Raw genomic sequence first — 286,048 nt, 5'->3', positions numbered from 1 at the left:
GTCCACGAGAAACATCCAAACCTGTAAGAATTTTTATTATAAGTCCATTTGAGCTAAACTGACAATTGTCTGGAAGCAATGGACTGAGAAAATGCTCCATAACAGGGCAGTTTTACCACTTATTTTATACATCGGAATCAAAGAGGAGGATGTAAGTAGGTTACACGGAGTCCACTGGGGATAGATTAGGGAGGCAGGAGAAAGGAGACGGGTGGGGAATCTCTGGGGTTGGATAAAAAGTAAAATAGACATACTTCCTTTTACAGGATGGGTATAAGACAGTTAACAATTAACACAGTGACAATAATAATGAGAGGCTCTGTGTTCTCCTGCTCCGCTGGGAAACTGCCCTGAGGGGCCTGGAGAAAGGAAATCACCCTGACGTTCCAACGGCCTGTTACCAGAGGCCAAGAGACACGAGGCCCTGGCCAGGTCGCTCAGTCGGTGGGAGCCTCTCCTCCAGGAGCCCTGGTCTGCACACACACAGGAAGCAATCGAGGTTTCTCTCTTACATCAGTGTTTCTCTCTCTCTCAAATCAGTAAATATACCTTCCAGTGAGGATTTAAAAAAAAAGGAAAATAGGTTCAGTTCAGGTAAAGATCCACCTTTGTCAAGAAAGATACCAGCCTACGCCAGGACTCACTCTTGGCTAGAAAGTTTCACTCCAGACCGCCCTGTGTGGTTCTTCGAGGTCTCTGAGTCTGTAAGGCTGCCACGCAGGCCTCCCCTGAGCTTGTCAGATTTAGTACGTGGCCCCTTTTTCATCCACGGAGTCCAGACCTTTTCCATTAACAGTGAAGGCAGGCCCGGTACAGTGAGGGAAACACCTTTACAGATTTCCCTTGCAAACATAAATGTCCTTTACAAAGGTTATCTTTTACTTTTTTTCCCCAGAGCTTCTCCCATGTCTGCTCTCTCTTACATGAATCAGACTAAAATAATCCTTATGTCAAAGAAATACATATTGGGGTGGCAAACTTGGCTCCCCTTCATCGTAGGTAGTTAACTAGTAGGTAGTTAACTAGTTATTAATATGGAAGGAAAAAAGGGAACTGGACATGGAGTTTAACAACCCAGGGAGCAGAGGCCTGTTTGCTTAGCCAGGAAACTATAGCCCCGCACACGCCAGGGATTACAGCATTGCTCCACCAAGGGGGTAACACTCCTCCCCTCTGATCCCCCATTATCTGCGGAGGGGGGTCGGGGGGAGGCGGGCACAGGGGTTGGTGCCTGACCACAGAGGCCTGTCCGTCTGAGCTGGGAAGGGGACCACTGGCTGGGGGGTGGACGCATCGAAAGCCCATGAAAACTTGGGAAGTTGGTTATTTTGAAAAAGCTCCTGGTTATAACCCCAGGGGAACAAAAAACCCAATCAATTTCTCTCTCTCTCTTCTCTCTCTCTCTCCTCCCTCCCTCTCTCCTCTCTCTCTCTCCTCTCTCTCTCTCTCTCTCCCCCCTCTCCCTCCCTCTCTCTCTCTCTCTCTCTCTCTCTCTCTCTCTCACCTGCACTCACCCGATTCATTTGGAGGGGGCGGGGGGAGGGACACAGGTGGCCGTCTGGGCCCAGCAGCCCTGTGGGCCCGCATGGGGCTCCAAAGGACTAAGCTTTAGTGTGAGAGAATCTCCGTTTGGCCTTGTTGAAAACGTGGTTGAACTCTTTCCGTGGCTGGACAGATGATGGCGGGACACTGGAAACCCAGGGGCAGTTCCACCGGAATAAACCTCGCCACACCACAATCTCCTGCACCTGGGTCCCTGAAATGCTTTTCTCACGATCCGCGGAAGAACCCGATTTCCCCTGGCAACAACTTTTTTCTCCCCACCCCCTTCAGTGTGGTCGATTTCCCTGTAATGATTCTGAGACTAACTCCAATGCCTGGGGTTTCCACCGCACCAACACGCAATTCTCTGACACCAGCTCAGTGTCCACTTCAACCCGACTCCCGCACTGTCTACCTGGAGGCAGTGTCAGATCCCACGGGTTAAAGGCTCAGTCCCAGAAGACTCCCCCCCTCCACCACCCCTTCAGACGCCAGTCACAAGTCAAGGTTCTCACCTGCACTTCTGAACCACCAGCTGTAATCAGAGGTTCTCACGACCCCTTCCTGGGTTCATTCGATAGTGCAGTTCTCAGAGCTCAGGGAAACACTGTACGAGCTGGGTCATGATGCACAGGGCCAGTACTGGGGGAAGGGCTCAGAGCACCCACGTCCTCTGAGTGCACCCCCCAACCCCCACGTCCGTGCCTGCCAGCCCTGAAGCTCTCCAAACCGTCCTTTTGGGTTTCTACGGAGATGTCGTTACGCCGATAATTGTACTATTAAGATGAAACTATGGGGTGATCTGCATGATAGATAGGGGGACCCCTCTAGTATTTATGCAGTTTCCTATGAGCCTAATTGCATATTTCAAATTAGAAAGTTTCTAAAAATTGTGGAAAATTATATAAATGGAGCCTCTTCAAAATGGAGTTGCAGCCGTATCTCTGGGGAACTGCTTTGCAGGTCTTACTGCTCCATTCTTTGTGTTTAAACGAGGCAAAATAATCTCCAGACTGGGCAAAAGCAGCACTGTGTCCCAAAACGACTGTTTGCAAAGCTAACAGGAAAGCAGCGTGCCCACCTGGCTGAAAATGAAATGCAGCCTTTATAATCAGCATCGTTAGCTTATTCGCACCCATAGAAATTCCTTCCTTAGCTTATTAACACCCATGGAAATGCCTCCCTCCCAGTCGTGGAATTGTTCCCCTTCCCTTCTGGTCTCTTCACCTCTTCACGGGACCTATTAGGGTTTCTGTCTGAATCAGTGCTTCTTGAAAAGCTATTCTTTTGGATTTCAAATGCTTGGTGCTTCTCACTTTGGCCTTTTATTGTTAGATTAACAAAGTGAAATAAAAACCACTTTGATGAATACCTTCTGACATACATTATTTCACACCTGTGCACTCTATCTGTAACACCATCTGGAACTAGGAATTCTGTGTCAAAGGGTGAAATGAATTCAGAATTCTGACAAAATTTCCAAAATTGTCTTTTGCAGCAGTTAAACCTTTTTTTTCTTTTTTTTTTAAATCCTCACCCGAGGACATTTTTTCATTGCTCATAGAGAGAGGGAGGGAGGAAGGGGCGGGCAGAGAGACTTCAATGAAAGTGAGAAACTCGGATTGGCTGCCCCTGCGCGTGCCCCACGGCGGGTGGGGGGGGGACCCACAGCCTTCCAGTCTGTGGACAACGCCCCAATCCGCTGAGCCACACTGGCCAGGGCATGCGGCGGGGAAACCATTCTAACCCCCCCTGGCAAATGTTTAAGGTGCCTGTTTCCTGACAAGGAGAAAATTCTGAAATGCTCTAAATTAAATTACAGTGAGAGAAAGAACTGGTAGTCTGCTCATGGCTTCGGGCCAGCTATCAAGAGGGTTCACATTCTCTCCACTTCCCGTTCGGACTCGGGTCAGCTTCCAGGCGGCGATCCCAGCGACCATTTCGGCCAGGCAACCCCTCCCTCCAGGAGCCCTCGCTGCGCTGGGACGGGCTTGCCGAACCACTGCTGCAGACGGTCCACAGGAGCCAACATTTCTCCCAGGCCCGTCCCATACCTGCCCGGCCTCCTGCCGCTTTGCCTAGAGCTCCTGTAAATCCTTTCAGACAACCTTTTCCTCCCCCGCTTCCCACTACCGGATGTATCAAAATGCTCGCAAACTTCAGGAGGATGGACTGCTGTCCCCGCTACCTGGCCCTGTTGCTGGTGGTATAGATTTCAAGCCCCAGGGCCAACCTTCTTTCTTCTTGGCTAGCATGCTGGCTCTATGAAACATTCCTTTCAAAACAGACCAGCCTGTAAGTTAGTTTTGTTTTGTTTAAAGTGCCCTAGACCCTTGTCAGACAAGCTTGGCAACAAACATTTGTATTTTAGCATCCATCCGATAGGTGAAAAGTTGCATCACAAGGTACCCATGTATGTATTTCTCTTAAGAGTTTGAGCACCTTTTCATACGTTTAAAAACCATCTAAATTTTTCTGTTTATTGTTAATTCATGTCCTTTGCCCATTTTCCTATTCAACTTCTTTCTTAGTGATTTCCAGGAGCTCTGTATAAATTAAGGAATGTAGCTCTTCGGTGCTAGGGGTTTGTCATTTGTCTCTGCTTACAGTTTTGTTTTATAATGCTTATGTTTTTTATTTTTATGTTGTCAAAAATCAATGCTCAGTGATGGCATCCAGCTTTTAATTAGAATGACCTTCCTTACTCTAAGACAACAAAGGGATTTGCCCAGGTGGCATTTGATGCATTCATGTTTTACATTGCATATGTGTGTGTGTTTTTTTTTAACACTGGCTAAAGGTAACAGTTGCGTGAAAAAATTTAACTTTTTTCTAAGTCCTTGTTGACTTATTAGTCCACAAAGATCATAAAATGATTCTAAACTATATTAGAGTGCTCACCCTTGGCACGCATTTTGATGGTATTTTTTAAATTTTATTTATTTTTTGAAAGGAGACAGAAGGGAGAGAAACATCAACATGTGGTTGCCTCTTGTGCGCCCCCAATGGGGGCCTGGTCTGCAACCCAGGCCTGTGCCCTGACTGGGAATGAAACCGGTGACCCTTTGGTTTGCAGGCCGGCACCCAGTCCACTGAGCCACACCAGCCAGGGCTTGATGGTATTTTTAATGTCCTCTTTCACTGACTCAACTTTATGGACCAAGGAAAGGTAAAATAATATTATTTAATGATATAATTAAATGTGTAGAACACTTCAAAGAGGGATCTTTTAACTCGAATAACCAGCATATCTTATTCTCCGATCTTGCTGGAAATTAAAGAATGTTTTAAAACTAAATTAACAGTGAGATATAATTACATACCTATTAGTTGAATTAGTTAAAAAAAACAAGACAATGCAAACTGCTGGCGCAGATGAGGAGAAATGGGACCACACACGCTGCTGGTGGGACTGTAAAACGATAGAGCCGCCCCAGGCAACAGTTCAGCAGCTTCAGTAATTTTACTCCTGAGTATTTATCCTAGGGCTATGAAAACTTAAGTTGAAACAAAACCAGTAACAGAAAGGTACAGAGTAGCTTTATTCATAATACTCAAAAACTAGAGGCTGGACATCTTCCAACACGGGAATGGTTAAGCGCCCGCGACATATCCCTAGCATGGTGTGCGGACCCACTAGGGACCTCAGAGTTGGCACAATGGTTACTTTAAGCTGAAGACATGAGATTCATCAGATGCAGAAAAATCTCCTTCGAGTTTCCCTTATCCAACTAAAAGCAGCAACTTCTGGGAAATGAGGTCACCGCAGACCCCCTCTCGGGGGAATTTCATGGAAAGGCCACTCACACCCGTACAGAAAAACAGGGCCAACGACATAGCCAACTGGAACTCTTGTCCTATGTTAATTCTCCTTCTGCTTGGCCTTTCTTCCACATTTGCTCAGAATGCTCTGCATGTACCCCAAAGGCTCGGACCTGTCCCCTCTTTTTTCATTCCCTTAGGTGTCCCATACCTACTTGTGATGGCTATCACCTACAGCATGTCTAATGCTTACACATAATATACAAATTAAAACATCCAGTTATAAGTTTTACTCACACTCTTTAAAGTCTAAAGCCTAAAATACAATTAATCACACTCTTCTGCTCCCCCAAACGATTTACGCTCCAGAGGCCCTGTAGGGGAACTCACTGAGATGCAGTATGGCCCCAGCGGCAAAGGCATCTGGGGCCATACTGCATCTTAGCTCTTAGCTCTCTGTAGCTTCAGGCTTGGCGGAGTGAGTACCCAGAAAACAGGAATGTCCCCCAGGAAGGATGTTAATGGATGTACAGAGCGGGACAGCTGCCTGATGGTATTTGTCCACTGAGGAATGCATTGCTCTTTCTGGGGATCTACGTGACTCCTCCCTTACTGAAAAAAAAGAGCTCTTGCCCTGGGAGGGGTGTGGACTCTTCCTCCAGCCCCGCCTGGGAGCAGCTGCCTTGCCTGTGTATCTAATTTTCTCCTATTAAAAGCTCTTACGAATCTGCATAAGATTAAGTGTCAGTTCCTCATAACTGGTCCTGAACAGATTTTTGGGGCTTCCCTCAACATGTCCCCATCTTTGCCCATCACTAAGCCATTCCATCAAGACTTCTCCATTTCAAGATAATTTCAAGTCTTCCCTTCTTCATGGGTGTTCCTTTCTAAGCACCAGTGGTATTACCCTAGTTGAACGCCTTGCTACGCTATGGGTGCACTTTGGAAATGGTCCCAGTGGTATCTGTGATATCGGTTCCTTCTGCAAGCCACTGCCCATTTTATCTTGTAAAAACCCTTTGGCAAACAGCATCTCAGTATCTCAGTGGCTCTCAGATTCTTGTAGATCAATGTAGAAACTGATCAATGTAGAAATACAGAGTTGACTATAGAAAGTCAACAAACTGGGTGTGGCAACTAGTGTGTCAAGACTGAGTTTTCTACAAGAGGATCAAGAAGGGCCACCTTCCCCCACCCTCATAAAGCACACCTGGGGCACAGGTCTGCACCCGGTTCCCAACTGGGGACAGGGTTCTGCCTCCAGGCACGCTCAGTGATCACTGCAGACATTTTTGGCTGTCAATTCACAAGTGCTGAATAAATATCCTACAACGCACAGGACAGGGGCTCACAGTAGACAATTATCTGGCCTCAAATGTCCATGCTAACACAATCAAGAAACCCTGGTGTGTTACTTAGGAAGCTAGGGATCAAGGTAATGTGAACCCAAGACAGGGCTACTGTGCTGACGAGGAAAATTCTTGAGTGTCCTAAAATTAAATCGCAACAGGTTGGAGAGAGGAAAAGAACAGTGACAGCCACGGGGCAGCTAACAAGGCCGTTCACATTCCCGAGCGTATGCTGGATCTTTGAATTAACTTCAGGTGACTATCTCTAGGATTAGTATCTAAAAGCGAGGAGCCAGGTGTCAGGGGGCCTCTGAGCTTCCAGACTGTTGCCCACCATTAGTTGGAAGGAGCAAGTAGCGCTCTGCTCCTATTTCTGAAGTAGCCCACTTCACCTTCACCCACCCCCCAACCCCCTCTGGAGCCAATGTAAATTCTTTCAAAACAACTTCCATGTTTCTCTGCAAAAACACCATGTATAGAAGTGCTCCTCAACTCCAGGAAGGGCGACACGTTACCTTTGCCACGTGGCCCTGCTTCTGGTGGTGTATGACTTCATGACCCAGGACCTGGTCCTTTCTCTTGCTAGCAATGGCCCGCAAACATTTTTTTTAAGGCCTTCAGCTGCGGAAGTTAAGTTTTGTTTTACAGTGCAAAGATCCTGAGAGAAAGGGGAAAGAACCTTCTGGCTGCCAGAGAAGATCGTGACGGTAACTTGGTCTCCTGGAAGCAGAGAGAAAGAAGGGCGGGGAACAAAGATATGTTTGCATTTGCAAAGAATCACTGACTTTTCAGTGCAGAGTAGTAACGTGAGGATGAATGTTTGTATCTTGGTAAACGAAAGGGCTGCAACCCAGGACCTTGGGCAATACTCACGGCTATAGGGACAAGTACAGACCGGCTATAGGGACAAGTACAGACCGGCTATAGGGACAAGTACAGACCCCGCTTAATCCGACAGGAACTGCATTTGAATCCATTCTGTTGCCCTGCAAACTTACCACACCCCCTATACTGGCACGGTGACTTCCTAGGGTGTACCCCTAGCTCTCCACTTTTGCTGGCACATGTCCTTGACCTGGAATCTCCACCCCTCTGTTCTTTAACTTAAATCTAAGCCACCTCTTCTCTTGCTGCTCAGTTCAAGCCTCACCTCCCCTAAGCACATGTGTCCACACTATCGATGTTTGTTTAGCATGGGTAAATCACTGTCTTCTACTGTTCTAATTAATATGCATTTCTTAACATATATACCCTGTCTCCCCAATTAAAAATGCAACTTCCTTGAGGTCAAGGACCCTGCTGTAAACTTAAGAGATCCCTAAGGCTGATCAGAATATAGCATACTTTGCGGCGAGCAAAGACACCCCCAATCCTGGAGTTATTGGTAGTGGGTTCTGCCTGTATTAATAGCTAATGTTTACTGAGTATTTACAATGTGCAAGATTCGTTCTAAGCACTTAACATCTAGTATCTCATTCAATACTGCTGCTCTCCCCACTTTGCAGAAAAAGAAATGGACGTACAGAGTGCAGGAGTAGCTTTGTCTAAACTCGTCCCCCCCAAGTGGTGGCTGAGAGGATTCAAACTTTGCAAGCAGCCTGACTCGAGTCTGTTTCATCGTACATGAACAGTTCCTATTTAACTCCCAGGCTCTCTCTGACCAGCTGTCAAATACAGGCCCGCACGGAATACTGCTGACTACCAGGAGCACACAGCCAAACAAGATCTCCCTCTAATCCAGCACTTCGAGGAACAGATGGTCCTGTGCAGCAGTAGTCCCCAGGCTTTCTGGCACCAAGGATTGTTTTCTGGAAGCCCAGAATGGGTAGGGGGTAGGGGTAGGACAGGAGGTGGAGCTCAGGTGAGCTTCGCTCCAGGAATCCCCACTGTACGGGATGAACTGAACACGGAATTGCCTAAGGGATGTTTTTCAAGAATGACCTTTTGAAAACTAGGAGGCTGCCTAAAATGCTTTGAAACCATTGGCTGACTAGGAGGGCAATTCCCCCACAAACTGGGGTGTTCAAACAAAATGTACAGGTGAGTTCTAATCTTCAAGAACAGGATGATCTGAGAAGGCAGCCTGGGGCAGGTGGCAGGGTTTCAACGTGATGGTGTGTCATGGGAGGACCTCGGACCCCGCCTCTCAGTTCCTCACCTGGGAAAAGAAGTCACTGACACCTGCTTCACAGCATTCACAGGAAAAGTAAATAGGGTAGTAGGTGTACAATGTTGTCCCTCATCCATAGTAAATGCTGACTCTCCATTTATCTTTGGTCAGGGACCAAAATTAGCCTTACCTCGCATTTCTCTGCCCGCCAGACCACTGCCTTTGATAGCAATGTAACTAAATCATAGCTATGCCCATGCATTTCCAACGCTCAAAACCTTCCATACCTTTCCACAACCCAAAGGATAAAGTCCAAAATCCCTTAAAATGACCACACCCGCTTTTGCGTCAGTATTCTCCCCACTCCTTTTCTCCTCCTAACATCCAAAACCAGCTTCCAAAGAGCCTGTCTCTCCCCTAACTGTCCTAGTCATCTTTCCCTCCCACGACCCCACAGGCAGATGCTGGACCCCTTAGAATGTGTACCGTATCTAAATGCTATGAGGTTTGTTGAATGCAGTTCTAATCTCTCCACTAAAAGATGAACTTCCTAAAGGTAAGTGTTTGGGTCTTTATCATATCTGCCATAGCACCCAATGCTTCATGCATGGCAATAAGAAGAGCTAATATTTAAGGATGCTGGCACTATTTTAAAGTGCCTCACGTGCACATATAAACTCATTTAATTGTCACAACAACCTTATGGGTGTAGGTACTATTATTTTCATCATTTAAAAATAATAGTACCTATACCTGTAAGATCAGGAAACTAAGATGCAAAGAGGTTAAGTAACGTGCCCAAGGTTATACTACCAGGGAGTGATAGAGCCTGCGTCCGGACCCAAGCAATCAGGCTGCAGAACCACATTCTTAACCACTACATGCTACTGTCACCGTCCCATCAGTCACATTACCCAACAGTCAACGCGCTCTGAAAACTATGAAGGACGATAAGCCACCACAAAACCAACACATGGAAACAAAGTAGGTCTCTGGTGTCTCTAAGGAAGGGGAGGAGGCATGAACGCATGAAGGTTAAGTTTAGAATCAGACCAGCTCTGTTATTTTCTAGCTGAGGGACTTTGAACAAGTCACTTAACCTTATTCAGCTTCAGGCTCTGCATCTGAAAAATTAAAACTAATTTTTAGGATGGTTGTGAGAATTAAATATATGATGCCAAAAGAGTCAAACCTGTGAAACCCAGGCAATTTTCTTTGCCAAACTATTAAACAATTATAAAATGTATTATGTGGTAATGGTAAAGATGCAGTTCTTCGTTTCTTTGCAACCATATGCTAACAGTACTGGAGTAATTTTTCTTCATACCCCAATGCTGTAAATATCAAGTAACTTTAATTATCGCTAATGAAACAGAGTCCTGCCTCCGGGCAGCAGTTGAAGAACTTTTAACTCCTTAAGCCAATATAAAGAAATATAAAAAGTAAAGAGTCAGCAGCGGGAATGGCTTCAGGGTCAAGTACTGACAAATGGGAGTGTGTCCCCTTGTCTGGGTGTTTGGAAAGCATGCCACAGAGCGCAGGGCTGAAGAAAGTACAGCTGTTTAATGTAAAAAGAACTCAGACACCAACAACTGTTGAAAATTCAACGTAGGTCCAGAGAGCTGAATTAGGTACAACAGGTGGATATTCCTGGGAGAGGAGTTTCAGCTCCAGTTCGAGGAAGCAGGACGAGAATAGGCTCCCCTGTGCCTTGGCGAGCCCATACATGAAGCTGCTCAGGCACCAGCCACGAGATAAGGACCAGAGGGAGTTCTCTTCCTGGCCGCTAAGTCCAACCGACCTACTCTTGTAACGGGGCACAGCCAGGGCCCGCAACCCCCCCCCCCGCCCCCCGCAAAGGGTATTTGTAACGGAGTCCAGAGATTGGGGCGTCCAAGGAAAATATATTCTCCCCACCCCAGGGCGGGCTGCCATGGGGGATGGGAGCCTTGAGAAGGGCCACTGAGAGTCATTTTGTACGTCAGTAACAGAATAGCTTCATTCCTCATATGCAAAGAGGGTTATTTTGCATATCACCAAAGCTAATCTGGAAGGTTTAAAAGACTTAATATAGAATGTAACTGGGAGAAAGAGGAGAGACAGGGGCCTGCAGGAGAAAGAGACAGACTCTGGGGAACAGTGTGAAGACCATGCGGGAAGAAAGAGGGGAGAAAGGACTCTTGCTAGTGGGCCATGAGAAGGTGCCACGCGGTTATGGACTAAGAGCTGGAGATGGCCGCGACGCAGCGCACGGTGCTGAGACCCGCGAGGCACCTGCCTAGTCGAGCCCCAGACTTCTGTTCTTTTTTTTTCTACCCCTGACTGGCCTAACTGGGCAAAGGGGGCGGAGGGGGGGGAGGCAGGACGATGTGTGTGATGGTGATTGTTTTAAAGGGATTTTGAGGTTCAAGGGTGACATTTAGCCATTAATCAAACCTGTGTAACTTTTGAATAAATAGTTCCTCTCCTTTTCACCAAAATCTGCCATTCAGAGCCATAATTCCAAGGGTGGTGGGCAAAGGACCTACAACCGAGGGACCCCAGGGAAGGGGGGTGTCACTGTTTCTGTAATAGCATCTGGGCATCTCCCCTCTTCGCCCGGCCATTTGTTCGGTAACACTCTGAGGTCCCTCCCTAATTATGCCGCACGACCGTGGAAGAGAGGGAGGACAGTGAAACACTCTGTTCGGAACTGAGCTCGGACTGTTAAAATATTTTTAGTCTTTTTTTTTTTAAGGGGAGGGGGCATGAAATATAACCTTTGGGTAAAGGTGGCATCGGAGAAGTGGCATCTCTGCAAAATATCTCCAAAGATCCGAGACTCGGTGGCTCCCCCGGCCCAATAATAGTCTGCAAAGGACACCTTGCAGGGGTGACTCTCCGACACCACGCAAGGTGCTTGCTCAGCAAAGAAGCTTCTAGGCCAGCCCGTAGCCCCCTTCTCACCAGCCGCCACTTCCAACCCGCCTTACATAAGCGGAGGTCGGGAGGGGTCGACGTGCGGTGATAGACCCCGCGAACGGATAGGCGCCTCTGTCCTTAGAAGACTGTCGCCGGGGCCAAGGTTGTCCCGGGCTCCCAGTACGCCCTCTGCCAGCGCACTCACCAGCGCTCTGCTGCGCAGCAGCTGAGCCATCGCTCTCTCCATCTGGGCCGCAGGCAGTATCGGGTTGCAGAGCGAAAGCTATTTCTCCTTTAAATCTCCAGACCGCTGGGTAGCGCCCGGTAGTAGTGGACCCAGGACCACGCCCACTTTGTGCCCACACCCGTACCCGCCTACTAGCACCCTCTGACCACACCCCCTCGTGCCTACGGAACCCCAAGGAAGACATAAGCCCCTTTCCGCTTCCGCGGTACTCCTTGCTCACGCGATACTTGGGGAAGGTAGTGGGGCGGGAAGGCTGCCGAAGACGTGCCAAACATGGCGGCGGCGGCGGCGGCGGCGCTGGTGACGGAGGCGGCGGCGGCGGCGGCGACGGCGACGGCGACGGCAGCGGCGTTGTATAAGGCCGTGGGCGTGACCCGCTGCGGTTGTCAGGTGAGTAGCATCTGCCGTCCGAGCCGGTAGCCACGCGGCTAAGCACGACGGTTAAGAAGGAGCTGCGGGATGCGAGAGCTGGAGTCGCGGCTGACCGGCTGACCCCGCCCGGGACTCTGCTCTGGCGGAGGGAAGGGCGTGGTCGATTGGTCCCTAGGGTCACGACCTGGGACCTTCCAGGCCCAAGTGCGGGCGATGCGGTGCCTGTGACCGCGGCAGTCCCGAGTCAGCGGCGCCGTCGGGCAGGGGCTCGCAGGATCCGGGGTCGGGAGCGGGAGCTGCCTCGGGCTCTGACAGGTGGTCGTGCCGGGGGCGCCCCGCACTTTGCCTCTTTGCGGGTTCCAGGGCCTGGGGGTCAGGCAAGGCGCCGGTCTCCCAGGTGTGCCGAATCCTGATGAGGATGCTGCCCCGACGCCAGTCCGGGGAGACTTGCTGGGAGGACTTTTCAAAGCGCCGTCTTTTGTTGCTGTTCCTGCTCGGGTCCGTTTTTACTGCTTGTGCCCTCTAATTCTGGGGAGGTGTGAGGGTTGGGGAGGACTTTGCAGCAAAGAACTCTTGAGGTTCATGCAGGGTTTAAGTCACTTAATAAACTGGAGTGCGAGTAGCCAAGTCATGCACCTTGTAAGTGCTCGGTAACAATATTCCGAATTGAAGTTAAATCAGTTCCAGCTGCCACCAAACACTGGCCCATTCACTGTCCCCTTAATGGGCTGTTCAGAATCCAAGAGTAGTGACAAGCGGGAGATGAAATAAATAAAGGCGCTTTAAATTATGAGATCTAAAGAAATTAGGAGAAACAAAACTTCAAGCCACCTTTAAAAACATCTAGACTGACAATTTTAAATTCCATTTAGGTTTATTTATATCGTGCTTTCACCGCAGCTACAGATTTATAGTCTTGGGAATTCATTACAGCGAATTAAGGCGTTAGGTGTTTTTTGACCCTGGGGGTCCAATGTTTCCCACAAAACCCTAAGTGTTTTGGTTGCCATAGAGGGGGGAAAACGGTGGGAATCCAGGTGTGCCCTTACCAGGTATGCCTGGTAGGGCTTTTTAAAAACCTTGTCCCACAAATTTCCCCCCTAACGCATTGTTTTTATGCAACCACAGGTGTTCAGCTACTAGTAAGGCTGACCTTTTTAGAAGTATACTATAGACAAATGAAATTAGCAACTTGAATTTAGAATGACATTAAATATTTTGCCAAAAAGGAAGTCTTATGAGAGCCGCCTGGTGGGGGAAAAAAAAAAAAAAAAGTTACACTAGTGCATGTTCTTTGGTGATTCTTTGAAGCTTTTGTTGAAGTGAATCTGTTTTGTTCTTTGATTATGTGTTAGCTTTATTTTCTGGTAATGGGAAAATTGGCACAAGGTATTTTATGAGCTTATTAAACTGGTAGGAGCTAAATTTTTATCATAAAAGTTTTGATCTGTGGTGTGTTTTTCTTTGCAGACCTTTGTGTGGCTTTTCAATTTTAGTTGAGATCCCCTCCATGGCCTTTTGGCGCCCCTTGGTGTGTCTCCAGAGTAAATTTGAATTACTCTACATTTCATCGATGTTGGAGTGGCAAGAAAAAGGAGGAACTGATTTGGGGTGAAAAGGTTAGATTGTGTGACTCTGCTTTTGGATTTCTTCTAACTTGTATTTATTTATGTTTTACTTTTATGTTTTCTGATTTCCCAGAGCCTGATAATGTCCCTTTCTGCCGTCAAGAATTTGTTTTCTGACAGTTCTGTAATCAGAGGAAATGTGTTTTAATTCTCTTTTGAAGGTCCTTTTATTCCCTGCAAACCAAACCTCATTTGTCAGACTTCTGCCGTGGATGTGTGCTCTGCGGCAGAATAACTCTTTCAGTGACCCTAATTACTTGTCTAAGCAAGGAAACACATCTATTGAGCTGCAATCACTTTATATGTGTGTGCCTACCTAACTCCCAAATTAAGTTATTGTATAAGTAAGTTAGCTGTTAAGTATTCTACTTCATGATCAGAAACCCTTCTCAAAAATGTTGGGTGAATAAAATAGATTCTACTCTTCCCTAATCATGTTTTCTCAGAATTCTCCCATAGCTTAGAAAAAAAGGTAGACTTTGGAAGGAATGTAGGGTAAAGAGCCTCTCCTGGTTCTTATATTACCTCTGTTTCGCTGTTGTGGTTGTCTCCTAATTTGCATCGTGATGCCTCTGTATTGTTAGCTACTGGTTGGGGAGGGCGGGGTGGTGGGGGTGTGTGTGTACAGGGTCCAGCAGCAGTCACACCTGCTTGAGTTGTGGTTGGTAGGGTAATAATATGGGTGTACTAATTTATAGTTGTAATTTGAACATTTCACCAAAAATGTTGTATGGTGTGCTGGAGTGTGATATTATGTTACAGAATTACATGCTAATGATTTTGTAGTAAAAAAGGGGCATTATTTGTGCCAGACCCTGTATTGATCAAAAACTTCCCATTTATATGAGACTGAAGAAGATTGGAGGACATCATACAAATAAATCCTTTATCATAATAAAAAAAGGTCAGAGAATCATTATGGTTGCCTGCTTAAAGCTAAAAAGGTCTTCATATTCTTTTGGGATAGCAAAGCTTATTTCTCAAATATGTCTGTCATTCACTAGGGTGAGTAGCCTCTGATTGTTTTGTTAAGAACCTTATTTTTGAATGGATAATTTGAGAGAAGCTATTGACATAAAAATTATTGAGGTATATTCTAGTCAGTTTCTATATAGACAGGTACCAATATGTCATGGCATAACCCAGTTTAACTTTAATCAGACTATTCACAGGGAGGACTTAAAAGTTTGCTGTATCATAGCTCACAAAGTATGGGAAAAATTCTTCTCTTTGGTTGATACAATTAGATGTCAGTTACGGAAAGAGTAGATCAGGCTGGAATATACCACCCAAATCTATAGTAAAAGCGGAGAATTCTTAAATACATTTCTTTTTCTGATGACATAATTTTACACATTGATACCCTGGGTACTTTTTTGGCTAATAAGCTCCAAGGTGTTGAATTCATGGTTAGCAGGAAAGATACTTTCAATAAGAACATTATAGTTTTCTGATTTCCAAAGTAGGTTTTTATGTTATTTTTGTAAATGTTTTAAAACTTATTAGTATATTAGAAGCACTTCCAGATAGCAGTTAACCTGTGGGGTTCTTAGATTAAATTTTTAGTCCTGAGGCTGTTGGTCATTTTATTAAAGACAGAAAGATAGTTTGGATATAAAACCTGTATTTTCTTTAAATATCAGAAAACTTCTGTTTTTTCCAAATTATTGTTTATTGTCTATTTATTGGACTTAGATACACTGACTTGAGCTGGAGAAACTTGGGTCTGGAATCAGGCACCACTCAGACTTGGCACCTTCCAATCGTAGCTGATTGTTGCAGGGACCGGAGCAGTGTGAGGGCCTGTCATGCTGCGTGCGTGCGTGCGTGCGTGCGTGCGTGTGTGTGTTGGAGGGAGAGGGGATGGGGGGACATGATGGAGGTCTAAGGTTATAGGCCATATCAATCCATTTAAAACTCTTAATTTAAAATTGTTTTCTTTCATGTTTACAATATTATTTTCCTTTTTTCCATTGGCATCCCTTGTTTTTCAATTTTTTTAAAGCCCATCATGCATCATGATTGAAAATCAGCACACAGTTTATGACAGGGAACACAGTGAAATTTATAATGTGACAGTGTGATAACAGCCAAGACTCAAAATTTGCCAACCGCCCTCTGTAATTAGGCATATTTGTGTTCTTCAGCCTTGAGATGCTTGTATAAAAGTCATTTTCTTTTGCTTTCGTCCTGGCAATCTTCCGCGTTTTTTCACATTGTTTCCTGTTGTACACCAGCAGTGTTGTGTTTTCTAATCAGGATTTGGTCAGATGTATCTTGCTTATTGAAGTCTGTCAAAGTACTTTCAGACATTTTCCAGTGGAAACATCAGTTTTCATATGAACTGATTGGCTAGAAATGATGCTAAGTTGCGAGGTAAATACCACAGACAAGCGATAGGGCCTTACAGCTTTTACAGTTTATAAAAGTTTTCCAGGTCGTTGTCGTCGTTATCGTCATCATCTTTTTTTAAATCTTTTATCTCCTAGTCATCTCATACCCTTTTTTTTCTTCTCCCTTCCCTTCCTTTTGCCTTTCCCTTTTCTTTTTTATTGTGGGGGCATCTACCTCCAGTACTAGGTTGCATAGCAGTAGCATAATACAATATACAGATGATGTATCATAAAATATTACCCATGAAACTTACATAATTAACCAGTGTGACCCCAATAATTTCAGTAAGAAAATAACAGTAGCAATAGCAAGCATTCTTGTATTGTTCTTAATTCTGAAGGCCATGCATCTAAATTTTCTCCATTAATTGTGATGTAGAGATTTGGAAGATATCCTTTATCAACTTGAAGGTAAAACATTCTAAATTTGAATAAACAATTCCACTGTTGATCTCTTGCACCTTGGGTTGCCATTGGTACCCCGTATCAATCTGATTGTTTTTCTTATGTGGGTGGGCTGCCTTTTCTTTCTAGACAGTGTTGTATAATTTTGTCTTGGAGGTTTTTAAGTTTCACAGTAATGTGTCTTGAGTGTTACCATCATATATTGTTTTACATTCTGTGATCCCATTTAATCTGAAAGAGATCTCTAGTTCTGGAAATTTCTTGATCATTTTTTTTAAAAAAACATTTCTCTTTCCCCCTTTCTGGAACTCATTCTACACCTCTGTCTGCTATATTTCTTACCTTTTTATGCATATGTTTTACAATATTCTCATCCCTCTGTGTTTTGAGTTCTTTTTTCCCTCCTTCAGTTTTACTGATAAATAACCTTATATATTGTTCTTGATCTTATTCTTAATAATCTTTCTCATTGGAGCTGACTATCTGTTTGTTTTTTTCCCTAATCAAAGGGCAAATTTTAAAGGACAAATAATCAGTAGACTCAACTGTAGTCACAAAACAAATAGTAATACAGTATTCTAATGATTAGGAAACAGAGAGCTAGTTCAAGAAGATACCAGGAAGGTGGGGAAAAGCAACTGCACAAACTTTGTGTTTTGTTTTTATATCACCTGAGGATATGTTTATTAATTTTAGAGAGGGGAAGAGAGGCTTGATTCGGCTTATAGGCCAGATGGGGCTCAATACTCGTTCATTTACATATTGTGTATGGCTGCTTTTAGAGGCAGTGACAGAGTTGAGTAGTTTTGACAGAGCCAGCATGACCTGCAAAGCCTAAGCAGTTTACTCTTAGGCCTTTTACAGAAAGGTTTGCCTCTCTCTTCTAAACCATGTTTCTAGAGCACTTGTTCATGTGAACCCTTCAGCTTACGAGCCTTTGCCTCTGTAGCAGCAGTCCCTAGCCATACCTAGCTGTTTCAGTTTAAACTAAGTAAAATTCAAAATCCAGGCCATTGTAGTAGCCACGTTTCAAGTGCCCAGTAGCTACATGCGGCTAGTAGCACCTACCCTGGATCAGGAGGCAGCATGTCCATAATGCAGAAGATCCCGACAGCTCTGTTGAGCTGTGTGGGTTTCTTTACTCTCTCCATTGATAACCCCTGCTGATGTGCCCGTTTCTTTCATCTGGGCTTATTTTCTCTTTTTCTGTCTTTGTAATTTCCTTCCATCCTCTAAGACTTAAGTATGAATCCTAGTTTAAACATTAAATATTTATTATTATATTGTGTATAATATATATTATATCATTATATTTAATATTTATATTATGTATTAATATTTATTACATAATTATTATTCAATACTATTATACTATATATTATAATTTTATACATTATATATATAACATATTATATAGTATTTAATATATTAATGTCTCACCATTCCATGTATATCTTCTCTAGTTCACTGGGAAGATTATACAATATTTAAAGACAGGAAATATGTTCTCTGTTGTTTTGTATAGTGCCTTGCACATAATAATCTTTGTCGCTATTGTTGTTTTAATGTGTACTGGATCTCTGACTAATGTAAAATTATTTCAGTTTTTTTCCCCTAGGTATTACAAACTGTAAACTTAAAATAAAAAGTCAAAGATGGGTGAAAAGAAACCAGAGCCTTTGGACTTCGTGAAAGACTTCCAGGAATACCTGACTCAGCAAACCCATCATGTGAACATGATTTCTGGATCAGTTAGTGGGGACAAAGAAGCAGAGGCTCTTCAGGGAGGTAGACTCATCTTAATACTATTAATAATTCACTTTTTCTAGATAGGTTAATGTTTGTGTGTGGTTCTCCATACTGTGAAGACCATTATTCACTAATGTGAATCATTCCATTTTTTCCTAAAAATATACAGGGCAATTTATTTTCTTTCTTTACACATGTCAGATTTTTGCTGAAATAGAGTGAAATTCCCCAAGGACTTAACATGGTCTAGAGATGCTTTGTGGTCTTGTTGGGAGATTAGGGGCTCTAAATACCATTCCTGTCCTCCACATTCTGTTAACTAACAGTAGACACAAGGAACCCAACAGGTCTAGCATCAGCTTCAACAGAGAAAGGATTCAGACATTAGGAAATGTGCACTAGACCTAAAACAAAATGGAGATTTCCATTTCTTTTTTAAAATGAAGAAAGGGCTGACCATGTCTGCCTGTCTAGGAGGAAACCTGGAAGAGAAGCAGTGACCCACTACAGGCGGGCTGTGTCTGCGTCTCTCTCGTTCACCACACACGCTGGGTTTTGAACCTGGCCCCTCGCTGGGCGGTTAGCGCATTGCAGCCAGTGAGCCCCTCTGGGCTGCCAGCTGTTTGTGCGTGACCTGCAAGCTCAGAGCGGTTTCTACATTGAAAGATGGTTGGAAAAACATCAAAAGAAGAAAAATGTCTCAACATGTGAAAATAACATAAAATTCAAACATCAGCACCCATAAGTAAAATTACATTGAAATATAACTACACTTGCTTGTTTACCTGTTTTCCGTAGCTGCTTTTGGGCCACAACTGCAGGGCTGAGTGGTTGTGATAGAGACCATATGGTCCCCAAAGCCCAAAGTATTTATTTTGTGACCCTTACAGGGAAAGTTGCCCGGCCCCCGAGTTAGGTGGCCAATGGCCTTGTCATCAAGGCACCAGCAGCAGACACCTGGGTGCTTGTTAGAAGTGCAGAGTGGCAGTCCCCACCTCAGAGCTGCTAAACCAGAATCTGTGATTAATACTCACGTCACATTTGGAGAGTCACTGCCTTGGGAATGCGGGGGTGGGGGCGGGGGCCCTGAGCCTTGTGCCTCTGCGTGGTGGTGGCATTATTGCACGTCTGCCCTGCACCACCCTGCAGGCTCACTTCTGGGGGGGCTGTCGCTTGAATTCTTTATGCCGCACGGCTGCCTCCTGGGGTGGACCAGAGGGGCTTGTCCCGTGAAGCCACAGGAATAAAAATTTCCCTCCAGACACTCGTGTACAGCGTGCTGCACTGGGACTCGAGACCAGGGGGTAGTGCCAGCCGGTGGCTGGTTTTCCTGATTATGAGCACTTGTTCTTTCATTTTCCTGATTCAAGGAAGTACTCTGGTTTGGTTAAGAGCAAAGAGCCAAACAAACATGTTTTAGCTCCAAGTCTTACAGTTCTAGCATTGAGAGGAATCAAACATAGTATCTTCCTTCAGGTGCTTTATTAGAATTTTAAGATTGAAAATGCAACCCAGAATCTAGGACAAACAGTAACTGGGTGGAACATCGCAAAACTCGGCATTAATTGGTTTAGGCTAAAGTAAATGGAGTTTGGATTTGGGGGGATATTCATGACTTCCAATTATATTTATAGAAGTGGCTAGACTCTTAAAAACGTGTGTAACTAAGCCATCACCATTTACCTCCCCTCTTCACCTGTCAAATAAGGATGATACGCTGTTCTCTTCTGCAAAACGATGTTGAGGGCTGATAAAATTTGCAAGGAAGCTAAGTAAACTATCATTTTATGAAAGATTTTCTACCACTCAGGACTAAGATGCTATATTGAGTTGATTCTGAGATGCATAATTTCTTTTGCTTTACTTTTTTTTTTTATAGCTGGAACAGATGGTGATCAAAATGGACTTGATCATCCATCTGTTGAAGTTTCCCTGGATGAAAACTCAGGAATGTTAGTAGATGGGTTCGAAAGGACCTTTGATGGGAAGCTCAAGTGTCGCTATTGCAACTATGCCAGCAAAGGAACAGCCCGACTTATTGAACACATCAGAATCCACACAGGTAACAGAGAAAGGGCTGGAGAAGGCCTTTGAGGGCAGGAGAGGGGCCAAGGAGGGCGGGCTAATCTGTCATGTAAGTAGTTCTGATAGGTTAAAAAGGACGGTTGATGTAAGGTCTGACTAAGGGGGGGGGGGGTAACTCCATTTTTACAAAGCAGTCGCATCACAATGTACAATCAGGGAGCAGGGCCCCCTTGGACAGCCCCCGCTTCCTTAACCATCTTTCTCCGGGATCCACATGGTCTCTCAGCATCTGTCTGCTTCTCCGGCTGGGCAGGTTAATGCTGAGGGCAGTGGGAAACGGTAAGATGTTTTTATTTTTATCCTTACTAAGTATGTTTCAGTTGCAGACGGGGAAAAGGTTTCTCTCCTGTTGCAGACTACACTGCCGTTCCTCACATCTCCCCTTGGGTATTCGGTCTGCTGTGAAACCCCCCCTAACTCCACCTCATCCTGGCTCGAGACCAGATCAGATGCCCCTGCTGTGCGCCCCACTCGCTTCCCAAGTGGTGTTGTGGTGGCCTGAAACCTGTTGAGAACCTGTTGAGATGTGTAGTGCCATCTCTGCCCCCAGAGCCCAGCAGAGCATCTGATAGGTAGTAGGTACGCCGTGCTTAATTGTTAAACGAGTGACTCTCCAAGTCTCGTATTGCATTGGTTTCTAAGCCGGCACTCAGTCCGCTGAGCCACGCCAGCCAGGGCTTCATACTCCAGATAATTATTTTATCTATTTGGCCATCTTCAACTAACAGCACTAACTGAAATTGTCCCTTCTGGCAACTGAAGAGGAGAAAGGTAGAGGTGAAGCTGGCAATTTCAAAGGGACACTTCATATAACTCACACTTGGACTAGCAAGCCCATTTCAGTTTTGAACTTTCTATTGGCTATAAGGACTTTTTTAAACAGGTTTTTTGTCTTTTTTCCCCTGAGGAATGGGTATTTGTATGCGTGTAAATATGTATGTGTAAGGGTCATGTATAGATACATACATGAACATGTAACTCTGGGACATACTTTTGGTAAAATTATTATGTAGGGAATATTATCAGTTGTGCTATTTCTGCTTTCCTCAAATGTCAGTTGAAGCCCTAACAATTTTTACACTGTATTGACTAACAGATTATATCTGTATATCTCAAATTGTTGCTGATGAGTCCTGAAGCTTTGTTTGCAGATTTCTTTACAAATTTTAATAATCTTTTGTGCAAATGTGAATTTCTGAAAAGCATTTTGTTTTTGATGAATTTCAAACCTAATGAATGGACAAAACATGGAACTTTACATAAATGAGTTCCTCATGCAATTTTCCCCTATTTTTTCTTTTTAAACAGGTGAAAAACCTCATAGATGTCACTTATGTCCATTTGCATCTGCTTACGAGCGTCACCTGGAAGCCCACATGCGCTCTCACACAGGAGAAAAACCATACAAATGTGAATTATGTTCCTTCCGCTGCAGTGATCGGAGTAACCTGTCCCATCATCGAAGGCGCAAACACAAAATGGTACCAATTAAAGGTACTAGGTCTTCCTTAAGCAGCAAGAAAATGTGGGGGGTTTTACAGAAGAAAACAAGCAATCTGGGCTATAGCAGAAGAGCACTAATCAACTTAAGTCCACCTTCAATGGTGGTTCAGAAGCCAGACTACCTTAATGATTTTACCCACGAAATCTCAAACATTCAGACTGATTCCTATGAAAATATGGCAAAAACCACTTCGACCGGTGGCCTCCCAAGGGACCCCCAAGAACTCCTAGTTGACAACCCTTTAAATCAGCTCTCCACTCTAGCAGGACAGTTGTCCAGTTTGCCACCTGAAAACCAAAACCCCGCATCCCCTGATGTAGTTCCCTGCCCAGACGAGAAGCCTTTCATGATGCAGCAGCCCTCTGCCCAAGCGGTGGTTTCTGCCGTGGCAGCGAGCATTCCTCAGAGCTCCTCTCCGACAAGCCCCGAGCCTCGGCCATCGCATAGTCAGAGGAACTATAGTCCGGTGGCAGGTCCAAGCAGCGAACCCAGCGCCCACACGAGCACACCTAGCATAGGAAATAGCCAGCCAAGTACCCCAGCCCCGACCCTGCCAGTCCAGGACCCGCAGCTCCTCCACCACTGCCAGCACTGCGACATGTACTTTGCTGACAACATTCTTTACACTATTCATATGGGGTGTCATGGGTATGAAAATCCCTTCCAATGTAACATATGTGGATGCAAATGTAAAAACAAATATGATTTTGCCTGTCATTTTGCAAGAGGGCAACATAACCAACACTGATTGGAAACAATCACAGTATGCTTCACTTGGTTTTGCCTTTTTGCATTGTGTAGTTTTGTTTATTGTTTTTGTGGGGGGAAGGAATCCCTAATAAGGTGTATGCTAATTTAAAAGGTTATACATTATATTTATAGAAAACAAATTTGACAATGGAAACAAAATGTTTGCCTTTTTTAAGTAAGTCTGGTCAGGGTCATTTATATATTAGAACAGTTAGACACACTGGTGTCTCTTTTTTGCTTTCATTTAGACATTTGAGAATTGAAGTGCAATCTTAATCTTTAAGTGTTTGTTTATATTTCCCACATTTACGGTCCGCATAAACTTCAAAGCTTATTGATACTCTTGATGTCTCAATATATATGTTGCAGCTAGATGTTATTTCTACCGTATTTCGAAAAAGTAAAATAAATTACTTTCTCACAAAATTTATAACAACTTATTTCAGTGTTTAGTAGAGGAATTGCCTTTAAAATTGCTCTTAGTTGAAATACTATTTAGTTCACATAGTTTAAGTTGAATTAGTAGTATCATTTCAACTGATTATAGTAAAGCTATTTCAGTGTATAGTAAACCTTTCCTTTTCCATAAGGGGAAATGTAAAACAGTTAATTCTTTTAAAATTAAAGTTATAAAAATGTGAGAGAAAAGTTCTGAAAAGAAATGAAACTTAAGGCTTTACATTGAAAATGGAGTTTAATATTTAGAAACCTGTTTATTCAATTTCTAGTTTAAAGACACACCAATTTTCCATTGGATTCTTTTTATTATACTTTTAGCTTATTTTAAAAACCACAGGTAAATACATGAGAATGCTAGAAATACCAGAAGATTATCTATGAAAATGCCTTTTTTGTTCTTTTAATCTGAACTTTCTATTTAAATCCTTCATTCTGATGTTATTACTGACGTCAGGTGAGGTTGATAACGATACTAAGAATCTGTTATTCCTCCTATTCCTTTAATGACCAAAGAGGCACAGTGCAAACCATCCATTTGACTCCTAGGAAACGCAGTCCTTAAGAAAAAAATCTCTGAAGTTCTTTTTCCTGCTTTGTATCCATTTGTTGTCCATTATTTCCTCCAAAAAGGTGAGTATAGAAACACATGGAGAAATGTGATGGTGAAGTAATATTTTAAAAAATGAGAACATATATCCACAAAATGAATACCGGTCTCCGCTTTGAAATTGGCCATTTAAAATATTTCATGTGAATTCAAGTTGTAATACTTATATTCAGTTTTACCAGTCTTTCCTGTACAGTGACAAAACTATAGGGAAACTGACTGGATCATCACCTTAGTAGGAAAAGATTTTAAAATGTGAAAATAGATACAAACTGCATTTAAACATGATATTTAATTTGTTTACAAAAGTAAGACTTGCTAAATAAAATAAATCTAGAGTAATTTTGAATAGGAGGCTATTGTTTATATATTGTGTAATAACTAGCTTACTCTGAGGAGAGCTTGGTCAAAAACAATAAAATACATTGTTACTAACTGTTGGTTTCTGTGTACTTTGCAAAAATTTTATTTTTAATTTGGTTCAAAGTTTGAAAGTGTTACTAATTGGCTTTGTAAAGAGAATGTCCTAACAATGAAGCATTTATTAACCATAAAGGACCACTACTCTAAATAAGAGTAAATAAAAGAGAAATATTGATGGTATATGTCTATAAAAACTCCTAAGTACCAAGTTAATGGATCTTCTGCCCTCCCAAATGCCATAAAGCCATAAAAATGAGTTCTTGTGGTTTAGTATCCAACCTGAACTAATCGCAATTGCATTGTTCAAAGAAGTGGGATTTTGGAGAGTGTGTCCCTCCAAGCGGTCTCTCTTTCCTGTCAAGGCCAAGGCTTTCACGTCTGAAATTCCACAGGCCTCCTTTGCACTGCTGCTTAAATTGCTCGCTGCTCAGATCAGTTTTAGGGCGGCCATCTTCAAATGTGTGACTTGATCCCAGTATTTATTTATTGCCAGAAAGAAAGAGGTTGCTGTCATTTGGAAGCTTTTATTTTTTTACCTCTCACTTTTATTCTTCAAATAACAGCAATACCCAAAATAGAAACTGAAAGTTTTCATTAAACAAAAGGAAGAGCTCATGTAAAACCAGTTCATTAATTATATTCTGGGCCAGATAGTGACCGATAATGTTTTTTTATTGACAACTAAATATAGATGTTTTGAAGATGCATTTTGAACATAGACTTTTTTTCATAATTACAAACTAGAATGTATAATTCTAATTTTCCTATGACTTACAAGAGCACAGTTGGTATTCCAAAGGTGATGCTCGAAAGCTACAATTACTTATAAATGCACTAAAGTTTTTGAAGCAAATCTACCTTAGAAATTTTTTTAGTATTGTATTTTTAAAAAGATTGAGGATTTTACTTAAATCTTCTGTGAGTTAAATGTATCTTCCATTAAGTATTGAATATATTTATCCCATTTTATTTTTAATCAACTATTTTATAGAAATGAGTTGGGAAAAGTTTAACATGCAATATTTTATGTATTTTGCTGTTAACAGGCAGTGTTCTGAAATTAAATTTATTTTTGTTCAGTGAACATAAGTTTAGAATTAAAATTGGTAAGATAATTTATCTCCACTAATATATTTTTAAGAAACTGTGACACATTAATAGGGAATAACTTTATTTCAGATTATACTAATGTAGTATGTAGCTCAACTTCTTGAAATTCAAGTAAAGGCTAGACTTTTACTTTGAAAAAGTTCCATTGGATATTTTCCAGTGCTATTTCATTTTAGAAATGTGTTTGCCATTCATCTGCGGAATCATTTGACAAAGGGAATATTACTTAAAAAATGTTGAGATAAACCTCATTTTAAGTTCTACAAAAATATTTATCAATGGACGTATTATTTTTAAAAAAATCCCCTGCTAAGGATTTTTTTTCATTAAATAGTCTTAGAGGGTATATGATTTCTAGAACTTGTTTTGTCAATATGTAATTTGATGTAAAGAACATATTTTGTATGCAAAACAAATCGAGTATGGCTGCAAAAACTATATTGTTTAGGGATTCCAGAGAGAGATTTAATGCTGAAATAACCATACCTAGTATGTAGTTCATATTGTGAAAGAAACTTTGCTTTTGTAATATATGAATAAAAAAATAACACTTTCTAATGATTTCGATTTTTTTCTTTTTTGAGAACAAGGATCCAATTAGTTCTTTTTGGTAACTTGCCAGTATGTAAAATGTTAATTAAGAGAAAAAGGTTTTATTGGCAACATTCATTTGAATTTGTAGAATGCCTTACCCCTGAGAAGATCTGTCACGGGAGTTAAAATCAGCTGCATACATCCCTGTTTTGTCTCCTTTCTAGTTTCTTCGCTTTGTTTAAGGTCTGTGTGCTGTGACTCCAGCCCCTCCCCTCCCCACGGCTCCGGCGCAGAGGGCCGCCTCTGTCGCTTGCCTCTCCACAGCGCATCTGACAAGTGACTGATGTAATTTCTGTTATGGCAAATGGATCTTTTAGAATGACTGATTTTTATAAAAAATAAGCCTTTGGCAATTCATTTCGTTAGCCTAGAAAACATTCAGTAACAAAATTTCTGTAATCAGTTTGTAAAATCTTAACCAAAATCAGACATTTGATTGGAAATTCAGAATTTTAAATGCTGTTTCGAAAAATACTTCTGCACAATGCGATCTTTCTCATAATGAAAAAAAGAAATAACATCTGATAATTCAGTAGTTTGTTTAAAGCACAGATATTTTTTGTTTCCTTGTCTTAGGTCTTCCAAAAACTCTGCTTTGAGCTTGTTAAGTTCTTCTGCTAGAAGCTTCAAGTTGTAAGGAGGCACTTGTTCATCTAAAATCAAGATATTCTCGAATTATTTGTAAATTAAATCAAGCTGGGCTGTCTGATGACATTGGGAAATTAATTTGATTACTTTGAACAAACCAGTCAGATTCTCATATAAATAAACAATCGAGTTGGTATAATATATGGACAAAAGGTCACGTTAATGTGATACAACAAATAATTGAAATAACGTGCTATGAAATTTCCTGAGCAAAAAAAATGAGTCTGAAAGGATTGTTTTTGTTGTTAGCAAGGGAGTTGACTCAACATTCTTGAACTAACAGGTAGCGAGGCCAAAAAACAGAGCTAGCAAATGACAGTTTGGAAACGGATATGACCTGCCACATTTGTCCGATACAACTTTCTGCAATGAAGAGCGTATCCTGTATCTACCCTGTTCAACCCAGCAGCCACCAGGCGGCCATGTGGGCACTGAGACCAGAACTGAATTGTCTTGTTAACCAGCTTTCTGGAGAGGTAATTCACATAGCATACAATTTATCCATTTAAACTACAACACATATTTATACCTGTCACCAAAATTTTACAGCATTTCATCATCTTTGGCTGCCCCTTCTACTCCATCCCTTCCACCCCTTCCCATCCCTAAGCAACCACTAATCTACCCTGTGGCTAGATTTCCCTGTTCTGACATTTCACCTGACTGGACTCATGTGGCCTGTTGATGGCTTCTTTCATTTTGCATAATTTTCAAGGTTCACCCACGTTGTACCCTATGGATGCTTCATTCCTTCCTACAGCCGTATAATCCATGTTACGTATACACCACATCAGCTGATGGGCATTTGGGTTGCTTGCACCTTCTGGCTATTATGGATAATGCTGCTATAAACATTTGTGCACCAAGTTTTGTATGAACATGTTTCATGTCTCTTGAGTACGTGCTTAGGAGTGGAAGTGCTGGGTCCCACGTAACCCTGCACTGCTGGGCTGTTTTCCAAAGCAGCTGCACCATTTTACATTCCCTCCAGCAAAGTGTAAGGGCTCTGGTTTCACCACATCCTCAGCAACACTTACACTTTTTGGTTCTAGGTGTCCCAGGGTGTGTGCAGTGGTATCTTTGTGGTTTGATTTGCATTTCCCTGATGACTAAGCTTGTTTTCACAAAATATAACCACCCAACCTACCTTTTGCTTCCTTCATCGTCTGAGAGACAATCCTTCGCAGTGTCTGATCAGCTTGATGAAGAATGTTAGTTGAACAAATAATTCTGTCTGTTTCCTGTGTAACATAAAGGTTGTTTTTAGAACAGTTACATAGTTTTACAAAAGACATGCCTAGTATGCAGGTGTTTTATTTGAAAAGACTAAGAGAAAAGCTGAAGTGGCTTCTCTGTTCGTTATTCGTCCCCAAGAGGAGGTTTAAATGAAATACATCCAGTTGTAAACTGGGTTCCATGTGGGCAGAGGGATGCTGGTAAATATCCAATAATGGGTTCTCCAGTAAAAAAAAAAAAAAGCCATCTAGACTGTTTGTCAATCTCTGTGGTGTAACTAGCCGCATCCTTGCCCCTCTTAAGCGATCAGCACCAAGGGCCAGCATTTCTGCACATGACAGCCAGCTGAGCAGCCGCAGAGCTCGGGGTCGGGCTGAGTGCCGGCGACACTGCCGGTGTGCGGAAGCGTCTCACGAGGTGCTCAAGCGTTAGACGCTCGGCTCAGAAAGATCCTCCTACAAAAATCTCCTCCTCATTTATACTAAACCTAAACTGGAAGACTTACCTTTTGTTCCACGTTGTCCTCAACACATTTCACTGGATTTTCCAGAGCAGTAAGCAATAAGTCAGTCACCTTGGGGCTGGAAGGGAAGGTGGAGTAAAACCAGTCATCCCAGCAAACATCTGCTTTTAAAGAACTTGTGTTTATGACACCAAATTGAATTCTAAAGGAGCGAAAGTGCTATAATCCAAGATCCTAAACAAAAGGGGGGAGAAACCAAAATGCTTTAAAAGCTGCCTTCCACTTGGCAAAATTCAAATGTAGAAACTTAAATCACAAGTCCCCAAAAATCCCTCATTTAAAAAAAAGTCTTAAGACATACCAGTCAATAAGCTTTGGAAAGATACTGTCTTTTCCCTCATTAAGTGTTGAACTTGAGGCTACCAGAACTCTCATTCCCTAAAGGAAGGTGCTCAGTCTTCACTTTCTAACTTCCGCTCATTTACTACACGTGGATTAGCCAAGGTCCTCACTTGTCCAGGGCCCATAGGGGATTGAGGTAGAATTCAATCATTCACTTAACAAATACCTACTGAGTATATTATATGAAAAATATTGTACAGCCATGTATGCGAAACTGCTAAGCTGGGGGTGAAGCACGATCCCCCCGGCTTCCAGGAGATTATGTAACGGAGAGAGACATCATAAATTAAGCAAAAAATAATTTCAGACAGTGACAAGTGGCGAGTTAAAAATACAGTGATAATAAGAGTGGGTCATCTAACTACATTCTTCAGGGCTAGTTAGGATGGTCAGGGAAGCCACTTAAGCATAAATATTGGGGAAGGGTAGAGGGAACAGCAAGTACAAAGTCTCCAAGGCAAGAGCAAGCTTGTGTTCGTGCAACAGAGGTGGCTGGTTTGGCTGAAAAGTAGCAAAGGGAGAGAGGCAAGCTGGGAGGTTGGGGAGTTAATCGGGGTTAGAACATGTAGGCTCTGATGGGGAGCTTGGATTTGACTCAGAATGCAAGGGGTAGCCCTGAAAAAAAAAACTAAGGCGGTGAACTCACCAAGTTAAATCTCAATTTCAAGAGGATCTCCCTTACTGAAAAGAACTGCCACTTGCTCTCTGGGCGGTGAGCGTGCTTGCTGGGCCTCAGCTCTGCCATCTGGGAAGGGGAGAGAGCTGTATGTACCCTCAGAGGGTGGCTGTGAGGATGAAACGAGGCTGTACATAGAGTGTGTTCAGAGCCTGTCCATCCACAGCACCTGCTCAGCCGCTGTTGCTGCCAGAGGGGTGGTAGGATTTCACAGAAGCCTAGGAAGGAGACACCTGTCAGGCCACCTTTCCAATAGAGGGCCACCAGGCTTCAGCCTGATCAGGCATGCCGTGCCTGTTCTGGACCGGCGAGAACAGGCGGCCAGGTTCTCAAGGCCCGAGACAAACTGCAGATGGCGCTAAGGATTGAACAGGCAACAGAGAAGCCCACACTCCTGCTTCCAGCAAGAACCGGTGCCGGTGCCGACTGAAAGCACTGACGATAACCTGTGCCGCTCTCGCGGGACACCTCGACGTGTCACGCAGCCGTGCGCTGCCGAAGGGAAAATTTTCAGTACTCCAAAATGAGCAGCAAGCAATCGGTTATGTGCTTGCTCAAGGTTTCAGGGTATTATGAGAAGTTAAAATCAGCAACCTCAGCAATGGCTTATTTTGCAAACCCTATAAACAACAGTCACTTAAATCCAACTTTTTAATTATGTTAAAATATATATTATAATATACATGGAAACTGTGTCCTGGGAACTAATCATTTTGAAGAATGAGTTGTAAAAAAATTAGCCTTTAAAAACTGCTGATCCCCTACGGACGACAGGCGGGAGCTAAGGAAATGTGGACAATAAACCTCTAGAACTGCACCATCTGATAGAAGAACCAGTAGCCACATGAGGCTACTTAAGTTTAAAGTAATTAAAATTTAAAATTCAGGTCATCAGTTGCACTGGCTATATTTCATCTGCTCAATGGTCACATGTGGCTGGCAGCTACCATACTGGACAGTGCAAATGTAGAGAATTTCATCAGTGAAACAGTGAAATTTCTATTAGAAATGCACTGTTCTAGAACTCTCAAGGCATGTATTATGAATGAAATGCATTAGACACCACAGCCACAAGCCTTACCTATACACAAGCAGTAAAATTAGAGCGAGGTCTAAGGCAAAATTAGGATTCGGTATCCGTTCCACTCTTTTTCTTTTTCTAAGAGAACTCCTGGGCAACGTATTTAGCTTAGTCTGCCATTTCAGCAAGAGTGTCAAAGATGTGTCCTACTCTGAATCCCTGCTCTGACTTCTGAGACACCAGGATCTTCACTAGGGCACACATTTGCAAACAAACTTAGGTTCAAATCTCAGCTGTCACAAGCTCGGTGACTCAGGGCAAACTAAACTTTCTCGCTTGGTTTCCTCTAACACAAAGGGGGAAATGACAATATCTCTCCAAGGCCTGTGTGAGGATCAGCCCAGTGGGTATACTGCAAGTAAAGCATTCAACACAGTGTCTGCCTCAGGGAGACACCAGGGGAGGATGGCTTTGAGTAGGATACCTGGCCTCGGAGGGGCATGCTGGACTCTGAACGGTGAGGCTGTTGTGTTCCCAAGCATTTTTCCCAGGGCTCGGCTCTTCTATCTTTCTCGCCATCAGTTGGATGGTTTCGGCAGGCAGCGCCCGAGGTCTCTGGCCATTCCTCTGCAAACAGGTCTCGAGAGAACAATCTATAAAGAGCTGGCAAAAGCCTAATGAATCTGAAAACAATTTGAAACCACAAAAATTACTGGTATATTACCTTCCAAAATGTGAAATAAACATATTAGACAAATTATCCCAGGTGCATCAGGGAAAACCATTTGCAATACTGAGCACCTAGCTTTGAAAATTAAGTAAATTCATATAAACCTCCTAATCCAATTAAATTCTCCCTGAAGACAGTAATGATTTTGATATGCAAATAAATGTGTGGGTGTGTATGAAAAAATGTTTTAATTACATTTCCGAGCCAGTTGGTAGACTTCATATCTCATACTTTGATAATAAAAGTTGTCATCTAAAATCAAAAACAAAGGTCCAGAAACAGCAGTCTTCGTCAAGAGGTAGCTAGCCTGGGCCTCAAGTGCTGCAGAAGATAGCAGATCTTGATCCTTTAAGCAGGTTATAAAATCTTCCCACATGGCTTCTGTCCTGTTGGCTGGGGCAGACATCTGACACCCATTAATGACAGCCAGCAAGAAGTATTCTATGTACTTCAACAGTTCCTGTCGAAGCAACTTCCACTGGGATGGCTGGAAAAGACCAAAGAATTGCAATTTATAGCAGACTAGGTGGGCTTGCCTCATTGCCACCTGGCCCCATACGAAAACTTCCGCCTGCCATACTGAACCATTTGGCGTTCCCCAAACATAACTTTCTCACGACTCCATGTCCTCCTATAAAATTCCTCATCAATATTAGTCCTCAGTGAATTCTTCTCAGGCTCCGCCTTGCAGAAGGCAGCTCAGGCCCTCCCTTGACTATCACAACACCCTGTTTTGTACCCGTTGGCTCTCCACTCTAGCAGGGTTTACACTGGTTAGATATGTATTTGCACAGCTGTGTGTCCCTGCTAGTCCACTGTACTCCTGGCCTCCAGCAGAGGGTCTGGCTCTAGGAATGCATATTAAATAACTAAATGACTGAATGAGTGAATAAATGAATGAAAAGATGTTACCATCCAGGAGAAAAGAGAAGCCAAAATCAATACCCTGCCAAAATAAGTTAGTCTGACTATGATATAGCAATGCTGGCTTGCCTTTGAAATGAGAAGAGTGGCGGACAGAAAGATCAGCTGAAGAGTCCCTGGATCAGTAGGGAAAGACCTCCGGCTAACACAGGGTGGAAATGAGATGGGGGAAATATAGAGGAAGCTGACTGAAGGGAAGAGAATAAACAGCTTGAAAATACATGTCATCTTACGCTGCTCAAGGGCTATGGAGAGCACTGCCATAGCTATGAGGCCAAACACAAGGACAGGAACTCAGTGCCCCTCTCCTGCCTGCCCCTGCCTTACCGCATCGCCGAGATCAACAGCACATACAACAAAGCCATCAGCAAAACTCTCTAAAAAGGAAACCCACTAAAAAAGGTGAGCTATCCTTCTCACGTGACCAGATGAGTTCCGTGGCCTTTGTCTGTAGGAGAGTGGCCCAGCAACTACAATGATCGATTTCAACTCTCACCTTTCTCCAGAGGGGTGAAAATATGATCATCTAAGTAAATCTGGTGCTGCCAGGGGACTGGCACTGTATTTACCTCATAATTAGCCAAGAATGGGGAAATATATAACTTTGCCGGAACGGTCCAAAATGTTTCCGTACACCAAATGTGCTGTACTTTTGCATACAAATTTGTTGAGTGGAATCACATCATATTTGTATTTTATTTATGGTGAATTCATCTGCACTCGGACACTAAACTACAGATATAGGTATTTAAATTCTTCAGAATATTTCAACCAAAGAGCGTTTGCTGTGGAGCGCGCATGAGATGGGAGGCATGAATCTCCCCGTTCCCTCACCGGTGTCGGTTTTCACGCCCGTCTCCAAGGGGCTGCATCTCACTGCGCTGACAGTGACTTCAGGACTTAAAGAGAAGTTTGTACTTGACAAGTTGGCCCCTAATTACAAGCCCATTCCTTCATGGGATGGTCCACTAAGGAACAGCGATCTTTTCCAATGCTGGCAGAGGCAGGATTACCCTGAGATGAATGAAGATTTGGGGTTCAGGTCCCGTATTTGCACAGCCTCTTTACTGTCGTGGGAGGGACCCTAGCAAATTTATTACTTACCATTTTGTGTTCTTTTTCTTAAATAGAATTTCCCAAATTGTATAAACTTTAAGCCCCACAGAACCTGTATTCGCCGCTGGCTGGATGTTAATGTTGGAACTTTTGAGAGAACAACTTTCCCAAAGGATTTTCAAGAGTATATTTGACTATGGGGATTTTCATCTTGCACGCTGACTTCAGAACCTAACCTATCTTGTAAGACTCCACTGTATAGAATATACAATACATGTATGCCCCAGGAGCCAACTCTTTCCTTGTTAAACGAGCTCCACTTTCCTCGAACGCCAGCATGCCCTCGGTGCCTGAGCTCCATGTCCTACACCAGGTGTCGCCCAGGACCTAGCTCCGTGGGTACATTTCCTTGTGCCGCCGCAGTCTAGGCCCCGCCCCCTCCGTACTGACCAATGGCCGTGCGCTTGCCTCCTCGAGGAACGCGTCCGGCATAACGTCATCATAGGCGACAACGCCGACGGTCCACCCCCGCTCCCGCCGTAGTCGGCGGCTGAGGGCCCGCGCGAAGGTCGACTTTCCAGCCGCGGGCAGGCCGCAGAGGACGCAGAGTCCTAGCCTTCGCGGCCCCTCGCCGCGCGCTCCTCGGGCCTCCCCGCCGGGCTTCATGTAGCGCGGGAGACCGAAGGCCGCTGCGAACGTGATCTCCGGAACCGTCCTCCAACCGCGCGCGCGCAGTCTCCCACCGTCCTACTGCGCCGCCTGGTGCCGCGTTGGAGGAATGGGCGAGTCTTCGGACCCAAAATGATAGCACGTGGTCACCTGAAGCGCTGGGGCTGACGCCTCTGTGAGGCGAATCCTTTAGGCTGGGGAGACCACAACGATGCGTTTCCCAACCCCAGGACTTTTTTTTTTTAAGGGCCAGAGAGTGGAAGTTCATCTTCAGTTAGAATCATCCTACCGAAACTTGCAAGACGTTAGGATCTGTGCCTTCCTCTACCCAGGGAAATCACAGACCGAACCTCTTCCCCCAGCGGGGTATGGAAAGTCAATTACTGGAAACCAAAGAATAGGACGGGAAACAAACAGTCCGAGGGCCGGGCTCTGCTGCCCCTCTTTGATGTGATTGAAAGGTGGAAGGTCAAACTATTAGTGGCGTCCTATCGCTACTAGTGGGCAGCAAGTGTCAGGAAACTAGGGCAGTAAAGGGACATCCCTAGACCTCAATTCCAATGCATTCATGCAGACGACAATAGTGTTAAATAGTAAGTTGTGGAGGGATATAAAACAAATTCCGTGTGGGGATATAGTGTAGAAGAATTGAAGTCAGATTCTAGCTTTCACCTTATTTTAAGGTATGTTTAAGAGGTGAGCAAATGAGGTTAAAACAATGTACACTGGGGAAAAAATGCAACCGATAACTCAATGCTAAATCATATAGCTGGAATCATACTGTATGGACGTACCGTATTTTATTCAATACTCATCTACGTATAAACATTTAGGTTTCCAATATTTTAAAGTTACAAACAATTCTGATGAATAACCTTGGGTGTGTGTCTGTGTGTATATTTCTGTATTTGACATTATCTTCAGTAAATTCATAAAAATACAATTTCCATTTGAATCGTCTGCAAGTTAGCAGACTTCCGAGTTTTCAAAAAATAAAGTTATCCTAAACTGTGAGGCAGAGACTCAGATGTTTCAGATCTTCAACTACTTTTATACTACCTAGTTTTGTGTGTTTGTTTGTTTTTAGTGTTCTTTTGCATTCCCAAAGACTGCTCTGCTCCTGGTATTGTGAGGCTGGAAGCATAAATTACATAAATGTGCTGAAAGCAGGTATTAAGACGTAGAATAATCATCAATCTCACTAATCTGAAGAATCTCTAAAGTGTCCGAGGAAAGAGCAAAGCAGTTCTACTAAGATAAAGGAGGATCCTAATGTCACCAAACTCTGGCTTACAGGAACAATGACAAGACAGATTTCAGTTCTTTGGTTTCTTCAGCTTCCAAAACAACTTTCTTTGAAGAAACTAATTCCTAGAGATTTCCAATGAGCTTTCTGTTTCCTTATTTCCTAACATTGTATTATATGTTTGAAATAATTATAAAGATGTTTAAACAATCACCCTCTTCAACAGTCTAATAAACAAGCCTTTTGTTTTCACACTGTGTAAGTTATTTATTCAACATTCACTTGATGTTTGTTTACCAGATACTGTAGTAAATGCTGGGGATTCACACATAAAAATATTTCCTGGTGTTAAAAAAAAAGCTCAATTTATTTGAGGAAAATGAGAAAAGCAAAACGGCCACAGCACATAAACATAATTAAAATTTTCTTAAAATTAAGAAAATTTACATTGGCTGTTCATATTATGGTCTATATAAAATAAGAGCTATCAAAAGTAAAATTGGTAGAAAGAGATTTTAAAGCTTTCCCTTAACCTGAAATCCAATACTACAACCTATCCCTGGAGGGACATTAACAAGAAAACCTCAAATTTCTATAATTTTGCATAAATACAGGTAATTTTTGTAGGAAATGTGCACTACTCAAAATGCACTAGGAGCATACTATGTTGAATTTGATGGGTTATTTCTCCAGAATGTGCAAGAGCCACAAAAATACAACAAAAAAAGAAACACATCCTATAGCCACGTGGCTTGAATGCTACTTGCCCTCATTATTAACCAAAATAAGAGTTGGTTCACTCAGACCTTAAACAATCTTAAGTCACTGCCAAGATCCCAAGAATGCAGAATAAAACAATTCCATGAAATGAGTCCATTAGGAAAGTTCATTTTAAGCCAAGTATTCTGAAGCTGGAGTGGATTTTTCCATAGATACTGAGTCATTCATGCTGGTTACCTTTTCAATCTATTCTTTTTACTGATTCAAATTAGTGTACATTACTGTAGATCCAAGCAGAACAAAGTTGTTAATCTTTTTTAATTAGGAAGATAAAACCAGTATGTGCCAAAGCTGTTTTCAAGTAGCTCAGCTGGTTAGACCCTTGTCCCAATATGCCTGAGTTGCAGGTTCAGTCCTGGGTCAGGGCACACACAAGAACCAACCAATGAAGGCATAAATAAGTGGGACAGCAAGCCAGTGTTTCTCTCCCTCTAAAGTTAATTTAAAAAATTCTGTGTGGAAAGAGGTTCTGAAACAAAAGTGTTTTAGAACCTATTATAGGACACACATTGTTAGCAGCAAGACATAGATATGGGATTCCTTCCTAATTCAAGACTTAGTGATTTATTGGCTGTAGGCAGAATAAAAGGATAACCTATAGGAGTCTTTAGATTTCTGACTCCTGGTTATTAAGCCTTATATTTAAAAAGTCAAAATCCAACTGATAGTGTTGATCTCACTCTGCAAATGGCAGATTGGTATTTCGGAAAAGCCTATTTTTCTTTGGACTGTCCTAGTATGTTAGTAAGAATAAAAGTTAATGTGTAACCACAGGAAGCAGGACATAGAGGACAGAATTACTGATGTAGACAACCTAGAATGAGTGGAGTATTTTTTAATAAAAACTTAGCAAAAAGGACCTTTACAATTAAGGACTTCGAACTCCAACATTCCACTTTTCTATAATCTTTCTTTTTTCTTTCAAAAGATGAAAAGCTAATGTGCACAAACCTCTTTAGAAAGATGACGGGTGGAGGTAGTGGGACGTCATCTACCTTCCTGTCCCGCAGGGCATCTGCAGAGCCCCACCTGCTCTCACTTTCCCACCCTTCCGGTCCCGGTGTCGAGGGGAGAGCACTGGTTCCTCTTACAGACCCATGTAAAGAAGTACAGGTCAGCGAATCTGGTAGCGTGCAATCAGTCTATTAGCGATCCATTCCCGTGCGAGAGAACGGGCCTCGCGAGGGCGGGGGGCGAAGGCCAGAAGTTCAGGGCAAAGCAGGGCGGCAAAAGCACGGGGGGCTGTAGACCAGGGTGGCCAGCCCCTGGGTGGCCTGCAGCCGGGCAGCCAGAGCGCCAAGAGCGCCCAGAGAACTAGCCCTTTGCTCCGAGGACTTACACAGTTGGTGGATTACAAAAAAGTTACATACTGATTGACAGGTAAATGTGGTGCCAGTTTACCCGGGGGGGACATGACTGCCCAAACTAGGTAGGTGTGGGCAGTACCTCCAGACCCCGTCTGTTCATCTTGTAAAACAGACACATGGGAGGAAGCAGTTAATAAAGTTGGGGCAGTTACCCAAAGTTATTTATGGCCTCTTCTTTGGGCACTATGGGCCCTCTCCTGCATTTCAGACCTTGGGATGAAAGCAGTTTCAAGACCTTCTTTCTCAGATAATGGAAACACTACTTCAAATTTCAAGGACATTCCTCCTTCCTTGCTAACAGAGAGTTTCTTGTGCTGTTGGATTACATGGCAATATTACCAGACCGGGCTCAGGACAGCCGAGTTAGTCGTGGAGACATGGCTCCCTCCTCCCTGCCTCGGTTTGCTATTCATTCTACCTAAGTGATAAAAGGCACGTCCTGGCAACCAGGACGCCAACCACTGGCCAGAAACTGCAGCGCGGTCTCAGAGCTCTTCCCGTGCTGTCTCCTGCCTCATTTCCCCCGAGACATGGTGCTCAGAAATTCCTTCTCAGGTTGCTGAGGGTTGAAGGTCTGTCTTCCATAGCTGCTTCAGGCTTGGATGGGACAGTTGACCCTGCCTGCTGAGAACCACAAAACTCTTGCCCTGTCCTATCTGGGAGCTGGAGAAGAATGTCTGAGACCGCCGGGGATGCTGCACGTTGGTCAGAGGAGGTGCAGGGAAGTGACCCTTGGAAACATACCTGAGGGAGCAGATTCCCCTCCACTGTGGAGGGAGGGTGTGGTATGGCCGGGGCCCCCAGATCCAATAGATTCCTGTCGAATTCAGTATTTCTGCCATCAGAGCGATCTCTGCCGGCTTGACCTGCTGGGTTTCTACAGAGACGCATCTGCCTTTGACTAGCGGTTTGGTCCGTGGGTATTTAGTCCTCCACCACTGCAATCCTTGTGCTGCCAGCGAGGCTGCAGCCAGGGCGTCTATTATGGGACTGTGGAAATCTGGTTTATGTACAAATTCAGTAAAGAGAGCACCCCTCGTCATTCCTAAATGCACGGCAGCCTGAGAGCCGCGGTGCAGAGTGATGCAGTCCTCCTCTTCCTGTGGGAGGAATTCATTAACTGGGTAGGACGGCCTGCCTTGGCAGTAAGCTGTTCTTGGTGAGTTTTTGTCCAAAGGCAGGCCAGGGACAGCTGGCTTTGGAACGCGGGTGTGTATGAAGTTCGTTTTGTCCCGCGGGTTAGGAACGCCCCCAGAGATGTAGGGTGCTGTGCTGAGGGGAATTCCACGAGTGGTGTTTGTGAGCGGGGGCTCCGAGATGAGAAACTTTTGTCGGCACTGGCTGTCAGCAAGCCCTCCCACAGGCGAGCCTCCTGGAGCGTTACTGACGATGCAGAAGGGGTGGCTGACCTGTGGGTGGTTAACGACACAACACAGGCCCGCTAGGGGAGCGCTGACTGCTCGGGAGCAAGTCCTGGGCAGTAGCTTAGCAACGTTCTGAGTAGCTGTAATGCCCCATGGGCTGGAATATACAGTCTTTTCGTCCAGAGTAATGGAGACGGTTCCCCACTGTTCTGGTGCCAACGGCTGAAGATAAGCGAAAGGGGTTAAGGGGTAAAATAGAAAGCTACTTATCAGATGCAAGAGTAGTCCTGTGGAAAAGTCCTCATGCTGACGAGGTCCTTGCTGGCCCACAGTGTGGGTGGAGCTTGGACTCCTCTGCTGGTCTGGGGAGAGGTCTGCGTCAACACAGCCGGCTTCTCCCTGGGAATAAGAACCCAGCTATTGACCCCTACTAGTTTCACAGCCATGGGGTACTCAGGACCACCTGATAGGGTCCCTTCCATTTAGAGGTAAGTTCATCTGCTGGGGATCCTTCTCTCCAAGTTTTGAGATGCACCCAGTCTCCTGGAGACACAGGGGCCTGGAGCTCTCCTTTGAGAGACGGCAAGACTTTAGTGCGATATTCCTGCAATGCTTTTTGTACCTGCCCCAAGTTTATTATATGCCTCACAGCTCGATGGGTCTTGGCATCAAATACTAAATTCAGAGTTAGGAACGGTCTGCCATATAGCATTTCAAAAGGGCGGAGCCGAGTGTTAGCCTTAGGGGAGCCCCTGACTCTCGGGTGGGCTATGCGCAATAACTGAACCCATTCTCACGAGTCTCCTGACAGAGCATCGCTGATGCTCTTTTGAAACTCTGACTCGCCGGCTCTACCTTCCCAGAGGACTGGGGTCTCCAAGCAGAGAGGAGGGGATGTTTTATGCCCTAGGCCGCAGAGGCTGATTGAGTGATCCTGGAGATGAGGAAGGTCCGTTATCACTTTGCAGGGAGCGTGGGAGACTGAACCAGGCTATTATTTCTTGTAGGAAAGTCTTCACAGCTCCTGTGGCCTCTTCATCCTGGTCGGAAAGGCTTCAGCCCACCCAGCAAAGGTGTCTGTTAAACCTAGTAGACACTTGCATCCTTTACGGGGAGGCATCTTGGTAAAAGCAATCTGCTGGCCTTCCCCTGGACAGGTTCCCCTCCGCGGATAGGCTCACGCAGTGCGGGGAGGGATGGCTTTCACCCAGGGTTCTTGTAGGTGCAGACAGTGCAGGCTTGGCAAATATTCTCTACAGTAGTTGCTAGTGCCTGTAAACAATTTATTAACTAACGCTGTAGTAGCATCTCTTCCTATACGGAAGGAGTTGTGCAAGGCCTTTGAAACCTCCCACTGAGAGGCCTGGGGAAGGAGCGGTTTCTGGCCAATGTAAACCCAGGGACCTTCCTGACCGGCCCCTTGCTCGGCAGCCCAGGACTTGCCCTCTGATGTGCGGCCAGGCTTTGCGTCGGCGTCGTCTATGGACAGGAATGATGCTGACTCCACGACGGGCCTCGGGGCTGTCTTCCCAGCCGCTTGGTCTGCCTCGCCATTCCCTTTGGTAATAGGGGACATATCCTTCTGGTGACCCCTACAATGCACACTGCTACGTGTTCAGGGAGTCCAACTTCTAGCAGAGTTAACATTTCTTGTTTCTGCTTAATAGGGGGACTCCTTGCATTAGGGAATCGCCTTTCTTTCCACATGGCAATGTGAGCATGTAAAACAAGGCAGATGTATTTCGAATCTCCATAAATATTCACCCTTTTTCCTTGTCCTAGAATGAGAGCTTGGGTAAGAGCGATAATCTCTGCCTTTTGGGCTAAGTTCGAGGGTGGGAGAGGTTGTGCCTCAGCAGTGTCACAGGAACTAGCCACTGCATATCCCGTCTTTGGCTGCCCACTCTGCACAGAGCTGCCCCCGCCCGTGAACCACTGCTCACTGGGGCCACCAAGGGCTGGGCCAACAGATCAGCCCGGCTGGAAGAGGTGCGATCAGTCACCTCTGAGCAAGGTGAGCCAAGTCTGGAGGTGATCCTAGAGGCATTAAGGAGACTGGATTTAAGGTATCGCAAGTTTGTATGGTTACTTCAGGATTGTCCAGAAGGGCCTGATATCTGGTTCATCTATTTCCAGTGAATCAGAGATGCCCTTTCATTTCTAATCCACCTCGGACTTGATGTGGAGTTAGGACCTGTAACTTCTGTCCAAGCATCAGCTTTGCAGCCTCCTCGGTTAATGTGGCTGAGGCTGCAACCGCTCCAATGTATGGAGGCCTCCCGGTTGCTAGTGTCCGGCTTTCTAGAGACATACGCAACAGGTCGGGGTTCATTTCCCAGTCGTTGGACTGACACTCCGAACACTATTCCCTGCTTCTCCGCTATGTATAAAGTGCAAGGCTTGTTTAATTAAGTCAGGGATGCCCAGGGCTGGGGCCTCAACCAGGGCCTGCTTGATTTTATCAAAAGCCTGATCATGTTCCTTTCCCCATACAATGGGTGTGATGCCTGGCCCCTTGGTAGCCTCATACAAAGGCTTTGCAATTAGCCCCAAGCTTGGGATCCAAATCCTGCAGAACCCAGCCATTCCCAGGAAAGGGCGAAGCTGCCGCATAGTAGCAGCTGGTGCTGGCTCGGCGGTTGCCTTTATTCGCCCAGTGACAGCTGCCTAGATCCTGGAGTTGGGACATACCCTAACTAGTTTACTCTCTGTTTGGAAATTTGGGCCTTTTTCCTGGACACTCGCTATCCCCAGCCCCCAGGGAAGTACAGAGCGAGGGCACTGTTGTGCTCTGAGGCTTCCTTCGAGAGGCTACAAAGATACTGTCTGCATATTGTGAGATGGCTCCTTCTCGTAGCTGTAAACCTCTTAGGCCCTTTTCTAGTGCCCTCGTGAACAGACGGGCTGTCTCTAAACCCCTGTGGCGGCGCCAGGCAGGTGGGCTGTTGATGAGCCATTGTTTTTGGGTCTGTCCACTCACATGCCAACAGGTATCGGGAATGTGGGTGGACAGGGATGCAAAAGAAGGCATCTTTTCAGTCTAAGACAGTGCACCACGACTACAGGGTGGTCCCTGGGCAAGGACTGTATCAGCCCTGGCCACAAGGGGATGTAAGGGGACAGCACCTCCTTAATTACTCTTAAGTTCTGAACCAACCAGGACTCCCCCGTGGGCGTAAGGACAGGGAGCCGTGGAGCAGCGCCGGAGACTGGCCAGGGGCCAGCTGCCCGCATGTAGTGAATTTCTCCCTGATGGGCCCCTAACTTGAGGGGATATTGTTTCCTGTGGGGATAAGCTGCCCCAGGCTTCAGACAGACTTGGGCTGGTTGGGCTGTGCTGGCCCTTCCAGGCAGGAACCCCTGAGTCCCAAACTAGGGATCCACTCCTTGCAAAATCTGCTCTGGGATGTTATTTTCCTGCTTGTCTTCACAGGCCAACATAATCGTAAGGACCTTACCTGGGACCCCCTGACACTTCAGCAGAGCTCATCATCTGGCCAGCAGGTCTCACCCTAGCAATGGCATGGGGCACGGTGGCACAGTTAGGGAAGGGTGCTTAAAAACTTGGCTTTCAAACCGGCAAGTGATAGGGGGTGTGTAAAAACACGTCCTAGATTTTCCTTCGACTCCTGTGAGACTCAGGTTAGAGGAGAGAGGACCAGCGTATGAATTGAGGACAGAGTAAGTGGCCCCAGCATCAACAAGAAAATTAATTTTCTAATGTGCTGCATCAAGAGTCACCCGGGGTCTGCAGCAGAGATGGAGATGCTGGTGTAGGCTGCAGCCAACCTGCTCCCCAGGCACCCTCAGTCCTCAGGTGCCGCCATGGCCATAGGAGACGCCCCCCTTCTGCTCTGGGGATGGGGGCGGCCTGCCTCCCGGTGCCGGGGAACAGGGGCTGTCCCTCTGCACCTGGGGCATGGCCCTGGGGGTGGCCTAGTGCATTCTTTGGCCTAGTGCTCAGGGGGTTTGCACCTAAAGCACGTCAGATCCTTGTGCCCTCCACACCTTTGTGACTCTCCCGGGTTACCTTGAGGTGGCTGGCCACAGCCAATGTTGCCACTAACAGCCAGTGCAAGTAGCGTGGCCTGTCTTTTCTCTAAGTCTTGACAGATAAAGACTGAGAAGGCAATATTCATCGGTTGTGCCAAAGGGGTTCGGGGCCCCATGTGTAATTTCTGAAGCTTCTTATGGATATTAGGGGCTGCCTGGGTGCTGAAGTGTTGCCCTATTAACACCTGGCCCCCCAGAGAAGGTGGGTCTGTATTAGTGTGTTTCTGAAAGTCCTCTACCAGTCTGTTGTGGAAGAGGGCAGGGCTCTCTTCCTTTCCTTGTGTTAATCTCCTTGAATCTCATCATAAGTCACTAGACTTTGATACGGGCCCTCATTCCAGCCAATAAGCACTGTATCATGATGGGTCTACTTCTGTCCCTCCTGGTGCATTATGGTCCCAGTTGGGCGCATGGTCTGGGACGGCCTCAGCTGCAGGCCTTGCACTACCGGGGTCTCCAGTGTAACTGACCTGCATGTTTGCAGCCCTTCCCAATGAGCTGCTTTTCTTCTGGGGAGCAACATGCAGTCAGAACTACATAAAGGTCCCTCCAGGCCATGTCAAAGGCAAGGGTTAAGATAGGGAAGTTATAATGAAGCGTGAGGGGTCCTTGGAGAAGTTTCCTAGCCTTTCCTGGCACCGCTGCAGGTGAGCTACTGAGAAAGGTGCATGTACCCGAGTAGGGCCTTCTGCACCCCCTCCTTCTCTCAGGGGCAGGGAGATAAGAGGACGCCCCGTTGACTGGGTTTCTCCTTCTTTGGTCACTCTGGGTACACGGGTGTGGAGGGTGGAGGAGAAGTCGTAGCTGTCGACGCAGGGGTTGAGGTCTCTGGGCCCTGAGGCCTGCTAGGTTCCCCCCGAGGGACAGATGGGGAACTTCAAGGGGGTCATCTAGAATGTCATCGTCAACCTGGAACAGAGATGGAGCACGAGCTAACACAAAAAACGTCTGTACGTAGGGAAGCTCTGACCGCTTGCTCAGCCTCCGACACGATAGATGTCACTGGGATACGGTGCTGCAGTTGCTCCTCCCATTTCCAGGCCACGTCTCCCTTTCTCCCGCCTTATACTGAGGCCATGCTGTACTGCACAAGAAAATCAGTCCCACTTTCTTGAGATACTCAGGGTCAAACTTATCCCAGTTTCTAAGGGTGCATCCCAACGGGGACCCTGCGGGGACAGAGGGTGTATTTCCGATGTAGTCCGAGGTTACCTAAGAAAGAAAACAAAGACGAGAACTCCTGGGCTTGGAGAGACGTCCCCCATCTTTGCTCTAGGAGCCAATTCGTGGGGTGTAGGGCATCCACTGTTTCCCACCACAAAGCTACCAGACGTCTCTGGCAAGAGAAGAGGGGAGACCAGAACTCCTGGGCTCTCAAAAGGCATCCCCCTTGATTACCCAAGGAGCCGACTAGTGGTTCACAGGGCGCCCCGTCTCCCCACCGCAAAGCTCCCTGAGGTCTCCGGCGACGTGAAGAACAATGCGCTGGCCAGCGGAAGTCCAAGGGCTAAGCATGTCACCCTTGTTTGTATCCCTTTGCTACTGGTGAAGTCGACAACTTTAATCGAATGGGGCCTTTTCTGCAGATCTCAAGGCTTTTATAAGTTTGGCCCCTCGCCACTGAGGAGTCGGAGAGAGGATGGCACTAGCCATTTGGTATATTTCCTGCAAACACTGGAGGCCCATACAATACTGTTCAGTCCAGTAAAAGAGGTCCCTACTGTGGCAAAATATTTGCCACCTATGTGGTACTGGGTCGCTTCGTTCTCGGGTGTCTATTGGATTAAAACACAGAAGGTGCCTAAGGAGGGAAGGCAAGTCCATCTCTGTAAAAATACCAGGGGGGTGGGGGTGAGTGTGCTGGTAAGTAGGCTGAGAACAAAGGCCCAGGCCTCAGGCAGCAGCTCGCCTGAAAAACAGCCCCACAGAAAAGGGGAAAACACCGTAAGCTGCGGTTTCTCAGCATCCCGAAAACCCTGGGTGCCAGGCGCTAGTGGCAGGACCGCCCTTAGAGTGCCCAACCCTCCCCTCTCCGCCCCCCGCCCCGCCAATGCAGACGCTGGAGGAAAAGCGGCAGAGATATTAGGCTCCGGGCTCGGGCTGCAGGCGCAGCCGAAAAACGCCTAAGTTTAAAAGTGTCACTTTTTTCCACAGTGACTGGAGGGGCAGGGGCCCTGCTGTTTTTCTGAGTACCCAGCTAATTACACTACTGTTCCCAGCACCTAGTAGCTCCTAGGTCTAGAAGTTACAGTGCTTCAAAGACTTATCTCTTTGTTTTTCTAGAGTTTTACAGTCTAGGAGGAGGTGAGATTTTCCCTCTTTGTATCCTTGTCCCCAGTTAATGTGGGCATAGCAGGAGCCACGCCTTTTTTTACGCTGAAGTTGTATGCAGGGCTTGGGTTAGGCAGTGAGAAACAGTGTCACCTCCTGCTGGACAATCACAATCAAGGGTATGGTCCCAGGGGATTAAATGGCTGCTCAGCTGGAAAACAAACACAGCCATTCTTTGTAAAGCAGATGGACGTGGCAGTGGTAGAGATGTACAGGAAGCAGTCAGAGAAAGGAGGGAAAGACTTAGGCGTGAGGCAAGTTTGATTGAAAACGCCTAGTTAGAGGACCAGGGCCTCAAAAAGCCAGGACTTTCTACTAGAGGCTGAAATCTTGCTTTCTCCTTCCGAGGACTAAACCTAAGCGGGGCCTGTGCCACAGGGATGGAACTTAGTGCTTTTACAATGTGCCTCTCGTGTGGACTTCTGGTGGGAAACCTAGCGTTCTGTCCTGGTCTGCATCCCAGCTTATCACCTCTGGGGTGTCTTTGTTGCAGCAAGTGCACTTGTGGCTTTTAAATGCTTGACCTGCAGGGTACCTGCGGGGTGTGGCAATTTCTTGAGGGGGAGAAAGCAAGACAGTTCCGCAACCTTGCCCCCTCTGTACAGCTCCGGCAGGGGGTATGTGGATGCAAACTGAGTTGCTAGAAGCCACCTGGGGTAGAGAGAGATGCTGCAAGCTTACAACAGGCCAATGATTGCAACTGACTATTCTCTGCCCGAGTTGGAGGCAGAAAAGACTAAGGAGTCCAAGTAGTGGGTCAAAGTGTGCTGTTCGTGAGTAGGGCTCCCAAAGGCCGTTACCCCTTCGGTCACCCCTAACTCCCTTACGTGTCTCGGTTTCTCCCCTGACTGTCTAAAACAGCCTGGGGGCTCGGAGGCCTGGGTGACCTGCCCTTATTTTGCACATCCCCAGACAAGCCAAAGTTACATTACAGTGACGGGAGTTCCCTTTGAGACCCCTGCACGTCTTAGGGACTGACCCCAGACACCACCACATGGCCCCCACTCACAGAGGGAAGCCTGAGAACTCGGACCACTCAGGCCAGAGGGAGGAAGTGCCTCTTTAGTCTTAGAAGCCCAGGCAGAACCCAAGCACTCATTTCAGATTTCATTGTTTCTACCTCCAAATGAAGGTTTAGCATGTTTGAATGCCCCACCCCGACAGTGCAGCATTTCCTTTATCCCAAACGTGAGAATGGCAGGACCACCGCGCTGGTGAGACCATACTCACTGCGTCCCAAACGTTCCCAACGGCTGGAGACAAAGGGCGGGACCCAAGTCTCGGTCCAGGGTTTCAGCACCAATTCTGTTGACAGGAGAGACCCGGTTCTTCTTAGTGATGCATGTAGAGAGAGAATTACAGGTCAGCAAATCTATTAGCGTGCAATCAGAGTTTATTAGTGACCCGATCCCATGGAAGAGAACAGGCCTAGCTAGGGTGGGGGGGGGCGGGGCCGTCAAAAGCACAGGTTCAGGGCCAAGCAGGGCAGCAAAAGTACGGGCAGGTGAAGGTCAGGTGGCCAGAGAGCGAGTCCTTTGTTCTGAGGACCTACAGAGCTGGCAGGATAGGAGTAAAAAAGTTTCGTACTGACTGAGGGGTCTATGTGGTGCCAGCTTTCTCCAGGAGCGGGTGAGTCACTAACTAAACTTAGGTATGTGTTGGGGCGGGGGTCTGTTAGCCTGAGTCCTTATCTTGCTCCAGACCCCATTTGTTCACCTTGTGGTAAAACAGACACGTGACAGGAGGCTATTAATTAAAGTTGGGGCAGTTACTCAAAGTTATTTTCGGGCTCTTCTTTGGGCACTGTGGACCCTATCCCGTATTTCAGATGGTGGGATGAAAACACAGTTTTAAGGCTATCTTTCCCAGATAGTGGGAACACTACCTAAAATTTCAAGGACTGCCCTCCTTCCTGCCAACACAGTGTCTTGTGATGTTGGAACACCTGGCAATATTATTGGACCAGGATTGAGCCTGGCTGAGTTAGAGATCTGACAGGATGTCTCTCCTACTCCCTGCCTTGGTTTACTATTCATTCTATGTAAGTGATAAAGCTTCCTCGGACACCACCGCCCCACCGCGCCCCTCCTCAGATCCCTCCCCCAACCCCGCTAGCCACCGCAGGGCTCCGCTCAAGCCCCGGCCTGGCAAAGCCACACCGCCAGCTTACCCCTCGTCACCATCTAGCGAGAGAACGTGTGTGGCACACAAGGAAGAGTGAAAAGAGAACGCCAGCTCCACGCCCGGCCCGGGCCGCCGCGCGCTCCACTGCTGTGGGCGAGAAAGCCGCGCCGTCCACTGCGCAGGGTCTGGAAAAAGTCCTTCAGGGCGCGTGGAGCGACCACACCACAACTGCCAGACGACCCACTCTCCGCCCTGGATCAACCCGCCCCGGCCGCCCGGCAACAGCCTCCCAGCGCCTGTCTTTTTTCCCGGGGCGAAGTCAAATTGCCCACCTCGTTCCCAGGCCCACCGCACCGCGCCTGCGCACAGCTCCCGGGGGCGGGGTAGGAGGAGGGGCTATCAGTGCGCAGGCTCCGCCCAAGGCTGGGGTCTCCCGGCACGTGCTGAACCCCGCGGCTGAAGCGGGCTGGCTCGCGCGCGCGTCTCTGCCGCACGGACTTCTGTCCCAGCGGGAGCGAAGACGCCGAGGCTCTGGGTCTGAAGCGCGACCAGCCGGAAGTTGCTCGGCTTGATCACGCCCCCTCCCCCCCTCCTCCGGCCTGGCGGAAGCTCAAGCCCGGGAGACAGGTTCCGGGGTTGTCCTGGACTGGCGGCGGCCGAATGGAGACCGAGACTGAGGACGGGCGATCGACCCGCCGCCCGACGCTCGCCTCCTCCTGGGATGCCACATGCGGGGCCCTGCACCGGAGCCTCCTTGTCACCGGAGCTGGTCTCGGCGCCCGGGACTTGGACTGGGATGAGCTGCTGGCGCCGGCTGCCCCAGGGTGCGCCTGGCCTGCGGGGACGGGGTTGCTGCTCCGTGACAGCCAGGCTCCTGGGGGAGTTGGGAGGGGAGGCGAGGGCCGTGAGGGCAGAGGGTCTGGGCCCGGGATCCGGGAGCAGAGCTGGTGAGCGGTCAGTGCTGGGAGCCAGGGCCGGCGTGGGCGAGAGGCAGGGCCCCGGGTGGCGGGCGGGCGGGGACGGCTGCGTGGCGCGCGTGCCGGGCGCAGGGCGTTGGGGGCGGGTGACCGGGAAAGTCTCACGCGTCTACGGTCCTTCAGGTCGGCCCTGGACGGCACCTGTCACAGCCGTAATCCGCCTTGATCCCCAAGTAAACAGAAAGCTCCTGCCCACCTCCTGTCAACCAAAAGAGGCGTAAAAAAGAATGCCAACAGTCGGGAATCTCCGTCCTGTTACTTTGGAAAAAATACACGCTGTCTTTTATCGTATTGTGCTTCCCACTGTTAAGCACAGAAGTGGTGGCCAGCGAGCTTTAAACTGAATGAGAAGCAATTGCAGGGGATTGAGTATGATGTCGATGATCAAGGGGAAAACGTAGGGGGAAGCCCGCGTGTCCCAAGTATCCGTTTCTTGATGAATTTGTATTGAGCGTTTGCGGGGGGCTTGGGGAGGTGCGTGAACCCCAGAGGCAAATGGAAGTGACTGCAAGAAGTACTGAGGGCTTAGCAAGTAGGTAAATAACAGTGCTCGGAGAACTAGGCTGCATAATAGTCTGAACGTTCTTTGCAGGCAGGATGTGGTGATTTTGCAGAGGAGCCTGAACAGCCAAGAGGAAAGCCCCTGCTTCCTTTACCTGCGAGGTGACCCTGAGGGAGGTGAAGAAATCGTGTGTGTTGGCATTTTAAGTTCGGCGAGAAATATGGAAGTGTACTTAGGGGAGGAGTACTGCGGCACCAGTCGGGGCAAGGCTGTTTGTAGTGTTCGGGAGAACAGGTGCGTGCCTCGTGCCTGTGCGAGTGTTCTTCCGAAGCAGTGTTTTTATTCTCCTCACCTTTTGCAGGACGTATTGATTCTCTCACATTGGTGCCAGACGTTAGTGGGGAGAAGATAAGGCATACCAGCAGGACTAGGAGTTTAGACCTTTGCGCATCTTAAAGATGGTCTAGATCAGCCTAGTTGTTTTTAGAAATGTGGATATTGAGAGCTAGTAAAATGGAAATAAATGGGTAGAAGGTCAGAGCTAGTCAGTGGAAGAGTTTTCTTCTGTTTCTTTGAACTCTCACGGATGTTTTCCAAGAGTTAATTTGTCAATTAGCTTGGAACTTTGAACATATTTTCTTATAGGATGCCCTCTAAAAGTAGTGCATGAGCCCTGGCTGGTGTCGCTCAGTAGACTGAGTATCGGGCTGTGAAGAGATTGGGTATCCGTGGGTTCCTTTCCCAGCCAGGGCCCGCGCCTGGGTAGCCGGCCAGGTCCCCAGTAGGGGGATGTGCAAGCGGCAATCACACATTGAATTCTCTCCCTCTCTTTCTCCTTCCCCTCCCCTCTCCCTAAAAATAAACAGGTAAAAAATAAAATAAAAGTACTGCATGAGCCCCACATTATGCCATACTAGCATATTTAACCCTTTATTATATGTTTTGATTTCTTTCTGACTTCTTATTAATGATTCTGTCTTAATCTTTCTTTTATATAACTCAAAATATGAACTGTTTTATATATCGTGTATGTTGGAAGTAGTAGATATGTTAATGGAGCTTTAAAATATTCTCTGTGCCACATGATCACATATTTGTTAATCAGATTTCATTCTTAAATATCACTCGTAAGTGGCAGATGTAGTCTGTATACTCTGTGCAATTTAGTAGGAAGCTATAGACCATTGTTTCTCACTGGGAAAATGGAATCTTAGGAAAAGTATTGTCTTGGAAACTTTTGTTTTTAAATGTGACAATAAAAAGTGATAATGTACGAAAGTAAAAAAAAGTCAATTTTTTTTATTTTTAGTGAACATGGAGAGATTACTTTGTACAAAAAATACCTAAAATTGGAGTCCTCCACACATGCTTGTAAAATAAAGGTAAGTCACTACTAAATTTTAACTAAGTCGAAAACTACAGTTGTTCTTGTGCTATGTATATTTATTTTATGTTGGGTTAGTAATGCAATTAGTCTGCCTCAGTTTAGAAGGACAAATTCTGCACTAAACAAGAAAAAGACAATTGTTTTCTAAAACATTTTTTTAAAGATTCTCCTTTTCAAATTTGACCATTTATTAGCTATGGTAATGTCATGCACTACTGTTAATACAGTACCATTGTACTCATAAGCCTTGGAAAACTAAGTTTAAAACTTTTTTTTAAAAAGATTTTATTTATTTATTTTTAGAGAGGTGAAAGGAGGGAGAAAGGGAAGCATCAATGTGCAGTTGCCTTTCACGCGCCCCCTGCTGCGGACCTGGCCATAACCTGGGCATGTAACCTGACTGGGAATCGAACTGACAGACCTTTGGTTCACAAGCTGGCACTCAGTCCACTGAGCCACACTGGCCAGGGCAAAACATTTTTTATATTTATATAAAACTTAGGCACCAGGAAAATCACAGCAGTTTCATTCCCAAAATATGGAGGAAAAAACACAATTAGAGAAGTTTCAGACAAGGGAAACTCAAAGAGATTTGTGCTGGTGTCTTCAACATTAAAAATATTGATAATGAACTTTAATAATGTCATCAGAGTCTCAGGAAAGGGTACTGAACTGGGAATCCTAAGCCCTGACTGTTAAATGAGCTGTGTTGCTGATTAACAGAATAGCCTACAGCAAGTTTTTCACTTATTTGGACCAACCTGACTGATAATATTAGGAAGCTGAAGAAAATAAATCCTTGGATTATTTTTATCTCTGTAGTTCGGTGCTTATTACTTAAAGAAGATCATAAAACAGATTATTCCAAGATGCTGTTTTAGAGGTATATATGTATTAACATCTTCTAAAGTCATTTAAATAAAGTGATTCATTCATGCAAAAAATATTTGAGTGCCTGTTGATGCCAGCTACCATATTAGGCACTTAGGAATTAGCGGTGATAAAATAAATTGGAATACAGCCCTCATGTTAATATTATAGCAGGCAAGACATAAGTAGATTAAATATACAAAATATGTATTTTATTTGATAGTGAGAAAGTTTTGGAGATTAAAAAAAGCAGAAAAGAGTCCTGGCTGGTGTGGCTCAGTGGGTTGGGTACTGGCCTGTGAACTGAAAGGTCACCAGTTCAGTTCCTAGTCAGGACACATGCCTGGGTTGTGGGCCAGGTCCCCAGTTGGGGGCATGCGAGAGGAGACTGACTGATTGATGTTTCTCTTGCCCATTGACATCCCTCTCCCTTTCTTTCTTTTTCCCTTCCTCTTTCTCTAAACATAAAAATACGTTGTTGTTTTTTTTTTCTTTTTTTAAAGAAAAGGGATACTGTCGAAGCTGGAATATGAGTGTGTAAGTTTAGAGAGGTGTCTCCTTAATTGATTATGGTCACATTTTTGGTACCACTGAGCTTTTAGATCATGGATCTGTATTCACCTGTGTCTTTGTGTGACATATGGGTTTGTGTGTCTCTAAAGGTGAGTGTTTTTGTAAGTATCCTGTGGAAGTACATGGGAGCGCAAACAGTTGTTTCACTTAGGGAGATCTTTGGTGTGTATGAAGGTTTCTTCTGCAGCGATAGTGCAGTAATGTTAAAAACGATAGTGATACATATTTTTGAGCACTTACTCTGTGGTAGATCCTACAAATTTTAACACTGATCATCATAACAACCACATGAAATTATTTTGCTCCTGATTCAAGTTTTGGCATTTGCCCTGAATATCACACACACGCACACACACACAGAGGCAGAGTAGCAGGGTCCTCACTGACCTCAGGTCTGTCTGATTCTAAATCCTGTGCCCTCTCCACTCAGCTACTTTGTTGCCCCACACCACACATGAACCGTTTTCTGGTTTAAAGCATGAGCAAAGTGAGGCAGCATAAAGTACTGTACAAACTACTGGGACAGAGACCAGAGAACTGGGGTCACGGTTCACCCTTCATTAATTGGGTGTCCTTTAATAACTTAGAAAAAAAAATCACCCTAAACTCATGACATTCCTTTATAGTTCTAAATTCTAAAATACTGACTTTTATAGTCAGTAATTCAGCCAACCCTGCATGAGCTCTGGACAGACTTGTTTAAATAGTATTGTGGGAAGTTGCAGTATATAAAGCTGTCAGATTGGTGTGGTTTATCTTTAATTCCTTATCTAAGTATTTAAAATGTTACTTTACATGTAATCTTTTTGTTTGAAAAGGACTTGAGTATTGAAATATTTCTTTTGGGTATTTTTTCAGACTATGGCTATTTTAGCAAAAACTAAGTAAACTTTTGGATCCTTGACTGCTTCACTGTTACTTAGGTAATGACAAGAAGTGACTTTAAATGATGATAGTTTTTAATATCATTGTTTATTTTCCTGGACCTTTTTGTTTTATAATAGTTGCTTTCCTTTGGTGAAAAGCAGTGTGTGTTCATCAGTAAAGTTGTGGTACATGTGAGACCAGCTTCAGCAAATTCTTCGACGCGCTCTCCGGCTGTAGGAGCAGCGATAGACCTCGAGAGGGTCCAAACCATCATGGAGTCCATGGGGTCCAAGCTGTCACCGGGTGCTCAGCAACTGATGAGTATGGTTAGATTTCAGCAGCAGGTAAGCAGAAGGGGATTGTTTTCTTTTAGATACCCCAAATTTTCAGAATAAATGGCTTTTTATAATATGTACTGACTTAAATTTTTCTTTGAACTTTTATTATTGATTGGCCTATTATTTATTTTTGTAAAAATTGCATTTTGTAGACCTAACCTCTTACAAAATATTTTTGTTATAGATCTTCGCAATTTTTCAGTTTAGTCACTCACTCATTCAGCAAGTATCTATTAAGTCCCTTCTCAGTGACTGAGGCACTTTTTGGGCACTTGAGAAGATTTAAAGATCAATTTTCTATATCACACCTTTAAGGGTCTTCATAGTCTTATTTTCCTAGGCCTTTAAAGAAGAAGGCTTGGATTAGGCAAGTAAATTTGGAGGGATGCAATCCCACAGACAGAAACTAGTACGGATTAAAGCTTCAATATTAAAAGCAACAGGATGTAGCCAGGAAATGAATAGAAGTTCATTTCTCTGGCGCAAAGAGGTGACGGGCAGTTTAAAGTGGATTGGAGCTGGGTCGTTGAGGGCTTGATGTGCCATTTTTAAAGCTTGTACGGGTTTTTGCATTGCATTTTAAAGACATGCTAGTCCACATCATGTGGGGGGTGAGCCAGAGGAAAATGCGCAGCGGTACAGGTGGGACAAGAAGAAGGAGAGCCGCTCCCCGCAGCTCCCGGTCCACAGAGGAGTTAGCGAGGGCCCGGGCGGGACACAGCAGCCCGGAGCTGGACTGAGGTGCTGACACGCTGGGCCAGGAGGACTGGCCAGCTGACCGAGCATGGTGCTGCGGGTGGGAAGGCTAGTGAGACGTGAAATCGACGTTTTGAAGGCAATGAGGCCAACAGTGCACATGGAACCCCAGAGAGGAGACTGCTTGAGAAAGAAAGTTTATTTTGGGACACTGACTATTAAATGTGAATAAAACGTGGCCTGGGAGGATGTTGTGAGCATCAGGAACACAGGGTGGGGGTGGTGGAGCGGAAGGAAGGGTTTGGGGGGTGTGCCCCGGGCAGAGGACAGGGGGAGTGGCGAGAGGAGAGACTAGAGCAAGGAAGGAGGAAGCTTGGCGAGTCGCTCCACTCTGTGAGGATACACGGAGAGGAGAAAGACCCGGAAGAGGGAAGAGAGCAGTGCAACAGAGCGACACCAGGAGAGGAGGTTGGGTGTTGGGGACCTGAGCTCAGGGTCTGGTGCTGACCCTGTAGGCTCTCTGTTATTTGGCATTGCTGCACCTTTTTAAGATAAATTTATGTTTGCAATCTAAATGATAGTACTGCTAGGAACATAGGATTGTTGTGAAGGTTTAAAAGAAACAGCGCTAACAGAAACTCATGTAACTTTTGTGAAATTTGCCAATACTACTTTGGTGCTGTACGGCTGTCCTCGGAGCAGCGGGCGAGGAGAGGAGAGCCGGAGGGGTGGCGATCCTGGCAACCAGTTTCAGAACAAGCCAGGTCCGCACTTTCCTTTCCTCGTACCGGCCTCTCACCGCAATCCCTCAGCAGGTCCCGAACGGGCCCTCCTGTTCCCCCACAATCCACTCTCCACTGGGCGGCCAGGGCCGTCTCCAAGGGTCAATCAGACGCCTCTTTCCCCTGGGGGAGCGCCCCTGCCTGCATCTCACCCCGCTCAGCCTGAGCCCAGCCCCTGGCCCCAGCATCCAAGGCCTGGGCCCACCCCCGCCCCCGCCCCGGCCCCACTTCCTTAGCCTCGTCTCCATCACGTGTCCTGGCGGCCTTTCTCCAGACACCCTGGTGTGCATATTTCTCAAACCTCCAAACGAGTTCCTGTCTCAGAACCTGTGCGCTTCACTGTCCTTCCTCTCCAGGGCCCGTTCCCCAGACCCTCACATGGCTGGCTTTTTCCTTTTACTCAGACTTCAACCTCAATGTTACATCCTTCCACACAGTTTAAGTTTGCCTTTCCCCCACATGTACATCATATTTTCATCAGCCTGACTTGAGTATTTCTCTTGCTGTTTGTGTATTAGTCTCTTTATCTCATTAGAATATAAGCCTCATGCAGACAGGGATGGCGTCAGTCCTGTATACGGCTCTAATAAGTATACACTGTATATCCCTTTGCATCACACTTTAAGTATATAGCTATTTGGTGTATCTTCCATGAAAAAAATAGTTGCTAAAGATGTGTTTAGTTGGCTTACCACGTGTAAAGTTGACAAATGCTATTTAATACTATGAAAATGACCAATTACTGTGACTGGATTGGAAGTATTACATTTTATTACCATCAACCAAGAAGGCCTTTGTAGCGGAAATATTAAAATATGCTAATGCGATTTTAGTAAGTATGCTCGTATTCACTTTAACATCTTCCTTAGGAAAAACTACAGTCAAATGGTCAAAGCCCTGACCCGCGTTAGGTGGCCTGGCTCTACCACTGGCCAGTTGTGTGACTTGGCCACGTCCCCTCCAACCTTGGGCTCCTCCACTTAGTATTGGAGAGTAAGGGGAGCTTCCTTCCTGTGGACGTTTTGAGGATCCCGTGAAAGAATGCACACGGCCTGATTCTAACTTACTCCGCAAGTGAGCTGTCGTTACGCTTACTATTGATGGTAACATTTACTTCTTTACCTGGCTTAGAACTGCCGTTCCATTGGAGAGCAGCTCCAGTCGGTCTTGGGCAAGACTGCGTGCAAATGGGTGATGGGCCTGCAGGCCCCGTCCGCGTCCGGAGCCCTGGACAGCCCGTCCCCCGCACCTTTCCCGCTCGGGGCTGGCTTGACCTCTGGAAACGCGGCTGAAGACCCAAAAGCTCACGCTGACAGAAGCGCCCAGCCCCCCGGTGGCGGAAACGTTTCAAACCCCCAAGCGGGTCACATTGTGCCACAGAACCGTTGCTTTCCTGAGACTGATCTTAAGAACGCGGTATGTTCTTTCTTGCCAAAGAAAGCGAGTGACCGCTCCGCTCTACCTCCCTCAGAGCTGCTGCCTTTTCTCCAGAACTTGTGCGGTCAGGTTAACGGTCTCCGTGTGGGCCATCCCGCCGAGGGGCCGGGCGGCGTCTCCAAGCCCAGTGACGGCGTCGCCGGGGCTGCGTAAGTATTTATTTTACAACTAACATAGTTTAGATCTGGTAGGTGGGAGAGGCACCTGGAGAGAAACACATTTGTTTCCATAACATACCAGCTGAAAACATTTCGAGAGATAATTTTGGAAACTTTTACATTTTACCACTAATACACTTAATGGGAAATAAATATTCTCCAGGGGGAATGGATTGCTTTGAAAGCAGCGCCGTGAGCGGGAGGAGTGAGTGCTCCTCAGGCATCGTATGGAAGGGGGGCTCGCGTCAGTTAAGGGCTGGAGTGGACAGTCGTCTGTGTGAGTGGGGCGCAGCCGGGGGAGCCATGATAAACACATTTGTTGCCTCCTTGTACCAAATGAACCGCCGTAACAGGTTATATTTTGTATGTCGTGTTTAGCCTAAGCTACATTTGGGGGTCATCAAGACATTTTTAACCTTACAGTCATTTATAATGTACAGGCTCTTATCTCCTGATCATACTTCCAGTTTTTTGGCAGTCCTGGTTTGATTGAGGGATGGCTAAGCATTTAGTATGTTCCCTATGCTTTATATAGATGTCATGTGTCAAAATACTGCACTGGACTGGAATTCAGCACCGCAGCCATAGTCTCAGCTTAGCTATTTTGCCTTACTGTTTAAATCTTTTGGCCTAGATTTTTTTCACATGTAAAATTAGGTAGTTGTATTGGTTAAAATTTTCTTAAGTTCTTCAATAGCATTGAAATTTGAGGAGCTATTGAAAAAAATATGGTTCCTATTCAGTAAAGCTATAGAAAGATAATGTTAGTCTTTCATTGTTGATCATCTACCTCAGTGTTAACGGGTCAGTATGTACAGGGCAAAGAAAAAAAACAACCCTAAAAAAACAAAAAAGAAAGAAACTAATCAGATTTAAAAAGTGCTTCTAAGTCCAGCAGTGATAGAATGCTGCCCTTGTTTAAAAATCCTCGCTTTTACAAATAAAATTCCCTGCAATCATTCAACAGATACTCAAAGGCCGGGAGAGGCAGGAAGGAGTGGCCCACTTAGAGGCCGGGAGGCGCGGCCACTTCGCTTTCATTTTTCTGAGTTTCTTGTGTCCCAGATGGTGTTGGCTTTTGGCAAAGATTTTTTTGTGTCAATTTATATAATCATATGAATTTTTTTCTATGGTTTGTCGGTACAGGGAATTACATGAATTTTCAACAGTTAACCAGCCTTGCATACCTAGGCTAAATCCCACTTGGTCTTGGGGTATAATTCTTTTTTATGCATTGCTGGGTTTGATTTGTTAATGTTTTGTCGCGTGTTCTTGCATCTGATTCAGGAGAGGTATTGGTCTGTATTTGTCTTTACACTGGCTTTGTCTGTCAAGAAACCAGTGGGCCTGGATCTTTTTTTTTCTTGGAAACTTTTTTATTACAAATTTAATTTCTAATAGAGTAAAATTGTCTGTTCTCCCCCTTAAAATAGAGGCTTAATTAACATAATGCATATTAAAACCCCACCACAATTTTTTGTAGACATAGACAAGATTATTTTAAAAATCGTAAGGAAAGGCAAAAGAGGTAGAATAGCTACAACAACTTTGGAAAGATGATAAAATGGGAGGAGTCACTCTTCCCAACGTCAAGTTAGAGGGATAGATGCACAGATCAGTGAAACACATGAGAGGGCCCAGAAATAGACCCACACCAATGTGCTCAACTGATTTTGACAAAGGGACAACAGCGGTTCCACGAGGCAAGCAGAGTCCTTTTAACACGTGGCGCCGGTCAGCTGGGTGTGCAGTGGGCGCAAATGAGCCCTGATCTACTAACCTTCGCGCCTTGTACAAAAATTAACTCACAGGGGACGATGGGCTTAGATGTAAACCATAAAGCAGTATATTGGCTGCTTGTTATATAGTTTGGTTGTTTTTGTTACAATATTAGAGGTAATTGTTATATCATTATTTATAAATTTATTTTTAGGATGGGTGAGCAACCTGTTTGCTCCTACTTGGAAAAGATTCTTTCTAAAAATATGGAACTGATGGAAAAGAAACTTACGGACTACATTGACCAGAGAATCTATAAACTCCAGGAGCACATAGACAGTAAGGTTGGTTTGTTGATGGACTTGCTGCAAAATCCCTGTTCTCCGCCTCCACAGATGCCTCTGAGACAGTGTGACTCTGCAGAAAGACTTTCAAACGGAGAAAGATAAGTGCTCACCATGCACTACAGATATTTATTACGTATTTATTACAGAGCCCAAACCCAAAAAGGTCAGAGCAGGCATTTAATGTCATTTGAGAATTGTCATCTTACTTATACAAGTGACCTCAATGTTCGTTTCAACTGTACTTGTTACTGTAAATCTAGTTCTGTGCACTACGAGTGGACATGATTGGTTCATAAGTTATTTTGTTTGCAATATTGTTTATTTTTTATAAGAAATTTACATATAGTTCTGCATTTAAATGTTTAAAATATTTAAGGATTTCTAGTACAGTCCACTAGTGTATATTGTATTTATATTTGAAGTACTGTTTTAATTTATACAAAGACCTTATGTTTTAGGGATATGGAAAAATTGCTTAGAGTATTTGATTTTTTTCTTTTTCTAATTGATTGTTCTTGGAAAACCAGGTGCTTAAGACTTGCAACCTTTAATTTCATATCACCAAATTACATTGTATTACTGTTTATTTCAATAAAAAAATAACTGTGTTGTTTAGCATTTTTAAAATTAGTTGTTTGGGTCATCAATTTTATGTTCTATGATTTTATCGCTATAGCTGGGATATTAAAAATCAAAACTGGCCTGTTCTTTTTTAGAAATATTACTTTAGTGATTGATGCAAAATGAAAGAAGTTACATTGTTTCACCTAACCCAGAAAGCGTAGGGCACTGCTTTTCTGCGCGGACACAGGCTCCCCTGTCCCGAGCCCTCTTCCGGGATGTCTGAGTGTGATGCGCTGAGGCCCCGCCTGGAAGGGGCGAGGCACGTGACCCAAGGAGGTGGCCGTCAGCGCTGGCGGGCTTAAGTTTCAGGAACTATAACTATTGCATATGTACTGAAGGACGATGTATTTGCACCTAAAAAATAAGTGCATCTATTCTGGAAACTATTTTGTCTGTAAAATGGGGAATATCACATTCTCTTCTCTGAATTTATAAAATTTTGAACATGGTGCTCTTAGCACAGGCCTGGTATGTAGATGTCCAGTAAATATTAAACTTTTCTCTCCCTCTTTCTTTTTTTAAAATTGAATTCCTGTTTTTTTTTATTGTTCAAATACATTTGTCTCCACCTTCTCTCACCCTCTTTCTACTCTTCTGTTCCCTATCTTCCTAAATAGTAAGAATGACACACGTGTACACATGTGTTTCCTAATATCATCACTATTTCAATACTTTTGAAAGCTCCTCTTCTCTGTCCTTAGGTGCTAAGGGAAGTCACATTCAAAGTCAGTTCGTCATGTGCTACTTAACGATGAGGATACATTTTGAGAAATGGTGTCCTTAGGTGATTCGATTGTGCAAACATCACAGTGCACTTACACAAACACTGATGAAATAGCTCGTTGCACACCTGGGCTACGTGGTCCAACCTGTTGCTCCTGGGCTACACGCCTGCACAGCACATTCCTGTAAAAACAACATGAGATTAAATCAAGACAAGAGGAAAGGATGCAATTAACAGATGTGTTAAACACGAGCTATAGGAAGCTGCTGCCAGCGTAGCCTGGCAGACTGTTTTACAGCAAGCTTTCCTTATAAGCAGAAAGACTACACGCTAAAAGAATGGTAAAGAGTATAGGATAGTAAATACATAAACCACTAACAGTCATTTATTATCATTATCAAGCATAGTACATAATTATATGTGCTATACTTTTATACAACTGGCAAAGCAGGTTCGTTTACACCAATAGCATCACAAACGGTTAAGTAAATAAAACATTATGACACGAAGTCACCAGGTGATAGGAATTTTTTGGCTCCATTACTGTCTTATAGACCACTGTCATATATGCAGTCCGCCACTGACAGAAAACATCATTGACCAAGAAATGTCATTATGTGGTGCATGACTCTACTGAGCTGTGGCTCTCGAGTCTGGTTCAGGAACCGGCGGCACCGGCAACACCAGGGAACTTACATGGAGTGCTGGTTCCTAGGCCCCACCGCAGATGCATGAAGAAACTCTGGGGGTGAGGCCAGGTGTGTAATTAGAAGTTGACGATTCTTTTCATTTGGCACTTGAAAAACGGCAGCGTTTGCTACTTCCTTGTCACCCCTGTGGTTAGAGATGAGAAATCCATTGTCATTTGAATTGGTTTTCCCTTATAAGGAATATGTTGTTTCTTTCTGGCTGTTTTCAAGTTTGTTTCTTTTCTTTTAATTTTCAGAAGTTTGGTTATTATAGTGTTTTGTCTTGGACTTTACTGGTTCTTATAGTAGTTGGGGTTTTCTGTTTTTTTATATCAATTTGTGTCTTTAGCAAGTTTGAGAAGTCTTAGGTATTTTGTTTTTAGTTGTTATTTCTTCAAAAACTCTTTCAGCTCCATTTTCTTCCTCCTTTCCTTCTAAGACTGATGTTTTATTATAGTTCCACAGCTCCCTAAAGCTTTAATTTTTGTTCAGATTTGGTAAATTCTTTTATTCCATCCTTAAGTTCATTGATCCAATCCTGTCATTTCCGTCTGCTCTTGAGCCCATCCAGTGAAGTTTTTTTGTTTTTGTTTAATTTCTGGTAATGTAGTTTTTACTTCTATTATTTCCATTTGATTCTTTTGTTATAACTTCCATTTTTGCTGGTATTTCTATATTTTTGTTTGAAAGAAAATTTGTTACTGATTGTTGAAGACATAGTACAATGGTTGCTTTAAATCCTTTTTTAAAATTTGGATTATTGTTTGGGTATTTCCAACATTTGATTTATCTTGCTGTTGGCATCTTTTCTCATTCAGCTCCTCTCTGGTTTTTGGCCTGACAGGTGACTTGCCATTGGCTCCTGGATATTTTGGCTATTCTACTAGGAGACTCTAGGGCCTATTTAAGTCCTTTATTTAATCATGAAGTCACCTGCTTAGGTTTAGCATGCGAATCTTGGCCTACTTGTGAAATGAGGTTCTAAGAACAACGTAATGCTCAGAGACTTCACAGTGTTAATTTAGATCTGCTTAGCTTCTCGGGTGCCGCGCGGGTCCCAGGTCCCTGACAGTGCTGCCTGACGGAGAGAGGGACATTCCCCTGTCTAGGGCCACCTGGCACCATCTGGGTGGGAGAAGGGGATGGCTGGCCTGTGGGGACAAAGATGCTCGTTAGAGTGGGATCCCCTTTGAGCTGCCAGCGGGCCAGCACACTGTCTCTCGGGAGAGGCATCCCGGAAGCAGAAAGCAAACACAGCCCCTCCCCCGGCCGCTGATTTTCAGCAGGGCTCCCACTGTCCACTCTGCTGCTGTGGCTGGCGCCAGCCTGGGCTTGTCAGCGGGACTCACATTAAATCTAAGGGGGGTAAACCCACCTGAGCCACCTTCTGTTGCTAGATGCAGAGTCAGGAGGCACCAAGCCTGGGCCACCTCCTTCCGTCCCGTGGCTGTGTAGCTCATCCGAGCCTAGGGGCCTAACCAGCTGGCTTCCCTCTCACCAGCTTTCAGAACTTCCCTTCGGTCGACCTTTGCTGTTTGTTCCAGGGACTAGATATTCTTCACTGGGAGGGGCAGAGAGAAACATCTAAGCCACCTTTTGTCCGCCCAGAGCGTCCTCATTTAATGTCACTAGATGGGCTAGGTATGAGTGCCTTCAATCAAACACACCTGGCTAGAACAAGTACCCTATACAACAGTGGTCCCCGACCTTTCTGGCGCCAGGGACTGGTTTTGTAGAAGATAATTTTCCCACGGACCTGGGGAGGGGCATGGTTTGGGGATGATTCAAGTGCATCACATTCAAGCTCACCGCCTGCTGTGCGGCCTGGTTCCTAACAGGCCCGGACCGGTGCTGGTCTGTGGCCTGCAGGCTGGGGGCCCCTGCAAATTACAACTTTCACATTTGTAACCCTTTCCTCTTCATTATTGTGAAAATTCATAAAGGAAACTTCAACAGAAACTGAAGTCAGGAAGGCCTGTAGAAGGAGCTCTCAGGCCCTACTGCTATTACAGGGAGACATCAATTACACACCCCAACAGGAAGAGACATACATCCCTTTAACTTCCAAACAGGAAGTACAGCTTCTTTACTGCTCCAGGAGGAAAAAGGAAGATTTTCCTCTTGCCCAGCAACAAGCCCCGCCAGTGGAAACCCTGCAGCTCAGCCAATGAGGAGGTGTGGTCGCCCGAACTGTTCCTTTCATCGAATGAACTTTCATTTTTTTTCCTTGCTGATGACTTCCTTGTCCCTAAAAAAGCCTCCTTTCTATAAAAGCCTTCCATCTTTTTATCTTCTAAATTTATTTTTCAGTTATAATCGACATACAATATTGTGTTAGTTTCAGGTGTACAATATAGTGATTAGACACTCGTACACTTACGAAGCGATCACCACGGTTAAGTGTAGTACCCATCTGCATTGCACATAGTTATGTATTGACCATATTCCCTGCGCTGTACTTTATATCTCTGTGTCTATCTTTATAACGGGCAATTTGTACTTCTTAATGCCTTTCATCTTTCTTATCCATCCCTGCCCCATCTGCCAACTACCAGTCTGTTTTCTGTATATATGAGTTTGTTTTGTTTTTTGGATTCCACATATAAGTGAAAGCATATAGTATTGGTTTTCCTCTTACTTCCCTTAGCACAATATCCCCTAGGTCCATCCATATTGTTGCAAATGGCAAGGTTTCATTCTTTTCTTTTTCAAAAACCATCTTGAGCCCTGCCTGGTGTGGCTCAGTGGATTGAATGCCAGCCTACAAACCAAGAGGTCACTCATTAGATTCCCAGTCAGGGCATGTGCCTGGGTTGCGGGCCAGGTCCCCGTTTGGGGGCACATAAGCGTTTTAAGTGTAAGACGCTTACCCTCCTCACATTTTAGCCTCCCCACATTTCTGTCCTTTTTTAATTTTAGAATTAGAATCTTAAAGTTGCTTTTGATTAGTAGTCCAGTTTTGAAAAGTAGAGGGAAATAAGACCCGAAAAGGTAAAGACTTAGAATGAAGGGATTCAAAATAGCACCGGTGGCATGGGGGCTAAGGGGTACGTGCGAACGGAACGGAACGCGGAACCCTGGGAGAGAGGGCCAGTGGCCAGGGAGTTGATGTCACACAGCCTGAGGCGCAGAGGGCGGAGCTGGACCAGGCTGTGCTTCGGAAGTCAGCCCTTGCACGTTGGACCTTGATTCCTCCTAACAGGGATGATGAGATCCCTCTTTCTCAAATGACAGGTTTGATCAAATACCCTGTCCTCTAAAGATTAAAAAAAAAATTAATAGTTGGCCTTCATCCAGATCTGGATGGTTGAGCTGTATCGTAAGTATGCGTGGCAGCCATAGTGTTTATTCTTTCCTGGCTCACGGTTCTCCAGCTTCAGAGTGGTAATTAAGCAAATGGCTTATTCCAAACAAATTGGATTTCCAGGGAAGATACAGGAGGGAAAATGGCAGAAAGGTCCATGGTCTCCCTGAGACCGAATGAGGGACAAGGGCTCTGAGGCTCTCCTTAAACCATGAGCTGGATGACAATTGTCATGGGGCAATTAAAAACCTTTTTCCCTTAAAACATAACACTTACAAAATGGGTTTGCTTGTTCTCAGTGTTGTATGGCATGACATTTTGGAAAAAAGTTTCCTTAGTGATGCTCTTAAAATATTTTTAAATTAGATGAACAGCAAGAGGTTGATCCTGACTCTGTCAGTGAATACATTTCATGAGACTCAGGCGTTGGGGACTAACACCATCTGCTCAAGAGCAGGCCTGTGTTTTACTTACAGGTGCACGTTACTGCTTGTGAAAGAGAAAAGATTCTTCCCAACTTCTTTGCTGAGTTACTTCTCTGTGACTTTACATTTCAGTCCCTTGTCATCCACAAATCAACCCTTGACCCACGCTGGGCCAGCTGAGCCTCTGAGGCCTCCCTGGGCGACCCCTTCGTGGGTCCCACGTGGGAGGCTCTGCGGTTCCGGTTCTGGGGCTCACGCTCTCCCCAGAGGCAGCTCGCTGACGTTGTCGCAGGGCGGTGGGGGGAGGGGAGCCATATTCACTGCTTGCCTGCACTTCCCTGCCCAGGTGCTATACCCATAAGATGTTTGACATCAAGATTATGACTGCGGCCGGTGTTGCCTTATTGATTGCCATACTTGTGCTGATGTCCTGTGTCACCGGTCTTCTATGCAAATTGATGGACATATTGAAGTGAGTGGCGTGGGTGAAAGTGAATGAGACCCCTCCCATGGGACACCTGGGGCCCTCTGCTTGAGCGGGGCCACCCTTGCTCTGGGGCCGCACCCCCGCAGAGGTCGGGGCAGCGGGCAGGTCTGAAAAGGCACAGGCAGGTGAGTACAGAATCTTCGCTTCTCCCCTCCTGGCGGGGGTGTGAGCTCACAGGGGAGAGCTCTCTGCAGACGGCTCTGCCTGCCAGCGCTCCCTGCCGTCCCCTGACCTCACAGAGCCCACCCTCAGCGGGCGATCTCCACCCAGGGGCCGGCCCTCCCTGTGCCCCGCCAGGCACCGCAGAGGGGAGACCGCGGGGCAGGCCTCGGCACCGAGCCTCTGCCTCCGGGTCCCTCAGAGGACGGGCGGAGGCGGTCTCCCCTTGCCTGCGCTGGGGGCTCTCAGGGCGCTCCCTCGCTCATTGCCCGTGGCCTCGGGGACAGTGCAACGGGCCTGGGAGGCTGGAGGAAGCTGAGCTGTGTGAAGGTCCTGGGGGACACCGGAAAGGAGTGCAGGTCAGACACGTCATTAAATCCAGGGGAGAGGACCCTTCAAAATGGGAGAGATTCGTTGTCAGAAGAAGTGATGTTCCCATCCAGGGAAGGCAAGCCCGTTACCTGTGAGCTAGAAGGTGCTTCCAGAACCTGGGGAACAGCTGGCCGTGGCACCTTCCCCATCCTGCTCCGCACGGAGCGCACGGAGCGGGCCTGCGGTTATCCGCAGGGTGATGCACGCTTGCGCTCCACTCTCCCTTCTTTGCTGTAATCCGATTTTGCATTTCTAGGAATCGGAGGGGAAGAAGAAATTAGATAGGAACTTGGGACAGGGGCAGAGAGCTCTCACCGCAGGCTGGTGCATGTTTGGTTGGCTCCAGCCCTAAACTTCCCAGATCCCCTTGACAATTGTAACAAATGGACTGAGAAGAAAAATCTAATCCCATGTGTGTGTCTGTCTTTTCCTAAGATCTCCAAAGTCACCTGTTTGTTCGGCCTTAAAAAGTAATGCACTCACGGTCACTCGGGACATCACCGCAGGCACGTCCATAGCCGCTGGGCCCTATCCAGACCTCCAGTGCTGTGACGAGTGTAAACTGACTCCTGGCTTTGATTCCCTGCCGCCATGCTTCTGTGATGTAAACGAGGGTCTCTGACTTGAGTGGGCACAAATATTCAAAGAGCAATATTTCTTTCCTAGTAGACTGTTTTATTATTCAAGTCAAGCTTTATACATTCTATAACGTACTATGTAACATTCATGTACTTGGGAATAAATGCAGTATTGAAGATAGTCCTCTCTGCCTCTGGTAATTTCTGCTGTTGTTAGTTATAAATGTACTTAACTTTGTGTATTACCCGCTTTGGGACTTGGAGCAACTAGCTTGTGATGTTCCATTACAATATAAGGAGAGTGGGAGTAGAACATAAAAGAAGGCATGTAGACAGTTGAACACAAAGAGCTATCATTGCTGCTGGATGCTTGGGAGGTAAAAAATAAAAGCATTTGAAAACTGTTTAGACTGAAGCTTCATAGCAGCCTCAGAAAAAAGGAAAACAACAATGTCTCCAAAGGAGACACATGTTTCCCTGGTGGTCAATTCCCTTTGGATCTGACCACAGGCACCCCCCTGAGAGACTGCGGATCGGGTGCCTCCCCTGGGGTGACCCTGGGCATGTGTGGGCATCTGAGGGCATGCTGTCCGGCCGACCTCTGTGTCCTCAGAGCCTTGGGCACTGAGTTGGCTCCGAGGGAGGAGGGCTTCCCCTGGGGGATCCTCCCCCACGGGCTCCCCTAGACTCTTGGGGGCAGGGCCAGGGCCACAGAGAGCGCCTGGGCCAGCAGGGGCCGAGGCAACAGTAAGAGTCCTCGGAGCAGGGCGGGCGGAGCTGTGGGAGAGGCTCCGAGGTGAGACCTGGGCCACGGAAGGGGGACCCGGCTCACTCCCAGCAGCCCGGGGTCTGGGCTGCTCTCTGCCACCAGAGGGGTGGTTTGCAGGTATCGCCATGGTGTCTGCAACCACCTGACCCAGGGGTTAGTCACAGGATGGGTACCTGGCCAGAAACACACACACATACACACAAACCAACCGAAAACCTGACCTGGGTGAGAGCCCTTGCGGGCGTGGATTTGCCAAGAACTTCCCGTGAAGAAAACGAGCCCCTGTAACCTAGGCGGAACCAGCTCCGTTCGCTGGTCCTCGGCGTGGCTGCTGTGCGGCCGTCCTCGGTGGACTGCAGACGCCGTCGCTCTCTGCGCCCACCTACCCCGCAGCAGGAGGGTGCGTGGGGGCCAGGGCAGTGCACATTAGGGTATCACATGAAAAACACAAACAGAAAGCCAACCTCGTCCCTAAATTACTTGGTATCCACTTTGGCCAAGCGGCCTGTGGGGGCCTTAACCTGACGCGAGACCCCTGCGGAAGCACATGGTAACAGCCCAGAGAGTTACAGGTAATGTCCCTGACAGGACCCCCACCCCCCCGGCAGCCCTTGTGATCAACATCTTCCCGTCTTCCCCTTGCGCCCCCTTAGATAAGACCCCACGGGGTGACCAGAAGTCCACCCTTGCTGGCATGAATTGACGGGCCCAGCCTCAGCCCCGGAACCCCGAAGCGCTCCACCCACGGGCCTAGTGGTCCTGACTCTCTCTCTGCCTGCACTGGGGCGTGACTTCCTGGCGTGTCCCCTCACGGCGTGCCCGGTACGTCCTCCAGGACCCACGGGAGAGAAGCTTCTATTTCAACTTCTCTTGTGGTCTTCTGTTAAACTGTGGCTCACAATCCGGCACCCTGTGCTCCACTTAACAAAGTCCTAACGTGCCTGAAGTTTATAGCATAGGCAGGGAAACCATTAAACGCGTATATTACATTTCGCATTGCTAAACATTTTTAAAATGATTGTGATCTTGCTCCCCGATTATGTTTCCTCATCGGATACTTGCTGAAAAATCTATCATTCACTCTTTAACCACCGAGGTTTATTTTCAGTCACGGTCCTTGCTCTGAAGGGTGGCTTGTGGCTACAGTCACAGGGAGGCATTTTGTAAATCAGTGAAGAGACCGCAGATACCAGAGGCTGGAGAACAGAACCGAAGGGCTCAGTCTGAAGGGACAGAGATGGCTCCCGAGTGACAAAGGAAACATCGCCCCATGGCTGTGAATGTTGTGAATGTCCCACAAATTAGAAAAGACTAGGAAAAACAATAAGCAAATCCTCACATGACTGTGGAGGCAATGTGTTCCATGTACAGTGTTACCTGTGTAGTATCATAAAATTGAATAAAGAATATATAAATAAGAAAGGGTCATTGAAAATAAAGCAATTCTATTAACTTAAGCTAAGTAGTTTCCAGAGCGGACTCATTTATTTTTTAGGTGCAAATACATCACCCGTCAGCACATACGCAATAGTTATAGTTCCTGAAAACTAAGCCCGCCAGCGCTGACGGCCACCTCCTTGGGTCACGTGCCTCGCCCCTTCCAGGCGGGGCCTCGGGCCATCACACTCTGAGGTCCCAGAAGGGGGCTCGGGACAGGGGAGCCTGTGTCCGCTCAGAAAAGCAGTGCGCTACGCTTTCGGGGTTGACACAAAACAAGGTAACTTCTCTTGCCTTACGGTCAACACTAAATCTAAAGTTATAATCCTAACAAGCAACAGGCTGGTTCTGACTTTTCGTTCCTATTTACCGCCACATTCTACTGAAACAAATGCCAGAGCAGTCCCAGAGTGTATGCAGAGGTGCCAAACATTGCTGCATCTTATTATGAGACAAACAATACAAAGTGTAAATTGTGACCTGAATTAAAGGTTCCAAGTCTTAAGTATCCAATTTTTCAAGAACATTTAGGAAAAAAAAATTATCAAATACTCTGAGCATTATTTTGTATACTTCCAGGACTATGAAATAAGATCTTTTATAAATAAAAATATACTTCTATCAGACATATTGCATTAGAAATCCTGAAAAATTTTAAACACTTCAACATCACAGAAGTACACATAAAGTTCTGTAAGAGTGAACAGTATTGCAAAAAAAAAAAATAACTTATGACCCAATCACGTCCACTCATAGTGCACAGAACTAGATTTACAGTAACAAGTACAGTTGAAATGAACATTGAGGTCACTTGTATAAGTAAGATGACAATTCTCAAATGACATTAAATGCTTGCTCTGACCTTTTTGGGTCTGGGCTCTGTAATAAATATGTAATAAATATCCGTAGTGTGCGGTGCCTGTGAGCACTTATCTTTCTCCGTTTGAAAGTCTTTCTGCAGAGTCACACTGTCTCAGAGGCATCCCCAGGGGCGGGGAGCTGGGGTTTTGCAGCAAGTCCACCAACAAAGCGATCTTATTGTCTATGTGCTCCTGGAGTTTATAGATTCTCTGGTCAATGTAGTCCATAAGTTTCTTTTCCATCAGTTCCATATTTTTAGAAAGAATCTTTTCTAAATAGGAGCAAACAGGTTGCTCACCCATCCTAAAAATAAATTTAAAAATAATATAATTATCCTTAATATTTTCACAAAAACAACCAAACTGTATGACCAGAGGCCAATATACATTGCTGAGATCTGTCTTCGCGACTGTGCTGTCTCCTTATATTTCTAGATTCTAAAATAGATGTGATAGGCAACCACAAACCTGAATGCCCTAAGTATTATTTCTCTAATTCTGCAAACATTTAAGCATACCATTAAAATGAGTATATAAAATGACAATAGGATTTTTACCCTCAAAGAACGAGTCTTTTCAAATGGTCTTTTTAATTTTGAACTCCAAATCAAAACTGATCTTGCTGAATTTTTTTAAATGTCTCTATGTGTGTCTTCCTAGCCCCTCCCCAAGCAATTTCAAGTTTTGTCTTTTTTCATCCACACCTTACTAAAGTACTAGAAGGCTCTTCTCTAATTTGAAAACATTTAAAAACAAATGTAACTGGACTGGGCAAATAAAACATACTAAAAAAAAAAATGCCAGTTTCTACAGTTCACAATGGATGAACACTAAGTCAGAATACACCACCACAAAATGCTGGCGTCTCCATGAGTTTTTCAGGGGTTCTATGATCAAGTTACTTTTATAATAATCCTAACATATTATTTGAACTTAACCTCCTCATATTCTCCTGAATGTACAGTGACATTTTCCAGAGGCTACCCAATGTATAATGTCATTGCCCTGGTGACTAACATAGAATGTATAGTTGTCTATTCTTCTGTTTCCTAGAATTTGCTAAGGTAGTAGGTTTTGGCTATAAATACTTTTCCAGACTACTCACTACTTCTACTGTGCTCCTACTAGCCATTGATTATACACGTTACAATGTGACAATTTGAGAATGCAACCAAAAGCTAACAGATTTGCATAAATTTATGTAAATTCTCACTAAACTTCTTAAAATATTTTTCCATATAAACTATGGTACTACATAATTGGTTTATTATTATCTTTAAACAAATATTTTATACAACCTACACGAACAAAGGTTCTTTAAAATCCTCAATTATTTTTAAGAGTGTGAAGACCAGAAAGTTTGAGGACCACTACTCTAGAGTATATGAAGATTTTCGACTGTACTTTCAAATAAGCATAGATCCATAGGAAATGGTAAAGGTACCAGAGTTCCCCAGTACCCTTCTCACCCAATGATTCCAATGGCTATGCCTTACCTACCTACTCACTCACCTTTCCTCTCACAGTGAGGAAACGGATGTTATATGTGTCATTTTCTCACAGGTACATTCATGTAAACATCACAATCAAGATGCCAAACTATTCCTGAACTACAAAGATCTCCCCCCTGCTACCCCTTTAATGTCACATCCACTTCCCAAATTCCCTCCATCTGTAATGCCTGGCAACCCCTAATACGTTCTCCATCACTACAATTTTACTTTGAGCAGGTTATGCAGGCCGACCTTGTTTTATTGTGCTTTGCTTTACTGTGCCTCACAGCGGGTGCATTTTTTTACAAATCAGAGGCAAGACCCTCCACCAGCAAAAAGATCGTGACTTGCTCTATTACCATACTCACTTGACTGCAGTGGTCTGGAACACACAATACTTCCAAGGTATGCCTGTACAAAGGGAATCATGGGAATCATACAGTATGTGACCTCTTGAGATTCTCTTGTCACTTGGCACACTACCCTTGAGAACCACCCAAGCATTTGTGTGTATCAGCGGTTCATTCCTTTAACTGCTGATTAGCATCCATGATATGGATATACCACTGTTTGTTTAACCATTCAGCCATTTTAAGACACTCTGGATGTTTCCCGTCTTGGGTTATTCTATACAAATAAAGCTTCTATGAACAATGGTATACAAGTTTTTGTGTGATCATAAGCTTTTCATTTCTTTGGGATAAATGCCCAGGAGTACAGGGTCTGTCCAGAAAAAGTCTAGCCATTGTTAATCAAATGAGAATGGTTTGCACAACAATTTAACCTGGCAGCCAAGGAGAGTGTTCCATGAACAATGACAACTTCACTGTACTAGTCAGTGTGGGTGGTAGACACTGTTGAGTAAGCATGGGTACTGTGTGGCTGTCACATTCAAAATGACTGAAGGAATAGAGCAAGGAATCTGCATCAGACTTTACTGTAAGCTTGAACATTCCTCTGCAGAAACTATCTGGATGACTCAGAAGGCCGCAGCTATGGGCAAGTGGTGATGGGCAGCTTCATCACGACAGTGCGCCCACTCATGCATCACATCTTATGCAGTTCTTTTGTGAAACATCAAATCACCCAGGTGACTCAGCCCCCCTACAGCCCAGATTTGGCGCCCTGTGACTTCTGGCTTTTTCCCAAACTAAAATCACTTTTGAAAGGGAAGAGATTGCAGACTGTCAATGAGATTGAGAAAAAATGCAATAGGGGGGCTGCTGGAGATTGGGAGAACTGTGTGTGGTCCCAGGGTGCCTACTTTGAAGGGGACTGAGGCGCCATTGTCCTAGGTATGTTTCTTGTATCTTCTTTAATAAATGTCTCTATTTTTCCTATTACATGGCTGGATACCTTCTGGACAGACCTCGTATGACTGCTGGGTCTCATGGTAACTGTATGTTTCATTTTCAAGACACTGCCAAAATATTCTTTAGGCTGGCCGTGCCATTTACACCCCCACCAGCAATGCAGGAGAGATTGGATTCTCCACACCCTCATCGGCATTTGTGTTGTTACCATTTTTTAGGTTTTCTATTGTAGTCATTCGAGTAACTTTGTAGTGTTAGCTTGCTGTGGTTTTTATTTTCATTTCTGTAAGAGCCAGGTGGTCAACTCTGATCATCTTTGCATGTGTTTATTTGCTATTTGTACACCCTCTCTGGTAAAATGTCTCTTTATGTCTTTTGCCCATGTTCTAATTGAATTTTTTTTTAAATTTTGAGTTTTGAGTTCTTTACATACAGGGTGGGGCAAAAAAAGGCTGAGTTGTGAGTATGTGAAACAGTTTGTTCTTTTTTTAATCCTCAGCTGAGGATAGGTTTTTTATTGATTTTAGAGAGAGGGAGAGAGAACCATTAATGTGAGAGAGAAACATCAATTGGTTGCCTCCCTTATGGGCCTCGACTGGGGACTGAACGCGTGACCATTTGGTGTGCGGGACGACACCCCAACTGAGCCACCCATCCAGGGCCACAGTTTATTCTTGCATTATTATTTATTAACTATTGTATTATTTTCCATACGAACAACTATAAGCCTACTTTTGCCCCACCCTGTATTTTAAATATTTTGTTGGACTTGTGATTTGCAAACATTTTTTTCCCATTTTGTAGTTTATATTTTAGTCCTCATAACAGGGTCTTTTACTGGGCTAAAGTTTTAAATTTTGATGGGTCCAATACTGCAAATTTTCAATTACTCTGCTTTTGGTGTCATATCTAAGGAGGTGTTTCCTAGTCTTAGGTTCCCAAGATTTTCTATGTATTACTAGAAAAGTTTTATAGCTTTATATTTTACATTTAGGTCCATGATCCATTTTGTTGAAATTTTTGCATATGGTATGAGGTTTACTTCATGGTTCATGTTTTGTCCTTGGGAAATCCAATTGCTCCTGCACTGTGTGTTATAAAGACTGCCCCACTGAATTGCTGTTGTGCCTTTATCACAAATCAGTGGGTCATAGTGGTATGAGGCTATTTCTGTGTATTCTATTGTATTGATCTGTATGTCTGTCCCTCTGCAAATATCATAGTCTTGAATATTGTAGCTATGTCTTAAAATCAAGTAGTGATTTTTCTCACCTTATTCTTTTTCAAAATTGTTTCAGCTATTCTATTTCCTTTATCGCTCCATTTCCAAATTTTAGAATAATCTTGTCTGTTTATAAAATCTTGCTGAACTTTTGGTAGAAATAGATCAATTTGGGGAATACTGACATTTTTACTATGTTGAGTCTTTAACTCCATGAATATGGTACATCTCTCCACTTATTTAAGTCTTCTCTGATTTGCTTCATCCGGATCTTATAATTTACAACCTATAGATCCTGCATATATTTTAAGTTTTTATATATTTTTATAATTATTTCTAGTTATATATTTTCTATGGATTTATATGTACTTTTATGAATCTCCTTTTCTTTAGAGCAATCTAATTTTGGTACCAGGGTATATTGGCTTTGTAAAATAAATTGAGAAGTCTTCCCTCCTCTTCTATTTTTTTTAAGTGTATAAATTTGGTGTTCTTTAGATGTTTGGTAGAATTCTTCACTGAAATTACCTGAATCTGGATGTTTCTTTACATGAGATTTCAAATTATGAATTCAGTACTTTTAGTGGTTATAGGACTACCTTGTATTGTTTGTATATTTCATCTTGGTTGAGTTTGAGAGTCTGTGGTTTTTAAAAGACTTAATCTATTTCTTCTAAGTTGTCATTTATGAGCATAATTCACAATATTCCCTTACGATTTTAATGGCCCAAGAACTTGTAGTGATAGCTCCTGTTTCATTTGTGATATTGGTGATATCTGTCTTTGGCAGATTTGTTAGCTAGCCCTACTAGAAGAATATCAATTTTACTGAAATTTTTAAAGAACCCGCATTTTGCTTGATTTTATTTATTGTTTTCCATTTTATATTTCATTGATTTCCACTTTTTCATTTGTTTGTTTGTTTGGGGTTTATTCTGCTGGGCTTTTAAATTAAAAACTCAATTTCTTTGATGATTATAGGGTTATTCCAATTGTCTATTTCATCTTGGCTGAGTTGTTATAGTTTTGTGTTATTGAGACCTCTCCCCTTAAGAATGCAAGCTTTTAGTGCTATAAATATTCTCAGCACTTTTAGCTGTACCCCATAGAGTTTGATCTGTTGTATTTTCATTAACTACCATGTACTTTTTAAAATTTCTGTTGAGATTTCCTTCTTGAACCATAGATTATTTACAAGTGTGTTATTTAATCTCCAAATGTTTGATACTTGTCTTTTCATTGATTTCTAGTTGGATTGGATTTATTTATGGTCAGAAAACATATTTTGTATGATTTTAATCCTTATAATTTTGGTTAGGTTTACTTTATGGTAAGATATAATCTATCTTTGTGAATCTTCCATGGACACTTGGGAAAAAATGTGTTTTCTGCTACTGTTAGTGGGGTTTTCTGTAGATGCCAATTAGATTCTGCTGGTTGGTGGTATTGTTTAGTTCCAAACTAATACTACCACCTCATTTTCAGATGAAAACTCTAAAATAGGGGAGATTAAAGAGTGGCAAAGTGGTTAAGCCAAAACTATGACCAGAGTCCTACTTCCTGTCTAGGACACTATTTTGACACACACTGTTATGTAAAGGATAGAGAACATACAAAATAACGGGAGTATAAAATCAGGGGATAAGAGACTGTTTACTATAAATAAAGGTCATCCTAATATAGTTTTGATTATTCCAAAATTAGCCTAAGTCATAGATGACCAAAAAGAAAAATCTGTTACAATGGTATGCCTAACATATCCAGCCAAAAAAAGTACAAATAAAAACATAAAGATGATGAGCCCATAGCTCTTCTCTCTTGATGCAAATAACTTTCAATTCCAACCTCTGTTGGATGGTTGTAACCCTTTCACAAAAATCCCTGAGACGTCCACACACCTCTACTTCAGGCACCTCTTTCAAAGCAACCAATTTCCCTTTGTGTAAACGTTATTCCTTGTAAGCCTGTTAATGGTAAAATGTAAAAGCTCCTGAAATTACTTCTGGGAACTGATTAAGCACTCAGGCAGTACTCCTTCAGACAATCATTTCTCTTCTGTTGATTCTCCCACCTACCAGATCTAAACTATGTTAGTTGTAAAATAAATACTTACGCAGCCCCGGCGACGCCGTCACTGGGCTTGGAGACGCCGCCCGGCCCCTCGGCGGGATGGCCCACACGGAGACCGTTAACCTGACCGCACAAGTTCTGGAGAAAAGGCAGCAGCTCTGAGGGAGGTAGAGCGGAGCGGTCACTTGCTTTCTTTGGCAAGAAAGAACATACCGCGTTCTTAAGATCAGTCTCAGGAAAGCAACGGTTCTGTGGCACAATGTGACCCGCCTGGGGGTTTGAAACGTTTCCGCCACCGGGGGGCTGGGCGCTTCTGTCAGCGTGCGCTTTTGGGTCTTCAGGCGCGTTTCCAGAGGTCAAGCCAGCCCCGAGCGGGAAAGGTGCGGGGGACGGGCTGTCCGGGGCGCCGGACGCGGACGGCGACTGCAGGCCCATCACCCATTTGCACGCAGTCTTGCCCAAGACCGACTGGAGCTGCTCTCCAATGGAACGGCAGTTCTAAGCCAGGTAAAGAAGTAAATGTTACCATCAATAGTAAGCGTAACGACAGCTCACTTGCGGAGTAAGTTAGAATCAGGCCGTGTGCATTCTTTCACGGGACCCTCAAAACGTCCACAGGAAGGAAGCTCCCCTTACTCTCCAATACTAAGTGGAGGAGCCCAAGGTTGGAGGGGACGTGGCCAAGTCACACAACTGGCCAGTGGTAGAGCCAGGCCACCTAACGCGGGTCAGGGCTTTGACCATTTGACTGTAGTTTTTCCTAAGGAAGATGTTAAAGTGAATACGAGCATACTTACTAAAATCGCATTAGCGTATTTTAATATTTCCGCTACAAAGGCCTTCTTGGTTGATGGTAATAAAATGTAATACTTCCAATCCAGTCACAGTAATTGGTCATTTTCATAGTATTAAATAGCATCTGTCAACTTTACACGCGGTAAGCCAACTAAACACATCTTTAGCAACTATTTTTTTCATGGAAGATACACCAAATAGCTATATACTTAAAGTGTGATGGCCCATGGGTAAATGTGTGACATTTTTCAATGACCAAAATGAGCTACCTTTGGGCTACGTCTGCATTAATGCTCTGTAGGACAACAGATTATGTTTTGTGGCCTCAACTCGCCTGAGTATCTTGTCTTTGAGAAAATGGAGCCCATGCGCTCATTCAGTACATTAGGTGACAACTGGATGCTAGGCACCCTGATACACATTCCCATTCAATTATTCTAAATGGCTACAGTAGAAAAAAGGCCTGCACATTTGAACTGCAAATACAAGAACGTTAATTAGCGAGACCTTCGAGAAAACAGGCAACCCCAGGGCCGGGTGAAGCAGGGAGAGGTCTGGGACGGCTGACCCAGCCCCCAGGTCCCCCCACTCCCCTGGGGACAGGCCCTGCCCACACTAACGGAGGAAGGTTCTAAGCAGGGTGTGTGGTCCTGCCACCTCCACCGAAGCAGTAGCTCTGGTCATGAAACAGCCCCTTGTATGCTCAGATAGTTAAGGGGTTTCCACGACGTTTTCCAGGGAGACGTTCTGTAGACTGCTGGTTTGTTCAACAAGAAGCACTCCTGCTTATTGCTGCACGAGGTATTGCCCTGGGAGAGTCACTCCCAGATACGGCTTGCTCACTAGGAGGGAGTCTTTCTCTAGCACGTTCAGAAGATTTCCCGGGATCACCTTCTTTCTCCCCCAGGGAGTTCCCCAAATGTCCCCATATATAATCATTGAGCATGTGTGTGGGGAAAGCAGGTTACAACCCACGAGTTGGCAGGGAGAGCTTGTATTTGTTCCTGTATGCCAAGGAAACTCGTGAGGCAGTCACGTTAAGGTGGGGAATAAGAGGACAAGGAAACACTTAGAAAATTTACTTAATGCCCTTCTGAATTGATTACAATTCCTGGCAAAGAAACCACATTATATTTGGAATTAAATTAAAAAAAAAAAAACCCGGACATTAAAAACATGGTAAAAATAATCTACTATCTATTTCATTCTTTTTCAAAAGTCAAGTTTTTCAAACATAAAAATTATATGCTTGTATCTAGTAAATCAGTCCATGAACTGATTTTTATGCATTAACCCCCTATAATGCTTCCAAAATCTTAACAAAAAAAAATTTCTTCTTGTTTTCATGTTTTCAATCTCTGTCTCCACTGGATCCTTCCCCTCACGGATTTGTTCTTAAAATATAAACCAAAAGGCTCACGTGGAACGTCTGTGTAAAATACTTATTCCTGGACGCCCCCTACCCTCCAGGCAGCTGGTCACCAGTTCAAAGAACAAAATTTAAGTCAGCACATATTATAAAAACCCATTTAATTAGAATATTTTTGGTATCCAAAAAACTAAGATGGCGGAGGAGTGAGTGGAAGTCACACTGACCTCCTCCCAGGACCAACCTGGAAATACAACTAAATTGTGGAGAAATCACCTCGAACAAATAACTGAACAATAGCAAGAGAGGAGTCTTATAACCTCGGACAGACAGAAGAATCAGCTTTAGCACAACCTAATTGTAAGGAGTGCAGTAGAGACTCGAGAAGGTGGGCAGGGCGCCCACTCGCAGCAGCACCAGAAGGATATTGAAACAGCCAGTTGGATCCCCCTGAGAAGAGCAGGGTCTGAACCATAAGCAGGGATCTCTAGCCTACAGCACCAGAGCCCAAAAAGTACACAGATAACAGCCACCTGCGAAAAGTGGCAGGGTTGCTCTCTGCCAGAGACAGGTGGCTAGAGAAGCAAAGAGCCATTTAAAGGGCCAACGCATAAATTTCTATTTGCAGCCACTTACCCTGGTCTCCAGCAAAAGCAGGGGAGAGTGGGGCTGGAGACGCCTAAGGAGAGACTGGAGGCGGAGGCTTTGGGGAGAGTACTGAGAGAGTAGCTGGTGGGATCCCAGTGCTGACTCATTTCCCATGCGGTGGCAGCCATCTTGCTCAGGCAGATCACACCCCTGAGCGGCAGCAGCGGGAGAGGACCCAATAGCCCCGCCCCCAGGAGGCCTGGCTTTGGCCTGGTTGTGCTAAAGCCTGACGGCTGAGTACACAGTGGCAGCCACAGATAGTAGATCCTTGGCTAAAGGGGGCACAAAGTGGTCTAGAGCCACTTGAGGAGAGACTGGAGATGGAGGCTTTGGGGAGAGAACTGAGAGAGTAGCCAGTGGGATCCTGGTGCTGACTCATCCCCCATACGGTAGCAGCCATCTGGCTCTGGCAGACTACTCCCCTGAGCAGCAGCGTCAGAGGACCCAATAACTCCACCCCCAGGAGGGACTCTGCCCTGCCCTGTAGTGTCTCTAAGCCTGACTGCTGAGGGCAGAGTGACTAGATTAACAACTGAAGGAGGGAGCCATAGACAGTAGATTCCTGGAATTCTTGAACAGACTGGCTAAGGTCAGACAGGGTCAACATCTGACATCATCAGAGGCAGATCCAGAAAGAAAAACAAACAGCAGTCTCCTACCATAGAAATTCATACCACAAAGTCAGGAAATCAAGAGAGATCAATTGAAGAAGCAGAAACAAAAAAGAAGAGTCTCACAAATAATGGGAAGTCAGAGAAACACCCCCCAGTCGGAGGGATAGGAGGAATCCCCAGAAAGAGAAATAAATGAAATAGAAGCAAGTAAACCAGCAGATATTGAGTTCCAAACAATGGTTCTAAAGAAGCTCAATGAGCTCGGTGAGCTCAGAGAGAATTACAAAAAACTACAGGGAAACTACGAGGAGCTTACTGCAAACCATATCAGCATGAAAAAAGACATAGAAACTATCAATAAGAGACAAGAGGAAATGAAGAATACTATGTCTGAATTGAAGGACACAGTAGAAGGAATCAAAAAAGCTCCCAGAAAGAGCAAGAAAATGAAAATTAAAATGAAAAAAGGCTCAAAAAGAATGAAGAGGCATTTAGGGAAATGCAAGACAACCTGAAACCTAACAATATCCATATAATAGGGATACCAGAAGGAGAAGAAGAGGAGCAAGGGATAGAGAACCTATTAGGGTCGCATTCAAGAGGAACCCAATGAGGCCCACTCCAAGACACATCATCATTAAAATGGCAAATATCAAAGACAAACAGAATCCTAAAGGAAGCAAGGGAGAAAGAGGTAGTAATATATAAGGGACCTCCGATATGGCTACCAGGTGACTTCTCAACAGTAACACTACAAGCCAGAAGGGACTGGCAAGAAATATTCCAAGTAATGAAAAGCAAAGGCCTGCAACCAAGATTGTTCTACACAGGAAGGCTCTCAATTAAAATGGAAGGCAAAATAAGGAGCTTCTCAGACAAAAGAAGGCTAAAAGAATACACCTCCACCAAACTAGCATTGTGAAATATGCTGAGGGGACTGCTTTAAGAAGATGAAGAAAAAGGGTCTATGAATACCCAGTTCCTTTCACAGTCACCAATACTTGATATTACCAATATTTTTAATCCTTATAAATCTGATTGTGACAATGACATACATGTTATTTTAATTGTTACTTTTTATTTTTTGAAACTAAACCTGTTTTTATGTACTTCTTGCCTATTTCTATTATTTTTTAAAAAAGCTTTAAATGACTTTTTGGTATTCTTCATCCATTTTTTGATTAAATGTTTGTAGAATTTTTTCACTGAAAAAAAAATCAAATGAAAACAAAACAACTATTAACCCTTTTATAGATGTGTTGCAAATACTTTCCTATTATATTACATGTCCTTTACCTTTTTTTACATGAATATTACTGCATGGCCTTAAATGTCATATTGTCAATATTTTACTTTATAGCTTCTGGGTTTGAATATGTTACTTCAGGGTAAGAAAAATATTATATTGTATTTTTGCCTAAAACTCCTTATATTTTACATATTTTTTAACTCACCTGAATATTTGTTGTATAATGTGTGAAATAGGACTCTATATTTGTTTTATTTCAAGTAATAGTGATCCATGAACCTTATATGTTGAATAAGTCTTATGTTCCCCATTGATTTGAAATATCAATTTAATCACATGTTACATTGTTAGAAAGATATATACTTTTGTTTCTAGAATGCTCATTTTATTTCATTGATCTACTTGATTATTTCTGTACCGGTGTCATGATTGCTGAAACTTTATAATAGATTTAAATTTTTTAATATTTTATAATGGATCTTGACATTAAAAAAATAAATAAATAAAATCAATCTGCATTAAAAAAGAAAAGAAAGAAGGAACTCGTACCTTTTGCGACAACATGGAGAATATTCTGCTAAGTGAAATAAGCCAGTCGGTAAAAGACAAATACCATATGATCTTACCTATATGTGAAATCTATTCAACAAAATAGACTAATGAACAAAATAAAGCACAGCCAAGGAAACATGGAGCAGACTGAAAGAGACCAGAGGGGATGGGGAAGGAGGACAATGGTGGAAAGAAGGGGAAGGGACTAGACAAAGAACATGTATGAATGACCCATGGACACGGACAGCAGAGTGGGAATTGACTGTGGGAGGTGGGGACGGGGTGGGATGGGCGAAGGAGGGCAAAGGGGGAAAAACTGAGACAACTGTAATAGAATAAACATGATTTAAAAATAAAATAATTAAAAATATTTTTCATATGTTAAAAAACAATCCCCTTCTGCTTACCTGCTGCTGAAATCTAACCATACTCATCAGTTGCTGAGCACCCGGTGACAGCTTGGACCCCATGGACTCCATGATGGTTTGGACCCTCTCGAGGTCTATCGCTGCTCCCACAGCTGGAGAGCGCGTCGAAGAATTTGCTGAAGCTGGTCTCACATGTACCACAACCTTACTGATGAACACACGCTGCTTTTCACCAAAGGAGAGCAACTGTTACAACACAAAAAGGTTCCAGGGAAAATAATATTAAACAATAATCACTACTTAAGGTCACTTTTTTTTTGGTACAAACTAGCACCAGTGAAATATTTGGAAAAGCAGATATAAACTTTAAATACATTTTCATTTTAAAGTTTTGCCTATAATTGTAAAGGTCGGCACTTCCAATTTATTATGAAGCTCAGAAGAAGTATTTATGAAAAAGAATGCCATTTTCAAACTGAAAAAATATAGATTATACAAAAAGGGCTAAAATAAAGTTTCATTTTCATAATTTAAGTAATAAAAATAAACTATGCCAAAATGATAACCTACTAGATAACCTTCTAGATAAAGCTAGGTAGAATACAAAATAAGGCTATTCAGAAGATCTTGCACAGTATGTATTAATATCCTAAATATAAGTCAGTCTTTTAGGATTCAGAATTTTAAGTGAAAGTCAGACAGTCTAACATTGCCTGCTGGTTCACACATAAAAAAGATGAGGTTAAGGGTGATTTTCTAATTTGTCAAAGGATCACCCAATTAGAAGTCAAACTTAGAACTTAGCTCCTCTGGCTTCTAAGCAGTGTTCAAACTGTGCATCAGTAACTATTATGTTCAACTTTTATTTAGTATTGTCCCAGAACAAGCTTTAATAGATTTATAATTTCCCTACATGAAATGATGCTTTGCGCTCCCGTGTACTTTCACAGAACAGTTACAAAAATAGTTACCTTCAGAGACACACACAGAACCAACCGTATGCAACATGAAGACATAGGTCAACCATATCCATGATCCAAAAACTGAGTATGGGGAGTATGGTACCAAACAGGTGACTGTCCTTAATATTAAGAAACCTCCCACTTAAGTTTATACTCTTCCCTCCCAACCTCCCTTTTATCCCCTTTTCACTTTTTAATCCTGTATCTTTCCTTACCACTGAATATTACACATATTTTACTCTTCGAGTTGGCCTATCGTCCGTCTTATCCACTAGGCAACATCAGGGCAGTCATTCCAGTTTGTTATATTACTGCTAACTATGATACCGTCATCGGTAGGCAGTCATATATTTGTTGAATGAATATTTCATGTTAAATGAATGAATCACCTTATTTGAATAAATGTGGAAGCTATTACTATATATTATCTAAAAGAACATTGTGAAATAATCAGTTCTGTGAATATACCACCTGCCTGCTTTTTACTGACACAGTTTACATGACAACAATCAACCCATTTAAAGTGCAAAATTCGGTACATTTTAACATACAAGGGTATTCGCAGGGTTGTATAACCATTACAATTTTAGATGCCCCAAAGCAATCCTCTACCATCGGCATTCCCTCCCCATTCCCCCGCGACCCCGACTCCTACCCTCCAGCCCTTGACAACAACTGACTGACTTTCTGTCTCTGTGGATTTGCCTATTCTGGCTGTTTCACATACATATGGAATCATACAACATGTGGTCCTTTGCGACCGACTTCTTTTATTTTCAAGGTGCAACCATGCTTGTAGTATGCATCGGTAATTCATTGCTTTTTATGACTGAATACTTTTCCATGTTACGGGTATACCGTATTTGTTTACCCATTCGTTAGGTGATGGGTATTCGGGCTGTTCCTACCTTATGGGTGTTAGAAATGGTGATGCTATGAACATCCATGTCCACAGGGAGGATTTACTAATTTTTTTAGCTCTCTGATTTATCCATGAGTTGGTTCCAGAGCGATAAAGAGATTTGCCCACTGTCACTGAGCTATAGTCTGCAACAAAGCAGAACTAATAATCTGGGCTTATGATGTCCAGCTCAGTATCCTTTCTCTAGATTTCAGACACATCCCAAAAGTTCACCTCTACGTACTTTTCATTCTCAAGACACCAGTTCAAATTCTTTTAACTTCTAGATACTGTTCTCTGTAACTTCTCTAACTCTTTCCAATTTTTTTTTTTAATGTAATGGAGCCAAAACTGCTGGTAGTTGTCTCGAGAGTATTGTTTTATATAAAGATAATCAGGAACAAATTTGGACTAACTGTATTACCAAACCAACAGAAAATAAGCACAAATTATACAAAAGCACCTGCATTTGTCAAATTAGTTAAAATTTAGTGATGACTTACCTTGATTTTACAAGCAAGAGTGGAAGACTCCAATTTTAAATACTTTTTGTAGAAAATAGGTTCACTAAAAATGAAATGGAATTTAAATTATTTTTACTTTTATCACCATTTTTAATAGTTACACTTAAAAATGAACCGTTTCTAGGCCAATACTTAACCCCTGAGGCTCAATTTGTCTGGCAAGGGACAGAGCTGGGAGGCCCTCCTCAGGTAAGGAGCACTGTGTCTGCTCTTTCTACCTTAGTGAGAGAATTAAATGAGATAATGTATATAAAACCATGTAGCACAGAGAATATAGTAAAGCTCAATAAATGTATCTTTTATTTCCAATATGCACAATATATAAAATAGTCCATATTTTGAGTTATGCTAAGCAGAGTTTAGGTAGGAACCTTTGTATAAGAGCCTAAAGGAAAAAAAATCATATTGTGACAGGATGAATTATGGATTAAAAGGGCTGATGTGGCACAGTCTTGGAATGTCTTTCTTCCAAAAAGAAAAAAAATGTTCAAAGTTGCAGGCTGACGGTCAATTAACTTCTGGAAAACAGACCATCGTGCGTTCATGGAGAAAGCCGAGCAGCAGCAACACGAGTCACACTCCCGTCCAGTCTATACAGTCTGACTGCCTGGTACAACCCTCTCGTCACTTGCCTTCTGTTGGCTCTAAATTTCCCTACTCAACAATGAGAAAGCTGGTCTACATGGTCTCAAAGATCCCTTTAAGGTCTAAAGTTCTATTCCTGCAAGTATGTTTTTATCTTCTCCCCCTTAATGGTCTGGCACCAATGTGAGAGAATCAATACGTCCTGCAAAAGGTGAGGAGAATAAAAACACTGCTTCGGAAGAACACTCGCACAGGCACGAGGCACGCACCTGTTCTCCCGAACACTACAAACAGCCTTGCCCCGACTGGTGCCGCAGTACTCCTCCCCTAAGTACACTTCCATATTTCTCGCCGAACTTAAAATGCCAACACACACGATTTCTTCACCTCCCTCAGGGTCACCTCGCAGGTAAAGGAAGCAGGGGCTTTCCTCTTGGCTGTTCAGGCTCCTCTGCAAAATCACCACATCCTGCCTGCAAAGAACGTTCAGACTATTATGCAGCCTAGTTCTCCGAACACTGTTATTTACCTACTTGCTAAGCCCTCAGTACTTCTTGCAGTCACTTCCATTTGCCTCTGGGGTTCACGCACCTCCCCAAGCCCCCCGCAAACGCTCAATACAAATTCATCAAGAAACGGATACTTGGGACACGCGGGCTTCCCCCTACGTTTTCCCCTTGATCATCGACATCATACTCAATCCCCTGCAATTGCTTCTCATTCAGTTTAAAGCTCGCTGGCCACCACTTCTGTGCTCAACAGTGGGAAGCACAATACGATAAAAGACAGTGTATTTTTTCCAGAGTAACAGGACGGAGATTCCCGACTGTTGGCATTCTTTTTTACGCCTCTTTTGGTTGACAGGAGGTGGGCAGGAGCTTTCTGTTTACTTGGGGATCAAGGCGGATTACGGCTGTGACAGGTGCCGTCCAGGGCCGACCTGAAGGACCGTAGACGCCTGAGACTTTCCCGGTCACCCGCCCCCAACGCCCTGCGCCCGGCACGCGCGCCACGCAGCCGTCCCCGCCCGCCCGCCACCCGGGCCCTGCCTCTCGCCCACGCCGGCCCTGGCTCCCAGCACTGACCGCTCACCAGCTCCGCTCCCGGATCCCCGGCCCAGACCCTCTGCCCTCACGGCCCTCGCCTCCCCTCCCAACTCCCCCAGGAGCCTGGCTGTCACGGAGCAGCAACCCCGTCCCCGCAGGCCAGGCGCACCCTGGGGCAGCCGGCGCCAGCAGCTCATCCCAGTCCAAGTCCCGGGCGCCGAGACCAGCTCCGGTGACAAGGAGGCTCCGGTGCAGGGCCCCGCATGTGGCATCCCAGGAGGAGGCGAGCGTCGGGCGGCGGGTCGATCGCCCGTCCTCAGTCTCGGTCTCCATTCGGCCGCCGCCAGTCCAGGACAACCCCGGAACCTGTCTCCCGGAGGAACCTCCGCCAGGCCGGAGGAGGGGGGAGGGGGCGTGATCAAGCCGAGCAACTTCCGGCTGGTCGCGCTTCAGACCCAGAGCCTCGGCGTCTTCGCTCCCGCTGGGACAGAAGTCCGTGCGGCAGAGACGCGCGCGCGAGCCAGCCCGCTTCAGCCGCGGGGTTCAGCACGTGCCGGGAGACCCCAGCCTTGGGCGGAGCCTGCGCACTGATAGCCCCTCCTCCTACCCCGCCCCCGGGAGCTGTGCGCAGGCGCGGTGCGGTGGGCCTGGGAACGAGGTGGGCAATTTGACTTCGCCCCGGGAAAAAAGACAGGCGCTGGGAGGCTGTTGCCGGGCGGCCGGGGCGGGTTGATCCAGGGCGGAGAGTGGGTCGTCTGGCAGTTGTGGTGTGGTCGCTCCACGCGCCCTGAAGGACTTTTTCCAGACCCTGCGCAGTGGACGGCGCGGCTTTCTCGACCACAGCAGTGGAGCGCGCGGCGGCCCGGGCCGGGCGTGGAGCTGGCGTTCTCTTTTCACTCTTCCTTGTGTGCCACACACGTTCTCTCGCTAGATGGTGACGAGGGGTAAGCTGGCGGTGTGGCTTTGCCAGGCGGGGCTTGAGCGGAGCTCCGCGGCGGCGGCGCCGGGGTAGTGGTGTCTGAGGAAGCTTTGGGGCGCGCCGGGCGGGGCGCCATCTCCCTCCTCGCTGACGCCGGCTGGGGGCAGTGGCGCCGGGAGATGGAGACCCCTGCGCTCAGGCCGCAGGACCGCGGTGGCTCGAGCCAGAGGGAGATCTGCACCGCGGGGTCTGCACCCCTGGCCTTGGCAAGAGCGAGCAGAACGGGCCCGGGGTCTCCGGTGAAGCCGAATCCGAGCTGGGAGCGGAAGGGTTGGAAAAGTAGAGCAGGCGGGACTTTGCAGATGCCCGGCGGGACATGAAGGTAAATGGTGATGCCACTTTGCCGCCTTCTCTCTCCGTCACCTCAGCCTGGCCAGAGCCGGCCACCCCGTCCCTGCATCTTATTCTGACGGCCGCGTACACCCCGCATGTTCACAGACGCCCCACGCAGCTCTTGATCTGTTCCCTCTGCCTCTGGCCATTCTGTGGGTAGATTTCATAAGGGCCGTCAACCCAAACTGGGAAAGGAATATTCCCATCTTTACCTCGCACCGAAAGTTTACATTTCAATGTTAGTAAAATAGCAAACCGCAGCAGGCTTACCAGCACCTGTCCACTTGTCACTAAGATAAATCCCCGGCATTTTCACATCACATTAGTGTTTTTACCGCTGCCTTAAAACTTGATCACAACTTCAACAGTGTAGCCATTGGACTACCTCTACAACTTTGTGTATACATCAGTTTTATTGCGGTGTAATTAACATACAATAAGAGTCATAGTTTTTAGTAAACAGTCCTTTGCCTTTGACAAATGCATGTAGTTAGAAAGTGAACTTGGCCGGTGCGCACATGCCGCAGCTCCTATGTGGTCGTTACTACACCTGCCAGTGCATTGGGCACTGCGTCTGTTTGTAAAGAAGCACATATAGTCCATGTCATACGTTTGGTTTTGAAAATATTTTGTGACTATTTTTCAGTTTACTCAGTTTCCTTTGTAACATTATATATTTTATGCTGTATATCTAAACGTGTTACTCAGAAAAGGGTCTGTAGGCTTCACCAGGCTGTCTTGTCCGTGACACAGAAAAGGGTAATCAAGCATCTGCTGTTGTCCCTTTCCCCACCGGCTCCCTCAGAGTTTGACACAACACAAGCACCTCTGGGCCTGCAGGGACTGGGTGGCTTAGTCATCGACAGGCCAGAAAGTGGCACAGTGGTGCCGAGTCCGCAGTTTGCTCCCCTTGATTTAGTTTAGCCTCATTGCATATTTCTAAAATAGTTGGCGGAGGAAGGGATTGGATAGGAATTGGGCTACAGCATACAAATTTGGGGGGTGACACACCATTCAGACCATAGTAAACCTTCTTATTGGCAATTGACCCCCATTGTCATTTGAAATACAAAGCAGTTGCCAGATAAAGTAACTTTTCTTCCATGGCGGCCCTGAGACTGACTTTCACAATTCCCTTGCCCAGGTGTTGGTCTTGCAGGGTAAGCAATTTAAATGGACCAGTTGCATGTAACTGTAGGTAAAGGAAACTTCAGCATCTCCCCAGTTCCTCCTCCCTTTCCCTCATTGCCATGTCCACGTTTTTAAAGTTGGCACCATCCTCTGCATTGGATGTGGCAGCCCAGAATTTTGGTTTTCTGCTCATTCTGAGAAGGTCTCTCCAAATGCTTTCAGAGGAGACGTTTCCAAAGGTTAGAGGAAAAAACCCACGACGGATGACAAACTTGAATTCGAGTCCACCTGTCACTTATACCTGTTCTATACCTTTGGCCTCCAGGGAAACATCAGTGCCGGCCATGTATAGATTTATGTGAGAATGTAGCAGCTGTACGACCAGCTGTTTATTAGCAACTTCAAAAGAGGAAGTATTCCCTTACCTCCTGCAGGGCGTCCTGCAGGCAAGACCATAACTAAAGGCCTTCACTGGATAATCTGAACACTTAGGACAGGGTAGGCACTAGTAATTACTTGTGGAATCAAATTGGCATTGCTTTTCTCGACTGTTTGTTAAGATTATAAATGAGTTGGCATTACTGAATTTTTTTTTTTAAATTTAATCCTCACCCAAGGACATTTTATCATTGCTTTTTGGAGAGAAAGGGAGGGAGAGACAAAAACATCCATGCAGGAGAGAAGCATCAACTCTTCCTAGTTTGCTTCCTGTAAGCACCAGGCCTGGAATCTTACGTGCTGGGATTCGGGATGGAACCTGCAACCTAGGTATGTGCCCTGAGTGGGAATCAAACCCACAACTTTCCGGTTATGCGACAATGCTCCAACCAGCTGAGCCACACCAGCCAGGGCGGCATCATTGAATCTTCCAACCTTCTCTGCTCTTCCCCAAGAATGCAAAATCTTAAAAGACTGACCTGGAGAGCATGGTGCTATCAAGAACACATAAGACAAGGTGAAATCTGACTGATTCTGCTGGTAAAAGTATAACAATCCATTTCTAGATTCCCATATACAGTGAAAGGGAAATTAGGCAAAGGTGCCAAAAACTGGTCCCACACCCCAAAATGGGTGATAAAGCAAAAGGGGCTGGATGACCTCAGTGCAAGTGGTGGGACATTTTGATGCTGAGGAACATCACCATACTAAAGAGGGGTCCCAGGGCTGTGTCAGGAAAGGCTGAGTCGAGAACTGAGACTTTGATCTCTGGGCTGTAACACCCCGGCCCCACCACTGTGGCTCCCGCGGAGACCTGCGGGAGTCCGGACGTCCATGCCGACCTGATGGAGTGAGGCACTGTTCCCCCTAACTCGGTGGTCTGGGGGGCCTCGCTGAGGGTCAGGGCTGCCACCGCCCTCCCAGGGGTAACGAGGCTGTTTCCTCTGTGGTGTCAGTGGAGAATAAAGCAGGAGGGATTTTTTACCTGCAGTCTTAACCACAGGAACCTAGTTGAGCTTCCAGAAGTCAAGCTCATGGAGGTGTGTCCTCCCCGCAAAAACAAACAAACAAACAGAAAACCCCAACAACCCTGGATCCCCAGGACTATTTTAAAGCTCTCAAGCTAATCCTCATTCAGCCTCTGGCAATGCATTAGTTACCATTTACATGTTCCTGCCAGTCGCTGGCTCTGGCCGTAGCTTCTGTTCCCCGGAAGCTGATTTCTCTGCATTCATTCTTCTCTTCACTTTTTGCTGTGGCTGTTTCGCCTGTGAAATCAATTGTTTGGTTGGCCTAAGAAGTTTGGTTGGCTGTTTGGGGATGACAATGCACAAGCTCTTTACATGTTGGAGTGAAAACTGGAAGTTGTGTTCATTTTTATTCACTTGATTATTTCTGCTCTCAGAATAGATAATCTCAACTGACCTATCTTCAAGTTCACTGGTTCTCCTGCCGACTAAAGTCTGATGTTAAGCCCTTCTGGTGAATTTTCTTCAGTTAATTTCCATGTGGCTCCTCCCCAACCCCGCAACTACTTTCTATCTCTTTATTGATAGTCTCTATTGGAGACATCATTCTCATACTTTACTTTTTTAGACATGGTTTCCTTTAGACATATTTAAAATAGCTGATTAAAAGTCTTTGTCTAGTAGGGCCAATGCTTGGGGTTCTTTGGGGAAAGTTTTCATTAATTGCTTCCCTTCCCCTATTTTGATGGGCCATTCTGTCTTGTTCTTTGCAAGTTCTATAGTCTGTTTTGAAAACTGGACATGGAAAATAATGTAACATGGCAACTCTGGAAATCAGTTTCTCCCCATTCTCTAAGGTTTGTTGTTGTTGCTGCTTGTTGTTATTATTTTCTTTTAGTGACTTTTCTGAACTAATTCTGTAAAATACGTATTCTTTGTTGTGTGTGGGCACTGAAGTGTCTATTGATTAGCTTGATGGTTGGGCAAAAATTATCTTAAATGCCTGGAACCAGTAGTTCTCCCAGTAGTCTTTCATGAGGGGCTGTGTGTGCATGTTGGATCATATCTTCAGCAGTCAGGCAAGAGTGTCGGGAAACGCCCTGCCTGGGTTCAGGAGCTGTAACCCTGCTGACAGGCTGGAGGGCCCCAAGGCTGGAAATAATCAGGAGGCCTTGGAAAAACAGGCTCCTGAGGAGACATAGCCTGTCCCCCTCCCTGGCAAGGGTGTAGCCCCTTCCTCTCTGCTTTGCCATGGAGGGACTGGTCATCAATAATGGGTAAGTTACTCGAGCTGAGGTATACAACCTAAGACAGATCCCTGTCAGTATTGGCAACAGACAAGAAATTGGGGGACACGGAGAAGGAGCAAAGAGGCCCCTGCACCTCTCAGCTTGGCTTGGACGTGGCCGGAGTCCTCATTGCAGCTGAGAAGCAGTCTCCTTATCTCTTGGTGGTTCCCTCCCCCTGCCGCTTGGCTCAGGCTTGAAACACTGCAGGAACCAGCCCTAAATCAGATCTGGCGGGTTCCGGGGAAATCAGGCCTAAAAGTAAATTCTTTAGAGTGTGGTCTGTTCCTCCCTCAAATCTCTGGTCAGCTCATGCTGCGAAGGACCTTTACTTTATTTACATCCCTTACCCTATAACATTAGGACATTGACATTATTTACACCCCTTACCCTGTATCTTTAAGGCGCCTTTAAGTCTACTCTTCCCTTATCTATAGCCTCTATTGACGACTCTGGTCTCCTCTCGGACCCATGTAAATCAGCGTACTCCTGTCACTTGTCTTGTTAAAAGCATCATGTATTCTCTGTGAAACTTACCATACTGAAGTAATGAGATAACCTATGCGTTCCTGTTGCCTAGCCCACTGATAAGATTTTCAATAAAAGCCTTGGAACAAAGGGCGACAGGGCCTTCCCCACTAGAGGGATGTGCCACGGGCTTCTCCAGTAGGAGGAAAGTGCCCCCGTCTGCTCTCCGGGCAAACAGAGAAGTGCTTGCGATGTTTTGTGTTTATCCCCTCCATCCGTGACAGCCCCAGGACGGGCTCTGCGGGAGGGATTCAGAGCCCTGCTCCCACCTCAGCCAGCCCCAGCTGGTTGCCCTCAGGTTCATGGAGCACTGCACTCTCTGTGGCGCTCCCCAGCGGCGGCGCGCCCCATTTAACCTCCGCACAGTGCAACACAAGAGGTTGAAAACCGTGCCTTTGCCTTTACTTCCTGCTTGGGAAAAGCCTCATGGTCAACCAGAGGCGAAAGGTTAGGGCCGTCTCATGCCTTCCTTGAGCATGCTCACAGCCCTACCCATGCGATGGCCTTCTGGACTTCCAGGCATATGTCAGGGCTTTTCAAAATCTCTAAGGACAGCTAACTTACCAGCTTTCCTTTTAAGCTTTTGGCTCATCTATCATTTGCCCCAAATGCGACCCACTGTTTCAAGCAGCCAGGAAGTTAAAGCAATAGGCTGTAAACTTTTTGTCAAAGTCCCCCGAGGAGACTTTTTGCACTGGGTGTACTCCAGATGAGGTCAAAACAGAGAGCTGTGCAAGTGAGGTCTCCCAGGGAACCCACAGACAGGTCCAATAATGAAAATTCTTTGGAAATGAAGCTTTGAAAGAGCTCTACCTTTATGCTCTCCCCCTGGTGGCTGTATTGGAGCCTGGGCTGGTATTTTCAAGCCCACCATGGAGCTGGGGAGTGAATGATGGAATAGTGTTGCAGAACTTACTGTTCATACTGAGATTCAGTTACTCTTTTTCAATAAATGTTTCCTGAGGTGCTAAGAGCTTTTAGTGAATTTCCAGAGTCTAAAAAAAGTGATTCTGGCAATTTTACCAATTTTTTCATTGCTTTTACAGAGGAGAGAATTGTCAGAGTTCTCACTTTTGTTGGTATCTCCTCTGCTTTTCATGGTCTCGCCCAGGGTTTGGCCAGAGCAGCAAGGAATAACCGCTGTGGTTAAGATACTTCCCTTATTTAATTGGACCAGCTTTACTGGGTGTGAGCACCTCGAAATTATAGAAATCCGATTTAGAACAGATATCTTATTCAAATTACTTTTTGAAATATTTTTGTCCTAACCTTAAAGCGTTATAATATCCTGAAGAGCCAATGTACCTGTATTGAACCCTGTTAAATGGCTATAACTGTATATTATTTCATTGTATGGCTAAAATATAAAGTCTAATCAGTGGCTTATGATTGTACTTTTAGATAAATGAATATTTTTAGGTATTAGTCTCTCCATATTACTGTCCTTTTATTTTATTATGGACCCAAATTTCCTTTTGATTAATAGTTAAACCTTAAAAGGCTCTCTGAGGAACAGGAACCTGGAAAAGATGAGACTGAAGTGAAATGATTTAAAATAGCACTTGGGCAATTCTATTTCCACGGGAACTAGAATCTATCTGAATGGAATGGAATCCAGAACTCCACAGAAAAGAGCTGGTGTCCAAAGTGTTGATGTCACACAGCCTGTGGCCTGATTAGCATACCAGCTGAAGCTGGGCGGTGGCTGTCCTTGTTGCCGGCTCTGGTGGAGACTGCGCTCCTAACGTGAGCTCTTCAAACTCCCATCCTAATTACTCCTGACGAGGACAAGTCGAATCTCCTTTCTCAAGTTAAAGGTTTGAGAACTTCCTGCTAAGATGTACTACTGCTCCCTGAAGTTCATTTTAATTTTGATTGTGTTTAACTGCCGGTGTTCGTCCAGCTATGAAGACTTAGACAGTGAGTATGCTTTGGCGGCGGGTTGTTTCTTTCCTGACCTGCTTTTACCGAGTTTCAGGGAGGTGGGTTACACAAACTGCTTGTTCCAGACAAATTGGATTTCCTGGGAAGCTTTAGGATTTAGGAAGGAAAAGGGCAGTCAGTGGGAAAATTGAAAACTTATTTCATAAAACATATATCACAAGATGGATTTGTAGATTCCCACTATTGTTGAATATAACATTTTTAAAAAGTTACTCTCTTACTCATTCCCATAGAAGATGTCTAAATCTTATGTACAGTGAGTGAGGGGTTAATCCTTGCTCTGAAAGGGAACGCATTTTACGAGGCCCAGGTGTTTGGGAGGAAAACCATCTGCCCAGCTGCAGGCCTGTTGGTCACCTTCACCTAGCTGCCCATTGCTGCCTGTGACAGGGACAGGAGGCTCTGCGGCTTTCCTTCCTTCCTCCTCTCCGGACTTTGCGTTTGATACCTCTCGTTCACAAATAAGCCCTCGTCTGCCTCTGTGGGCCAGGGCAGCCTCCCCAGCCTCCCAGGGAAGGCTCACTTGTGTTTTACATGCCTAAGACTCTGCAGTTTGGGGTTCGTTCTTCCGACCTCGCATACTGAGGTTGCTGTGTGGCGGCGGCGGGGAGGGAGGCTGTGCTCACTGCCTGCCTGCACTTCTCTGCCCAGATGAATCTAAGCCTTCTAAGATCCACGCAGTACTCACGCTCTGCATTGGCGGCGGTATCCTGGCGGCTATGTTCCTGTTGGTAGGCGTCATCATCTTGCTTTACTGCAAGGTGGCCAAGGCATTAAAGTGAGTGGCGTGGGTGAAAGTGAATGAGACCCCTCCCATGGGACACCTGGGGCCCTCTGCTTGAGCGGGGCCACCCTTGCTCTGGGGCCGCACTCCCGCGGAGGTCGGGGCAGCGGGCAGGTCTGAAAAGGCACAGGCAGGTGAGTATAGAATCTTGGCTTCTCCCCCTCCTGGCAGGGGGTGTGAGCTCACAGGGGAGAGCTCTCTGCAGACGGCTCTGCCTGCCAGCGCTCCCTGCTGTCCCCTGACCTCACAGAGCCCACCCTCAGCGGGCGATCTCCGCCCAGGGGCCAGCCCTCCCTGTGCCCCGCCAGGCACCGCAGAGGGGAGACCGCGGGGCAGGCCTCGGCACCGAGCCTCTGCCTCCGGGTCCCTCAGAGGACGGGCGGAGGCGGTCTCCCCTTGCCTGCGCTGGGGGCTCTCAGGGCGCTCCCTCGCTCATTGTCCGTGGCCTCGGGGACAGTGCAACGGGCCTGGGAGGCTGGAGGAAGCTGAGCTGTGTGAAGGTCCTGGGGGACACCGGAAAGGAGTGCAGGTCAGACACGTCATTAAATCCGGGGGAGAGGACCCTTCAAAATGGGAGAGATTCGTTGTCAGAAGAAGTGATGTTCCCATCCAGGGAAGGCAAGCCCGTTACCTGTGAGCTAGAAGGTGCTTCCAGAACCTGGGGAACAGCTGGCCGTGGCACCTTCCCCATCCTGCTCCGCACGGAGCGCACGGAGCGGGCCTGCGGTTATCCGCAGGGTGATGCACGCTTGCGCTCCACTCTCCCTTCTTTGCTGTAATCCGATTTTACATTTCTAGGAATCGGAGGGGAAGAAGAAATTAGATAGGAACTTGGGACAGGGGCAGAGAGCTCTCACCTCAGGCTGGTGCATGTTTGGTTGGCTCCAGCCCTAAACTTCCCAGACCCCCTTGACAATTGTAACAAATGGACTGAGAAGAAAAGTCTAATCCCATGTGTGTATCTGTGTTCTCTAAGAGCTTCAAAGTCACCTGTTTGTTTCACCTTAAAAAGTAATCCACTCGGGATCACCCCGGACAACATCACCGCAGGCACGTCCGTAACTGCTGGGTCCTATTCCAACCTCCAGTGCTGTGACGACTGTAACTTGTACGCGGACTTTGATTCCCTGCCGCCATGCTTCTGTGATGTAAACGAGGGTCTCTGACTTGGTGGGCACAAATATCTTCATGAGCAATACGTATTTCTTAGTAGACTATTTTTTTATTCAAGTTTTATCATGTTTAAATTATGTACTATATAACGTATTTATATAATTGTGAATAAATGCAGTATTGAAGATAGTCCTCTCTGCCTCTGGTAGTTTTATTGCTGTTAATTATAAATGTACTTAACTTTGTGTATTACCCACTTTGGGACTTGAAGCAACAAGCTTGTAGTATTAGTCTGCAATATAAGGAGAGTGAGAGTATAAAATAGAAACATCGAGCACATCTCCAGCCTCAAAAGGAAAATTATATCGATCTTAGAGCGTTTCCCGTTTCAGACCCAGCTGACCTTCCCGGGCTGGAGCAGCTGGTTCAAGACGCCCCTTCTGGGGCTTCATCCACTCTCTCTCAGCTACTCTGCGGCGCACAGGTGCGCTCCGTTGTCCCAAAGGGGAACTGCATGCACCTGCGGGAGAGAACAGCCAGCTGGGACCCCTCTGAGTTCAGGTTGCCTGACCTGTGTAGCAATGGGGCTGAGCTCTGTGATGTCAAAGGACGTTTTAGAAAACCTGAGGTTCCAGATCTTAAGAGTTCCTCCTCGTATTACTTTTTAACGTGGATTTTTGCTACCTCATCTGCCAGCACCTTTTACTGCTAATAGGAACCTTCGCTGGTTCCTAGCAAACTCTCAAAGCCCAGTGTCTCTTGAGCCCAGCAGTCAGCAATGGGCCCTCCCCGCCTTCCCCCCCGCCCCCCGACTTCTGCGCGGTGGCTCCCTCCTGCTTCTGCTCCTTCCACTGGGCCATCCGGAGCCCCTTCCTCCTCGCACACTCACCCTCTGTAACCGCAATAAGTGCATTTCCTCATGAACCAAATGTGAGCGTGTTTTACTGAATGTAAAGAATTAACTGGTAACAGGTGGTTGGTTACCTAGTAAAGGGGTGGAAAAAGAGCGGGAATAGATACAGGGAACCCCGGCTACCTCTAGGCTGGCGGGGAGTGAAGAAGGAGGGCACTACGCATTTGGAAGTGGCACGTCCTGGCTGAGACGCAGAGAGCTTGGCTGGCGAGGGACTATTCAGTATTTTTTTGTGGTGGAATTTGCCAGAAGGGGAGTGGGAGTGGAGATGCTTTCATAGAGCAGCCCCAGTAGAAGTTGTAAGAGACGAGTTCAGGAAGAAGAAATTAGATCTTCCCTGGAGCCTGCGTTGGGACCTTCCAGCTGGAAGTGACCAGTCTGAGAGTTCCTGGGGCACTTTCTCCTTGTGGAGTCTGCTGCTTCCGGCCTTGTTTCAGGTGTTATGTGAGCTTCAGTTTTCTCTCGTCACCAGCAGGATCCTGAGTGGAGCTACGTAGGTACTTTGGTCCACGTCCCAGGTCCTCAGGAACACAACTCAGTGACGCAGGTGTTGGCCTTGCCATTGCATCGCTGGGCGTGGGCCCAGACACCTGGTCCAGGAACCCAACCTGGGTCACATTCCCCTGGGACACAGTATAGGCCTGTGCCCTCTCCAGCCTCAATGTTCTAGAGCCCCCTGAGGGGCTCTGGGCATGAGGACAGTCAGTACATGGCACAAGGGTTGAGGACAACCAGGAAGGGTCCCAACCTAGAGGACCGAGTCTATGCTCACCTTTACGTTCACAGGTCTGCTGGGAAGATTCTTTAAAAATTGGCCATTTTCCTGCTCAAAACTTCTAATTGAATTTAGGATAAAATCCACACTTCTCATCTGATCTACACGTTCACCATTTGATCATGACCTGTCTCTCCTTTTCATCCTCATCTGCCACCTCCCTCCCCTTCACTCACACCCACCGCACTTTCCAGATTTCCCTTGGCTTGCAGATGTTCCCAGGCGGTGCCTGCCTCAGGACCTTTGCACTTGCCGTTCTTTTGCCTAAAATGCATCTCTCCAGCCCAGATCATGCATGTGTGTCTTCCTGTGTGTGCTCACATTTCATCTCAGGATGCTTTTCTTCCCACCCTAATATTGCATCTCCCCTCCCCTCCAAGCAGTCTCATTATATTTATATCACCTTTCACTATTTGTAATTTATTTTCATTTGTTGTCTGTCTCCCCTACTTAGAGAATAAGTTCCATGGGGTCAGGCACTGTGTTTCTCATGGAGTTAAAGAGTAGTTGAATGAAGGAGTGTCACAGGTGCTGGCCCTGCCTCTGCAGCACTGGCCTCACCTGGGACACCAGGACTCCTTTCTCTCATCTAACACACTGCCTGCAGGACTTGAATTCACCTGTTCCAGGCTCTCTAGGCACAACCAGCTAGAAATCCGTGGAAGCTGAAGCCGCACCTTTATTTCCCTTTCCTCCCCATCCTGTGCCACCTCCTTCTCTCCCTCAGTGTCAGCCACCTGGCAGGCTTCGGAGCGATCTAGCTGGACCTGGAGTTGGCCCCTGTGCCACCCACCTGCCAGCTTGATTCTTCAGACCCCCAAAGGCTTTCGTGTTCAGGGAAGAGCCGCGAAGCCTTAAGGTGCCACTGATGTCCCCCGCTTGGTGATCTGAACAAATCACAGGGCAAAGGCCCAAATCCAAATCAGTGCCAGGAGGGACTGCCCAGTGCCCACTGTGCCCCAGGTGCTGGAGTCCCCTGGCAAGGGATGTAGCTGGGCACTAGCCACTGGGCCCTGGGGAATCGTTTGGGAAGAGCAAACACTTAAGGGGTGCTGATACTAAACAGCACAGCTACTATGTTCTCACATAAATCTGTCCTGTGCACGGTCAAACTGATACATTTCCCCAAAGGTCACCAGGCAGCTTACGAAAGCAGGTCGGCCTGAGAGAGACATATAAAAGCTTGCTAGCCCCTTAGGCTGTCCCGCCCCTTCCAAAGATGGAGGCCACCAGGAGGCTCATCCCCTTGACCCTTTTCATTGTATTAAGTTTGGCAGAGTTTAATGTGAGCAAGTCTGAAGGTAAGGAAATTGGACTAGTTTTTTTAAATCAAATTAAAGGAGAAATCCTTTCAAGAAGCCTCTACCCCAAGTTTTTAAACATCTCATACCTGCTGATAGCCCTAAAGCAGAATATTTACAAATATGCTTTTGATGGGATTTAGAATGAGCACTAACTTTTTTTCAGGCCCATATGATGTCAAACACAAAAATGAAAGCACAAAAAAGTTTACCCGGTAATTTCACTACTAATAATTAATATTTAGGCAATATCATGTAAGTGCACAAATGTATGTGCTCTGTGCATTGCCATAATTATAAAAAACAATGTAAATTTCCAACATTTATTCTGTAAGGTATGGTGAATGCAACAAAGGAATAATCTTTGGCAACTTCTTAAAGGTAATACTGAGCTACAAGGAAGGTGCCCAGCATCTATTTAAGGAAAAGAAAACACCTACCTGAAATTTGTAAAATACGATGGTGCTTATCTATGAAAGATACACATTTGAATATCAAAAAATCAGCAAGTAGGAGAGAAAATGACGAAGTATATACAAGAAGTTTTTTATTTGTTTCTGAGTGAATGAGATTATACTCTTTAATTGTGTTTGCTTTTTCTTTACTAATAAACAATATTATACTATTAGGGAAAACTAAAAGCTATTCTAAGAATATCACTCATCTGTCATGGATAAAACTGAAAATAAAAACCTTTGTTTCTAACTGGAGTTTTTAACCATTAATCACGTTCCGTTATGAAGTATTCAATTTTTTTTGTTCACATTCAATTATAGATGTTGCTACTCCTCCCCTTCCTTCTCCTCCTCCTCTTTAATAACAACTTTATTGAGAAATAACTCATATACCATAAAATCCACTCTTCCAAAATATGCAATTTCATGATTTTTAGTATATGCATAGTCTTGTGCAACCATCGCCACTAATTCGAGAGCATTTATCACCCCAAAAAGAAACTCTTGTGCCCGTTAACAGTTACTCTCCTTTTCCACCAATGTCCTCAGCCCAAGGCAACCACTAATCTTTCTGTCTTTACAGATTTACCTGTTCTAGACATTTCATATAAATGGAATCATACAATACGTTTACAAGGTTTTTGCTGTGCCATATATCACCACTTCATTCCTTGCTCTCACCGGAAAATATTCCATTGTATGGATATGCCATATTTTATTTATTTATCTGCTGATGGATATTTGGGTTGTTTCCACTCATTGGTTATTTTGAGTAGCACTGCTACGAACCTTAATGCACAATCTTTTGCACGGAGATATGTTTCCATGTCCTTTGGGGATATGCCTAGAAGTGGCATTGCTGAGTTATGGCAATTCTATGTTTAATTGTTAAGGGATTTCCAGGCTGTTTCCCGGCAGCTGTGTCATTTTACGTGCCATGAGAAGTGTCAAAGGGTCCCAGTTTCTCCACATCCTTACCAACACTTGCTATTTTCTGTTTTGATTCCAGTTTTTGTTTCACATCGTAATCGGTGTGAAGTGGTACCTTGCTGTTGTTTCGATGTGCATTTTCCTGTTGACTAATGATACTGAGTATCTCTTCATGTGTTTGCTGGCCATTTATATCTTCTTTGGAGAAACTTCTGTTTTGGCCCTTTGTCTATTTTTAATTGGGCTGCCTTTTAATTACTGAGTTGTAAGAGGTCTTTATATATTCTAGATACAAAGCTTCTTTTTAAAATCATCTTCAGGCCCTAATATATTCTTTATTCTTTCATGCACTGTAGTTAGAGAAATCACAAATTCTTTCTACCTAAGGGCCCCAAGAACGGGAACTCAGCATAACTGCTGGGTTACTTTGGAGTGAGCTAAATTCCATTCACAAATGCCTGCACACCGGTGCGCATACCCCACGTGGCGGGTAGATTCCCAGGCCCCGGAAGAGGCAGACGCCGCCACACAATGCCACCTGCATGGTCCCCGCCAGGCAAACCCAGCTGCACGGCCAGCCTGGGAGATGCCAGCCAGTCTGAGAGCCACAAAGCCCTGGTCCTGCAGCTCAGTCCCAGTGAGAACTACCCCTGGATGCTAGAAAGGCCAGACAAGAAGAACATCCGAGTCATCTTTTCCTGCCGCCAGGAAGCAGGGGCTTCATTTTCTAAAGTGGGTGGTTGAACTCTGGCCACACTGGGGCACCTTTGCAGGAAAGAAGTCCAGGGCTCCTCGAGGTGGCAGTGGCTCTCACGGCAATGTTGATGACAATGGCCGACAGTCCCTGACGGAGGTCTGTGCCCCGGGATCTGGTCACAGGGCTTCTCTGAGATCAACGTTCTCTGAGTGCAAGGACTGCAGGCACAGACGGGGGGGGGGGGGGGGGGGGACTTGTCTCAGGCCACACCACAAGTCAGTGGAATGACCAGGGTTCGGGCCCAGCCGGTCTAGATCCAGATTCTCAGCCCGAAAGCACTAAGCTCGCGGTTCTGCATTTTGCTGTGCGTTAGAATCCACAGGGGAGCTCCCGCAAACTCAGATTCCCAGGCGGCACCCCACGCAATTAGCTCACAGTTCTGGGGGTGGGACCCAGGCATCGGTCTTCTCTATCTTGAATTTTAAACTTTTTATTTTGAAGTGAACGTATGCTCACAAGCGTTTGATGGCGCCCAGGTGACAGCAGTGTGCCGTCCCGCGGAGAGAGGGCGCTGCACTCCCAGGCTTGGCTCCCCGGGGGCTGCCCCAGGCGGTCCTCTCCGCGGCCCTCTGGGGCAGGTGCAGTCCAATTCCACTCAGGAGCAGTCTCCCAACTGTTCCCAAAGTCACATGGTAATGAAAGTGGGAGAGGACTCGAATCCTGACCCCCTGGCTCCAGAGCCAAGCACTTATTTTCTAAGACTCGTAACCAGACTTTCTCCTTGGCTGCCAGCCTGGGTCTTCCGTTAAAATCATTTTGAGCCCCAGTGCATGTAGGCTCCACTGAACAAGTATAGTAAGTTTTTACTGAACATCGTCAATAGCTTCCATGACTTGAAGCCAAGTGATGTATAATGAAGCCAATTTTACTGTGGCTAATTGACATAAACAAGAGTTACATTCCATCCGTGTTAAAATGTAGCCATGCCGACAGACACATTGTTCTAGGAGCTCACCCTATCCCAGTGGTTCTAAGACTGGAGAGTGTCAGGGTTTCATAAACCACCTCAGCGGGGGCTCAGATGGGGTGGGTGGGGCCTGAGTAACGAGTTCCCAGGTGATGCTGCTGCGGGCCAAGGTGCCCCGTCTGAAAGCCATGGTCCTATACCCCTGAAACAGGAATTGACTTGTGTGTGGCCCCCAAAGAAATGAAAGAGAAGGGGGTCTTTCAAATTTCCTGGGGTGGTAGTGCTGTTAAGAAACACATCCACTATTTTTGCTGTGTTAGAAGAGAGGAGAAAGCGAGAACAGAAGTGTGTACAGGGGGAAATGAACATTTTGCTTTTATGGGACAGCTTTGTGTGCCAGGCGTGTGCTAGGTGCTTCGGAATATGATAAGCCTCACCAATAGAATGAAGCTGGCTGAGATAATCCCACTTGATGGGTCAGAAAACTGAAATCAAGAAAGCTTAAATCACTCATCCAAAGTTACACGGCAGGTAACTAAGGGGGAAGAGGAATTCAGGTTGTCTACCCTTGTGGTTTTCCGTCACCTTGGAAATGTGTCCCCTGAGGGCATTTGGAGAGGCCCTGTCAGATTGGACAGAAAACAGTCCTCTTGGGCTGCCCTGTCCAATACAGGGCACGGGGCTGCCTGACCAAAGGGTGATGTGAGGCAAGGGAGGGGCAACTAGGAAGATGCTCAAGCTGCTTTACCTGGAGAGGTGGCCATTTCCCAAAATTTGCTCCACCTCAACAGCCTTGGATATCAGATGACAAAGGGGATTCAATTCCACATAAGAAGGTTCTACACCAAACAGCCCCATGGGCACGGGGAGCCGCAGGGATGGAAATCGGGAGAAGGGAAGGCGTCCTAGGTTCCACTTCCGCGATCTAACGCGCCCGCAGAGCCCTTCGGCCCCCTGAGCCACAGGCGGCCGGCGGGGTCTGCTGCTGAGGGAGGCTTGGCCCCGAGACAGTAAAGGAACACAGGAGGGCCGCCCGTGGTAAGCTGGGCCGCCCGTGGGAACCACTGACGCCCCCTTGCTGGTGAACGCCCTCCCGCTGGTGGCTCTTTAACCGCAGGTGCGTTCGGTTGGCAGGCTTGACCACAGCGGGGCTGTGAAAGTGAAAACGTTCACGTTTTTGATGGGAACTCCACCCAGGGGTCCCTGCTGGGGAGAGCCTGCAGCAAAAATGACTATGTTCCTGTGTTTGAATCAGCATCCAGCACGCTGACGTTTCAACGACTCACCGACTGCAAGAATCCCGAGAACCGTCTTCGCGAGTTCTCGTTTACACACCCGAGGCTCTCGGCTGCGAGCACAGGAGCTTACACTGCCCCGCCTGGGGCGCAGGAGCCCCGCGTCCACGGCTAGTCCCTCCCAGCCCGCTGTTGGGGAGAATCGCCTGGGAGGCTTGTGGAGTCAGGTTCCTCGCCCCGCCCCCACCGCGCAGAGATCCTGACACGTGGGTCCTGGAGTGGAGCCCAGGAACTTCCTCGCTGACCAGCTCTCCCGTGAGACGGACGGGTGGGGCTGGTCGGAGGGCTCCCCGTCGGGCTCTCCTGCCTTAGATGCTCAGGCAGAGTCTCCAAGTTGAGCCCGTTCATAACGACCCTGAGACCTCTTGCAGTGCCTGTTCGGGGAGCTCTTCTCCTCCCTCTGGTCTGATCCTTTAGATCTCGGTTAGGGCTTTAGATCCCCGAGTTTAACAAGTCTCCGGGTGATTCTTGCTAAAGAAGATCAGCCGAGGCTCGTGCGGAGAATCCCTGACCTCCCCTCTGAACCTGAGGCTACTCGGAAGTGCGAGGCTCCCGGCCGCGCGGCTTTGCATCCCCGGCAGCGTGGCGCCGCGGCAGGGCGCCCAGCAGCTGGGAGACGGTCCGCGGGCCGAGCTCCGCCCTGGTCTCCTTTCCGACGCCCCGAGCTGAACGGCTCACTCTCCTGTTAAACCGCTGGTGCTCGGCGCTAACGAACCCCTGGGGAGGAGCAGTCACAGTTCCCCAAGCCGCACCCCGCAGCCTTTTCATGCCTGACCTCCAGCCCCTGCCTGGCATGCATCCTGTGCTTTAGCCAACCTAAACCATTTACACCCCCCTAGAAAGGGCCCTCGGTGTTGCATCTTGGTGTTTCCCCTGCCCGGCTGCTTGCTTACCTTCTGGGGAAGGGAGGAACCACGGTGGCTTCTCGAGGCTGCTTCTGAGCTGAGCTGGAGCAGTGGGAGAGGAGGATCAGGAGAGGGGCAACCGGAGGGGGAGCGCCCTGTCTGCTGGGACCAACAGCCTGAGGGGACGTGGGGAGAAAGGACAGGCTGGACCAGCAGGTCACACAGTGGCGGCCGAGGAGACTGGAAAGCTAGGCTGGGGCTAAGTGTGGAAGAGCCTTCAGCGGTGGTCCTCAGAGCGTGACTTTACTTTCTGTGGCTCCATCCAGGGAGTGGAGGGTCTCCGCAGCTGGGACAGGTCTCCTAGAGGGACTTAAATAGTATTCGTTGGGCAGCAGCATGGCATGCGCCGTCTGCCCCACCCCCATGGGCAGACCCTCTGGTGACAGAGAAGGGCGAGCATCTCAATATGCCACCAGCTCCCCAGGGGGAGCTGCAATGAAACTCCAGGGAGACATATTAAGCTCTTACTAATGCACGACACAGAAAGTAAAAGAAGACTCGATTTTGATTTACACCCCTGGTCACCCTTGCATCCCTTGCAGCTATTCCAGACTGTGGTGGGTACCTGGACACCCTCGAAGGCTCCTTTACCAGCCCCAACTACCCAGAGCCATACCCTAAGATGGCCTACTGGGTGTGGCACATACAAGTGGAGGAAGGTTACAAGATAAAATTAAACTTCAAAGAGATTTTGTAAGTACTGTGGTCCATTGCCGCTGCTGGAGCAAATGCAGTGGGGCCACCTGGCTAGGGGATGGGGGGCCTGGGGAAGAGAAATTATCACATGCACCCCCCACAGATGGGCGCTTTTCAAAGAATGGGATGTATAAAGAAATACTATTGCATTAAACGAAGTCGACTATTGTTCGGAAGATTCTGAGGTCACGTCAGGGACTGGCGAAGCCCCAGGTTTGTCATCATAAACCCGAGATAGCATTGCAAGAAAAAATCCTTCATCGCTTAAGACTGGGATGGTTGGGATTATGGAACATAGAGTTGAATTGGTTGGCAAGCATTTTCACCAGCAACCCTGCTTCTCTAGCCTGGAAGTGGACGAACAATGCAGATTTGACTCTGTCGCTGTCTATGATGGAGCCTCCACCACCTGCGGCCTGATTGGACAAGTGTGTGGCCATGTGGTGCCCACTTTCGAGTCCTCATCCAACTCATTGACCGTCGTGCTATCTACAGATTATGCCAACTCCTACCGGGGCTTCTCTGCCTCCTACTCTTCAATTTATGCAGAAAACGTCAACACGAGTAAGCCACATTCCTTAGCTAGTTTGAGCTCTCTTGAAGATTGTGTACACAGAAACTGCTCCTTCATTCTTATCCTACAAAGAGCTATCCCTGTTGGCAAGCCTGAGATGTGTTCCCAAGGATATGGCAGGGCCATATACACTTTGGAACATATTCATGGTGTGAAGCTTGAGAATCAGTTCTGTACATTGCTTAGTACAAGAGGAAAGCAATGATTGTATTAACCTGAAAAAGATTTTTGCAGAAAATGTGGCCTGGTTTCCTGAATGCCTTCTGCAAAGCACAGTTAGAAATATTAGATTTAGGGATTCCAGCTGCAACTAAGGCCATGGTGAACATTGAAACACAGAGCAATTGCTCCATTATCTCAGGCTTCTGATTACAGTTTGGGGCAAAACAGGTTTTGAGTTTTTATATATCCTCCTGCGCACACAGCATTTTATATATATTTATTTTATTTATTTTCTTAGAAAGAGGGGAAGGGAGGAAGAAAGAGAGGGAGAGAAACATCAATGTGTGGTTGCCTCTTGTGTGTCCCCACCTGGGGACCTGGCCCGCAACCCAGGCCTGTGCCCTGACTGGGAATCGAACTGGCAGCCCTTTGGTTCTCAGGCCGGTGCTCAATCCACTGAGCTGCCCCAGCCAGGGCCACACACAGCTTTTTGAGATCCAGAGTTCCTAGTTGACGTGAACATGGTCATCTCCCCTCCCCTTTTTTTTGGACAGCTGCTTTAACTTGCACCTCTGACAAGATGAGAGTTATCATAAGTAAATCCTACCTGGAATCATTCAAATACAATGAGAATAACTTACAGCTAAATGACCCAACTTGCAGGCCCAAAGTATCAAATGTGGTGGAATTTTCTTTTCCTCTTGATGGATGCGGTACAGTCAAAAAGGTAAAGGGAAATATTTTTTAAGTATTATTTTTATTTTATTGTATTTCTTTTTTTTTTTTTTTAAAGTGAAACATTGGTAGCTGGGTTGTGTCAAATGCCAAAGGTGGGTTTGGTGATGTGGACAGCGTAATGCTTGCTGGCTGCCTCAGCGAACAACTTCCAAATCTTAGTGGTTTGGCGCATGGTAAGCATGTGTGGACACAGAAGTGCACACACGAATTTATACCCAAATGCCAAATTACTGCCTTCATTGTCCAGGTAACTAAATGGTGCTTCTCTTTCCCAAAAGGTAGAGAACTCTGAAAACTCACTGGAGAGAGTTTGAATAGCTATCCACTGCAGGGCTAGCAGCTTACTAGTAATGCTTGCCTAGAAAAGGTTTACATCTCTCATTTAGCAAAAGTCTAGCTGTATTCTTATGACCTTCCTCTTTCCCTTGTAAAGACAAAAGGTAGAAAGCTGATCCTCATTTTAAGGATGTTTGTGAGTTGTTCTACATATTCTAGAACTTCGAGATCTCTAACGTTTTCAGCCTTTTACGATACATACCCTAAACTTTTCACTTAAGTCATTAAGCAACAGGAATTGATAAGGATGGAAGTAAATCATCATCATTATTATTATTTTTGTCCAAAATGAACACCTGAGCTATGACAGCATGAGTCGCTAGGGAAGGAAGCCTGGACAGAACCCAAGCCTGGCCCTCGGTCTGCGGTCACCTGGGAGACTACGCCACTAGCCACAGTGATGTGGTGCCACTTATGGAAGGCAATATGCTCTTGGGTCCAAAGTCCTCACAGGCCTGGAAATCTACGTTCAAAATGGTTTTTAATGTAGCTGATAAAGAAGTCTGTCCAATTCTTCAAGCCTTTCTAATCCACACTGTGTCTCTCATGGCACACTTTTTCTTCTCACCCAGAATGTCTCTTAAATAAAACCCATTTAAGTTTCACAGTATTTTGACACAAGAGCCGTTATCTTGTGATTTAAGAAAATTCTGTCCCTACTTGCAAGTGTCATTCACATCTACGCTCTAAAATATCACCGGACTTAAAACATGACATCTGAATCCCGTTTGGTTCTGCAGGTAGAAGATCATTCAATTACTTACACCAATACAATCACCCTCACTCCATCCCCACCGTCGGAAGTGATCCCCCGTCAGAGACACATGCAGATTGTCGCCAAGCGTGAGATGCAGCACACCTCTGTCGCGGAGGTGATGTACGTAACAGAAGACGACGTAATACAAAATCAGAACGTGCTGGGCAAATACAACACCAGAATGGCTTTTTTTGAATCCAATTCATTTGAAAAGCCGATATTGGAGTTACCATATTATGTGGATTTGAATAAAAATCTTTTCGTTCAAGTCAGTCTACACACCTCAGACCCAAAGTTGGTATTTCTTGACACCTGTAGGGCTTCGCCCACGCCTGACTTCGCATCCACAACCTATGACCTAATCAAGAGCGGGTATGTACTCAAATATGACATTCTTTCCTGAGGATTACTTTAATGAAGAAATACTGTGTGTGTGTCTGTATATATAATTCATATAAGTTTTTCTGGTACTACTACCATGGAATTTAATGAAGTCAATCATTCTATAAAAAAGTTATTATGTACTAGTTACAATTGATTTAGGTTGAAACATTTCTACAGCCATAGACCATATCCACTAGAATTTTAAGTATATTTACAAAATACTTGCTGATAGATGCAAACTTATTTTTTGTCAAGGCGGCTTTATTTATATTTTTGCTTTTTTCTTTTAACCTTTCAGTTATTTTGAACGAAAACCCAGATCATCATTTCATGTGTTCCAGGTTTAGAACATAAATATAATGTATTCAGTAAAGTTTATGTGGCATTTAAAAAAAAAAGTTTGATGGGAAAGTTTTGTTTTTTTTCCAAAAAAAGCTGATGGACTTTAACTACATTAACCATACTGCACATTCACAGCAAGTAGGTAAAGTAAGGGGTTTGAGTTCTAGTAAATCAGAATTGATTTTTTAATTACTTCACACGGACTGGGAATTTTAATAGCTGGAGGGAACGTCATCTTACCCAGAATTCAGGTCCATAGTCTGAGTCACTGTACTGAGTTCAACCCACTGCCTTTCTAGAAAGATTTCCAGATCCACAGATTAGACAGTTCAAAGAAAAATCTGTATCATTTTTCAGTTTGGAAAGACTGAATCTCTGTAAACTTTCTAAATGTGTCATAAACTCTGTTCCAGATGTAAGCAAGATGAAACTTGTGAGATATAGCCTTTATCTGTGCACTATGGAAGATTCCAATTTAATGCGTTTAAATTCCTGAGAAGACTGGGCTCCATGTATCTACAGTGCAAGGTGTTCATATGTGACAGCGGTGACCACCAGTCTCGCTGCAACCAAGGCTGTGTCTCCAGAAGGAAGCGAGACGTTTCTACATACAAATGGAAGGCAGATGCCGTCATAGGACCCATTCGTCTGAAAAGGGATCCAAGTGCAGGTGGAAATTCCAGTAAGAAACAGCTATTTCATGACCTAAGAACATTCCGTGGCTCATAAATTGCGGCTCGAATGTAGTCCTTTTTAAACACGTGCAGTTTAGAGATTTAGGGTAGTTTCGGCAAAGCCCTAAATAAGTTATGAGTTTAAACACACAAGGTTAATATTTATTTCCTGTAGTGGTAACATGTACACTGTGCAGCAGGGGTGTCCAACCTGCGGCACCTCTTCTGCCAGATGGACACCCTGGTAGAGTTTAAGCATGTTATACACTGATACTTTAGCATTCTTCATATTGCTTTTGAGTACAAATGTAATGTCCTCGCTTCTGACCACCACTCTTCCTGAGCTTCCTGATTCCTAACTGTAAATACTATTGGCAGATAAACAAATGCAAAGCAAAATATTTTCACACATAACTGAGTATAATAAGATGACCAGCATCCCACACTATCGCCCATTTGAAAAAAAGCTACTTTTATAAAAAAAACAGAGAAAGTAGTTATGTTTTCAAGACGGCCCTGCTTCTTTCTAAAGGACTGAAGCCTGAGCTCCAGCAGGTCATGTTGGGAAAGAGGCATCAGCAAATCCTCAAGGATAAGCCACACTTAAGTGGTCTAGCATAGGCCACAATTATATAAAACGTGCTAAATGTATGTTATGTGAAGATGATCTTGGCATAAGAGAATCTGATGATCTCTTATTATTATTTGAATGGATTATGAAAGAGCCTGATTCTGTTTTGCAAAAATATTTCTATGACAAAAACTAAAGAATGTAACTGAGCAAATTATATTCAGTAATTTTATAAACATATTCACTAAAAAGACAATGCATCTATAATTATTAGTTTGAGATTTGCTGTGAAGAGCTGGGAATAAAAGTTATTCTAGAAATATCATATACATTAGAAAAGTATCCTTTTTCTATTTCAAGAGAAAAAACTAACTTTTCTCCAGCAATCAACTGTATTTTGACAACTATGGGAAATAGTGACCACTAGTAACCAAATCTGCATTTCTGTTTAACCATTTTGCTTGAATTTCTCAACTTTTCACCTTATGTCAGGGAACCAAACTGAGTTAACCATTTAAACAAATAAATGTAAGGACATCTTATCTTTGAAATTAAATATAAACATAGCTAATTCAAATATTTGATAATAGTTTATATATGTTGTGTTGATAAAATTTCCTATATGTTGTGTTAATATATATTATACATTCATTGATGCGTTAAGATTCATAGGCTACGCAGAGATAGAAATTTATGAAAATTTTGTAAAGCATAGTAACACTTTTTCTTAAATGGTTTTATCTTGTTTCCAGTTGCAGGATTCCAGAATCAAATGCACGGAGGAGACACTCGGAGCCAACCTTTCAGCCGTCTACGCCTGTCTTCGTCCGCGGTCCTTTCCCTGAATGTTGTGGTCGTGGCCTTGGCCATCGGGAGGCACTTTGTGAATCAGAGAACAGGCTTCGAATACCAGGAGCTGCAGGGCTATTGATGAAAGGGTTCGGCCGTAGGCGAGACGTGTTTCTCCCAAATGCAGAAGGAAAGGCTCCGTGAGGGCTGCATGCGCCCTGAGTAAATAGAGGGGCCTCGTCGCAGTGGCAGACAGGCCCTCCTCCCTGTCCTGGTGCTCAGGTGTGTTTCCTTGCAGGGTGACCAGAGTGAACGCCCATGGCCTGCTGGCTCTCACATTAAAAACGAACTATTTAACAAGTTTTAAAAATGTTTTCTGTTTATGAAAAAGGATGTTAACTATACCTTAGTTAACAGGCTTCTCTTGGGGCTTTCTGTCTGAACCCACGGACTGGTGTTTTTGGGGGGCAGGCGTCTCCCTGTCAAGTGCATTTTGATTCCTGGGGCGCAGGCTGCTGGGCCATGGCCGTGGCTTTCAAACTTCAGCGTCCCTGGGACTCACCTGCGGTGCTTTCGGAACGGGCGGCTCCCTGGCTCCCGTCCCATGAACAACACCCGGAGAACCTGACCTGGAAGGTCAGGGGGCCCTGATTTAGTCTTACGATTCAGTCCGTTCACTGTCAGCACTTTGCACATGAGAGATTTGCTAAAATCCATAAAATGCTCAATTGTGGAAGCTGGTAGCCCCTCCACCCCCACTCCCACCCCCTCTTCCTTAACACGGTACAGAGAGAATTAACAGGCAGGCGAACTTTTGAAAGCAGAAATTCTGGCTGTTCAAAGGTCCTTGGAGAAACTAACTTACTCATTTGAAGCGCTCGCATGAACTAGATGGCAAATACTAAAATTATTATTTCACGTGACTGAAGATGAAACTTCTGAACTTTTGCTTTAAAGAGGCCATCTTCTTCAAACTGAACAGTAGTTCCATTTCATCAAAACCTGTATAATTTTATCAGCTTTTACTATGTATAGCAGGGGACTTCATCTAAATAAATTCAGTATCGTATTTTGACAAAGACGGTTGTCAACGAAGGTCAGGTTGCATGAAACGGAGATGTTCCCCTTTCGAGGCCTCATCCGTCCTCGGGCCCCTTGTCCGATTTCCATCTCTCAGGACTTCAGGGTGCGCGCCCAGGCTCCACCGAACACTGCCCCGGCCGACCCTGGGACACTTGACCGTCCTGGGTTCTCATCGGGTACAGCCTAGTTCTTGACAAAAGTGGGAATGATTTCTTGGTGTTGAGGACTTGTATTTTAAATATAACTACTGAGTATTTCTTGACAAGCAAAAAAAAAATTTCTATGTTCAACTCTGTTTCTTTAAATCCAACTTTGAAGGTACTCAGCCTAGTGCAGGCCTTTTTCTGGTAAGATAAAAGGAAAGGCGGGGGCTGCCCTCCTTTGGGGGAGCACGTGGGGACAGGCCAGTGTTTCCTGTGCGCTTTTCCAGGTTCCCACACACTTGCCAGGCTCCACGTCACGCCACGGGGGCCTGGGGAACAGCCTAAGCGTGCGCTGCCCCCGAAAGCAGCCAGGAGTGGCTCTTGTGCTTCTGTTTCAGAATCTAATTTGTAAGCTACAACCAGAACCCAGTAAAGCCTGGGGCCAATTTGTTTCCTTAGAAACAAACAAAGCTTGTGTCAAGTCAATGATGCTGAGCAAATGATGCGTTTGATTCAACTGACTCGTTATTAGAGATTTTTTTTTTAAAAGAGCAGGGCTTCCTGACTGACGCTTAATTTATTTTTCATAAGACCTTTGGCAAGACCTGAAAATAAATTTCTCACAGCACCAGAGGGGCAGAAACAAAAAGATCCACCACCTACTAGCACCTGAACATTAAGGAGGAAAGTTTTTAAAATCTTCAAGTCAGCAATGTGTTACAGAGAGATAATTTTGTTCTTGATAACACTTTTGTACAGTTTAAGATGATATCAAGTTCTGGATAGTAAAGAAGGGAAAATGTAATGTTTCTAGCCTCAAAGGAAGCAATTGCCTTAGCAGTTTAGTAATCATGGGGTGGTGAACACATACTACAATACACAGATGATTAATTGTAGAATTGTACACCTGAAACCTATATAATTTTATTGACCAATGCCATCGCAATAAATTCCATAGATTAAAAAAGAAGTTTAGTAGTCGGAAAAGATTTAATAGCAACAAAGCACAGATAGAAACTCTTTAGCTGTTTTTTTAACCTGTTTCTATCTGGACAAACTTCTATTTATCAAATGTACTACTTTATTGAAGAGAAGTAAACTTTGTTTCTAATTTCTAACAAATTCATGGGAAAATCGGAGGAATCATGGGAAGTGCGGGCGCTGACCAGTTCCTCTGTGGATTTCCAGGGGCCCCACCATCTGAAAGTGCTCAGCCTGCTCTTCTGCGGCCCCCACGGGGCCCGCACCCCTCTGATTCTGCCCTGCACACCCCGGGGGGCAGTGGGCAGACGGGTCCCTCATGTTGCACACGACGATCTTACACTGCAGATAGACCACATCATAGCTGCTGAGAAAGCTAAAGGCGTTGAACTTGAACTGGGCCGTGTTCCTCTGGTCAGAGTGAAGGGTGACGTAGGTATTGTCTTTGACGCAGCTGATAGGAAGAAAAGACCCAGACCAAAAGGGTTAACTTAAAGTGCAGGGTGACTTTACTCTGACACACACATTCAGTCGGGGACCCAGAGCTCTGCATTCCAGACGGATCTCTTCCCACTACCACTCTGTCCCTGTTTTATAAAAAAAATTTTATAACACTACTACAAGTGGAAAAGCTGCTATTCTAGGCCAGGAATACAAGGGAACTATGAAATAAACATAAGCATAAAACAAGGTAATTAAATTCTAGTTAGAACTGTTGCCTTCAGAAGGCCCGCTCTATTTTGTCACAAGGGGAGATTAAAGATGGGGGCCGCATTATTTGAAGGTGAACTTCGATTATTTAAAAATGTACTTTGTATACCTTATGCAACCACTGAAAAAGTTAAAGTCTAAATGCTACGTCAAGAGAGGAGATAAAATGGAATAATGTAAAATGCTCGATTAAAATCAGGAAAGGCAGAAAAAGAGGGAGTAGGGGGAGAAACAAATGCAATTAATAGAAAACAGTTACCAAGATGGTAGATTTTAATCCAACTATACCAAGAATCACATTATGTGAGTGGTCTGAATATACTGATTTAAACACAGAGTTTGTTGGAGTAGATTAAAAAAAATCAAGACCTGGCAATATATTGTCCATAAGCAATGCACTTTAAGTAGAAAGACATAGATAAATTGAAAGTAAAGGGATAGAGATTTACTATGCTAATATGAGTACTAATCAAAAGAAAGCTTCAGTAGCTATATTTATTCCAAACAAAACAGACTCCAGAGCCAGGATAACAGGGATGAAGAGGGGTATTGTGTAATAATAAAGGGGCCAGTCCTTCAGAAAGACATAACAGTCCTTAATGTATATGCACCTAACGATAGGGCGTCAAAATATAAGAGGCAAACACTGATACAACTGCACAGAGTAATCAATAAATCCACTATAATGGTTGGAGACTTCATTGTGCCTCCGTGAGGAATTGAGAGGCCCAGCAGGCAGAAAACCAGGAAAGATACAGAGATCTAAAATTCACAGTCGGTCAGCAAGGCTAACTGACATTTCTGGAACACGCCATCCAACAACAACGGAATGCACATTGTTCTCAGGCCCACATGGGACACTCACTAAGACCACAGTCTGGACCATAAAACATACCTTAACAAATTTAAAAGGATAGAAAACACACAAAATACACCCTGAGATCACCATGGAATTAAACTAAAAATCCATAACTAGAACACTCCTAAATACTTGGAAATTAACACACTTCGCAGTAACCCATAGATCAAAGAAAAAGGTCTCAAAAGAAATTTAAAAAAATTTCAAACTCCGTGAAAACAAATATACAATTTACCAAAATTTGTAGGAAGCAGCTAGGGGTGCTTAGAGAGAAATTTATAGCACTAAATGCATGTATTGGAAAAGAAGGGATGTCTAAAGTCACTAATGGAAGCTTCCACCTTAGGAAATTAGAAGAGAAAATTAAACCTAAAACAAGCAGAAGAAAAAGTGGCGGCTGTAAAATTCTGGCACCAAACTGTGCCTCTCTCCTTGATCCATCTGTGAGCAGAACTAAAAGGAAGAACTTCCTCACCCCGACTTGGCGCCTGTCACTGCTGTGACCGAGCACTGCGCACGCCCTGTCTGACGCCACCTGCGGGAGATGCCGCCCCTTGCTCGCTCCGGGGCTTCAGGAAACAGGCACTAGGATGCTTCTCAGGGTTTTAGTAGGCAATGGGTTTTTGTTCTCTTTGCCCTGGTTGCCAATTACCCATGCATAAGCATTTCGCCCTATCAGAAGACAAGGGAGCCATAAAGGCAAACAACTTGCCAGAGTTCTAAGTTGACAAATCTGTTGTTTAACCAAAGGAGCCAGAAAAAAAATCTCACCACTGTAAGAGCTGAGCCCGGGGTAACCCACCAGCTCACCAGTGTAGGCCCAGCGCCCCGAGGAAGGGGCAGCGTAATAAAGTCATCAAACTTAGAGAGACCGGAAAGGGGTGGATGAAAGAGCCGGATGCGAGGACAAAGGCTCTGCGCAGGACTCTGGAAATTCAGGAGAAGTCATCCACACTTCCTGTAACTAGCTGTCCCCAACTGGGCTCAGAGGTGTGGTCCGGGCCTGAGCCTTGCCTCTGGGGCACAGCACGGACTGTCCCCCAAGCTGAGAGCCCAAAGGCCCCCAAAGGCAGGCCTGGATCCAACAGCCAGCCCAGAGGGCCTCCATTGCCCTTACCCGTGTCGGATCAACTCGTACTTGACCGTTGTAAAATCCCGGGGGTCTGGGGAAGCCACACAGGTATCCACGAAGGGCCTCAGGTGGCGACCGGGGCTATGGAGCGTGGCCTGGAGGAAGACCTCTTTCCGCTGGCTGGTGTAGTAGGGTCCCTCGCTCCCCCTGTGCGGGGACACGGGCCACTCGAGGAAGGATATGGACACATCGTAGCTACCACCCTTCCTTGGGACGTCAGCCCCAGGAACAATTTCAATCGCTGACGGGCCATCCACGGTGCAGGTGAACTTCAGCTGAGGCACCTTGTGCCGCACAATGACTTGGCCAGGGCGGCCCCACGTCCGGCCTCGGATGGAGTTGGAGTAGCTGACGGAGCCGAGGCTTTCCTGGAAGGACGAGAGGTGAGTTGGTGGCCAGGTTCTCCCGGCTCCCTGACCAGCACCTGCCTTCACCAGCAGGGCCCTCTGCTACTCAGTGCCCGTTTGGGGCCAGCTCAGTGATGAGCTGCCCACCGGGAGGCTTGGGGCCTGGTCTCTGTGTTACCTAACACCACGATGGGGCGGCCTTGCTCTTGGAGTTCAGGGTGCACGCAGGGAGCCCCAAGATGGGTGAGCCTGGGCTCACCCCCCTCTTGTGAGCGCCGGGTTCTGAGGGTCCGAGGTGAGATATGGGGTCCATGCTGGCTGCTGAGCTCATTCCTTCACATATTCCACTCCCTCAGCCCACGATACTGTCGGACAGGCACCGACCGTCCCCCAGTGGGGCTCTTATCCTTATTCTGCCTCCTCCCTGCTCTTGCCCCAGAGCAGTCCTGGCCCCGGGAGCTGCAGCCTGGCCCTGCCGACCCTCGCTCTCAGCCTCGCCCCTTCCGATCCAGCCTGACCTGAAGGGGCGAAGGCGGGGCTGGCGGCTGGCGGGGCTCTGGCAGCCCCCTTCCCACCGCCCTGGGTGTCGCCTGAAGACTGTCGGGGACATTGGTCCAAGGAATCCTCGGCTTGTGTGACTCAGGTCTGTGACGTTCTGCCTTGGGCCCCTCTGAAGACTGTGTAGGTCACCATTTCCCACTGGGCTGCCTTCAGGGACATTTGCTTTCCTGCTCACCCCATCCCCTCCCCTCCCTATGAAATTTTGGTACAACCATCCACTGTAGATGCTCTGTACATATATCTGTGCTCTACCTATAAAGAAAGGTTTCTTTTTCTTTTTCGCCATTAGGAACCAATCTCTCTCTCCCTCCCACCCGAGGGTGACATCGCCCTTGTTGAGAACGCACAGTTTAGGAGAAAATCCCAGTTCGCCACCACGTGGCCCTGCCTCTTTCCAGCTTGTCCTTGGGCTTCCGCGTGTCCACGGGCCTTCCTGGAGGGCCTTCCTGGAGCGCCTTCCTGGAGCGCCTTCCTGGAGCCCTCCGAGCTTGCAGCTGCCCGGGGCCTCCACGCCGGCCGAGCCCTGGCTGGAGCGGCCCTGTGCCCTCCCCCAGCTCCGCTCCTCAGCCAGGCCCCGCTCCTTGGCCGTCCTGCTCACAGGGACCTTCCTTCCACCCCAGACCATTTTCCGTTCTCTTCCTCATTTCATTGCCTTCCCAACCCTTGTCGCTGTAAAGGACTCTCATCCGCGCATGTGTCCAGTGCCTAGCTCCCTTTTCTCGAGTGGCCCGGACCCCTGTCAGTCTTGTCGGCAGCTGTGGCTCAGCACCTGGGAGGCTGTTCTCTCACTGACTCTGGAATCAGACGCAGGGGCATTCTGTGGTGGGGGTGTCCCTGGGGGTGGCCCCGGCACTGTGGGTCAGCACGCGCAGCGAGGCTGGCGGGGGACGCTGGGGAAGCAGCCCCCCCGATGGCCTGGACCTCCGAGGGCTGCCCTCCTCCCAGACACAAGGCTCCCGGGCAGGCACTTCTGAGGCGAAAACTAAACTTCCAGAGCGAGACGGGTAAGATTGACCACGGTTTGCCTAGCTCAATAGACAAATGTCAAGAATGGAATTCAACCATGTGAATGAATCCAGCCTCTACCAATGTTACGGGTGTGTGTGTGTGTGTGTGTGTGTGTGTGTTTCTAAACACGGATGCCAAAGCATGAACAAATAGCAGGGGGATCTGCTTTGCGCATGCTACGTTGTTAAATGCACTGAGAAAAATGATTTCGTGATCATATGCTCTTCCTCTACCTTTGGTATCCTTGATTCCTTAACTTCCATGACATCGTTTTGTGAGGTAAGCAGGTGGTGACGGAAATGGAAATGAACCTATGCGTTTCACAATATGTAAATGTCCTAGATATTTACTTTCTAGATTGGGAAATAGAGTAAGCTCCCTGGTTAGAAACACAGCAGTCACACAGACCCTGTGTTCTTCCATGTCTAGCACTATAACTTGCATGTAGTAGGCCCGTACTAATACTGAATGAAGAAGCGTGTTGTAAAAAAAATACTTAGGCTCTGGAGCTAAGGGAATAGCTCCCTCCATCCACCCATCCACCCATCCACGCCCCCTGCCCACCCATACACCCACCCACCCATCTATCAGGTCATCAGCGCTTACCACTTGTTACTGTGTGTTCCAAATTCAGTATGTGTACCCCAATTTCCAAATGGAAGGAAAGTTTCGGACAAGTCAGTGAGTGGCTCCAGATCTCACTGAACTCAGAAAGAAAGTCATGGCTTGTGCCGTTCCTCTGTCCCTACCCAGGTGTTTAATAGCTGGTTGAATTTTCCACACCTCTCTCCTTGGCCCCCATCCTCAGCAGGGTACCACCACTCCTCAGTCTCTCACCTGCTGGATGGAGCCACAGTGGCCGTAGGGAAAGCTGAAGACCAGGTAGTGCCCCATGACCTGGGGGCGACACAGCTCGTCATTTAAGTGAACGTCCCAGGAGGAGTAGCCCAGCCTCCGGAGGTAGCCTCGGTCAATGGTGATTTGGAAGAGACGAGGCGAGCAGACGAGCTGGGCTGCAGCGGGAGAAAGATGGGGAGACGCTCACGGAGAGAACTCGATGCACGGGACATGTGGGGTGGGGGCGGGGTGGGGGTGTATGTTTACTTTCCAAAAGTACCAACAGTGCCCTGGGTGGGCTCGGCTCTCATCCCCCGACACTGGACTTGGCTTTCATGGACTTTATTTATACCCCCCTTTTCCAAAGTCACACCGCATCCATGGGGAATCCCCCTCACAGCACGCATGCCACGACCTGGGAGTCAGAGCCTCTTCCAAGGAGCTAAAGACAGCTCACTTCACATGCTGCCAACCCCTGAGCCTGAACATGCATCGATCTGGTTGGAAAAAGAGAGAGGAAGCAAAGGGTGGGGGTAGATGCAAAGGGGCTTCTTCCCCAGCCTCCCGAAGCCCAGTGAGCGGATGGAGATACAAGCGGATGGAGGCATCAGAGCTAGTCCCCCCACCGCCTGTCCTCTCTTCCCTGGGCAGCTGCTCTCCCAGCTCCCCCTTCCCATGGCCCCAGGTCCTAGGAGAGCAGAAGACTTTACCATGGTCCTTGGGCACAACAGAGTCGGCTCCGCCTGGTGAGGGAGAAGGACGAAAAACAAAGGTCAGTGGCACAGCGACCGGGAGACTGCGAAGCAGCCAGCAGCAGATACGCAAAGTGGGGAGACAGGCTCACTTGACTGAGCTATTAAAGTCGAGCTGTGAGGGCATGAAAGGACTCCAGGGCAATGCCAAAGGCAGGAGAGCCCAGGGCCTCCTGATGGAGCTGGGGGAGGGGTCCTGGACGTGCACAGCCGTGTGAGAACAGGGGTGTTACCCACAGGATGCTTTGGTGGAACAAGCTTTGCAGGTTCTGAACTCTGTCGCGAACGTGAACGCTGGCTGGGAAATAGGAAGCGTGTGGCTGCCCACGGCCTCCATAGCCCAGAAGCAGGGCAGGATAGTAACCTAGGGCCAGGGCCCAGGCCAGGGAGCGTGCTGGCCAGACTCACTGAGCCTCTTTCAACACTCTTGGCCTCGGACCACTGGTCCTTTGGTTGTTGTACCCGTGAAAAGGAAACCCCTTAGCCCATAATCCAGGAATGGAAAATGAACAACCGTTCACAGGGGGACCCCCGGTAGCAGGAGGAATGGCTGGAGCTGTGAACAGGCCTGACAAGAGCAAGGGTCTGGAAGGTGAAGACCCCACAACCCCAGGCGGGCGGGCACCCCGTGGCTCCTGCAGGGTTCATGTTTGTCTCCATGGGTTCTTGTGGCTTTTCTACTTGGGCCACATTTCCATGCAAAAGAAGAGTAGCCCGTGCATCAAGAAAAGCAATGGCAACGGTTTCTTTACCTTGTTTACCTAGTAAAACAACTAAGGATGGCACAGACAAGGTGAGCTGAGATTTGGTCACCAAATCGTAGACCTCTATAACTCTGAGGTTTACGGGGGTGAATCAGGGACAAATACAAAGGCGTACCGCTCCACGCAGAAGGGGGTCACCCTGTGGAGGCCAGAATGACGAGAGAGACGTTGGGAGAGAGTGAGAAGAATTTCAGGAAAGGTGCAGGATGAAAAGGACACAAGGGGGAAGTGAGGCCACGTGGGCTTCCGGCTTCTCAGGGCCAGGGCCGGGTGACGAAGGGACTCCACCCAGGACCGTGCCCTTGATGTCCTTGAGACTGAAAAGGGGACTTCGATAAATTGCAGTCTCACGGCCAGCACCAAGCTCTATGTCACTTTGTGACACTGTCCCTTCTTCCTCGGGTCTCATGATCTTTTAGCTCTCTTTCGGAACGAGTATTGCTCTGAACTGCAATTGGACAAAGCTGATTCATAAAATCCCAGGGCTGCGTGATTAAAACATTTACCCAAATGGCGGTGTAGCAAACACGCTCTTGTTATCCTAGAATCTGGCACCTTGGCCAGCCTCGTATTTCTTGCGATAGTGAAGCCTGACCTCGGGAAAGCTTGGCGAGAAAAGAAGGGGCATCGCCTCGGGAAGAACCCCAGTCCTGGGGTGGGTGGCTGGGGTGGCCGGACGGGTACCTGTGCACACGACGCCCGCATCCTCCCGGTGCCGGCAGTTGTGTCGAGCCCAGCCCGAGTGGACGCAGTGGCCCAGCGCGTCCTCGGTGCCTGCGCAGCGCACATCGTCCAGCAGGATGGGCCCCGCGCCCGGGCCGAAGCGGCAGCGCCCCGGCGCGCTGAGCGCGCGGCCGCAGCCCAGAAGGCGGCACACAACGCGGGCGTTCCTGATGTTCCAGTGGTCGTCGCACACCGTGCCCCACACGCCCTGGTGCCAGACCTCAACGCGGCCCTCGCAGCGGCTGCGCCCACCTGCCAGGCGCAGGGGCGGGTCTGCGGGAGGCAAGAGCGTGAGTCAGGTGGCCAGGACACACCAGCAGGTTCCTACCGTGGGACGTGGGACGCTTCTCAGGGTCCTTTGTCATGTGCAGTAGGAAAAAAACGCCAGGATGAATCCTATGTTTGCTTGTATCTCTCTCTCTCCCCACTCCCCACCGGCCAAAACGTAGAGCCTTAATTAACTGAAATCCTCAAGGAATGGCCATTCTGGGCAGCATAATTTTCCAGATACCCAAGAATTCAATCTTTACACAAAAATATTGAATTCTAAAAGAAAACAAAACAAAAGAGGCAGAAACCTAAATCTAAATCTTTGGAAGGCAATTTTGCTAAAACAAGGCTTGGCTCTGACTCCTCACCTAAGAGCGAGCCAAAGAAATCTCTTTAACTCTTGACGAATAGAAGGCAACATTTGGACTGTAAAAACTGTTGTGGGTGCCTGTTTCCAGTGATAAGATAAACAAGACCCAGAGATGCAATGCATGGCATGGTCAGGAGAGCTGACTGTGTGAACTATTGCGTGTTGTGTTGTATATTTGAAAGTTGCCAAGAGAATTGATCTTAAACTTTCTCATCATGAGAAAAATAATTTGATAACTATGGCAATGGACATTAACGAGATCATTGTGATTTTTTTGCAATGTATACAAATGTTGAATCATTCTGTTGTACACCTTAAACTAATATAATGTTATTTCTCAATTTTTTAAAGATCTATATGATGTAACGTAGCTATTCAGGTAAATCATAACACATGTCTACAGAAAGATGTGTACATAGCAGAAGTCTCAATAATAGATAAAACCCAGAAACAATCCAAATGTCTGAGTGCAGGAGAATGGTTAAATTGTGGTACATCCACCCAATGGAATGTTACTAAGCAATAAGAGGAACAAATTGCTCATTATGGAACCATATGTCTCAAAGTCAACCTGTTACACAAGAGAATTCAGACATGAAAGAGGACATATTGATTCCATTTATATGAGATTCTGGAAAAACAAATCCAAACGGCAGAGATAGATAGCAGATCAGCGGCTCCCTGGCGGGGGGGGGGGGGAGCTTCACTGCGAAGGGGCATGAGGGAACTTTCTGGGTGATGAAAACGCTCGTACCTTGGTTACGGTAGTGGGCTCACAGTTGTGCACATTAGACAAAACTCGGGGATGTGTGCACTTCCCTGCATGTAACTGCCTCAAAAAAGGTGATTTTAAAAAGTAAAAATAATTTAAAAAATAAAACATAACATATTGGTGGGGCCACACCCTCAGACATGTGTTAAATGATTCATCTTCACATAAGCTGGTTACAAGTGATTGTCGATTTCCTGCTGTGCTCCAAGCGCAGGAGACGCTCAGTGCGTGCTAACAACGACCACTGGCTTCAGCTTCTCGGTCGCTGCAATAGCCCGGTCTTGGACGGTTGTTTTCTCCTCATCTAATTTATTGCTGTGTTTTGGAAGCAAGATAATCGCACTTGTTTGAACTGTGGACAAAAGCAAGGATCTTCTGAGTGAGGTCTTGGGCGTGAATGTGGGCCTTCAAACCCACACAGGTGCTGGTGTATGCTCATAAAAGCTTTCTGTGAAGCCCTGGCTGGTGTGGCTGAGTGATTGAGTGCTGGCCTGTAAACCAAAGAGTCTCGGGTTCAATTCCCAACCAGGGCACAGGCCTGGGTTGCAGCGGGGCCCCTGGTGGAGGGTGTGCAGGAGGCAACCACACATTGGTGTTTCTCTCCCTCTCTCTCCCTCCCTTCCTCTCTCTAAAAATTAAAAAAAGAAAACTTTCTCTGAATAGTAGGAAATCTGAATGAATAATAAATATGATCTTAACAGTACTAATAATGATATGACCATATTAATGCTTAGAAACAAACAAACATTACCAGGTAAAGGAACTGTGTCTTCACCAACTGAAATTGTAACTGTAAAAAAGAAAAACTAAGCTTCAAAATGCATATCTTCAAAGTCACGTATTTATAGTCAGAGCTGAGGAACCAGGCATTGTCTCTAAGTTTGGACACTAACACTTTGTTTAAGCCTTTCCATTGGTTTGGGGGCAGAAATACTGTCTGTGAAGTTTTATTTTCTTTACATTTCTATCAAAATGTAACAAGTGGTAATGTGTCCTATTTATTCTCCAAAAATAAAATAATTTATTAAATGGCCAGAGAACAAGCTTTATAAATATACGGGATTTTTGAGAGGAAGCATACAAAAGCATCAGATTTTATAGAAAAAGATTTAACAGGATCTGAAAATTATGTGAAGAAAATCAATGCAGATTCCTCAGAAAAAAAATTTGAGAGAGAGTTCATGTCGGAGGGGTTAATTCCATGTGCAGACATGCAGAGGGGCACAAGGTAGAAAAATAACAGTGGATTTTACAATAGAGGGCGGTTGTCTAAATTACTGAAAAATGAAGGGTTAAGCCAGTGACAGGATTAAAAGGTTATTACCGGGTGATGGTGTCAGTTCTGTTGAAATCAGATCTGTGGCTGCCAAAAAAAAATTTTTTCTTTTTCAGTGAAAGAAAGCTTTACAGTGTGGCTTCATTGAAATTTTACACCGTGGACGGCAAATTTATAAAACCAGGTCTGTTCCCGAAGCTGTATGCACTAGGGTCCACCCTGCTTACTCACCCTGTGGATTTACACATCGGGGGTGGAATGGCGTGTGAGCAGCTGCTATTTGGCAAGGCAGGTGAACAGCAGTTCTCAGTCTGAGTGTCTACAGTGTGTCCTCTGATGTACATCTCTAATCCTTGCACTGACGGGGGGCCAGGTTATTACACTGAAATAACCGCTATTTCAGAGATGAGGAACTGGATTCAGAGATGAGGAACTAGAGACTCCCTGGTCTGTACAACATGCCCGGGTGACCTACAGTTCCAACCCGTGAGGTTCCAGAGCTCACACCCTTTCTGTGCCTTTCGGAAGCCTAAGATGTGGGAGCTGCCTTCACTCTGGGCTCAGCGGGGTGCGTAAGCGACAGCCACATTTGCTCTTACACTACAGGAGGCACGCCCTGCAGGAGTGACTCCGGCTGTCGTGTTTTCATAAGGAGAGCAAAGCGTGTGGGTGCTCCCTGATCTGCGTGGGAAGCAGTTACTGTCAACCAGGTGCGCAAAGAAAGCCGAGAGCGGGGAGAATTACAAGTGAAGGAACGCTCGCCCTCCGTGGAGTCATGATGGCGGCAGGGAAAGAAGGGAGGGAGGAGGTGGAGGATGGAGGGAGTGAGGTGGGAAGGAAGGAAAGCAGGAAGGGGGGAGGAAGGAAGGGAAGGGAGAGGTGGGAGGGAGAAAGAAAGCCAATACGTAAGTGTAATTGAAAAGAAAGTCCTAACCTTTGATTTCATTGAGTTTTACCCTGAATGTCTTCAAGGTAACCAGGATTTGAAAGAAACAAACCAGAGGAAAGCAGACAGAAGGCCTTATTATGAAGGGACTGATGTCACAGGGATGGGGTGGGGGGATCCCCCAGGTGGATGGACCAGCAAAGCCTCAGAACAGAAAGAACTTTGCATGGGAGCCAGGAGACCAAGCCTTGCCTTGCTCTAGCTCTGGGGTGGCTATGGACCTAACCGTGTCCCTTCAAAATTCCTATGTCAAAGCCCTAACCCCTGAGGGGGCTACATTTGGAGATGGGGCCTCTGAGTAAGTAATTAAGGTTCGTTGAGGTCATAAGCGTGGGGCCCTGAGTGGACAGACTCAGTGTTCTTGAAACAGACACCAGAGCATGTTCTCTGTCTCTCCCCGCCCTCCCTCCCCACCGCCCTTGTTCTGTGAATACACAGCGAGAAGGCAGCTGTCTCCAACCCAAGAAAGGAGTCTGCACCAGACATCAGCCCTGCTGTCCCCGAGCTTGGACTTCTGGTCTTCAGCACCATGAGAAAATAAATATCTGTTGTGTAAGCCACGCGGTCCGTGGTCCTTAGTTACAGCAGCCCTGGCCGACTAAGACGCTTCCTTCTTTGGGCCTCACTTCCTCCAGAACAGGGTGGGAGTTCAGTGTCCTCACTCCCTGAATGGGCATCACCTGCCAGCCCGTGCAGACCCAGGCGCCCCCTGGAGCCTCTGAATCAGCTCCTGCGTTTTAACAAGTCCTCCAGGCCCTTCACTTGCTCATTAAGGTTTGAGAATTGTTGGTGTAGGTCACCTCTCTGGTCTCCTCCAGGGCTGACACCTGATGCCTTTTTGTCCTATTCATCCTGGCCCCACATCTGCCTTTATTCAGAACTGTGACCAGTGGAGGGGGTGTGGCCGGGAACCTGTCCCACCTCTCCTCGTCTTGGTGTCCCCTGGGGAACAGGAAGTGTTTGGTGGCTCTGGTGTGTAAACGTGCAGGGGTGGGGAGTTCTCAGGGAGTCGCTCACCAGGGTGACTGCGGGGAGAAGAGAGCCTACCTGGCGAGGAAGACATGTCACCTGAAGTGGGAGCTGTATCTGCAAACAAAGAAGAACCAAACTCAAAGATCAGTGGGGGAAAAAAAAAAAAAAGAAAATTTTTTTAAACAAGAGGGTGGTGGAAAACAGAAGAACTGGTGGGCAGAGCCAGCGCTGTGACAACCTGGTTCTCCAGTGTGTGCGCTTGGGCGTGTGGAAGGCCAGAGCACCACCTGCGCGCAGGTAGGGTGAGGCCCTGCCCTCTCCCACGTCCCCTGGGCACAGCCCGTCCAGACCAGCAGCAGGTGGAAGGCACTCCCTAACGGAGAGGCCAGTCTGTGTCTCTGGATGAACGAAGAGAACATGAAGCTTAATTTCTGTGAGAAGGTCACTGGGCCTTCAGCTTACATTGGGATTTATACTGTGGATAAAATAGTTGGTACATATGTTTACTTGTTAAACAGGAAGAGGGAAGAGACGATCATATTTAACTCGAGAAGGGTGGCAGCAGAACACATTACCTGAGGGTGAGTCCACTTCTGCAGAGGTGGAAGGGACATCTGTGTAGGGACAGAGAAGAGGACGCTTAAAAATGGGAGGAAGGACACTTCCGTTTGTCTTTTCACTGAGGCTTACTTTGTGGTCAAAATGGCCATACAGTGGGTTCATTTTCTAAATAGAACATGGCAAGTAAGAAGCTGGTCTCATTAACTGAAACATCACAAGGAGAGAGACTTTACCAGAAGAAGAGGTCACTTCTGCTGACACTGCAGAGGCATCTATGGAAAAAGAAGAAAGAAATTGACCACCAGCAGATAGGACACCAGGGTTTCTGTTTTTACTGAGTCTGTGTTGGGGACAGAATGTCCAGGAACAGCCTAGTCTGGTCAACGGAACCCCAAGAGGAGGCCCTCGTGGGACAGCTAACAATATTTTACCAGGTGTGGAGTTCGGGGCAGTTGAGACTGAAGCCATAAAGGAATAAAAATAACAAGACCGCAATAAGAGCCGTATCGGGCACACGCATTTCTACGAGACACAGGATATGTAAAGACGGCTGTCGTAGGCCTGTGAGGCTGGCCAACTTGTGTTTCTGCTTCCCTGCCAGGTCTGCAGCTGGTCTCCAGAGCCTCCACTGTCTCCAGGCCACGACCCACTCCCTGGGTCGCCACGTGTGCCCACCCTTTGCTTCTCCCCTTGGAGGTCCAGATGGTCCGTTCAGAGGACAACCACCATCGCTCCAAGTTCCCCTGCTGTGCAGGGACAATCTAACAGAGAGTCTGTAAGTGGGCACTTGCTGGCCCTGGCCCGCCCCCCAAACATGGATGGGAAGCAGTGACCCAGGAGAGGGTCGGCTCCGCCCAGCGGCGCTGTCCCGAGATCTAGGCCAAGGGTGAGGAGCGGGCGGCAGGCGCGTTTGCCCCCCCCCCCCCCCCCGAACAGCTGTATCAGTACTGAAGGCCATATTCTGTGTTGACTCTGGTGTTTTACTTATTAGTGACTTTAGCACCGAGAGGAGCGGAGAGCGCTCTCTTTATTGCCCTCCCCACAACAAACCCCCAGCACTGCATTTGTAAAATTCTTAAACCCAAGTCACACCAGGAGCTCCTCAGATAACTGCAGCTAGCATCTGTTAGCATTGACTGCCATCACCGATGTGGCTCGGCCGTGAGGTCACCCGGTCCCCAGTTCGTTGTCTCACATGATGCACAGCCAGTAGGGAGACCAGAAAGTCAACTGTTAGGCACATAGGAAATTTTCTATTCTCTGCTTCATTAAGCAAAGGGAAATAAATAATGGAAGAGAGGTTACGTGGGGCTGGGATCCAAGAGACCTCGGTTCTCTTCTCTGCTCTTCGCGTAACCAAGCAGGTGACCCTGGGCCAGTCCTTTCTGTTTTGCATCTCCCAGCTGCACTCCCTGAGGGGCTAGTTCATGGACCAGCAGCATCGATACCACTTCGTAAGGAATGCAGACTCTCAGACCCACCCCAGACTACTGAATCAGAATCTGCATTTTTGCAAGATCTCCAAGGGACTTACAGGCGCATCAAAGTTTGAGGAGCACCAAGCATTGGAATGGAGATGCCTCCAGGCCGGAACTCATTGGCGTGGCCCTGGAGGGAACTAGAGGACAAGCCCAAATAAAGGCCTGTCCCTGCAGAACCCCAGGCAACTGGTGCTCTGCTGAAATTCAAGCTAGTACTTCCCACCCTCTGGCTTTTCCATCAAAGCTAGAAATCTGTACTTTTCTATGAAATCTCTTTTTTAAAAATTGTACTCTTTAAAAAAAACAAAACATTGCATAGGCAAAACTCTGTTATCTGAATCTGAACCCACCCACGGGTTAAAACTGGCCCTTCGGCTGCCTGTTTGTGACTTCTAGGCTGAACGATCTCCAGTGTTTCTTTGAACTCTCAGAAAAATGTTACACCATGATGGTGCCGCATTGAACTTGTCCTTGCCTAAGACACCCGGAGGCTGATTTTTCACAGACCCAACCCTGAGAGAAATGTGTTTATCATCTGATTTTCCTTAGAGGTCAGTTTCTACCACGCCTGGCAGAAGGCTCTGAGATCTTTGGAAATAGGGACCGTGGGATGCTGTCAGAACTGTTTACGGTTCAGAGGAAACTTGAATTGATCTGAGTTGAGTTAGTATTTCTCCAACTTGCTTGGCCATGGGTCGATCAGCTCAAGCCCTGGGTGAACCCTGGGGTGTCTGGAGGAGGAAGGTTCACAGAGGGAGAGCCAGGCAGGTCTCGGCAGCGGCGCACACATCCCGCAGGGACGTGACCAAGCGCCAGGACAGGGAGCCCGCCCCGGTGTGTGCCACCCCATCCCCGGGACAAGGCTCATCCTCCTGTTCCCAGTTGAAAACGGAGGCTCTGAGCGGCAAGGGGGCTCCCCGACTGTCCCCCGATTGGTCAAGGCCGGAGCCAGAACATGATCCCAGTTTCTCTGGCTGTGAATCCTGGGATGCTCCTTTGCCGCTGACAAGGTTTCTGCGGTCAGAGAAGTTTGAGAGACTTTGGGTTAAGCCAGTTTAAAAAAAGATCCCTCACTGCAGCGCTTCTCAGAGACTTCAATGTGCGGACTGATTGAACCTTCAAGAGGGGGGTATGGTGTTTCCCCAGCTATTCAGCCATGAAAATTCTTCTTTAAAGTTTGCGTGTCACTGGATTGGCAGAAACACACACGGGAGATGTGGTACTCTATTATTTTCTGAAAATGCGGATTAAAGGGATAATGTCGCCTGAGATGCCTGAAGTCCTACGACTGTTATGAAAAATGGATTCACTGAACACCCGGTGTGTGAACACTGAGGGAATATGAAGGAAGCTCATTTCACTCCGTGTTGATTTTAGGGATCCGCTGGTGCACAAGGAGGGAGGCAGCAAACTGGACACACTGTGTCCCATATACACAAGGTGCACAATTACTACCTGCTCAACTTACTATCTCATTCAATGAATAGAGGAGCACCTTGTATTAGTTTGGTAGGAGCTTGATACTTAGTTTCACATGAGGTATAAACCCCAACCCTAACCATATGCAACGGAAGCAATAAACATGTGATTTATAAAAGCAAGAAAGAAAACGTTACCAGGTGAGGCGGTCATTCCTGCGGCTGACGCTGAAATTGTCAAACAAAAGAGAAACTAAAATAAGATAAAATCCAAACAAGAATCCCACCCACAAAGAGGACATTTAGAAGATACTTTTTATCTAAAAAATGCATATGTGGGAAATACTAAAATTAGATGCACATGACTTCTGAGGGTGAAATTAAAAGTAAGAAAGGCTTCTTGCATGAGAACCAGAAGACGCAGGAAGCGAGCAACACTGGGTCGGAGAACAATCTACCCCCCTCCCCGACCCCCACGGCCCCAGGAGAAGCCAGCAGTGAGGACCTGAGCAAACGACGCCAGCGTCCTCGCGGTGGCCGCAGTTGTGGACAGACAGGCCCAGGTGGCGGCACTGGCCCAGCGTGGTCTCGTCGCCCCGACACTGCACGTTGTCCAGGAGGATGTGCCCCGTGCCGGCCCCGAAGTGGCCGTCCCCCAGGGCGCTGACGCCCTCCCCGCAGCCCAGCTGCCGGCATGCCACGTGGGCAGCGTTGATGTCCCAGAGGTCGTCACACACTGTCCCCCACGTGCCATTGTGGTAGACTTCGATGCGTCCTTCACAGAGGTTCCTCCCGCCCACCAGCCTGATGATCGGCAAGTCTGGGGGAGAGAAACTCGGGGGTTATTGCTGGAAGCTGATCACCAGTTCTGGCAAGTCATTTCTAGGGGGATTTTTCTTAGCTCTTATTGTGTGGCCTCTTGTTTCCTTTTCTAGGGCCCATAGGGATAAGTCAAATAAGCGCTCACAAATGCAGTGGCTGGCTTTTCCAGGCTGTTTCTTATTTCATGTGTTTCGTTCCACATTGCCATCTTTGGCTATAGTCAACGCAGGGAGAAGCGAAGCATCATTTAGAGTCAGGTCACCAGATTGCTAAGCAACAACATTGGACTATATCAAACTCAAACGTTTTGTTCTTTCCTTTAGGACAAACTGGACCATGGGCCCGGAGTCAAAGTTCAGAAATCCAGGGAGCACCAGGCCCTAGACAAGCAGCCACGCGACCTGGTGCCTCTGCCTCCGCGTCAGCCCTGTGTTTTCTCAGTCCTGGGGAGGCCTGAGTCCAGGGGGGCCCTGACGTCGCTGGCTGCAACCTCGGGGAGTCTGCTAGACCCACTCAGCAACCCGGACCCTGCGACAGAGACAAAGGCTTACTGTCTGTAGGAGCCGTTTCCGTGGGTCCCAGGGCAACGTCGGTAGCTAAGAGAGAAAGCGCAAGGCACCAGTGTGAGCGGGTTCAGCACGCTCATGGGCGCAGCGGTGTGGGCACCCGAGTCCCACTTGTGCCATGTGGTGTTGAGGGCATCCCGGCGACCGCAGCACCGTCACAGGCTGGGCAGCCTCTCTGTAGAAGGCCCGAGTCCACACCAGGTAGCGTCTCTGAACCGCCTCCCCTCACCTGGGCCAGACCCTGGCTTTCGGACACTAGCCGGAAGCACCCATCTGAGCTTTTCCCGGGGAGGAGCCCCTTGGGGTATTTGAAGCTACAAAATAGACAGATGAGCGTCTGATGCCATTTTAATCCAGGGTTTTCATCAGGAGACGCCATGATTTGTTGGGAACGTCCAACACCCACTCTACGGATTGAAAAAAAACTACTGAACAATGAAGTGCAACAGAAATATCTGAAAGGACAAGACGGCCCCGCTCAGGCTCTCTTCACCAGCGCCAGCTGTTGCTCTCTCGTTGAGCCTGTCAGGCAGAATGAACTGCTGTTTCTCTGAGCCGCTATTCTCAGGACTGGAGAGATTATTAGGAACCTCCCCCGTGCACGTGTTTTAAAACTCATACAAACAGCCCTGGCTGGTGCGGCTCAGTGGATTGAGTGCTGGCCTGTCAACCAAAGGGTCGCTGGTTCAATTCCCAGTCAGGGCATGTGCCTGGTTTACGGGCCAGGTCCCCAGTAGGGGGCACGTGAGAGACAACCACACCTCGATGTTTCTCTTTCTCCCTCCTGTCCCCTCTCTAAAAATAAATAAATAAAATATTAAAAAAATATATACAAACAGGACATACCAGATCAGAGCACCCGGACCGTGAACCCAAAGATAACAGCAGAACAAACTGAAGCCTGCACTGTGGGCGGGAAACCTCCAGGTTTACAGCTAATCGCCATGACTACCCAGCTGCACCCCCTTCCCCTTTCTTGCCCACTAAAAACTTCCAGCCCCCCCTTGTAGCTGCCGGTGCTTTTCTCTGCACCCAGCCCTTTCCCTCTCCTGGGAAAGTAAAAATAAAACTTTGCCCTCTTCACGGTCTCCTCTGTGAGTCCTTCCACAGCCCGCGTCTCCGCCACCCTCATGCACCGTGCGCCGTCCAGGAAGACGGGCCAGGGACATCACCAGACAGGCTGCGCCCGGGGCGCCAGCCCCAGCCCCCACCCAGCCCAGCGGCCGGCACACCCCCGGGTCACGGGCGGCCCCAGAGGTGGTCGCACGCGGTCACCCAGGTGCCGCTGTGGCAGATCTCCCCGCGGCCCTCACACCTGCTCCTCCCGGCCACCCGCCTGCCATGGGCAGATCTGCAGGAGCCAAGAGCCACTTTGGCTTGAGAAGGTTCCCTCCCCTTTCTAATGAGACAGGGACAGCGTTTCAGGTGAAAGAATTCTACCCTGCTCTGCAGTTTGGGGTCCCCAAAGCATAGGTTCCCCACCCCCTGCACCCCCAGTATTGATATGCAGAGGAGGCCAGATGACTGCTTTTATATCTGAAATGTAGCACAAGCTACAATGCTTTTCCTCACTAGGCAGTATTTCTATGGGGATCCAGGCCACCCGTAGGCTTCTTAGAGACATAAACACCTGAAAATCACCTTCTGCCTTCATTCTCTTTGGGAGTATCATTCTTCATGTTGCTTCTCTAAAAATTCAAAATACTTCTGCCACACGCCTGGGTTTCAGACTTTGCATTTCTAGCCTAGGTCTCCAAAGACTATTATGAAATTCTCAGAACAAAATTAATTTCACTTTACTTGAATTTAAAAATTATTAAGTGTTTACTGGAGGATGAGAGGAAGAGGCTGAGTGCCGGAAGAGCAAGCCGAGGAGGGGGTGGCGTTGCTGCTGCCGGGAGGTAAGGACCCGGCCAAGGGAAACTGACCTCTGGACCCAAAGCAGCCGGGGGTGAGTCTTGGATTCTGAGCCTGAGAGTGGGGCTGGTTCAGGGGTTCCCCTTGAGAAGGGCCCATAACAGCACTCCCAGGGCCAGGCCTTAATATTGGCTCTCCAAAGGGCCTATGGGGGTAGGGGGTGAGCTGGCTCTCCTTGCAAAGGAGAATCCACACCACTTGCAAGGGAGTGCCACCCTCCTGGCCCGCCCCTAATGAGCACACGTCTATTTCACATGTCTATTTCACGCAGCACCAGCAGTACCAGCACCAGCACCAGAGCCTGGAAAATAAGGTTGGCAGGACAGACCCTAAGACAAAGTTACAAAGTGTAATAATGGAAAAAGTACCTAGTGGGTGGAAACTGCCAGGCTGTTCCCCAGGAGGTGAAGAAACTGTGCAGGTAACAAGAAAAACAGTCCTCATAAGCACATTCCAAACAATGAAGTTTCAGACTCTTCTCAGACACCATCGAAATCACATGTAGGAGTCGGCCTTTAAAAAACCCCATCCAACCTCTCATCACACAGTTACCATCTAAAGTGTGACAGCAACACACATTATTCTGATTAAGAGTAAGAAAATAAATAAAATCGATATTGGGATTGTGCAAATGTGGCCCCCCCGGCCTGGCGTGCATGGTCAGAACCAGCGGTCAGCACCCGGGGTCCCAGGCAAGGCTGCCCCCGCCCACCTGCCGCGGGCCTGCCTGCTCTCTCCGCCCCCTCAGCCTCCCGTGAGGAACTACCACTTTGGGTCAAGAGTGGGTGTCTCAGGGTCCTGCTGAAATGCAGAGCTTGTGGGTGGAAGGGCCGACAGATGAACTTATCAATGAGCACCCAGGACAGAGAGGGCAGGGCCCTGCGAGACTGTGATGCAGCCCTGGGTCTTCACCTTCTGGACGGGCAGAGGGTCTGGGGGTCAGAGCAAGGCCAAGGAAAGTGGAGGCTGGGAAGGGAGAGCCTGCACTAGACGGCTAGTCACCCATCGGCAAATAAAATGAGTGTGAACTCATAGATCCCCGGGTGTCCAGCGGTTGCAGACTCTGCAGAGACAAAGGCGACAGGGTGGTGGTGGAACAGGAGAAACCAGCTCGGTGGAGAGACTCAGAGATCAGAGTCTCAGTTTAAACCTGACAAGTAGACCAGTGACTTGACAAGTTGGTGTAAATGACTATTCTTAAGCACCCAGGACTGTCCCTTGGGGGCTTCTACAGATAGGGGTGGCTTGTACCCCCGGCTAAAAATTCTGAGGCACTGATCCTGAAAGAATTTGACTTCGCAACTAAAATACTTCCACCATCAGCAAAACAGTTAACATTCTTATGCATTTATTGTGGGTCATATGCTAGACTAAATGGTCCATTTAATCCTCCCAACAACTTTATGAATAAAGTACCATTATTTTCTTTCCAAGTGACTGACCTTTGTAGACACTCACGTTGAGAACCCTCCCCTACATTAAACCACCGGCATTGTTTCAGAGTTAGAACCAAAGTCGGTGTCCCAGACACGGGATGGGGGGGGGGCGGTTCCCCCAAGTCTTCTCTGTGTATTGTATGTTACTCTTAAAGACCATCCGTGGAAAAGCAGCTGAACTGTGACAACTACTGGCCAATCACAGAGTCAGGGAAACATTAAGAAGTGGTGCTTTCTGCTCCTCCATCCTTTATAGTTCCGCCAGGGGAGAGAGGTGACAGAGGTCGGGGCCCCGCTGACACTCAGCAAGCCCCACGTGGCCACACCGCCCTCCAGCCTCTGCCCAGGGAGAGCCATGGAACTCTACTGGTCTCGGGAAGCAAACGCTATGTGCCTCCTCATCCGTATCCACAGGAGGAAACCGAGGCCTTCAGTGGCTCCGACACTCACTCAGGGTCCCATGGCAGGTAAATGATGAAGCCAGGACGACAAATGCAGGGCATTCGGCCCCTAAACCACCCCCTTGCATGCTCGGGGACTTTGTCAAAGCAAGATACAGACAATGAGTTGAGAACAAGCGAAGTTACCTGAAGCCAGGCGACTTCCCAGGGCAGTCGGCGTTGAGGAAGGCAGGGCAGCTGCGAAATACACAAAACAAAAGGTGAGCGCAGCTCACGCCCCTTCGGGCCTTCTTGCACCCGAGAGGCCAACTTGCCTGTTGAACCAGAAAGGTCCATGTCTTGTGTGAGGAGAAACTGCACCCAGTCTGGGGATCTGAGAATGGCCCCAAGTTACCATGGTTACAACCACCAGAGGGCACTGCTTTCGTTTCTGTTCTGCCACTGGACACTGCAATGTTATTTTGTGATTTTTTTTCCTTTTTTTTTGGCCAACTATGGCCGCAGTCACAGTCCTCTAGTGAGCAGCACCTATCTTGCCAGTGGCTTTGGTTTTGCAATTCTTCCTGGGTGTGCATGTCTTGTCTCCCAGAGTGAACACTGGTTTTCCAAGGGCAGAACCATGTTGTCTCAAAGACTTACAAGGGCACCTTCAGCACCGGGAGTGGGGGAAGCCGAAGGGAGTGGGCGGAGCTGGGCTGGGAGCTGCTGTGCTGGGACCTTTCCCACACCCCGACCCACCACCCATCACTCTGCCCTGGGCCCTGGCTCCAAACCTCCCTGCGCTCTAGGCCCCCAGCCCTGCCTTCTGATGTCACACTCGGCGTGACACACATTGGCATGATGTCACACTCGGCACGGTTTCAGCTCCTGCTTTGCTCAGAACACTGATTCTGTGCCTTCACTTCTCTCCTCTCCTCTCAGAACCTTCCAGTAGCCCATCCCCTGCTTGCCCTCCCTCCTCTCATGGTGGCCAGGTGTGCAATAAGCCCATTTGCCTTGTCCTGGCCAAACCTCGCAGGATGTGGGGATAGAGGCGGCTTTCGGTCCCAACTACTGACTCTTCTGCAGACACTCGACTGGGCTCAGGGGGTTGAACCGAAGGAGCAGTGCCCAGAGGCCTGGCTCCTGACCAGTGGGTGCGAGGTAGCTTGAGGTGGTACGTTTTCTATTTTAAGAGTTACATATTTAGTGCATTAAAAGTTAAAAACTCACATTCAATTTATTCTAATTAAGCATATTTACAGATACACATGATATGGATTGATTAGATAAGATAGTGTACTGTATTTTAATTGAAACTTTTTTTATCCTCACCCAAGGACATGCTTATTTATTTTAGAGAGAGGGGAAGGGGGAGAGAGAGAGGGAGAGAAACATTGATGTGAGAGATGAACATCAATTGGTTGCCTCTTATACATGCCCAACCAGGGATGGAACCCACAACCCAGGCATGTGCCCTGAATGGGAATTGAAACTGTGACCTTTCGGTTTACAGGACGACATTCCAACCAACTGAGCCACACCAGCCAGGGCTGTACTTTAATATTTAAATGCTTTAACATTGTTTTATTTCTGCTGCATTTATTTTTATGTACTATTTGTGGCAAGCAACCCTCGCTCTCTGTTTCTGGCGCTGATATAAAGTGTTTGTGAAATGAATTCATTTAAGTGAGGAAAGAAGAGTTCATGTAAAGGAAAATTCTGAGAAAATTAAAAGTATGGGTGGTCAGTGGGTGTGGCGGGGGTCGTGCAGGGACATCTGTATGGCTGGCGCGTGGGAAATGGTGGCCGAGGGACAGTCCAGCTCATTTCACCCACCCCCTGCCTGAGAATCAACTCACCGGAGCAGATGACACCGGCGTCTTCCAGGTGGCCGCAGTTGTGGGAGAGCCAGCCACCGTGCAGGCATTGCCACAGTTTGTCCTCAGTCCCCACGCACTCCACGTTGTCCAAAGCAATGGGGCCCTGGCCTCGGCCGAAATGCGCGCCCCCGGGGGCTGACACGGCCCTGCCACAGGCCAGCTGCCTGCACACCACCTGGGCGTCAAGCAGGTCCCAGCCGCCGTCACACACGGTCCCCCAGGTTCCATTGTAGCGCAGCTCGACGCGGCCCTCGCACCGGTGACTGCCATTGGTCAGCCTCAGGGCCACATCTGGAAACACAGACACACCGGCCACCGCAGTGGGCACTACCCCCTACTCACTACCTTCAAGGGAGACCCTGCGTTTCCTCTGAGCGGACTGGCTCCGGCAGGGGCTCTGCTCTCGGGAACTGCGGTGGGTTGGAGTGGCTGCCACGGCAGTTCAGGTGTGATCGTTTATGTCCGTGTGATTTTTTTGTCTTTAAAGCTTTTTCCCCAGACAGGACTGTCTGCTCAGCAGAGGCCAAAGAGACCCCCAGAGGCCCTGCGTGAAGTGGGACCCCAGGGACGCGAACGCTCAGTGCTCCTGCCCTCAGTCAGGAGCAGCGTCCTCCGGGCGGGAGGGGAGGAACCCACCCGCATTTGGAGTGAAGCGGGCTCAAAGCCAGCGTGAGCCCAGCTTCCTTTCTTGGCACAGAGTGCGCGCTCTGGCAGCGGAATGCGGGAGAGAGTGGCTCCAGGGCAGTGCTGGGTGCTCGGCCACCTCCTCCAGGCAGACCTTGGGGACAAACTAAGGAGTAAGGGAACCCCTTTCCCATCCCTAGTCCCCAGGCACAAAGTTGGCTGTCCAATCTCGCCATCACTACCCCGCACGGCCAGGGGCTAAGGCAACCCAAGAACCTACCAGTATCGTTCTCATCTTGCATGAGGGACTCATAGGTGGCATGAAAGCTGCTGCTGGTGGTGATAGCGTGGCTGTGGAAGACCACTGTCATGCGATTTGAGGAGGAGGTAAGTACTGGGGCCGCACTGGAACAGAACCTCCCCAGGGAGAAAGATTCGTTCCATGGGCCATCAAAGATTTCAACGAAGTCATACGGACAGCCATAGATATTTTCTAGCCTGTGAAGTAATGATATTGCTCCATCTCAAACCACTGGGCCTTGTCCCACAGTCAGCGCTACTCAGATTGGTTCAGGGAAGGTTCTGGAAAAGCTGTCTGAAACCTACATCTCTTCACACAGATTGGAGGAAATGAAGACCCTGTGGGTGTAGGCAGTATATACTTTTCTGTTCTGAAAACATGTTAGCGTTTAATGTTTTCATTCAATTGTACTTTGTGAACGTTTATTACAAGTGCAAGGAAGATAATTCAAGTAATATCGACAGGTATTTTGGTGAAAGGAAGTTTTTCTTCCACCCCCTGACCGGTGCCCCTCTCACTTTATTCCCCTTCCCAGAAGCAGCTGCGGTGAGCGGGTTCGCTTTCCTTTCCTAGACAGCCCGTGCACGGGTGGCAGCCATGCGCTGGTACCTCTGCTTTCCCGCAGGCCGAGCCACAGCGCTGCGCCCCTCCCCCGCCCTGTGGCTGCAGTGCCTGCACGCGCCAAAGTCTAGTTAACACCTCCGACTGATGGGCAGTCAGGTCATTTCCAATCTATTGCTCCTGTGAGATGCCCGCGTGCCAGCTCTCCCTGCCAGGCGACTTCACCTGTGGACCAAATTCCTGGAACTGGAACCGCTGGGTCAAAAGGTCTGCACAGTCAGATTCTGATCACTGTTACTAAATGGCCTCCAAGGCTTACATCGCCTTTGAGAACTAAATATGGAAGTTGTTGTTTTTGGGGGAGGGACGATACGTAGGTGGGTATGGGCCAGAACACCCTACAAAGAGGAAACTAAAAAATACAAGGATTTTACTCACGCCACCACATCAAATGTAAGTTTGACACGAGCCCGGACGTCCACCTGTATGTCCCAGGTGCATGTCACGTTTGTGGGGTAGTTTTTAGGGTACCAAGGGCTGGAGAAGGAGCCGGAAGCATTTGTGAGCAAACCGCCACAGTGGAAATTCTCATCTGTAAGAAACAGTGACGAAACCCCATCGGGAGGGGCGCTGACTTCCGCTGGTGTTTTTTGAGGGGTCAAGAGGGGACAGAGTGAGGGCCGGGGTCAGAGCTGGTTCTAGGGCTGCTTTGGCTGGTCACCAAAAATTAAGCTTTGGAGAGCCCGAGGAGTTTGCCATGCTGCCCTTTTAGTTGAGATCACTGTGGCATCCTGTCAAGTGACAGGGCTTCTCTGAGAAGAAATGATGGTGACACAGGGTTGAAAGGGCTTTAGGAACCCACACGCACAGATAGGTCTGCAGGTGTGTTCGTGCAAAGGATGCAAAGGCTATGCGAGCGCAGCGCCCTCCTGAGCGCGAGCTGTTCTGAAAGAGCTTGTAGCAGACGATCCCTCACGTTACATGCAAATCCCAGTGAGCTCAGGACCAAGATTACTTAGAGCATCCACCTCATGACTGAAACAGTGGAATCGGGGTGGAATTTGTTAAAAGCCCCTCTTCCCTGCAGCGTCTCACTTGTAAAAGGAGGAAAGGGTACCCATCGAGTTGCTGGAAGTGCTGACATCGAAGGCAAAGCACACAGAAACCACGTGCAGGGTTTAAATGAAGCTGAAGTACCTGAAGGGGGGCTCTCACCTGTGGAGCCTGAAAATACAGAGGAAAATGACACTGTGAGTAAGGTCTTTTATCCAGAATAAATGCTCCTTTGAGACACTCAAAAATATTGACACTCGGAGCTGTGATTTCTCCACGCCCCCGTGGACAGAGGGGACCCTGGCTGTTCATGAGTTTGGACGTTTGCACACCAGGGGCGCAGATGGGTGGAGCTCACTGCAGCTCGTTGAGGGCTGAGCCTGGGTGTCTGTTATATGCCCACTCTCGGCAGCGTCCAGAGTGCGACTGTCACTGCAGGCCCTTAGCTCCGCCCCCTGCAGGCACCGACTGGGAGCCCCACTGGCTCAGAAACGGCATTTCTGGTGAATCTGAACTCTCCCTTGCTCCTGCCCATCTGCCTACCTGCTGTGCTCCCAGCCCCACCATTACGTCAATGAGAATGAGCTGAGTTGCTCTTATTAATTAGCAGCAGAAACTTTAAGTCACTCGGGCCCCAACGTCAAGATGAAGAGTAGCTAGAATTTGCATGTATCAGGGGACCGGCAATGGGATGAAGTGAACAGAAGGGCAGTACCTGTGGGTCCTGCCTCAGGATTGTCATCGACACCTACGCAAAGACAGGACAGACATGGACAGATGCATTAGGACAGTCACATCCTTGATAAAAGAAAATCAGGCACTTCTTTTTAGGATCGAGCACATTCTCCCTTGGGCAGTTGTGAGTGTAGTATCAGAAACCATCCATGTTGGCTCCAGGCTGGCCACCCATGTCCGCGCCCACTGGCTTTCAGACTCACGAGGGCTCATCTAGCTGCTGGGAGCACTAAAACGGGAAACTCTTATTTCTTTCCCTGCGCTCGCTGGCGGGGATGAAGGCGCCTTGGTAACGGAGCTGAGCTCATTCTTTCCCAGGGCTCCTTGGAGGCCACACTTACAGAGCACGGCCTGCCATGGGGCCTCGGTGATGCCTCAGCTGCCTGATTCATGAAACAAGGATGCTAGTGGTCTCTGCTTCACGGGAGGTCGTGGAGATGAACCAAGAGCATGCACTAGTTTTGGCGCAGAGCCTGGCAGGCGCTAGGTGCTCTTCAGATGCCAGCTACTACTCCTACTCGGGAGAGAGTGGAGCGGCACCAACACCATGGCATGTGTATCTGGGACTGGGGTGTCTGATGCCTCACACCCTCTACTGATCACTACAATCTTCATGGTGGAAACCTTGACAATTTTACAGATACAACAACTGAAGGGAAAGAAAATGAATGCTTAAGCAAGTCAACTTAAAAAGATGGCTTGAAGCCCAGTGCTCTGTTCTGAGCAACTGCCTGCTGGCATTGACTTCTCCCTTCCCGGAGGCTGCTGTTGGGTGGCACTCCGAGGTATGCCGTGTCCCACGGGGCTCACCTGAGCAGACGGCACCGGCGTCCTCATGGTGCCCGCAGTTGTGGGAGAACCACCCGTTGTGCATGCACTGCTGCACCTGGGCTTCATCGCCTGCGCACTGCACGTCGTCCAGCGCGATGTGGCCGGTCCCTCTGTCGAAGAAGCTCTGAGCCGGGGCTGACAAGGCCTTGCCACAGCCCAGCTGCCGGCACACCACGCTGGCGTCCCTCAGGTCCCAGCTGTCATCGCACACGGTGCCCCAGGTGCCATCGTAGAAGACCTCCACCCGGCCCTCACACCTGTGACTGCCGTTCGCCAGTCGCAGGGACACGCCTGGGGGGACAGAAAAGCAGGCTCTGAGCCGTGGTGCTGTCCCCAGACTCTAGCACCTTCTTCAGATAGAGAATGCCCAGCACTTGGGCACATGTCCCCATATTTGCTGTTGGATTCTAGCAAGGGTGGCCCCATGTCCTCATTTGCCTGGAATAGTCCTGACTTACGGCTGTTGTAGATCCATGAATGTCTGTTCCTTACTTTAGAGTCCCTTTAAAATTCTCAAAAGTATGCTGATTGGAGGATAGCTTACACGGTCGCCCTAAGCATAACCCACTGAGAGCTCCCAAATGTCCCCCTGTCCCGCCACGTAAGTGTTTTTGTATTGAGTTCGGCTGGAGGCAGGTGGGTGGGCCATTGCAGCTGGACACAGTTTTGCTCCAGAGGCCTCGCCGACTGCACGCTCCCTTCCCTCGGAGGGGAGCGAGGCGCTCGTTGGGTCCCCACGTGCACTCACAGCCAGGCCCAGGGGGGTTCAGCCCCCCGCTTGTCCAGACGATGTTTTGGTGAAGGAAAACGACGGTGAGCATCAGAGCTGGGTGGGGGAGGGGCTGGGGGCTGTTGGTGTCGGAGGGGATGTCCCTCAGGCCGCCATTAATGAAGGTGGACTCCGCAGGCCGGATTGGGGAAGCATCCCTTCTCTTCCAGGGAAAGGACACAAATCAGATGCAGTCCCTGCAAGGTACGCTTGAGGATACCTACCACCCTCCCTTTCGTCTGGCTGGGTGGCCTTGTACAGAGCATAAAACCCTGTGTTGGTGACCATGGCGTCGCTTCTGAACACCACGGTCATGATGTTCGAAGAGGAGAGGAAGCTGAGCTCTGTCCCAGCGCAAAACCTGCCCATGGAGAGGGAGGCACCGTGCGGCCCGTCGAACACTTCGAGGGAGTCGTAGGGGCACCCATGGACATCCTCTAACCTGGGGAGGTAATGCCGGGTTAGTTTCCCCCAGGGAATCTGCAGGAATGTCCGAAATAAAACCAGTATTTGCCTTGCATCCAACCAGAAACTGCCATTGGCCGTGCCACCCCCTTCCAACCACACGCCCCACTAATGAACTTCACCCCTGTCCTTTCCTGCGGGATGGGCCCAGGTCGGTCAGGCTCTCGTCACGTCTCACTTGCTCTGTGTCAGCCTCCCCCGCCCCCAACTGCTATCTGGGCTTTCAGTCTCTCCCACCACCTTCAGCTCTGCCTTGCGGGTCCCCCGAAGGTCCCCTGACTCTTTATTCAAACTCTGCCACTCCCTGGGTTGGTGGCAAACGTCCACTAGGTCTCATTGAGTAAAACTCTCACAAGACCCAGGGCAAGGAGAAATGGCGATGGCTCTCCAAGCTCCGAGGGCCTGTTGAGTGGGAGTCTGTCACCCAATGTGGCGGCTGCCTTGTTCACATGTTTTCATGATGCGTTTCATCTGACCCAGGCGATCAGAAAAGCTGTCCCTGACCATCCTGCCCAGCGCTGCCACGCCCCATCACTCTCTACCTGATTCCCATACATGTGTGTATGTGTTTTCTACTCAGCACTTACCAGCATGTCACTAACTGAAACTGCCCATTGAGTCATTGTTTTATTCAAGCCCTAGCTGTCTCCCTTTCTAGATTGTAAGCTGCATGAGGGGAGTGAAGTCTGTCTTGTCCAGCACTATACGCCCATTCCTAGACCAGTGCCCACACAGAGTGGGCTCAATAAACAACATTTAAAGAACATCAATATTTGTCTAACATGATAGAAATGTGACATACACACATTTGCTTTTAAATAACAGTCAGTAGGCTTTGATGCATATAAGTGTTCATTGCATAATGTATACACAATGGACATAATTACACCTGTACACAAACTACTGAATTCGAAACATGCTCATTGTAGAACACATCTGTTCCAATGAAGTAAGAACCAAGTACCTCAAAATAGCCTATTTTTAGTTTTTTAAGAAGAAGTGATACTATTTGTGTGTAAGATGACATTGCAATATGACAAATTGTTTCATTAGAAAATAGGGCATAATTCACTTAAAAAGGCTAAAATAGCACACTTTAAATATGATAATTTTGACAAAGCAAGCGTGAAGCAAAATCTTATAGAAGCTGAAATAGAAAAAAATGAGGAAAGCTTCGGTGCAAATTGAGATTTCTGTCTCAGCACTATTGACAGCGGAGGCTGGATAATTCTTCGCTGTGGGGGCTGTCTTGGCAGCGGTCCCCAGCTTTCTGACAATGTTTCCACAGATGGGGTGGTTGGGGCGGAGACAGGAGGCAGCGCTCACGCAGTATTGTGAGTGAAGCTTTGCTCGCTTGCCCGCCTGCTGCTCGCCTCCTGCCGTGTGGCCCGGTTCCTGTGGACCAGTCCACGGCCCAGGGGTCAAGGACCCCGGAATCGTAGGATCCTTAGCAGCATTGCTGGCCTCCGCCCACCAGGTGGCAGTGGCAGTCTCTATGGTGACAATCAAAACTGTCTGCAGACAGCCGAATCTCCTATGTGGCGGTACAGCTATTCCCAGCTGAGACTCCCGGGAGCAAGTAACTACTAACGTTATGTCCTAAATAACAGCTGTTTTCCAGAAGTGATAAAATGCTACTCTGTGTCCCAAAACATTGGAACTGAGTGTTTAATATATTTGAACTATATGGTACCAAATCTTGCCACATTGCTTTCAACAAGTAAATGTGTGTGAAATGAACAAACGAACGAACGAACGAATGAATGAATGATAAACACGTTGCTCCATCCCTCACTGCCTCCCCATTTTGCATTTGAAGGCAGCATTTTGCCATTCAGATCTTTGGCTGCTGTGGCCAATGAGCACAGATGGAAGGCGGTGGCAGAGGTCTGGGACAGACTGTGTGACAAGGTGAGGAAGAGAGAATGACCTACATGTGACCCAGTGTGAAAAGATGAAACCAGGGTTAAATGTTGTTAGGGAAAGTGATTTTGATTTAAAAGTTACTCATGTGTATGTATGTGTATAGGACTATATACACGTATAAATTGGCACTAAAACTGGGTGAATTCCTTTAAAAATGGGTGATGGTTGGAGAAAGAAACAGGAAGTCCAAGGCATGTGATGAGAGAAATGGGTGAACTGAGGCCACGTAATTTGTAGAGGAAAAGTCTTTGATAGAAAAGCGGGGGGATAGATTTGTTTTGTGTAGCATCACAGGGAAGAATGAAGGTCAGAACACAGGAAAGAGGAACAGATGTGTTCAGCCAGAGGAAGGTACTATGTGCCCAGGTCGAGCTGGCTGAGAGCGGAGGGGTGAGGTCTCCACGGCGGGTCCCCTCGGCTGGGGCTTGGTGGCTTGGTGCCAGGGATGTTCGTGGAGTAGTCTCTCATGGCAGAGGAAGTTGAGCTTCCTCTGTGATGAAAAGATTCCCCTAAACTCAGATGATTGGACCAACTTTTACCTAAAATGTATAAGGATTTGTCACATAGTGCTATGGACTGAATGCTCATGTTCCCCCAAATTTCAATGCTGAAATCTCACCTGCAATGTAACGGTATTAAGAGGCAGGGCCTTTGGGAGGTGGTGAGGTCATGAGGGTGGAGCCCTCATGAATGGGATTAGTTCCCTTATAAAGAGCACTAATAAAACTCCCTCGTCCCTTCTGCCAAGGGAGATTATAGGGAGAGGGCCACCACCTATGACAAAACGGTCCCTCACCAGACACCGGATCTGCTAGCATATTGATCTCAGACTTTCCAGCCTCCAGAACTATAAGAAACAAATGTCTGTTGTTTGTGAAGGTGCCCAGTTTATGGCATTATTGTTATAGCAGCCTGAAAGGACTAAGATACACAGAACCCCCACGTCTTTGAGGAGAGCATACATGCTGATCTAACCCAGCATCTGTAGCAGAGAAAGGCCATGCTGCTTACCTCAGGCTCGGGATGGTCAGTTCTACGTAGAATGTCTTGGCCACGTGTATCACCCAGACACACTGCACATTGGTGGGGTAGTTTGTAGGGAACCACGGACTGGAGAAGGAGCCCAACCGACTTGAAATTACTCCCCCACAAGAGCCACTTCCTCCTGTCAAAGCAGACAAGAGGCCCACGGATGGTGTTTTCAGGCCTGAATTTTGCATTTTCCCTGGTGTAGAAGCCAGAATTCCACCAAGGTCAACAGTGAATCACAAAATGGGAGTGGGTCATGCTGGTGTGGACATGGTTGTGGCTTGGCTGTTGTGTGACTGTACCGCTGAGTGGGAATGAGGGAGGGGCAAGACGTGGGAGCGGTGGGCAGGACCCTCAACTGACTGAAGGTGAGACTGGAGATGGGATTTGTAGGGTTGAGGGATGTGGAAGGGGTGTGGCAGGAGTGAGGTGTCCAGCCCAGGCTCTGTTAAAACTCTCCCCCGCTTCCTGCCGTGCGAGCCAGGTGAATCCACAACCCTTTTGTGGGAGCGCCAACCCACCAATTCCTTCCCCTCACGGAGGCAGGACAGACAGATGCTATTCTACTTTTATGAATTACCACAAAGATTCCATCCTTTACAGGTCATGCTTTCACTGAAGGAGAGTTACCTTGTGGTATAGAAGCTTGAGGAACAGCAGCTGCAAAAATCAAACCCCAAGATGATCAGGAAAGAGCTCAGCATCAGAACATCCTCTTATACTGAGGTCCAGATGAGTGAACCTGCCCTGCCTCGCCCTGCTGTCCTGAGAGTGTTGGATGTCATTTCATTTGGGAAATGCAGCTCTTAGCTCGTCGTCCAAGCCACTGGTTCTCAACCTTGGCTGCACGTCCGAATCCCAGGGGAAGCTTTAAATATAGCTGATGACTGAGTGTGACCCTAGAGGTTCCGGTGTGACTGGCGAAGGTGCAGCCTGGACAGTGGGAATTTTAGAAGTTCCTGGCGAGGGGGCAGGGCAGTGTGTGGTTCTAGTGTCTAGGCCACTATCCACTAGGGTCCAGGTCGGGATGGAGGTCAGGCTTCTTATTCACTTTGCAGAGATATAATGTCCAACCTACCTGGGGGTGTAGGAGTGACATCTGGAGCCCAGTCCCCAGCATCTGCATGCATGAAAAAAGGTGAATTTATGAAATCTAAATTCAGTTGAATGAAGACAAAGAAGTGATTTCCTAGCATGGGCGAGTGTCAAGCAGGCAGGCTTCATGTCATGCAAGCAAGAACCAAGGCATGTTTAGACTTGGGAAAGGTTGCAGAGAACAGGGCCTGCCTGCCCATTTTGTGGCCCTGGTGTGTGTGACTGCAGAATGGAGTCAGAGTCCCAGCACTCTCTGTCAACCTGGCTGAGGGACACTCATCTGTCGGGCCACGGTCCTTAGCTTCCCTGGCCCTGCTCTGTGCACACCCCCCATCCATCACCAAGATGCCACGGGCTGAAAGACCAGAAGGAGCCTGCCATGGAGGGGAGGCTACCTGAGCAGACGACACCAGCATCCTCATGGTGGCCACAGTTGTGGTTTGACCAGCTGGAGCGAGGGCACTGGCCGAGATGGTCCTCACTTCCTGAGCACTGAATGTTGTCCAGGAGGATGTCTCCGGAGCCTGGGCCAAAGCGGGCCTTTCCAGGGGCAGCGATGGCCTGACCACACCTAAGTTGTCGGCACACGACCTCGGCGTCGTTCAGGTCCCACATGTCATCACACACAGTACCCCAGACCCCCTGATGGAGGACTTCCAGGCGTCCTGAGCACCGTCCAGAGCCACCTGCCAGTCGCAGCTCCGGTTCATCTCCTAAACAGAACAGGATTTTATTGTTGAGCTTGGAATGTTTTAAATAGAAAGGATTTCTAGCTCCCATGTTCATAGCTTTCTGAAAAAGTTACGGGGGGTCCTGCGAGGGCCCCTGAGCTTCAGAGGCCCCAGAGTCAGCAGGCGGTGTGCTTGCTGGGTGCAAATTGGACTTGGCTCTGGAAGGAGAGCCTACAGGGCCATGGCTGAAGGACTCCTCGGGCCTGTCATTTGGGTGAGTCTAGGGTATGAGGTGGGACAGCTGGGGGACAGATGTGGAGTCTGCAGGACAGTTTGGTTTATAGGTTTCAGCACTCCGGACAGTTCCCACATGGTGGGTACTGAGGACCCAGCCCAGGACCCTAAGAGTGCACAGCTTCCTTTCCTCTGTGGAAGCCAGCGGCTTGCCCATTCACACGCAGGCTGTGAGTCAGCACCTTATTTCAGCTGCCCATGTGACACTCTTAGTGGGAAAACCCAGGAGCTATGGGGCAGGGCCGATGGGGCTAAGTGGGAGGGTCTTTTTTTTTAAAAAAAATCCTTACCTGAGGACATGCTTATTGACTTTGGAGAAAGGGGAAGAGAGGGAGAGAGAGAAACAGCAATGCAAGAAGGAAACATTGATCGGTTGCCTCTCATACGCTCCCCAACTGGGGACCAAACCCACAATGTAGGCATGTGCCCCGACCAGGGACCGAACACACAACCTTCTGGTTTTTGGGATGACATGTCAACCACCTGTGTCACACTGGCCTGGGCAGAAGTGGGAGGGTCTTTTAAAACTGAATTCCAGGCACCTGCTCATAGGGAGGTCCCTCGAATTAGAAAACTGTTCTGTCCTTTAAAGACTACTTGACGCTTCCTACCTGACCCTCCTTCGCCCTGTGGGATTGCGCTGAACAGGGCAAGGAAGCCAGTGCTGGTGACCACAGAATCACTTCGGAACACCACTGTCATGATGTCGGAGGAGGACCGAAGCACCAGGGCTGCCGGGCTGCAGAACTTCCCCATGGAGAGCACGGCAATTCTGGGGCCATCGAAGACTTCAACCGAGTCATAGGGGCATCCGGGGATAGCTTCCAGGCTGTGGGGGTCAGAGCAGAGGCATGCTAGGACCTTCTAGATCTTAGAGTGATCAGAGGATGAATGTTTGGATTAGGTTTGAAACTGCAAATGAATATTTAAAATATCAGTGAGCTTTTTCAGATGCCTCATTATCAGAGCCCTTATTTTCTTTGAGGAATGAGTGAGACTCATGTTTACAGCTTAGTAACAGAAATTTTAATATCATTTTAGCCCATCACAACCTACACGGGACATCAAGAAATGCTGATGCGCACTGCAAATAAATTCTCAGCAGTCAGATGACCAGCATGCACTCAACATCCCAGCCAATTTTTTCTACCTTTGTATTTCACAACATAGTTTATACTGAAATTCTTGGGGAGAAAAAAAAAACACACTTTCAAAATAATAATGTCAGTGTACAGCAGTGGGAAAAAATAGGTTCTCAGTTGTGAGTACATGAAACAGTTTATTCTTATACTATTGTTTATTAATTATTGTATCTTTTTCCTACAAACATCTGTGAACCTACTTTTGCCCACTCCTATACAGAAGAGCATTTGCACTTTGGTGAGTATTCAGAAGGGATGTGTATGAAGGGTGATTTTGAAGGAACAGTCAACGGATTACATGATAGACTCTGGAAGCATGAGTTCAAGGTTTTCACTTCCTTGTAGGCTGTGTCTGTAGGGTAACATGTCTCTAGGCTATTCTTTGGCATAGGCATGTCTGACTCCATAGACTGCGCATGCGAAAGGGGGATTATCACAGAATTTGGTGGCACAGCTGTGTCTGTAACATGGGGTGTGTCACACACAGGAAGAAGAGTCTCATGTCCACTCTGCTTACAGAATGGTGACAAGCCGGGGCCTTGACCTCAGACAGATGTGAGGGTTAGCCTCAGCCAAGTTAGTTAACCTCTCTGAGCCTCAGTTTCCTCATGTCTCATGGGGATGACAAGGACACCTATCTTAGGGCTGTAACGATGCTGGAACCAGACAAAGTTGGCAAAGAACACAATACAGAGCCTGACACACAGCTCACACTAAACATATGCCAGCTCTTATTTTACGTCATGGATGTAAAAAATGGCAGTGGCTTGGGGAAAGCTATTCTCTTCATGTCAGAACTGAGGCAGTGACTCCACTGTCTCCATTCCTTCGTGCCAACATTGAGAAGATGCAGGGCCCGCGCTGGCATTGTTGACTGTTGTATGTGTGGAAAGGCTCTTACTGTTTGTATGAAATTTAGATAAAAGGAAGAGAAAGTCCAAGAGGAGAAATATTGGTACATAGTGCACAACAAGGGCAAAGCTGGCAAGGAGGATTATTGTGGCATTTTTAGAAAGAAAAAAATTTAAAAAAACCTATCAAAATAAGATCATAACAAACATGGTAATAAACCACATTGAATTTTTCAAGCTAGAAGTAATTCATTGGTTAGCACTACTAAATTAGCCTGAGCTTCAACACAGAAAAAAATTTTGTGTTTTTTGTGGTTCTACCCGTAAAGGTGTCCCATCAAAAGAAATACCTCTGTTATGATTTCACAAACCAGTATCCTTATATAGACGGAATCTTTCCCTACAAAGTTGTCTCCTTACCTCAAACTCGGAATCATGAGTTTTATGCGGAATTTTTTATCCACGTGGATTTCCCAGACACACTGGGTGTCTGTGGGGTAGTTTTCTGGATGCCGGGGAGTGGAAAATGAGCCCGAGGGACCAGAAAGGACCCCTCCGCAAGAGCTGCTTCCTCCTGAAACAGCAGGAAGAAGGATGTCAGGGTCTGTCCGCATGGCATCCCTTGCGTGACCTCAGTAATGAGCAGCTCCCACCCTGTGGCCGGGTGCAGGCAGACAGCAGTGCCCCTGGGTGGGGACACACAAGGTTGTCTGAATAGAGCTTTAGCCTAAATGTCTCCTGGGAGGGAAAGTCCTTTCTTTCCAATGCTGGTGACTCAGAAAGTATTAATGTGTGAGAGTTCCCTGCCTTTCCTTCTCCCCCTACCGTAGGATAAAGAAAGTATTATATTTGTCCAGCCTATTCATGACCCCCCCCCCCGCCCTCTTTCTGCAGTGAAAGTCCTCTTGCTTGCTGGGAAAGGGGCAGGGTCCATTGACACGAGAGGTCGGGAGGAGAGCTAAAGAGACAGGGGCTATGTACCTGGAGAAGAGGAGGTTTGGGGAACGAGAGGCTCCAGGGCAATTTTGTGGTCTGACAAATTGGAGACATGGAAGGGGAATGTTGTGGACCATTTGGGGAGGTTATATCTGAGACCTCCTTTTAAGTACTTTTTTATCACTTTTTCTGGTAGGCTGTGTTTCCTTTAACTCAATATCTACTGAGACTGGAACTCACAATTTTTTTGATTTATAAGGGTTAAACCAGTGATACCAGTGAGACCTAATCCTTCCATATAAATTGTCCTATTAATAGGAGCATCCGGGGACAACTTCCAGGCTGTGGGGGTCAGAGCGGAGGCATGCAAGAACCTTCTAATAGATTACACTTATACTCACACACATATATTTAAAGCAGCATGCCACATAAAAAAGCAGAAAACTTAGAATCGTTAAATTATTTTTGAGAACATTTGAACACATCGTGTGCTTTGTTGACCTTGTCCCTAAATTCTTATTTAATTTTCTTCTTTCTGTCCCCCCCCCCAAGCCCTGTCCCCAGCCAACTTGTAATTGTCCCAGAATCTCACAGATTCCTGGTATTTTCTGCGATGGATGTGGGATGTGGTGAGGCGCCCACTCGTCCAATAGACCTCGTGTTGATTGCATGTGTAGGTTATAATAGCCGGGGTCAGGTCAGACTGACATGGGGACTCGGACTCCCTGAAACCTCTACACACAGCAGGGGGGGAGGTGCGGGTGCCCGCCGTGGTGTCACTCCAGGGCCGCACCCAGGGAAGGCAGGTGGAGTGTGGCCAGATGGACTGAGCCACATGCTCTTCAAGTCTCTGGTCACCCTCCTGCCTGCTGACCTGGGCAGATCCACATGTCCCCTTACCAGCCTGGTCCTTTGGTTAAAAAAGTTGATATTAACAGGCATCAGACGTGCTGATGCCACGTCCCTCCGTGAGGCTGAGGGGTTCACCCCGCCGAGGTCCGGGCTGCCCTGGCTCTCGTGGTGTCAGCCTCTTTGTGCCATGGTCTGGGCACACTGCCCAGCATCTAGTGTGCGCGTTCTCTTAGCATGGAGTTACCATTTCAATGTAAAACACAAGATTACCTGTTATATGATCCTGAGAAGCTGCAGAAAGACCTAGAAGGGAAAAAAGAGGGTGGAGATAACCATGATAACCAGATGGCTCCTTTCACTTAACGTGGTCTTCATTTCCCCCTCATCCATGGAATTTGAAGCTTAGCTGAGTTCCATGACATAAGAAAACTACAGATGAATATTCATTTGAATATCCGTCGCCCTTGACCCTAACCATGGCCCTTTGACTTTAGACAGCCCTACCCTGCTCACTCATGACCCCAACACATAAAGCTGGCCATCCCCGGGAATGCCCAGCACACATCAAGGCTTTCTCCAGGCAAGTGCCCAAGAGAGATGCTCTGCCAATGACCCGTGACCTGTGTGTGTTCTCTAAGGTTCTGTGGGGACAGCCAGATGCGTTCAAAGGGCAAGAGCGAGGGCTTGAGAATTCCAGCTCTGACACTTGGTAATTGAGTTATCTTCGGCAGGTTGCTTGAGCTACAAATCCTCAGCAGCAAAGATGAGACAAACCAACTTGTGCAGAAATGCTGTCAAGGAGCCCACTGCATGGAAGCTCAGGAAAGCCTGCTACGGTGCAACCAAATGCCTGTCTCCTCACCTCCAGTATCATTGCAGCATTTACGTCACAGGTGTTAGTCTGATTTTTCTAATCTTTGCTTTTTATTACGGATGAATATTATTTAATCGTTAAGTTATAAGATCTTTGAAAGCAGACAAAGGTCATAGAATCCCCAAGAGCATGATCTTAGGGGGTCAGACTGATCAATGTCAAAACTTGGTTCTACAATTAACCTGCTGAGTAATTTTAGGAAAGTTAAACTTCCTGAGTCTTAAATTTCTCTTCTGTAAAATATAATATCAAATGTCCTTTTTGCAGGATTCTCCTGAGGATTCCCAATAGTCTGAGCAAAGTGTCTCCCTATTTCTGGTCTAGTTTTGCTTGGTCTTTTTGTAGTGGGGGCCAATAGACAAGTGCAGTAAGTGAGATTGGTGCCCAAGAGCACTAACAACTTGGGTTCAAATCCACTGGCTAGTCCTGGGTACTATCTTTCTTGTCCCAATGTACCCATCTGGAGAATGGGAATAATCAAAACACTTACCTCAAAGGTAATTGTGGGGAATTAAATGAGCTATGTATGCAAAGAGCTCAGAACAGGGTCTGGTTCTCAACACTTATATGCATTTGATATTATTGCTATTGCTATTGCTATTACTATTATTAAGTTGCTTGGACTAGAAAAAATAAGGACATACCTGGAGGCGTGGGATGAGGCAGGTCTTCTGCATCTGGGTGTGTGAAGAAAGGCAACAGGTCACACTTTAGTGAATTCAAAACATGGAGGCTGCGGGGTCACCGGGGCACGTGTGGGGGTGAAGGGGAAAGGACCGTGGGCTTCTGGGTACGAAACCGGAACCCCAGAGCTGCCCCCTGGGCAATCCCAGCCCTCTTCTGGCGGGTCCTTGATCTTGGGGGGCAAGGCACAGCTGCTGGGTGGACTGCTTCTTAGGAGCTGGGCTGGGTGACCTGGGGCCCCTCTAACTCCGAGTCACATGGAACACTCGTTAAAATGCAGGCCCCACAGCCCCTTTTCACACTGAGTTAGTCATCGTCTCTGGGGTCAGCGCCTTGGACTCTGCACTGCAATGCCCCGGGTGGTGCTGGTGCACACGAATGTTCGAGACCTCCTGTGCACAGCCTGGCGCTGCCCGTGGCAGGATGTGGGCCTGAGCCCAGGACCAGAGTAGAAGCTAAGGATTGTTTGGTGAAAGGACGGATGGATGGATGGATGAAAATTTCACCTGGGATGCATGGTTTCAAAGTGCCTTCATCCACAACATTGAAATTGTTGCCTGAGGGGGGAGGCTACCTGAGCAGGTGACACCGGCATCCTCGTGGTGGCCGCAGTTGTGCTCCGCCCAGCCCGAGTGGGCGCACTGGCCCAGGTAGCGCTCCGCGCCGGCGCACTGGAGGTTGTCCAGGAGGATGTCTCCGGAGCCCGGGCCAAAGTGGGCCTTCCCGAGGGCGGACACGGCCCGGCCGCAGCCCAGCTGCCGGCACACGACCTCGGCTTCGCTCAGGTCCCACAGGTCGTCGCACACGGTGCCCCAGGCCCCCTGGTAGAGGACCTCTACGCGCCCTGAGCACCGCCCTGAGCCGTCCACCAGCCGCAGCTCTGGCCAGTCCCCTGCAGGCAGAGACCTGGTGACCACTGCACCCTCGGGACAGGGCACACCTCCCGTGAGCTGGCTGAGCTCCCCACCCTGCACTCCCATTAGGGCTGGAGAACTTGGTAAAGGTCAGTGAACTAGTCAGCCTCCTGGTTAGAGGTCTGATAGAGCATCAGGATTGCTGAAATACCATTTAGCCTCAAACATCCATGAACTGAGTAGCTATTGGTTCAGAGAGATGTGCCACCCTGTTTCTGCCAAATGCAGGAGAACATTATAAATAGTGTGCAGAGCGATGTGTGGCTTCGTGTGAGGACTGACATATCAAGTTTACCTCTGAAGAAACTGACAGAGAAGCAAAGCGAGTCATCCTTGATCTCACATCTCACCAGTGGCAAATCTAAACTCAGGCCTCCTAATTCCGAAGTTCACCATTTTTCTTCTCTGCTATTCTACCTCACTGCCTCTGCAATGGTTCTGACTCTCTACTGCCTTTAAAGAAGTCTATTAGTGACGTGGCTGTGAGATTAACTATGATCAAGACTGGCCATATAAAGAAAAGGCAGGAGGCACTGTAACCTGCTCAGAGTTTGATGACTCTTAAAGGCTCTGAGAGAATGAACTCAGTATTCACCCTCTGACAAAACACTAGTGACAAAAGTTCCCAATAGTTTTGAATGGCCCTAAAAATTTTGGATAGTCTCATCTGGTCCATTTGCAAATACACAAGCCACTTGCAGTTGGTCCAGTTTCTGCCGATAAAGTAGATACAAATGCAGATACAAATAAGGAAGCCCTCCAGGGCTTACCTGGTCTTGCTGTTACCATGGTGGGTGTTGCTGTTGGGCTTGCTGTGGATACAAGAAAACATTTTTAAACAAAAAGGGAGAACTTGGACAAGAGAAGGCATCAGCATTCTAGATAACTGTCCACCCCATGCAAAGGTTCTGGCGGATTTCTTCTCCCTATCATCTCTATAAGAGGTAACCACTGAAATCAGACTTTCTTTACATGCAGGTCTTGAGGTTTTTCAGGTGTGAGGAATTCAACAGAAACAACATTCCCGTTTTCTGCCCAGTCATTGGAACTGTGACAAATTGCGCCCTTCTCTGCTAAAATGCATCCCCAATCAGGTTCTTCTGCGGGGGAAACAGCCTTTTCTCAATATGCTTTGGTGACATTTTATTGTTGTCAACTTCCCCTAAATGTGGAGTGTCTGATTAGGTGTGTTTCATTGTTTTTGGTAGGAAATCAAATCAACAATGATCAATATACAGTGACCAGGCTGATGACATGGGCGACTTTGTTCCCTTGTGAATGAGCATCACACTTGTGCAAAAGCGTGTGGACAGGACCCCTCAGCTCTGGTAGATTTGTGCAGGCAATCAGGAAACGTGTGTGAGAGATCAGACTGTGATGGTGAAAGCACCATGAGCGGGGGCAGAGGAAGAAACACGGGCCGGGGGGAAGATTCAGTAGCAACAGCAAATGCGACTCACGGCTCGGACGCGGGGTCTGTGGAACCGGCTCTGCAAATACAAGGAAACCATCATCAATAACTGTTTCATGTCAATGACGATGACCTCCCCGATCTGCTTCGTGACATAGAGCATCCACACTGTGTTTCATAGCATGTTTCCCACACTTTCTCAATGAGTCACCCTAGCGCTTGCTAAAAGGAGACTATTTGAACTGCATCTTGGCTAAGGCAGATGCTACAAGAACCATCCACGAGCTCAGCCTCTTCTTTCAGTGGTAAATAGTGCAGGACCCATTACTGGGTTACCTCAGGACAATTACTGACCCTCTCAAGACTCAGCTTCCTCATCTGTGAAAGGGGAAGAACCATGGGTTTGCATGAGGGTTTAAGGACGTAACGCATGACATGTGCTTAAAGTGTTGTCTGGCACAAAATAAGCCTCTAGTGGGTGTCAGCTGTCATTTTGATCACTGCTGTGGTCATGACTTGACCTTGAGCGCCCTGCATTTCATCAGAACCCTTGGTCTAGCTCCTGTCTGCCTTCTTGCCATGCACTTACCCCTCTTATTTGTGCGCTTGCGTGGCTCTCTCACCTGCTGCACCCTCCTCCTATCTCTCTACTCACAGCCTCACTGGGTTTAAAGACAAATCTGAAGCTGTTTCTTGTATTTTCCTTAACACTGTTTTTGTAGCCTAAATTAGTTTCTCTTTCCTAATGTCTTTTGCTGAGATGCATACACACATTAATTTAGTGTATTCTGTTTGTTCGCTTTAATCTACCATATTCTCTTTGTCTTCTAATGGCATCACCCCAGTTTGTCAGGAACTCGCTCCGAGTTGCCCATGAGCCCCTCTGAGGCTGAGGCCACACCGTCTTGTGTAGGTGCTAACACACCCGCCTGGGATCCAGAGTATCAGCAGAAATGGCTTCCTACTGAGCTGACTACACAAGATGCTTACGTAGAACTAAATAGTTCATGGTGTAGCTGCCAACCACTGAGCATTAATGATGTCCCATAATAAGTGCTTTACTTGTGTCATCTCAGGTAACCACACAACAAACCAAGCAGTAAGGTTACCCTACTGTCCCCATTCCACAGGAAGGGACTGAGGCATAGGGAGGTCAAGTCTCAAGGTCCCAGGGTAGCGATGGGACTGTAACTGGTCCCTGGGCAGAAAGTCCATCTCTAGGCTCTTGCTCTTACCCACCACTCTCACCTTTGGTTGCAGAATAATAATAAGCAATGAAATTTTTTCCTATGTTGTTGAAGCTTCGGAAGTACTTGAGGGTCATCGAGCTGGAGGAGGACGCGTAGGTGAGGTAGAAGCCAGAGCAGGTCTTCCCAAGGGACTTTGTTGAGGATGAAGGACCATCCAGGATTTCAAAATATTCATTGGTGCAGTCCAGGCTGGGGAAGGAAACAGTGATGGGGGGGGTGTCTCTCAGCCTCGTCCCCAGCAGACCTCGGAGGTGTGCTGTGAGGCCGACCTTCAGGCGGTTACTGTGAAGAGGCCGGGGATAAATTAAAAGCTTCTCAGTCAGTCAAACGAGGGATGGATTCCTCTTATCTCACTTTTTCTCTCCAAGAAGGAGTGGGGTTTTAACTGGAATAGGAAAGAGGAGGCTGAAGCTTCAGGTGCACCCCTGCTGAGGCCTGAGACCACAGGGGACCTCAAAGCCTAGGGCCAAGGGCAGGCTGGACCAAGCTAACTGATCTTTGGGCCGAAGGGGCAGAGGCTGCTCCATCTGCCAGTATGTGGCTCCCATGTGGCTCCAGGTTCCAATCAAGCCCTGGTCAGCTTTCGACAGTCGACCTGCCTAGAGGGAAGTTCAATACTGCTCTGCCAGCTTGCTTTGTGGAAGCCATCTGATCTTAGCAGCTGTTGTCATCTGTCATGAAGTTTTGTCTACATGTTGCCACTGCTATCAGCAGAAATCCATTTTCTGTGCCGCAGCTCAAAAGTCCTCTGTTTCAACTCATAGTTTCATTAAGCAAAACTCAAGAATAATAAATAATTTAAATTGTCCCTGGGGGGTGGGGTAATTTCTGTAGGACATTCATCTATGAAGGACATCGACCTTGGCTATGACATTAAAATCTAAGATTTTCTGATGTGTTGGGTCTGGGGCTTCCTGGAATCTGCGTCTTTAACCAGCAGGCTGAAATATACACACACACAGTGTCTTAATCTCAATCCCAGTATCGGTCACACACACACACACACACAGACACACATCCATGTACGCATGCATGTACATGTAAAAATGGTGAAAACTGAATAAAAAGTCTAAGTATTGCACTAGTGTCAAGTTCATGCTTTTGATATTGCTCTGCAGTTATATTAAGATGTCACCAATGGGAGAAGCTGGGTGAAGGGTACATGGGACTCTTATTTTTTTGTAACTTCTTGTATATTTATAATTATTGCAAAATAAAACCTAAAGACAGGAAGGACTCTTTTAGTTGTGAGAACCAACCAAGGAAATAAGTGCTTAGAATTTTAAAGTACACCATGTACTGAGCCATGGTGTATGGATCACTTACTTGAGGTACGGAAATGCCAGCAGTATGTGGTTGGACGCGTTGGCCTTGATTTCCCAGATGCAGGTTATGTTGTCATGCATTTTGTTCTGCGGGGGATTCCTAATGGCTCCAGATGAGTTAGTAATAACCCCGCCACACTGGGATTTTCCTACAGGCAGAAATATAGTTTAGAATTTCTATTTTTTCCATTATTCAGTTCACTAATTTTGTAATTCACACATCTTTTTTTTCTTTTCAAAATTCAGACACTTTCGTGACGGTGACCAATATCTTACCTTCAGTGACTGTCCCTTCTGTGACAGCCAATGGGTGACCTGTCAAACACAGAGGACACACAAATTGTCAATGGGCACTGAGGCCCACACCCCTGTCTGCGTATGAGACCCTGGAAGGCTTATAACAGATGTGCTGTCTGGCCCCTCTGAGAACTACGGGTCAGGCTGGGGGTGAGGCCAGAGCATGGAGGGGGTTCAGTGTGCAGGGGAGAAGGAATATTGATCTAGAGCCTTCCCCAATGCTGGTGCATTAGCCTCTTGTCATACACACAATTGAGATATTTTTACATTGGGGGGATGTTAAGAAAATGAAAGATGCAAAATTCTGGCTCCTGTAGCCAATACCAGTGACCCAAGGGCCTGAAGTTACAAGGCTTCAATGTAAGAACAGCAAGAGGCACTGATTCAGGGATCCCTTTGAACTGCCGCTCAGAGACGGCGAGTCAGGGTCTAAGGATGCAATGGATCCTCCTCTATGCCCCAACATCTGTCCAACGAGTGACACTAAGCCCAGAAACTCCCATTGGAGAGTCTCTCGCAGGACCAGTCCATTCCCACCTGCTAGAGGTGACAACCCAGGAGTGGATGTGACTGAAGCTTCACTAGACCTTGTCCACTCAGTTTCATTCAAGACTCACTCTGACCAAGAGCTGGCTAAAGGCAGGGCATCAGGGACCTGGGGGTCTGAGGAAGGAGAGGTGGTGCTTGGCATGAAAAACCCTGGGTGTTGGCATTGAGAGCGTGCGGGAAATCCAGCGGCACGGGTAGCCCTGTGGGGCCGGGGCTGCACCAGGAACAAGGCCGGGGCAAGGAGGGGCGGGGATGGAATTGGGTCACAGGGACTTCGGCCAGGCCCGGCTCTCCAGCCACCTGCCCCTGGGCAGGACGTATCCTTAACTGCCTCTCACATCTTACCCACCCTCTGCCTGTATCTCAGTGCCATCCCCATGCGGCCCTCAGAACTGATGCACTGAAAGTGCTACACAGAAGTCTGAGAAGTTTCAAATCTGCTTCCTGTGTGGCGAAGGAGGAGAGGTGGGAGGTGGGTCTGCACTGGAAGGTTTCCAAGGTTCTCTGCATCTCTCCATCGGGCCGTTAGGGTTCCACATCTCTCATCGCTCGGCCAGCTGGAGGATAAGAAACATCCCATTCCTGGTAGCACCTCCTCCCCAAGGTTTTGATAAGCCACATCTGGAGACACCACCTTCCCTACCTGGTGGAGTGACCGCCCAGTGTCCAGCATCTGTAAGTGTGAGAGATGAAACCGTCTGCTCTAAGTGCTGTCTCGGAAGAGCCAAAGCTGGGCGCTGCTCGGGAGGGGAGAGGGGCTTCACCTGAACAGACCGCGCCGGCGTCCTCCCCGTGCCCGCAGTTGTGGGCGAACCAGCCAAGGTGGGAGCACTCTTCCAGGTGCTGCTCATCTCCCCTGCAGCGCACGTTGTCCAGGAGGATCTTTCCAGAACCTTCCCCGAAGTAGGCCTCAGCCGGGGCTGCCACAGCCCAGCCGCACCCCAGCTGCCTGCACACGATGTTCGCTTCCAACAGGTCCCAGAGGTCATCGCACACGGTCCCCCAGGCCCCCTGGTAGAAAAGCTCCACGCGGCCCGCGCAGCTCCTGGGGCTGCCGACCAGCCTCACCGGGGCCCAGCCTCCTGGGGAGTCGAGGGTGGGGAGGGGGTCACGGAGTGAGAGCAGTGTCCTCTTCCTGTTGGTGGCTGGCCTGTCTTCTCCCCAACCCAGTCTTCCTTGTGTTCTCTGACTTTGCTGCTCACACCCTTCTCGCTGCCTGGAGAGATCCCAGGCCACCCCCCAGCTAAGAAGCCTCCAATGTCCTACTCATCCACACCCTGTTTGAGAACAGCTTGCCTGTGGCCGATTGTTCACACAAATGGCCCCCGTTGTTCTCGTCCTTATAGCCTTGCTCTTCACAATGTGACATTGCAGCGCCCCCTCTCAAAAGGTCAAGCTTATCTGCCTACCACTTGATTCTGGGCTGGAGGCCTGTGACTTGTTTTGACCAATAAAATGTAGCAGAAATAATGATGCACCCATGCAGAGCTGAGGCCTCAAGAGGTCTCCATGGAAACTCTGGGACAATCATTTGAATAAGTTTGAGTTAGTGGGCTGGGTGATGAGAGACAGGTGACCTTGTCATTCTATCATCTCAGATAACAGCTATGGACATGTAAGGCATGTGAGGGAGGCTGCCCTAGGCCAGCATCCTCGGTTAGCTGGCCTGCCAGCTAGCCACAACTGCATGAGGGAGCCCGCTAAGATCAGCCAAAATCAGCCAAGCCTACCCCGGGTCTGCAGGACAGCCTAGCTGACCTGTAGACTCTCGAGCAACTACAGATGGTTGTTGTCTGAGCCGCTGTGTTTTGGGGTGGTTTTACAAGACAATAGATGATTTGTACATGTCTTCTTTATCCATACCCCCTTCTTAGATAATCTGCCCTACCCAAAGTCAGGAGGGGGCATGGGGTCAACGCTGTGTGCCCCATGATTGAATCTGCCTGGTCAGCTTGAGTGTGCACCTGACTTCAGAGGAACCAATGCACAGGCTGAATCAGTTCAAGTTCTCTGCTGCCTGTTTGCAATTTGGAAGAGGACTGGGAGGTCACATGGACTCAGGGTTTGCTCTTTCCCCTTGGGACAGCATCGATGAGTCATGCGTGAGTGGGTAGTGATAGAGAAGCTGCTCAGAATAATGGTGCCTAACAGGGAAAAAGAGGGAGGAAGGAGAAGCCAGGGTGTGAGGGATGGCTCTCGACAGCCCACTTCCTTTCCAGTTTGTTCTCCCCTGACTGAATTGTACCTGTGGTTGCAGGGAGGGGCAGAAAGAGCATGGTGGGCTCTTTCATATCAAAGACCATCACTATCTTCCATGTGACTTTCTGTGTGCAAGACTTGTCTCCCTCCTAAACTGCAGACTCCCTAAGAAGTGGGACTGCAGCTGGGTCCTCTATCCCCGCACCATACCATCTGACTCAGTGCTCAGCACATGGCAGGCATGCAAGATAAAAAGTGACTAAGCAAATGAAGAAAAGAGAGATGTGGGGAGAGTAGCTCTTAAAAGTTCTCATCACAAGGAAAAGAATCTATAAGCCTGTGGTGCCAAATGTTAACTAGACTTACTGGGCTGATCATTTGGCAATACATACTAATATTGAAACATCATGTTCACACCTGGAACAAAAATAATGTTCTATCTCAACTACATCTCAATTTTAAAAAAAGTTTAAAATAGTGAATACAAGAATGAGAGCTTGGACAGATATATTTTAAAAAATCTTAACATAAAAAAGTATAAAAAAGAAAGATGTGGAGGGTGCATTCAGACAATTAAAACTCACAGGGCCAACTATGGGACCTCTGGTGAGGCCATGCTCCCAAGACCACGGCCAATGGCCAAGAACCACTTTACTGGAGATGCCCTCAGACCCCAGGGCAGAGGCAATAGCTCCTCCCAAATCTTTTTGGCTGTACAGCCAGATTGAGGGAATGAGGGGTCCATTGTTGTACTCCTGCCTTATCTGACCTCACACCGGACCTAATTTTTCAAAAACCAAACCCAACTCAAGGCTCAATATCTTGAAATATCACTCATTCCTGATCACAGCATAAAACCATCCTCAAGAGTCAACTGGCTCTTTGCTAATTCTGTCTGGCCATTGCCCAGCCCTGTGTTCTGATTCAGAAAGTGTGTTACTGCCTCCAACCCTGCAGCCTATGGGGCATCTAACTACCTGGTTTCTCCCCTGCCTGGCACAAACCTGAATCTCTTCCCCTTCAGCTCTTGGCTTAGATATTATTTCCTCCTGCCCTGACCCCTCAGGTCTAGGTGGAGAGCTTCTTCTGGGCACCCAGGGCACCCTGTGCTCCCTCACGAGAGTGTGCACCACACGCTTGTAGCAGGCTCCCTCCAGTGGACGTAGCCTACATGGGGATCTGTTTTGGCTACCGCTATGTATATCCCCAATGACACTACCCAGGGAGGGGCAAAAGTAGGTTTACAGTTGTTGGTATGGAAAATAATACAATAATTAATAAATAATAATACAAGAATAGAGTCTGTGCTGTGTGTACTCACAACTGTAAACCTACTTTTGCCCATCCCTGTATATCCTTAGTGACATATATTCATCGACTCATTCATTGCCAAGTGGGCAAAATTGATCAGAAGACATGACACAAAAAGAACCAGCCTTACCTGCAGGGGCAGAAGAGGATGGGTGTTGAGCCACTGACATCACCGATGATGTGGGAAGTGAATTCTCATAGGCTGTTGATGGGCACAAAGGATGGACTGTCAGCAGGGGCACTCAGAAACATTGGGAGAAGAATACAAAGTTGCGTCAAGGGGGCACCTGCCTCCTCCTAGGATTCAGTAGGAATGTAATGATGACACTGCATACTATGGCCAGTGACCTTACATCCCCATTTGGGACAGAACATAGCATTACTGCCTGCTGACAAACTAACATGCATCGTGCGGCCATTAGCAAAGCCAAGCCCGTGGGCAATGAGCCCCAAGAGGCCTGCTGAGAGAGAGGCCATGGGTGGGCCCCCGTTTCTCTCTTTGCTGCCATCTCCCCAGGTATGTTGTGAGTCACCTGAATAAAACAAGGCACGTCACACAGTGATTTCTCATGAGGGATGGGGGGCAGGGAAGGGGCCCACAACCCTGAGACGAAGGAGGAAACTTTTGAGGGTGAGGAAACTATTCTATATCTTGGCTGTGATTACACAATCATCAAAATTCACCAAACCAGACCTTAAAATGGGTAACTTTTATAGTAAAGAAACCAAACCTTAATAAAAAAATAAGATGAGTTGATGGATAAAGAGGGACGATAGGTGGATGGATAAATTCATCATAGGCTCTAGGAAGGGTTCCACTGTAAACACTTCAAACTTTATTGTATGTTTGAATAGCTTCATAATAAAATGTTGGAGGGAAAAGTGTCACCTCAATTTCTACTATGACACCTACACCTCTGTTTTATGACCAAAAAACCCCCTTGCTTTCCCCAGTGGTGCACTTGGTTAATTCAGTTAACCCACGTGGCTGCTTATTCTCCTCTTGTTAGTGACAGAATGTCAAAGACATAGATTCTTAGGGGGCGTGGACCAGTGTACCTGTTCTAATGACACGGAGACAGGTGCCAAAGTCATTCCGTTGGCAAGAGACCAGCCAGGACCAAGTTCCTACAGCTCACCCTACCTGACGCTGCCTCCCTTAGGTGAGCATGTGACCAAAAAAAGGAACCATTGCTGTGTGAGTGCCAGCCAAATGCCAGGTATCATTAAGCATTGTCAAGTTTGTGTTCTTATTCAATCCTCTATGTTATTCCTACTTTAATAAAGAGGACTCAAGATGAAATGGGATGGAGAGATGCTATTCCTTGGCTGAGGCCACATAACTGAGGGTGATCATGTATTATGTATGTCTCCACTGTTAGGGTGCAAACCCCCCAAAAGAGGAGATGTAGGGGGTTTTGATCACTGCTGTAGCCCCAGTGCTTATTGGCACGTGGTGAACACTGAGTCAATATCCACTGCATGAACAGATGAGTGAATGAATGAAGCTGGGGATTAACCCAGGATCTGATTCTAAACCTCATGATTTTTTAAACTTCATGCTGAGTCTATGGTAGAGGACACCCAGCATCACACGGGTCCTACCTGGAGGCAGAGCAGCTGTGGGATCAGCACCTGTCAACAGGAAGAGAGAGAGTGTATGTTATCATGTCTTAGCTGGTGAGTGTTCCCTGGGAGCGCCCTACATTAGGGAGCTGTGGGAAGCAGAAAGTCCGGCACAGACTCAGCCCTTGAGGATCTTGGCACTCCCTGGGGATTTGAGACATGAGACCATGCAGCAAATGGTGAGGGTCCCAGGAGAGCTCCAGCACCCAGCACTCCCCCAGGACCCTAGGCCGCTGCGGAGGGGCGAGGGCAGCCTGGCAGGGCCTGCCATTCGTAGACACATCACTCCAGCTGCCAGTGGGACAGAATCAGGGGAGACTGGGGCAGAGTCGCCAGAGGGACACACAGGTTTGGGAAGGTCACCAGGCCCAGACGTAGAAGGCCTGGAACACCAGCTGACAAGTTTGGCCCGTCACCCTTAGGTCACAAACTCAAAAGTTTCTGAGGGCCAGGCCAGTGAGAGAAACAAGTGTTTTGAGCAGCGGAAGCTGTGGCAGCTGGAAAGCTGTATCCAAAGGGGCAGCTTTTTGCAGATCCAGCCAGTTAATGAAATAAAAAAAAAAAATTTGTTGTGTTGAGCCTGAACTTCTGCTTTTATTTTTTTCACAAAATGTAAGAATTTGGAGTTTTATACCAAATACTCTGATTTGGCTGATTTCAAGGTTAGCCTGAATTTAAAAAAAAACCCCAAAACAAACAAACAAACAAAAAAAAAACCCTCAAAAAACAACAAGGCCACTTCAGAGACTGGAGCCAGCCTGTGAGCCATGCTTTATGGTCAAGGGGGTGGTCAGGCTGACGTATGACTTTGAAGGGACACAGGCAGCATTGGCTGGCTGCCTGGCCCTGCGGACAGTCGCAGACCAGGCTGTGGGGTGTGCGCGCGTGCGTGTGGAAGGGTGAGTAGTGAGGGAGTCCACATGAGGACTGCAGCCAGCCCCGCGCCTGCGCACGCCACACTGGCCTCCTGCAGGCACCTGCAGCCACGCTGGATGCGCCCCTGTGCACGCACTCCCCTGGGTGGCTCTCGTTGCCTGCACACGGCACATCGTGCAGCATGATCTTCCCCTTGCCCACCCCAAAGCGGGCCCTGTGGGTATGGCCACAGCCTGGCCGCACTGCAACTGGTGGCACATGACAGTGGCCTCGGCCAGATCCCAGAGGTCATCACACAGAGGTCCCCATGTGTCCTGGATGAGCACCTCCCTGTGCCATTCACCAGCCTCACCACCATCTGGGCCCAGGGCGCAGCACAAGGAGGAAATGCCCTGGGGTACTGGCCGTCCTGTCTCTGGAAGGTTCCCTTCACCCTTTACATCCCTAGGTAGTCATATCCACGTTTGCATACATGCGAGTTCACATGGTGCTCATGTGTACATACATTAGGACAAGCCAGAATAAGATTCATAGCTTACTAATTAGGTAGATCATAGCTTATTAGGTAGATCATAGCTAAACAGACCCCTTGTCTTCCAGAACTACAGTAATCTTAGAGAAGCTTGGTCTCTTTGGACCCATGAGCCTTTTTTATGGCTTTACTATTAAAAGGAGACTGAGGGCAGAAACTAGCATTCGTTGTTTGTGAGTTAAACACCAGGACCTCGGAGTGCCACTAACTTGTTTCTTTCTTAACCTTCATAACGACCTCATGTGGCAGGAGATGGGTCCCCATTGTACAGATGTAGAAACTGAAAGCCAGAAAGGTGGGGGAGGATGGCTCTAAATCCCCCAGCTTCGAAGTGAGCTTTGTCCACCATAACTCTGCCTGTGGCTCCCCTCCCACCGGCAAAGATGCCTCTCCCCACGATGTCCAGCAGCCCCTTGTTCTTCAGGAACAGCTTCCCATACCTGCAGGCGGAGGTGTCCAGGCCTTCGGGACCGTGGTCCATGAAGGCTCTGGGAAGCCATCTACTAGGAGGAATAACAAAGCAAGCCACCATCGGTCAGCAGTGTGGAAAGAATAAAGGAGACATTGCTGGAAGGACTTATTCATTATAAGACTTTTTGAAACTTTTTGTCTCCTTTTGATTCACTATCAGCACCATCATATGAGACTGTTTAACTTTTTTAATTTATCTATATTATGTTTATGGAAAATTTATCCTTGAATCCTTGGCTCAGTAGAAGTAAATCTTTAAAAAACAGGAGACTAACTTAAGGACCTGATGTTTGAGGAAACCTGCAGGAAATAAAAGCAGTGCCTACAAATTGATAATGCTGTATACATTCAATAAATATTTACTGAATGTGAAATATAATCTAAGAAAGTTCTGAAGGGCTTAATGAACTTCTGGCCAAAAGTCACGGTTGTTCAATTCTGGGATCTAATTCTTATTCTGCCACATACTTATGAAGGGCAGTGTTCTGATCTGCAAAACTGGGAATTAGATTGGATGGATAAAAAAGAGGCTTATAAATTAAGAAATGAATCAATTAAAAGATTATCATAATATCCCCAATTCAATAAATGCTTTATTACTTGGGGTGAAAATTAACTCACTAGCCACAAAAATAAATACTGAAATATATAAAATACCATTTACAATAGCATCAAAAACCATGACAATTTTATGGATAAATCTAATACATATATGTAAAATTTGCATACAAAAGATGCAGAATATTGATGAGATAAATTAAAGACCTAAGTAAATAAAGAGATATATTGTGCTGATGGATCAAAACAAACAGTATTATTAAGACGTCAATTTTTCTTTAATTTATATATATGTATATATATATTCAACATAATATGAATTAAAATTCCCAGTAGACATTTTTTGTAGGAAGAATAAAAAGAACAAAGTTTGAGTGCTCATGTTACCTGATTTCAAGACTCCCTCTAAAGCTACAGTAATCAAGACAATGTGATATGGCCATGAGAAAAGTCATATAAATCAGTGGAACAAAGTGGGTTTAGAAATAAACATATGTATTTCTAGTTATTTAATTTTTAACAAAGTGCCAAGATATTTTAATAGAGATATGAGAGTTTTTAACACGTGATATTGAGATGATCAGATGTCTACATAGAAAAAATACCCTTTGATCTAGATCTTTAAACCATTAAAAAATCAACTAAAAATGGATCATAGAGCTAAACAAAAAACCTAAAACTTTAAAACTTCTAGAAGAAAATAGAAGAAAATCTGAGAAACATTTAGTTAAGTGAAGATTTCTTAGATAAAACACAAAAGCTCAATTCATTAAAGAAAAAAACTTGGTAAATTCAATTTCATTAAAATTCAAAGATTTCTGCTTTTTAAAAAACAGTTAAGAAAATTAAAAGATAGGTCATAATAGACTGAAAGAAAAAATTTGCAAGACACATCTGAGAAAATATTTATATCCAGATGAAGAACTGTCTTATGTAATAACACAATGATAAAAAGAAAACCAGTTTTTAAAAAAGGGTAAAAGACTTTAAAACTTCACCTGAGAAGAGATGCAGATAAACACGTGAAAAAATATCCCATATCACTAGTCATTAGGGAAAAGCAAAGTAAAACCACACAGAGATATTACTATCACATTATGGTAGAGAGACTATAATAGCTAATCAAAAAGTAGAAAATTTGAAATGTAAATAAGGATATAGAGCAACTATAACTCTCATACTTTGCTAGTGGGAATGCAAAATGATACAGCCATTTTGGAAAATAACGTAACCTGTATGTGAATGTTGTTAGCAGCTCTATTCATAATAGTCAAAATTGGAAATAAGCTCAATGTCTATCAAGTGGTGAATGGATAAACAAGTTTTTGTACATCCACATAGTAGAATACTATTCAGATAAAAAAGGATTGTCTGATCTATGGAATTACATGGGAGAGTCTCAAAAGCATTATGTTAAGTAAAGAAGCTCAGCACAAAATGCTGCATATTGTCTGATTACATTATATAATATTCTGGAAAAGGCAAACCTATAGGGACAGAAGTCATATTGGTGGTTGCCATGATCTAGGGGCATCAGGAGAGGGAACTGACTGTAAAGGGGCACAAAGAACTTTTTTAAGGTAATGAAAATGTTCTATATCATAAGGGTGGTGAGGGTTACACAACTGTAACCATTTATCAAAATTGTTTGAACTACATGGTGATTTTTTACTGGAGATAAATTATATCTCCATTAAGCCTAACTTAAAAAAAAAAAAGAGAGACAACTCTGAGTCATGTAAAGAATGGATGAGAATGTTGGGAGCCTGTAGGCAGGGAAGCTGGTTAGGAGAAGCTTGTGGTCATCCATACAGGAAGAGATGACAAAGATTTGGATCATGGATGATGACTGTCAAATAAAGAGAAGGCCATGAGTGCAACCTCAATATCTTAACTCTAAATGGAAAATTAATTTATCCAAAGGGACCTATTAGCACAATACAGATGTTTGCCGGTAATCTTAATAATTTACTTATATATTTTTATTTGAATGTTTAGCTTTCCATATACTTAACCATAAAAACACATAAACTAAAAAAAGCCAGGAAAGTGATTCACAAAGAAAAAGTTTAACTTACTAGTTTCTGCTGATAATAGTGCTGGTGCTGGTAACAGTGATGCTGATAATGATGGCATTGATGATGATGACAATGGTGATATTGATGACAGTCGTGGTGGTGATGAAGATGACAATGACAGTGGCAATGATGATGATGGTGGTAGTGATGATGATAATGACAATGGTGGTGATGATGCCAATTGTGATGCAGTTAACAATGGTGATTTCGATAATGGTGATGATGATGACAATGATGATGTTGATGACAGTGGTGATGATGATGACAATGGTGTTGAAGTTAATGATAGTGATGGTGATGATGAAGACAGTGGTGATGATGATAGTGACAATGGTGATGCAGTTAACAATGGTGATTTTGATGGCAATGGTGATGATAATGACAATGGTGATGATGATGATGATGACAGTGATGGTAGTGATGATATTGATAATGATGACAGTGGTGATGGTGATGAAGACAATAGTGATGTTGATGACAGTGGTGGTGATGATAGTGGTGGTGATGATGATGATGATGGTGATGTTGATGAGGACAGTGGTGATGATAATAATGGTGGTGATGATAATGACAATCGTGGTAATGCTGATGACAGTGGTGATGATGATGACGATGGTGGTGATGATAATAATGACAATGGTGGTAATGATGTCAATTGTGATGCAGTTAACGATGGTGATTTTGATGGTAGTGGTGATGATAATGACAATGGTGATGTTGATGACAGTGGAGATGATGATGGTGGTGGTGGTGATAATGGTGATGATGATGAAAATGGTGATGAAGTTAACAATGGTAATGATGATGAAGACAGTGGTGATGATGATGATAATGGTAGTGTTGATAACGGTGGTGATGGTGATGGTAATGACAATGGTGATGGTGATGACGATAATGGTGGTAATGATGACAATGGTGATGTTGATGATGATGATGACAGTGGTGTTGATGATGATGGTGGTGATGATGATAATGGTGGTGAAAGTGGTGTTGATGATGACAGTGACAGTGGTGATGATGATGATGGTTGTGGTGGTGATGATAATAATGACAATGGTGGCGATGATGATAATGGTGGTGATGATGACAATGGTGATGAAGTTAATAATGGTGATGTTGATGATGATAGTGGTGTTGATGACGACAGTGGTGATGATGTTAATGACAATGGTGGTGGTGATGATGACAATGGTGATGTAGTTAACAACGGTGATGGTGATGAAGACAGTGGTAATGATGGTGATAATGGTGGTGATGATGACAATGGTGATGAAGTTAACAATGGTGATGCTGATGATGATGACAGTGGTGTTGATGATGATGGTGGTGATGATGATAATGGTGAAAGTGGTGATGATGATGATGGTTGTGGTGGTGATGATAATAATGACAATGGTGGCGATGATGATAATGGTGGTGATGATGACAATGGTGATGAAGTTAATAATGGTGATGTTGATGATGACAGTGGTGATGATGTTAATGACAATGGTGGTGGTGATGATGACAATGGTGATGTAGTTAACAACGGTGATGTTGATGAAGACAGTGGTAATGATGGTGATAATGGTGGTGATGATGATGATAATGACAATGTTGATGATGATGATGGTGATTTAGCTGATGATGACAATGATGATGAAGTTAACAATAGTGATGTTGATGAGGACAGTGGTGATGATGATGATAATGGTGGTGATGATAATGGTGTTGATGATGATGATAATGACAATGGTGGTGATGATGACAATGGTGGTGAAGATGACAATGGTGATGATGTTAATGACAATGGTGGTGATGTTGATGACAATGTTAATGATGATGATGAAGATGACAATGGTGATGTAGTTAACAATCGTGATGTTGCTGAAGACAGTGGTGGTGATGATAATGACAATGATGGTGATGACAATGGTGATGCAGTTAACAATGGTGATTTTGATGGTAATATTGATGATAATGACATTGTTTTTGATGATGATGACCGTGGTGATTTAGCTGATGATGACAATGGTGATGATGATGATGACAGTGTTGGTGGTGATGATGATGACAGTGGTGATGGTGATGAAGACAATAGTGATGTTGATGACAGTGGCAGTGATGATGACAGTGGTGACGATGATGGTGGTGGTGGTGGTGGTGATAATGACAATGGTAGTGATGATGAGAATTGTGATGCAGTTACCAATGGTGATTTCGATGATAGTAGTGATGATAATGACAATGCTGATGGTGATGATGATGGTGATTTAGTTGATGATGACAATGAAGTTAACAATGGTGATGTTGATGAGGACAGTGGTGATGATGATAATGGTGGTGATGATGATGATAATGATAACAGTGGTGGTGATGATAATGGCGGTGATGATGACAATGGTGATGAAGTTAACAATGGTGATGTTGATGACGATGACAGTGGTGTTGATGACAGTGGTGATAATAATGACAACGGTGATTTAGATGATGATGACAATGGTGATGAAGTTAACAATGGCGTTGATGGTGGTGATAGTGGTAATGATGATGATGATGATGACAGTGGTGATGATGATAATGATGATGATGATGATGACAATGATAACTCAGGTGATGATGAAGATGAAGATGATAGTGATGATGACAATGGTGATGATGATGATAGTGGTGATGATAATGATGGCAGTGATGATGACAATGATAACGCAGGTGATGATAATGAAGATGGTGACAATGCTGACAATGGCAAAGATGGCAATGATGAAGATGATGGTAATTCTGCTTCTGTTTATTAGAATAAAAAAATATTTCTTCTTTAAGGCAGGAGTTCTCAAAGTGTGGTTCTCAGATCACAGTATAAGCATCCTGGACTCGGAAATGCAAATTCTCATATCCCACTGTAGGCCTACTGATTCAGAAACTCTGGGTGGGGCCCAGTAGTATGTATTTTTAATTAATCATCAGGGTAATTCTTATGAAAGGTAAAATTATAAAAACACTGCTTTAGGATACAAGTGAAAGGACTGAACTAGCCCCATGGTTTTTCCTAGTGGCAAAAGTACACTAGAGTCACATAATTATAATTTTTTAACAGATGTCATTTCATTGCCTGTTTAAAAAAAAAAATCAGGCCTCACAGACTCCAGATGGGTAATTTTCTGATCACTCTGGAAAATGAATGGTAATTTTCTCTCAAATTTGTGATTTGTGATGCTTGGTGAGCATAATCATAGAAAACTATTGATATACCCTAAAGTCAATAACTATTAATTACAGTCCTTCACTGGCCCCAGAAAAGCCCTGTCTTGCCGGCACCTCCCTGGTAATTTAGTTCTGACTTGGGAAGGCTCCTTCACCTGGGTGACTGTGTACTGCTAGCTAATTCCCAAACTCCCTTTGCTGATGTTACTCCTCAATATAGAGCTCTCCTCCAAGCCATGACCTAAATGGTGCCTGGGATCTACCCTTGGGCAGCTGCCCAGGGGAGGGGCCATTCATGCCAGAATTAGCAGGAGAGCCTGAGCACAGAAGAGCAAGGTTAACACCACAGATCTGTGTTCTGAGTTCTATCTGTTATGGTGGGCTGACATATAGACTGAGAAAGCCTTTTAGGCTTCAGGTGAAATGGACCAATCAAACTAGTCTCTGTAAACTGTTTAAAACTTGATTTAACAGGATTGTTTTCATTCCGTTTCTACCACACAGTATAAATGTCATCCAGACAGAATTAGAAGTAAGTAGAATGGGGCAAAGAAATAGCTCAAATCAGTCTTACCCTGAGGGGTGGGGGCTACCAAAAGAGAACCTTTGAGTGTGGACAGAGGAAACCATCAAGCCTTCCAGGGGGCTCATTTCCCATTTTCTGGAATAGACCATTCTGTCCAAGAGTCACTTAGAGTTCAAAAGTTGCCTCACCTGAGCAGATGGCTCCGGCATCCTCTTCATGGCCACAGGTATGAGTGAACCAGGTGTCATGGGCACACAGGGCCAGGTGGCTCTCCTCACCACTACAGTGCACATTGTCCAGGAGAATCTTCCCGAAGCCAGGGCCAAAGTGGGCTCCTGGGGGCGCAGACACTGCCCGGCCACACCCAAGCTGCCTGCACACCACGTGCGCCTCCTTCAGACCCCAGCCGTCACCACACACTGACCCCCAGCTGCCCTGGTAGAAAATTTCTACCCTTCCAGAGCACCTTCCGTTACCATTTACAAGCCTCATTGTGGGCCAGTCTTCTGTGAAAACAAAAATAAAGGTACATTTTTGAAACTTACCTATTGTACTCATCTTATTTGCCTAGATTACAAATCAAGGGCAATTTTTTGATTACTCCATATTTATCAGCACATTCTAGAAAAACACTGCTTAATGATTCCACCATTGTGTAATGTGCCCTCTATTTGTCACTCAACAAACCAGTTAGATTGTAGAATATGTATTTCTTGTGCGTTGGTGAGTTAGGACATGACATCAGCAAGATAGACATGAAACATTAAGGAAATGTATTTCCGTCAGTGGGGAAATTTGTAAATTAAGTGGTTTATTCAAAAAATTTAACACTATAGCCATTAGAAGCAGTAAAATCTACCTATATATCTTTATATATATCAATATGGATGAATCTCAAAAATGTAACACTGAGGAGGGATCAAACAAAAAGGAAAAAGGACTCATGGACTTGGACAACAGTATAGTGATTGTAGAGGGAAGAGGTTATAAGGGGGATAGATGGTAATGGAAAAATACAATAACTTTTTTAAAAAAATAAAGTAAAAGAACAATAAAGAAAAAAGAACAAAAGGGGCTGAATGTTATACAGGGACTGATATCATTTGTGTGGAGGAAAAAACACAAAATAACATATGTAGAGATCACATGATTCATATTTGTAAACATATTAAAAATGAACTATAAAGATATACACAAAATTCACTAGAGTGTCCCTGAGGAAGAAGGAGAGAACAGAGTGAGAATGGGTAATTTGGATCTATATTTTATTTCTTGAAATAAATAAAACTAGAAAACCAGTGTAACAAAATGTGAGTACCAGTCATGTGTAGGTAAAGGGGACATGGTCATTGGCTTTCTTATTCTCTGAACTTTTAAAATGTTTCTGTGGAACAGCAGGAAAGTGGGATGTGTTAGGTGCTAGCCGGGTGAGAGACCCAGCTACTAGGCCAGGTCCTGGGGCTGTGTCCTCTCACTGTGGTCCCTGTGCACCTCTGAGGCCTCTGACTGGCACCTCCCTGGGCTCCTCCCCGGGCTCCTCCCCTGGGGTTCACCAGCACAGTGGCATGTCCTGTGAGGAAGAGAGCTGACCTGACGGGTTGGGCCAAGGAACGTTGGCTCGATGACTTGATGGTGGTGAATCAACCATAGGTAGCCCTACAACAACATGGAAACAGTGGTTAGGATCGAAACCTCTCCTCCTGAGGCAGACAAGGACACATCAGAGAAGGACTCAGGCAGCAGCTGGTGAAGACCACCCGTTGTGCCACACCTTACCAAAGCACCTGGACTGGCCATGTGTTTGTAAAGAATGACCCACTTTCTAATGAGGTTGGAGTCAAGTTCAGGTGGCTGATAGAAAGCTCCTAAATGTCATCCTGCTGCCCCCAAATGCTTTGCCTCCTTTTAACCTACATTAACTCCAGGTTCGGTATAAGGGTGTTCAACAGTAGTAAAATAAGTCATTAAAGAACTGGGCAGAAGTTTCAATAAATCATTGTATTCATAAGGATGCTGATTAGCTTGGATAACCCAGTGGAGGACCCCATATAACCTAGTGCCACGATCCATCTGCTTGTACCTCCCCTCAGAATGGTAAAGTGTGAATCTGTAAGAGCAGTGATGGAGGCGTTGCTCTACCTGATAAGGTGGTTGGTAACTTTTCATTATCTGCCAAGGCTAAAAAATAAAAACATTGTTAGAAGGATTGGCTTCATTAGTTTGCTCACATGGGAAATGCTAATACTTCTTTCTGATGAGAGCTATTAGAACAAATAGGGGCTGCTGGTGTTTCCCAAAGTGAAGCCTGTGTCTCTTGAGTAGATGGCTTGTGCACTGTCTAGCAGGACTGTCCTTAGCCAAGAGCAACATTGCCCCAAGAGGGGACCCTGTTCATACTTGCACACCCTACACATTTTTATTGATTCAATCAACTTTTATGGGGTGCCTATAATACTGTGATAGGGCTAGAAATGCAGGCACATGAAAACCTTGCCTTCATGGGGTTCAGAATCAGTGTTGGAATGTGCCATTGGTCATCACATTGTCCCAAGAGCCCTGGGTAGCAAATTGCCCCTGGCCCTGAGCTTCAGCTCATCCTTCCTATGGGCTTAAAATGCTGGAAATGGAATATAAAACATATCATGCCCATTTTTTGTTGTTTGAACTCATAGCTCATTGGCATACCTGATGATGTGGTTGGGTGGTTCATGTCTTCTGGGACGGTGGAAATTGAGAGTGCTGTTGGGAAAACAACAATAACAAGGTGAATGACCCCTGATATTGAACCCTGAATGGAAAGAGAAGGACTTTTTTCATCTGTTTCACATTTCCAGAGGACTTTAATTAGCTTCATGCAAGCTCATTCAACAGAGAGAATTCTAAAGGAACTAGCAGTCTTGAAAACATTATGTGAGACCCAAGGGCCACATACTGTATGCCTCTATTTATGTGAAGTATCCTGAACAGGTCAGTCCATAGAGACAGAAAGCAAGTTGGTGATTGCCAGGTCCTGGGGGAGAAGAACTGTGACATAATGGCTGTGGCTATTAGCAAAGAGCAGAAATGCTGTACCCTCTCCCCCCAGCTCGGCAGTCAGGAGCAGAACCCTTGAAGAGCGTCATTCCACAAGACACACCACAGGAATATGCCCTCACTCACTCTGCCTGACTGTGCACCAGGCTCTTTGTTAAGACAGTTGGTAGCTTTACTAACTGACATCTTACAACTTCTTGAAATTTGCAGTTTTTTCCCTGGCTGATGTGACTCAGTTGGTTGGGTGTTGTCCCGCAAACTAAAAGGTTACCCATTCATTTCTGGTCAGGACACATGTCTGGGGTGCAGGTTCAACCTCTGGTTGAGGACACGTGAGAGGCAACAGATTGATGCTTCTCTCTCACATTGATGTTTCTCTCCCTCTCTCTCTTTCCTTCCCTTCCCCTAGGCTCTAAAATCAATCAGTAAATTTTAAAAAAGAAATATGCAGTCATTATCCCCACTTTTCAGGTAAGGAAACTGAAGCACAAAGAGGCAAATAAGCCTGGTGAGGGAGGTAGGAGAGTGTGGCTCCAGACTCAGTGGGCCAGCAGCTGGCTCTGAGCCCTGTCCTGTCGAGTAAGAGGGATATGCCACCCAGGTTTCAAAAGAGTCCTTAGTCACTTGGATATAAGACCTAAGAATTTAATGTGCTTGCTCTCTCTTTTGCTAATATTTGGAAATGGACACAAATACGCAATCTGGGATCAGCTGACTGGTGTTCATATATCCAAGTGTTTACTTACTCATTTAACTAAGCACTGAATACCCACCAAAGAGCAGACGTGGTTGCTGAGATTGTGTGTGTGAACACGCACGTGGTAGGGGACAATATCAAAGATGAGTAAGACCTGGATTCTGCTCCATGAACTGATGATGTAATTAGAGAAACAAATGAACACACACCCAGCTGCACAGGAGAGGCGTAGGAGCTACAGGTGAGGACAGACAAAGAGCCATGGGGGTCTAGGAGCTGCCAGCTTGTGATGGGAGGGATTGGACCCGCAATCTGGGGCTGGGGCTGGCGGGTGCCCTATCAGCAATGTGCATGTGGGCTTGGGGGCAGCCTGTGCAGAAGTAAAAAAATGAATGCAGGCCTGGCTCAGGGTAGCCCACCTTTTCACTCTACGCTTTTCTCATCTCAGCTGCATTCTCATAGTTACTCAATAGACATCGTGCCTAGTCAGTCTTTTTAGTAGCTTATAGGTTTTTAATGTGGTTTAGAGAGTTAAACTAGTTCAGAGATTAAGCTCTAGGGGTCTGATGTTTGTGTTAATCAATCCATTGACCTTGGGGACAACATTTAACCTACTTGAGCACATAAATTTCCTCTTCAGGAAATGGAGATTAGAGAAGTTCCCCCATCCGGCTGTTAGGAGGAGGAGGAGATAAGGAACCCACGCAAGGCAGTCAATGCAGTGACTGACATGGCACAAGACAGTTCTGTCCAATACAAAGAAAGCACATGCCACATTTGCAAACAGATTTTCTGGTACCACATTTTAAAAAGCAAAAATAATTGGGTGAGATTAATTTGAATAATACATCTTATTTAATCCAATATATCCAAAACATGATCATTTAAACACATAATCGATATAATAAATGTCAACGAGAGTAATTTTACTTTCTTTTTACTGTACAAGTCTTTGAAAGATCTAGTGCGTAATTTGACACACACACTGGGTGTCACACGCGCCGAGCCGCATTGCAGGTGCTGGGCAGCCGCAAGGACAGTGCAGGTACGGGGCACACCAAACAGTCGTCAGGATTGTCAGAATATGAATTATATGATTGCCTGATTGAAATGTCAGCAGTTACAGATGATGGAGGGGTGGAGGCAGCACTGACCAACAGGATGATAAAATGGAATGGCCCATAATGGTGATCGCTGCTCAATGTGATCAGGGAGAGGGGTCCTCTGTGTGGGGGACTCACTGATATAGGAAAATAATCAAGTCTTTCCAGTTGGACACTTCCCAGATATTAGGCCAAATGCTCTAGTCTATTTCTTAGACTCAAAAACTATGAGGTGGCGCTTATAATAACCTCTCACCCTGGCGCACGCTTATGTAGGCCCACGCATACCTCTTTTCCTCTTACTCTTTATATTTGTGAAAACATGTGAATGAGGAGTCTTGTATTATGATAAATACAGTAACAGTGGGAGGGGTGTGTGGGGGTGGGGTCCTACCTGGTGACATTGAAGGCACTGCAGTTACAGGAGGGGGGCGAGTTGAGATGGCAGCAGGCAGGACTGCAATAAAGAGACCTTCGTTACAGTAGGTGCTCATACGATGCGAGAGAGGGGTGGGCAGCCAGAGCTCCCTGTGATTTCACAAGATATGGTTTTCCCTCGACTCTGAAGCGACCATTCCATAAATGACTGAAATGCTAAATCACCTCTTAGCCACTGACCCTCGGTCCTGATCAGCTCAACCATCCCCATCGTCTCTCTCCCAAACTCTATGTCCAAGGGCAGGTGTTTGGAACTTTGTGATAAGAATGATGTGTTTGGGGTCTTAATATTCTCCCTAAGTGTCGGCTTGGTGGTCTGGACTATCAGGAACCCCTGATACTTTTATTCGTTTGTTCTGCTTACTTCATTGCTCAGCCTGTTTTATTGCTAACATGTCTCTCTTGTAGGTATTGCTCCAGCAGGAGACCTCTCCATGTCTCCGCAGTATAGCATGTTCTCTGCTGTCCCCAGACCTGACTCCACACCATATCCAACCATGAGAATTACTTGCATATCCATAAGGAGGCACTGGCAGTGGATAGACCACCTCTGCTTATCTCTGTCTTTACTTGGGTCACCATATTTCAACGTATGTCCTGTGTGATGTGTCCATTTCAGTGCCATTGAGCAGAAGCAATTACAGAATTGTTTTTGGTAAGTAACTGTAGGAGGCAGAATACTGCCCCAACCAAAGAGTCTCACATCCTAATCCCTAGAACCTGTAAATAGGTCAGGTTACCTGGTAAAGGGAAATTAAAGCTGTAGATGGAATTAAGGTTGCTAATCAGCTGCCTTAAAATAGGGACATTATCCTGGATTATCTAGGTGGACACAGTGTAATCCCAGCATTCTTCAAGTGGAAATGAAAGGCAGAAGAGTCAGAGAGAAATTTGAAAACACTGCTCTGCTGGCTTTGAAGATGGAAGAAGTGGGCCATGAGGCCAGGAATGCAGGCAGCCTCTAGAAACTGGACAAGGTGAGGAAACGGATCGTCCTGTACAGCCTCCAGAGCAAACATAACTCTGATGACGCCTTGATTTAATGGAGATTCAGTTTGGACTTCTGACCTCAAGGACTGCAAATAATAAATTTGCATTATTTAAGCCACTAAGTTTGTGGCAGTTTGTTACAAAAGTATAGGAAACTCAGACAAAAGCAAATATTACATGTGACCAAAGGATGTTTCTTCTGAAGAAAGTTGTAATGTATTGTTTATAAAAGTTGAAAGAGTCTGAATACTCTCAGAGCAGCTGGCCAAAATGACACTTAAAGACAATTTCAAAACCACTGCAGTCAAAATGGTTTTCAGTATTTAGTTAAAACAATTGCACCGGTTTTTGTTGTTGTTGTTGTTTGTTTGTTTGTTTTACAATTTAGAGACTCTGTTGGGGGGCAATACCATGAAAATCAGCTCCATACAAATTCAACTATAAGAGTAACTGAGGAAAAAGTAACTCTACAGCAACTCTTTTATTTATTTCTTTTCTGTGTTTGGGTGGGCAATTAGAAATATCCCAGGGAAAACAGCACAAAAATATTCTCTGAGGGCGGGGGCAGGGGAAGGTGGTGGGGGGAAGGCAGAGACAAATGTATTTGAAAAATAAAGAAAATAAATTTAAAAAAAATTTTCTCTTACCTGATAATATGGTTGCGGAGTTTCCATCACCTATTGATACAAGAAAAGTAGAAATTCTTTTTATTTAATTGAATTGAATAATTTTACCCTACCTACTTATTGATTTTCAACAAACCTTTCATGTGACAGGACAAAAATATGAAAGGCAAAACACAGTGAACTCCTGAGGAAATACAGTCCCTTGGACATGACAGGCAGTCAGAAGTATTTGCTGATGTGATTGTTTTGAAGAGACCTAGAGGTCATAGCTTTAGCATGTGACACTAGCTTCCCAGAATGCCATACACCAAGAGCAAGGCAATCACCACTGGAACTCAGCTCCTCCTGCCTGTGCAGGGCAGGGGTTCCCAACCGGGACCAAAGCAGGATGGCCATGGCATGTCCACATCAGAGCTCCTTCCCAGGACCCACTGGCATGATACGTTCCTCTGGGCCTTTGGTGAACATTCATTCATCTCTCTCTCTGTCTCTGTCTCTCTCTCTCCCCTCCTGATACACATTTCAAATGACTGACAGTATAACATATATATACAAATCTGCATAGCAAGACCAGAAAAATAGTATTACATGATTAATGATCATATGGATGCAAGAGAAATAAGTAGAAAAACAACCAACTAACCAACCAACAAACCAATCAACCAACAAAACTTGCCTAATTTTTTAGGACTGATCATCAATGAGGATCTGAAGTTCCTGGGATTTGAAGGGAGATGGAAATTATGGTGCAGAGTGGAATTCTCACTGCCTGATAAGCAGCGTCAGGAAGCTATCACCTTTGTTAGAGGACCGCTGGGCATTGTAATGACCACAACAGCAGTTTTGTAGGAGAGGCAGAATGCTAGCATGCGTCTATATATTTTTTTCATATGTTAAGTGTTTATTTAGAACTTAATATGTACCAGGCCCTGTCCTTGGCTCTGACATAAACTTGCCAAAGTTTCTGCTATCTCAAAACTTTCATTCTGGAAGAGTGTCAGAGAGGACTCATGATGGGCCTATAAACAAAATAAAAATATAAAGACCATCTCAGGTGGTTTGAGCCCTATGAAGTGATACAGAGCACACTGATTCAACGGGACATTGATTAAACAGGAAAGAGTGTAGTTTGGATTGTGTGTTCCGGTGAATGTTCTCTGAAGGAATGACATTTTAGGTGAGACCTGATTATAAGAAGTCAGCTGGGGAAAAATCTAGAAGAGATGCTAGACAGAGGGAAGAGATAGCACCAAGGTTCTAAGGCTGGAACTACCTTGTCAATTGAGGCACGGAGAAAAAGCCAGTGGGGTGTGTGGTGCAAGGCGAGGCGTTGTCTCGGTGGTTAGAAACACAGATGGGGATGAGATCATGTGGGGCCTCATGGGTCATGGTAGAAGATTGGGGTAATATTCCAACACAGCAGAAAGCCTTTGGAGGGTTTTGAGGACAGGGAAATACTCTGATTTACAATTTACCAGCCTGGGACGAGACTAGATGATGTGTGTGATGGAGGGGTAAGAGGAGAGCCAGTGTTAGAAATGGACCCACTCTTCCCATTCAGTTCATTGCTCAGTCCAGAAGTCCTTGAAGCCGCCCTTGCCCTTTCTCCACGCGACCAACACATTAGAAAATTCTCTGGCTCTACTTCTAAAATATATGCTAAACCCCTTAGCCTTTCCCAACTCCATTGTTACTGTGACCATCCAAAGCCCTATCATCTTTCATCCTGGTCATGTCTACAATTTTCTAAATTGTCTTCTACCTCCTCTTTGTTTGCATTGTGGGAGAACATTGTGCATGTTTTGTCCATGAACTATCAAGGACTTCTGGACTGAGCAATGAACTGAATGGGAAGAGTGGGTCCATTTCTAACACCAGCTCTCCATAAAAGCTGAGCACGGTATCATAACATCTAACAGACCGGCAGCTGTGCGCCTTGCTAACGATGTAGGTAAAGGTGTTAGAACAGTGCCTGAAAGATCATTCACACTCAGGAAAAGTTGACTTGTGTTATCATTGCATGTGTATGATCTGATTTAACCCAAATAGAGCTCTGTGAGGAAGCTGTTTTTATCTCTTCTCTTTAAAACACAGAACAAGGGGCTTGCCCAAGATCACATTAAATAAGTGGCAGATGAAACTTAAACTCAGACTTTCTGCTGTCAAACCCAGTGTTTTTCCTTTATCCCACTGGGTTTACTAGTTGTAGGACGTACCAGTTTGCCAGTACATGAGAAAATTAATAATTCATGGGCAAAATATGGGCACTGTCTCCCTGTGAATGTGTTTCTGCAATGCCAACAAAAAAGTTTTGATTTTAAACTAAGAGGAAAATGTGCACCCAAAAAGGACAAATTCAACACGAAAAAACTTCCTACCTTGGGGCATCAGCAGCGATTCCTCGGCATCCCCTGCGGGCAGAGGGGGCGAGATTTCAGTGGCTGCTAGGATGTCAAAAGGTTCGCTCCTGCACCAGCCACAGCGAGCCCACATAGCGGGAAAGTGTGCGCTGAACAGGTGCGGAAGCGATACAAACAACTCACCAAGATTTTTTCTTAGTGTGGTGTGGTAGGAATAGTGCTTTTAACAGCAATTCCATTGGAAAAATAAAAATGTCCTTGATAGAGAATAACTGAAAACCCTCCTGACTGGAGTGAAAATAAAGCTGACTCTTGTGGAAGGACATGGTCCAGCAGCATTTTCAACATAAGCAATGGGATCACCTTAACGGCCCGGGAATGTGGACATGACAAATAATGATTGTCCAGATATGGCAATCTGACCCCTCCCACTACATATGCCATGTCTTCCTTTATGATCTGTCTATTGCCTGCCCAGGTGGCTCAGAGAGTGAGAAACATCAGGTTGGAAAACAAAAGCACGGACTTACCCAACGCAGGCTTTAAATACTCAGTCTCTGCTAATATGTGGGAAAAGAAAAGAGCAGTTCAGAAGAAGGCCATTTTTTTCTAGAAATGCTTCAATTTAAAATAAATTTTAAAATGAAAGAATATGACTCCCAGAAATATAAATGTTGACTCTCCTGCCTCAGTTCAGATGACCATTAATTAACCATCAAACATATAAGCGTGTCTAATATCACAGGTTCTGTTCAGCTGCGGCAGTGCTGGCTTCCCCGAGCAGCTCTGAAACACCTCCAACCAGGAGGCAAACACTCGTCGCACACACAGAACAGGTGGAACCCAGAGGCTTCACAGAATAAACTGCTCTGATAGAATTCTAAACCCCAAACCCAACCAAATAAAGCCAAATCAAAGGGAAAAAGAGAGAAACAAAAAAAATAACTGTAAATAAACCAACACACACCACATGACACCCCTCCCCACCCCCCAATCTTTGAGCTGTTTGAATTGACTTTAAAAACTTATTAATTATATTAGTATCATACAGATAGTCTTCCTGGTTGGATGCAATAGGGACTTTTAGCAAGGGACCAAATTCTAGAACCACTAAATTATTTCCACCCCTCCCCGTTGGCAGACATGCATGTCTTTTATTTTTGCTAGTATGTTGAATGTTAGCTGTGTGTTTGGTAAAAATTCGGTTGTATATCTAGACCAGAGATTCTCAACAGAGATCAATCTACCACCACTATCACCCAAGGGACATTTGACAATGTCTGAAGACATTTTCGGTTATTATTCAATGGGTGCAGGTCAGGAAAGGCTCAGCTGCCCACAGCGCACAGGACAGCCCCCACCAGAGTCACATGGCCTCCATGTCAGCAGTGCCAAGGCTGAGAGGCCGTGGCCCCTGATGACTACGATAATTACTGACCGGTCAAAGATTTGTGATTAGTAGAATGTGGCCTGGACTCACAATTAAGAGGCCAAAAAAAAAAAAGTGTCAGTGCTATTTCAATTTATCAATGCCTTGTTTCTTCACCTTCATTAGACTGCAAATGTTCAGTGGGAAAAATTTTGTCTTAGTTCACCACAGCCTCCTTAAGGGAGGCTGAGCACTCTCAGAGAATGGTTGATGCCACTGTTGACTTACGTTGTGTTTCTACCAGTCATTGCAAAATCTAGTCCTTGTAATGGCACCACCAATATCTCCCACTATTTTAATTTGTACAAAACCCATGTCAACATCCTGCATCTGGAAAGCTCCTGAGCTCCAGCTGAAGCTCTCAAATGACCAATACTTCTTTACTTTTGGCTCATAAAGGTGGTCAGAGGCAGTTTACGATGACACCAATCAGTGCGAGCATCACTAATGAGACCCATGGAGATGCCAGCGGGGTAAGACGTGCAACCCTGGAGGGAGAGAGGACCATTACCTGAGCAGATGACACTGGCATCTTCTCTAGGACCACAGTTATGGAGAGACCAGCCAGCATGAGGACACTGTCCCAGAAAATCCTCTCCTCCTGTACAGTCCACATCATCCAGCAGAAAGCTGCCTTCACCTCCACCGAACTGGGCCCCCACAGGGGCGGCGAGGGCGCGCCCACAGTTCAGCTGCCGGCACACCACATCAGCGTCATTCACGTCCCATTGGTGATCGCACACCCTGCCCCACTGGTCGTGGTAGAAAACTTCCACACGTCCAGAACACCTGCTTGACCCATTCACTAGTTGCAATGGTGGCCAGCCTTTCAAAGACACAAAAATATTGCCTGTTAGGGAAAGGAACATATTCTGCATCAATCCATTTGTTTAATCGTATTAACAAGAACTTACTGCTCATGTGCCAGGGATGATAGACAGTACTGTGTTCACAGAACACACTTGGTCTTTACTGTCACAGGGTTTGGAGTCTAGCTTAAGGAAGCTGGAGGTAGCAGTCACATTTATCCAAAACTAAGATTAGATTTACAACTATGCTAAGTACTAAGGAGCGAAGGGGGAGATATTCAGAGAGGTTTAGGAGTGCACGATGAGGGTGGGGGATCCGGGATACCCTGTCTAAGAAGTAATGATGGATCTGAATCTTGGAAGAAGAGCAGGAAGAAGTCAAGTAGACAGAGAAGGATGGGATGCAGGGCATTGAAAGAAAGCAGAGGTTTATGAGTGAGGAGATAACAGATCCCTAGCGAGACAGGGGACGGCACTGGGGACAGGAGACAAGGACAGGCAGGGCTTCCTGTGGGCCAGGAACAAGGAGGAAAGGAGGGGTGAAACAAGTTGGTCCTGAGTGTGCTTGTGTATATATGTATGTGAGACTGTACGTATGTGGCTGGGTGTGTATGTATGTGTGTGGGGCGGGGGGAGGTTGGCCCTCAGAGTTGTCAGCCTTGCAGGTGGCATGAGACGGTGTGATGCCTGCTGACAGTCTGATCAGGGGTGAACGAGACAGCAGACACTGTGTGGACCCAGCTGGGATCCCACCCCATGGGCCCCCTTCCTGACCATGGAGGCACCAGGGGTGGGAGCCGGGGGCTGAGTGCACTGGGAGGGGGGTCTGCGGGCGTGAGGGAAGGATGAGGGGTGTGGTCAGAGGGTCAGACCGGGAGGCAGAGTGGGTGCAGGACCACAGCTGAACAGATTGTAGCTTGATCACAAGGTGGTTTTTAGAAACTCTTAACTGTTTAACTTGGATTGTGTCGATCAGATAATTTCTACACCAGGGAACAAACACATTTTCAGAGGTAGGCCTTCCTTTCCTGGTGGTCAACAAGTTGCCCTTTGTCCTCACATGTTGGCTGTGAATCGCATTAATATTAACTGAGCAGCAGTAGTCTGCGGGGACCCCAAATCCCTTCTGATAACAGGGAGACTCGCATTGACCCGTGGTTGTATTCCTGGTTGCTGTCCCCAGAATCCCCGGAAGGGCGCACTGGTCCCATTGTCTCTGAGACTCTTGTGCAATCAGCACAAGGAGCCTATAAACACCACAAGGCCATATCATATCACTAATCCATATGCTCCCAGAAGCTCAAGAACACTCTTCTGTAAACGGTAATGAGGTACATATCTCAGGGGAGGGGAGAAGAGAGTGTGAATGTGGACAAAGCACTGGAGAAGGGGCAAAGATAAAGAAGGAGCCAGACAGTCCTTGAGAAAGTGGTCCCGGTGGCAGCTGATACTTGCCAATTGTGTCTGTAAGACCTATTGTGCCTCTAAAATATCCTTAGATTTAAGCCACTGAGGGGAAACCACCCCAGAATCCTGCTGTGTTTATTTTGGGAGGGTCCGGTAAGCAGACGTCAGTGGCATGATAGGCTTGGTCATTGTCCTTCACTCATTTATTCGGACTATCAGTGGAGCCCCCTTCCTCTGCTGTGCCACCAGATGTGCCAGGACATGGGTCCCATGGGACTACATGCCCTCAGTGTGGCCAGTATTGTCAGTAAGTTTGCAAACTTTAAGGAAAGCAGGATATGGCAGAGGAAGAAGAGAGTTGGATGTTGTTGTAACTGGATTATCAAAATGCCCAATTCAGCGTAATGACAGCCATTGTTTTGGCTAATTTTGCTTCTGGGACCAGATTTCTCAATGTGATAGGAGGACGGGGTGGGACCAGAAGTGAGGCTGATCTTTGTGCTCAGGGATCTATTTTCTGCTGTTTCCAACACGTTATAAAGTAGTTAGCAAGGTGTAGTCTTAAGAGAATCACTGGATTTTAGGGTGGTATTTTTGCAGTTCTCAGAAATCATTACAGTCACTTGTCCCAAACTGAGGGTTGTTTTACAGTCTCCTTCTCTGCATCTCTCCTAAACCCTTTCAACATCTGATTCCAAACAGATTAAATCACAGTCCAATTCTACCTCCCAAGAGTAGCGATGTACTTCAGATGAGATCGGGTGCACTCAGGGTGGTGTGGCCGTAGCCTGAAGAGTCGTAAGGTAGTGCAAATACGGCCCTGGGGCAGAGCTCATTGCGGTTCATTCCAGACTGTTCCAGGGGTCACAATTACCCAAGCCTATAACTACCTTCCCAATGCCCATACTTTTTAACCCTCAGCAACATCAAAGTCAGCACCATCTTTGCCAAATTGGAATCAATACGATGAACCTGCATTTTGAATTATCTCACAGATTTGAAAAATGGCCCTGGCTGGTGTGGCTCAGTGGATGAGCACCAGCCTGCGAACCAAAGGGTCGCTGGTTCTATTCCCGATCTAGGGCACCTGCCTGGGTTGCAGGCCAGGTCCCCAATAGGGGGTGCACCACACATTGGCAACCACACACTGATGTTTCTCTCCCTCTCTTCCTCCCTTCCCCTCTCTCTAAAAATAGATAAAGTCTTTTTTAAAAACTTTGAAAAATGTAATGTTTCAGAAAGTCCTATGCATTTTCCACTTGGTATAGTTCATAACTTTCCAGAGTACTTACCTGCATAGTATTGACATGCTGGAAAAAAAAAAAAAAAAAGATGTCTTTTCCTATTATGTATGGTAAAAATATTAAATCTATTGCTTGACACCTATTACTGAAATATTGAAAGAGGAAAATACCTTGGTTCCTTGGAGAATGGATACATCATGGTGAATATTATAATCTGAATCTGATTATCTATATTTTCTTCTCCTCAGTTTCAAATACACAGTTCAGAATTTATAGCATCTATAATAACAGTTAACATTGATGTAGCATTTTCTAGGCCTGAGGCACTCTTCCAAGTAATCTACAAACATCATTTCATTAAACCTCCCCCCAAATCCAGTGAGTTATCTCTTTTACATAGGAGAGAAAACAGCAGCATAGAGAACTTAAAAACTTGCCCAAATGCACAAGGTCAGGAAATATGGAGTTAGGGCTTGAACTATGCAGACCTTTCTAGCCCAAACTTATACATCGTCAGGCATATAAATGAAAAGCAAGGCCCTGGGTCCCAAAGGGTTCAAGAGGTCACTTAAACCCTTCTTAACACACCAGCTTGTTTCAACAAATATGTTTCAGTAGGTAGTTGGCATAAACATGTCTATTCAATTGCAGAATAAAAAAAGAGTTTGAGTATAAACTTCACAATCAAACATTCTGTGGGTGGTGAGTTAGGTTTTTCTTTATAGTGAATACATATCATATTCAAGCTATTTGTTGTGCAAGAGTATTTCCAAGTTCCTATTTATTAGTATAAGTAGGAAAGCTAAGTAACAAAGGACTTTAATAGATCTCCCTAAAGTTGCAAAGTAATGATAAAAATAACTGAACTTATGTGGATAATTAGGGTAGTTCTAAATTAAATTAAAATTTCCTTAAGAAGACTCTATGTGGAGTACAGATTAAGACTATCAAACTGATCATTTTTTTTAAAAAAAGGTATAGATTTTCAGATTAAAAGTCTTCACGAATCAAATCTAAATAATTTTATGTCATGTCACATATTTCAGGCTAAGATATTCTTTTATGGTACATTGTCTACCTCCATTCAGCAACAGGAAAGAAATCACAACAGCCATTCAGCACCTCTACTGACGAACATCAATATACAGGCCAAAGAACATTTTCCAAGCCCTTAATTACCTCACAGCCAAGCACCCCTTCTTTATCCCCCTCTCCAGAGCCCTAAAACCAGAGTCTTGCTTAAATAGCAATAAATTAGCTAGTGCTTTGTTCACAAAAAAATTAATCTTACAGGAAATATTTGACCCAGCTTCCCCACATTGCTCATGATGAGACGTTCAGGGACCATCGCAGCAGCATCTTAACCAGTGGGCGGGAAAGCTCTATCCTTCGGGATTTCATTTCATGTTAAGCTCCCGCACAGTGGGCTGGTGGGCTCTGTGGAAATACCCAGACTTTCCCTTTCAAGCTTGGAGCCAGGCATGAGCAGAGTGGCCCCGGGGCATCCGCGGCAGTACCTGCTTCGTGTGGAGCGACCACAGGGAAGAGCAGCAGCCCGAGGAGAAGGGCTGGGCAGCCCATGTCGGGAAGGCTTCCAGCTACAGCAGAAGCCTCAGTTTCAGGTTTATACCCTCTCCAGGCTCCCCTGCAGGGCGGGCCCTGCAACCTGACGCTCTTTTCAGGCTTGGGTTGGCTGGCACTCAGAGCAGGGGATGGCTCGTTTGCTTTGGCATTTTGTGTGCATTGGCTATGGGGGAGAGAGATTCCACCTCCTAAAGCCATTCCATGGAAGAGTCAGAAGGTGCAATCAGAGACAAATTGTGTGCTGGCCCTTGGCTGGGCAGGTGGGATCTTGTGGTTCTAGGAGCCTGGATTTCACCAAAGGCATCATTTCCTTTGGCACATGGCGGTGCCCAGAGGAAGAGGCTGCTGAATCTACTCGTCTTTCAGTGTCCTTGCTTGCCTATCCTCCTTTCTAGAAGCTTCCTCTTATTTCCCAATCCCCACAGCATCCACTCGGTACCTCTCTAATAACCCTTAATACGTTCTGCCTTAATTGTAGTTCACAGTGTTTTTGTCGTACTTCTCCTATTAACTTGTAAACTCTTGAGGGAAGAACTTCTCTTTACATCATTTCTGGTCCTACTTAAAAGGTTGCTTACCTAGCATGATGTCTTATACTTAAATATTTGTGGAATTGAACTTGGAAACACTCCTTTATACCTGATGCTCTTCAAATTATTGCTTCCCTAGCAAATATTTTATCTCTACTTAGAAAATTGGCTTATAGCAATACTTTATCCCATGACTTCAAAGACTTCTCCTCTGCTCTGAGCCTTAGGCTCTCACAGTCTTCTGACAGAGAACATCCTTCCAGAGCGTGTGTCTAACTCTACATGCCTGTCAATGAAACAGTGGAAAGGACGGGGAGGTTTTATAGACTCAGTGCGCAATGCGTTGTGAAAAGGCTTTGGAAGGAAGTAGATTTCCAATGGAATACTCAATGTATTCCTTCTTCAGACCACTCTGCAAGTTGGGTGAATCCCATGTGTTGGCCACCATGTCCTGCAGGAATGGCTACTGGGATTCTTTTTTGTGTAGGATGCCCAAGGTCAGCCAGACCCACATCTGCTCATGATGGACAAGTAGGATCATGGGTAGGGGGCTGAGAGGTATGACGTCAGTTCAGAGCACCTGGGTCTTGTTTCCTCCCCTGTGATTTTGGGTGATCCTCTTAGCTCCAGCAAGGTGAGATAATACTATCTGCCCTGCTCACTCTAGAGGGTTATTGAGAAGATTCAGTAAAATTAGGTGTCTATAAGAGATCTGTAAATTTCACAAGCAAGATTGTTCTTTCTCAGTAGATGTAACAGACTTTTTGAGGTTTTCTAATGGTCTCAGTGCCATTGATCATAAATTCAATCAAATTCAGCCAACGCAGGAAAAGAGCAGACGTAAAGGGAGAAAGAGCATTCCGTAGATGAAAGTAACCAAAGCTGGTATAACATTTACAGGCCAAAAGTGAATCTCTATTTGCTTTTCTATAACTCAATCTCTCTTTGGACTCCTCCCTCCCCCATTCTGACTCAGGCAGACTATGCAGTTTCATTAAAATAAGCCTAAATAAGAGGAATAAAGTAAAATAATAGGTAACTCCTTACATTTACCTAGTACTTAATTATCACCCAGGGTTTCACATTTGATATTTCATTTCAGTTCTTTTAATAGTTCCGTGAGTTAACCGAACAGTAAGCCATATGTCCATTGTATACATGGGAACCGGAGACACAGAGACGGACTGTCATGCCCAAGGTCAGCCGGTCAGAGGATGGAGCCGTAGGGGGAGAACTCAGGCTGGCTGTTTGTCATGTTCTCTCTCTCTCTATGTTCTTAAAAAGCCACATGAGACAAGTGGGTCCCCTCTTTCTCTAGGTTGTATTACACATTTATTATAATTTCTGGGATTAGCCTTAACTTTAGATCTGTTACTCTGGTAGATACTATTGCTGTGCATGCGGTGGTCATTGGTCACATGGCCCCACCAACCCAGGACTCACCACACCCTTGCAGAAAACGTGGCCTGTGAAAGAGACGTTACCCCTGCTTCCCAGACACACTATATAAAGGGATTGTACTGTATCAATTTTTTAAAAAATAAAAAGTTATGTATTTAATCCTCTAGTGTTAAAAGGATGGCTTTTTTTTACAATTAATTTATTTTTTAAAAATAACATAATTGAGGAACCATCAGACAACTGTATTTTGTCAGGCACAATACAAACAAAATGAAAACCCAAATCATCAAAAAAAAAAAAAAAAAAAACCCAACAAAACTGCTGTTACTCCTGGCTTCCTTGCATACAAGTGATGTGATTGTTGAGAGACAAGGCTGGCCAATGGCCCCACCCTGTAGGGGCAGCTCCTGGAAGACAAAATTCCACCTGATGGAAGACTGTTCCCTGGGAGGGCGGAGCCTGGGAGGGGCAGGCCAGGCCCCTCTTCTGGAAAACGATCCCAGTGCTTTTATTTAACTGTATTTCCTTTGTCACATAAACCACCAGACAGCTCACTTTAGGAACATACCGGACTAGGTATTTTAAGCTTCTCTGACTTGAGAGGGCTTCAGAATCAAACAGACCGAGAACAGAGATGTTTCCATGGAACATCGGCCAGGCACAGCCAGGGGACACCAACCTGAAAACCACTCATGGGTTCTTCTGCATCATCTAAGTAAATAGTGACCGCAGATGGCAACTCTGAGGCCTCTCACAACCCTGACCTTCAGACAGAGACCAGCTGTCCACACGGTCCCTTCAGGGCACGGAGATGAAGCTCGAGCCCTTGAAACAACTCAGTTTGCAGAGAAGACCAGTGTTTCATACGGACATTTGAAAACCCAGGGGAAGCAGCAGAGAGGCTTCCAGATAGAGAACGCATTGCATTTCCAGGCAGGAAGAGGTCGTTGTCGGGCCGGGGGCGGGGGGCGGGGGGGAAGCGGTGAGGGGAGGGTATGCACTGCATTTTATGAAACATATGGAAGATCCCACCACCACAATAATGGGCTACCCGGGGAAGTTTCCTGAAAAGCCAAGGTGGCTCAGGATTGAGACCCGCCAACAGGGCTGGTGTTTAGTGGCCCAAATTGCTGTCACTGTGTCATGGTAAAAAAATTGCAGGTCTTTCTCACTGGTGAGTAATGAGCGGCCCCCTCACCCCTGGGGACACCCTACAACCCTTTGGAACCCCACCCCCTTTCCTGAGCCCAGGCCTCCCCAACGTAAAGTATAAACACAGCGGCCATCAGAGCGGTCAGCTCCGCGATGGGCCTGTACGAGGACGTCGGTATTTCAAATGTCACCCAGCCTACCAGAGCAGGTGGCTAAAACTCAGTCTGGTTTGTTTCAGAAGTAGATGCCTCCTAGAACTTTCACGTTATTTCAAACATATATGCATATTTAAATGGGTTAAGCTATGTGTAGCTCATAGGATGAAGCCTACTAGTAATAAATGTTCAATCAATATGAGTTATTACTATTGTTAACGTCAGTGCAGTCCTTATTCCAGACCAAACCTGCCATTGGAGGGTAGTGGCAGTGGGTACTGCTAAACCCTGGCCTCTCAGAGTTTTCCTGGGCGAGCTTCCGCCCTTTGTATTCAACTTCAATCTCCTTATCAGGCCGATTTGCATCGTTCAGTCGCCACACCATTTCCTGGGGAATCTAAGCTCAGATTATATCGAGATTGGCGGCTTTTTTTTTGTTTTGCTTTTTCTAATTTTACATAGTGTGACCTTGGGCAAATCGTTGAAACTTGCCCTCAGCACACGGGTTCCTTTGTCTGTCAAACTTCCTTCAATGAGCCTCCTGAGAAGTAGAAGGAAGGGAATCGGTCTCTGGCAGCTTCTGTGGGTCCCCCCTACAGATTCACCCAGGGCCTTCCTGGAAGCAAAGAGCCTCTAAATGCAAAATTGCTCGTATTTGCAACTTCTTCTTGTGTGTGTGTTGGGCTGGGGAGGGGAGAGGATGTTCTCTCTTTTGAGCATTTCTCTCTCTCTCCTTGTAATTTTATTCTAATACAGTTTTCCCATCATTTCTTTGCTACCTCCTCTGCGCTACCTTCTCACTTTGACCTCATCTGAGCCTCACACAGCTGGAGTGGCCGAGCTGACCTGAACCCAGGCCATACCCCTTCACTGACAGGTGATACATTTCTTCTCAAAATGCAGACACCTGGGCTGCTTCTCTTCCTTCTCTGTCTCGTTTGCGTGGGGCACCATCACTATGACCAGGGTTCTGACTTGGCTCGTTACCGGCCACAATGAGTCCCCACTGCTGGTGAGCTGAGCACCTAGGTTGAGGACTGAAATGGCTTGTTTTTCTTTTTTGCACCTCAAGTTAATCACCTTTTTTTTACAGCTATCTTTTGTTTTGGAGTTTGATCTGTAAAACAGATAATTTCTTATTCTCACTTCCTGGAAGGCTATATCTTAATTAGACATTAAGAAGGAATACGTATGGATCTTAAGAATTACAAGAGTGACTGATTCTGAAGGATAATGTATTAGGCCTTGGTAGAATAAAACAAAATCTACATCCTGGAGGCTCCTATGGTGATTTACTTTGGCTCAAACTGAGTTCTATCCTGACTTCTAGCTCCCCTGTCCTGTTCCATATTATTTTACAATATTAATGCTTTACGTTTTATTCAAAAGTCCAGAATTTAAAAGATTGCTTGGAGTCTGAAGTATTTGCAGAACCAGATCAACTGAAGTTGCAGAACAACAGTCCTCTTACTCTTTGTCAACAGCATGTCGTCCCCAGGAGCTGTGGCAGGCGGTGACTGCAGCCACCTTCGCAGCACATGGGAACCTGGGTGAGACCTTGTGCGCTGACTACTCCTAGTCTGGCGAGAAGCGACAGTCAGGTAAAATCACTGTTTATTTTCCCCGTGCGCTTAAAAAAACTCATATTGCTTTAATGTGCCTGAAACCAATGTCCTTGAAACTACAACTGACCTTTTCAATATCTGGAAAAGAATTTGCTGAAGTTCACAGAACAAAAACCGTTGGAATAAGTTGTGAAAGTTTGGAGACCACCACCTCTGTATAGTTCTTGGCATCTGAGGAGCACACATTCTTCCCTGCTTCCTTATCTTTTAGAATAGTGGAATATTTCCCCCAATAATTGTTACATAAGGCCATAGTTCAGATAAGTATATTGTTCTTGGAGAAACTTGTTTTAAAAATAAACCATAAATACAAACTTCCCAAAGGAGAGGAATGTCATGGTAGTGTTTTGGTGGCTTTTACATCTAATCTATGTTTCTTTTATTTTATTTTTCCATGCTTAATCATCATAGGAGTTGCATAAGCTTAGAATATCTTAAAGGCATGGTCTATAGTTACAAGTGTAGTTATTTTTCAATTAGTCTTTTCTAAATTATGCCCCCTCCCAAGCCAACATCATTTGCACACAGAGAAGCACAGCAAGAGGCCACTTGACTAAATGACCGCAGGAGAAAGGCAAGAAAGACCTACATGAATGTTAGAGCTACGGGATGTTTAACAAACCTGCAGAAGAAGTCACCCCAAGGGAAAGTCCTCATAGGAACCCCCCATTTTCCGCCTGAAAGGACTGTGATCCAAGCTTCATGAGACTTAGGTTGCAAAAGTAAAAGGAAGGAAAGATAGAAGGTGCGACCACGGAATAAGGAAAGCTTCATCTTAAATTACAACCTTAATAGCAACATTTAACACTGACATAGTTGGGTTCTAAATGATGACCACTGAAAAGATGAGAATCATTTGCACTGGATTCTGCCAGAGAGATATTAGTGGCATTTACATTGAAAGGAGTTAAGGTTTGTCCTATCTTCATTGTCTAATATCTCAGACCTGCTGGACCACCCCTGCCTGCACCTTAAGCCAAGAACAATTCCCAAATGTGTCCTGTTGTAGTAAAGACACTGTACTTCTCAAGTCTGAATGCCAGGACTATGAATGAGTACCATTTTTTACGTTTAAAATGAGCACGCCAATTATAGTGTCAAACACCTGACACCTATATAATGTGATTAACCAATGTTGTCTCATTTTTTTTAAATGACACTTTTCTTACAGTGACGTTGACAGATCACATTCAAATGAGTTAAATTTCAGAGAAAATTCTAAAATCCAGATGATTAGGAGAAGCCAGGAGCTGCCTTGGAGGTCTTCCTTCATCTGATCTCAACTTGCTCTAGGTGGCCCAGGACCTGCCCAAGTTCTGTCTCTTTGCGTTTCTGGCATAAAATTATATTCTGGACATAGAGGAGTAGGGTTTGCTTCCTCTGTAAGTCAGGCTGGGAACAAGGACGTTCAATCGCCAAGTCCCCCCTGGGGACAGAGCACTGGCCCCAGTGAGTCTCCTGGAGGGACAGGACAGAGAGAAGCTGAGTGGCCAGAGCTGGTGTCTTCAGCAGGGACGCTCTGATGCCACAGTCAGGCGTCAGGGGAACTGCTTAAGACAGGCCACTGAGGGTACGCAAAAATCTGGGATTCCAGGGTGAAGGAAATGTTCCTGGGACAATGACAGATTTCCCCTCCCTCCTCCTGTTGGCAAGTGCCACGCATGCCCTGGTAGAAGCCAGAGGTGTTGGGAGTGACCAACCCTCCCTTGCTTACATCTCTGCAGCCAAGTAGAGACCTCTCCCCAACACTGAATCTCCCCACACAGGAGATGCTTCAACCTGCTTCTCTTCACCCATCTCCTCTGCCGCTTCGAGGCCCATAGGCATTCGCAGGGTCTGTTCATGCCAGAAATTCACAGAAAAACCAGGGAGGTGGATAAATGTGTACAAGTATATCCTTTCCCCAAATTCTTATACGTCTTCTCTCTGAAGATCCATAGCTTTGCCCCATGGGAAGTCCCTCTTGCCCGTGGCTGTTAAGAGTCTGCCCGGCGTTGTCAGAGTACGGTAACCCCTTTCTTGTACTTGTCATAACATGACTTATATTGTGCACTGACCTGCCTCACCCCGCTCCGTGAGATCCTCCAGAAAGGAGGGACCTGGTCTTGTCCATCTTAGTAGCCTTACCATCTAGCAAAGAGCTGAGCTCACGGCATGCTCGAGTGAATGTGTGTATGGGTGTATGAATACCAAAGAAAGCCCATCTGGAGAAAAGTGTTCTCCCTTGGAGAGTACCACACTTAAGGAGACTAAAATACCCAGTCTTATCCTCATAGAACAAACTTCTACATTAGCAGGCTTTGCCAGTAATGTCAATACTTGCAAAACATGCCAAATGAATGTTTAATGGTTAACCCATCACCATAAAGTGCTTCTGCAGGTAAGAGAAAAATAAGTGACAAGCTTGTCCGTACACCAGTCGAACGCCAGTCTTGCCCTGTCACTACGCCCCAGCAGTAAATGGGCCAGGCATAGCCTCTATTATTTAATGGCTCCGCCTTGCTCTGGGGACCCACGTCTGCCACCAGCCCACATGGCCTTGAGCGGCTCCTTTTCAGCCCTTTCTCTTTAATTCTCTACAGCTGGACTGAGCGCCGCCCCCTGCCTCCCTGTAAGCCCCCGTTACCTGGTGAGCTAGATGGAGTGTACATCCCAGAGACCCAATTTCCCTCCTCCCACGTTCTCTTTTCAGTTGTTTACTCCTCAGATGGAGCATGGAACAACCCGGATAGGGGACAAAGCTGAATCAAACATGTCCTTGGGGCAAGGGACACAGCAAGACAAGAATGGATGCTGGCCCCTGCCTATTCCTACAGCTCCCCATCGTGGGAGGGAGAGTAACCCCTTAGACCTACAATCTTGACTTGTGGCTCCAGGGGGAAGGGCCTTTGCTCCTATTTTGTTTGCATCCAGGTTTCACAAGGACTGACAAGCAGGAAGGAGCATTCAGAACACAGGAAGGCTGCCCACCCCCCTTGCCTCCTGCCTTCTCTGGTTGTAGTGGGACCAGCAGAACTGCGGCTGGGATCGCCTGGCGCCGAGACTAACACAGGAGGCTGTTATGTAAACATAAGGGAAACCACAGGTCACACCTTCCCTCCATAATCCCGGAGTCTCAGAACTGCTTAGTCACCTCTGTGTTGGTCTATGGGAAGTTAAGGGGATTTCTGGCCCAACTCTCCAGGGCAGCCATTAAACTCAGGGAGCTCAGACACGTACTTCCGGTTTCAAAGGAAGAGGGCAGGTGTCTCAGGCATGGACGTAGTGTGGTACCTCTAGCAGTTAAAGGGGACCAAAAAACCCCACCCCACCCCACAGCAGAAAGCTAAGGAGGAGAGGGTAGTTTAAAGCTAGAAAGGAAAGGATCGTTTTAACACGAAGACATCTGAAGGCAAATTGGTAGAGACAGAAAGTACTGTTAGACAGGTAGTTGTCAGTAGATTAACTGTAAAGAGGCATAAAGGATCTTTTGGGGGTGATGGAAATGTTCCACAATTGAATAGTGGAGACAATTGCACAAGTTGGAAAATTTACTAAAAATCATTGAACTGCATGTCTAAAACAGGTGAATTTTATGGTAATCTCAATAAACTTTTTTAAACAGTTAAACTGCTGAGCATGCCACCTCCTTCAGGGGGAGTTTTTATGCCAGCCTCACGCTCCCAGGGGAAAAGAGCCAACCCTTCAGCGTGGCCTAAGGCTCTTTTGGTCTTTGCCTGACCCTTTTCCTGGCCTCTTCCTCCACCACATTCCCTACCCCTGTCCTCCTGCAGGCCCAAGCTGCTTCCAGTTCCCTGAACACACCAGGCTCTCATAGACTCTCCTCTTTTGCTGCATCCTGTGTGTGGAAGGTCCATGCCTCCTACCCACCTGACTTGTCCTTCAGGAGTTAGTAGAGATGTTGCTTGCTCTGTAGAGTGATCAGTGCAAGCTCACTCCTTCCAAGATCAGCAGGGGAGGGACTCACCAAGCATAAGAGAGTCAGACCTCATGTTTGGACCTCATCCAAGACCTCTCTTCTGGGACTCACCTTCCCCTTGGGGGTGCCTCACTAACTGCTGCTGACCCCCGGGGCTCTGGTTCTCCCTTCCCCTCCCTCCCTTCAGCCCAAATGGTCATGACCAGACTGGAATCATCAAAGTGCAGGCTCACTGCTCAGGGGAGTAGATGGATTCTGAAAGACAAACAAGTTGCCAGAAAGGAGAGAGGTATTCAAGATATGGGGGCAGTAGGAAAGACAGCCTAGAAGATCATTTCAAGAACCATGGATAGGGGCCCAGACGGAGCATAACAAACTACGATTAGAGAGGTAAGCCCATTCCAGAGAGACTTGAGTTGACTGAACCTTCATCCTGAAAGAGCCAAGCAGTCTTTATGAACTTGTAAGCAGCAAAGACACAGTCAGATCATCTCCCTGGCCACTCTGTTCCTCTGCGCACCAACATGACCCCAGGGGATCCTTTGATGCCTGAACTCAGACCTCACAATAGGTCTCCCAAGGGGGCAGTTATGATGCAAGAAGAGTTAGTGAGTTAGTCCCTTGAGTTCCCATGAAACTATATGAGAAAGATTAACTCCAGGCATTGACACTTCCCATCCTAGCCTATTGACAGAGCATGATCAGAGAATGGGAGAGTGGCTGTCAGAAGATTGGAAAACAGAGGTCTCAAGATCCAGGGGCCCAAGAAAGGAAGACGGCAGAGGGAAGGCTAAGCAAGCACGGAGTACCAGCCAGGACACTGGACGCAGGCGATTCTTTTCAGGCTAAAGACTCCCTGTCCTGCCAAGGGGATCAATGTTCTGCTTCACCTTTGGGGTGAGTGTAGCTGTGTTTCCTGTCCATTCCTTCCCGTCCATCTCAGACTAAGGCCAAGTGGAGGAGCCCACCTCGAGCCTGCAGAAACCTGGGTCACTGTGCCCCAGCCTGAATAATGCTATCCTCCTCTTTTCCGTTCCTCCTCTTGCTTATAAGTCAGAAACCTCCTTGATGCTCTGGTGTGAACCCCACCTAAACGCTGACAATGAGGCGAGGGTTGTTAAAGTGTCTCCAGCACAGGAGCAGGGGGTGTCTACAGGAAGAATTAGCTAGTGGCACCTACTCCCATCATTGCTGAGTGTGTCTTAGCCCCTGTGCAGTGGGCAAGAGGGTGATTCTTCAGGGTCAGGCAAGCCTGGGGTCTGATTCTGACTCTCTTTCTCTTACCTATTTGTAAGGTCTCTCATTCCTAAAGGGAGACCTAGGAAGACCCTCTCCAGAGTTCAAATGCACATGTCTCTCTGCCTTCCAGGACATGGATCCAATTCTGTCAATTAGACCCACGCATGGCCCTCGGGAAATATTCCCCCTTGGAGAAAGAGATCCTGGTAAGTGTCCTGAAGTTTATACACCGGGAGGCTCTGCTGAAGGCAGGCCTAGATCAGGGGTGTCCAACCTTTTGGCATCTCTGGGCCACACTGAAAAAAGAGTTGTCTTGGGCCACACATGAAATTCATTGCAACATGTAATCATAAAAAAAGTTTCATAATGGTTTAAGTAAATTTATGATTTTTTGTTGGGCCACATTCATAGCCATCCTGGGCTGCATGTGGCCCATGGACAAGACACCTCTGTCCTAGGGGGAACCAGAGGTTCCCAAACAACCAGTGGTAGAGACATAAGTCTCCCAAACAGGACTCACATTGGCTGAGTCCACTAGTAGCTTCCACGTTTGTATCATAAAACACTCTCTTATTTCCAAGTCCCAACTAGGGATGTGACTATAAGTGATAGCAAATGACAGAGGCACTGTTTCTTGAGCTCTTACCTTGCATTCGCTGCTCTCAGAGCTGATGTTTTCCGGAGGCTGTACAGTGGTCCTGTGAGTCAATAAACTTCTTCCACATTCTTAGTATGGAAAGAGAGTCAGAATCAGACCCCAGGCTTGCCTGACCCTGAAGAATCACCCTCTTGCCCACTGCACAGGGGCTAAGACACACTCAGCAATGATGGGAGTAGGTGCCACTAGCTAATTCTTCCTGTAGACACCCCCTGCTCCTGTGCTGGAGACACTTTAACAACCCTCGCCTCATTGTCAGCGTTTAGGTGGGGTTCACACCAGAGCATCAAGGAGGTTTCTGACTTATAAGCAAGAGGAGGAACGGAAAATGCTCAAGGAACTCCAGTTGCTGTCTGCAGATTACAGACAGGTGATGGAATATAAAAAACTGTGTTCCTCAACTTGTTCCACCTACCGGCCTATAGAAACAATATGGATGGCCAGGATGGTTGTGCCCCCCGAAGAGTTCAAAATGCCACAACGAGAGTGGCTCGACATGAGCAAGCACATAGAGCGCATGCAGTCAGCTCGGGCCCTGAGAAGTAACCTGCAGTTACCCTCCATCGAAAGGGTCAGGAACACTTCAGTTGTGTCCAGAGGGAACCTGGGCCCAACGACCAGAGGCAACGCCGGGCAAGACGAGAGTGAGGACAACAACAACTGTGATGATGGCACGCAAGAGGAGAAAGAGAAAAAAAACATAAAAAGACAAGAAATAAAAATGAATGTAATGTTCAAGTCAGAGGAACCCAGAAAACATTTAACCTACCAGCCCAATGACCTGAAGCCGTTCTTCCCCACAAAGAAAGTGGAACGGTCCATCACCGGCTTAACAAACCGCAATCTTTTTCACTTGGCTGAATTCCCAGGAGACTTAATGCTGATGAGCCAGGACTGTATATCACGAGGCATCCACCCCAGAGACGTGACAAAGCCCAGTTGCCTGGGAGGAGAGAGCATCTGGAAAACGTACATGGGAAAACCTGCATCTCACCATTACTAAAGTTTTATTGATTGCCCACGGTGAACTGTGTGTCCTGGTCCTTATTTTCTGCAACTCTGCCTGCCTGGGTGCCTTCTCTCCCTGTCTTCTTTTGGGGCCCAATCTCCAGGCGTCCTCAGGGTATGACCCACCTGCGAAGGCTTCCTGGTTTCAGGCAACTCCTGGTTCTTGCTCCCACCTCCCTTCCAGGATGCAGGCTCCTCCTCTTTATCTAGTCCCATAGGGCCCCCAGATGTAGTGGTTTAAAACAACAATCACTAATTTAACTTATAATTCTGTGGGTCAGCAATTGAGGCTGGTCTCAGTGGGGGCCTCCCGTGTCTGCAGTCAACTGACTTCAGGTAGTTGGCTCTCCTCCTGGGGGTTGACAATGATCAGCTGGATCAATGGGAGTGATTGGGCCAGGTTTCCTCCCTCCAGCAAATTAACCCAGGTGTGTTCACGGGGCCATTGCAGGATCCAAGACGGTAAATGGAAGTTTGCAAAGCCCCTTGAAGTCCAGACTCAGAACTGGTACATCACCATGGTGCCACATTCTGTTGGCAAAAACAAAAGTATTTCCTGCTTCGGGCTGAACCAAAACATGCCAAGGACAAAGGTGGACACCTTATCCATTCTCAAGAAGGTTCTGGAAACCACAGGGCAGAGCCCCTGGCCTTGATCATTTCTTGGGACAGCCCACCCTACTTAGCTTAATTTGAAGAGACCCCAGTGCTTAGGTGAGCCGCTATAAACAATGACCAGCTGATACATGCTTTGAAAAAAATTCTTTATTCAGCTTGTCCTATAAACTGAGAGGTTAAGATATACAGTACAGGTCTAAGAAGTGAGTTTACAAAAGGTGAGAAGAGTAATTCTCTCTAGAGGAAGCTCTGCTCTTGAGAACGTTTGGCACACAGGGTTTAGACACAGCACCTGCTTGCCTGACACTCTGCCCCAGCACCGAGCCTGGTTTAAGGAAAACCTGTCCCTGCCTTTCTGCACCCCCATCTCAACGCCCCTCCCCCGCCATGTGCCTGGGCCGGAGTAAACAGAGTCCAGGTGCTGCTGAGTGCCAAGCTCAGGGCACACATTTCTCGCTTGTTTGCTTGGATTCCGGACCCCGTGGGGCCCAGGTCTGAGCACTGTCCCATGCCTTCGTTCTTTGGATTCACGTGGTAGAGCGCAGAGGCCAGCCTCGGGTGACGTGAGGGCTCCTCCCAAGTGTGAAGGCCACCAGAACCAGGCCCACAGCCAGGAAGACCCCAGCGGAGATGGTAGCACCGGGGGCACTCCCCTGGGCGCTGGCCTGTGCCTCCACGCCAGACAGCGGCAGGTTGGGGAGGAGAGAACCTCAGGACCAGGTGAGCCCAGCAGAGGCAGAGAGGAGACGAGTGAGGGTGGTGGTCCCAGGGCAGGGCGATGTCATCAGAACTGGTTGTCTGGTGGGAGGGGAAAAAGGAATGAAGGAGAAGTGTCAGACCGGAAGCTGAGGCCAGACACCAGAGGGCAGCTGAGTGCGGGGCAGGGAGACTCCCTGTGTCTGGCCAGCCGTGGGAGTTGGAACGGTCTGTGAGCAGGAAGTTGGAGTGGGGCTTTGGGAGGTCAGCCTGGCCGGAGGCTCCCGGTGGGCAGGAGGGGCGAGAGCTGGAGCACTGGAGGCCGCTGGAAAATGGGTTTGTGAGTCCCAGGCAAGGGGTACCCAGGCCCCCAGCCACCATGGTGCCCCTTGGAAGAGAAGGGAGAGGAGGGGAGTGAGCAGGGTCCCTGTTGCCCCCCGAGCTCATCTCCCAGCCCTGCCTCCGTCTACACAGCTCCGGCTCCCATTGGAGGTACCCTGCACGGTCTTCTCCTGCTGCGATGTTAAGCTTTTCAGGGACAAGGATTTTGACCTGTTTCTGTTTTTAGTTATTTGTCTCCTAGCACATAGTAGGCATTCAGTGGATATACATGGAATGAATGAGTAATTGAGGAAAGAGCCTAGAATCAGCCCAATGTGAGGACAGCCTGAATATGGGACACAAGGGGAGAACAGTCAAAGATGCTCCCAAGGCGGGGGAATCCCTATGACCCAGGGGATGGTTTGTGACACCTACTGCTACCCCACCACTGCCTCTGTCACCAGAGCCACCACATCTGCTGACCTGGTCCTGCCCTGGGCCTGAAATCCTAGGACTCACTCTGCAAACACTTCCTCATCCACACACAAAACAAAACAGCGCAGGAGGACACGTGGTCCCCACTCCAGGTAGAGAAAATGAAATGGCTTGGCTAGTGTCAGCCTCTGTGGCAGTCAGGACACACCAGTCCTGCCTGCACCCCCACAGCCTGCCCCCACCCTGCTTTCCGGTCCCTGGAACTACAGATTGTGGTTAATACCATCATGAGTAATAGCGTTCTCATTACTGTTGTTAATATCAGTGACAATCACAGTAGTATCAAAAGCCACCGTCCATCAGGCTCAGCAACTGTACCGGACAGAGGCCAAGGCAATTTAACTAACATTGTTTTATGTAACCCTCTCCTCAGTCCCAAGAGGCAAGTAGGAACAGTCTTGTCTTACAGGTGAGGCATTCAGAACCCAGAGGTTAAGGTGTCAGGTGTGTTTGCCTCCCAGGTCAGAACTCTCTTGACCAAATCCCTCATAGACCAGGAGCCCTTGGAGGAAGGTGGGAGGCAGGTGCAGTTGGACTCTGTATCAACAGGCATAGCACAGCATGCCGGGCGCACAGTAGGTGCCCAATTCAAGGTGGAACACGACACCAAGAGAAACACCCTAAGTCCCTGTGGGTCATGGGCCCGGGCCCCCAGGGGTGTTGCGGTGGGAGGGTGGCCACTTACCCAGGCTCCTCTTCTCAGCGTGCAGGGGCAGCAGCTGGATGGGTCCCAGGATGACATCCACCTTCTCCTGGTAGGAGCTCACGTCCCTCTTTGACCTCACCACGCAGCCCCGGTGGCAGCGGGAGGAGGAGTCGTGGGCCCTGCACACCACCATCTTACACTGCAGGTACACGGAGGGGAAGCGGTTCAGGAACCGGAAGGAGCTGAATTTGAAGCGGACGATGTGGGGCGACGGCTGATAGTAGGATCTGTAGGTCTCGTCCTTCACACACCTGGAAGAAGGGAGGAGGAACCTGTTGGCACTCACCAGGGCTCTCACCCTCGAGACCTGGATGCACTGGGGGTGGACCTCAACAGCCTGTCCTCGGGGCATGCCTCCGGCCTCACCTCACCCGCCTTCCTTCGGAACAGGCGGTTCCCACAGTGACTGTCAGCCCTGCAAGAAACCCCGGGAGCTTGTGCGTGGCAGCAGCATCTTAAAGCAGCAAGTCAGTCCAGGGTTTCCACTCTGGCAAGCTGGCCCCAGACTGCACAGTGACCGTGAGCTCAGTGGCCCCAGGTTCCCCAGGTGAGTCAGGGAGTAGAAGGTGCCCAGAGAGAGGACAGGAAGGAAGATGGCATTTTCTTTCCTGTCTTGGTCTTAGGGTCAGGCAAGGTGACACCTGGCTACCCTCTGGTGTCTTTGGTGCCTTTCCCTTTCCCGGGCTGTGTCTCCTGACCCACCTCAGTCTGCTCTGGGGACTCTGCGGGTGTATGAAGCTCAAGGTTGTTCTAAAGGACATCCAGGAGGGTGATTCGGTTGAGGCCAGTTGTAGGCCACACGTCTCTGTGCTCCAAGTACAGTTGGGACACAGGTATCTCCACATGCACATCCTCCCGCCCCATAAAACTGCACTATTTTATATACACACACGCCAGAATTTGAGCACAAAGGAACCTTAAACAGAAAAGAACCTGATCACTCACTAATTGGCATTAATCTCAATTATTTGACATAAAATTCAAATGTCATCTTGTTACTATTTGTAAAAAGAGAGTCTGGGTAAGCTTCTTCCCCATCTCGGCTGCCAAGGAGGCTCCTGTGCATTGAACCACTGTATAGACTGTGAGCAAGACAAACCTCAACTCCCGTTTATTGAATCAGCCGTTCATGAAAGTTGTGCCCAGAAAGAGATGCTGTTTTTAGGTGTGACATTCAACCTCCCATCCCTAATTGCTAGCAGTTTGCCTTCCCTTGTCAGTACAACTTCTGTGTGAGGCAATTGTTACTGGGGTGCCGAGATCAAATCATAAGCCAATAACTGATGTAAACATCAATGGGCAGAGACAAAAGAGCAGCCATTAGAGTTGCATGCCCCGGTGTCCTCGGACCCCTCTGTGAGCTCAGAAGGGCCCTGTCATCCAGGGAAACAAGACTCTGTAAACAGCCCCGCCTGGGCACCATGGACCCTGGCCTGGGCACCACCGGCCTCACATCTGCATCTTTGAGCCTGGTGGGAACCATGGACTCTGTCCACACCTAGTGGATGTAGGTCAACCTTTGGTGCCTTTGGTACGACATTCATGGTGGACCACCTGCTATGTATTTTATTTTCTTTGCCCAAATGTCCACCTCTTCTTCTCATCTAATCCTCCCAGCAGCCTGGGGTGTGGGCACCACCTTGCTCATTGGATAGGCGAAGAAAATGGCTCAGAGAGGTGCGCCTGCCTGCCCAGAGCACTACAGCTGGCTACGTGTCAGAGCTAGCATCTCAGTTTCGATCTGCTTCAAAATTAATTCTTCCCCACTGCGCCCACATCCTTTTAATGCTAAGGCTTGCCTCGAGTCCAGTCATCTGGGGCCTAGTCCCATTTTATAGCCAACCTGCTGGTGACCAGTGGTGAGCCATTCGATTCATCAGACACCCACCTGCCTGTATGTTAGCGAGACATGACAACCTCACTGGTTAAGTTTGAGCTACGAGGACCAAATTCTGTGCTCCTTGAGCCTTTGGGCTACTCGTGTTTGGGTGATCGGGCAAAGGTTAAAGTCTGCCCTGTGAAGACATTCTTACCCACTCCGGATTAGATAGTAAGTCAAAGACGTAAAGTCATTGGAATATGGAGATGCTACACAGGTGTCCACGAACAAGGCCAAGGAGGAGTCAGAATGAAGAATTTCAGCCTGAAGGTACAAATCCTGATTCAAGGTCACGTAGTATGGGCTGCTGGTCACACGATGTGAAAATGAAGAAGATGTATAAAAGGAAATGTTCACGTCAAAATGGCCATACTGCACTTCCTCGATGTTAATGCTGTTATTAGCGATGTACATCGTGTTCACCCAAGTGTTCTGGAGCATTTTGCAGCTGACGTAAATGTGGAAGTCCTTTGTCCTCTCAATGATGCTTCTTGGAGCACCTGTTCTGAGGACGTTGGAATAGGTGATGGTATCATTATCGACCTGGGAGAGGGAGGCAGGAGAGCAGAGTCAGGTTCATGTCTCCTTCTAAGAGACTGTCATTGCTGATTTTGGTGAGAATGAGAGGGAGGTGACTCAACAAGGTTTCGGGGACCCCCCCAGAACCAGAGATAGCACATGCCTACTGCCAGGACCACCATTGCGTGGATGGGCATGCTGCTTAACTAGCAAGACCTTCCATTCACAATCCCCTGTTCTCTACCCCATGATGGGGGACCCCCATAGGGACCAGGTGCTGGGGCCTCCTGGGAGCTGCTCCTTACAGGGTCCTAGGTGTGTCTGGGTGATGATCCCTTGCCCTCCAGTATGGCTAAGCTGGGTGTGGACTCCAGGGCTCAGGACCTTTTTGGCTTGTTCTGTTTCATTCTCCCCATTGCTGGGGGAAATCGGGGGAGTCAGTCACATACTCATGGGAGGGGCTGCCGGCATTAGTTTGCACTGTGCTGTTTGGATCGGTCAGTAGCTATTGCAGCTTGGTGTCTGAAGCTGCCAGGGCTGGAAGTGACCAATTGGAGTTATAGTTGCAGCAGGTCTCTGGCCTCTGGCGCGGGGTCTTCCCCAGAGCTCACATGGACAGTCAGGGGGGTGTGGCAAGGCGGAACACTTCCTGTCACACTCTGCTTTTTCACTTCCTGCACCACAGGGTTATGTCTGACTTGCATCAAGCAGCAAATTCTTAAGAATATTGGTCTCTCGCACCATTTGATGTGCCTACCATCTTGTGAGAGTGACTTTTCTGGGGATGAGAACCTCGCACCTGGTGGTCTGTGTCTCAAGAAAAGGATGCTTCCTCTTTCTCCTTCCCCGTCCAGGGCTTGACGTGCTATCAATCGCAACATCAATAAATATCCATGGAAGGGATGAAAGGGACAGGGGATGGAAGCCAAACAAAAGCACTGTGGTGGAGAAGGATGGAGCCAAGAGCAGCTGCCCCGATGGTTCAAATGGCCAAGAGGACACAGGTGAACAAGGCCCCCTAGAAGTGCCATGGTCATGATCCTCTGGCCCCGAGTGTGGTGAGCCCAAGCGAGGCATAGCCAGGAGGAGACTGGGGGAAACTCTTCCCTTCCCAAATACTATGATGGTCAGAAGCAAACGTCTAGCCAGGGACCAGTTCCTATAAGCCACTGGTGCTTTGGCAAGAAAGAGCCCAAAAGCAACAACACCATAGCGGCCTAAATGCAAATCCTAGAATGTAAGACAACCCGATTCTTTATCAAAGAGGAAGGAATAAGATATGTTTGCATTCTTTCACTTAGTGAGGCACCCACTCCTCTCACTCACCCCAACCCCAAACTGTACAAGTTTCTGACCCTGGGAGCTGCCGATGTGAGTGGCGGCCAGCTGGGAACCCTCTGTGCTGGACGGTGCTGGGAAAACTGGTGCTGACCTCCCCTTCTCCTCCTTCCTTCTATTTGGAAGTGGCAAGGAAGAGGTTTATATGTTTACCCTGATTATGCTCTGGTTATACAGACACAATCATGTTGTCTAGGTCCCCAGAATTCCAGCAACACTGCACATTACTGTAAGAAAGATTTCTCAGCAGGAGGTAGAGTGGGAAGGCCCAGGCATACCTTTTGGATGGTGCCGCAGCCTGAGTAGGGAATTCTGAAGATCACCTCGCTTGATGTTAGCTGGGGCTTACACTGGTAGACTCCGTTCCAGTTGGGAATGACAAGGGCATTGGCGGAAGAGCCCAGGGATTGCAGGTAGCTCCTGCTCACGCTGACTTGCATTTGATTCGACAGACAAAGCAGCTCTGGTGGCCAAGGGCAGACAGGGAAGTCAGTCAGCACCCCCAAGCCCTAGCAAGTCCCACTAGGAGCTCCTCCCATACTCAGGTGCAGGGATCTAGGTGGCTGGCCAGGACGGTCCACATTAGGATATGCTCCCACCCCCCGAGGTGCCCTGGGGCTCCAGTGAGTCTCATTCTCAGGAGAGCCCCATGTGGACACAGGCACTGGGGATGCCTCAGATGAAGAATGGGGGTGCAGGATGTGGAAGAAGCGAATTCATTTCCAGGAAGTAAAGTAACGCTCCAGTTGAATTGTGGGGATGCTGTGAAATAAGGTCCTTTAGCTATAGAGCAAGTCAAAGCTTAAAATCTGGGCTGAAAACCAGCACTTGGCCATCTCCTGGCCCAATCCCTGCCTAGCCTGTAAATTAGTGCATTTAACAGCTTGAATCGTGGCCGTGAGCTTCTGCTGGAAGTGGCTGAGTGACCAGTGACTTTCAGATGTGCCAAATGTGCCAGGTCTCAGGACATGGTCAGCGTGTCCCACACTCTGGAATGGTCACAAGGCCTCAAGCCAGAGGTCACTTCTGCCCCTCGCACAGATGTCTCACTAGATGCTGAAAGCATCATCTTGCATCTTCTACTCAATCTCTACTGACCGCATTAGTAATGTCCGTACACAGCCCATCAGCCAGTTCTCCCCCTTGACCTCATTTCTGGGCAGCTGGAGTCCCAAGACCCACTTGCCCTCATTCCCTTTCAGCACTAGGTCAAGCCTTGGTGACCTGCCACGGCTGCTCTAGGTTCCTATCCCACCACCACAGAATGGCTGAGGAGCAGAGGGCTCTCAAGGATGCCTCACCCCTAACGAGCCTGGGGACTTACTGGTGCTGTCATTGGAGGGACTAGAGTAGTAGTCAGCCTGGAACCCTCTCTTGGTGATGCTGCCATCGCTGACGAATCGAATGGACATGAAGTTGGACGACGAAGTGTAGGAGGCCCTGTCCCCGTGACAGAGCCGGGCTATCAGAGGAGAGCTGTGGCAGGGTCCATCGAACACTTCGATGTAATCATAGTTGCAATTCCCCTCGAGCCTGCAGAGAAGGAACGCATGGTTTTGGCCTCACATCCTGCCAGGACTGAAGGCAGGAGATCAGGCCTTAGAGGGGGCCCCACCTCTGACAAAACTTAATAATTAAAAATAATAGATTTTCTTAAATCAAGCAGAGACTCCTCTTCCATGGCCTGCATACAGGGGCCTTCGTCCTTCCTGCCTTTTGGGGCCACACATTTGACATGCACAAACCCTCTCCCCACAGGCCTTTGCATTGTGACAGGAAAGACTCCTGTCCTGCCTTAGACTTTTTCTTCGATCAGAAAGAGCCTAGTTTCCCCTAGAATGAAATAAATATCCATGAATTCGGGGCGATGGAAATAAGTTATTGAATAAGTAAATATTGGACAAGTTGAATAACCTCTCTGAAGGTTGGGTTCTACTTACAAAGGTGAAATAATCCTATCCATGCACAGAGCTTCTGTGAGACTCAAATGAACTAACACATGGAAAAATGCTCCACAAAATAAATGCTGGTGGCCGTTGCTATTCAGATGCCTGGCTAGAGAGCCAGTCCTGGGCAACCTTCCTCCACTGGGTCTTATGAGCTTTAACTTGAGTCCCCAAAATCCAACATGAATTGTAATTATAAGGTGATTGAAATCATGTATCTTCTGCAAGACCTTACATGAATTTCCAAGGCAGAGACCTCCCCCACCCCAAGGCCACAGCAAATCAGAAATCGAGAGAGAAAAGTATTTTGCTCAGTGGTGGCTCTTAGGGAAGAAGTTATGGTACTTTCTCTCCAGGACACTGGAAAACACTGGCGCCCCTTGCATGGCCACACCCCTCACCCCACGCCGGACCAATCACGTGTTGATGTGCTTTGATGATGTCTCCTCTGCTTAAAACAATGACTTTTCCACTTCTGCCTGAGCCCTGGAACTCATCCCCCAATAAAAGAAGGAGCAGAGAGAAAAGTTCAAAACAGCTGGTGTGGTTGTTAATCGGGTCCTTTGCACTATTATCACTCCTAATGGAGTCCCTCCCCCGGATAACATCTTCCAAGTGTCTTCTTACATGTATTTCTTGTGACATTCCCAATAACCAGTGATTGGGAAGACGGGAACAAGTATTGCATTCCTCTTTTCCAACTGCAACTGGGGAAAGTTAAGGGATTTCCTAGGGTCACACAGCAAATTGGTGATCAAAGTGAGGCTTGAAGCTGTGGCTCCTGTCCGGGCCCCGCTCTCCTGGGCTATCTCCATGGGCAAAAACAGAACCCATAAGAAGGAGACCTCTGCCAAAGTGCTAGGTGCCGTTTGTCCCTCCTGGATGTCTGTGAGGTTCCCCGGGCGCCCCGCACCGCACCCACACACTCACTGCACATCTGTGAAGACAATCGTCACATAGTAGTTGTTCTGGACCTCGATGTCCCACACACACTGGGCGTTGTTCGGGTAGTTCTCAGGATAGAACGGGCTGGAAAGGTGTCCTGATGGCTGGGACAGGAAGCCTCCACAGGAGTAATTGGCTGTCGTCGGGACAAAACAGAAGTGCCGGTGACTCCCAGAGCAAACGACTGCCTGACAGAAACCCGACAGGAGGTGGCCTAGACGTGGCCTGTCCAGCCAGGGCCAGCAGGATGCCCTTCCCGGGCAGCTACTCTGAGGGAAGCCCTCTCCTCATCATTCTCGTCATCTCTCCCAGGGCCACTGCCCCTGAGGGGAAGGGAAAGAGGACTCCTCAGGGAGCCCAGCACTTACCGGTTGGTCTGGAGACGGTGTGGGAAGGAGCTGTTGGCAAAGAGAAAAAATAATGATTACTCTCCTGGCATCCTTGACACACTTGTGGGACACTTGCTTGCTCTGTGCCAGAAATATGCCAACCCTAGGGCCACAGCGAGGTGCTGGCTGCAGGCCACACCCCCAGGGAGCTCGCAGTGTGGAGGGGTAGATGGGGCAGAGCGGATCCTAACACAGTGGGCGGGTGAGAGCCCAGAGCTTTGGCTCCAGACCCATGGGAGCAAATGAGCCTGCTTTTCTGGCAATCCTTGGCTTCATACAGAACTTCCCCAAGCCCCTGGATCAAGTTAAGCCCCCGCTAATATGCCCTTTGCACACTGATCTTTCTCTTTGAAACAACTGTCGCAACTGTAATTATATCATTACTCCTCAATTAAATATGTAATACTGCCTTCTACCTGAGGGAGGAGGTCAGTCTCTCTTTTTCATTATTCTGCAATTTTACAACCCTTCTTGATGGCCATGTGGCCACATACACAGCAAAGATCTTAAAATACTTAACATCATAAGATTTAGTATTTGTTAGTACGTTCTAGATACCACACACTATGTTAACTTGAGTCCAGTAAATCTGTGTCTGTTTTAAAGGGGGAAAAAAAATGAGGCACACCCAGATTTATTTGTAGAAATATTCTTCATCACAGAATCAGTTATAACAATGAAGAAATATAAATTACCAAAATGCCCAGCAACTGGGGACTAGTTAAATAATTTGTGGGCACAGCTGTGCAATGGAATATAATATAGGCATTTAAAATGATGGTGAGAGCAATTTCTTAAGAGCAATAAAAAGCTACTGAACTATAATGATATCATCAGGTAAAATTTGCAGGTAAAACATGATTTATTATCCATTTATATTCTCCCGTCTTCCTTCCAAAGATTTGGCAACACTTCAAGAATTAAAAGCCTTCATTTCTATTCTCTGAAGAGTTCATTACCTCATTTACTTAAAAGAAGGAGACAGAGGTCTCTTTAGTTAAAACCAACGAGATCTAGCCAGCAGGGGCCACGCGAAGGTTGCCTGTGTGCAAGCAAGATGTGACGGAGTGCACCAGGCGGGGGCGGGGGGCAGGCTGAGAGAGGCTGTGCCCTGCAGGCGTCTGCACCAGGGGCAGCCAAGCCTATGCGTGAGGTGGAAGACCTGGCACCTACCCTCGGTGGTCTCCAGGGATGGCTGCCACCAATTTAGAAAGAGAATGAAGTGATTTTAGGATTTGACTGGAAATGTTTAAATCCCATGGCCAGCCATTTAACAGGAGAAGTGAAATCCCTTTCCTCATTGCAGGATGTCTCAGAGCCTTGACCATTCCCCTGCACATGGAATGGCCAAGAAGAGCCACGCAGGAGCACTTCCCAACATCCTTGGCACCAAAGATTTTCGTTATGACACAAAGGCAACTTGGGGGGTTGTGCTCCCAATGTGAAGGAATTCTTTCACAGATGAACGTGTGTAAGGGTTTAACTTGGCCACGTTTCTAAAATGGTCACGATTCTCCATGGGTCCGCTGGGACAGTGATTGGCACCTGGAAGGACCGGAGGACCAAACCTCTCCCACCGCCCCCTCTCCCGATGAGCACAGGTAGCAGGTGACAGTAAGGGTCAGATGGGCTCTCCAGGCTGAGCTCAGTGGCAGCCATGGTCCTGAGGGCTCCGCTGGTCACCATGACCAACCCCAAAATCCTCAGAGAGAAACCACACCCCAGAAGGAGCCCGCTCTCCTCCTCCTGCTTCTGGAAACACAAGAAGGCGGAGGTCTCAGGAGGAAGACTGGGCTGCCGTGACTCACCCGGGGTAGTCAGAAGGCTTTGTGAATCTGCAAGGGAGAGAAGGGAACATGGTCAGCCTCAGTGCCTGGAATGTGCTGGAAGAAGCCCTCGGGACCCTGAGGCAGAGGTGCTGATGCCCGAGGCCTGTACCCTTCACGGTGCTGAGAAACCCTTTTGCAGGCTGCCCAGGAGAGCTGAGTGTTAAGAGGTAAACTTCAGGAATTCGTCGCCCCCAAAACATTTGTTGAGGGAATTTGTGCATTAAACCCTTGTCTGCTCTAGGGGTCCTCCTAGGGAAGATGTTGCAGCCTGCCCATAAAATCAGGGTCACTAGTAGCTATCACCCAACGGGGTCACCAGTGAGGCTATCGGGGAAGCTGCCTGTCTCCCAGGGAAGTCTAGGGGAGCAGCCCAGTGCAGAGAGGAGCGCATGCCAGGAGAGAACCACACTAAAACAGAAGCCCAAGGTCTTGGGGGCCCACCTGAGCAGACGACACTTGCATCCTCATAATGTCCACAGTTGTGTACGTTCCAGCCACTGTGGGGACAATTCCACAGGTGGGACTCATACCCTGAGCAGTGCACGTCGTCCAGGACAATAGGCCCCGAGCCCTGACCAAACAAGGCATTTCCTGGGGCATGCACGGCCCAGCCACAGCCCAGCTGCCTGCACACCACGTTGGCGTCGTTGGTGTCCCAGTCGTCGTCACACACGGTCCCCCAGGAGCCTCGGTAGAGAACCTCCACGCGGCCCAGACACCGGTCACTTCCGTTCACCAGTCTCAGGTCCAAACCAGAATCAGATCCTAGAAGGGGACATGAAGATTCACTCTCTCCTGTGCCTCATGAAGGAAGAGGTTCTAAGGTATGAGTGAGGTTTAGAAGTCTTCCAGGGGCCAAGACTTTGGGTTCTGGTTTTTGTTCTCCAGCATTAGGACTTGACCAAAGCCTGTTCGTCTTCCTCCATCCTCAAGGGGCTGTTTTATAGAACCCTCGGTGTGAGCTGAGATGCACGGTCTCTGCTTGGTTCCCACAGTGCCCAGCAATTCAACGGCTGAGCCCAGCCCTGGGATGCAAGGGGGGAAGAAGAGAAGCCCGAAGTCTGCATCAGCAGTGGCCACTGGGATCAGTCTGAGCACCTGCCGCAGGAAACCACCAGAGACAGCTTCCCAGCCCCCGCCCAAGGAGCAGCCCTAGGACCTCATCTTTGGAGACTCCATCGTCAGCTGACTCATCCTATACAAGAAGACCCCACCTCACTGGGCTTGAGGCTAATTCTGGAGGCTCGTTCTCCGCTGAGCACCCAAAGCTTGCCCTGATGTGTATTGTAGTAGAAAGCCTCCTTCCCATTAAAAAGAAAAAACAACAACCAAAAGCACTCCCTGTGAGGTTCAAGGAAGACCTAGTGCCACATCCTCCCCCTGTCCCCTGGGGAAGGGGAAGGTGGGTGTGCGACCCTACTTGGCCATCAGAGCAAATGAAAATGATTTATGAGAAGGTACCTAGTGCCAAGCAAGCTGCTCAGAGTACTCCTAGCACTTGGCAGTTGAGATACTGGGACAAACAGAGTCTATCTCTTGGTGGGATGCAGACTTGGGGCTGGCGAATGTGTAGCAAGCAAGCTGATAGCAAAGGCCATATACATAAGAAGGTATAGGTAAGAAAAACGCATAGGACAATCTTGGAACTTCTGGATCCAGCTGTCCCTGAAGCTAGATCTACCACTCAGTGTCCTAGATATGTGAGCCGTGGAGTTCTCTCCTAGTTCCAGAGAGTCTGAGCTGGGTTCCTGTCACTTGTAAACCAAAACACCCTGACTAATATATCCCATAATTCTGGTAGGTAGAACGTAGAAGGGCCCCTCCACGAAGGATGAGGTGACGAGTGTGGAAGTGTTTTAACCCAAGATTCGGGCACTTCACCCAGGCCTGTTGACTACAGTGTTGAGCGCTGGGCTTTGGCTGGGTCCAAATGATGCTCACCGTAGACAGGACTCGTGTACCACCAATCTGGAGAGGAAGCAAAGCAGGCTTAGAAAGGAGGGCATAGAGTCAAGGTTGAGCCTAGTGATCTGTGACTGGGCTCAGGGACAGTGGGGGAGGGGGGAGCTCTGTGGCTGGGGGAGAAGGAGGCCTTTTCTGAGAGCTTTCACTGAGCCAAAACCATGACCTTGAATGTCCTTAACAATGCCAATGAGGTATTGGCATTCTTAACATCTCAACGATCTGTAAGAGCAATTACAATGCTTTCCTGACACAGTGCTCTTTGGTGAAAGCATCCTGTTGGCTCTCCCGACAGCCTGCAGCATAAAAGACCTCTGTTCTCTCATTCCATGTAACATTTGGCCCAGACACAGCTTCCAAGCAGAAACGACCCCAGGACAGAGCCTCCTGTGTCACCAGAAGCGGGTAAGCACGATAGCCAGAATGCTCTTAACCCGCTGAGCCAGACTGGCAGATCAATGTGTCATGGGCTCAGCTAGAACCATCTACACACCCTAGAGTGGTCAGAGAAAAGACTGGAATGCAGAGGCCTCCACAGTCCCCTCCTGGAGCTACAGGTGGGGCGTGGCTGAGGTGAGTAGCGAGACAGCAGACAGGCAGCAAGACTCACCTGGTGTGGGTGTAGACTGGGGCCTGGCAGCTGTGAGGGAGAAAGCATCAGGTCAGACACGTGGCATGGAAGGTGGCACAGCTAGAAGCACAGGAGGAAGAAGCTGAGCAGATCAAATGCTCAGGCATATCTCTCCCCCGCCACGGGGCTGGGGTGGGCAGGGGGTGGGGAATTTGCCCTCTGACCCTGAAAGGACACCCCTCATCAGAATCCAGGAAGACCCTGTGAAATTATTTCCAATGTCAGGGTGATTTACTCTGTGTCTAGAAAGAGTGACTGAGTGGACACAAGCAAATTGTCCACCGTGCAGCTTGTAGCAGTTCACCAACGGGGCAAGAGTGAGGAGCCTAGCTCAGGGGCAAATGCCAGGGTCATGTTTCAGGCCTGACCTAGGCAAGTAATTACAAGACCTGACCCTGTCAGGCCGCACAAGAGTTGTGGCTCTTGGCAGAGCACAGCTGGTGTGCAAAGACTGCATTGAAATTCTCTGGAGAGAGTTACAGTCAAGGACTCATAGCACCCAAGTCTACACCAGCCACAGAAGGATCTTGCAAGCCTAACCCACAGGCCCCACTCCCGGACTCCTTCTGACTCCTCCCTCTTGCTGCTGCCTTGCATTTTCCTGGTGGGAACAAAAGAGTTGATTCACACTTTCAGTTTATTTCCAAATTCAGCTTTCAACTCCTGGCACCAAGGCAGACTAACACCAATCGAGGCAGAGAGCTAAGGAAGCTTCAAGGGAAAAAGCAATGTAAAAAGCCTTGGCGGGAAACACAACTTAAGGACAAATTGTTGACAAAACTCCACCCCAAGAAAGGGAGAGTAACAATGTCTGAGGCCCACCTGAGCAGATGACGCCGGTGTCCTCCCCGTGGCCACAGTTGTGCACGTTCCAGCCTCGGTGCGGGCAGTGCCACAGGTAGGACTCACTCCCTGAGCAGCGCACATCGTCCAGGAGAATGGGCCCTGAGCCCTGCCCAAACCTGGCACTTCCTGGAGCTGACCTGGCCCAGCCACAGCCCAGCTGCCTGCACACCACGTTGGCGTCGTTGATGTCCCAGTAGTCGTCACACACGGTCCCCCAGGAGCCTCGGTAGAGAACCTCTACCCGGCCCTGACACCGGTCACCTCCGTTCACCAGTCTCAGGGCCAAAGGCCCTTCAGTCCCGAAGCCTAGAGATGGTAAAAGGACACCTCCTCCATGACTATGAGAAGCTTCCAGGCCTGAGGCACATTCCACACTCTTGGAACACTCTCCCGGTCTAACCACCCAGGGCAAACAGGTACCTTTGGACCCAAGCACAGATTCATCTTCATCACAGGACAGGGGCAGAAATGTCCTGTCCCACCAGGTCAAGGCGGCTTCCATGGAGGGGAGGGCCCGTGACAGACCCAGAGAGTACCCCGACCCCACACAGGGCCTCCCAGGGGAGAGCTCCATTGCTGTGCGGCCGTTCCCCCTTCGGCACCCGCTGGCTCCCCTTGGTCCTGGGTGACCCCAGGCAGAGCCCCAGGAGGTGATGGGACATCTGCCTGACAGGCGGGGCACAGGCACTCTCACCCTCTCTTCCCGGGGCAGCGGCTGGAAGCCTGAGCCTGCAGATGGGTCTCCGCGGGACTGGCCTGGCCCCAAGCCTTACACTCAGCCATGGACGGGTCTCTGCTGAGCCTGTGCCCATGACCTCACTACACACAGGTCATCATAAAACTATGTCACACGTAGGACCTAGACTGACAGACTATTTCTTTGCCAGCCCCACCACAGGGATCGACAAGGATGTGAATGGCCCACATGGAACCTCTTTCCCTCAAGTTCCATCCCAGCCTTGAATCAGAAGCAGAGACAGAGCCCTTGGGAGGATGATAGGAACACTTACCTAGTTCTGTTGTTTGTGTTCCTTCAGCTATAACTGTGCTCCAAGGTGTGTCTGGAAGTGAGAACAAAGAGAAAGGCCATAGGTAGGTATCACTGAAACAGGTCCTTTAAAACTTGGTGGCGGGCATGATGACAATTTCACCTGTGCATCCTGCCTCTTGCTACCTGTGTGTGCACAAACCCCCTGTTGAGCAAGGTCTTGGGGCCCCAAGCCCTGTTGGAGATCAGACTGATCCCTCTAAATCTCTAAGTCTGCTGTGTTCTTTTCCTAACCAAAAAACCTTTGCCACCCCCCATCCCTGATCACATGCTTATTGGCAGTTCTGAGAGGTCAACCGAACTCTAAAGCCTGCGTAGAAAGACCACTGGAGTGATGATTTAATCTGGAGCCAATCACAAGTCCTTGTACCTGGAAACTCAGTCACACATTTCTCTACCATCTGCCGGGCACTGTGTCTGCCACACAGTGACGCACAGTGACCATGCTGAATCTCGTGGACTTAATGTGAGGGTAGGAGAGAGGACAGGAATCTGCTGTGCCACCAGTAGGACCCCAGTGGTTATGAATGTCCGTTATCGAATATAAATTCATCAGCCTGGACATGACACCGTCAACAGCCATGCCACCTGAGGCCATGCCTCTGAACATCGGCAGCTCTCTTTTGGGACAGCAACCAGGTGTTGGGGGAGGATACAGATGAATTAATAGTACACAGAGCCTTGGAAATCCCACATGTCCTTTCAGAGCATGTTGGGAATGCGAGTGATGGACGGCAGAGAACACGTGCGCCAGGGCGGCTTCCCAGGGCAGTGGTCACTAAGAGGAGGAGGAGAGGCATGGGCGTGCAGGAAGAGAAGCACTGCCTGAGCAAGGTCGCTGGAGACTCACCTGGCCAGGATGTGGTCTGGGACTGAGCGGCTGTGAGGAAGAGAAGGGAAATGTGAGGCCAGAATTAAGCAGTTCCCGTGGCCACAGTTGTGCGAGTTCCAGCCTCGGTGTGGGTGGCTCCACAGGTAGGACTCATGCCCTGAACAGCGCGTGTCGTCCAGGAGAATGGGCCCTGAGCCCTGCCCAAACCGGGCACTTCCCGGAGCTGACCTGGCCCCGCCACAGCCCAGCTGCCCGCACACCACGTTGGTGTCGTTGATGTCCCAATTGCCGTCACACACGGTCCCCCAGGTGCCTCGGTAGAGAACTTCCACCCGGCCCTGACACCGGTCACCTCCATTCACCAGCCTAGGGCCAAAGGCCTTTCGGTCCCAAACCCTAGAGACCACACGAAAACACCTCCTCTGTGACTGTGTTGAGCCACCAGGCCTGAGGTATGTTCCAGACCTTAGGACACCCTCCTGGCCTAACCACCCAGGACAAACAGTCAGCTTTAGACACATGCACAGATTTGTCTTCATCACAGGAAAGGGGCAGAGATGTTCTGTCTCGCCAGGTCAAGGTTGCTCCCATGGAGGGGAGCAGGACTCCCGGGAGGGGAGGGGGACTGCCATAACAGCCACACACAGAGCCTCCCAGGGCAGGGCTCCATTGCTCTGGGGCCATTCCCCCTGGTCAGCACCCACTGGCTCCCCCGTGGTCTTCGGTGACATCAGGCACAGCCTGAGGAGGTGATGGGACGTCTGCCTGACTGGAGGGGCCAGGGCACTCTCACCCCCTCTTCTCCGTGCTGTGGCAGGAGGCCTGAGCCTGCAGACGGGTCTCCATGGGACTGGCACCTCCCCCAGTCTTCACACTCAGCCATGGACGGTCTGTGCTAAGCCCCTGCCCAGGGCCTCACTACACACAGGTCTCCATGCAACTATGCCCCATATAGGACCTGGTCTCATAGACTATTTCTTCGTGAGCCCCACCACAGTGACAAGGATATGAATGGCACACATGGAGCCTCTTTTCACCACATTCCATCCCAGCCTTGAATCAGAACCAGAGACAGTGCCCCGGGGACGGTGAGCAAAATATATACCTGAGTCTGTGCTTGGTGGTGTTGAAGGCATGGAAGTGGTTGTCCATGTGTCTGGAAGTAACAACAAAGAGAAAGGCCATAGGTAGGCATCACCGAAACAGGTCCTTAAACCTTCTGTGAAGGACATGGTGACAATTTCTCCTGTGTGTCCCACCTCGTCCTCCCAGTGTGTGAGATAACTCCTGGCCTGATAGGTTTCGGGGGTTGAGCGAGTAGTGAGAGATCAGATTGATCCTCTCATCTCTAAGCCTGCCATGTCCTCTTCTCCACTGAAACCTTTTCCATTTCCCATTCTTGATTCGTGTGTTCAGTGGTAGTTCTGAGAGACTGACCATAGTCTGATGCCTGCTTAGAAAAAGTCAGGGGCTTCCAGTGAGATGGAGGCATAGACAGACATGGCTCGCCTCTTCGCACAACCACATCAAAATTACAGGTAAAATATAGAACAACCATCACTCAGGAATGTCAGAAAATGAGCTGAATGGAAGCCTGACAGCTATGGAATTAAGGAAACGGCATCCACCTAGACTGGTAGGAGGGACACAGATGCAAAATGGGCCAGTCCCACCCCCACATAGATAAAAATTTGGGTGGGATATCTCCAGAGTGAGGAGTCCCAGACTCACATTAGACCCCTCAGTACAGGATTCCAGTGCCAGAAAGGTAAGTCCCCACAACTTCTGGCTAAAAACCCAGCAGAGTTGATGGAAGAAACTTCTGGAGCCCCAAGCAGTTCCTCTTAAAGAACCCACACACACATTCACCTACTCAGACTAACTCTCCCTGAGCTCCAGCACCAAGGTAGCAGCTTGAAAAGCACCAGTGGTATCCAGGGAGAAATTGAAGTGTCTGGCACCAAGACCAGCAGAGACCATTGTCCCTCCCCCTCCCCCCACATAAACCCTCCCCCCACAGAGCTGGTAAGTTGGTGCCATATCTGAGACTCCATCAACCTGGCTAACACTGTTTGACCTGCCTTGAAGGTCCCCAGAGGTTCTAACCCACCCAAGCTGCTTTTCCATAATAGTGGCTGGTCTTGGCTCCTAAATCCTATCAAACAAGCAACAGCTAGCTGGCTTCAGTGAGCGCTAGGGACGGCCAGATTCGAGTCACAGCTTGGTTTTGCCTGAGAATCTCTAAGCCCAGCACAAATAGCAGCCATCTCAGATAGCTTTACAGCTCAGGCAGGGTGGCCCCAGGAAAAACACAGGTTGGGGCTGGCCTTGGCCTGCATCACCTGGGAAACCTCACAGCTAGCGCATCCAATGGACAGCTACAGACCACATCGGAGCACCACCACCCTGCCGCTGCACAGCTGATCCTCCACAGATGGCGGAGGTTGGTGGTCAGTGGCCATAGCCAGTCCTTGCAGCTGACTGGCCTAGATAAATCCCTCCCATCAATCTGTCAACAGCAACCAAGGCTCAACCTCAAGAGGAGGGTGTACTCAGCCCACACAAAGGGTACACCTCGAGTACCCAGCTCGGGTGACAAGGGAGGCTGTGCCACTGGACCCTATAGGACACCTACTACAGTAGTCCACACTAACAAGACACAGGATTGAAGCAGCTTTATCTAAAACATAGAAACAAACACAGGGAGGCTGCCAAAACAAGGAGATGAAGAAACATGGCCCAAATGAAAGAATGGATTGAAACTCTACCAAAAGAGCTAAATGAAATGCAGATAGGCAATCTATTAATGCAGAGTTCAAAACACTGTTTATAAGGATGCTCAAGGAACTTAGTGAGGACCTCAGCAGTATAAAAAGGTCCCAGTCAGAAATGAAGGTTACACTAAATGAAATAAAGAACAATGTACAGGGACACAACAGTAGAGTGGATGAAGCCAAGAATCAAATCAGTGATTTGGAACATAAGGAAGTAAAAAACAACCATACAGAACAGTAAGAAGAAAAAAGAATCCCCCCCCCCAAAAAAAATGAAGATAGTATAAACGGCCTCTGGAACAACTTCAAGAGGTCAAACATTCACATCATAGGGTTTCCAGGAGGAAAAGAGAAAGAGCAAGAAACTGGAAATCTATTTGAAAAAATAATGAAAGAAAACTTCCCTAATTTGGTGACGGAAATAGACATGCAAGTCCAGGAAGCATAGAGAGTCCCAATTATGATGGATACAAAGACGACCACTCCAACACATCATAATTAAAAGGCCAAAGTTTAAAGATAAAGAGAGACTCTTAAAAGCAGCAACAGAAAAGAAGTTAGTTACCAGATGTTTGCCTAAATGGGAAGGGGGAGGGGGAGAAGGATGAAGAAGTAGGGGATTAAGAAGTACAAATAAGTAGTTACAGACTAGCCACAGGGATGTAAAGTACAGTGTAGGAAATGGAGTAGCCAAGAACTTGTACACGTGACCCATGGACAAGAACAATGGTGAGGTGATTGCCTAAGGGAGTAAGGGGCACTGGCTGAAGGGCAAATGGGGAAAAAATCAGGAAAACAATAATAGTATAATTAATAAAGTATAAAATATTTAAATATTTTTATATATATAACTAAAATAAAATACAACCAAATATATTTTATATAACTAAAAAATGAATAAATAAAAATTTAAAAAAAGAAAGGCAGGGGCATACAGATTCAACCTGGAGACAATTACATGTCCATGTAACCCAGAAAATCTTGATCACATATTGTGCCCCCATCCCCTGGGCACTGTTTTGGCCACTTAGAGAAGCAGCTTGGAGGACCATGCTGAATCTCAGCATGTTGAAGGTGCGAGGGTAGAAGGCAGAAGTCTAATGTCCAAACAACAGAACTCCAGTGGTTAAGAATGTCCTTTATCCCTCAAAAATCTCATCAGCAAGGATGTAGTACATGGGAAGTTCTTGGAACCAGAGGCAACTTCTCTGAACAAGAGCAGCTCTCTTTGGGGGCAGCAATCAAGTATTGGATGGGGACTCAGGTGGATGTTGGACAGACAGTCTTGTGAGCCCAAGACTTCAATGGGGAGGACCCACATGAGTGGCCCTACCATAGGGACAAGGGTAAGGACCGCACACCTGGAGCCCCCTTCCATCATGTTCCATCCCAGCCCTGAATCAGACGCAGAGACAGAGCCTCTGGAGGGTGATAGGAATATGTACCTGATTCTGTGTTTCCTTCTGTTGAACGTGTATAAGTGGTTGACCATGTGTCTAGAAGTACAAGAAAGAGAAAGGCCATAGTTAGGCATCAACAAACAGGTTGTAGGGATAATGGAATCAGTCAGACTCCCTCACCCGGATGTCCGGAGAACTATGACTCCGCAGAGTTCATATAACGTTGAGTAAGGGCCCGCATGTGCAAATTAAGCTCTATTATATAACCAGAAGGTCAGATATTGACACCCCACCAGCTTTGTGTACAGTTGTATATAAGAGAGTCAGAACTTTCCACCTGCATGAGTGGATTGCCCCACCCAGGAATAAAGACACATCAGACAACCGGATGACTCTGTGTATTTTCTTCTGGCTGCCCGAAACCCACATTAATTGGCTGGACACAAGTCCCTTAAAAATTTTGATGTAGGGGCATCATGACGATTCCACATGTGCGTCCTGCCACTTGGTACCCGTGAGTGCACAAGCCCCCTGTTCAGCTAGGTGTTAGGGGCCAAGGCACTGTTGTGGATCAGACTGGTCCCTTTAAATCTTATAAGTCTGTCGTGTTGAAATTAAAAACCTTTCCCACCTTCCATTGCTGAGTCACATGCTCAATGGTAGTTCTCATGGGGACCAGACTCTAAACCTTGGCACAAAAGAGTCAGGGACATGGGGATGAAACGTGGAACGAGTCAAATGTCCTCATATCCAGAAAATCATTATCACACATCACTCTACCATCCCCTGGGCACTGTCTCTGCCACTCAGAGATACAGATGTGGCCATGCTGAATCTCAGGGTGTTGAAGGTGTGATGGTAGGAGCGCAACCAGAAGTCTGATGTCCCACCAAAAGAATTCCAGTGGTTAAGAATGTCCTTTATCCCTCAAAAATCCAGCATCCTGAATCTATTAGTGCAAAGTTTGTACAGCCAAAGGTCATCTGTCTGACCATGGGCACGTAGTTTGGGGGGCAGCAACAGAGTATTGGATGAGAACTCGGATGGATGATGAACAAATGCGGTCTTGTGGTTGCCGTGCATACTGAAGAAACACTGGTGGGAATCTCAGTGACGGAGGGCGAACTGAGCATGTTCCCAGTAGCAGGTTCCCAGAGCAGTGGTTCTTCTACAGTGAGGAGGACATGCATGGCTGGCCCCACCAGAGGGACAAGGGTAAAGGTGGCACAACTGGAGCCTCTTTCTATCACGTTCCACCACAGACTTCATTCAGAAGCAGAGAGAACCCCTGGGAGGGTGATAGGAATATTTACCTGTCTCTGCTGGTGGTGGTGTTGCAAGTGTCGTTGTGGTCCACAGTGTGTCTAGAGGTGACAATAAAGTGAAAGGTCATAGTTAGGAAACACTGAAGAAAGTCCTTCAAAAATTTTGTAACAAGCATCGGGACAACTCCACATGGGCGCCCTGCCACATGGTCCTTCTGTGTGCACAAGCTTTGTGTTCAGCAAGGTCTTTGGGATCAAAGGCCCTGTAGGAGATTTGACTGTTCCCCCCAAACCTCTAAACCTGTCATGGTCTCTTCTCCACTAAAAACCTGTGCCATTTCCCATCCCTGAGTCACGTGCTCACTGGTAGTTCTGAGAGGATGGCCAGACAATGAAGCTTGAGCAGAAAGGCTCAGAGGCATGGTGATTCAACGGAGAGCCAATCAAATGTCCTTGTACCCAGAAAGTCATAATAACGCATTACCATCTCCTGGGCGCTACCTCTGCCAATTGCAGATGCAGCTGTGACCGTGCTGAATCTCACTGTGGTGAGTGTGTGAGGGTAGAAAGCAGAAGTCTAATGTCCAAAAGACCGAACCCCAGTGGCTATGAATGGCCTGCATCCCTCAAAAATCTCATCAGACTGAATAGAGTAGGTGGGAAGCTGTTGAAAACGGAAGCTGCTTCTCTGACCATGAGCAGCTCTATTTGGGAGCAGGAATCAAATGTTGGATAGAACTCAGGTGGATGGTTGACAGACAGTCTTCTGAGCCTAAGACTATAATGCAGAGAACCCTCATGGGTGTCTTCACAGGGACAAGGGTAAGGATGGCACACCTGGAGCCCCCTTCCATCATGTTCTGTTCCAGCCCTGAATCAGACGCAGAGACAGAGCCCCTGGAGGGTGAAAGGAATATGTACCTGGTTCTGTGTTTGCTGCTGTTGAACGTGTGTAAGCAGGTGACCATGTGTCTAGAAGTACAACAAAAAGAAAGGCCACAGTTAGGCATCACCAAAAACAGGTCCTTTAAAAATTTTGTGGTGGTAAATGATGATTCAACATGTGCATCCCACCTCTTGCTACTTGTGAGTGCACAAGCCTCCTGTTCACTTAGGCCTTTGGGGACAAGGCCCTGCTGTTCATCAGATGGGTCCCTCTAAATCTCTAAGACTGCTGTGTCCTCTTCAAACCAAAAAACTGTGGCCATCTCCCATCCCTGAGTCATGTGCTCACTGGTAGTTCGGAGAGTTTAACCAGACCCTAAAGCTTGGACAGAAAGGGTCAAGGACATGGGGGTGAAACCTGGAGCCAATCGAATGTCCTTGTACCCAGAAAAATCATTATCACACATCACTCCACCATCCCTGGGCACTGTCTCTGCCACTCAGAGATACAGATGTGGCCATGCTGAATCTCAGGGTGTTGAAGGTGTGATGGTAGGAGCGCAACCAGAAGTCTGAGGTCCCACCAAAAGAATTCCAGTGGTTAAGAATGTCCTTTATCCCTCAAAAATCCAGCATCCTGAATCTATTAGTGCAAAGTTTGTACAGCCAAAGGTCATCTGTCTGACCATGGGCACGTAGTTTGGGGGGCAGCAACAGAGTATTGGATGAGAACTCGGATGGATGGATGATGAACAAATGCGGTCTTGTGGATGCCGTGCATACTGAAGAAACACTGGTGGGAATCTCAGTGACGGAGGGCGAACTGAGCATGTTCCCAGTAGCAGGTTCCCAGAGCAGTGGTTCTTCTACAGTGAGGAGGACATGCATGGCTGGCCCCACCAGAGGGACAAGGGTAAAGGTGGCACAACTGGAGCCTCTTTCTATCACGTTCCACCACAGACTTCATTCAGAAGCAGAGAGAACCCCTGGGAGGGTGATAGGAATATTTACCTGTCTCTGCTGGTGGTGGTGTTGCAAGGGTAGATGTGCTCAACCATGTATCTGGAAGTGACAATAAGAGAAAGGACATAGTTAGAAAACACTGAAGAGAGTCCTTTAAACATTTTATGGCAAGCATCAGGAAAAATCCACAGGTGCATCCTACCACATGGTCATTCTGTGTGCCCAAGCTTAGAGCTGAGCTGGGTCTTTGAAGTTGAAGACCCTGTTGGAGGATCAAAGGATCCCCTAAATCTCTGAACCTGTTATAGTCTCTTTTCCACTAAAATCCTTCGCCGCCTCCCATCACTGATTTATATGTGCATTGGCAGTTCTAAGAGGTTGACCAGACTCTGAACCTTGATAGAAAGATCACTGGTGTGATGTTTCAATACAGAGCCAGTCACAAATCCTTGTATCCAGAGTGTAATAACCACACACTACTCTACAAACTACTAGATAATGTCTCTGCCCCTTGCAGATGGCGCTGACCAGGGTGAATTTCCGTGTAGTGAAAGTGTGAGGATAGGAGAGACAACAGAAGCCTGGTGTGCCACCAACAGGACCCCAGTGGTTATGAATGCCCATTATCCCACATAAATTCATCAGCCTGGGCGTGATATAATCACCATTAATGCCATGGAGCCCATGTCTCTGAACATTAACAGCTATCCTTTGGGGCAACAATCAGGTATTGGGGGCAAACACAAAGGTACGAATAATACATGGACCTTGGAAATCCAATATACACTTCCAAAGCACTGTTGGAAATCTCAGTGATGGAAGGCAGAGAGCACTGAGCATGTACGGTTCACAGGGCAGTGGTCCACTAAGAGAAGGAGGAGAGGCATGGGCGTGCAGAAAGAGAAGCACTACCTGAGCAAGGTCGCTGGAGACTCACCTGGCCAGGATGTCCCATCATTCTGAGCAGCTGTAAGGAACAGAAGGAAAACATGAGATAAGAATCCTGCAGTTCCATGGTTGAAGACTCCCAGCCTACACCCACAGAGCTGATGCTTGGCAGGGGCCCTCACTGTGGACACTACCGCTGGCTGCCCGAGCCTCTCTGCCATTGCCAACACCTGCCTCACCGTACTGACGACTGACATTGCTCTTTGTTAAAGCCAGTGTCGTGCCCAAGACAGGCCAACACAGCCTTGGCTGACACCCAGGGAATGAGTAGAGGATGACCCTAACAAATGGGTTGATGTAGAAGCCAATTTATCCAGCTCGAGGTGTGGTGGCCATGGTCCTTTATAGTAATTTACAGAGTTTCCTTGAGTATTGTGCGACCATCCCCAAAGCCCTGCCTTGCTCGCTACTCTTCCATTCACCAGCCACCAGCCGTCTCACACCTCACCCTGCAACCTGCCATGTGTCTTGAGAGGCACAGAGGAGCTCTGTGACTTTCAGTCCTTTCCTCAGCATCATGTTGTGAAAGAGCCCCAAGCACAGCACTCATCACAGATGGAGCTTCCTACTCACCCCCACACCCAACAAACAACCCTTCCTGAGAGCACTGCCCCAGAAGGAACCTGAGGTGGGAGGTAAGCTCATGATACCCAAGCAGAAGGGAAAGGCTCCCTTCTTACCTCCAAGAAAGCTTGACTCTGAGCAAGAACACAGTGCTACAGTCCTCTCCTAAAACGTGCAGACAACAGTTGGAAAATGCTGGGGTCCCAGACTACCCAGGCTCTTTTTGAGTTAGAGCAGATGACACAGTCCTGAGTGCCGAGTGCCCTTGAATAAACTCCAGAACCAGGGACAGGGTTATGGGACTCGGGCAGGAGTGCTACAGTGGGAGTCGTGAGTTTTGTTAGATCGGGGCAATAAGGCCCCATGAAAGGGAGACCAACCGTGTCTGAGGCCCACCTGAGCAGATGACGCCGGCGTCCTCCCCGTGGCCACAGTTGTGCGAGTTCCAGCCTCGGTGCGGGCAGTGCCACAGGTAGGACTCACGCCCTGAGCAGCGCACGTCATCCAAGACTATTGGCCCTGAGCCCTGGCCGAACCAGGCACCTAACGGAGCTGATGTGGCCCAGCCACAGCCCAGCTGCCTGCACACCACGTTGGCGTCGTTGATGTCCCAGTCGTCGTCACACACGGTCCCCCAGGAGCCTCGGTAGAGAACTTCCACCCGGCCCTGGCACCGGTCACCTCCGTTCACCAGCCTCAGGTCCAAAGGCCCTTCAGTCCCAAACCCTAGAGGCAGCACAAGAACACCTCCTCTGTGACTGTGCTGAGCCCCCAGGCCTGAGGCACATTCCAGACCCTTGGGACACCCTCCAGGCCTAACCACCCAGAACAAACGGTCAACTTTGGACACGTTCACAGATTCATCTTCATCACTGGGAAGGAGCAGACGTCCTGTCCCACCAGGTCAAGCTGCTCCCATGGACGGGAGCACCCATGACAGCCCCAGGGAGGTCAGCGGGACTGCCACCCCGACCCACACGGGGCCTCCCGAAGCAGAGCTCCACTGCTCCAGGATATTCCACCTGGTCGGCACCCGCTGGCTCCCCCGTGGTCCTGGGTGACACCAGGCACAGCCCCAGGGGGTGTTGGGACGTCGCCCTGTCAGGAGGGGCGCGGGCACTCTCACCCCCTCGTCTCGGGACAGCTGCAGGAGGCCTGAGCCTGCAGACGGGTCTCCATGGGACTGGCACCTCCCCCAGCCTTCACGCTCGGCCACGGACGGTCTCTGCTGAGCCCCTGCCCATGGCCTCACTACACACAGGTCGCCATGCAACGGTGTCACTCGTGGAACCTGGTCTCACAGACTATTGCTTTGCGGACCCCCCCACAGTGACAAGGATATGGATGGTACACGTGGAGCCTCTTTTCACCACGTTCCGTCCCGGCCTTGAATCAGGAGCAAAGGCAGTGCTCTGGTGAGGGCGATGGCATGTGTACCTGAGTCAGTGCTTGGTGGTGTTGAAGGCATGTAAGGGGTTGTCCGCATGTCTGGAAGTATCAACAAAGAGAAAGGCCATGGGTGGGCATCACCAAAACAGCTCCTTAAAACTTCTATGGCAGGCACGATGAAAACTTCCCCTGTGCATCCCGCCTCATGCTACCTGTATATCACAGGACTCCTGCTCAGGTAGGTTTGGGGGTTTACGCTGATTCCTCTAATCTCTAAGCCTGTCATGCTCTTCTCCCCACTAAACCTTTGGACTTCCCATCCCTGAGTCACGTGCTCTTTGGTAGTTTTGAGAGGTTGACGAGACTCGAAAGCTCGGATTGAAAGACTTGGGGACGTGCGGATGAGACCTGGAGCCAGTCAAATGTCCCTATATTTGCAAAATCATTATCGTATATCAGTCCACTGGGGCCGGGCACTGTGTCTGCCACACAGTGACGCACAGTGACCATGCTGAATCTCGTGGACTTAATGTCGTGAGGGTAGGAGAGAGGACAGGAATCTGCTGTGCCACCAGTAGGACCCCAGTGGTTATGAATGTCCGTTATCCCACATAAATTCATCAGCCTGGACATGACAGCGTCAACAGCCATGCCACCTGAGGCCATGCCTCTGAACATCGGCAGCTCTCTTTTGGGACAGCAACCAGGTGTTGGGGGAGAATGGAATTGGATGAAGAGTACACAGAGCCTTGGAAACCCCACGTGCCCTTCCAGAGCGTGTTGGGAATGCGAGTGACGCGTGCGCCAGGGCGGCTTCCCAGGGCAGTGGTCACTAAGAGGAGGAGGAGAGGCATGGGCGTGCAGGAAGAGAAGCACTGCCTGAGCAAGGTCGCTGGAGACTCACCTGGCCAGGACGTGGTCTGGGACTGAGCGGCTGTGAGGAAGAGAAGGGAAGTGTGAGGCCAGAATCACGCAGTCCCAAGGTAGATGACCCTCACTCAGCCTATACCCACCGAGCTGACGCCTCGCACGGGCCCTCGCTGTGGACACTGCCGCTGGCTGCCCGAGCCTCTCTGTCCTTGCCGTCGCCTGCCTCACTGTGCCAGCGACTGACTTTGCTGCTTGCAAAGTGTCTGTCGTGCCCCAAACAGGCTAGCACAGCCTGGGCTGACACCCAGGGAGTGAGCAGAGGATGACCCTTACGAACGGGCTGAGGTAGATGCCAATATTTCCACCTAGAGGTTTGGTGACCATGGTCCTTAGTAGCAATTCCTGAAATTTCCCCGTGCATCACGCCCCCAAGCTCAAGGCCCTGCCTGGCTCGCCGACATTCCATTCACTGGTCACTTTCCCTCCCACAACTCATTCGGCCCCCTGCCACAGGTTGGGTGGTTCAGAGGGGAACTCTGTGCCCTTGGGCCCTTTCCTCAGCATCAGGTCTTGCGAGAGCCCCAAGCACTGCACTCATCACAGACAGAGCTTCCCACCCACCCCGCACCCAACAAACGACCCTGCCTGAGACCACTGCCCCAGGGGGACCCCAGGTTGGAGGTGAGCTCGCGATACCCAGGCAGAACGAAAAGGCTCCCTGCTCTGCCCTCCGGAGGCTTGACCCTGAGCAAGAACACGGTGCCTCAGCCCCCTGCAACAACCCGCGGGCAACACCTGGAGAATGCTGGAGTCCTGGACGAACCGGGCTCTTTTTTGAACCTGAGCAGGTGACATACCCCTGGTGTGCCAAGTGTCCTGGAACAAACTCCAGGACCAGGGAATATGCTACAGGGTCAGGCAGAGGACCCAGAGTGGGGGATTTGTTACTTCTGAGCAATAGCACCCAACGAAAAGGAGACCAACCGTGTCTGAGGCCCACCTGAGCAGGTGACGCCGGCGTCCTCCCCGTGGCCACAGTTGTGCAAGTTCCAGCCTTGGTGCGGGCAGCTCCACAGGTGGGACTCACGCCCTGAGCAGCGCACGTTGTCCAGGAGAATGGGCCCTGAGCCCTGCCCGAACCGGGCACTTCCTGGAGCAGATGTGCCCACACCACAGCCCAGCTGCCTGCACACCACGTTGGCGTCGTTGATGTCCCAGTCGTCGTCACACACGGTCCCCCAGGAGCCTCGGTAGAGAACTTCCACCCGGCCCTGGCACCGGTCACCTCCGTTCACCAGCCTCAGGTCCAAAGGCCCTTCAGTCCCAAACCCTAGAGGCAGCACAAGAACACCTCCTCTGGGACTGTGCTGAGCCCCCAGGCCTGAGGCACATTCCAGACCCTTGGGACACCCTCCAGGCCTAACCACCCAGAACAAACGGTCAACTTTGGACACGTTCACAGATTCATCTTCATCACTGGGAAGGAGCAGACGTCCTGTCCCACCAGGTCAAGCTGCTCCCATGGACGGGAGCACCCAAGACAGCCCCAGGGAGGCAGCGGGAGCCACCCCGACCCACGGGGCCTCCCGGAGTTGGATTTACCTGGACCTCCCCCGTGGTCTGGGTGACACCAGGCACAGCCCCAGGGGGTGTTGGGGCGCCCTGTGGGGGGGGGCTCTACCCTATGCTGGAGGGACGAGCGGGTCTCCATGGGACTGGCACCTCCCCCAGCTTCGGGCGGGGAGCCTGCCCTACTACACACAGGTCGCCATGCAACGGTGTCACTCGTGGAACCTGGTCTCACAGACTATTGCTTTGCGGACCCCCCCACAGTGACAAGGATATGGATGGTCCACGTGGAACCTCTTTTCACCACGTTCCGTCCCGGCCTTGAATCAGGAGCAAAGGCAGTGCTCTGGTGAGGGCGATGGCATGTGTACCTGAGTCGGTGCTTGGTGGTGTTGAAGGCGTGTAAGTGGTTGTCCGCATGTCTGGAAGTATCAACAAAGAGAAAGGCCATGGGTGGGCATCACCAAAACAGCTCCCTTAAAACTTCTATGGCAGGCACGATGAAAACTTCCCCTGTGCATCCCGCCTCATGCTACCTGTATATGTGCACAGGACTCCTGCTCAGGTAGGTTTGGGGAAGGTTGTTTATCGCTGATTCCTCTAATCTCTAAGCCTGTCATGCTCTTCTCTTCCACAAAACCTTTGGACTTCCCATCCCTGCGTCATGTGGTCTTTGGTAGTTCTGAGAGGTTGGCCGAGACTCGAAAGCTCGGATTGAAAGACTTGGGGACGTGCGGATGAGACCTGGAGCCAGTCAAATGTCCCTATATTTGCAAAATCATTATCGATATCAGTCCACTGGGGCCGGGCACTGTGTCTGCCACACAGTGACGCACAGTGCAACCATGGTGAATCTCAGTGGACTTAATGTCGTGAGGGTAGGAGAGAGGACAGGAATCTGCTGTGCCACACAGTAGGACCCCAGTGGTTATGACTGTCCGTTATCCCACATAAATATTCATCAGCCTGGACATGACAGCGTCAACAGCCATGCGAGGCCATGCCTCTGAACATCGGCAGCTCTCCTTTGGGACAGCAACCAGGTGTTGGGGGAGAATGGAATTGGATGAAGAGTACACAGAGCCTTGGAAATCCCACGTGCCCTTCCAGAGCGTGTTGGGAATGCGAGTGACAAAAGCGTGCGCCAGGGCGGCTTCCCAGGGCAGTGGTCACTAAGAGGAGGAGGAGATTCATGGGCGTGCAGGAAGAGAAGCACAATGTCTGAGCAAGGTCGCTGGAAACTCACCTGGCCAGGACGTGCTCTGGGACTGAGCGGCTGTGAGGAAGAGAAGGGAAATGTGAGGCCAAGAATCATGCAGTTCCAAGGTTGATGACCCAAACTCAGCCTATACCCACCGAGCTGACGCCTCGCATGGGCCCTCGCTGTGGACACTGCCGCTGGCTGCCCGAGCCTGTCTGTCCTTGCCGTCGCCTGCCTCAATGTGCCAGCGACTGACTTTGCTGCTTGGTCAAAGTGTCGTGTCGTGCCCCAAACAGGCTAGCACAGCCTGGGCTGACACCCAGGGAATGAGCAGAGGATGACCCTTACGAATGTGCTGACGTAGATGCCAGTATTTCCTCCTAGACGTTTGGTGACCATGGTCCTTAGTACGCAATTCCTGATATATCCCCGTGCATCACGCCCCCAAGCTCAAGGCCCTGCCTGGCTCGCCGACATTCCATTCACTGGTCACTTTCCCTCTCACAACTCACTTCGGCCCCCTGCCACAGGTATGGGTGGTTCAGAGGGGAACTCTGTGCCCTTGGGCTCTTTCTTCAGCATCAGGTCTTGGGAGAGCCCCAAGCACTGCACTCATCACAGACAGAGCTTCCCACCCACCCCGCACCCGACAAACGACCCTGCCTGAGACCTAACTGCCCCAGGGGGACCCCAGGTTGGGAGGTGAGCTCGCGATACCCAGGCAGAACGAAAAGGCTCCCTGCTCTGACCTCCGGAAGCTTGTCCCTGAGCAAGAACACGGTGCCTCGGCCCCCTGCAACAACCCGCGGGCAACACCTGGAGAATGCTGGGGTCCTGGACGACCCGGGCTCTTTTTTGAACCTGAGCAGGTAGACATACCCCTGGTGTGCCAAGTGCCCTGGAATAAACTCCAGTACCAGGGAAGTTATGTAGGGTCAGGCAGAGGACCCAGAGTGGGGGATTTGTTACTTCTGAGCAATATGGCACCCAACGAAAAGGAGACCAACCGTGTCTGAGGCCCACCTGAGCAGGTGACGCCGCGGCGTCTTCCCCGTGGCCACAGTTGTGCAAGTTCCAGCCTTGGTGCGGGCAGCTCCACAGGTAGGACTCACGCCCTGAGCAGCGCACGTTGTCCAGGAGAATGGGCCCTGAGCCCTGCCCGAACCGGGCACTTCCTGGAGCAGATGTGCCCACACCACAGCCCAGCTGCCTGCACACCACGTTGGCGTCGTTGATGTCCCAGTCGTCGTCACACACGGTCCCCCAGGAGCCTCGGTAGAGAACTTCCACCCGGCCCTGGCACCGGTCACCTCCGTTCACCAGCCTCAGGTCCAAAGGCCCTTCAGTCCCAAACCCTAGAGGCAGCACAAGAACACCTCCTCTGGGACTGTGCTGAGCCCCCAGGCCTGAGGCACATTCCAGACCCTTGGGACACCCTCCAGGCCTAACCACCTGGGGCAAACAGTCAGGTTTGGAGACATGGATAGATTCATCCTCTTCACAGGAAAGGAGCAGAGACATCCTATCCCACCAGCTCAAGGCTGTTCCCATGGAGGGAAGCGCCCATGAACCTTACCACACACAGGTCGTCATGCAACTGTGTCACACATAGGCCCTGGTCCCACAGACTACCTCTTTGTGGGCCCCACCACAGTGACAAGGATATGAATGGCCCATGTGGAACCTCTTTCCATCACGTTCCATCTCAGCCTTGAATCAGAGAGAGGCAGTGCCCTGGTGAGGGTGACACACACATATACCTGTACCGGTGCTTGGTGGTGTTGAAGGCGTGGAAGTGGATGGCCATGTGCCTAGAACTGACCACAAAGAAAAAGCCCTCTGTTAGGGATTACGAGTGCTGACCCTTAAAAATTTTGTGGGGACATCCTGACAATCGCATCCTGCCACTGGCTACCTTAATGTGCACAAGTCTGCTTTTCTGCTAGGTCTTTAGGGTCCAAGGCCTTGTTCAAATTCAGACCGATTCCTTTATCTCTGGGCCTGCTGTGTTCTCTTTCAACAAAATGCTTTGCCATTTCCCATCCCTGCGTCATGGGGTTATTGGTAGTTCTGAGAGGTTGGCCTGAGTCTAAAGCTTGGATAGGAAGAGACAGAGACATGTAGATGAAACCTGGAGCCAATCAAATGTCCAGAGGCCTTACTCATGTCACTCTACCTTCCCTGAGCACTGTCCGTGCCACTTTGAGATGCAGATGCAACCATGGTGCATCTCAGGGTGTCGATGGTGTGAGGGTGGGAGAGGAGACAGAAGCCGGACGTCCTGCACACAGAACAGCAGTGATTAGGACTGTCTCTTTTTCCCACTAAATATTTATCAGCCTGGATGTAACCTGTTATGCAAGTGCAGGCTGTCTCTCCGTCACTGGCAGCTGTCCTTGGACAGCAACCAAGAACTGGGTAAGAACAGAAATGGATGCATAATACACGGAGTCTTGGAAATCCCACCGAAACTTTTGAAATGCTCTTGGGAATCTCAGTGATAAAGGGCAAAAGCATGTGCCTTACACGGGGTTCACAGAGCAGTGGTTCACCTAGAGCGTGAGCGAGATTCAATGGTGTGCGGAAAAGACACAATATCTGAGCATGGTCGCTGGAAACTCACCTGGCCAGGATGTGCTCTGGGACTGAGCAGCTGTGAGGAAGAGAAGGGAAATGTGAGAACAAGAATCATGCAGTTCAAAGGTTGATGACCCAAATATTATACCCACCGAGCTGATGCCTCTCATGGGCCCTGACAGTGGACACTATTGCTGGCTGCCTAAACCTGTCTACCCTGGCATCATTTACCTCAATGTGCCCGATGACTGACTTTGCTGTTGGTCAAAGCCAGTGTCATACCTGAGACTGGCCAGCACAGTCTTGGTTGACACCTAGAGAATGAACAGAGAATGACCCTAACGAATGTGTTGACGTAGACACCAGTTCTTCCTCCTTGACTTGTGCTGACGATGGTCCTTTACAGAAATTTCTAGAGTATCCTCTGCCTGTCCTCAAGGCCCTTCCTGGCTCGCCAGCATTCCATTCATTGGCCACCTGCCCTCTCACACCTCACCTTGCCCCTGCCACGTATTGGGTGGTTCATAGACGAGCTCTGTGCCCTTGGTTTCTTTCTTCAGCATCAGATCCTGGGAGAGCCCCAAGCACTGCACTCATCACAGACAGAGCTTCCCACCCACCCCCACACCTGACAAACAATCCTTCTTGAACATAACTGCAAGAGGACTACAACTTGGGAGGTGAGCTCGTGTCACTGGGGCAGAAGGGAAAGGCTCCCCTCTCTAACCTCAGGAAGCTTGTCCCTGAGCAAGAACACAGTGCCATAGTCCCCTACAACAACCAGTGGGCTTTACCTGGAGAATGCTGGGGTCCTGGACTACCCAGGCTCTTTTTTGAACCAAGGCCAAAGACCTAACCCCTGAGTGCCAAGTGCCCTGGAATAAGCTCCAGTACAAGGGTCAAGTCTATGAGGCTCAGGCAGGAGCATTGGAGTGGAAATTTTGTTAGTGCTGAGCAATATGGTCCCATGAAAGGGAGACCAACCATGTCTGAGGCCCACCTGAGCAAATGACGCCAGCGTCTTCCCCGTGGTTACAGTTGTGTGAGTTCCAGCCTTGGTGCGGGCAGCTCCACAGGTAGGACTCACGCCCTGAGCAGCGCACGTTGTCCAGGAGAATGGGCCCTGAGCCCTGCCCGAACCGGGCACTTCCTGGAGCAGATGTGCCCACACCACAGCCCAGCTGCCTGCACACCACGTTGGCGTCGTTGATGTCCCAGTCGTCGTCACACACGGTCCCCCAGGAGCCTCGGTAGAGAACTTCCACCCGGCCCTGGCACCGGTCACCTCCGTTCACCAGCCTCAGGTCCAAAGGCCCTTCAGTCCCAAACCCTAGAGGCAGCACAAGAACACCTCCTCTGGGACTGTGCTGAGCCCCCAGGCCTGAGGCACATTCCAGACCCTTGGGACACCCTCCAGGCCTAACCACCTGGGGCAAACAGTCAGGTTTGGAGACATGGATAGATTCATCCTCTTCACAGGAAAGGAGCAGAGACATCCTATCCCACCAGCTCAAGGCTGTTCCCATGGAGGGAAGCGCCCATGAACCTTACCACACACAGGTCGTCATGCAACTGTGTCACACATAGGCCCTGGTCCCACAGACTACCTCTTTGTGGGCCCCACCACAGTGACAAGGATATGAATGGCCCATGTGGAACCTCTTTCCATCACGTTCCATCTCAGCCTTGAATCAGAGAGAGGCAGTGCCCTGGTGAGGGTGACACACACATATACCTGTACCGGTGCTTGGTGGTGTTGAAGGCGTGGAAGTGGATGGCCATGTGCCTAGAACTGACCACAAAGAAAAAGCCCTCTGTTAGGGATTACGAGTGCTGACCCTTAAAAATTTTGTGGGGACATCCTGACAATCGCATCCTGCCACTGGCTACCTTAATGTGCACAAGTCTGCTTTTCTGCTAGGTCTTTAGGGTCCAAGGCCTTGTTCAAATTCAGACCGATTCCTTTATCTCTGGGCCTGCTGTGTTCTCTTTCAACAAAATGCTTTGCCATTTCCCATCCCTGCGTCATGGGGTTATTGGTAGTTCTGAGAGGTTGGCCTGAGTCTAAAGCTTGGATAGGAAGAGACAGAGACATGTAGATGAAACCTGGAGCCAATCAAATGTCCAGAGGCCTTACTCATGTCACTCTACCTTCCCTGAGCACTGTCCGTGCCACTTTGAGATGCAGATGCAACCATGGTGCATCTCAGGGTGTCGATGGTGTGAGGGTGGGAGAGGAGACAGAAGCCGGACGTCCTGCACACAGAACAGCAGTGATTAGGACTGTCTCTTTTTCCCACTAAATATTTATCAGCCTGGATGTAACCTGTTATGCAAGTGCAGGCTGTCTCTCCGTCACTGGCAGCTGTCCTTGGACAGCAACCAAGAACTGGGTAAGAACAGAAATGGATGCATAATACACGGAGTCTTGGAAATCCCACCGAAACTTTTGAAATGCTCTTGGGAATCTCAGTGATAAAGGGCAAAAGCATGTGCCTTACACGGGGTTCACAGAGCAGTGGTTCACCTAGAGCGTGAGCGAGATTCAATGGTGTGCGGAAAAGACACAATATCTGAGCATGGTCGCTGGAAACTCACCTGGCCAGGATGTGCTCTGGGACTGAGCAGCTGTGAGGAAGAGAAGGGAAATGTGAGAACAAGAATCATGCAGTTCAAAGGTTGATGACCCAAATATTATACCCACCGAGCTGATGCCTCTCATGGGCCCTGACAGTGGACACTATTGCTGGCTGCCTAAACCTGTCTACCCTGGCATCATTTACCTCAATGTGCCCGATGACTGACTTTGCTGTTGGTCAAAGCCAGTGTCATACCTGAGACTGGCCAGCACAGTCTTGGTTGACACCTAGAGAATGAACAGAGAATGACCCTAACGAATGTGTTGACGTAGACACCAGTTCTTCCTCCTTGACTTGTGCTGACGATGGTCCTTTACAGAAATTTCTAGAGTATCCTCTGCCTGTCCTCAAGGCCCTTCCTGGCTCGCCAGCATTCCATTCATTGGCCACCTGCCCTCTCACACCTCACCTTGCCCCTGCCACGTATTGGGTGGTTCATAGACGAGCTCTGTGCCCTTGGTTTCTTTCTTCAGCATCAGATCCTGGGAGAGCCCCAAGCACTGCACTCATCACAGACAGAGCTTCCCACCCACCCCCACACCTGACAAACAATCCTTCTTGAACATAACTGCAAGAGGACTACAACTTGGGAGGTGAGCTCGTGTCACTGGGGCAGAAGGGAAAGGCTCCCCCTCTCTAACCTCAGGAAGCTTGTCCCTGAGCAAGAACACAGTGCCATAGTCCCCTACAACAACCAGTGGGGTTTACCTGGAGAATGCTGGGGTCCTGGACTACCCAGGCTCTTTTTTGAACCAAGGCCAAAGACCTAACCCCTGAGTGCCAAGTGCCCTGGAATAAGCTCCAGTACAAGGGTCAAGTCTATGAGGCTCAGGCAGGAGCATTGGAGTGGAAATTTTGTTAGTGCTGAGCAATATGGCCCCATGAAAGGGAGACCAACCTTGTCTGAGGCCCACCTGAGCAAATGACGCCAGCGTCTTCCCCGTGGTTACAGTTGTGTGAGTTCCAGCCTTGGTGCGGGCAGCTCCACAGGTAGGGCTCGTGCCCTAAGCAGCGCAGGTTGTCCAAGACAATTGGACCAGAGCCCTGCCCGAACCGGGCACTTCCCGGAGCCGAAGTGGCCGAGCCACAGCCCAGCTGCCTGCACACCACATTGGCGTCATTCATGTCCCAATCGTCGTCACACACGGTCCCCCAGGAGCCTTGGTAGAGAACCTCCACCCGGCCCTGACACCGGTCACCTCCATTCACCAGCCTCAGGTCCAGAGTCCACTGGGTCCCAGACCCTAGAGATGGCACAAGGACACCTCCGACATGACTATGTTGAGCCATGAGGCCTGAAGCTCCTTACAGACTCTTGGGACCCCCTGGCCCTGGCCTAACCATCCAGGGCAGACAGTCAGATTGCACATGTGCACAGACTTATTTTCATCATAAGAAAGGAGCAGAGATGTCCTGTCCCTCCCAGTCAAGGCTGCTCCAATGGAGGGAAGGGCCCATGACCACCCAAGGGAAGTGAGCTGGATTGCTGCCCTGACCCACACAAAAAGGCCCCCTGCGCTGCCCTCAGGACACTTGATCCTGTGTGTGAACATGGGGCACAGCCACCACCGACCTGATTTCAGCCAGTACCAGCAGGATACTGGGGACACGCGTATTCTAACCAGACACTTTCTCAGCTACAGCAAATGACATCGTATCTTGGTGCCAGCTGCCTCAGCACAAACTCTAGTGCCAGGCACAGCATTACAATGCTGGGAATTAGCCTAGGACTGGGAAGTGTGTTTGGTCTCTGCAACGTTACCCAGAAGGGGACCCAGCAATGTCTGAGGCCCACCTGAGCAGATGACGCCAGCATCTTCCCCGTGGTTACAGTTGTGTGAGTTCCAGCCTTGGTGCGGGCAGCTCCACAGATGGGACTCTTGCCCTGAGCAGCGCACATTGTCCAGGACAATTGACCCTGAGCCCTGCCCGAACCGGGCACTTCCTGGAGCAGATGTGGCTAAGCCACAGCCCAGCTGCCTGCACACCACGTTGGCGTCATTGATGTCCCAGTCGTCGTCACACACGGTCCCCCAGGAGCCTTGGTAGAGAACTTCCACCCGGCCCTGACACCGGTCACCTCCATTCACCAGCCTCAGGTCCACAGTCCCTTCGGTCCCAAACCCTACAGATGGCACAAGAACACCTGCTCTGTGACTCTATGTAGCTTCCAGGCCTGAGACACATTCTAGACTCTTGGGACACCCTCCTGGCCTAACCACTCAGGGCAAACAGTCAGCTTGGGACACGTGCACAGATTTGTCTTCATCACAGGAATGCAAGAGAGATGTCCTGTCCGCCAGGCCAAGGCTGCTCCATGGTGGGGAGCACCCATGACAACACCCAGGAGGTGAGGGGACTGCCACCCCGACCCACACGAAAAGGTCCCCTGCGCTGCCCTCAGGAAGGTTGACCCTGTGTGTGAACATGGGCACAGCCACCACCGACCTGATTTCAGCCAGTACCAGCAGGATACTGGGGACACGTGTATTCTAACCAGACACTTTCTCAGCTACAGCAAATGACATCGTATCTTGGTGCCAGCTGCCTCAGCACAAACTCTAGTGCCAGGCACAGCATTACAATGCTGGGAATTAGCCTAGGACTGGGAAGTGTGTTTGGTCTCTGCAACGTTACCCAGAAGGGGACCCAGCAATGTCTGAGGCCCACCTGAGCAGATGACGCCAGCATCTTCCCCGTGGTTACAGTTGTGCGAGTTCCAGCCTCGGTGCGGACAGCTCCACAGGTAGGACTCCTGCCCTGAGCAGCTCACGTCATCCAGGACAATCGACCCTGATCCCTGCCCAAACTGGGCACTTCCTGGAGCCGACGTGGCCGAGCCACAGCCCAGCTGCCTGCACACCACGTTGGCGTCATTGGTGTCCCAACTATCGTCACACACGGTCCCCCAGGAGCCTTGGTAGAGAACCTCGACCCGGCCCTGACACCGGTTTTCTCCATTCACCAGCCTCAGGGCCAAACTCGATTCGGTCTCGAACCCTAGAGATGGCACAAGGACACCTCCTCTGTGATGATGTGGAGCTGCCAGGCCTGAGGCTCATTCTAGACTCTTGGGACCCCCTCCTGGTCTAAAAACCTGGGGCCACCAGTCAGCTTTGGACACGTGCTCAGATTCATCCTCATCACAGGAAAGGAGCAGAGATGTCCTGTCCCGCTAGGTCAAGGCGGCTGCCATGGACGGGAGCACCCATGACAGCCCCAGGGAGGTGAGGGGCCTGCCACCCCAACCCACACGAAAAGGCTTCGTGCTCTGCCCTCAGGAAGCTTGAACCTGTGTATAATCACAGGTGCACAGCCACCATCAAATCAATTCTGGGCAGTACCAGCAGAATTCTGGGGACACACCTATTCTAATAAAGATGCTTTCTCAGCTACAGCAAATGACATCCTATCTTGGCTGCCAGCTGCTCTAGCACAAACACTAGTGCCCAGCACAGTGTAACAAAGCGGGGAATTAACCCAGGACTGGGAAATGTGCTTGGTCTCTGCAATGTCACCCAGAAGGGGACCCAGCAATGTCTGAGGCCCACCTGAGCAGATGACGCCAGCGTCCTCCCCGTGGCCACAGTTGTGCGAGTTCCAGCCTCGGTGCGGGCAGCTCCACAGGTGGGACTCTTGCCCTGAGCAGCGCACGTCATCCAGGGCAATAGACCCTGATCCCTGACCAAACCGGGCACTTCCCGGAGCCGAAGTGGCCGAGCCACAGCCCAGCTGCCTGCACACCACGTTGGCGTCATTGATGTCCCAGCTGTCGTCACACACGGTCCCCCAGGAGCCTTGGTAGAGAACCTCCACCCGGCCCTGACATTGGTTATCTCCATTCACCAGCCTCAAAGCCAAATTTCCTTCAGTCCCGAACCCTAGAGATGGTACAAGAACGTCTCAGTAACTATGCGGAGCTGCTAGGCCTGAAGCATATTCCAGAGTCTTGACACGCCCTCTTGCCCTAACCACCCGGGGCAAAGAGTCAGCTTTGGACATGTGCAGAGATTCATCTTCATCATAGGAAAGGAGCAGAGACGTCCTGTCCTGTCAGGGCAAAGCTGCTCCCCTGGAGGGGAGTGCCCATGACAGGCCTGGAAGTGAGGGGACTGCCACCCCACCCCACATGAAAAGGCCCCTTGCACTGCCTCCAGGAAGCTTGAGCCTGTGTATAATCACAGGTGCACAGCCATCACCAAATCACTTTCAGGCAGTACCAGCAGGATGCTGGGGATGCACCTGTTCCAACAAAGATCTTTTCTCGCTACAGCAGGTGACATCATGTCTTATCTGCCAGCTGCCCTAGTGCAAGTCTAGTGCCTGGCACAGTGTTATGATGCTTGGGAATTAGCCCATGACTGGGAAGTGTGCTTGGTTTCTGCAACGTCACCCAGAAGGGGACCCAGCAATGTCTGAGGCCCACCTGAGCAGATGACGCCAGCGTCCTCCCCGTGGCTACAGTTGTGCGAGTTCCAGCCTCGGTGCGGACAGCTCCACAGGTAGGACTCACGCCCTGAGCAGCTCACATCATCCAGGACAATCGACCCTGATCCCTGCCCGAACCGGGCACCTCCTGGAGCCGACATGGCCCAGCCACAGCCCAGCTGCCTGCAGACCACGTTGGCGTCATTCATGTCCCAGCCGTCGTCACACACGGTCCCCCAGGAGCCTTGGTAGAGAACCTCCACCCGGCCCTGACACCGGTCACTACCATTCACCAGCCTCAGGTCCAAATTTGATCTTTCAGCAAACCCTAGAGATGGCACAAGAACACCCCCTCCATGACTATGTTGAGCTGCCAGGCCTGAAGCACTTTCTAGAGCCTTAGGACACCCTCCAGGCCTAATCACCGATGGCAAACAGTCAGCTTTGGCACGTGCATTGATTCATCCTCATCATAGGAAAGGAGCAGAGACATCCTGTCCCGGCAGGCTAAGGCTGCTCCAAGGTAGGGGCACACCCATGACCGCCCCCAGGGAGGTGAGGGGACTGCCAGCCTGACCCCAGAAGCAGCCAGTTTATTCCATCTTAGGTGTAGGTACAGCATCCCTCTTAATATGTTCCTCTCGAGGCTTTGTGCTTTAGAGTGAAGCACTCTAAATGGCCTCACGCAATGATCCCTGAGAGTATCTCTAACTGGGCTGGACTCTGAACATGTGTTTAATTAGAGTTCTTCTTGGTGAATGTACAGTGACTGCTCTCCAGCCCAAGCTACCAGAAATTCAGGGGGAAGATGTTCTTTAGGCTGCTCTCTGAAGAGGGTCTGGGCACCACCCACATGATTCATCTCTCAATAGACTGTGGGCAGTGCCTCGGTTCCCCGGGACACTTGTCCCATGGCGTCCCCATGCTGGAGAGAAGTCTGATGAGAGCTGCATGTCCTGGGGGGAGCCCTGGCATCTCTCTGGGGATCTGCTTTTGGCTCAGAGAGCATTTTGCACATGTCTTTTCTAGTCCACATCCGGGTCTGTGGAGCTAAGGTGACTGAGGTCAGCAAAGAGTTGAGGAACAGAGCTGGCCCTGTGGTCTTGAAATTGATCCCCCTGGTCTCTGAGCCAAAGCACACAGGCTTCTGGAAACCCCTGACTCCTCCCCACCTGCTGGGACATGGACAACAAAGGAGGCTGCCTTCCAATCCAGATCCTCTGTTTCATGAGAGACCTCCCTTTGTATTGCTTGCTTACAACATTCCCTCTCACCTGGCCCTGAAAGATTTCCTGAGTAAGAGACAAGCCCATGGCTATACTTGGTATCATGAGCTGCAGAGAAGGAACCATATAAAATTGTTCATTACCTACTACAGGAGCCGTCTTGATATTTGTTCTAGTATTCCCTGCGACAGATTGTAGAACTGGGAAGAAACAGAAAATATTGTTAGCTTTCCTCCGAGAAGAAACAAGGACTGAATGTAAACTTGAATCTGGTACATTCCTGATCTGGATTTTTTTCTTCCTATGTGGCTTTGGAAAAGTCAACAAACCTATCTAGCCTTGAGTTCTTTCATGTTAAAAGGCTCTTTGGGCCCTGGCTGGTGTGGCTCAGTGGGTTGAGTGCCAGCCTATGAACTAAAATGTCTCTGGTTCGATTCCCAGTCAGGGCACATGCCTGGGTTGCAGGCCAGGTCCCCAGTTGGCGATGTGCAGAAGGCAACCAATCAATATTTCTCTTCCACATCAATGTTTTTCTCCCTCTCTTCCCCCACCCAACTTCCCCCTTAAAAATAAATAAAAATCGTTCCAAAAAGGCTTTTGAGGGAAGGAGGGTATCTCTGTATCAGCCTACTGAGCCTGATTTTGATCTTCCCACATGTGACCTACCTAGGGCTCCAGGAAATGGATGCAAAAATAATTTTCACATCTTTATACTTCTAATCATGTTTTCTTATATGATTGCATTGGCTAGCATCTTTAATACAATATTGAATAGTTAGGGGAAGGAGGCTGAAGGGCATACTTATTTTTCTTTTTACATTAGTAGAAATGGTTCTAATGTTTCCCTGTTAAGTAAGATTCTAGCTTTAAGCTTCTGGCTTTCAAACTGCTCCAAGGAGCCCTGGTGCTTGTCTAAAGGTCCTGCCAAGAGCCTACTTGGTGCTAGGGCTTGGAGAGAAAATAACCTGAGAGCTGCTCTTAACCGACTGCATCCAGAGCCCTTGATTTTTGTCTGAATTATCATCTATTGGGCTGCTACATGAGGTCTTTTTGGATGTAGAAGAAGTGTGACCCCCAAGCTCCACCTTCACTGGAGGCTCTGCCAGCTCTAAATTAGTCCTATCTGCTGTCCTGTGACATCGGCAGATAGCCAAACCCCTCCAGCCCCTCATTTGCCCTCCTGGCCACACAAGTTGTACCAAAGGGCTTGTCAGGCCTGGCTGGTATTCCTAATACAGAGCAGGATTCTCAGGGGGAATCATTACAGAGGGAAGAGGTTCTCCTCTTACAGCTGCTGCAACTAAGAATTTGGGGCAGAGACATGGCTAACTTAGCACACAGCCAGTCTCATCCTCAGCTCTGGTGACATCTGTGTCCTTAATCGGAGGGAATAGAAAGAGAAGGTAAAGTCAGGCCTTGCTCCGTAGGTCCCAGGGATGGAAATGTCTGACACACGTACCATAATTTTCACATCTTTATACTTCTAATCATGTTTTCTTATATGATTGCATTGGCTAGCATCTTTAATACAATATTGAATAGTTAGGGGAAGGAGGCTGAAGGGAGGATTCACAGCTGATCCATGCTGGGTCCTGACAGGGGCCTTGGTCAGAGTTTCTAGGGTCGAAGTTTCCCATGAAAAATGGGCAGTGACATTCCTTCCTGAAGCCCAGGCTGCCAGAATCTCAGGCTCTACTGACTGTACTTCCCAGTTCTCCCCATGGAGGCCCCGCAGAGGGATGCAGGGCCTCTGCTGCCCACAGGATGAAGGACTGTGATCCTTCTATGCTGAGATGGAACCGAGGTGTCCTGACATGGGCTCAGGAGAGGGCACAGGCAAGGACACCGCTCGGCAGGCTGCCTCTCCGGGCCTTGCAACCAGCGACCCTGCACCCCCGGTCTGGCCAGGAGGCACATGGTTGGGGGAGGACCGCAGGAGGGGGCACTGAGTGTGGACAGCAGAGCCCATGCAGCCGGGACATCAAGCCCCACCTTGGAGCTCCTTGGAGACGCCTCTGCGGGTTGGCTCCTCCTTCATCCCACAGATATGGTCCATACAAAGGACACCCATTCGGGCCTGAGGCCATGTTCAGGGGATCCCCCGCCAGGAGCTGAGCACCCCCATCTCTCACACCTTCAGAACCTCTCCTGGACTGGGGTGCAGCAGGGTCAAGAGCCCACAAGGATCCCACATAACAAACGTTACCTTCTGCAGGCGTTGTCAGGGGTTCCTCCGTGGAAAGCAAAGCAGCTGCAGAGAGGAGAGGAGAAGAGGTCACTGGATGTTGGACCTCCTCTGAGGAGGGCTAGCCTTCCGCCACCTCGGCTCTGAAATCAGGTGCTGGAGGCAGAGCTCCAGCGGCGCCCACTGCCGAGCAGCTATGTTTCATCCCCATGAAGCAGAACATACTTCCCCGTCCCCTTGCTGGCCCCCCTTCAACGCTGGGATGTCGCCGAGGACACCCCCTGCTCCTGTCGCCATCCCTCCCCTCCTGAGCTCCCACAGACTCCACCCATGAAATCACCCAGTTGATTATCAGCCCTCTAGTCACAAGGCTGGACACCAAATACCAACTGCCTGTTTCTGTAGCTCCAGCACACCCTCAAATGACAAATACCGACCATCCCTGAGAGATTCCCGAGAAAGTAGCCCCAACCAGAAGAAGCACAGTTTCTCAAAATGCGTCCCCAACTGCTGAAATATACCCGCTCCAGAGTGACCACTCCGAGGGCCACACCCTCCTGGGGAGGCCGCTCTCGCATGGTGGTCGGGACATCAGGGTCACAGGCTGGGCGTGGTGGCAGGTGCACACACCAGTGCACATAGCAAATGCCAGAGGCTGCTCTAAAGATGACAACTTAACTGGAAGCCCCCCTCTGGGGGACACGCAGTGGACAGTGTCCTCAGAGGGCTCTTTGGGGTTAACAGCCACCGGCACTTTGGAAGGGGTGACTTGCAGCGCTGGCATTTGCTGGGTTGGCCAGGGGCAGTTTTCCTTCTCCACTCAAGGTGTAAATATCTTTTGCTTGTTATTTTATCCCCGATAAAGAGAACATATTAGTGACTCCTCTGTTTGATTTCGCCATAGATTTAAGTTTTAAGGGCCAGAAGTTCCCAACCCTTGCCCCGCCTCCACCTTGAAAAGGAGGCGAAACGGCCACTTTAGCAGGTTTTGTTCATCCCGGGCCAGGGATGGGCACGATGCTGCTCACCGGGATGAGCGCCTGGGTTATTGCATCAGCCGGCTCTGAGGGGGCTGAGAATGACACCCCACCCCTGCACTCAAGCTTCAGGACTCGAACCGAGGCACTTTCCCTCTCTGAGCCTCCATTTCTTTAACTGTGAAAAGGGGCAGCAATACCTGCCCTGAAACATCAAAGAAGACATGGCTTAGAGTAGAGCGGGTGAACTGCAAAGCATTCCACGTATGCACCATGATGTTAGGGACCCCAGGAGCCGCTGTCCCCACAGTAGCACAGGTGACAGGGAGAGGCGATGTCTGCACTACCTGAGCACACGACTCCAGCGTCTTCCTTGTGTCCACATTCGTGGCGGTACCAGCCGCCGTGGGGGCAGCTGGACAGGGAGGACTCCGATCCCGAGCAGTGCACTGTGCCCAAGAGAATGTTCCCGGAGCCCTGACCAAAGTGGGCCCCGCCCAGGACCGACACTGCGTGGCCGCAGCCCAGCTGCCGACAGACGACATCTGCGTCCTGGGCGTCCCAACTGTCGTCACACACGGTGCCCCAGTGGCCTTGGTACAGGAGCTCCACCCGGCCCCGACACCGGTCACCTCCATTCACCAGCCTCAGAGGCAAATCTGCATGGACACAGTGGAGAGCCATTGGGTTCGCTGTCAGCCCCACTGGCTGTCACCACCCAGCCCTTCCTGTCTTCAACTCTCTGCGCACTGCCCCGTCTCCTCCGCAGATTCTCCTCTCTGGGGACCTGACGGCACTGCTCTTCCAAGCTCTGTGTCAACACCCTGAGGAGCTTTCCAGAAAGAGCCCCAAGTCCAGCTCTCCAGTGCTGATGGGTCTGACGACCCAGCCCCAGGCTCTACCAGGGTGTCCAACCTTTTGGGGTCTCTGGGCCACACTGGAAGAAGAAGAATCTTGGGCCACACATTAAGTACACTAATGAAAACTGAGGAGCAAAATCAAGGTTTTCAGTAAATTTACGATTTTGTGTTGGGCTGCATTCATAGCCACCCTGGGCCACGTGCGGCCCATAGGCCGCGGGTTGGACACCCCTGCCCACATTTCAGTGGCCTCCTGGGTACCCCCCCGCAACTCAACACAGTGTCTCTCCTCCACCTGAGTCAACGGCGTCACCGTGCTCCACCTCAACTGTGCTAGACATGTGGCTGTCACATCTGACCCCTCCCTTTCCTCACCTCTTACATCCAACTTATGGCCCAGGCCATTTTTTCTCTTTTCGCCACAACTGTCCTGCTTTAGATCTTCCTTCTCTGGTGCCCAGCCTCCTGCAGGGGCTTCCCGGTGGGCTTCCCCGCCACTCCCCTCCTTTCTCTGAGCCAGGCGCGTTCATGAATTCGACCAGAACTCCTGAGGCGCCCACTCTGTGCGCACCCCATGCTGAGGGGAGTCATCTGACTCACCCAGGCTGCCCAAGTTATGTCCTTGGGAACGCACAGCCATGTTCAGGTCACCGCTCAGGATGCCCCAATGTACTCTCCTTCCGTGTGGATCAAGTCCAAGGTGGCCTTTGCCCAAGAGGGGGCCTCAAGATACCTTTCAAGCCTCCTGTGAGGGGCTTAGAGAGGCCACCATAAAGATGATGTCAAATGGGGGTTCTGTAGGCACCCCCTTCCTGCCTGACACGATCTTGGTAAATCCTTGGCACTGATTGTATGAGGGAAGCAGGCAGCGGGTCCTGAGGGACCCAGCTCAGCATCCTGGCTGCAGGTGCCCCATGTTGGGTGTGGCTTTTCAATGGTTAGTGTTAGGCTACGGGAACTTTGTGGTCAGGGAGTGACCAGAAACGTTGGAATGGGATGGGAACTAGGGGCAGGTGGTTGCTGCGGGTGTTGTTAAAGTGTGGGGTCAGGGAAAGAGTGAGGAAAGGCCAACTAGGAATTCCCAGTGTGCACTCTGGGCCTCCCCACCCTTCGGGCTGCCCCTTTCTAGTCACTCCTGTGAAGGGTGCCTGCAAAAGAGCTGTCAGCCTCCCAGCCTCAGCCCGCCCTTGTTGGGTGTCAATCATCCGGAAGCTGCCCCTCAAGCCCCTCCCAGGCCACTTCCAGACCAGCAGGGTGTGCTCTAGGAGGCCAGGGATTGGCCTTGACAGATCCCCGGACTCAATGGCAGGTCCAGCTGTCCCAAGTGGTCACAGAAAGGACCCTGACATATCAAATTTGGGCCAAAGGGTGCACATTCTCACTGCAGAGAATGCGGAGGGAAGGACACATTTAGTAAGAATCATGGGCAGAAGCAAAGGCATCTGTTCTGGGCTCAAATCTTGGCCCAGCCACTTACACCCTGTGGCCTTACACATATAACCATTGACAAGTTACCTAACTACGCCCTGTTTTACGCACCTGCAAAGTGGAGGTTGCAATACTACTTGCTTACCTCAAAGTGCCGTTGGGATGATTTTGTGATAATAGGACTTACTGTGTGCATTAGTTGGACACTCACTATGTGCTAGGCAGTATTCCAAATGCTTTTCTGTATAGTAACTCACTGGGTGTATGAAGACAATCTTGTACAGAGTACACAGCAAAAGCTTGGGACATATTAGCTGTCTTCAAGACAGCTTCATGAACTGTGGGAGCAGGTACTACACCCACCCCCCACCTCTCCTGACACCAAACTAAAGGTAATCTCCTGCAATGAGTGACCGAGAGGCAGAGCGAAGGAAGGAGAGTGACAGGTGGGCCATGCCTAAGGTCTCAGACACCCCGTGACCCCTCCCTCCCCACCCCTGCATTCTGAAGGGCCGGCAAGCACTCTCTGTGTCCAAGGCGGCATCAGCCTCAACTAGCCACCAGCTGCAACAGCAGAGCTGTCTGACCCAGGCAGTGAGCAGTACCCTGGGAATACAAGTAAAAAAAAAAGAAAAGAAAGAGATCTTACCAGAGCCTGTAGTCTGGGTGGCCCACTCACCTAGAAAGAAACCAATTGCTCCTTAGAAAGGAGCTTCTGCTGCGTACAAATATCTACAGACATTGGTTTGAGCTTCACCTCCAATTCCACCAGGGGGCGCTGAGGTCTCAACCTCGGGTTTGTGCGTCCCCAGCGTTCTCGCTGAAGTGTTTGGGGTGTTCACAATACAGGATCTCACCAGGTGCTGGACATGGGACGTGCAATTATTTTAGATGTAATAAAGTGCATGTCTTTTTTCCAGGCACCCTAATGCTACAGGTGACGGGATGCTGTCTGCTCAGCAAGCAGCGCGGGACAGGAGGAGACAGCATGCACTGGTGGTCAAGGGCTCCGGGGGGCAGCTGCTGCCCCTTCCAGTCTGAAATGCAGTCACATCAGCAGTGGGAACAACCACTCAGAGGCTCCTAAATAGGTAAATGTCCTGATGTCAGGCATCCTGGTCCTTCTTACCATACCCCGAGGAACTCTGTCTGGAAGAACACTAAAATCCAGAGTCCCCGTTCCCAGGCTCCTGGGCACCACATGGGACAGCGTTAAGTCCAGCCACCTCTGGGTCCTGACAACAGCCCCCTCCATTCACCAGTCTCAAGGCCCAATCTAGAGGGAGGCACAGATAGGTCCCCATCTGTCCCTTCCGAGGGACAGGGTCTCAGGCCCTTGAGGTGGAGAGCCCTTCACAGTGACTGAAGGTTCAGAGAAGACCGAACAATGAAACCGGTTCCTCAGCATGTCTTATGTTTCAACGCAACGCGCTGCGTTTCCCTGCGTCTTCAGTGGAGGTTGGCCAACCTCGTGTTTCAGGGGCGCTTTGTGGCAAAGTCACTTGCAGGTCCCACTTCTGCCTCTGGCCTGAGCTCCCAAGCCCAGTTCCGAGCATAAAAAGCTGCTGTGCCCGTGGCCCGCCCCCGCCCCTGCCAAGGGGGGGCGCCCAGCGTCTGCGCTGGGGTGGGACGGCTCCCCACTTGGCAAGCGGAGCAGTGTTGCGGGGGTCAACTGGGGGCTTCAGAGATGCCTGTAGCCCTGCCCCTCACAATTCCACACTGCAGCCTCTCTTCTCGCTCACACACACCCACAGGTGTCGATTTTTAAAGCTTAACCATGGCAGATGATGTTGAGGTTCCCCTACCAGTGGGACCTCATATCACATCCGAGAGCTTTACCTGTACTACCTCAGCTCATCCTCAAAGCAGCCTCGCAGGGCATCTGCAGCTCAGGGAGGCCACCCAAGGCCAACGGACAACTAAGCGGCAGGAGCAGGCGGCTTCTCTTAACCACTTGGCTGTTCTGCCCCCCGGGACATGTTTTTGTAACATTTGGACTATTTGACCCAAATTATGGCCTGTACTTTTGCACAGGCTGACAGGACTGTAATCAGAGAGGAACTAGGGAGACGTTACCACTTGAAGCATTGACTGAGGCAGAGACATTCGGGCTGTGTTCTGGTCAGTGTGGAACATCTAGAGGAAGAGGCTGAAGGCCCAGGTGGACCCCATCAGAGGACGTCCTTCCTGTCCTGCATCTAAGACCCAGCAGGATTCTCTGCAGCTGTCCCCCACCCTGAGTCCTTGTGAGTGGCCTTGGGCCCCACAATCCCCCAGCCCCAGAGTTTAGTTACCAGTTGACACACGTGTCTCCTCAAAAGTGTTTCCTGTGGTGTCTTCTCTTGTTGGTGTTATGGAAACTACAAAGAAAAAAAAAGGCCAAATGAGACTTCCTCTAAAAGCAAGCATTAAATCTGCCCCCCTTGCTAATTAACTGGAGCAAGGGAGGGGGGTGCACTTGGAGGGTGAGTTGGGCCTGTCACATTATTTTCTATTTTACTTTTTTTAATCCTCACCCAAGGACATGTGTATTGATTTGAGAGAGAGAGAGGAAAGGAGAGAGAGAGGCATCGATGTGAGAGATATCGATGGATTGCCTCCCGTACGCACCCTGACTGGGGATCGAACCCACAACCTAAGGCTGGGCCTGTCGCATTATTAATTCACTCGTTGACTAGGGGCTAATCTCTGGTTGCACATGGGGCACCATGCCGAGTGTCGGGGAGGAAGGAGGGATCGGCCACCACCGGGAGTGAGGCTCGGTCCTCTGGAGCTCAGAGGCTCCTGGCCGCGGGGACCTCAATGCGGGGCCCTCAGTGCGGACCCTGCAGGGGAGGAGGCACCTCCAGCTCCGAGCCTGGTGAATCAAAGCGTATTTGTATATTTCCAGCCAAAATGAAACATTTACAATGTGTATCTATCCTATTTTAGACAACATTTTTTGAGCAACCAACCAGCTGTCCCAGTCATGTTAGAAAGAGTTCTTAGAGTGATGGTTCTTGAAGTGGGTTCTGTGAAGCAGTAGCACCAGCCAGGCCCTGGAACTTGTCAAAAATGCAAGTTCCCAGGCCCTCCCCAGACGTAGGGAGTGAGACCTCTGGAAGGAGTGGCCAACCACGTGTGCTTCAGCCGCATCCCAGATGTGGCAGACACGCACTAGTGTTTGAAAACCGCTGTCCTGCAGCAAACGTAAGGATGTGACCGCGGTAAGGAGCGAGTCATCCAGCAACCACTTACTGAGCGCCTACTGGATGCTCGACTGCAGCCAGCAGGGGTAACGTTGGCACTATGTGATGCCTGCTTCCGAAATGCACTCTGGTGGTGAGGGGCACAGGGAAGCAGTCAGAGGTCGGGGGCTAGAGGCTCTGACGGAGGGGGTCCAGGAGTCTAGCAGAGTCATGCCTGATTTCAGGTGCTGTACCCGAAAGTCCAAGCAGGTGTGAGCCCAGTAGACGCAAAGATGTGGGCTAACATGGGCCCCAGAGAAGGAGAGACCCCGTGAAGAAACTGCCCCTTGAAAATAGCCTCATAAGAGGAGACTATAGACTCGAAGGGAGGCCTCTCGGCTGTCTCCTGGCAGGTGAAGAAGTGCCCCCTGCAATCTAATGTCACCCGCATTAAAGGCGTTCCCGCAAGGCTTGAAAATCCCTCCATTAGACTTTCCCCTTCTCTTTAGGGCATGAACGACTGCCAGACCTCAAACCCCTGAAAGCACGTGGCAAGGGGCTAGGCAGGATTAACAATTTGATAGGAATTCCTTGGTGAGCAATGATTACTTTCTCATTTTACAAAAGGGTGCCCTGGAAGAAAAAGGACCAGTGGAAGTTAAAACTGTTTCTGGAACAGCTTGAGAGAGTTAAAGAAAAGCTACCGAGCTACCGCTGAGTTCTCACATTCCCCTACCCCCCTTCCCCCAGGGTAAGCATCTTACCTAGCCGTGGCGCATCGGTCCCGACCCCCAAACCAGCATTGGGGCATGCCGGTTAACTAAACTCCAGGATTCTATTTGGAGTTCACCAGTATTTTCTCTTTCTGTTCTAGGGTCCAATCCAAGATGCCACCTTGTACGTGGGGAGTTGTATGAAGATAAAATATTGGGAAAATGCCAAGAAGACTGACACTGAATGGTTCCTAGGGTCCGTCTGTGCACCCGACACTGCAGGGGTGACCTCCTGTCCGTAAGAGGTGGGAACGCAACCCTGTTTCACAAACGAGCACACTGAGGCCCGCAGAGGCCCCCAGCTGGTGAATGGCAGCGCAAAGGCACGGTGAGGAGCACAGGGCTTCCCCAGCCCTCAGCCCGGCACGCACGCGAGGCACCGACTTCTTCTCCGGGGTCTGTGCAAAGACCAGAGCAGGAGCCTGCTGCTGTGGGTCTCCTCGCACAAGCACCGCGCAGGGACCAGTGCCAAGCTAACAGCCACGGTTCACCTCCAAGGCTCTCTGCAAAGAACAGCGAGGGCTAACAGGACAAAACCGCTGCCCGAATGCCAGCGGACGCCCTCCAGGTTCGAATCCTGGCCCGGCTCCTCACCGGCTGCTGACCTTGGACAAGCCACACAGCCTCTCTGAACCTCAGCTCCCTCTTCTTGGAGGTGGAAATAAAGACACCTAAGTTTGGGGGTGTGAGCAGATTTTAGACAAGAGAATGCGGGTGCGCTGTCTGAGTACCTGGTGCAGAGGGAGCGCGCTACAGAGGCTTCAGTCCACCTCTGACCTGCAAACACAGACACACGTGTGCGAGTCTGGGCACTCGGTGCACAAAACTTCATGGTAAAACCACAGGTTGCCTCCATCCTAGAGCGCTGCCGCCTGATGTCCCTCTGTGGATAAGGACAGGGCAGCCCTCTCCCTGTCCTTTAGGGGCTGACAGGTATCCCATGTCCTTCTCTGGAGTCACTGCAAATCCAGGGATTGATTTTGTACCAATAAATCTAGAGCTAAGAACACTGACTCCCGTGTTCAAATATTTTGATGGAAACTTGACCTCCAGCCCCCGACTGCCCAGAGCCGGGACCCCCTGAGGTCCTCCTGACAAGAAGGGAAGGTGGCGTCCTCTAGCTGGCCCTCTGGTGTCACCCTGTGGGGCACACATCACACCGTGCGGCCTGCTCCCTGCGGCCTGGGCCCCGAGGGCTTGGCCTGGGGCGCTGCTTTCATGAGGGCAATTCCCCACCAGAACCTTCAGAGCGTCCCCTAGAAGCCCGGGCGTGGGAGGGAGAGTTCTAGAAGTTGTCTGGAAATTAGGATAAGTTTGCTGTTTTCTGAAAGTCATGAATGTAGCAAAAGGAAACATCAAGAAGAGCGGGGGAGTAGAAGAGAAGAAGGAAGGAAAAAATGAGTGAAGGAAGAGAGGGAAGGAGAGAGAGAAAGAAGGAGGAAAGAGAAGGAATAAGAGGGAAGAACCAGAGAGAACGAGAGAGACAGAGGAAAGGAAGGAGAGAGAGAAAAAGTTGCCAAGTAGATGAGAAAGAGAGTAACTGAGACAGAGACTGAGAAGCAGAGAGAGAGGTAACGGGCGGGCTGGCCAATCGTCCTGCTCACTTAGTATCTCCACAAATGACACTAAGCTTCAACAGTCCCCTGATTTGCCATGACTCTTTCATGTACATGTTATGCCTTGACACTCTAAGAACACAAACATATGCTGAGTTACCAAGTTCAAGTCACTTTTCCAAAGCACTGAGCGACAGACACACACTCGCAAGCTTGGTGATCTTGTCTGCCCTCTGGATCTACTTTTGCTCAGCAAATAGCAAGTATCAAGCCAGGCCCCCCTGCAGAAAGAAGTCACATAAAGAGCATTTGCAGGGGTGGCTTTTCCTGCCCGTTTCCACAGGACCCAAACTTATGGCAAAGTTTTAGTGCCTCTTAATAGTACACACCCACTTCAGGGATTTTTCTAAGACCAGTCGATCATTGGTGTAACTGAGCGACTCACTGAAAATATTGCCATAGTGACTGGCTCTTTCTAACCACAACCATTGCATTTCTCAGCCAGAAACAAAACAGAAAAGAGCCATTCCTCTTAAATACTTGCAATTACAACTATCAGCAAACAACTGCCCCCTCCTTGATACAAAAATCCCCTCAAAAAACAAAGTCTAGCACCCAGGAAAAGGCAGACAAAATCTGCCATGACTTGGAGTTGCGGGAGCAAAATTAACAAATACAGCCATTAGATATAATACCTGAAGATAGAACTTGACCCAATAGACACATTTCAAGGATGACTCTGGAGATCCCCATTTTGCTGGGTTCTTCTCAGTTTGAATAAAAATACCGCAATATTTATAGATTCCTAACCAAAAGGAGGCGTGTCTCCTATTGCTATCACTGTCATAAATCAATAGAAAGGAAGTAGGGACTTTACTAACTGTCAATAGCTAATCTGTGGGAACAATTTAGGTGTGTTGCATTGATTGCTGTATGAATAATCTGGCTACTCCCCAAGTGCAAAAGCACTGACATTCGTGAGACAATTTCCAACTTCCTTCTAGGTGAACCTTGAAGATTTTCAAATGCTCCCTGAATACAGGCTTCATCTTACTCCTGGGGAATTTGAATTCACGGGTGGGAAATCGGCCCTGAGGCCTGGGGCAAAGCAGGATGTGGGTTGCTGGGTAAATACAGGACCTGGTGCCAAAGGGAAAAGCATCTCTTTGGGCTCAGTTGTCCTGACAGGGCACCCTCTCCTTGGCCCCCGGCCTTGGAAAAAGGAGGGTGGCCTTGGCACAGGCACGGCTGGGAGTGGAAGGCAGTGAGAAGAGCCCGTGGACTCCCTGGGCCTGCACCACCCCGAGCCACGACTTCAGGATGTCTCCCCGCTTCCATAGCTCAGGGGCTGAGACGCATGTGGCCTCAGACTGAACCACCTCCAACCACTTCACAGGGTGTAGTATCTTACTCTCGGTGTTCACATTGCAGGAGGCTTGGAGCTTGGCAGACCCGCAAAGCCAGCCCTGACCTCTTCCTGCCTTGCACACAATCCCTCTCCTCGGTTTTGCTTTGCAGTTATCACTTCGCCGTTTGGGACCCAGTCTTGCTCACCAGACTCTAGTAAAGCCCCCGCCTTCTACCGAGGTTACCTGTCATTTATTTTTATCAAAACGCTCTCGGCGGTTGGTGACTCTTGGTTAGGAGCACATGGCTTGGCAGGACTTGCTTCTGTTGTCCTGGCCTGGATGGCATTGTCGTGAGTCCCTGGGGCTGTCAGGGCCACCGGGGCTTCCTGGCCATGGGCTGGGAATTCAGCCCCTGGGGCCTCACTCTGGAAGGACACCGTGAGCCCGGGCTTCATCTCAGCCCCCAGTCCGGATGCAGGGCTGATCATCTGCATTTGGCTTCATCCAGGTGAAATGCATTCACCCTCATATTTCTTTTCGAATCCCACAGCTTTTCCTCTTGTTCCCAAATTCCCTCTTTCCCCTTGATGAGTGTGGGCATGTTTCTGGGATGAGCTCATTGTTTTTCATTCTCCTACTGTCAGTCCAACTGTTGGTAAGTGTCAGGTGACAAGATACACATGTGCCGGGGAATGCCCCAGACCAGATGGCACGATGGAGTCCTCCTGCAAGGGGCGATGATTGGTTCTGGGAGTGCTGGGCTGACAGCGATTATGAAGCTGGGTCTGGAATCATTGGAAACAGAGAGCTGCGATGGATTAGTAATGTCTGCCTGGAGCACAGTGCAGAGGAGTGCTGTAGGAATGCTAAATACCTGTGTCGTGGAGGAGAGTAAAATGTGTCCTTCCCCCACAGAAGCCACTGCCTGGGCTTAGAGATGCTGCTGCACAGTGACAATTATAACAGGGGCCGTAATATTACTGTGACTTGCAATGGGAACATACAGAGGAAGCCTCCAGGTCCTATGGCAGGAACAGTTGCTCAGAGGTGACTCCTCACACCGAGTCCTGAGACATAAACAGGAGTCATTTGCAACCAAATGTGGGAAGACCAGAGAGAAACAGGAATGGCTCTCCAGGGCTGTGTGAGAACAGAGGCAGGGGACCAGGGAGCTGCCCCATCGAGGGCTCAGCTCAGACCAGGAACATCCCTGGTGAGCTTTCCCCACTGGTGGCCCTTCCCCATTTTTGTCTTTGGAGATTCTCCCCTTCCCCTCTGCGGTTAGCAGTAAAGATCCTAAGATAACAAGGGTGTGTGAGCTTTTGTTCAGAAGACAGAAGAAAGAAGGAAGTGGAGGGAACCTACCTGTCCTGTCAAAGCTGCCTGGGATGTGTCCCAGTAGGAAAACAGGTGATGTTGCTGGAGCAGGGAGGTCTTAGACAGGCAGGAAGAATACAATGGGGCCACAGGCCACTTGAGCCAATCTGTCCCAAAGTCGTTTGTGTGGTTTATAAGACCCTGTTCAGAGAGGTCTTCCTCTGGGGGGAAGAGGGGGGTCCTGGGGGACCCACCCCTCCAGCAGCATCAGCTCCCTCCCAGAAGGCCCACCGTTTCCCTGCCCTCCTTGGCTGGAAGCATCTGTGTCAGCAGCGTGTCTAGTTGGAAGACCAGAGCTACTGAGCTCCACTTACTAACAGAAACTGCCAGTAAGAACAACATCTACCCCAAAATTCTGAAAACATTTATTCACAACGACACATGCACCCCTAGTTCATTGCCGCATTATTCACGGTGGCCAAGACTTGGAAACAACTGAAGTGTCCTGTCTAGATGACTGGGTAAAGAAGATGTGGTACATATGGAATACAATAGAATACTACTCAGCCATAAGAAAAGGTGAAATACTGCCGTTTGCAACAACTGGCATGGATCTTGAGAGAATCACGCTAAGTGCAATAAGTCAGACAGAAGTCAAGAACCATAGGATTTCACCCTCATGTGGGATATACAACTGAAAACAACAAATGAACAAACAAGAAAAACAAACAAAAACTCATAGACACAGACAACGGCATGGCGGTTACCAGGGGGAAGTGGGGTGGGGTTAGTAAAGGGGAAAAGGGGACAAATAGACGGTGACGGAAGCAGATTTGACTTTGGGCGGTGGGCACACAGTGCGATAGACAGATGACGCATCATAGAATTGATTGCTTGACACCTATATACTTTCATTAATCAATGACACCCTAATAAATTTAATTTAAAGAAAACACTACAGGGAGAAGGAGAAGCTCCTGAAAGCCCGAGACTTGTCCCCCAGGCCCCATTTCTAAGGAACCTTCCCAGGCAAGCAGGGTTCCAATGACCACCTGCTCCTGCAAACTCCAGACAGCAGAGCTAAGCACTCAGGCTCGGCCTAGACCATGGCCTTCACTGGGGAGAACCCTGGCAGGGGTCTCATACGGCGTTTATTTTTTCAAAGCAGCAGAACCCTGTCCTCAACTGAAATTCAGGGGAAGCCACTGAATATGACACAGGTCAGTGGCAGCCCTCTGTTCACGGCAGGGCCCCGCCGCCTGCCTGCTCTTCCTCCTCAGGTCCTCACCGCCCTCTCGCTCCCCAGCCCCCACGGCCTCTCCTGTAGGGCAGCCTGTGGGCACAGTTGGGAAGTCTCTGAGGGAGGCCAACCGTCCCTGCCCAGGAGAGGGAACTGGGGGTGCAGGGGGCTCCTGGGTTGCCAGGGGTTCGGCCCGATGCCGAGCTGAGGTCCCAGGCAGACTCCCCAGAGCAGGCAACTACCTTCAGTTTAGTTCACCTGTGCCCCTTCCCCGAGGTTGGCTCTCCCCACAAACAAGCGCCCTGCCTGCTGCCCTGGGAGGCTGGGGGCAACACAGAGCCCTGCCCACTTTTGTAGAGTCTCTGATTTCTGAGCCTGGGAGACCCGTGACCTGGGACAGACGAGGGGCATGGAGCTGAGGGAGCCAGAGAGAGGACTGGGAGCCTCCGGGTTGGAGGGGGGGGTCAGGGAGCTGTGGGGTCTTCAAGCATCCCTGTTTGCTCCTGGGCACTGGGTCCCCCAAAGTCAGTGTAACCATTGCTTCCCTTCAGGTGTCGGGTTGACCCTCAAAATCTAATTTTACCCTCACTGAGTAGCACCCCGGAACTGTTGGTCACTGTTGCTATAGTAAACACCCTTTGGGCACTGTGTATATGGTGCTGACAAAGCTACTCAACAAGGTCACGAAGACCCTGTCCCTGCTGCCATGATTTGAGGCCAAAGCTGAGTCTTGTCCGTGTCCCCCTGCTCCCCAGTGACTGCAGTGCCACCAGCACAGCAGGTGCTCTTGGCAGTTGAAGGTGGGTGTGTGGAGCAAGCCCCAGCCCTGTGACCCAGGGTCACCGACATGCAGCCTTGGACTGAGGACCCTCAGGTCCAGAGAAGGGAAGGGACACACAGAGCTAGCCAGTGTCCAGGCGACATTCCAGCAAATGCCCTCCCATCAGAAGGGCAGAGAGCAGGAGGGCTGAGACACAGCCAGCAGCAGGCGCCAGCAGCAGGCGCCAGCAGCGGACTCCAGCGGCACAGACTCAGCCCCGGCGTGGCCCTGGAGAACCGGAAATCCAATTGCCTCTCATCTTTCCCAGACTCGTGCTGAAGGCCTGCTCTGGCTTACCAGGCCCTACACAGCCGGCCGCCACAGCCTCTCTCCCCCTGAGCTCACTCTAACAACAGTCCAGCCCTAGGGCCTTTGCACTTGCTTTTTTGTTTTTCTGCCCAGAAGAATTCTCCCCCAGAAATCTGCAGGTTCACCCCTCCCCTCCTTTAATTTTTTCCTGATAAGCCCGCTCCTCTGGTCAGCCCCTCCCAACCACGCCTCCCCCGCACTCCCTGGGCCCCTCCTGGCTCACACTCCCCTCAGCACACCCCACGGTCCGTCCGTCCGTCCCGTATCTGGCCTTGCACATCCGACTTCCTCATTCTTTTGCCCGGCTGCTCACACTACTATGCAAGCTCCACTGGGCAGGGGTTTGCATCTGTTTGCTCTCTGTTGTATCCCCAGAACCTAGAACAATGCTTAGCACGGAGGAGGTACTCAAGAAATATTTACTTGCCAGAATGAGTGTGAGCAGATCTGAAAGAAGAGTCAAGTCCTACATTTTTGGGTGCTGACCGCATGCTAAGGGGGCTCCCTGGGCCCCCTCTGCTCCCCACCCTCCAATGCCCTGGAGCTGCTTCCCCTTCACCAGAAACCACCATCCTCCGCAGCGTAGTTACAACTCTTTCCCAGTGAGGCACACAAGGTTAGTGAAGCCCCCACACTGCCTCTCCCAGGGGATCCCTGTAGCTGAGCAGGGAACCCCTGGCAGTGGAGGCCCCATGACAAAGTAGGGGAAGGCTGGATCGGGGGCTGGGGGAGGGCAGCCACATCTGTTTCTGGCGGGGCCTCGCAAGGGAGAGCAGCCTGAGGGAGTGTTAGCCTTTTCAAGTTCAACTCACTCCGGGGTGATCAGGTTCTAGGAAATCCAGTGACACCATTTATACTTACCCAACAGTATTCGGTAAGCCAGGAGGTTTACTCATTTACAATAGGAGTATACTTTGGCCCCAGAATTAGTCTGCTTGAAAGATCAAATTATATACCAATAGCTTGTTCGGGGAACAAAGAATGAGAACAGGGAAACTGGGTAGTGTCCAAAAGAAATGAGTCAGGATTATGAAGCCCATCATTGTCCTTTCTTGGGGAGTCTCTTCATAAAGAACTGTCCTGGGCACCCCTGAGTGCTTGTCGTCGTGACTGCCCTCCCAGATCCCAGACGTAGGTCCCCTGGCAAGTAAGAGACACAGGAGACTCTTAAAAAGGCCACCTCCGCACCGGAGCACGGGCGAATTTGCAACAGAGCCAATTCAGTTTGCTTCATAGTCATTCATCGTTGATTCAAGTAGTTTCGGAGGGGCGGCCTTTGATGGTCTCCTTGCTACATCAAGAGACTGGAGCTCAGTTACTTTAGAAATCTTGGGGTCCAAAGGGGCACATGATAGGTTAGCGTCTCCCCAGAGGGTGTCCTGAGCTGTAGGCTGGGCGCTGTGCTTTGGGCACAAGGAGGACCTGTTGTTTCAAATATCTGGTTTTAGGGACCTATTAATTTTTCAAATAAATTCTATATGGGGCACTAACACGGGCTGCCATCTTTTATTTGATAAAGGTAAAGATTTGTTTTTAATTTATTTATTTTTAAACAGGGGGAAGGGAGGGAGAAAGAGAGGGAGAGAAACATCAATGTGTGGTTGCCTCTCATGCGCCCCCTACTGGGGACCTGGCCTGCAACCCAGGCACGTGTCCTGGCTGGGAATCGAACCAGCGACCCTCTGGTTCATGGGCCAGCACTCAATCCACTGAGCCACACCAGCCAGGGCAATAAAGATGTTTTTAAAGTCCAGTTTTTATCACCTTCATTCCATAAACTAGGGGACATGTAAACCACAAGAGGTGGAGCGACAGAAGATCAGATCCAAGGACAGTCCTCTCTGAAAAGGGGCCTTTTATCTCCTTTTGCCACAGACAGATCCATCTCTACCCGAGTGTGTTGTCCCTGGGCCAGCAGCTGGGGACCAGTGGCAGACACCAACAGGAGCACGCCCCGCTCAGCCAGGCAGGGGCCTCGGCCCATGGGAGGCCCTTCTCCCCTCGCTGCGCAGCCCCGGGGCCAGCCCCGCCCACGCCAGGCTGGCCCCACCGCTCCTCTGCCCCCCTCCCGGGTTCGGTCCCCACGGAGCTGGAGTGAGCTTTAAAAACCACAGAAAGGATCCACTGTCCACCCGCTGAACGCCTCCAGGGGCGACCCTGGTGCGTGGCGTGCAAAGACCAGGCTCTGCAGCAGAACCTCTGAGTTGGGCCCGCATGTCCAGTTGTCCCTGAACAGCCTCACGTCTCACTCCTTACCCCTGGGACATGACTTCTGGAACCTCCTCCCTCCTCACCAGGGGCCCGGTGGGATGACGCGATGCATCGCCTCCCCCGAAGGCCGCCCCTGCGCAAGTCGCCCCTGCGCCCTGCCCCCCGTCGGGCCAGCCCAACTGGCCTCTCTGCCTGGCCGCAGGGGCACCGCGCCCTCTTCTCCCTTGGGGTCTGGAAGTCTGACCACCTCCCTCGCTCTCCTCAACAAGGGCCAAGGGCCTCTCCAGCCCCCGGAACAACAGGAGAGCAGAAGAGAAAACCCGAGCACCGAGGAAAGCAGCGTGGGCCTCGTGGGAAGACAGAAACTGCTGCTAAATGACCCGGGTCCGACCCAGTCTGTCCCCCACCCCGTGCCGCGGACCACCACGCTCCACTGTACCCCGCACTGGAGGAAACGCGTGAGAGGAGCCCACGTTTTAGCAGGAGCCCAGGAGGGCCCCCGCCTGGCCACCAGGCCCAAGCCACCTGCTGCCCCATCTTGGAGATGCCGCTCTGCACAGCCTCTCATTCTGACTCTGGGGACGGGGGCAGTGGCTCTGAACTACAAGCAATGCAGGCCGAGTGGGGAAACCCAAAGGACACCTGGCACCCCAAAGGAAAGCTTTATATTAAAAATAAACACACAAACAAACAACAAAAACAACCCGAGGATCTTCTGTTGCCCACATTGGTTGAGGAGCCTGCTGTAGTCCCAACGTGAGCTCAGGTGGCAGGTGTGGCCCTGGGGACCTGGAGGCTGTCACCATTCCCCCCCCCCGCCCCAGTCCAGAGATCTGGTTCCCACCGGTTGTCCTGAAATGATTCAAACCCAGTTCTTTGTTCATCAACTACCCCCTGGTGAGTCTTTGCGGTAGCCTCCACAGGTGATATGAGAACCACAACAAATACTCCAGATCCAAGGAAACTGGAACAAAGGAAGGATCTTAAATGCATCCAGGGCTCAGCCAAGGCAAAGAAGACAAAGTGCCCCTGAGGTCACCGGAGCTCCAGAGTGGCCATAATGAGCCCTTTTTGCACAGCCAGTGAAGAAGGAAGCAGCTGTGGCCTCCGCAAAGCTGCCACTGACTCTCGCACCGGCTCCTTGAGTGAGAAACATTCTGTCCACGCTTCCTTCTTCCTTGTTGCAACACGAGGCCCAGGGAGCCAGCATGTGTATGCACTTACGTGCGCACACACTCCTCCCCCTACCACCCCAGGAGATACCTGGCCGGCCATCTGGGGGCATGGAACTGGATGAACTTCATTTTCAGTTTTGCAGGGTGCCTCTCGTCAGGCTGGGTAATAAGCCCCAGGGCACCTGGCCCAGCAGGGAGAGGGGGCCCCAGGCCCAGGTTGGGGGGTGGAGGGGAGAGCCAGCGCGAGAGAAGCCGCTCCTACCCAAGGTCAGGATGAGAAGCTGTGCCCTCCGCCCCCCTGGGGGTCACCCTGGAGACATCTGTGGCTTGGGCCCTGCAGAGGGGCCCCAGACTGGGGAACATGCCAGCAACCCCTCCTCTGCTCCTGCTGGAAGTGCCGGGGCTCGGGAAGAACTCTAACCCTTTCTCTTTTAACCCGAAGGGACCTATTCAGAGTTCTCTTCCCTTCTCTACCTTGCTCCCTCCGTGAAGCCTTTCCTCTCTGACGACCGCGGGTGCTGCGTGGGGGGCACCCCACTGGCCCTCGGTCTTTTTCGAGCTTGCGTGCCAGGCTGGGCTGCGTTCGAGGTGTTTTGTGCATGACCGTCATGCGTCCTTCTTGTGAAACCAGGGACTACAGCTTCCACCCCCGGCACTGCGCCCCCAGCCAGATCGCGAACCGCACATGGGGACATAACTCAAAACCTCTCACCCTCAGCTTCATATGCTCTCACCCTGTACCTGACAACGGAGTGTCACGCCCCGCCCCCCAGGTGCAGCTCGGCTGGGTGGGACAGCCACGGCCATCCCGGCTTCACAGGTAAAGGAAACTGAGGCCCACGGAGAAGAGGTGCTTACACCCAGGATCAGAGTGGGTGAGTGAAGAGAGTGGGGAGGGCTGAGGACAAGCCCACGGCTCAGACCCTATAAAGGCCCCCAGTGATGCTTGCTGCTCCTTATGGCTGAGATTCCCTGATGGGACCTGAAGTTTTTCTCATCATTTCTTTTCACTCCATCTTGCTCCAAAACAATTGGATGCAGCGTTGAAAACCACACACGATGCGACACAGCCAAGAAAGAAATGTTGAGCAAGGACACGTAAATGGAAAGCTAAGGCTAGCAACACAAAGCCAGCGTAAATGACAACACAAAATTGAGGGACACCCCAAATTTCCCCATGAGAGGACCTTCGTTACCAGAGACCCAGTGGAATTGTGGCTCCCAGCTTCCAGGCAGCCAAAGTAAAGGAGGAAACAAGGTCAGTGTAAGGGATGACCTGCCTGCTGTTCTTAGAGACCTTACTTTGTTTGCTCCCAAGGCCTAGAAAGAAAAAGTCTCCCCCGTGGCCTCCTGGAGGGATTAGCTTGGTGGGAGACAGAGGCTTTCAGTGCGCGTTCCTGCGTCCCTGAGGCACCATGGGTGTGAGGAAGGGGAGGGTGAGGGGCTAGCTCTGCTCCTGCACCCTTCCCCCTCCCCCCTGACCTCAGCTCCCCTTTTCTGGTAGCACCTAACATTCTGTGATGGTCTGTGCAGCTGACAGGAATTTTGACTTTGACTTTACCAAATATCCCCCACCCTATCCTGTTCTCTTGCACCCCAAATTCCCAGGAGCCTTTCACATTTCTGTGCAAACAGACAGACAGGAATCTCAGCGACTTACAGGACACCCACATCTGGAACCTCTTCCCCTTTCTCCTCCTCCTCCCTGTGGGCAGCCCTGGGTCATGTCTTTCAAGCCCTACCTGGGCTAAAAATTCTCTCAAGAATTCTTCTGTAGGGTTTCTGTCTCTTCTCGCCTCAAAAGGCATGGACCCGGGAATAAAGCTACATGCTCAGCAGGGAAAGAAAGGCTGTGTCCCCTACATAAACCTCACAGAAGGTCCCTGATAGCCAGGTGTCATGAGTTACGTGTGAGTCTCGGCACCGGCTCAGCAGCCACGTGGAGAGAGGAGGAAGGAAGCAACAGCCCATCTAAAGGTGCTTCAACTGTGCCACAATTCCTGTTTCAGAAATGGAACAAAAAACGTGTGTGTTGGAATCAACAAAATAGATTTATTAGAAAGCATTGTTTTCTAATGTATCTTCCCAATGGAGAGAGAGAACGTAGACGTGTCCAGATCAGTGCCGCCTTTTCTCCAGGGAGGAATACTGAGTCCCTAAAAGTTGTGAATCTTCCCCAAGCTTCCCAGGGTCTGGACCCCAGTTTCCTGACCTCCTGAAGTTCTTCCCCAGTGCCTCCTTCTGGGTTCCCAATGGCCTGGCACCTCATTCCCCTCATTCTCACTACTGTGACTTCTCTAAATTTTAAACATGATCATCTCAGGTGCTTGCTGTAAAAGCCTTCCTTGGCTCTGAATGTCCTTTGATAAAGTCTAAATTCTTACAATGATAACTGAGGTCTTTCATGAGTTGATTGCCATCTATCATACCTGTCACAATTCCCTCCTCGAACCTATTATTTCAGTTACCTGCAACACCTTGGTAACTACTGCCTCTACAGTAGCAAGCTGTAAAACAAAATGTACCAGATAAGGGTAGATAAGAGAGCTAGGTTTTTTGAAGTTGGCTTCCTGGTCGAAGAAGAAACCACCTTGCTTCCATGGCCCTGGGACCCTCAGGGGAGGAGGGCCCGGTCTGGGGGCTAGAAGCAAGAGGTTGCTTTCTCCAGGTCGGGCTTTTGTCTGTTTCAACTCCCCAGAGGTTTGGAAGGCTCCTAGGAGACTAAAGTAATTCCTGCCCGAAGGATTTTACAATCCAATGGGAGAGAAAGATGGCGGACGCATCAGGAAGTAGCAGTTGGAGAGGCCCGGCCCCTTTAAGATCTCGGAATCAGCCCCAGCGCTGGAGACGGCACAGGGGCCCTAACCCCAGCCTGAGGGCCGGGGACGGTTAAGAAAAAGGCCTTTGGTGAAGTCAACGACCTTTATAAACTTAGTCCTGGGGAAGAGATAAGAGATAAACAGTGGAAAACTTATGAAATGGTGCCTGGCAGTGCCCAGATATTTACAAGTTCAAAACTTCCTCTACAATCCACATCACTTTTTTTTTTAACTAGAAAATCACTGACTGTTTTGAGTTCTATTTGTGTAACTATTTGTATTTAAAAGGAAAAAATGAAAGGACAGCAGCACCCGGGCTGTCCCCGGATTAGCCTAGACTTAGACCCGGTTAGGGCTTTGGCGGGACCACGCAGACGCTGTCAAAGAGACTCGGTGTTTTCAGGAGTGAAGTCCCCAGATCTACTGAGTGTCTGATCACGGCCACTTTAGAAAACCCTAACATATTGACAGAACAGCGGCCAGAGTGAGTTACAAAAAAAAACCAAGAAGTATAATCTGAGTTATGAGCGATCATTTGTGCTTCATCTGTGCTTAGATTTAAAACGGTCTTATCAAAAAATGGCTGTAACAAATGATCAAAATTTAATTTCCAGCTTATTTTTAATTTTATAATGGAAACATGTTATTAAAAAGGGCCAAATACAATAGGATACACGGCCTTTTATTTGTTTATTTTTTGGTAAAAATATCCTCTCCAAGTTCATGTTTTCAAGGATAATGCACTTGCATCTTTATCACATGCAGTGGCGATACATTGCCCCACAATATTCAGAAGGGAGAAATTCCACCTTAACTTTCCTTAATCCAGTTAAACCCTGCCACGGGCCTCTCATCCCCCACTGCAGAGAAGGTCAACAGTGCCATTGCCGAGAGGGCCTCCTGCCTCCTGGCATGGCCCCTGGTCCCAGGCTCACCCTGGGCGGTCTCAAGTCCCCCTTCTGCCCCCCACCCCCTACCGCCTCCCCCCACCACCATGGCTGACTGACTCCGTGTTAATCCTGGTCCTCCCCACCCACCCATCCCCGTAGCTTTGCAGTCGCAGCTCTTGCGTGACCGGCCTCCTCCTGGCTCCAGCAGTCGTGAGTGACCCTAGAGTCCGAGCCTCCAGGCCAGGTGCCCAGGCCTTCCCTGGGCCCCTGGCAGGCCCCCCCCAAGCTCCAGTGTGGAACGTGAAGTGACCATAACACTATTTCTGAACAAGGTCCAGCCCCCGCGCTCTTCCTGGCTACCCCAATAACTACATTTTTAAGGGGCAAAGGCAAAAAACTCAATTTGTGTTCTGATTATACCATGGACTGTGTCTGTTCAATGTATCAATGATACAAGCAGCCTTCTAAAGGACAAATACAACTTCCAAGTAATTCAACAAACAATGAAGTGAATGGCTTCCCACCCCTCCCACGCCCGCACACCTTCCCAGAGGACGTGGCCCTGGCCAGGGTCTTCACCTCACTGTTTTTCTTTGCTCGACACAACTGCTCTTGAAACTTTGTGAATGACCTTGTGTGACTGGGACCCTATCTGTACGGGAACTGGGGGCAACTGGCCATTTAAAGGAATCCATCAAAACCCCTCTTGGACGTTGCAAAATCATTTCCTACTGATTTGGGGGTAAAGCAGGCTTCTTAAACATTGGGTTGCTCAATTGTATAGTGTCCTTTTCTGTCTTTTTCTAGTTGAGTCCAACTTTTCTTTCCATTTGGGCGGAGAAATGGAAGTGGAAAAGGCAAGTTGGCCGGGCTGGCGCGGGAGAGCAGGCGCACCCAGTCGCAGGCCCGCAGGGGGCATGGCTCCTGCGCCGCCCTGTGTGGAAGGGCCGTACCTGCACTCAAGCTCTGTTGAGTCCCGGAACCTCAGAGGTAGCAAGGACCCCAGAGAACATGCATGCCCTCCAGTCTTCTCCCTCCCCCATTTCACAGGTGAGGAGGCAGAGCTTTGCGCAGGTCACACCACCAGCCCAAATTCCAAGGAGTGGGTCCAGCCCCTCCTGCCTTCACTCTGCCAGGAACGAGGCAGAGAGCCGCTTGTCCCCCTGCTGGTTCCCTGGAGGACACGTGTGACGCGGAGGTTAGGACACACAGGCCACGGCAGGGCCAGGGCACATGAGCGAGTGTTCCAGAAGAAGGAGTGAGCAAACTCTCTATTAATGAGTATCCGCCACACTCCCCCACCACCCTGGCTGTTGCTCTGGAAGCCCAGGTACAAGGGGCAGACTATCTTAGCATTCTTTGTGTGGCAATGACTGCGACAAAGGCCGCCGAGGAATCAAGGGGCAGCTTCCTGTTCATGCTGCCAACAGAGATTGCCCAAGTCCCCCCGTCACCTCGGCCGTCACCTCGCCAAGTCAACAGTGCAGCCTATCTCTCCACGCTGCAGGGCCTCGATCTCCTCCAGGCGCGTCCTGGTCCGCTGGCCCCCTTCTTCCTTGGCGGCAGGCTCTCTGGGGGCCAAAGCAGCAGGTCTCCTAGCCTCCCGCTCCCCTGCTTGCTTCAGGGCCTCTCACCAGCTCGCTCTGGGTCTGGGCAGCCCCGTCTCACAAGACAAAGCCCTGCCAAAGGACCTTGGGCCTCTACTCCCTGGCCTGACTGCCAGGCCTGGGATGTGCCTGCCCCACCAGTACCTGCCTGTCCCCATCCTGATGACTTGCCTGTTGACATGCCCCTGGGGCAGGAATCCCTCCACAGTCGTCTCTTTCACAGACTCCTACGCCCCACTCTGTTCTTCTTTGCCTGGGGAAACGTCCTGAGTGTTGCAGTCACCTGTTATCATGAGCTTGCGAGTTAATACTCATAGGTTCGGGGTGTGCACTTAGGCGCCCCTTGGTAGGGCGTTTGGCCGGGGCTCGCTAGCCGTACCGCGTTCATCACAGAACATGTGTGTAACATCCGGGGATTTTTGGACAAGAAGGGACTCGCCAAGAAGCCAACTTACACACCCCTCAGTGTTAAGGTTAAAATGTCTCTGAGCCCCCCCAACATGGTGAAATCTACATGTCTTGAAAGACATTAAAAAAATGAGGTTCCATTACTCTTAGTCACCCTTTCTCATGGGAAATGAGAGTCAAAGTTGTTCAGTACTGCGCAAGATAAGGGAAGAAGAGCGTGCGTGTCCCTTTGTCCCCACACTGCTAAGCTGATGCTCACTCCGTTTTCCTGAGACAGCAGAAATAGGAAGGGGCTCGCCTGGCCCAGGCCCACACTCCTCCACCTCCCACCTGGCTGGGATGCACCTTCTGCCTGAAATAAACACGTGTGCGCGTGCGGGTGCACGGATGCACACAGGGAATGACCAGAGGTTCAGGTGGAAGCCAGAGAGTCATTCAGGCCTGTCATTCAGTGCTTTTTTGAAATTTATTTTCAATATTACATTTTAGACAACATCATTGCTCAGCACTCCTACCACCTAACACGCTTCATGGTTCATTTCCTTGTTCTAAATGGACCTCATCTGTGGACTGCGAAGAAAAGCTGTTTTCTCATTTCATCCCTTTCTGATTTCATAGACTTGTCTCCTAGCTCACTCTGGCTTTATCTTTCCATCCCAACATTTCTTACTCTTTCTCCATGTGGACACATATCCGTGTGCACGCACACTCTCCTTGACCATGCTGAGTCCCACTGATAGAGTGGGCAGTTAGAAAGTAATGAGCAGAGCGGGAACGATGGGCCAGATACAGGAGGTTACCAGCACGGAAGGCCCTGATATCTAACAATGGACAGAGCTGGGAAAACAAGCATTGTAGGACCTCGCCCCCTGGCACGTGGCCTTTCCTCCCCGGCATGTCCCTAGTCCTGCGGTAGACCCCCACAAAGGAGGGACTGGTCATGCAGGAGACCCCCTTCGAGAAGGAACGCGGGGACCAGAGAACAGCCTCACAGGCTCCCATAAAAGCCCTGGCACGACCACTCCCTTAAGTGCTAAGCCCTCAGGTCAGTGAAGCTCTGACCTGCATCAGATAAGCTAAAGAACAAAGCCTTGGGGGTCTGTTGGAGGCGGAGTTTTGGCACAACTAGAGACAAAGTCTAGGCCTCAGTTGTGTTTCTACTCCAGGCCCAGAAACGCAGCAAGGCCAGACAGGGTGAGCCATGGCTGACTTCAGGACCAGCTGTGATGGCAAACGACTTCCTAGCCAGGCGCTGACCTATCAGCGGCAATCCCTCACGACCCTGAAGGGACACACCTGGAAAGCGGGTGCATGGTCTACTGAGATTCTCCCCTGAGACCTCCAGGTGCAAGCCCCTTAGATGGAGGACCCAGGGGCACGCTCTCTCTGGAGCACACCTGTGCCTTCCCCTCACCTTCCCCCACATGAGTTTTCTTTCCCCATCTCTCTCCAGAGCTCCAAGGGCTCCTCTGTACACTCCTTCCTCCCCTGCGGCCTTCTAAAGAAACTTTCATTTGTATTTGAATTCCTTGGCCCTGAATTCTTTCTCAGCCGAACTCAAGGACTGATGTTGCTGAACCAAGGTCCAACATCGGGTGCCTTTTCACTGCTGACACCACTAGTCCTTGGAAGACAATGACTACAATTCAGAAAGTTCTTTCTTTCTTTATTTTGTTTAGGTCCTCACAGAAAAGTGGACATCACTTGTACTCTGGGCATAAAGGAAGTTTCCTCCCTAAATGCAGCATGCTCCATTGGCCCACCCCGCTGGCCCTTCCGCTTGCTCTCCCTCTTGCCCTCTTTCTTGTCCCTCACCCCCACCAAAGAGCCAGATGTCATTCAACCATTTGCCTTTTGGAGAGTTTTGTTGTCTCTTCCTTCTCATCCACTGTGGATTGGAAAGTTAGTGCTGACGGTGATTGTGCCACACATGAGCCATCACAGTGTCTGTGACTAGGGAGGACAAGTCCTAGTTTTCCTATTCAAAAATATCAGGGAAGAACTCTGATTGGCTTAACTTAGGCCCAGTGCTCACCCCTGAGCCAATCAACTAAGGCCAGTTGCTGGGGTCTCTAAGAACATGGCAAACCCCTCTCAAATGGATGAAGCAGTTTCCAGAAGCAAACAGAAAGCTATTATCAAAAGTCTTGAAGACAAAATACTCAAAACAATAGGCACTCACAATAAACTATTAGTAGGTCGGTGTGTGGGTGTAGTAAGCTATGTCAACGTGACAGCCTGAACACGTGTTTATGCGTAACAACTACGCTGAACAAAAGTTATCCAAAAGCCAATAGCTGTTATACTAAGATGGTAGGCTGTAGGTACTAAATAACTGTATATGTTTCTAGAAAAAGTTAAAAGTTAAGTATAAAGCTTAGAAACTTAAGGGTAAGAATTAAAATAAGAAAGGTACAATTTCTAGCTTCCACGTCAGCCAAGGAGGAAGAAGGAAACATAGGAAAAATGTCATCAGGGTGGAAAGAAGGCAGGATGGGGAAAGAAAAAGACACAAACAAAAAGGATGGTGAGCACAAAATAGGAAAGATGTTTTAAAATAAGTCCAAATATGTAAGAAATCACAATAAATGTAAGTATATTAGTGCTTGCTTTGTAAATGGAACAGACTACCGATTTGCACTTTTTAAAAATCAAGCTAAGTCCTGTCCATGAAACTCATGTAAGTACTCAACCAAAATGTGCATGGTGATATTAATTTATTGTAAAATATAACTTATACTGAAAATCATTAACAGAGATTAAGAGGACTGCTTCATAGAATTAATACAAACATTCCACCAAATTTGGTTACATCTGTAATACCAAAATAGCCTTGAAACATGTTAAGCAAAATCTGCTACCGTTGTAAGGAGAAATTAGTAAAACCACAACCAGTAGGGGTTTTAGCAGGTCTCTCTCGGACACAGATCAAGTAGGCCCCCATTATTAAGAACAGAGAAACATTGTATATGAAAGGGAGCTATTGGTCACCAAACCCCAATAAAATCCAACCACTAATGCCATTTCAGGTAAGTGAGAAGAGGCCACACTTCCCTGTATTTCCTCTTAGCCTGCAAATCATTTACCCATGGAGAGCGTGCCTGGGGGGAATGATGAAATAGCCTAGGACAAAATACACATTTATGAAACTTGCCAAACGGTGACAGTCTCTAAAAGCAAGAGCAAAGTCGTCCTTGACTTTTCACCGTGTAAGACAGAGGAAGGGGACTAGAAAGAGAGGGAGGTCTGTTGTTCCACTTCGTTATGCACTCAGTGCTCCAGTCTTGTATGTGCCCTGACCAGAGATGGAACCCACAACTCTGGCAGAGCAGGAGGACGCTGTAGCCAACTGAGTTACCCAGCCAGGGCGTAAATGGTTTTTTAAAAGTGACATCAAGCTTAGGGAACAGGAAGGCCCCTGATATTTCCCATGGTCTCTGCCCTAAGATCTACTGCCCACTGAGTATAGCCTGGCGACGCAGCCACCACGCAGGACCTCATCGAAGGGTGGCAGTCCCCACCTGGAATTTTGGCAGGAAATGGAAGAATAAAAGACTCCACACAACACTAAAGTTAACAACAGCATTTTCATGCTGTCTATTAAAGCATCCACAGTTCCTGTGATAGCCACTTGCCTGCCTTTTACCCGACACATCTCTGCTCGATCAGGAACTTTATTGCCCTGACTGTATTCTCTTACACACTCACATCCACGTCTGTTTCTGACTCCATTTTACGTGAAACCGCTCAACTCTTCCTGGAAGTAAGAGGAGGAAAAAAGCTACCTCGCTTCAAATGCCTTGCTTGGTTCATTGAGCCTAGGCTCAGCGCCACCATAACAACGTGTATCTTTTATTATAACAAAAATATATTGTAAGTGTTTATCCAATTCTACTACCCGCTTTGAGAAGAGTTCATATAACACATTGAGGTTCCTCAGACGAATGCCTGAGAGCCACGGTTCTAGGGTCTTACTATCCTTACACCCTGGAAGTTTTCCTTCATAATATTTTGCTTTAGCTTAAGTCAGTTCCTGCATGAAAAAAACAAAAACAAAAACGAATAGTTAATCTGCATGCTCCATGGCAGGTCCTGGGTGAGGCACTGGGATTCAAACTGAGCAAAATGAAGTCCTGCCCTTGAAGAGCTTAAGATGCAGCGGGGAGACCGACAGAGCACGTCATAACCCGACAGTGTGGCAAGGTGACCGCGGAGGGCCTGTGGGTACCAGGAGAGGCCCCGTGCCGGAGGGAGTGGCACAGAGCAAGAGCAGCCATCACAAAGGTGACACTCAAGCTCAGTGACAAAAGAGGAGCAGTGGGATGGAGGCAGGGTGGCGATGGCGCATGGGGAGGGCACGGAGCAGGATGAGCACATGCAGGGCCGTGAAGGTGCGAAGGTGCGAAGGTGCGAGGAAGCGCAGCCACGCTCGAGAACTGAGAACGAGGCATAAAGCAGGAGGGGCACATGTGAGCAATGGGGCTTCGGAGCAAGCAGGAGGGCGGCGAGCCTCACATGCGCGCCTGACGGAGGAGAGGCAGCACTGCTGAGGGCGTAGGAGGGGGCTCAGCTCGTCTCTGCAGCCATTTCTCACGGATCTTGGGGCCTGTGATATACCCACCTCTTTGCTTTATCTTCTTTGGGCTTTGAATCAGTGCTTCAGCCTTTGGACCTTTTTCCAGCTGCCATCAGACAAATGTTTCAGAAGCCTTCAGTGCCCGTTGTCTGCAGGACAGACTTCCAAGTTTGACATGGAAGGCCCTCCACCATCTCCGTCCAATCTACCTATCTGTGCAAAACATTCTTCCCCCAGCTAACTTGAGTCCTCACCAAGGCCTCACGTCCTTCAGCCCTGCTCCTTCCGTACCCCAGCCCAGCTCTCCCTCTGCACCCCTGTCCATCCCCCAAGACCTGCCTCCAACCTCGCCTTTGGTGGAGCATGAGAAACTATCTGCCCACTAACCTGCCATGTCGCATACGCCACCTGGCATCATCCATTTGTTACACGTTCGCCTCTTGTCTCCTGAGCTAAACTGTGAGCTCCTGGAGGTGGGGCCCATAGGCATAGTGACACACTCCACGTCTCAAAAACTCGATTGGGTTAGCATGGGTCAGAACCTGAGCAATGCTTCAGCCTGGTTAAAAGGGCGATCCTTGGAACGTAGCACCCAACTGAGACGCCTCGACTGAACAGAGTGCAGGCAGGCGGACGAGGGTCCTCTTTCTCACTATGAGATTCAGACAATTTCACACAGGTCGCTTCATGCCCAGTGGGTCGCCTCCCCACCTAACAGCTGTGTCAGCAAGACCTCACACCCATAAGGGTCTGAATCGCTTAGCCGCAAGATACGCAGAAGGTGAGAACAGAAGTCTGTGACAGGACTTGCCCTTTGACTGGACAGACCTTGGCATCTTGTCTGAATCTCCTCACGTTAAAAAAACATATATTCATAATAGAAACAACTATTAAAGTCTTCAACAAAAAATGATCAAGAAGCTTAAAACAACAAGTTTATAGTTAGGTGTTGTGCTCTTGGCCAAGAAATCACCAACAAATTAAACATGGATTCAGCATATGCTACTGAAGCAACGTTGACCACGTGACCGTAAAGGAAACGTTTCCACCAGCACTAACTTCCTCAACCTTGTTGGTGTAGAAGGACTTTGGGAAACATGTATTGGGTGGTTTGATGCTCTATAATTAACTTAGGGTTTTTCCTCTCAATATGTTTTACTACAGCAAAATGAAAAAGTCAAAATCACTTCATGGACCTTAGGCACTGCCTTCCGGCCCATGGAAGCACTTCCACCAGTTGACGGTAGAGTTTCTGCCACGGAGCAGCAGGATCGGGGTCATCGTTTAGTCCACAGACACTCACCGCACTGACTACGTTCCAGGCACTGTGCACTGAGCGAGGAAAAAAGCCCCGGCCTTTTGGGGCTTCCAAACTAGAGAAGGGATGATAAAAAAGCAAACATGTGAGTCAAGGGGAAGTGAACCCACATTTCCCCGCTTATCCACTCCTAGTCCACTTTAGTCACTCCAGTCACTTATTGGTATGTAAGTAACAATCGCCAGAAAACAACAATCCTTCCTTCCCTATAAGGGATTTGCCACATCCTTCCCTATAAGGAGTTTGCTGGGCTAGCTTGTGTGAACTTGACAACAGAAACACTTCTCACTTGAGTTAAGGGACATAAAGGCGAGTCTCCTCTGACAGGTATTCTAATCTGAGCATCCAGACCTGTCTCCGAGGAAGACAGCCGAGAGACGCCCCCCTCCACCGACCACCCAGATCCTGTCGGGGGCCAGATTTGTGATTCAAGGAACAACACTGGGGTTGACCCACTAGAAACTCCGATTTGAAAGGGTAAAGGGCTGGTGAGAAGTAGTAACAGTGAGTGCCATTTTGCATCCTGTGAAACTTCAGCCACGGTGCACGGTAAATGCTCCCGAATCCCTTCAGTACAATATTAACTTCCTCTGAGACAGGGGTTGCCAAAGCTGGTCCTGTGGGTCCAGGGGCTTGCAGGCCCCATGAACACTTAACATGCAGGGCAAGTGTGCATCTTCTGAGGTACAGAGTTCATGGTTTTCATCCAGTTCGCAGAAGAGTCGAGCTTGAGCGGTTGATGTTCTCACCCAACCGGCCATTGTGAGCAGAGGCCTCAGTGCAGGAAGCAGGACTGTGAGTTTATGCTCTGCAGCCACAGGCGCCCACAGGAGGGTGCCCACCTGCTCTGGAAGTCCAGTTGACAAAAAGCGTTTTTAGGCTCCATGCATTGTGCCAAGCACCTTAGCTATAGGCCCTCCTTTGCCCTCCCACGGCTTATAAGACAAGTACTAACACTACCCACTTTACAGATGAGGAAACTGAGGCTTGGGAAAGTTAAGTAGCCAATTATCACAAGGAGTAAGTGTGAGCACTTGGATGCAATCCCATGTCTAAGTAGTTTCAGGCCTGCAGACTTGACTACTACCTTCTACCTGCTCTCCCTATGGTCAGAAGCATTTGCCATCGTCTATGACAACCAAAGAGCACTATAATTACAAAGAGTCTCAAGCTATCATCCCCCTTGCTGTTAAAATCAAGTCCAGAGACTCGTACCAGAAGCCTCCAAAGATGTCTGTGGCAAAATATGATTTAAAAAAAAAAAAAAAAAAAAAAGGAGTGGACTTCTGGCCATAATGGAGAAGTAGATAGATATGCTTTGCTTCCTCACACAACCAAGAGGACAAACACCAATTTAAATACAAAAACAACCAGAACTGCCAGAAAATCAAACTGTATGGAAGTCCAACAACCAAGGAGTTAAAGAAGAAATATTCATCTAGACTGGAAGGAGGGGCAGAGATGGACAGCGAGGGCAGAGAGGACACGCGGCCTGGTGGTGGCTGGTGGACCGGGTGGTCCCACATCTGCATGCAGATAAATTGGGAGGCACAACCAGGGAGCCAGACAGACTGCGCAACCCAGGGTTCCAGTGCAGGGAATTAAAGCCTCAAAACCTCCAGCTGTAAAAACCTGTGGGGGTTGTAGTGGTGGGAGAAACTCCCAGCCTCACAGAAGAGTCTATTGGAGGGACCCACAGGGTCACAGAACATGCACAAACCCACCCACCTGGGAATCAGCACCAGAAGGATGCAATTCACTTTCGGGAAGGGGAGAAGTGACTGAAAGCAGGGCAAGAGCTGAGCAAGCAACATTGTTCCCTCTCTGACCCCTACCCCACATACGGTGCCACAATGCGACGATGTAATTTGCCCCACCCTAGCAAATTCCTAAGGCTCTGCCCCTTGCAATGTAACAGGTGCACTGAGACAAAGAAATATGGTGCAAATGAAAGAACTATCAAAACCCCAGAAAAAAAAAACTAAGCAAAAAGGAGATAGTCAACCTATCAGATGCAGAGTTCAAAACACTGGTAATCAGGATGCTCACAGAAATGGTTGAGTACAGACGCAAAACAGGGGAAGAAATGAAGGCTTTGCAAAGTGAAATAAAGAAGAATATACAGGGAACCAACAGTGAAGGGAAGGAAAGGAACTCAAATCAACAATTTGGAGCAGAAGGAAGAAATAAACATTCGACCAGAGCAGAATGAAAAAACAAGAATTCATAAAAATGAGGAGAGGCTTAGGAACCTCTGGGACAACCTTAAACATTCCAACATCTAAATCATAAGGGCATCAAAAGGAGAAGAGGAAGAGCAAGAAATTGAAAACTTATTTGAACAAATAATGAAGAAAAACTTCCCCATTATGACAAAGGAAACAGACATGTAAGTCCAGGAAGCTCAGGGAATCCCAAAGAAGTTGGACCCAAGGAGGAACACACCAAGACACATCATAGTTAAATTACCCAAGATTAAAGTTAAGAATAGAATCTTATAAGCAGCAAATGAAAAGGAGAGAATTACCTACAAAGGAGGTCCCATAAGACTATCAGCTGATTTCTCAAAAGAAACTTTATAGGCAAGAGGGGGCTGGAAAGAAGTATTCAAAGTCATGAAAGGCAAGGACCTACATCCACGGTTAATCTATCCAGCAAAGCTATCGTTTAGAATGGAAGGGCAGCCCTGGCTGGTGTGGCTCAGTGGAGTGAGTGCCAGCTTGCAAACTGGTTCCATTCCCAGTGCAGGGCACATGCCTGGGATGCAGGCCAGGACCCATTAGGGAGTGTGCGAGATAAAACCACACATTGATGTTTCTCTCCCTCTGTTTCTCCCTCCCTTCTGCTCCCTAAAACTAAATAAATAAAATCTTTAAAAAAAAAATAGAATGGAAGGGCAGATAAAGTGCTTCCCAGGCAAGGTCAAGTTAAAGGAGTTTATCATCACCAAGCCCTTATTATTTGAAATGTTAAAGGGACTTATCTAAGAAAAAGAAGAAGATCAAAAATATAAACAGTAAAATGACAACAAACTCACAACTATCAACAACTGAACCTACAAAACAAAAACAAACTAAGCAAACAGCTAGAGCAGGAATAGAATCACAGAAATGGAGATCAGAGAGGAGGGGGAGGGGGAAGAATGGGAGGAAAGGTACAGGGAATAAGAAACATAATTGGTAGGCACACAATAGACAGAGGAAAGTTACGAATAGGAAATGGAGAAGCCAAAGAACTTACCTGTACGACCCATGGACGTGAAGTAAGCGGGGCAGAAATGCTGGAAGGACGGGGGTACAGGGCAGAAGGAGAGAAAAAGATGAAAAAATGGGATAACTGTAGTAGCATTATTAGTAAAATATACTTAAAAATTTTTAAAAAGGAAATCCAGAGACGTTCCCAAGCCATCACAGAGCTAGGAGCTGTGATGCTCCAGTGCACCCATATCAAAGAACCATTGTGCACCTTAATTACCAGTAAACAGATGAACATCATAATCTCTGTTGATTTTTTCCAGGGCTAGCCATTTAACAACACTGTGCTCGAGCATGAAACACACAAGTTCCCCACCCTCTGTCAAGATGGCTTTGCCAAAGTTTATAATTCAACTCAATCCAAGCGCAATGTAGGTAGCACTTACCTCTGACAAGGTAACAGCCCTCAGGCTACTGAGGAAGGGGGGGTGGCCACAAAGACAACTAAGCATTTCCTAGATCCTTCCTGGAAAAATAATAACTAAGGATTCAGGGCACATTTTATGTAATTGATTCTAAAAATTAGGCACAACTCATTGTTTCAGAAGGCCGGATTAAAGAGTAACCATGACAAAGATCACTGCCGTCACCTCCAATTAATGAGGCCCAGCGCCAGATGGGCCTGTCAGGCGTTTCTCAGAAGCCCACGACAGCTCCCAGCTCCGCAGGAAGGTTTTATTGGCCCCCCTAGAGATGGAGTCAAGCCGAGAACACCGCCCCTGGGCTCACAGGTCCTGGCCAAGCGGCTGGGGGAGTGCTGGGCCCCTTCTCCCTGCCTTGGAGCCCAGCCGCCGCCTCCCACTGGCTCCTGCTGCAAACCCGTGGCCACAATGGGACTGCCCTCTCTCATTTACCTGTTTCACAGACTCGGTCTCCAGGAAGCACATTCAACACAGTAATCTGGAAAATAGAGTGTAACTGTAGGCTCGAGCACCCCCGAACAGGTCTCTAAGATCTCAGGAGATAAAGCCGAAATGTGGACTTTCCTTTCAGGGTGAGTTTAGGGAAATCAACCATTCACTGGTTTCCATTCAGTTGCCCATGAACATCTCCTATCTTCAACCACAAGACCGGGGCTCAGTGCTCAGAAGCCCGGCTCCCCTGGGAGCTGCCTAACCCAGCGGATGAGCTGGGCTCCTTTCTATGAAAATGAACGCGAGAAACAGTACCAGCCTCCTAGATTCCAATGCAGGACGGCCTCCTGTGTGTCTCTCTTTATACCGTGCTTCCTCGTTTGCTGTATCTCTACGGTTCAGACAAAGCCGGTAACTCCCAGCAGAAAAACAGCCTGCCAGAAGGATTCGTTTCCAGTGCCCGACGATGCTTTCAAACAACAAAATCGCCGACCTTCGGGTTATCAAGCGCTTGGATTATGGGAAAATGCCTTGTTTTAAAGGGTGGCTTTGTTATCATGGATAACTCTAATTCCCAAGGGTTTTCCAGGCTGCGTCCACCATCCTCAATCTTTGACACACCAGACTCCCAAGAGACACAGACGGTACTACCAGGTAGCATGCTGGTCTGATGCGATTTGCTGCACAGGTGGAATGATACATTTTTATGCAGCAAAACTGACGTAAGCCGGAGATGCCATGAAACGCCCCCTCAGTCTCTGCTGCTCTACAGAAATCTGAAAGGAGACGCAATCCCAAGAACCAGCCTGTCCAACTCAGGTGCTCTAAGGACCCAAACTTCATGGTGTGTAGTTCCTAAAACTGCTAAGATTGTTCATGGTTTTGTCCAATAAACAGAAAACTTGCAAATGGCCTCACCTCTTAGGTAACATCACGATCAAGAGGTTCGGCAGGGGGTCTGGAGCACTAACAGCCACTGGGGGAATTCTGAGCCAGGCGATCTTTACGACTTGCACACTAAAGAAATGGAATGGACCTGTCTGGGTACAAAGCCGTCCCCTCCCCTGGCAGGACGTCAATCAGCAATGCCCTGGGGTAGGGAACGGAAATGCTCACATGTTCTTCTCAGAGGTGAGGGCTAAATATAAAGGTCTTTTTTAACCCTGGGAAAGGGGGCTAATTTGTTTAGAGAGCAAGCTAAGGCAGGGATAACCTGTTACCTGTCGTAGAGGCAGGAGGCTGGAGCTGTTTCCCAAGGCCCGTTCGGTCCAGAACCTGCCGCTGGCCCCTCGCCTCTCCAGCTCCCTGCCCCCTGCCTCCCACACTGCCCTTCTCTCTCCCTCAGCCTCCTGGGCCCGCCGCCTCCACTCTCGTCTTCCTCATTGAACGCTGACTTATTTCAAGAAATTGTTACCTCTACTGTTGTTCATTTAAAAATCTGACAGCCCCCAGTTCTAGTTCCCTTTATAAATGCATACTAAATTTTCCCTGGCTGGTGTGACTCAGTGGATTGAGTGCCAGCCTGCAAAACAAAGGGTCACTGGTTCGATACCCACCCGGGGCACATGCCTGGGTTGTGGGCCAGGTCCCCAGTAATGGACACGCAAGAGGCAACCACACAGTGATGTTTCTCTCCTTCTCTTTCTTCCCCCCTCCCCCTCTCTCTCAAAACAAATATATAAAATCTTTTTTAAAAAAACTTACTAAATTTATTTGCATTTTCCTTTGTATTCTCACTTTTTCTTCTCTGTACAAGAGGGACTCTCAGCACTACCTAATTACTGCGCATCACTTTTGTGCAAGATTCTGAGCCAGAACCCCTAAAAACACAAATATTGTACATGTCATTTTCTTGAGGGCAGAGAAAAGTTTTAGTCATCTTGGCGCTGCTTTCCGCAGGGCAGCACACTCAGGAAAGGAGAAAGGGCTCAACTAGCGTCGTGGAATGAGGGACGTGAGCCCGGCTGGGGACAGGGACGTGGTGCCGGGGAGAGAGATCGCAGCTCCGACTGTGTTCGTTCCTTGTCACTACGGTTCCAAATGACCACGAATGGGGCAGTTTAAAATAATGACGAATTTATTGTCTACGGTCCTGTTGGGCAGGGCCCAAAATGGGTCTTAAAGACTGACACCGAGGTGTGGGCACAGCTACGTCCCTTCTGACGGCTCCGGGAAAGAACCCGCTTCTTTGCCCCTCACAGGTGCTCGAGGCCACCGTAGTCCTTAGCTCAAGGGCCCTCCCTCCATCTGGAAAGCGCATCAGTCCAACCTTGGCTTCTGAAATCATGTCTCCTTTCTCTCCTTCTGACCCGCCTGCCTCTCTCTCATAAGGACCCCTGTGATCACACCGGCCCACCCAAATAGCCCAGAATCATCGCCACACCTCCAGATACCGAAATGGATCACACCTGCTTAACATAACCTATTTGGGGATCAGGATGAGGAGGAACATGGGGTGGGGGCAGGGGAGGCAGGCGTATTCAGCCCACCTCAGGCAAGGACACATCCGGGATTCCAGGAAACCGGGTTGGGGGAGGGGGAGCCCCTCACGTGGGAGTGGTCGGGGTGGGCTTTCTCGAAGAAAAGGCTTTCCATGGGAGCCAGGCAGGGGGGTCAAGTTAGTAAGAGCTTACCTGTTAGGGTCACGCAAACCCGAAGCCTCAGCCTCTGTGTAGGTCAATATAATACATATTTATCTCATAGAGTGACGGGAGGATGAAATAAGATAATGCATGTGAAGCGCCTGGCGTGTGGGGAGCACGCCCTGCGACTCTATGAAGGGCCCAGACAGAGGATTTGGAAACCTCAGAGATGACGGCCACCTTAGCTGCTCATTACAGACCCTTCCCCTCGAGGCTGAGAGGCCGCAGCAAAAGAGAAACGGTCCGTGGAAAACCCGTGGCATCCTGCGCGTGACCAAGAAAACAACTTGGGGCGCTCTTCTCCTTCCCAGAAGTCACGAGTTCCACCTCCAGTGCTCAACGTCTCCTGCCAAATTCCTTGGCCATATCCACCCAGAATTAAAAGAAATCGTGGCTGTGGTCAAGCCAAAGGAAGTGCCCTCGGCTCCAATCAGGAAACCGTTTCCATAGCAACCCAGCCGCTGGGCAGTGGCCACTCACGCTGTGCCCCAGGGGCTGGCTATTGTCCTCACCCACTGCAAGGGAAACGCTCCCTCCTCTGGTTTCCTCCGGCAAGGTTTTCTTCTAGAACATTGGCCTGGGCTTGGAGAAAAACAAGCCTGAGAGGACAATCGGTGATGACCCTGGTGGCGGGCGGCTGGCTCCATCGGGCTTGGCCGCTGCCCCCGACGTGCAGAGCTGTCATGTCTGGGGTTTGGCACTAACCGGGGAGAATGTGCGAAGCTTCATCCTCCCTCTCCGGCTGCCAGAACCCTAGCTCACAGGGAGTAAGGCCACAAAAACAGCAAAGGCACAGAGACACACCCCGTGTCCCCTGGAGGTGCTGCGGAGGTGACATCGGGACACGGGGGAAAATGGGAGAGCAGAGGTGACAGCTCACCGAGGGCCCAGGAACCAGGTGTCTGGAGCCTGTGCATCCTCGGGTCCTTTAGCTTCACACTCACCCGGGTCTCTACTATTTGGATATTAAAGGCTCCCCCTCTCATGCCACCGATGAGGGCATCGCACAGTCCCCCGATGTTGGTGACTCCCACGTCCTACGCCCACCGAGCTGCGCTGGACTCACCATGGTCTGACCACGTCATCTGTTTGCTCCTCTCTGTCAACCATCGACCTAAAGTTTCATCAGCACATCTTTACCCAAGTTTGCGGGCCACCAGGAGAGTTTACATGAGAGCAAGGGCTTCGATGCAAACCCCGCCCTCGGCTCTGCCCCCGTGCAAGAATTTCCCCCACGCTTCCTGGGAGGCTATGCACCGCAGCTTCCGGGGCTTGTTTCCCCATCTCTGAGGGGGCCCAGCAGAAGGCCGGCTCCTCGCGTCTTCTTGATGAAGCACTTCAGCCACCTCCCTCTCCTTCTAGACCAGGAGTTGCCCCTGAGTTGGAGACTCTACCTTTAAAACCGCAAAGGCCCCAAATCCAGCCCCAAACAAAGAACCATAAAGGTCACCCCAGCGGAGCCTCTGTAAAATGGAGCAGGAGCTGCCAGGCCAGAAGGACGGCCCTGCACGTGGCAGCCCTCCAATCCGAAGGGCTCCCAGGGTCCAGGGCAGGTGAATCGCTTGCTCTGTGTCCCTGGAAAAAGAGAGTGACTCACATAGGAGCCTGAGGCAGCAGGGGGTGACTGGAGAGTGGGGTGGGTGCCAGGGGCTGTGGGCACGGAGGTTAGCCTGGGGGGACAGCAGCGCCCTCTGTGGGGAGGGGTGTGCAGCCCCCGGAATTGGCCCCTGGCCAGCCTCAGCGGGGAACCCCGCCCCCAATAGGGAGGGGGATTTTCAAGGTGCACACTGGATGGTAGCAGAATCAGTTTTGACTCACTGGTTGCACCTGCGATGGAAGGTGAGACACTTTTACTGGGAGCTACACCCAAGTGTTATTTCAAAGGTGACCACTAGACTGCAGCAGCGAGTAACTTTCTGTGGAGGTGCACTAAGCTGGTATTCAGTGGTTCCACTGTATAAGGCATCAGAGAAAAGCTTTTATTAATGATGCAGATGAGATGGCAGCGGAGAAGTGTGTTTCCTGATGAACTTCACTGTGGCGTTATTTATAATAATCACACTAGGTAGTAACCGAAAAGGGCTTCTCTTCATGACCTGCACTTGAGTATTATTCCCAAGTTGAACAATAGATGGCAGCAGAGAAGTGTTGTTGTTTGTTGTTGATGTTGTTATTGTTGTTGTTGTGAGTTTTGTGGGGTTTTTGGTGACAACCAGTCAGGTGTCACTCACCAGGTGCACCTTAGAAAACAGCAGAGAGTAACTTTTGATATGCACGTCAATGTTATTCACTAGTTGCACACTAGATGGCAGCAGAGCAGTGCTGCCGGCTCCACCACCCACTAACTGGGTGATTTCAGACAAATGAGTGGAAGCTCAGTCTCCTCACCTGTCAGGTGCAGATCACCACTCCCTCTCAGGGCGGCAGTGAGGATTCCGTGACGTGAGGCGTTTAGCTCCTGCCCAACATGTCATCAGCCTCACTCTGCCTCCTTCTTCCCGTCTTTGCCCTTCCTTACCTTTTACGGGCTGAATAAATCAAGAGCTCAGCAAAGAGTCCCCCTTTGTCAGATGAGCCCTCCTATATGGGTGTCCAGACAGCGGAGCTCTGCCCAGGCACTGGCTCCTGCACCTGTCCGGCTTCGGCCTCGGGGCAGCACTGAACGCAGCCTCCGCTGGTCCTCGTACCCCTGCTCCTCCGCAAACCCGTGGTCCCGCCTCAGCTCAGGCCAGCACCGCCTCCCACCCGTCCTCTCACTAGTGTCTCTGCTTCCTGTCCCCATCTCATCCATCCAAACTCCGCACTGTCACCAGTGTGATCTTTCAAACTTCGGGACCTAATCCTGTCACTCCCCGTGCACGAGGACCGCCGGCAGCTTTCCCCTCCTCACACCCACCACCCGCTGCAGTCCCCCGGGCCCCCAGAGGGCAACGTTAACCTCTGTGGCTGGAAGACCAGCGAGGGCTTTAACACCTACAGGTGCCAGCCCGGAGGCTGAGCCTGGAATGTGGGAAACTGGAGAAAACAGAGACTTCAGTTCAGCGTAATGTGTCAGTAACGTTTATTAATCATACAAATTCTGTTCAAAACAGAGAGAGAAATTAGGAGTCAAATAAGAAAAACCTATTGCCTCAAAGTAAACACTAGAGAAAATGGATAATGTCCTAGTAAAAATTCACATTATTAACAGGGTCCTCGTTCCCAATTCCCGTCTAACTTCTGGAGTTTTCTTCTACAGGGCGCGGCACAGATAACGTCCCTCTTATTATAAAACCTTTGTCACAAAATCATGTAATTCTGTAACATAACAATATCACACTCGAACACACCATGTCACATTTTAGGTGATTTGTCCAAATTAAAACTATGAATTATTACTCCCCTATTATTACCCTACCAACCACACTCAAGCAGGCATGACTTCTGCCGGAGCCGGTATGACCGGGGCCATTTGCCCAATAAGGTCGTGTTCCCCATCCGCACGTTCTCTGGAGCCTGCGGGTCAGCATCTGCGTGCCTCCTCCAGGCCTGAGAGATCCTCTCCAGACACTCAGATGCGTCCTCCCCTGGCCTTTGAGCAGCCACTACGATAATCAGGGTCTTTTATGGGGCACCCCCTTCTCAAGCCCTTCCAGGACATGTTCTGTGATGTTCCCGGAAGGCGAAGCCCCTGCCCCTTGGGTTCCATGTGGGCTCTGTCAAGGGACGGCCCCACTGGGCTTGGGGCCCTCGGGGTTGTCCTGGTGGACACCGTGGGCCTCCTCATCAGCCCTCTTTATAACCAGCTGCCTCTCGTCTGCGGTTAACAAGACATTAAAGAGAGCGGGACACCCTCCCGGTTCGGACCATGGGTGGCAAACACGGAGACGATGAGACCTGCCACTCTCGGAGGGGCCTCCCCACACGAGGGGTGGGAATTCTGCCAGCTCCCTAAGTCTGAAGTGGGGGACGGAGCCCGGGCCCAGCAGTAGCCAGCGGGCTGGCCTTCCCGCGTCACTCGGCCTGTGGGGCCCTGCGTCAGAGGGAGCAGCCCTGCTTGGGAAGGGAGGCCCCTGGCACAGCGCTTGCCCTTCGGGTCTCCGAGGCGGGGGTCTGTCGCTTGTCATATGGGTGGTGGGGGGTGCTCTTATCTCTTTGGGCTCTATTTCAGAAGTAGCTAGAGGAGCGGGTGGTGATGAGGGCGGGCCTTCTGCCACGAACCCTGAGTCCCCTAGGCTCAGGGCACCGATGAGGTTTAAGTCCTCATCCTGCATTTCTTCCTGGGCCTTACTGAGCAGCTGGAACTTGGAGTCGCTGCTGACCTCCACGCGCTCGAAGGCGAAGGCGGGAGCCTGGGCAGGTCCTCCCAGCAGCTGCCTGCGCCCCCAGCGGCTGTGCCCACCCGGGCGCAGGACGCCCCTCACGGCCCACAGCAGGAAGGTGTGGGCGTGGTCCTCCGACTCTGGCAGAACGAGGCAGGGTGAAACAGGAGAGAGGCCCTCTCAGCGGATTCCTTGCTGCAGGAAAGCGTCGGAGGGAAGCAGCAGCGCAGGAAGCGGCCCCAGGGCACCACGGGCATGTCGGGCTGGGTGATGCGAGCAGGAGTCCGTGTCCCCCGAGGAGGCGGCGGCTGAGTCCCAGCGGATGACCCCCTCCTCCTCCATCCGGCCCTCCTTCTCCGCAGGCCAGGCCTCGGGGGCAGGCCCCCACCGCAGTGGTGCTGCGGCCTGGGCACTGAGGGCCTGCAGCCTCCCGAGAAGCCCCCGGGGGGTCCCTGGGGCCTGAGGAGCCCCGTTCCCCATGCCGTCGCCGCTGAGCTGCAGGGCATCCTGGAGGCCGAGCTTCTGGACCTGGTGAGTCTCTGGTCCCCACAGCTACAGCATTTCCTGCCCTCGGCTCCTCTGCACTGAGGAGGGAGATGGAGGTGTAAGCGCTGACCGCGGGGCCAGGGGCCAGGGGCCAGGGGCTGGGAGCATGGGGGTGCGGGGTGGCCACCTAACCCAGCAGGGCGCAGGACCCCTGGGCCACCTGAGAGCAAGACACACGTGCATCCCACCACCCAGATAGAAACACAGGAGTCACCAGGGACATTAGAGAGGAAAGAGGGCAGAAACCAGGGCCACCTGCAGAAGTCCACATGTCTGCCCTCCCTGGAAGCCTGCGGCTGCGGCAGCACCGAGCCAACTGGCTGGAAGGAGCAGCTATGCGCCCAATGGGCAGGCAGCCGTTCCCCACCCCACCCCCAGTGCATCCTGGGTCCCTCACGCTGTCACCAGAATGTCCCACCAGTGACACGATCAGAGAATCACGCTGACTTTCCTGTTGAGGTTCTTTTCTCTTTACAAGATAACGGAGGATTTTGGAAGGAAACAAGGAGTTTTTAGGTAGAGAGTGCTGCAAACCACAGCTGAACTATTGAGCAAGTCTGAAGTCAATCGTAGGGAGTTACATATGTATTGAATTATTAGTGATTACCATAATTCGGCACTTACCTATTCAGCTCTTCACGTGTCACCCACCAGGATACGGACGTGTTTTGTAGTCACGAAGTTGTACAGTCTCCACGTTTATCTGTTTAGTTCCAAACATTTCCATCACTTGAAAGTAAAACTCTGGGCCCATTCCAGGGATTCCCATCTCCTCCCAGCCCCTGTAGGCACCCTCCACTGCTTCCCACGGTGGCCGCACCATCTCATGTCCCACCAACAGCGGACGAGGGCTCTGGTTCTGCCTCCCCAGGGTCGACACATTCTTTGCTCTTTTGTTTTGTTTTGTTTTGTTTTGTTTTGTTTTATAGTAGTCATTCTAGCAAGTGTGAGGCAGTAACTCATTGAATAAATATCTGTTTGAATTAATAAAATAAAACAAAAAGTGATTAACCAAGCATAGCTGCCTATTTTGTGGAGTTGTTTTTACATGGCACTATTACTACCCAAGAGACACAGCCATTTGGAGAAGCACCGAATTAATGAAAGGCACATCCAGAGTGAGTTATTAGGAGAAATTTCCACGCCCGGGGGTGGCCACACCTTAAACCTGAAGTCATGAGGGGCAGCTGCAGCCCCAGCCTGCAAATCTCCGGAGAAATAAAAACCAACTCTTGGGGGCTGTGACCAGAAAGACCCCAAGCCCCAGTCAGCCAGGACAGTTCCCATCCACACCTGTGGTCCCCACAAAACGCACCTTCCCCCCCCGCCCGCAGCGCCCAGGCCGGGAACCCCCCAGTCACCCTGCACGCGTGTCAGGGGCTGTTGTGTGCTCACACTGCAGGGATGTGCCCCAGTGGGACGGCCCCCCGTTTAAAACAGAACCCCATTTGGAACTTACAAGGGAAGTTTTTAAAAGACTCCTAGATGGAGGATTCTTGGGGAAGGAACAACAACACCTTAGGGTCCCTAACCCTGTGGTCCGTGCGCCCCGGGCCAGGGCGGGCGGGGCTGGGGCCTGGCTCCTGGAGGGACAGAAGCAGCACAGCTGCCCTGGAGTGAGCCCAAGCCCAGCCTCACTCGCGGTGGCCAGAGCTGCGCGACTCTCAGAGGCTTTTATTTCTGGGGCCACTTCTCCCAAAGCCCATTTCAGAAGAACATTATAACTAAAATAATGCAATGCCACTTTCTCTTTTCAAATTGGCTGCATATCAAAATCTCGTGGGGAGCCTTTCAAAACTACAAATCCTGATCACACCCCAGAGGACCTCACAGGTTCTGAGTCGGGCTGGACGCCACTGCTTGTGAAGGTGCCCGCGGAGGCTCTGGTGTGCAGCCACGTGGAGAAAACGCCAGCGCTCACAAAACTTAGGAGCCGCACGGTTCCGAAGGATGTAACAATATGCATACCCTCAGATCAGCGATGTCACTTCTACCCCATGGAAATAGTTAAGATTTGGTTACAAAGATTTGATGCCAGCTTTATACATTGTAGCAAAAATTCAGACACATTTTAACATCCAAGTCCAAGAACAGGGAATCCTGGTACAGCCGTATTCTGCAACCCTTACAGAATATTCTATGGGTCTCATTCAGCAGACAACAGCACATAGGGTAGGAGGTTGTGGAATGGTGTTCGTGGGGAAGTCAGGTTAGAGTGCGCCGTGAGATGATGTTGTGATGAAACTGAACAGGAGCATCAGCAGGTAGACACGGGGGCCAGAGGGTACTCCCCACAAGGGGGCAGTGTGAGCAGGGAGGGATGGTCCCGAATTCTTCTCAGTAGGTTTGATAGGTAACCTATAGTCCACTTCAAAACCCACCATTTGTTTTTCTGTCCCAATTTTTTTTCTTTTCATTTATTTATTTGTTTTTAAATTTATAAATTGTTTATTCTATTACAGTTGTCTCAGTTTTTACCCTTTTACCCCCCTCCACCCTCCCCACCCGTACCCTTTACTCCCACAGCCAGTTCCCACTCTGCTGTCCATGGGTCACTCATACATGTTCTTTGTCTAGTCCCTTCCCCTTCTTCCCACCCTGGTCCTCCTTCCCCATCCCCTCTGGTCCCTTTCAGTCTGCTCCATGTTTCTGTGCCTGTGGTTTATTTTGTTCATTAGTTTATTTTGTTAAATAGAGTCCACTTATAGGTGAGATCAAATGGTAATTGTCTTTCATCAACTGGCTTATTTCACTTAGCTTAATATTCTCCAGTTTCATTCATGTTGTCACAGAAGGTAGGAGTTCCATCTCTCTCTCTTTCTTTCTTTTTTAAATGCAGATTGATTTTACTTATTTTTTTATGTGTCAAAGTTAATTATAAAATATTTAAAAAATTTAAAACCATTATAAAGTCTCAGCAATTAAACCAACATGACACCAACACCGAAATAATCAAGTAGGTCAATGAAATATAATGAGTATTCTAGAGACCAATGTATATATCTGTCTAACAATATGTGATTAAGTTGATATTTCAAATCAATGGGTAAAATGAGGCTTATTCAACAAATAAGGTGCATGGACCACTATTATGTGTAATAAAATAATTACAGAGCCAGATTTCACACATGATACAAGAAATATTCAGGTGAGTTAAAAATCAATATGTAGAATCTAAGGAGTTTTAAAAGAAAATAGAACTAATATTTTTTCATGACCAGAAGTAAAATATTCAAACCCAGAAGCTATAAAATAAATATTAACAATATGACTATATGAAACATTTAACTATATAGCATCTACATATAAAAAAAGTTAAAGGACAAGGGATACAATAGAAAAGTATTTGCTGTTTTAGGTGCAGTCCCCCCGAGGGTTGCCCCCAGCAAGGATCAGGGAAACGTGACAACGGAATCCACTGTTTTTACTAGTTGTATGTGCGATGGCAGCGGAGAAACCTTTGCTTGTGACCTACACTCAATGGCCACTTTGTGGCCTCAGTGCATAGCGTTCACATGATGATGTACACTAAGGGGGTATTTAGTCAGTGGTTGCGCAGAACACGGCATCAAAGATGAGCTTTTATCAGTGACCTGCACTAAGGTGTTGTTCCAAAGATGCACATTAGATGGCAGCAGAGAAGTGCGTTTCCTGATGAATTTCACTGTGGCGTTACCTATAATGTGCACACTAGATGGCACCAAAAAAACGTCCTTTCTTCCTGACATGAGCTTGGGTCTTACTCCCAAAGTGTTATTCTGAAGGGCTTGCAAGGTCCAGGGCAGGTGAATTGCTTGCTCCTTGCTTGCTCCGTGTCCCTAAAAGTTGAGCGACTCACGTTGGAACCTGAGACAGCAGCCGCTGACAGAAGGTTCCCAGGGCGCAGGGGCTGTGGGCACAGAGGAGGGCAGCAATGGCTGTAAATAAACATTCTGACAACTTGCCGCCCCGGGGAGAAGGCTGACTCATTACGTCGGTCCCCAGAATTTCTTGCTGGGAGCAAGAGGGCCCGGCATGAGAGGGAAATGGACCTGATCCCCCGGCAGGGCGCTCAGCGGGGGTGCCCGTCAGCGTGCGGACTCCCCGGCTCTGCGTGCGTGTGGTGGGCCTGTGGGGTCAGGAATCCACAGTGAAGGGGACCCTCAGACCAGGTGTGTCCCTGTAAACAAACACGTGGTGGGTCACACCAGACCACAGCCCAGTGCCACGGGGAGAGGAAGCTGCCCCCATTGTCAGCGCCCCGCCACCGAGCGGTGCGTTTGTCACAGCTGATGAACCCGCACTGGCCACCCCTGTCGCCCAGAGCCCATGGTTTACCAACACCGGATACAAGGTCACGGCACGGCACGGGAGCAAGACTAACCTCAGACACTGCTCTGACAAGCCCTGAGCTCAGCTGCCGTAACCCACGACTGCCCCTCGCTTTGATCGACTTGCATTCATACAGCCCAGCAGTTCATACACCATCATTAAACATCAGTGCAATTAACTGGATGAGGGATGGCACAGGATAATAAGCCAGAAAATAGCTCAAAAAGCAGGCTGAGGATCTAGCGCGTTGGGATTTCTGATGAAGCTGGAGTCCTACTGGAGTGATTCCGGGTTTCGAGGGTGCATTTTTTATACTCAGTGTCAAGGCAAGGCCTCCTCGATGAAGCACATTTTTCACCCCGGGTGTCATTTCAGACTTTGCATTCCAGCTGCATGACTCAGCAGTGAGAGCCGAACGGAACGGGCACCAAGACAGACAGGCACCTGGCCGGGAGCGGCGCGGGGCAATCGGTGACGAGTCGGGGCTGGGCCGGAGGCGGGCGTCCCTCAGTCCCGCTGTGGCTGCCCACCGCATCAATGACCCTCCCCGGGGCAGGGCGCGTGGTGCCCATGAAGTGGAGTGTGAGGTTTCCTGTCCTGCAAAGTCATTCTCATGAACCAGCCACCCAGCCTGTGCAGGGCCAACTTTGATGCTTCAGCAACGGGCCGGTGCAAAGCGATCGCAAGTGGGGGGGCGTGTAGGTCTTCAGTTCCAACTGTCCCTGGGCATCGTCCGCTAAAGGGGCAGGCGGCCTAGCAGCTCAGAGAGAGGGCCCTGAGACCAGACGCCTGGGTTCCAGTGAGCCGGCGGCACCTTCTTCCGGGCTGTGTGACTTCACACTGTGCCTCAGTAGCCTCATCTGTAAGGCAGGGTGCTACATGGAGGGCAGCGAAGGAGGAGGGGCTGGGGTGAAAGACAAAACTCACCTGACCCACGGAGACACAGTCCACAGAAAACTACCCTGTAAGGAATAAAGACTATGAACCACTTTTTTTCCCTCTTAAGCCCTGGCTGGTGTAGCTCAGTGGATTGAGTGCTGGCCTGTGAACCAAAATGTTGGCCAGTTTGATTCCCAGTCAGGGCCTGGGTTGCGGGCCCAGTGCCCAGTTTCCGGGGGGTGCGCAAGAGGCAACTGATCAGTGTATCTCCTGCATCAATGTTTCTCTCCCTCTCTTTCTCCCTCCCTCCTCTCTCTAAAAATAAATAAATAGTCTTTTTTAAAAAAAGAATCTGAACCACTTTTCACTTTTCTAACTAAAAATGCATTTGTCCATGTTTACCTCATTGGATCGTTGCTGATTCTTGGCCGGCACAACGCCGAGGCCCTTGCTTTTGAAAGTCCTAAATCAAATGGCCGCCTGGTGGCAGGAAGGCCTCTGCCATGTGCGCGCTCCGCCCGCACTTTGATGGAAGCCCCAGAGGGCTGCCGTCTCCTTCCAGGCAGGAGCCAGCTCGGACGGCAGGGCATCAGCCCAGCTGGGCCCCAGGCCCAGGACGCAGATAGGCCGGTGGCCCCGTCGGCTCCCCACCAAAGCCGGGGCCCTTCTGGCGTGTGCTTCCACCATGCGGGCACTGGTGGATCCAAGGACCGGCCCCCTGCCTGGCTCCGTGCATCCTGGGGGCTGGGGCTGGGGCTGGGTGGGTGCTCAGAAATGAAACCCACGACACGTGCTTCACACCAGGATGGCTCGCCAGGCGAGCATCCTGATGGTCCTCTCAGATCCGAGCTGCAAACCGTCCCCTGTCATGAGCTGATTCTAGTGACAGCTCTTTAGAACTCCATGGGGTCCCTGCAGGAGAGCTGGGGAGGGGCATGTGGCATGAAGATGGCCTTAGGAGATGGCTGTAGAGGGCACCGTGAGTGCGGGAGGACCCCCACACAGGCCGGGCAGTCTGTGGGGAAAGGAGGAGGTAGCCCGGAGGTGAGGACAGGTCCGCCCGCTCCAGCCTGCCGTCACCGACACCCCCCAGCACGGCTGTGAGTCCTTACAACCTGCTCTGCCCAGGGCTCCGGCAGTCCCTGCCCATCGATCGGCCCTGGCAGGCCACAGTAGACACCTAGTTGCTGTCCTGGCACAAAGCCACTCGATGCTGTCATACTTCTGACCTCACTGATCATCACCTTCAGGGGAGACGGCAGCTTTCATAGTAACCTTGAACCTGGCTGGACTGGCCCATTCGCCCAGACATAGTTCCTGTCCACACAGCCTCAGCCAGGCTGGCCCTGACTTCTGTGGCATTTGCCGACACAGGCCTGGCACCCTCCTGGCCAATCCAAGCGCCGCTGCCCACGGCTCAGGGCTGTGAAGTGTTAGCCAGGTGGAGAGAAGCACCATGCAAGTCCCAATAAAAATGCACGCTCTTCATCGTCTCCCAGACACGGGCGTTATTCCAAGTCCTTAGATGGAGACATGGAGCCAGCAAAGAGGAGGACCCTGTGCAGAGCTGCCAGGCATGGCTCCCACTCCACCGGGCAGAGGCACGGATGATGCGGGGCCTCTCCCCCGGCAGGGCATTCAGACGAGCCGCCGGCAGGGCCGTAGCGGGACGGTCAGGCAACGCAAACGCGCTGGAGAAACCGAGCCCACGACTGGCAACACTGGAAGTTTTGCAAAAGCTGGATGCAGAGGACCAGAGCCACA

General features: G+C 48.4%; 8 protein-coding genes and 1 long non-coding RNA gene across 11 annotated transcripts in view; 4 read left to right on the top strand and 5 right to left on the bottom strand.

Annotated features, from left to right (window-relative positions):
• Positions 1 to 12,008, bottom strand: part of ACADSB (acyl-CoA dehydrogenase short/branched chain) — a 31,708-nt gene extending 19,700 nt beyond the window's left edge. The window contains exon 1 of the mRNA XM_054581655.1: positions 11,870 to 12,008. Within this exon, the coding sequence (XP_054437630.1) occupies positions 11,870 to 11,911 (42 nt within the window). The 5' untranslated portion in view covers positions 11,912 to 12,008. The remainder of the gene's footprint in view (positions 1 to 11,869) is intronic.
• Positions 12,009 to 12,172: 164 nt separating this feature from the next.
• IKZF5 (IKAROS family zinc finger 5) lies at positions 12,173 to 26,301 on the top strand. 3 transcript variants are annotated; one of them, XM_054581652.1, is made up of 5 exons: positions 12,173 to 12,301; positions 13,754 to 13,902; positions 18,328 to 18,497; positions 20,338 to 20,520; positions 21,852 to 26,301. In XM_054581652.1, the coding sequence occupies exons 3-5, from the start codon at positions 18,365 to 18,367 to the stop codon at positions 22,793 to 22,795; spliced, it is 1,260 nt and encodes a 419-aa protein (XP_054437627.1). In that variant the 5' UTR covers positions 12,173 to 12,301; positions 13,754 to 13,902; positions 18,328 to 18,364; the 3' UTR covers positions 22,796 to 26,301. The 3 variants fall into 3 exon arrangements, with proteins under 3 accessions (XP_054437627.1, XP_054437626.1, XP_054437628.1); XM_054581651.1 differs by having other exon boundaries at positions 18,314 to 18,497; XM_054581653.1 differs by lacking the exon at positions 13,754 to 13,902.
• Positions 26,302 to 26,421: 120 nt separating this feature from the next.
• On the bottom strand, positions 26,422 to 33,873 carry PSTK (phosphoseryl-tRNA kinase). The gene is made up of 6 exons (XM_054581654.1): positions 33,597 to 33,873; positions 31,362 to 31,653; positions 30,921 to 31,119; positions 28,380 to 28,455; positions 27,786 to 27,879; positions 26,422 to 26,643 (listed from the first exon to the last, which is right to left on the bottom strand). Exons 1-6 carry the CDS (start codon positions 33,810 to 33,812, stop codon positions 26,435 to 26,437), a joined length of 1,086 nt encoding a protein of 361 aa, XP_054437629.1. The 5' UTR covers positions 33,813 to 33,873; the 3' UTR covers positions 26,422 to 26,434.
• A 2,805-nt stretch (positions 33,874 to 36,678) lies between these two features.
• LOC129077236 (uncharacterized) lies at positions 36,679 to 47,213 on the bottom strand. The gene is made up of 3 exons (XR_008529795.1): positions 47,127 to 47,213; positions 46,187 to 46,287; positions 36,679 to 38,971 (listed from the first exon to the last, which is right to left on the bottom strand). It is a non-coding gene; the product is annotated as an uncharacterized LOC129077236 (long non-coding RNA).
• Positions 47,214 to 47,710: 497 nt separating this feature from the next.
• LOC129077231 (ATPase PAAT-like) lies at positions 47,711 to 57,901 on the top strand. Its single transcript, XM_054581649.1, has 6 exons — positions 47,711 to 47,904; positions 48,650 to 48,853; positions 49,869 to 49,941; positions 52,394 to 52,600; positions 55,204 to 55,658; positions 57,601 to 57,901. The coding sequence occupies exons 1-6, from the start codon at positions 47,741 to 47,743 to the stop codon at positions 57,833 to 57,835; spliced, it is 1,338 nt and encodes a 445-aa protein (XP_054437624.1). The 5' UTR covers positions 47,711 to 47,740; the 3' UTR covers positions 57,836 to 57,901.
• A 10,048-nt stretch (positions 57,902 to 67,949) lies between these two features.
• Positions 67,950 to 84,234, bottom strand: LOC129077233 (ATPase PAAT-like). Its single transcript, XM_054581650.1, has 6 exons — positions 84,042 to 84,234; positions 83,096 to 83,299; positions 82,221 to 82,284; positions 79,894 to 80,100; positions 74,303 to 74,757; positions 67,950 to 68,465 (listed from the first exon to the last, which is right to left on the bottom strand). The coding sequence occupies exons 1-6, from the start codon at positions 84,203 to 84,205 to the stop codon at positions 68,231 to 68,233; spliced, it is 1,329 nt and encodes a 442-aa protein (XP_054437625.1). The 5' UTR covers positions 84,206 to 84,234; the 3' UTR covers positions 67,950 to 68,230.
• Positions 84,235 to 96,283: 12,049 nt separating this feature from the next.
• Positions 96,284 to 107,779, top strand: CUZD1 (CUB and zona pellucida like domains 1). Its single transcript, XM_054581779.1, is given in 11 exon segments — positions 96,284 to 96,365; positions 98,307 to 98,450; positions 100,145 to 100,152; positions 100,549 to 100,703; positions 100,705 to 100,729; positions 102,108 to 102,307; positions 102,657 to 102,874; positions 103,601 to 103,773; positions 104,861 to 105,249; positions 106,017 to 106,285; positions 107,607 to 107,779. Coding segments are annotated over 11 exon segments (1,836 nt in total).
• A 2,227-nt stretch (positions 107,780 to 110,006) lies between these two features.
• Positions 110,007 to 248,222, bottom strand: DMBT1 (deleted in malignant brain tumors 1). The gene is given in 42 exon segments (XM_054581236.1): positions 110,007 to 110,298; positions 112,532 to 112,914; positions 115,300 to 115,475; positions 116,010 to 116,042; positions 117,500 to 117,811; positions 119,702 to 119,740; positions 120,275 to 120,313; positions 122,220 to 122,258; positions 122,720 to 122,758; positions 122,939 to 122,977; positions 126,110 to 126,424; positions 130,933 to 130,983; positions 132,588 to 132,899; positions 133,513 to 133,730; positions 134,533 to 134,686; positions 135,863 to 135,895; positions 206,937 to 207,260; positions 208,437 to 208,463; positions 209,068 to 209,097; positions 209,911 to 210,240; positions 212,920 to 212,970; positions 220,039 to 220,068; positions 221,010 to 221,339; positions 222,907 to 222,936; positions 223,873 to 224,202; positions 224,813 to 224,863; positions 225,688 to 225,717; positions 226,666 to 226,681; positions 226,684 to 226,997; positions 227,403 to 227,453; positions 229,220 to 229,549; positions 231,773 to 232,102; positions 232,654 to 232,983; positions 233,529 to 233,858; positions 234,410 to 234,778; positions 235,285 to 235,614; positions 238,719 to 238,763; positions 240,022 to 240,333; positions 242,612 to 242,641; positions 244,039 to 244,077; positions 244,233 to 244,322; positions 248,154 to 248,222. Coding segments are annotated over 42 exon segments (7,011 nt in total). The 5' UTR covers positions 248,212 to 248,222.
• CUNH10orf120 (chromosome unknown C10orf120 homolog) lies at positions 192,607 to 194,809 on the top strand. The gene is made up of 3 exons (XM_054581215.1): positions 192,607 to 192,806; positions 193,279 to 193,354; positions 194,066 to 194,809. Exons 1-3 carry the CDS (start codon positions 192,607 to 192,609, stop codon positions 194,807 to 194,809), a joined length of 1,020 nt encoding a protein of 339 aa, XP_054437190.1.
• Positions 248,223 to 286,048: the final 37,826 nt, after the last annotated feature.

The sequence above is a fragment of the Pteronotus mesoamericanus genome, unplaced genomic scaffold (genome assembly GCF_021234165.1).
Source record: "Pteronotus mesoamericanus isolate MK-2021 breed Mesoamerican mustached bat unplaced genomic scaffold, CSHL_Meso_final contig_657, whole genome shotgun sequence".
In the NCBI taxonomy this organism is placed as follows: Eukaryota; Metazoa; Chordata; class Mammalia; order Chiroptera; family Mormoopidae; genus Pteronotus; species Pteronotus mesoamericanus.
This window is presented reverse-complemented; position numbering and strand designations above follow the sequence as displayed.

Coding starts and splice junctions, on each gene's coding strand:
- IKZF5 (XM_054581653.1), top strand. CDS start 18,365: ATGGGTGAAAAGAAACCAGAGCCTTTGGACTTCGTGAAAGACTTCCAG. Junction 18,498..20,337: donor AGCAGAGGCTCTTCAGGGAG/GTAGACTCATCT, acceptor TTTTTTTTATAG/CTGGAACAGATGGTGATCAA. Junction 20,521..21,851: donor ACACATCAGAATCCACACAG/GTAACAGAGAAA, acceptor CTTTTTAAACAG/GTGAAAAACCTCATAGATGT.
- PSTK (XM_054581654.1), bottom strand. CDS start 33,812: ATGAAGCCCGGCGGGGAGGCCCGAGGAGCGCGCGGCGAGGGGCCGCGA. Junction 31,654..33,596: donor AGGCAAGCGCACGGCCATTG/GTCAGTACGGAG, acceptor GGTCTTTTCCAG/CCATCCCAGTGGAAGTTGCT. Junction 28,456..30,920: donor GCATGCCCCTCCGAGGCCAG/GTATCCTACTCA, acceptor CTTCCCTTCCAG/CCCCAAGGTGACTGACTTAT.
- LOC129077231 (XM_054581649.1), top strand. CDS start 47,741: ATGGAGACCGAGACTGAGGACGGGCGATCGACCCGCCGCCCGACGCTC. Junction 49,942..52,393: donor CACATGCTTGTAAAATAAAG/GTAAGTCACTAC, acceptor GTTTTATAATAG/TTGCTTTCCTTTGGTGAAAA. Junction 55,659..57,600: donor GACGGCGTCGCCGGGGCTGC/GTAAGTATTTAT, acceptor ATTTATTTTTAG/GATGGGTGAGCAACCTGTTT.
- LOC129077233 (XM_054581650.1), bottom strand. CDS start 84,205: ATGGAGACCGAGACTGAGGACGGGCGATCGACCCGCCGCCCGACGCTC. Junction 83,300..84,041: donor CTGGCGCCGGCTGCCCCAGG/GTGCGCCTGGCC, acceptor CGTTCTTTGCAG/GCAGGATGTGGTGATTTTGC. Junction 68,466..74,302: donor GACGGCGTCGCCGGGGCTGC/GTAAGTATTTAT, acceptor ATTTATTTTTAG/GATGGGTGAGCAACCTGTTT.
- CUNH10orf120 (XM_054581215.1), top strand. CDS start 192,607: ATGATCAGAGAATGGGAGAGTGGCTGTCAGAAGATTGGAAAACAGAGG. Junction 192,807..193,278: donor TGTTCTGCTTCACCTTTGGG/GTGAGTGTAGCT, acceptor TCTGCCTTCCAG/GACATGGATCCAATTCTGTC. Junction 193,355..194,065: donor CCTTGGAGAAAGAGATCCTG/GTAAGTGTCCTG, acceptor CCTCATTGTCAG/CGTTTAGGTGGGGTTCACAC.